Here is a 288,358-nt window from a genome sequence, read left to right on the forward strand (position 1 = left end):
CAAAAAAAAACCCCTACTTTTGCCAACATCTGCCACATTTGATATGTTTGCTTTTATTTAAGGACAAGATTCTTGAATCTGTTCTAGGTATCCTTATGGTAGGTTTATTCAGCATTTTCTTTAGTATCTAAATATCCTTATTTGAAGTATTAAAGTTTGTTTGCCTTTTCCTTTAAGAATAACATTTATTAATGTAGATGTTGCTGTGCTGAAAATTATCATGGAGATTTGAGTATTTTCTAAATGGAAAAAAAAAAATGTGACCTTAGTAGGAAGGGAGGAATAGAAACAGCCGATTTGTGATTCACAGAAAATGAAAATTGATTAAAATTTTTTAAAAAGGGTTGAGCACCACTGTAATGAAGAAAAATATGCCTGTAACCACTATTTGTATTAATCAGAGTGATATGATTTGCTTTAAGAAGTGTATTTATTTCAAAACTGCTAAAACTTTTGACAGATTTGAGCCTACCTTTAGCCTGCATCTGGTCACACGTTTCCCATTCTCCCACTGCCACCTCTTGCCTCTTCATTGGGCTCTTCCATGCCATACCCTCTCCTATGCATGCCTACTGTAAAGTGGCCTCCTGGGCCTCCCAGCACACATTACCACTTTCCATGAGGTTGGATCTTAAAGGAAGCACCTTGAACAGTTTAATCACCTGCCTCCCTCAACAGACTTGTCTCCACCCATGGCTGCTCTATCTGAACTTACTCCTTTATAGTTAGCACATTCCCACTCCATTGTATTCTCCCCATCTTAGTGATTTTGAACCCTGGGCTGCCCAGATACAAACCTCATTCAATCCCTGTTCATACCTTCTGCTCCCTTACTACCATCCCCCTTACCCTTACCTCCTTTCAGTAACTCATTCCACTCCAGATCTATCTCACTTTTCCACTGTGTTCCCTGGAATGCTCCATAATTAACAAACTTGTTTTCATACTAAACCTTTTCTTTTCTTGAACCTTGTGTTTTCTGGCACTCAATGAGACAGGAGTCTCTTGTAATGACTCTATGCCTTTCCAGGACTGGTTGCATTTTAACTTATACCACAGATTAGTTGTAGTGAGGAAATTAGAATACTCTCCCCAAACCCTCCTCCCCCCTTCCTCTACCATCATTACACAGTAATCTCTTCTCCTTTGAGGTACATGTTTTTTAAAATTTATTGCCCAGTCCACATTCATTCATTGCTCAGCTGCCACTTTTCCTAAAATACATGTCCGACCATGCCTTACATCCCCATTCTCAATAGACTCTAGTGCCTTTCTTATTACCTTCGGGATCAAATATGAAAATCTCTGTTTGGTATGTAAAGCCTAATTGGCCCTTCCTACATTTCCAGTCTTCTTGCACTTTCTTCTGTGTACTCTATAATCCAGCTACTCTTCCTGTTCCTTTCATAAGGCTCTCCTGCTTGTGTGCTTTCCCTGTGCCTTTTTGTTGGCTATCCCCTGGAATATTCTTCCTCTAAACCTCTGCCTCCTGCTTCTTTTGGTGGTGGTTGTCCTTAGTTCTCAAAGAGGACCAAAATGACATCACTATGCTGGAGTTGAGTTTCAATGTGTTGGAGTGAGGCTGATCAGACCAGTACGAGCTCAGAATGCTCTACCTCAGGTTGGACACAAATAGTCTGTGTGAACATTTGGGGTGATTACTCCAAATTTGCGCATTCTGAATTCTTTGTTCGTAGAGCACGACACCTTCTCTGATATGTACACACCATGCTGAGTAGTCCTGTGCCAGTGTCTCCCATGTCTCACAATCAGTTCCAAAGTTCTTGAGAAAGACCTTGAGAGTGTCCTTGTATCGCTTCTTCTGACTACCATGTGGACGCTTGCCTTGTGTGAGTTCTCCATAAAACAGTCTTTTTGGCAAGCATATATTTTGCATTCGAACAATGTGGTCAGCCCATCAAAGTTGCACTCTCTGAAGCAGTTTGAATGCTTGGCAGTTTGGAGACGGAGCCAAGATGGTGGCTGGAAATCAGGGACTTGCCTAAAGCTCTCCCCCAGGACCCTCCAAACACATAAAAAATGGCTCTGAACAAATTTTAGAATTGCCGAACCCACGAAATAGCAGAGGGAATCAGGGCTCCATCCCAGGACAGCCTGGATGGTTGCTGGGTAATGTCTATGGAGTGGAGTGGAGCAGAGCCCAGTATGGGCTGTGCCGGGACCAACCAGATCAGCAGCCGGGCGGAACAGGCTGTAGTGCCCTGAATCATTGAGCTATGGCAGTTACCAGACTGCTCCACCCATGGACACTAAAGAGGGTTAGTGGGAAAAATTGCGGGGACGGGGTGAAAGGAGTTTCCATGGCACTACAGCTGCAGTTGCTTCTGGCCCCAGGCCCACCTGGTGGGAGGAATTAAGTGGCAGATCAGAGCAGGAGTGCAGAGCCTGCTTAGATCTGAGTCTAGGTCCTGGTTGGTGGTTCTTGGGGGAGGAGGAGTGCCGGTGCAGCAGAGCTTGCTGTGTAGAAATAGCTCTGAATACAACAGCACAGCCCCTCAAGCTTGGGACAAAGTACTCTGTACTCTACAAGCAGTCATACCCGGACGCAAAGCTCAAGGTACAAGTAGTTGACTGGGAAAATGAACAGGCAGCGAAAACAGTCTCAGACTCAGACTTTGGAATCTTTCTTTGGTGACAGAGAAGACCAAAACATACAGCCAGAAGAAGTCAACAAAGTCAAAGAGCCTACATCAAAAGCCTTCAAGAAAAACATGAACTGGTTTCAGGCCATGGAAGAGCTCAAAAAGGATTTGGAAAAGCAAGTTAGAGAAGTAGAGGGAAAAATTGGAAAGAGAAATGAGAGTGATGTGAGGAAACCCTAGTCAAGGACTGGCTAAAGGAGACCCAAAAAAATACTGAAGAAAATAACACCTTAAAAAATAGACTAACTCAGATGGCAGAAGAACTCCGAAAAGCCAATGAGGAGAAGAATGCCTGGAAAGACTGAATGCTTGGCAATTTGGTTCGAATAAGAACCTCAGTGTCTGGTACCTTGTCCTGCCAGGTGATCTTCAGAATCTTCCTAAGACAATTCAAATGGAAGTGGTTCAGTTTCCTGGCATGGCGCTGGTAGACTGTCCAGGTTTCACAGGCATAAAACAGTGAGGTCAGCACCCCAGCTCTGTAGACCTTCAGTTTGGCAGTCAGTCTAATACCTCTTTTCTCCCATACTTTCTTTTGGAGCCTCCCAAACGCTGAGCTAGCTCTGGCAATGCGTGCATCAACCTCATTGTCAGTATGTACATCCCTGGAAAGTACACCACCAAGGTAAGTGAACTTATCCACAACATTCACAACCTCTCCATTTGCTGTAACTGATGGTGTGGTGGTGGCGGTGGGCGGTGGCGGTGTCGGCGGCGGCTGATGGAGCACCTGTTTTCTTGATGTTAATTGTTAGGCCAAAATTAGCACAAGCAGCAGAGAATGGATCCATACTTCATTGCACCTCAGCTTTAGCAGCTGCATTGAGTGCACAGTCATCTGCAAATAGAAAATCATGTACCAAAACTCCCTCTACTTTGGTCTTGGCTTGCAGTTTTTTAAGCGTTTCTTTTAAGTGTCAGCTCAAATCCTATTTCCTGGTCCCACCATTCCCTCTCTTTCCCCCATCTTCCAGTGCTTCCTCTCTGAGATTACCTCCCATTTTCTCTGTGTATCTCTTATATGAGCATAGTTATTTGCGTGTTGTGTATTATTAGAATTGTAGGTAAATAAAAAAACTTTAGTTCTCTAAGTGCCTTACACAGGGTTCTTATTAAAATATGAACTCCTTGAGGGCAGGGACTGTTGCAGATGTGTTTCTTTTTGTCTTTAACACTCAGTACCACGCCCATTACATAAGAAGTACTTAAATGCTAGTTGATTGTTTTTAAGCTGATGAAAGATGTATCAAAGAACTTTTAAAGTCTTTCACAGGTTTGAGTTGTTTCTGCTGGGTGGCTAGCTTATAACTCATCTTTCATGAGTTGCATTCATTCTCCATCTTTTAATTTGAAGGCTTTAATTTCCCTTTTTGTGAGCCTTTTAAATGAGCTGGTTGGACTATATGATCTTTAAGGCTCCTCCTGGCTTTATATTCTATAATCTCTGTTACCTTTCTTTTGAAACCACTGATTTGTTGGGATCATATTGATCACTCAACCACTAATATCCAAGGAGATAAAATATTTGGGGAATCTTCATTTAGACCTATTTTCTCCTCCCATCAGCCTGTCTTTCCTCATGCATAGATTGAATTATGTTACTTCTCAGAAATCGTCAGTGGCTCTCTGTTGCCTAATGAGTAAAATTCAAACTTTTTTGAGGGGGGTGGGGGGGTGGGGGAGAGGAAGGGCAATTGGGGTTAAGTGACTTGCCCAAGGTCACACAGCTAGTAAATGTGTCAAGTGTCTGAGCCCAAATTTGAACTTGGGTCCTCTTGATTCCAGGGCACCACCTAGCTACCCCTAAAGTTCAAACTTTTCTCCCACTTTCTGTCCCTTAAACACATTTCTTATTGAACTGTGCTCTTAGATTGTTCCCATCATTCCCTACACTTGGAGTGCCCTTTTCTCCTTTCTTTGCCATTTGAATTCCCAGAACCATCCTTTGAAGCCCAACTCAAATGCCATCTGTGCTATGAGAACTTCTTTGATGCTTCCTTTTTAGTGATGATCTCAAATAATGCACAGCACTTCCTTATGTACTACTCTCCTGTATTTACCACAAAATGTTTTATGTTGTGGTTGTGTGTTTGTAACTCATTTCCTCCTACATCGTAGGTAAGTTCCATGAAGGCATATGTCTTAGATAAATTTTTTTGCTCTCTAAGTGCCTCACACAGGGTTCTGCACATGTGTAACCAGAATGGCCTTTGTTTTCTTTGAGTGACTCAGCTTACCTCATTGAGCCTCGCTGGGCCATACCTGGGAGCAGAGAACTTCCTGTGTGACCTCTTCCGGACAGGAAGCCCAGAGACTCATGCCTGCAGGCAGAGAACTTCCTGTGTGATGAGTCATGGGACTGGCTGAGGGGAAGTGTTGACTCCAGAGTCATGCCCTATTGGGTGTTAACCTAGTTTATGCTAGGGAGAGGGGCCAACTCAAGAACCAATCGGCCTTGGTCATTCAGGCGGCGCTTGATGATGTCAAAACTCAGGGGAAAGGACAGCTTGAATAGCTCTCTTTCCTTTTCCGGTTGGCGTGGGAGCAGTGGGGAGTGTGACTCTGGGCCAGCCCTTGCCCTCGGGCTGAGCCCAGATGTTGGTAACTGTGAATTGTATTGGGTCTGTCTGTTGATATTTGCAATTTGTTTGTATTTAGTTCTGAAGTTCGGCTTGGTGGTTTTGTTTTCCCCCGAACTAAATGAGTGTTCTGAACTTCAGGGTGCTGGCTGTTTGTTCCCCTGAACTAGCTGACTGTAATCCGTATTTGGCCTGTCTGTTGATGCTTGTCTATATGCTCCCCTGAATGCTGGCGTTTTTTCCCCTGAACTAAGTGAATGTTGTCTGTATGCTAACTGAATGCTGGATTAAAGTAAGCTGGTCAACCCCTTCACCGTGCTTTCCTTGTTTAAGCAGATAAAAAGAACCTGTGCTTTTCGGCGTGCGGGCAGCCTCCTGGATGCATCTTACACCCCCACAGAAGCTGCTAGCTGATTGTTAAAACAACATGGGAAGTGTTGTGTTTTGAAAAATTTGGTTGGAGAAGAGAAGGGAGTCTGGTACCACTGCTTGTTTAAAAACACTTCATATAGTTAACAAGCATTTCTTAAAAATGGAGGAGCCAAAAGATGCGTGAATAAATTCAATGTGGTTTTAATATAGAGGTCAGTTCAGATTTTGCTTTAGAATGCATTTAGTCTCTCCCTTTTCTTAAAGAAATTTGTCATCAGCATACATGCTAAATTGATAGTCCGAAAGCTCAGGTCTGAAGTTCTCACTCCCTTGCTCAAGAATTTTCAGTGACTCCCATTGCCTTTAAGATAAAATACAAACTCCAGGCATTTATGACCATTTCCAGTCTGGCTCTAGCCTCTCTTTTTTTGTCTCATTCCCCCTCTGTGCTCCAGCCAAATTAACCTATTGGCTGTTACTTATAAACAACACTCCCTTTCCTATTTCGAAAACCTTATCGAAAACCAGTCAGTCAGCAATTATTAAGCACATCTTATGTGCCAGGTGCGTGCTAAGTGCTGGGGATACAAAAAGAGGCAAAAGACAGCCCCTGCCCTCAAGGAGCTTACCATCTAATGGGGGAGACAATGTGCAAACAAATATCTATATCTCTCTATATAAACAGGCTCTTCCTACACACACACACACACACACACACATACGCAAATAGGAAATAATAGAGAGAAGGCACTAGAATTGTGAGGAGTTGTGAAAGGTTTCCTTTAAAAGATGGGACTTTAGTTGGGTCATGAAGGAAGCTAGGAAGTCAGTAGGTTAGGAGTTGAGGAGAGAGAGCCTTTCAGGCATGGAGGCAGCCAGAGAAAATTGCCCCAAACCTAGACATTCAGTAATCTATTTTTGGAACAGCCAAGAGGTAGGTGTCATTGGATTGAAGCATACATGTTGGGGGGTAAGATGTAAGAAGACTGGAAAGGTAGGAGGGGGTTGGGTTATGAAGGCCTTTGAATGCCAAACAGCATTTTGTTTTTAATCCCGGAGGTGATAGGGAGCCACTGGAGTTTACAGAATAGAGGGTGACATGGTTAGACCTTAATTTTAGGAAAATCATTTTGATGGCCCAATGGAGGATGAATTAGAGTTGGGAGAGACTTGAAACAAGCAGACGGCTCAGCAGATATGTTAAAATAATCCTGACATGAAAGTATGTGGGCCTGCACTGCCGGGGTGCTGGGATCAGCATCAGCAGTGAGAAGAGAGTGAATTTGAGAGATACTGCAAAAGGGAAATCAGCAGGCCTTGGCCACAGCTTGGATTTGGGCAGTGAGAGAACATGAGGAGTCTAGGATGACTCTTAGGCTGTGAGCCTGGGGGACTGTGAGGGTGATATTGTGCTCTACAGTAATGAAGGTAGGAGCCAGGGAGGGTTTAGGGGAAAAGATACTGAGTTTTGTTTTGGACATGTTTTATTTAAGAAGCCTTCTGGACAACCATCTGAAAGGCAATTGGAGATGTTGGATTGGAGGTCAATAGAGGTTGGGGCAGGATAAGTAGATTTGAGAATAATCATCAGCATGAGATGATAATTAAATCTATGGGAGATCACCAAGTGAAAATTAGTATAGAGGAAGAAGAGAAGAGGGCCCAGGATAGAATCCTGAGGGACACCGATGGTTATTTAGAGGGTGTGATCGGGAGGAGGATCCAGCAAAGGAAGAACCAGGAGGAACAGTCAGCTAGGTAGGAGGAAAACCAGGAGAGTTCAGTGTTCTGAAAACCTAGAGGGAAAAGAGTATCAGGCAGGAGAGAAGAGTATGTCAAAGGCTGCCCAGTGGCCAAGGAGAATGAGGAGTAAGAAAGGACCATTGGGGTTGGTAACTAAAAGATCACTGGTGACTTTGGAGGCCACAGTTTATTGTGGAATGATAAGGTCTGAAGTAAGATTGTTACAGGTTAATAAGGGAGTGAGAAGAGAGAAAATGGAAACCTTTTTTTAAGTGATTGCTATGTGAAAATTACTGTGCTCAGTGCTGGAAATACAACTAGAGAAGGAAAAGATAGTCCTTACATTCCCTTTTCCTTTGTCTTTGGCATCACCTCTTTCTCTGGTACTACTTCCTGTAAGAGGCTTTTTCCTTATTCCTCAGGCTGTTAGTTTTCCCCACTCCCATTATGTATTATCTCTCCTATGCGTTTATCTGTAAACACTATCTATCCCCTTAGAGTGTAATCAGCCTTTCCAAGGCAAGAACAGTTTTATTTTTGTCTTTGTATTATCAGCTTAGCGTAGTGCTTGACACATAAGAGGCACTTAGAAAAAATTTGTTGAATGACTTAAAAATTTTATGATGGCTTTTTTCTGGAGTTTTCCTAACCAAGAAACCTCACTTGTGACTCAGGAAGAGGTTGAAAGTTGCAGTCTTCCCACCTTGGACCAGTCTTTAGTGGTTTGTCTATTGCGTTGAGAATATGGCTCTTGCTTTTCAAGTCGATAGAAAAGTAGTGAGCCAGAACACAGGAATGAAAGGCCCACAGGCTTGATTTTCATTGGCATATGGGGTGGTTAGAGCTACTCTGAATCCTTTCCCCATCTTTTAGAAGACTGGTAGCTGGCACTCATTTATTTTTCCACCAGGGTTCTCAGTCAGTTTGGGGTCAGCATCTAACTCTCCCTTCTATCAATTATCTCTCTCTGTCCTTATGTGTTTGTCCCTGGTGTGAGGGTCAAATGAGGTCATGTGTGTGCTTGGGAAACCTCAGATCAATATCAAAGTCAGCTACCAGCTCTCAATTATCAAGTATTTCTTAAGTGCTTACTATGTATAAAACATTGTGGTAGGCATTGGGAATACCAAGACAAGCATGAAACATTTCTTGCCCCAGAGGGGAGTGTGGAAGGTAGGGGAAATAACACAGATAGATACATAAGTAAATGCTATTGGTACATAGAATAAATACGTGCTGATTTTGAGTGGGGAGGGTAGGTAGAGGCAATGGCTGGGACCAGTCTGAAGAATGTTGGAGGCTGTGCTTAAACCAAGTTTGGAAGGAAATTAGATATTGAAAGAGGTATGGGGGTGGGAAGGAGGGGGCAGCCTGGGGAGAGACAGGAGAGTTGGGAGATGAAATGTAAAGAGCAGTGAGTTGGCCAGAATAGGTAAAGTGAAGTAGTAATGCAGAGTAAGTCTGAGAAACTGTCTTTTAAGCCGGACAGAATAGTTAATATTTTCTCCTAGAGGCAACAGGTAGCCGCTTGAGTTGAGGAATGTTAATTAATTTTAGGAGTCCAGAATAGAGCTGATAAAGCCCTGAATTAGGGTAGGATCCACATGGAGAAATGAGGAACTTATATTAACTTTGTTACTTTTAGAGAGCAGAAACTCCAAAAGAATATGTGTCGATACCTTTTTTTTTTTTAATCACCTTCATTTCTGAGTGTATTGGTTCTCCTGTACACATTGAGCTGTGCCTTATAACAAAGAAAAGGGAAACAACACTTAAGCCAAACCTGCCAAAGCAGCAGCTAAGTCTGAGAGTATATGCAATGTATTTTGGCCCACTCTTGGGGGGGGCGGTGAGGGGAGGGAAAGTACATTTTAAAAATTCTTGAATGAAGCTTGATAATAACTAGGACATAAGGGAGATATGAGCACCATTCAGAAGCATTTTTCAGGAAAGATACTGGTAAACTGGCAGTCAATATACGATTATTTGAAGCTTTACTTCTAGATTACTAATATATAAATACTTCAGAAACACCTTCTATGTGCCAGGCACTGTACCAAGCACTAGGGCTCCAGAAAGGGGGAAATAACAACCCCTTCCCTCTGTGTGAGGCATTATCTGAGATGCTGTTTGGGCAGAGGTAGAGAAATAGAAATGTTATTCCTCACCATCCTCACTTTGGAAGGGGCTTCTTAAAGATGCGGACTGCTGAGGCTGGGACAGTCATATGGAAGGTCACAGTGGCAGTCGAGCTGCACTCTTTAGGAGTTGGCAAAACATGCTCTCACCCCAGTCTTCCGTTTTTCACTACTTGTCTGGGTTCAAATGTCACTTCTGCTACTTTCTCCTTCTGACTCTGGGCACTTCACCCTCTCTGTGTCTTCATCATCAAAATGAGGTTTTGGACTAGATGCTAACTCCTATGATGTCCTTATGATGGTGAGAAGTCAAATAAGACTGTAGAATTGTTTAAAAAATACTGTGTGTGTGGTTTTGAGATGAGGATCTTAAACTTTTTGTGAAACAATTAGAATAGCTATGCAAGGGGCATTTTATGAAATGATTGATATTCAATAGGTATTAATTTTTAAGTGGTAGATAACCATGCTCTGGCATCTGGTGATTTGAGGGTTTTTAGGGGGGAAGGAGAATAGCTTTTTGGGGGAGGGTTCGGTTCGTTATGCAGAAATTGTCTATGATAGTTCTGAACCAACAAGGAATGTTTATCTTACCTGTCTTAAATGTTTCTTTAGCATACTACCCATATGTTTCTTGAGCTACGTGGTCAGCTCTTCCTCTTTCAGAGAAGGACTTTCTGCATTTGCCCACCTGACCTGGCTGAGTTCACACTCTCAGCTCTAAAGGCTTTTGGTGTGATATTTGAAAGATTAATTAACCAGCTTGGGGAGGATAGTAATAGTAATAAGCTGACATTTTGAACCTTTTTGACTTGTCCACTGTGTCCCTGGTAAACTCATTGGGAAATCTCATCTTGCAAGATCCAGCCTTGTTTCTCACACCCACCAACAGTCATTTAGGACTTCTTTGGCTTTTCTATCATGCCTTTACTGCATGTACCTCCTCTTCTCCCTTCCTTTCAGCTTTCTTTTGTGTTGTCTTTCATCATTAGATTGTAAGCTCCTCGAGGGCAGGAACTGTCTTTGTTGTTGGGTAATTGTGTCCCTGGCACTTAACCCTGTGGCTGTGCCTAAGCTGTGCCTAACGCATAGTAAGTATGCACTCAACATTTATTGACTGTTGACTAGCTGACATTTAAGTAGTGCTGTAAAGTTTAACATTTATACAATGCTTATGTGTGCCAGGGTAGTTGCTATTTGTGGTTTAGTCATTTCAGCCCTGTCCAACTTTGCCTGTCTTTGTATCCCCAGTATTTAACGCAGTACCTGGCACCTTTTCAGTTGTGTCTGACTCTTCGTGACCCCATTTGGGGTTTTCTTGGCAAAGATACTAGAGTAGCTTTCGATTTCCTTCTCTAGCTCATTTTACCGCAAACTGAGGCATATGGGATTAAATGACTTGCCCCAGGGTCACACAGCTAGTAAATATCTGAGGCAGGGTTTGAACTCAGGTCTTCCTGATTCTAAGCCTGGTGCTCTTTCCACTGTGCCACCAAGCTGCCCCCTGGACTATTATATAGGTGCTCTCATTATCCCCGTTTCAAAGATAAGAAAACTGAGGGAAATAAAAGGTTAAGTGACTTGCCAAGGGTCATACAGTTAGTGTCTGAGGCCTCTTTTGAACTCAGGTCTTCCATACTCCAAGCATATTATTGAGATTATGATGTAATGACACTGATATTTATCATGAAATTGTACAGCCATCAACAGATATCATTTCCTTCTACAAGAAAAAGAGAAAGAATTATTCATAGAAAATTGAATCTCAATCATGTATTGCTTGGGAATTTTTAAAAACAAGATAATAAATTTAACACTAATTCCATTATGGGCCCTTTATCAGTGTATTTAATGACTTGGATAAAGACCTGGAAGGCCTGCTTTATTAAACTTGTGGATGGCACAGTGCAGGTAGGATAGCTAACAAACCTGAAGATAGAGTTGGGGTCCAGAAAGGTGTAGAGGCCTTTGATTGAATTTCACGTGTATGAGAATGTGTTGAGGACATAGAAAAGTGGTTTATGGAGGGGAAATTGAGGACTTTCATGTTCAGAGTTAGATGGGCATCAGAGAAGTCATTTGCAACTGGAAAGTGATAGAACTGGATAGGGAAGATCTGTTACAGAGACCTAACGATTAGAGTCAAGACAAGTCAGTTTGGAAGTGGAACAGACAGTGAGCTGAGAGTGAAGTGATTATTTTGGTTGAGAATTCTTATGATATGTTGGATCTGGGCTCAGACTTGCCAGTCATTAAGTTGGTCCCAGAATAGAGTCATCATTATCTAGGCAAAGCCCTGGGTGTGGAGGTGAACAGACAGGAGAGTGAGCCTGGAGTATATAGTATTCTGCTTCTGCTTATTTCAGTCTTCATCCTTCCACGCAAATCTCCCCATGTTTCTCTGAATTCTTTATATTTTTGCACAGTAATAGTCTAAAAGGCAATATGGTTGTAGTGGATAGAATACTGGCCTTGAAGTCAGAAAGCCTTGTTCAGGTTCTGCCTCTGACATAGTTTACTTTGATGAAATCAGAATCCCTTCTTCTCCTTCCCCTCAACACCATTTTTAAAATAGCCATTTCCTAATCAATAGATAACCACTTTGTTTCCTATTCTTTGCTACCATGAGAAGTGCTGCTGTGAATGTTTTAGTGGTCTCTATAGGACTTTTTTTTCTTCAAATATTTGGATCTTGGTGGCTCCATCAAAATCAGATCCCTCCCTGACTGTCTTTACCTAAGCACATGCACATCTCAGGAGTTTAGTGCTCCACAGAGTTCTTCCTAATTTTAGAATGCACGTATCAAAATAGAAAGATTAGATCCATGGTAATAGGAATAATAGTTTAATTTCAATAGTAGGATCTCCAGCAAATGAAGAGGATCAGAATTGATTATAGAATCATAACCCCGTAGATTTGAAGGGACTCTTTTCTCAGTTTTTAATGTGCTGCTCCTTACTGGCTCTTCTGCTTGTCTATTCCCTTAGTCTCCTTTGCTGGATCCTTATTCTGATCATACCCATTAACCCAAGACACTGTCCTGGGCCCTCTTCTCTCTACATACTGTTTTACTTGGTGATCTCATTAGTTCCCAAGGATTTAGTGATCTTTTCTATGTAGATAATTCTCAGATCTATTTATATAATCTTAACCTCTCTCCTGAACTTCATTCTTGCATCTAACCACCCCTAGACAAGGAACCAAATGTCCTGTAAGACATTTTAAACACAGCACATCCAAAACTGAATTCTCATTGTTTTTCCACCTAAATCCGACCCTCTTCATAGCTTCTACGAGGCATCCTACCAGGCTTACCAGCTAGGTGTCATTCTTGACTCTTCACTCTCCTTCATCCTCTGTGTCCAGTCATTTGCCAAGTCCTGTCATTTCTATCTACTTAACATCTTTCATATCCCCTTCTTTCCTCTGGGGCAGCGAGGTGGCATGGTAGAGTGCCAGCCCTGGAGTCAGGAGGACCTTATTTCAAATCTGACCTCAGACGCTTACTAGCTGTATGACACTGGATCGAAAAGAGTTAGACACTCCTGAAAAACAATTAGATAACAACTGTGTCTCCTCTGAGAGTGCTGCCACCCTGGTGCCAGCCCTCTTCAACTCATTCCTGGACTGTTGGTCTTGCTACCACAAGTCTTTCAGTCCAATCCATCCTCCATTCGTCTGTCAAATTGATCTCAAATTGTATGTCTGACCATGTCATCTCTGTTCAGTAAACTCAGATAGTACCCTGGCTCCTCAAGGATCAAATAGAAAATTCTTTGGTAAGGAAACCCTTTGTAACATGGACTTATTCCATCTTTCTAGTTTTCTTACACTTAACTCCCCTCACTTTTCACCTCCACCTCTTGGTTTCTGTGGCTTCCTTAGGAACAGCTAAAAAAGAAGCTTTTCCTGATTTTCCCTTAGTGCTAGTACCTTCACTTTGAGATTATCTCCAACTTATCTGGGGGTGTGTGTGTGTGTGTGTGTGTGTGTGTGTGTGTGTGTGCGCGCGCAGATATAAATGTAAGTGTCTACATAACTATGTATCTTATTTGTACAAATTTGTTTCATGTTTCTCCCATTAGATGGCAAGATTTCTATACTGTTGAGTAGCAAATAACATTTTCCCTTTTTCCTTTTCCTTGGAACAAGAACTCAGTAGCAACATTATTCAGGTGAATTCTAAAAGTCATGGAAAAGGTTGAGGGAAATTGTTTAGATAATTAAATTTTATAATTGAAGGGGTTTTTTTTGTTGTTGAGTCGTTTTTCAATCGTGTCATAGACATGGCCCCATTTGGGGTTTTCTTGGAATGGTTTTCCATTTCCTTCTCCAGCTCATTCCTTCTCCAGTAGATGAAGAAACTGAGGCAAACATTGTTAAGTGATTTGCCCAGGCTTACACAGCAAGTGTCTGAGACCAGATTCGATCTCAGGAAGATGAGTCTTCTTGACTTCAAACCCAGCACTATATCCACTGTGCCACTTAGCTGCCCCTACAGTTGAAAGATATCTTTGTTTAAACTAAATAACTGTTATGTAGTTGTTAAAAGTCTTAGGTTCCATTAACAAGAAGCATAGAATTGAGATAATAGGAAATAATGGGCCTGTTTCAGTTCTTGGCTCACTTTTTCAGGGGAACATTTATAAACTGGGAGATAATCCAGAGGAGAGGCACCAGATCATTATGGGGATGAAATCCATGCCATGTATAGAACAATTGAAAGAATAGGTACTTGAGTGCTTTTTCTTTGTGAAGTATATACTGTGATTTAAATAGGTTATAAATAATAAATTATAACCATTATTCCTGTGGTTAAAGAAAGTTTTTTTTTTAAATCCAGAAGACTGGAGAATTGTATCTAACTGTATTAATGAAGAAATGATGAAAAAAAATTTGTAGGAAGTGTTGTTTTGTTATAGCAGTCAAAATAGATACTTGATACATACAGTCATTTAAAAGACATTATCATGTAATGATAGAGGTGTGCTTTAAGAAATGGAATGAGAATCAACAAGATGTTCATATTCTAGATTTTTATACTACATACTGTTTTAGAGAATCACCAGTGGGTTTTCTTTATTAAATTTATTTTTAGGTTTCGACATTCACTTCCATAAGATTTGAGTTCCAAATTTTCTCCCCATCTCTCCCCTCCTTCCACCCCAAGACAAGCGTGTAGTTTGATACAAGCTCTACGTATATATTCGTATTAAACCTATTTTCACATTAGTCATGTTGTAAAGAAGAATTAGAACCAATGGGAGAAATCATGAGAAAGAAGAAAAAAACAAAAAAAAAAGAGAGCAAAAATATGCTTCGATCTGCATTCAGACTTCATGGTTCTTTCTGTGGCTGTGGATAGCATTTTCTATCATGAGTCTTTTGAAGTTGTCTTAGATCCTTGCATTGCTGAGAAGAACCAAGTCTGAAAGTTAGTCATTGTACAACATGGTTGTGACTGTATACAATGTTCTCCTGGTTCTGCTCATGTCACTCAGCATCAGTTCATACAAGGCTTTCCAGGTTTTTCTGAAATCTGCCTGTTCATCATTTCTTATAGCACAATGGTATTCCATTACTTTCATATATCACCACTTGTTCAGCCATTCCCCAGTTGCTGGGCATCCCCTCGATTTCTTTGCCACCACAAAAAGAGCTGCTATAAATATTTTTTGTACATGTGTACATTTTATACATATTTTTATGATCTCTTTGGGATACAGTCCTAGAAGTGGCATTGCTGGATCAAAGGGTATGCGCAGTTTTATAGCCCTTTGGGCATACTTCTGAATTGCTCTCCAGAATGGTTGGATTAGTTTACAACTCCACGGACAACAATGCATTAGTGTTCCAATTTTCCCACAACTTCTTCAGCATTTATCATTTTCCTGTTTTGTCATTCAACAGTGGTTTTCAAAATATAGACTCAAAGAAGGGGTTTGTGATAGAAGTTGCGCAAGGCAACAAGCATTTATTAAATGCTCACTGTATGCCAGTCCCTTTGCTAAGCTCTGTATACAGATACAAGAGAATAAAATAGAGATATTCTTTGCTCTCAAGGAGCTTACTTTCTAATGGGGCAAGACAACTTACAAAAGCAAGTCACAAAGTGTGTGGTGGGAGAGAACTGAAAGTCAGAAATGGAGTCAGGAAGGGAATGAAGTTGGCTGGCCTGCGCCCTTCCCCAAAATAGTGTTTCCAGGAGGGACTTAGCAATGGAAGAAGGGAACTGGCATGGTGAATGGATGTTCCAGGGTGAAAAGGTCCTTTGTGTATATTGAAATCCCCAGTATCAGGGCAAGAATTTGGTGAAAAAGAAGACTGATCCAGGCGTTGAACTCATTGAGGTGAAGGAGATTGGTTTAGGGGGGAGGTCTATAGATAACAGCCACCAGGATCGGGCTTGGGTGATAAGTTTGAAAAGCATGTATCTCAGGAGGAGAGGGTGCTGAACGATGGTGGTAGCGGGAGAATTTGGAAGTGGCAGTCAGGAGCAAGGAGTGAACCCACCACACCTGGTTGGGGTATGAGTGAAGGGCAACCAGTATAGCCTGGAGAAGGTGGCTTGGGATAGTTGGGAACCAACTCTCAATGAGTGCTAAAAGATGAAAAGAGAGAGGAAAGAACTTTAGAATGAATGGTAGGTATCTTTAGGTGAGAAATTGGTTCAAAGACAACTTTTTGTCTGGAAAAAAGCAAGTACGTGAAAAACGTGTTGTCCGGATTATGAGGTGAAGCTGGGTAAAGAGCTTCTTGAGTTAGTCTGTTTAATATGTCCATCTTGGTTAGATGCTATGGGATGGACACAGAGCTGGGCCCGTAGTTAAGGAGGAGGATGGGCCAAATCTCACCAGAGAAACTCCTAAGTGCTTTCATTGATTTCAGGTGCCTTGTTACTGCAGAAGGACAGCTTTTTGGTAGTACTAGTCATTGTGGTCATCTACAGCTTTTTAATAATAAATAATATTAGTAGTGGCAGCACTGGTGGCAGCAGCTAGCATTCAGCTTTATGATTTGCAAAGTGATTTACATTTATTAGTCTCATTTGGGCCTCACAACAACCCTCAGCATTTTGTAGATGAAGAAACTGAAGCTGAGTGATTAAAATGACTTGCAAAAGGCCACTCAGCTATTAAGTGTCAGAGGCAATATTTGAACTCAGTTCTTCCTGACTCCCAAGACCAGTGCTCTATCCACTGTTCTACCTAGCAGCCTGCAATATAAAATGCAAACTCTCCTCTTTAGTATTTCAAGCCCTTTCCAAAAAAATGTTTCAAATTATCTTTCCAGCCAGATTGGCCTCCTTGATGTGCTTGGTACATATTTCCCATTTCTGTGCTTCTGCAGATACTATCCGCCATGTTTAGTAATAAACTCCCTCTGGACCTTGGCGTGTTGGAAATGGTTACCTCTTTTAAGCCTCAGCTCCTGTGCCACTTTCTACCATGGTTTCTCTAGATGTTAATGGCCCTAGAGGATTATTTTCTATTTACTTTGTATATGTTGTGGGTTTACTTCTGTATCTACTATTTCCTCCCAGTAGAATAGAAGCTCCTTGAGGCTTGAGAGAGTGAGCTGTTTCATTTTTGTCTTTGTATGTCAAGCACCTAAAATAGTATGTGCAATGCAATAGGTGCTGAGTAGATGCCTCTGGTATTGAATTGAGTTGCCATTATAATAATAACTGTTGCTAGAGTAATATTATCGTCATATTTGGTTTTTTCCTCATGTTTATTTCTGATAGAACTCAGAAATGACCCTGGGATCAGTCACTCTCTTATTATCATTCCCATGTGACTTGGAGGTTTAGAGTGTTTGGTGTGCTAACATCTATTTATAATGTTCTTCAATTTTAGAAGATTAGTGTCATGAGCAGCAGTTGTGGTCTGTAGCTTTATCTGTTATTGTGGTCCATTTTTACTACAGTTTATTTGTTGAATTCTTAAGGATATTTTGGTATTTGTATTTATAGTGTGGCTTTTGTCATTTAACTTTTGAAGAATAATGAGTCATTGGGCATTTGATCCTGTGTAGTCTTAGATATTCAATAAGTGCTAAAATTTTGCAAGCTGAGGTGCTGCTAGGTTACCTGGCTTCTACCTTTTCATTACCAAATCTTCATTGATCAGTGAGTCCATTCTCCTTAAAAATGAACTTTTGGCAGTGACCTGACTTGACCTTGACCTTGTACTGCTGAAGTTATTTGGATTTGGAGCTAGTTAAATGGTTATATTCAAGAATGGGCACGTGATACGAAGTCAACTGGGGAAAGGTCTCCAGTGGAGTGCCACAGGGATCTGCATTTGGTACTATGTCAAACATTAACATTTCTGTGTATTCAGCTGACTTAGATAAAGGCATAAATGATATGCTCATCAAACGTGTCTGCCAACCTCTGAGCTTTTATACTCTGTTCAGGGCTCAAAGGATTCACATCTAATCAGCAAAAGGGCATGAGCCTGGGGCTTTACACTTAGCAAAAGGGTATGTGTCTGGAGCTTTGCACCTAGTAAGACTCAGACAATTATTTCGGCATTCTAAAACAGTAAAAAAAGTCCGTCCTACCTTAATTACCAATACAACCTCCAACATTTATTGTCATCTTTGACGCCTTCATGGGTGTAATGATTTGCATTTCCCTTGTTAGTATTTTTGAACAGTTTTTCATGTTTGTTAATAGTTTGTAATTCTTTTGAAAACTTCTTATCTTTTGAAATCACAACTTTAACCCTAACCACATATCAATTTGGGAAATAGGTTTTAATATCTGTCCTGGTTCATTTGTTAAATTGTCAATAATTTTTTTAGGTTTATAGTTATAATATTGTGCAGCTAGGTGGCACAGTGGATGGAGTCAAGAAGATGCATCTTCCTGGATTCAAATCCAGCCTCAGACACTTACTAGCTGTGTGATCTTGGGCAAATCACTTAACTCTGTTTGCCTCAATTCCTCATCTGTAAAATGAGCTGGAGAAGGAAATGGCAAAGCACTCTGGTATCTTTGTCATGGTCACCAAATAGTATCATGGAGAGTCAGACACAGCTGAACAACACTTTATAATATTGGGATTTGGCAGCTTTTAGTTTTCATTAATAGTGAGCTTCTGGGGGCCACTTTGTATCTTCATTATAATCATAATGATTATTGATAGAAGATTTTGAATGAGAAGCTGCGAGTTAGCTTACAGCAATGGAAGGGACCTCTCGTCTAAGCACCTCATTTTACCACCTTTGTGATTTTGATGATGCTAGTAGAGAACTTACACATATTGTCAGGATAAAATTGGGACTTTTATCATCTTTGTGTGAAAGAGATTTAGTCATTAGGTGACATGAGTTCAGTAAGATGAAGTGATGCAGTGAGAAGAATTATCTTTTATACTTTTGGGAGGCAGGTTTATAGTACACAGAGAGCACTGGGCTTGAATTTTTTTTGAAAGGTTTAAATTTTGTTTGACAGTGTGACTCTGGGCAAGTCACTTAACATTTCTTGGCCTCAGTTTCTTCATCTGTGGAATGGGCATAATAAGTACCTACTTCACAAGATTTTGTCAGATGTAAGGCATATGTAAAGGGTGTTGCAAATCATAATGGGATATGTGAACCTAGGCTGTTACTAGATAATATCTCATTATTTTGAATAATTATATCTACTGATACAAAAGAAGTATCGAATTTATGGAAATGTGAAACTTTTAACAAGCACTTATTCAGCACTTAGCATGTGCTATACCTAGGTATGCAAAGACAACCCTTTGTTGTCCTAAAGGAAAAGGTGAGACAACATACACATACCTAAGTATAAACAAAATATATACAGAGCAGAAACAGTATAATTTTGGAAGGGAGGGGCTAGTAGTTTGGGAAGGAGTGGGGGATTAAGAAAAGCTTGAACCAAAATCTTGAAGAAAACCAGGAATTTCAACAGGCAGAGTAGATTTAGAGCTGAAAGAGACCCCTAAAGCCCTCAAATCCAGCTTCCTCATTTTATGAAGAGAATGCTGAGGCCATGAGAAAATTCTTGGTGTGTGACTCATCCAGGGTCACACAGCTACAATGTGTCTGAGACAGGGTTTGGAGAGCATTCCAGCTGTGGGGGGATAGCTAGTGCCAAAGCATGGAGATGAGAGGTGAGAGATGGAGATGGAAATAGGCTTCCGTTGTGTGAGGAACAGAAAAAAAAGGCGATTACTATTTAAACCGGAGTGAATGAAAGTGAATAACGTGTAAAAGTCTCTTAAAGTAGTCCAGTTGGCCAGGGAAAGCTTGTATCTGACCCTATAAGGGGCCACTGGAGTTTGGGTATGGGGTTATACGTGGTGGTTAGGTGGAGAATGGATTGGACTAGGGAGAAAGTCGAGGCAGGGAGAGCAATTATGATGCAACTCTGGGAGAGGAGAGGTGGGGACATAAAATGCATAGCTGTTTTTTTACGATTCTTCTCAGTGTTCTTCCAGCTTGAAGGATCCTGCATTGCCCTGTAGAGGAATCAATAACAAACTCTCCAGCTGGCTTCCAGGCCCCTCTGAAAGTCTTTGCTTGTTTTGTGAGGAGTAATTTGGCGGCTTAGTACCAAAATATCAGTTTTTTTCAATTCTGACTGCTTTTTTTTTGCTTTTTTTGTGACTTATCTAATTTCATCTTGAATTTGTTTGATCCTTGAAATACTTGACTTTTGTGACTTCTTTGTGCATATTTATTTGGAGTAATATTCATTCATAAAAACCACAATTAGAAGACCACAACAAAAAAGAGCAAATAAACACGTATGTATGGAAAGAAATCCAGCTACTTTCGGAGAGCTAAATAATTTAAGATGTGGAAACCAGTTTAATTCAGTTTTATCTGATCAAAATGAAAAAAAAATTACATGATAACTTTATATTAAAAAGGAAAAGCAAGTTGTACACAATAGATGTGTAGTTTTATGTGCAGCTTTTTTATTATAATGTGTTATGGAAATGCTTGTTTTGTTCCACAAATTAAAAATAAATAAAAATTTTAAAAATGAGACTTTGAGTTAACCTCCCAACTCACACCCAGCCATCACTGTCACAAGACGAAACTATATCCAAATGATTGATTTCCCCCATCTATTTCATCTACCGCCGTAGTACAACGTGAAATTTGTTTTGCATAATATTGCTACGTGCTTTTTTACTTTGACAAGTTTCATGAAATCTTTGTCTCACTTGGCGTTGTAGAAAATAAGTTTTCTGTCAGTCTTTCACCTTTTGAGCAATAATTAATTTATATTTTTATTTTCTATGAAGAGGGAAAGTGTTTTTTTTAATGGTGAAGGGAAAATGGCTATGATTTGTGATTTTTATTAGTTTAGGGAACTGATCTGAAAATATGCTCTGCCAAAACAGATCTGCAAGTGGTCTGTAACTTTACATTCTTAAAGTGTTGCCTTGGCTTTGGTCCCACAGATAGTATGTGTCAGAGATAGGACTTCCTGACGTCACAGCCAGTCTTCTCAAACATTATATAGCATGCTGGAGAAGGCTGGGAGATCAAAAAGTCACCAAGTCTAGATGTAGTAAATTAAGGTGAGTGCATCTGTTGCCAAACTGCATATGTAGATGCTATGTATGAATTGTGTTTTCCTGATTTGAATCCAGTTATGAGATTAACAGGCTGGTCCTATTTTGTTTTTTGGTTATAAGAAAATGTAGCAGTCATGATTATAAACAAGTTACTAGACTTGGTGCATACTTAGTGGTATAGCTATTTTCAAAGACTGAAAGCAGAGTTAATAGCTTTTTAAAATAGTTTTGATATTAGTAATAAGTGAAACATGTTGGAATTCTTAGTACTTTGTAATAGGGATTACAAATTACAAGCCTGGGTAGAAGCATCAGTGTTTTTGACCATTAGGTATGTACGAGTTTAGCTAAATAAGGAAATGGAATTTTATTAATGAGCTATACAATATTTTTTTCATCGCACTAACACTATTTTAACATACTCCATGTTCATTGAACCTGACATATCAGACCATTCAGAGAATTTTTAAGGGAGTTAAGGCTTATTCCCAAATTCTGTAATTACATTACAGAGGAGAGGGTTGTTCTTTTAATTGTAATTTTCTGTGATCATGCTATATGTACTTAAATATCAGCATGTGTACTATGACTGAATTGTTTAGGGCTGTTTAAAAATACTTATTGGCACAGTGATATTGGGATAAAGCACTGGATTTTGATGCTGGAGGCCCACATTCAAATCTTACTTCAGGCACTTACTAACCATGTGAAGATGGGCAAGTAATATAACTTCTTAGAGTTACAGTTTCCTGATCTGTAAAATGGGGATATTATTTATTGTATTACCTGCTTCACAGTGTGGTTTTGAGGAAGGTACTTTACAAACATCAGAGTGCTTATATAAATGAGATTTCTCTCTTCAGTTTAATTGGGAAGTCCGATACTTTAATGCAGTCTTAAACTGTTAATTACAATCCTGTTAACTTGAGTAAGAAGAGTAAGAACCCATTTTTGTATTGCTAATAAGTTAGGTCCCTGATTTCACTTTAGTTTGTCATTTTTCCTTTTAGTGTTTGCTGCCCCCCAAAGGCAAAGGATTAGTATTACTATCCTAAGTAAAGTGAATTAGCTAACGGTGCCCCAAAGAACCAGTTAGGAGGGATCACCTTATTTGATATCCAGTTATCACATGCCTGAAAAAGAATTCCCATTACAGCTTATCTAATAAATGAATATCCAGCTTCTGCGTGAAGACGTCCAATGAGGCAGCCCTTTCTAGTTATGGATGCCTGTAATTTTTAGGAACCTTTTCCTGACATCAAGCCTAAATCTTTTTCTTTTCAGTTTCCACACATTATTCCTCATTCTGCCAATAGCTCTTCAAAAACTTGAAGACAGCATCATGTATGCCCTGAGGCTGAGATTCTCTGTTTCTGCTGTTCCTCATCTAGCATGGGCTCCATGCAGCCTTTCTAAAATGTGGTGTTTAGAACTGAAAACAATACTCCAGAGGTGATGGGACTGGGGCAAAGTTCAGATGCATGATGGCTTCCTTATTCCTCGAGGTGATGCCTTTTTGTGCAGCTCACCTGATAGAGAACATCTCACTATGATATACTGTTGACTGAGGTTTTTAGTCTGCTAAACTGCCCTATCTTTTTTCAGACAAAGAGTTGTCTAGCAATAGTTTTTCCCCTCCTTCCCCCACCATCTTGTATTTGTGAAGCTGATTTTTTTGAACTGGAGTGTAAGATTTTACATTTGTCCTAATCTTTTAGCCTGTCAGGAGTTTTGTGACTCCTGACTTTCTCATCCGTTGTATAGTAGTTTCAAGCTTTGTACACATTTGATGAGCATGTCATTTATGCCTTTATATAAGTCAGCTGAATACACAGAAATGTAAATGTTTGACATAGTACCAAATGTAGATCCCTGTGGCACTCCACTGGAGACCTTGCCCAGTTGACTTTGAATCATGTGATCACTCTTGAATATAACCATTTAACTAGCTCCAAATCCAAGTAATTGCACAACTGCTGAGGTAACACCTTTCAGTTTTTTTTTTCTACAAGACAAGGGAAAGATACTTTATTAAATATTTTGCCTAAATAAAAGTAAGCCGTTTGTGGCATTCTCTAGTCTAGCAGTTTAGTAATCCTGTCCATATAGGAAGCAAGGTTAGTCTGGCATGATTTGTGCCTGATGAAACCATGTGCTACATTTTTGAGATCACTTCTTACTTTTCTAGATTTTTCACTAATCATCTCTTTAATAATCCCTTGTAATATTTTCTAAGGAATTGGTGTCAACCCTACTGACCTCTTGAAAGTTTGCAGGCTTTATTCATTTCCCCTTTTTAATGGGACATTTGTCTTTTCATCTTATGACACTTCATTCTTTCTAGTTTTCTAGGTACCACTAATAGGGCTTCAGCAATCACATCTTTCAGATCTTTAGTACCCACGGGGGGGTAGTCCATCTAGTCCAGGTGATTTAAATTTATTAAGTTCTGTTAGCTGATGTATATCTCCTTATTTTTATTGGGTATCAGCACCATCTTGGCCATTTTTGTTGGGTTCTGTCCACTGCAAAGGTCATTCTCCTTTGCAGAGAAAACAGGCAAAATGAGACTGGAGCAGCTCTCTTTTCTCTCTGTTGTCTGTTATCATTATAGCATACATCCTAAGTGGGTATCCTCTTCCTTTTTTGATGTTCCTTTGATGTTGATTGGTGAGTTATATGTACATCCAGGTGAATCTCTTCAGATGACTCTCATTTTTCTTCTTTGTTGAAATTATTTCTTTCTGTCTTAAGATTTCCTTTTTGAGAGCTTCCTTACAGAATTTTAGTCCACTATGTGGTTTTTTGATGAAGCCTCTGAAATTTGTTTTCCAAAAATCTAGGGCACATACCAGATTTTGTGTGGCTTTCCTATCTCAGACTCTGGGAGAATGTCGTCATATCCACATGCCTAGGTTCTACTTCTTTTCCACCCCAGCATCAGTTTCTTCCTTTTAGTGAGAATCAGATCCAGAATAGAATTGCTTCTTATTGGTTCCTTCAGTTTTTGTTTTGTTTTGCATTCTTTCTAAGCTTACACAGGTTGTTGTTGTTTTAATTTAAGTTCTAAACTGTCTCCTTCCCTCTCTTCCAACCCTGCACTAGAGAAAGCCACCATTTGACATAGATACACACACACACACACACACACACACACACCCATTTATATCTATGTTGATATGTCTATGGTGATATATGACTGTCTGTTTATGTGGTATAGCTAGGTGGCGAAGTGGATAGGGCCTAGAGTCAGGAAGACTGATCTTCCTGATTTCAAACTCCAGCTCAGACACTTAATAGCTGTGTGACTCTGGGCAAGTCACTTAACCCTGTTTGTCTCAGTTTCCTCATCTGTAAAATGAGCTGAAGAAGAAAATGTCAAATTACTTCAGTATCTTTGCCAGGAAAACTCCAAATGGGGTCACTAATGGTAAGACATGACTGAACAAAACCATGCTATACATACTTATCAATTCTTTCTCTGGAGGTGGATAGCATCTTCCTTCATAGGTCCTTTGTAGTTGATTTGAGTATTTATAATACTCAGAATAATTGAGTCATTACAGTTATTCTTAGAACAGTATTGTTGTATACAATATTACTTTTTGGTTCTGCTCATTTCACTCTTCATTATTTCATGCAAGTCTTTCCCTGTTTTCCTAACATCAATCTGTTCATCGTCTCTTACAGCACAGTAATAGTCCATCGCAATCATATACCACCGCTTGTTCAGCTATTACCCAGTTGACAGGTAACCCTGCATTTTCCAGTTCTTTGCAACCACAAAGACAGCTGCTACAAATATTTTAGAACATATAGATTGCTTGCCTTTTTTCCTAATCCTCTCTGGAAATAGACATCGTTGTGATATTGCTGGGTTTGGAAGGGTATGGGGAGTTTAATAACTCTTTTGGGCATAATTCCAGATTGCTCTCCAAAATAAATATTTCTCCAATTATTTAAATCTGATTTTATTTGTATAAAAAGTGTTTTATAATTGTTCGTGTAGTTCCTGGGTTTGTCTTGGTGGGTATACTTCCATGTATTTTATCCTGTCTCTGGCTATATTCTGTGGTTATTTTAAATGAGATATCTCTTACTATCTTTTGTTGCAAGGTTTTGTTGGTGATATATAAAAATGCTGATGACTTATTTGGGTTATTTTATATCCTGCTACTTTGCTAAAATTAACTGTTTCAATTAGCTTTTTAAGTTGAATTGCTAGGATTTTCCCAGCATATCATCATATCATTTGTAGTTTCTTCACTTTATAAAGAATGAAATTGTAATTAAAGCAAGTCAAGAAGTGATGAGCTTCTCTGCTTTTGGCAGAGAAGGAGCTTTAGCCAATGTCTTCCCTGTCACTACTGTATTATAACTTTTCCTGATTTGAGATGTTTCCTAAATTGCTCTTCTCTTCCTGTTTTAGCATATGCTGATTGATGACCCACTGGCTCAGCTTTTTGCCAACATTTGTTTTCCACTCTGCTCACCTGTCTCTATTTTCTGAGTTAATGTTTAGAGTGATGGACTTTGTGTTAGGAAGATCTGGGTTCAAATTCCATTTTTGACACTGCCCGTGGGCATGTCACAAAACCTCTCTGTGCCTCTTCAATTTCCTCTTTGTAAAATGGGGAAAATAATACTTAAAATATTTGTTTCACAGGGTTGTTATGAGGCTCAAATGAAGTAATGTATATATAAAGAGCTTTTCAAATTTTAAAGTGCCGCAAAGTAGTTATACCATGATACTGCTGTAAGGTTGTGATTGGCATCATCAGCTACTCTGTAGCAGGGTTCTTCACTTTTTTGGTGTCATGGACTCCTGGCAGACTGGTGAAACCTTTGAACCCTTTCTCAAAAGAATGCCTTTAAATTTAATTAAAATAAATTAAAATAGCAAATTAATTATATTGAAATGGAGTTATTTAAATTTTTTTAAATGTTTAAAGTTGAGAAACTTTGCACTGTGGGAAGGTTACTTGTTCAATGGATAAGTCTACATATGGTACCAACAATTAAATGAAAACATTAAATCTAGATAGTGAGAAAACTGCCTTCTTTTCTGCTATTCTACCATCTTTAGAGAACCCAGAAAGGGGCCACGGAAGACTGGATAGCATTGTGTATTTTTGTTCTATAGGTTTTAATAATGAAATAATTTTTTACCTAGTATCTCTTCTACAGTTGGTACCAGGTGCGTTGTCGTAAACTGTTATCATTTGTTATTAAAAAATATATGTGACAGTGGCCTTACCTCACTCCTCCTTAATGCACTTTATATATTATAGCCTCTGTGCCAGCCAAATTGGGTTACTCATTTCCCAGATAGACTCCATACTCTCTCACCTCAGTCTCCCATTTTCACACACTGAAATGCCATTTTCTCTTTAAAACCTTCTCAGTATTATCTGGAAGTACACTTTCTTCTGAGTTTTTGTATCAGTTTCTTTATGTGTTTCTTATGTTGCCTACTACATTCTCCTTGATATCTGTACTTTATGGTACATATCACCATAACGTTTTTTGAATAGATGAAGGAGAAATCTGTTGATTGATCATTACAGGATTGTACAGTAAGAACGACTGACGTAGAGCAGCATCAAATTTAGTATGCATTGTCATAGAATAGTATTAAAGTGTTGCATTTGTTTCAAGGACATCTGATTTCTATTAAAAGTAAACTTAAAAGCAGCTTATAACATTTTGTTAGAAGACACATAAACACTCGACTTGGCACAATTCACAGCACACTTTCTTCATAGGTGAAAGAAAGCTGAACTTCAGTCTAGCCTGTGTCAAATAAAATTCGAGTATCAAATAGAAATTTTACTGTAAATTTGGCATACACAGTCAAATCAGCCATTTCTTCCAGTTCATACTTGTTTTTTAAAATAGACATGGCACAGTCCTAGTGTATATCTCTAGGGGGCAGCAGATTCTTGCTTTTGATATTTGTATTCTACAGCTACTTGTCATCAAAAATAAATCCTACTTTCCACCAAGGGAGTCTACACCAGTGTAAATTATTTTCCAGTGATTTCTCTGCAGGCAATTCACATAGACTTAGTTTGCTGTAATTGTGCCTCCTTACACTCCCATGGTTTTCTTCTTAGCATAGCTGTGTGTATAGAATTAAGAAATGTCGGCTTCACACCTCATCTAACCTCTACCTAGACCATCTCAACATTTGCCTTCCATAGCTGACCCACTCCTCTTCACCAAGATAAGCTCCCTCGGGGCCTGAGACTTGGGTCTTCTAGAACCTAGGTCCTAGTCCTTGAGGAAGTCAGTCCACTCATTTTTTGAACTCCTGCCTTAGCGCCAGCCTAGTTGATTGGTAATGGAGTTTCTGCAAACTGTCAATTTAACCTCATATATCTACGTAGGCCCCTAGAACACCAGACCATGGTTCAGCTTTAAATCTCAGGCTGTCTATAGGCCATCCACTCATTATCTTGCCATTTACCTTGCCACCTCTTTCCATCTCTCCTCTTCCCAGAAGAAAACACCTCTCTCGGGTTTTTACTTTGGTCTGTCAGCTTCCCATATTAAAGTAAAGGCAGGGACTTCGCAAAGTAAAGTAAAGGCAGCGACTATCTTGTCTCTTGTTAAAAAAAAAAAACCCTCTGTATTTCCAGTTCTTAGAATAATATTTGGTGATTGGTAGGCACTTAATTCCTTTCATTCATCCCTTGCTTTTTTTGTAGCTTTTTTTTTTTCATACATCTAAGCCTATGGAAGTGAGAAAGTTAACATAACCCCATTATATTTTCTTAACGATGTCTACATGGTTTTTTTTTTTTTAGTGCAAACATGACATTTTAATAAACTTAAGTTATTTTCATCCCTTGCAGTCTGAAATCTCTACTAAAAACACCATAGCTAGACAGAACACTGGATTAATATGCCACTAATTTGTAATAGTGTCTCAAAAAATAGCTTAATATTAATGTAATTTCATAGTACTTTATTGTTTTTGAGTGTTCATAGAAATTTCGATATGAAGTACTATACAGAGCTTCAAAGTTGGCAGGGCTGTTGTCAACAAATTCTGTCAGTTTTCCTGGAGTTTCTCACCTGATTGGGCTTACTAAAGGTAGTGTTATACTTCTTTCTATATGTTCCCATCAAATTATGACATCTTTCTATATGTTCCTGTCGAATTGTGACATTGGTCAAAAATACATCCTCAATTTCCAGTGTTATGAACCTGAATCCATTTGCTTTTGTAGTTGTGCAGTAAAATTCCTCTATAGATGGCCTGATCTGAGGCCTGTTTTGTGGGAAATGACCCCCTCCTCTAAAATTGTTCTAGAATGCCATGCCAGTGGAGTGAAAATAACAGATTCTACCATGCTAGAAAGGCTTTGAGTCAGTCAGTCAATGTATATTAAGTACCTACCATTTGCTGCGCCAGGTACTAAGCCCTAGGGATACAAATATGAAAAAGACACTCCTTATCCTTTAGGACAGTGCAATTTTGTGCATTGAATGCCTATTAAATTTTTTAATTCCATCACTAATAAATAATCTCGTTGATGTTAATTTTTTTTGGTGTTTTAAAGCAGTATTATGGAGGGAACATATCACATGGAATTTTCATTTGATCTGTGGGATGCGGTTCCATCTGTAAGATGCAGACTATTGTGTTGTCTTTGTGTTTGCTTTTGTATTGATGACTTGAGGATGAGTTCCCCTACTTTCTATTAGTGTACTGTAGTTTTTATTCTGGGTGCGGCTCTCAAATAATTATTCTATTCTAATGTGGCCCAAAGATAACCTAAGGTTGGACAGCCCAGTTGTTTTCCTCTAAGACATAATCATTTAGCTTAGGGGAAAGGAAGAAAATGGTGAATTACTTTCCATTTAGATAAAACTTCCTTATGCCTTCTAGCCTGCTCCACCTCCATTCCCTCCTTTTGAGATTCCTTTCCCCAACAGATTTTAGTTGGGACTTAAAGGAAGCCAGGGAAGTCAGTAGGTGGAGTTGAGGAAGAACATTCCAGACTTGGGGGAGAGCCAGAAAAAAGGCCTGAATTGGAGAGATTGGAGTATCTTGATAGTTCATAGAATAGTCTGGAGGCCAGTTTCATTAGATAGAAGAGTACATGCAGGGGAGTAAGGTGTAAGAAGTCTGGAAAGGGAGAAAGGAAGCTGAGTTATGAAGGGATTTGAATGCCAAATAGAGCCTTTTGTATTTAATGTTCAAGGTGATGGGGAGCCACTGGAGTCCACTGAGTAGAGAGAGAGCTGACATAGCCAGGCCTGTGTTCTAGGAAAGTCACTTTGGTGGCAAGCTTTGCTCAGGGTCACATAGCTAGGAAGTATCTGAGATCAGATTTGAATTGAGGTCTTCCTGTCTCTAGATCTGGCACTGTGTCCTCTGTGCAGTTTGGTTGCTCCTCTGCCTCAGTTTCCTCAACTGTAAAATGGGAATGATAATAGCGCCTACCTCTCAGGGTTGCTGTGAGGATCGCATGAGGTAGTAGATGTTATATAAATGCTCACTACCCTCTTTCCTTCTGTGTCCCTAAGAGAAATCATAGGTAACACTGAAATCTGCCAAGGGCAGACTCACAGATCTGTTACTTCTTTAAAAATCATGTAAGAACAATAATGGGTTGAATTCTTTCCTTCCACATAGTATCATAAAGTGATTTTTAAATAATAAGTAAACTACTAAAATAAGTAAATTTTTAAATAATTTAATTCGAAAGTACAGAATCCAAAAACAGACATCCAAGGAACTGCGTGTGCGTGCATGCGTGCGTGTGCGTGTGCGTGTGTGTGTGTGTGTGTGTGTTTTAACTGAGAGCCACAGCATTTGGCAGCCACTTAAACTATATACACGCTTGGGAATGGGCAAGTTGTCAATTCTCAATGGGGCCCCACCATTCCATTTAAGGGTTTCAGAGTATGTTGCATTGAAAAGAGTTTATCCTTTTCGCTGAAAGAATATTAGTAAGTTGTGAAGTTTACTTAGGAAAGGTATTTTCACAAGCTTACCAAAGACTTGAATGTATTTACAGCTAGAATGAAAATCACTTTAAAAAACCTCACCCTCACCCTCTTTTAAAACAGAGGAATGAACTCTTTAAGTATAATTACTTGGTTTAAAAAAAAAAGACAAAATATGAAAAGGCCCCCCCAAACTGTTGTGAGTCATCAGTTAGGATTTTTAAATAGTTACATTCAGTATTTGTGTCTCCACCCAGAAAAAACATGAATCATATTCTCTAGTGTTTCCCAAATAATAGCTACTTTGCAACGGAAGTGGTAGAGTCCTAATTTGTGTGTGAAATAACTGATGTATACTCCCAACTGCTTTTTACTGTACATGTGGGAATTCCACAGACGTTTCATTTAAGTCTTGCTTATAAGGGCAAACACTTGGTAACTATAGTAACTTATTTTTAACTGGAAAATTTCCCCTTCAGTTTTGAGAATGTCATAACATTATACTATGGCTTATTCTAGTTTTGAAAGAGGACCACACTCTGTTAGATAAGAGGTTTTTCTTTTCTTTCAATTTTCTTTTACTTTTTTTTTTTTAGATTTTACTAATGTAAGAGGAATGCAACAACTGGATGAAGGCTGGATATTAGCTTTACTTATCTATGAAAAAAGATTTGTTTAGTAAATGAGTAGTGTAAATAGATTATAGGGGACATATTTCCCTCAGAGAATAAACTGTTATTAAGGCTGGGCTGTTAACTGTTAGTACATTAATTATATCAAATAGATACTATTAATAATAAATGAGGTGTATTGGTTTATGAAAGAAGACCCATCATGAAGAAAAGTCATAGAATACCTGAACAAAATATATGCAAGATAAATTATATGTAATCTCGGCAAGAAGGTGTTAACTTTTAAGGTTGACTTGCAGAAAGTAGGGCTTGAGCTGAGATGAGAAGGGAAAGCATTCCAAGCCTGAGGGACAGCCATCCATCAGTTAGAATAACAAATATTTATTAAAGGCTAATGACTGTGTGCCAGGCTGTTCTAAGCTCTGGAAGTACAAAGAAAGGTTTAAAAAAAATGAAACAACAAAATATATACAAACAAAAACTAGGAGCTCACAGTCTGAGGGATTCAGTTCATTCATTTTTCAGTCATGTCCATCTGTTTGTGTCCTTGTTTGGGTTTTCTTGGCAAAGATATTGGAGTAGCCTCCTCCTACCTTTTCAATCTTCTTACACCATACTTCCCTCCACATGGCTCTCCAGTCCAGTGATACTGGGCTTTCTGCTCTGCAAACAAGATACTCTAGATCTCTCAACTCCTGGCATTTTCTCCGGCTGTCCTACATGCCAGAGAGTACTCCCTCCTCAACTCTGCCTACTGACTTCCCTATTTTTCTTAAAGTGCCATTAAATTTCTATTTTTTTACAGGAAGGCTTCTCCAGCCCCTCTTTAATTCTAATGCTTTGCATGTGGTCTCCCCTATTTGGTTGTGAACAGGGATTGAGGACAAGAGGATCTTTTGCCTCTTTTTATATCCCCAGTGCTTAGTACAGTACCTGGTACATAGTAGGCACTTAATAAATATTTGATTGGTTGATTGAACCTGGTTTTCCTTCTTAGGACATTCTGTAGTTTTATCAGTTCCCCTCCCAAAATGTGGTACTCAAAACTGAACACAATATTTAAAATGTGGTCTAACCAAGATAATATTTGCCTTCTTCATTCTGTATGCTATGCCTCTTATTGTAGCCTAAGGTCACATTATCCTTTTTTTGACTATCACACTATTGGAGCTTGTGCCTGCTCTGGACAAGTGATTATGACAGATTATGACAACTTGGATGCCGCAGGAGTTAGAGTCTAGATGAGTCAAAAAAGCTATTTCAAGTAGTATGGATCAGGAAGTGAAATTTCTTTGTGGCTTGGAAGCCTCAGAGTCGCTGAGCTATGAGGATGGAGATAGATAATGATAGTCCAGAAGAGGATTCTGAGGAGAGGTTAGGCAGCTAGGAGTTGTGAAAACCTAGTTAATCGTGTTAAATGATGCAGAGAGGTGACAGCAGTAATAAGATGGAGGCCTAAGAAGACAGTTTTCATGGGCAGACTGTCTCCAGAAAAGAGAAAAATAAGAGGCAGAAAGCAGGCCCTGAAGAGGGCCTTTGGAGAAGAGGATCCTATAGATGTTTTCGTTTACCGGCAGCTCCTCTGTGTGGCATGACTCCAGGAACATCATGGCCTCCCCTAGGATGAGACAGCTCAGCCTATTCATCTCATCACCTTTTTAACACCCTCAGTTGCCTTTCCTCTTGATTGGAGGTGGAGCAGTGAAGGCATCCCTTTATCCAACTAACTTCACTTACCATTAACTACTATTTGGCTTTACTCCTTGAACAGCATACTCCCCAACACCCCTGCCCCCCAACCTAAGCTAAAGAGTTTAGATATAAAGTCCTTGAGGGCAGAGACTATTTGTATCCCCATCACTCAGTATAGTGCCTGGCACATAGTAGGTGCGTAAATGATTTTTATTGATTGTGTTTGTGCTGAAGAGTTTTTCCATGCTCTGTGAGAGTGCTCTCACTATCACTTTCATTGCCACTTATTTGACCATCTTGTGTTGACATAACTACTTTTATGGTAAAGTAGAATTGTTAGGAACAGATAACAGTTCCTTGTTGCAGTTTAACTTCACCTTGGAAAAGCTGCTCCTCAGGTTAAAAAATAAGCACATGAAGGAGTGACAGCATTTTCCCTCCCCTTCAGAATAAAAATGCTGACACTGACCCAGGTCTGGATTGCTGCCCGTTACAAGTCAGCTCTTAATTCCATCTTTATCTCTATTGTCAAGGATGTGATTTTCACCCTGTTTGCCATCCATCTGAATGGTAACAAAATCACAACTGTGCTATGTCATTTGATCATCAGGTACTCTCAGGTAAGACTGGTGTTTCAGGAGTTATCAGTTCAGAAGAGCAGTAACTACACAGTGAACACAGCACGAAGGTCATTTTTGTATTGAAGTGGGTCCTTAGGATCCCTTGTCTTTGAGAGCAGTTACTGCTTCCTTTCTTTGAAACAGCTGGATTCTCTTCCTTTTATTCAGTGGTGATACTGTTTGGGGGAAAGATGATTCGTTAATATGTTCATATAAAGTAGATGTTTAAAAGGAAAAACCTAACCCTGTTCTTTGTTGTAAAGCCCCTTTTGGTTCTAGTGAGTTTGGTGTCTTATTTTCCCCCAAGTGAGCAATCTAGTATTGGGGAGGAGCTTATTTAGCTTTTGAATCTCCAGTTTTCTTTCGTGGATGAGAGTATACTTAGAGCCCTTCTTAGCCCATCTGAATTCAAATGAATTTTTTGTTCTTCTGGAAACATACTAGGAGGTAGGAATATTAGGATTTTTTTTTTTTTTAGAAAGTGTATAAAGTTCTACAGTCTTGTCAGCCAGTCAGTAAGCATTTTTTTAGGGAACTTCTATGTGCCAGATACTGTGCTAAGCACTAGACACTGTAGGAATTCAAATAAAAGTGAGGTCTGTTATCTACTAGGATTATGCTTCTATAAAATAATGTCTTATTGAAGTTTTTTCTACCTCCCTGTCACTTTCCAATAATTTCCACCCTAACCATAAAAGAACTTTCTCTCCTAACAAGTACAGTTACATAAAAAAATCAGTATATTACTAACTACATCTAAAAATGCGTACCCCTTTTCACGTATGTTTTCACCATTTTTTTACCAAGAGGGAGGTGTTTCTGCTGTCAAGGCCTCTGAAGTCACATTTGGTCACTGCATTGATGAGAGTTCTTAAAGTTTTTCAGTGTTGTTTTCCTTTGTTGTTGTCATTGTGGAATTTGTTATTCTGGTTTTGCTTCTTGTTATGCTTATGTTCATACAAACCTTCCTAAATTTCTCTGAATCAGGATTTTTGCTTCTTTTAAAAAAAATAGCTAGCAGAGGGCATTGCAAATATTATCTCATTTTATTCATCCTCACAAAGCCCTGGGGTTGGGGTGGTTTGGGAGGTAGCTATCATTATTACCCCCATTTTTACAGATGATGAAACTGAGGTAAATAGGGATTAAGTGACTTGCCCAGGATCACACAGCTAGTGTGAATTTAAACTCAACCTCCTGACTCCAGTCCAGTGTGCCACCTAGCTGCCTCTGGAAACAAACAAACAAAAAAAAACCCCAAATCACTCTGTCTTTCAAAATTGAGTGCTTTGCTTGTGATTATTAAAAATTTTTTTAAAATTAAACAGGTAAAATCACTATTTCCAAGTGCATTGTAAAACAGAAGGAAGCACTTATGCAAAAATGCATAGTCAAGCAAAAATAGTCTAATAATGGCCATGTCCAAAATGTAAATTTTATTCTACATCTTGAGTCTATCACCTCTTTGTCAGGTGTGGGTAGCATGTTCCATCCCTGTTTTGAAAATCATGAATGATCATTACATCGATCACAGTTTTTATGTCTTTCGGAGTTGTTTTTCCTTACATTGTTGTTGTAGAAATTTTTCTCAGCATCTTTCTAGGTTTCCTTGAAAGTGTCCTGCTTCTCATTTCTTAAAACACAGTTAAAATTCCAATATATTTATATGCTCTCATTGGTTCCATCATTCTATTGATAGGCATTCCCATTGTTTCATTATTAAAGTTTTTATTTAATTTTTAATTAACAAGTATTTTCTCCAGTTGTGGGAAAAACAAACAAAAGTCTTGTAACAAATGTGTGTAGTCAAACAGAGTAAATTCCTTTAGTGTCTTTGTCAGAAACGTGCGTCTCCTGCATTTTAATCCATCACTGCAGCTTGGTAGCATCAGCAGTCCTCTGAAGTTTTTTTTGGTCATTGCATTTATCTCAGTTCTTAAGGCAGTTGTAGAAGTTATTTGTCTTTACAATGTTGTTAATGTGTACATTTGTTTTAACAACCCAGCTAGCAGCTTCTGTGGGGGTGTAAGATCCCCCCCACAGCCAGCACCCAGGAGGCTGCCGGGAAAGCACAGGTTCTTTTTATCTGCTTAAACAAGGAAAGCACGGTGAAGGGATTGACCAGCTTACTTCAATCCAGCATTCAGTTAGCATTCAGTTAGTTTAGGGGAGCAAAGAGACAAGCATCAAGAGACATACGAAATACAGATTCATTCACTTGCTTCAGGGGAAAAAACCAGCACCCTGAGGTTCAGAACATTCATTTAGTTTGGGGGAAATAAACCAGCACCCCAAACCTCAAAACCAAAATACAAACAAATTACAAATATCAACAGACAGACCCAATACAATTCATCGTTACCAACATCTGGGCTGGCCCAGAGTCATGCTTGCCACTGCTCCCACACCAACCGGAAAAGGAAAAAGGGCTCTTCAAGCTGTCCTCTCCCCTCTTATAGAGTTTTTGACATCATCAAGTGCTGCCTGAATGACCAGGGCCGATTGGTTCTTGAGTTGGCCCCTTCCCTTAGGTTAGCACCCAATAGGGCGTGGCTCTGGAGTCAACACCTCCCCTCAGCCAGCCCCATGACTCATCACACAGGAAGTTCTCTGTTCCCAGGCATGGTCTCTGGGCTTCCTGCCCCGGAAGAGAAGCCCCAGCACCCAGCGAGGCTCAATGAGGTAAGCTGAGTCACTCAAAGAAAACAAAGGCCATTCTGGCCACAACATTTTTTTTAACTGATTCTACTGATTACTAGTAGTCCACAAAACTCTTCCCAAAACTCTTCTCTTGCGTAGTCATTCTATTACATTCATATACAGCAAATTCTTCAGCAGTTCTCATTGGCGGGCATCCCATTAGTTTCTAGTTCTTTGCTATTACAAAAAAGAGCTACTATAAATATTTTTATTCATATCACTACCTCAGTTTCTAGTTCTATGCCACTACAAAAAGAGCAATTATAAACATTTTTTTTTAACATGGCCCCTTTCCTCCTTTTTTCATCTCTTTGGGATATGGGCTTAGTAGTAGTATTTCTGGGTTAAAAGGTATTCACCATATGTGGAATTTGGGGGGGGTCTAGTTTTATATTGCTTTCCAGAATTGACAGACCAATTCAGAACTCTACCAACAGTACATTAACGTGCCTGGGTGTTTGGTTTTTCATTTGATACTTGGCAATAAGTATAGATAATAAGAAGACTTAAATTTATACATTCCTTTCAAGTTTGCGAAGTGCTTTATATAAGTTATTTCCTTTGATCTTCACAACATTATTATTCACATTTTACAGATGAGGAAACTGAGGCATAGAACAGTTAAATGACTTGCACATGATCACACAGCTAGTGAGTGTCTGAGGCCAGAGTTGAACTGAGGTCTTCCAGACTCCAAATATAGCATCACATTCACATACATATGTGGTGATAATGATCCCCCACTGGAAGGAAGTCATGTATATGCAATAATTAGATTAAGGAGTTTTCATTTTTGTGAAACTTAGTAGACTTAATTTAATCTTTTCTATTTCATTCTATTTTTTGGGTAAGTATATTGGATTAGTAGATTTAAGGGGAGGAAATTCTTTCTCTTGATATTAGTGGCCATTTTAAAGATATAGATGACTCCTGTCCTGACAAATAGATATCTTTATTCTCTTATGTAATTTGTATTTTCTTACTTGGCTTTATTAAGTGGTATAAAATCTTTATAAATCTTTACAGTTCATATTTTAAAACAATCTTAAAGAGAATGATTCATCAACTTATTTGTGTAGTGCTTTAAGGTTTAATACATCTTTCTGTGCTTACGTACATAATTCTTTTCAAATTTTACAGGTATGAGGTAGGTAGCGCAAGTATTGTTGTACCCAATGTGCTGATGAGGAAACTAAGCCTTGGAGAGGCCATACTTTGATCCTGCGGCTCATAAGATTGAGGAACTCAAGACTGCTCTCCTAACCTTTACTATTGCTCTTTCTTGTAATTACTCGTGTCTCTCCCTCCCTTCCCCCCAAGTCAGACATACTATGTCTGTGTGTATGTGTATGTGAAGGTATACCTAGAACCCCCATTGCCTGCCAGTAGAGGAAGAGGAAAGATTTCTTTGTTTAAAAAGAGGGCAGTTGTAATAACACTACAAAGATGATATAGTTGCAATTTCTCTATGCTCATCTTAAATTTCTGTAGTCTGAATTTTGCTTGGTCAGGAATATATCTTCCATTAATAACATTACTTTGGAACTAAGTGCCTGCCCTCTACAATGTTTGTTTCATGTAAAGTTATGTTACTAGGGAACCCATTAATTATGAGAAATGGGAATATATTTATAGTAAACTGTAAATTTTGAAGTGTGATGTTCACATGGGAGATTTTTGTATGAGAAAGCATAGACATTCAATACCAATTAATTTGATTTATAATGGAATTAGTATCAACAGTGTTCATTCATTTATTCTTTTTTTTTTTTAGGGGGGGAAGGCAAGGCAATTGAGGTTAAGTGACTTGCCCAAGGTCACACAGCTAGTGTGTCAAATGTCTGAGGCTGAATTTGAACTCAGGTCCTCCTGACTCCAGGGCCAGTGTTGTACTCACTGCGCCACCTAGGTGCCCCTCAACAAACTTTTATGAAGTCTAGGCACTTGCTATTACAAAGACAAAAAAAAAAATCCCCAACCAGCAAAAACAGTCCCTGCCCTCAAATAGCTTATGATCTAATTGGGGGGGGGGGAGGTGGAAAGGAAGGAAAAATTGAATGAGTATATACAAAATAAGTAGAGGCAAAATGCCATGAGACATTTGAAGAGCAAAAGGAGAGATCACTTTTGACTCAGTGGTAGTATCAGGGAGTAAGGTGGCATCTTAGTTGGGCTTGGAAGGAAAACAGGAACAAGGATGGGTCCCAAGGGGCATTCGGGTACAGGGACTGCCAGCATGAGCAGATATAGTGAGACATATGAGAGGGCAAAGTGACATTGAACAGCTAGAATATGGAAGGTGGGATCAGGAGTAGTACACAGGAGTCCCATCATAGGGGCCTTGAATGCTAGTTTCTTCTTGACTTGCTAGGCTTTTTGATAGAGAGATCACTGGGTTAGATGGAAGGCAGAAAGCCTAGGGAACTAGCCTAAGTGAAAAACAAATAAGAGAAAGCCTTCATGAATTTGGGGCAGTTTGTGACGGAGTGGGAAAGAGGACCCAGATATGAGTTACGTTAGGTTATAATGCCAGAATTTGTTTGAACCGAGAGAGGAGGAGTCAAAGATGTGTCTCATGATTGTGTGTGTGGGGGAGGAAACGGGACAGGAGGCAGAGCCACTAACGGAAAAGGAGAAATTGTGGAAGAGGTACATATTTTGGGTCAAAGGTATTACATTCAGTTTTAGACATTGTTTATGGTGCTAGTAAGTCATCCAGGTGGAAATACCCAGCAAATGGTTACAAGTGTGGTACTGGAGCCCTTGGGAGAGTGAGATGTCAACATAGTTTGGGAATATGTTGTATAGAGGTGTTAGGCAATGTAAGCTTAAAGCAAAACCCTAGAAGGCAGATGCTAAAACATATATATATATATATATATGGCTTTGATAACCTTCTGAAGTTAACTATTTCATTGATTTTAGGATGGAAATTAGGCAAATTTTGTCATTACAATAGGTTCAGATTGGTAAGCTTCTGATAATTTGTAAGGATGGACAACTTAGAATTTCACCAGAACCCAGTTATGTTTCCTATAGAGATAATCTATTCCTAAACAGAGCAAATAGACATGCCAGCATATGGATTGTAAATGTTTTATACTAACTTGTTTTGTACCTGACGGTGAGATTTATGAGAACTTCAACCATTCTGCTGCAAAAATTCAAGTATTGAAGAAGTCTCTGAGCATTCTTTGAGCAAAAGTAAATCACAAAGCTAATGAATTTTAATCTAGAAGAAAGAGGTGTAGCCATCCTTTAGCCATGATCTAATACATGCTTTGTATATGAGATCCAGGTTACTGACTTAACAAATTTGATAATATGCTTTTCCCCGGCAACTTTTGGTTCTTTAGATAACAACAGATAGAAAATTGTAAGAGGGGTGGGGGAAACGGAGGAAGTTCCTAGAAGGGACATAGTGATAGCACTTAGAAGTGACAGCTGACGGCTAAGTTCAAGGAAATGGCATAAACAGTAACTAGATTATATGCCACGATAGAGCTTCTCAGGGCATGATATTTATACAGGAATGTTTTTTATTCCAAAAGTCTTAATGCTTTTTAAAGCTTTAGTAGATTAGAAGTGAAGAAGAAATGAGTGAAAGCCTTAAGCTTTAGGAGCTTAAAACTGCATCAAGACTTTTGGGATGCCCTGTATGTGCCTTATGACTTAGGTGGGAAGTGTAAGCAGTAGTATCAATTCTGGTTAGTAATTGAGACTGAGACTGAGAAGTGGTTGTACATGCTCAAGACTGCACACATGATCAAATTAGGGAACGCAGCCTCGTTCTTCTCACAGCAGAGTCCCCAGTATCGTTGATGCTGATAATGATGACCAAAAGTCATCAACAAAATTGCTTTCAGTTTACTAAGAAAAGAAAGATTTCTACAAAAGAGAAAATATTAAAATGCTGTTTAAAAAGTTAGCTGGAAAATTGACTTACCTGGAACTGTTTATTTCCCCAATGGTACTAGATAAATAAAGCATTACAATTGTGTTACTATTTTGGGTTAGTAGTTTGTCTTAAGTTTTAATAATTTGCTTAAGAAATATGACTATCAAAATAGATCTGGATTCCATTTGAAAAACATTCATGAGGAACTCTTTTGAGACTTAAATAGGGACAGGTTGTTAGGTTTTCAGTCCTTAGACTACAGTCATAAGATCACAAAGAGATTTAGGTTTGGTCATGGACCTTAGAGGTGCTCAATCTAGTTTACAGAGAGGAGAGAGGAGAATTAACTTGTTCAAGGTCTGACAGTTAGTGAAAGAGCTTTGACCAGAACCCAGGCCTCCTGATTCTTACCTCTCCAGTCTTTCTGTTACATCATTCTGCCTTGTTAATCATTCATGTGCTTTAAGTGGCGCTTTGTATGTTTCTTTGACATTTGCTAGACCCATGATGTAGGTAGCATAAATATTCTGCTCATTTTTTAGATGAGGAAATAGGGATCCAGTGACTTACTTGCTCAGGGTGTTGTAGAGCTTAGTACATATGATTCTTTTAATTTTTTAAAATCACATTTACTTTGTTACAATTGATTTGATGTGTGAGGGTGTACGAGGAGGAATCAAAAAGGACATAAATCCACCAAAAGAAAATGCAAGGGGAAGTAGGGAAACTAGTCCTTTGAAAAAACCATGGTAACATATTGCGATAATGTTGAGAAAAGGAAGAGAAAAGAACTGCTGTATATAAAATCAGCAACAATGACAAATTAGTTGGGACAGTGTAGAGGAAGGGGAATACCATGCTACAGATTTACCTTACTTGATACACTTCTCTGAGACTAGTAATAAAAAAAATAGCTTGCATTAATATTGAATTTTAAGATATACAAAGTGCTCTCCACCCAAGGGTACTCTTAAGTATACAAGTAGTATAAATATTATGATTATTTTACATATTAAAAAACTGAGGTGCATGTGAAGAAAAATGACGTTATGTGACTTGCAAGGTTCATAGATCTAGGAGATTCTGAAGCCAGGACTGAGAATTAGAAGGCCTAAGTTTCAAGTCAAGTGCTCCTTCCATCCCTGAGTTGCAGTTAAACAAAGAGGATGCTGAAAGGAGGATGAGGGTTAATAAAAGAAAAGGTAGGCAGGGCAGCATTGGGCGGGCGGTCTGTGGAGGAAAAGCAGAAACTGAATTGTGGAGGGAAATGTTTGCCAGGATATATGAGTAATGTCTTCAGGGTGCTAGTTGGGAAACAGTGACTTAGATGTTATATGCTTTTCCTTATCAGTGATTCCTTATTCTGAAATTGTCCATTATTGCTATAAATATTAATCATTACAGTGGTGACTTCTGAGGTTCACTATTAAAAGCTAATTAATAAGTCCATGTATCAGTAATTATTTTTTATTATGAAATTGTGCAAATTAGGGGACAATAAAATAAATTAGTCCATTTCATAAGAAATTATACTTTGGGTAAATTAGGGGGAAAATGAACTAGAGTACTATTGTACTCTTTTCAGGCACTTATATTTCTGTAACACTGATGATCATGACATAGTGATTGGACATTTAGAAAAAATTGTTGCGTTCAGATTAAATCCCCCTCCCAATAAGAAAAGCAAAATCCCTTGTTACAGGTATATTTAAGCCCCCACCGCCTCTCCCCCAAACTCCCATGTTGTCTCCCCCTTCCCAAAAAATTTCAATACGGATTGTCAAGCCTCTTTACCAAGAGGGTGTGTGTGTGTGTGTGTATGTTCCTCTGGAATAATGGTTAGTCATTGTGTTGGTTAGAGTTGATTATCTTTATAATATTTTTGTTCCTGTAGAAATTATTTTTCTGGCTCTGCTCACTTCACACTACATCAGTTATACAAATCTATCCCCTTCATCATTTCTTCATCATATCACAATAGTATTCCATCACATTCACATACCATAACTTGTTCAGCCATTCTAATTGATGGATATCCCCTCAGCTTCCACTTCTTTGTCACTGTAAAAAGAGCTGCCATAAATAATTTTGCACCTATGGGCCCTTTTCCTTTTTCTTTGATGCCTGTGTATAGATCTAGTAGTGATATTTCTGGGTCAAAGGATATGCACAGTTTAATAGCTTTGGGGCCATAGTTCCAAATTGTTTTCCAGAGTGCCTGGACCAATTCGCAGCTTTAATGTACCTGTTTTCCCACAGCATTTCCACCATTGGCTATTTTCATTCTTTGTCAGTTTTGCCAACCTGCTAGATCACATGTGGAACCTCCGAGTTTTAATTTTCATTTCTCTTATTCTTAGTGATTGTTGCTGTTGTTCAGTTGTTCAGTCATGTCCAACTCGTGACTGCATTTGGGGTTTTGTTGGCAAAGATAATGGAGTGGTTTGCCATTTCCTTGTCCAGGTTGTTTTACAGATGATGAAACTGAGGCAAACAGGGTAAGTGATTTGCCCAGGGTCACATACCTAGTAAGTGTCTGAGGCAGGATTTGAACTCAGGTCTTCCTGACTCCAGGCCCTTCACTCTATCCACTGCAGCACCTAGCTGACCCCAAAAGAACTTCCTTGGTCTTATCAATGTTGTTCAGTTGTTTGAGATTCTTTGTGATCGTATTCAGGGTTTTCTTGGCAAAGATAATTGAGTGGTTTGCCATTTCCTTGTCCAGCTCATTTTATATGTGAACAAACTGAGATAAACAGGGTTAAGTAACTTACCCAGGGTCACATAGCTAGTTACCAAGTGTCTGAGGAGAAATTTGAACTCAGGTCCTCCTGACTCCAGGCCTGATGCTCTACTATTTTGCCTCCTAGGTTCTCCTCATGGTGATTTAGATTTTTTTATGTCTATTGATAACTTAGATTTCTTCCTGTAAAAACTCTTCATACCCACTGACTTTATCAGTTGGGGAATGAGTCTTATTCTTATAAATTTGAGCCAGTTCCTTTTATACCTTGGAAATGAGACCTTTATCAGAGAAACTTGTTAACAAAGATTCCCTCCTCCCCATTTACCTGCTTCTCTTCTAACTTTAGCTGCATTGGTTTTGTTTATTCAAAAACTTGTTAATTTTCTGTAATCAAAATTGTACATATCTTCTGTGACTCATATTTTTTTGGTCATGAGCTCTTCCTCTGTCTAAAAGGTTGCAGGTAGTTTGTTAATATCACTTCATCATTTATGTCTTAGTCATGAATTTGGAGCTCATCTTGTAGATGATGTGAGATGTTGGTTTATACCTAGTTCCAGTCTATTTTCCATTTTTCCCCAACAGTTTTTGTCATATAGTGAATTTTTGCCCCACAGCTAGAATCTTTGGATTTATCAGATACTAAGCTGCAGTGCCCATTTGCACTATATAGTGTAGGCAGTCTATTCCACTGGTTAACTTCTATTTCTCAACCAGTTGTTTGGATGATTATTGTTTTATAGTATAGCTTGATATCTAGTACTTCTAGCTCCTTTTCCTTCTGATTTCCCCCCCACTAATTCCCTTGAGATTGGAATACCTTTTGTTCCTCCAGATTAATTTTTATTGTTATTCTGGGTCTATAAAGTAATCATTTGGTAGTTTGATTGGTATGGCGTTGAAAAAATAAATTTAGGTATTAATATTGTTTTTATTATATTGGCTCAGCTTAAGATGAGCAATTTAGATTTAGATTTATTTGTTATTTAGATCTGTATTTGTGTAAAGAATATTTTGTATTTATGTTCATTTAGTATCTGAGTACTATATCACTATATATCCTTAACTTTTGATTAACAAGCATGACCTGTTCAGAGGATATGCTACTATGCCAAGCAGTTTCTGTTTAGCACTGGGTGTAATAGAGAGCTACTGGACAGGGGGAGAATACACTGGGGTGGGGGAGAGAGACTTGAAGCAGAAAGACTAACTAGAAGACTTTTGCAGTAGTCCAGGCAAAAGGTAATGAATCATGCCTTAGGTTGTTGGTTGTGCTAGTGGAGAAAAAGGGACAGATATGAGAGATGTGAAAGAAGAAATGACAAGATTAGACGTGTGGGAGAAGTGGGAATGTCACCGAGGTTGCTGGCCATGCAGACAGTGGTAGTCTTCAACTGTGGTAGAGAAGCTGAGAAGCAGTGAGTTCTGTTTTAGACATGTTGAGTTTGGGATGCCTAGGGGCCATAAGGTTCAAGGAGTCTAAAAGGCAGTCGGTGATATGAGGCTAGAGCTCAGGAAAGAGCAAGGGATGTTTATAGCTCTTGGAATTATCTACATAGAGATGATAAATGAGCCCAGGGTAGCTGATTCTGATCATTAAGTAAGGTAATATCCAGGGAAAAGAGAATAAGGTCCACCAGAATAGTTATGCTTAGTGGGCATGACCTGGATGAAGAACAAGCAAATGAAACTGACCATGCAGCTGTTGGTCAGATAAGAGGAGAATCAGAAGAGAGAAAAGCGGGGTGGAGGATCAGAAAAAGCAGTGTCATTAAAACCTCAACAGTGTCAAATCCTGCAGAGAAGTAAAAAAGGATGAAAACTAAGAAAAAACCATTCACTTTGACAATTAAGAGATTATTGATGAGTTTGGAGAAGGAAGTTTCAGTTTAATAATGAGGCTGGAAGCCAGAGAATTCAGAAGGTTTTAGAAGAGACATGAGAGACAAGTGTAGATTGTTTTCTCAAGGAGTTTAGCCTCCAAAAGGGAGGAAAAATAAAGGATGACTCCAGTCAAGTATGAAGATACTGACATATAAGGAGGTTATACACTTACTGGTACCGTACAGCTAGTAGGAAAAAAAATAGTGGGCATTTGGTTTGAGATTTCCTGAAGAATATTTGTTGTCTTGCAATTATCAAAATCATCTTTCTAAGTAACAAAAGTTTAGTCTAAGGATGTGTCTAGCTAGACAAATGTCTATATTGCATTATGTATTTGGTTGTAAATTTTCTCTTATCTCTAAATCCCCATGTTACTGATGGCCAGTTTTGCAAGGAAGTCTATTTTAACAGTTCTGGTTAGCTTGAAAGGGTTAAAATGGCTTCTATACAGTAACATATGAAAACAGTTAAGCTGTTTGGAACTGTTTACTTGCATAAATGGATGTTAGTCAGCAGAGGCAGTATACCAGGATACCAGATTTCTTTGTGGCTTTTAGTGGAAAATGTTAAAAGCACGCTCATTTTTCAGCTAAAGAATTTTTTAGTTTGATCTGAATTAGTCACAGAACTGGCATGGGCATTCTAATTGTGAAGACTTTACAAATGTGGCCCTTTTTGGGGGGTGGCTAGAGGAAGTTACATCCTGAGCAGTGGCTCAGTTCTGTGGTAAGTGTAACATGTGAGCATTACTAGGCATTTTATCCTGCGGGTCTGCAGTCTGCTCTTCAGACTAGGCTCAGTCGGAATGCTGCTATGGGGCTGATTTTTCAGGTCCTGTGGTTGATGTTTCGTCTTGCTCTTTAACGATCAGTTCATTCAAGGGGTTTGTGGCTTTTTCAAGATCATCCACTGAACACAGAAACATCTGAAATCTTCTAAAAAGGCTAGCAGTAGAAGGAAACTGGATTGGCACCGACCCAGATGTTTGAATAAAAGAGTAGTCGGAAAGAAGCTGCATGGAGGATTTTTTTTTCTCCTGAAGGAGGACTGTGTAATGGAAGCTGGATTCATGCAGAGATCAAAGGAACGCTCAAGTGATAAACTACTTTGTGGAGGAAAAGGTTGAAGCAGTGATTTGAACAGTTATTCGAGCTTCATAGCTTCTTCAAACCGTTAAGATTTTTTTTTTTTTGGGCTAATACCATTCTTGTTGTGGGTTGTTTGCTAAAGCAGCCACAGCCAACTGCTGCTTGATGGAGGAGGAATGAGGGCTCTGCATTGCCTGTGCTATTGATGAAAATACAGATATATGCATGTTTGTCATTTGGGAAATCTCGATTAAACAGGCCATATTCTGATACCAAGAATCTTCTTATTGTCCCTCGTGGTCTGACTCATCGCGTGTAAATGTATTGCAGCTTTGCTGCTGATGCAGAAGAGTGGGTTTGTTTTTTAAACATAGAATTGTCAACCTCTGAGCTCCATGTTCTGAATTTGTGCTGAGCACAGATGATTTTCTTCTGGAGTATTTCAGCATTAAGACCAGTGAAACTCAGGAAATGAAGGCTTGATGAGATGGAGATAGAATAGTGAGATTTTTACATTTTGTTTTCAGCTTAAAGAAAGCCAGCTATACGGAACGGAATTGACCTTGCTCGAGTTGGGTTAGCTGGGATCGACTCTGTCACTGCAGTTGCTTCTCCTTTCAGTCAATACAAAGTGGTGTCATGTCACCCCAAACAATGACTTCTCTGTGCTAACAAAATTCTACTGTGAAGAGAATTGATACTAAAGAGGCATAATTTTTTAGAGGGTAATTTTTCAAATGAATTTAGATTATATCTAGGATTAGTTTACAGTTTATTAATTTGTTTTGAGTTTTACCAATAATTTATGTAGTTAAGAACCAGTGACTTTGAACAGAATAATAGGACTTGGCAATTTTAGAGATGCTTCAAAGCTGTGGGGGTCAATCACCACTGGAAAAACTGAAGTTTAAAATTAACTTTTAAATGCCAGCTGTAGTACACAGAATGTTCGCAAGTGTGTACAGAAGAGGAAGACATACTCCTTGTGCTATACTGATTGTAACTTTTGCCATATAGTTTGAAACTGAGTGTTTTAAACGAATGAGTCGGGTGTGTATTGTTGTTTTGGAGGAGATAGAAGATGAATCTCCACCGTTTGTTTCCAAATTGCCTCAGGAAAATAAATTCCTTCCATCTCCAGCTTCTGGAAATGTATTGGTAAGATGTGATAGTCTCTTGAGTATTTTTGTATTCTGGTGTAGTATGAGTGATTTTTTTTTTTTTTTTTTGCTTTTTAAAAATAGACTTTTTAGGCATTTGTGTTTTCAGTTTGCAGTTATGTGTACCATGTCACAATGCAAAGTGAATATGTTTCTGATATTCTTGGAGGATGAAAAAACCTTTCAGATAGGAGAATGGCTGCATATTTTCAGCCTTGAAAAGAAAAATTAACCTTATGTTTATAAAATAATTTCAGTCTGGCTGTAGACTGCCTGTACCCTAGTGGATATAAGCATGTATTTTATCTTTTGCTTCCTTTTCTTTTCCTTTCTTTCCATGTTTGGTCTGTAGTTTATGAAATTGAGGTATCAAGTAAGAATTGGGAGTTCTGCCTGTTTTAGGAGAGACTGACTGTTACTAGTATCGCAGGCCTGGCCTTTACTGTAATAGCTTGTACATTGTTTACATGTACAACTTTATCTTGTACTGTGTTATCTTTAGGCTTGTTTTAAAAGCTGTTGTCAACTGCTTTTTCTCTGCTTAGTAGAAGAACATGATATCCTATCACAGATACTTATGCTGTTGATTAGGAAACTTATATTTAGACTTACACGTGTTTGTGTGTGTTAATCATGCCATCAGACATACTGTACTTGGTCTAAGAACAGGGGAACTGAATAATTTTTGTAAATTTCTAGATCATGAACTCTTATGCTGTATCAGTGGTAAAACTTTAGTTCTCAACTTCTAAGCAACATTTTTTCAAGGAGGCCTTGTTTTAATGGGCCCCCGGATTGTGTGGGAACTACTTGAGTGAAATGGCTGGGCCTATGTATTTTAGATCCTCTAGTTTCTCTAGTGAGAACTCATTGGTAAAATTAATAGTCTTAAAAATTCAAATTTATCTGGCTTGATACATTATTTTGTTGTGGCTAAACTGTATTTGTGATCTTTCCTAGTCAAAGGTGATAGTGATCATTTGTGCAGTTTGCAAGGAAAATGTAACAAAATTCATACAGATTGCTGCTAGATACTGGTTTTTAGTTATTAGTGAAGTGGGAACAGAGGAATCATTCTATGCTATTTATTGTTACTCTTGACTTAGAAATTTATTGGAAGCAGAAATGTTTTATAAAGCCAAAGATGATTTTTTTATACCCCTTTTCTTTTATATTTTAGCCATCACTGGTTCAAGCTATATTTAATGGAGATCCTGATGAAGTTCGGGCACTAATATTTAAGAAAGAAGATGTTAACTTTCAGGTAATAAAAAGCAGAGTTAAATTTAGATAATCTTCAAACTCTCCTTGAATTGTATTTTTTTTCTTCCCCTCCCCCACTTAATAGTATTTTATTTTTTCCAGTTACATGTAAAGATAGTTTGTAGCATTCATTTTTATAAGATTTTGAGTTGCAGATTTTTTTGAATTGTATTTTTAAGGCTTCTGTTTTACACAGTTTTCAAATGAAATAAAACTAAGATTCTTCTGTGAAAAGATAGTAATATACACTTAAAGTAATTAATGACATATATGCTTCTTGAAACTTTTTGTTTTCTTTTGTTTTGTTTTTTCTAAGTTGAAATCTGACATTTCTTCCTGTAAATGGATGTAGTTGTAGAGAGATATTGAGCACGTATAAACAAATTTTCCTTTGTTTGATTACTCCTGCTGTTAAAAGGAGAATAACCTGTCTGCTTTCTGTTATTGTTGTTTTTGCAATTGATCTTTCAGGCCTGCAGTTATTATGTAGTGAGTTTTTAAAAGGAAGTTTCCTAAAATTAGTAACTTGCTCCTGGTCCATAAAAAATATTATTATATCTTTTTAAAAGTTAGCAGTTTACTTTAGTAGAATCAGGCCCATTAATGCATTTCCAGTGAAACAAGTGTTCCTCTGTAGTACTGTGAATAAAGTAGTGTCTTGCTATTTCATGTGATCTAGAAAGTAGCTCCAATAAAACTGGGGTTTATGAGTTTGAAATTATTCAGCTCTAAATAAAAGGACCTTTTTTCTTTTTTTGTTCCTTTTATACAATAAGTACTATGGTTACTTATTTTAAAAGCAACACAATACAGGAAAGCATTGTCCTTCCCTTTTAGAATATGTCCAGTTCTGGATTAGTATGTGTAATGGGAATTTTGTCACCTCATCTAAGTGGGTATGGGCTCTTTTCATCTTGGAAGAGGCCACATCTGGTTAAAGGATCCCTTGACCAGTTTCATTGACAACCTTCAGCTTATATTCATTTAAAAGGCATTTGAGTTCTCACTGTAGGTGTTTAGGTCTCTAAGCTTCATGAGGGTGAGAGAATATAATATATAAAAGCATACAATACACCAAATGTTATTGTAAAATGCAAATGATGTGCTTAACGATTTTGTTCAGAGTTAACCAAACTCTGAGAGATATATTTGCTCATTTTGAAACTGTATAACTTATGACAGCATATATTTTTTGTTCTTTGTATGTTGTGAAACATTTGAACTCTCTTGATAGTCTTATTTTAATTGTTACTGAAATGTTAAAAGAACATATCCACAAGAAAGGGCTACCTAATTTCCTTGACTAGGTAAAAATTACATTTAAGTATTTTGATCTATTATTTCATCATGTTGGTACTCCCTCCTATGATGCAGATCATAGCTCACAATTCCTTCTTTCTTTGCCTACCTCTCGCCTCTTCTGCCATAGACCATTCAGAGAGGGTTCATTCAGGTGCAGTGAAGGTCTTACTCTAGATCTGTGGGTACCAGTGGGTCATGCAAGCTATTATCTCTTGATTTCATTTACATGACTAGCTCCACCTCCTTTTCCTGTCCTTCTTTTCTCTGCTGACATCCTTTATGCCACTCATATGCTATGCTTAGTTGTTAACATGGGACTCCATGTTCTCTTAGGGACTTACAATTTTTAATTTTTTAGAACATCTGGTGTTCTGTTACTCACAACCATGTAGTAAGTATTAGTATCAAAGTGATTTTGTCTTAGGGAATGGATTAGGGTCATTAAAGGCACTGCACAGTTTTCCAAAAGCAATCTAGCCCTCTCTTCTCCTATTCCGTTATATGTTCATTTCATTTTCCATCTGCGTTGTCTTTTTTAAATTATTATTTTTTAAAATTAGCAAAAGTCAGCTTTTGTCTCTTGTTAACCTAGCCCCCTCCCCTCCATTTGAGAAATTGAAGAAAAACAATGCTGCTCTTAAAAACATGTATAGTTAAGCAAAACTAAGCAATACACAGATATGTATGTGTATATATATGTGACACAGGTATGTGTGTGTGTTTGTGTTTCTTATTTTGCATTCTGTTTCCTTCACCTCTCTCTCTGGAAGATGAGGAGCATCTTTTCATTGTTGGTTCTCAGGAATCATAGCTGATGATTACACTGAGCTCCTAATACTTTCAAAGTTGTTTGTCTTTTACATGTTGCTGTTACATGTTGTCCTGGTTCTGTTCACTCTGCTCTGTATCACTTCATATAAGTCTCCCCAGGTTTCTCTGAAACCATATCTTTCATCATTTCTTATAGCATGAAATATTCTGTCAGATTTATATAACCTAACTTGTTCATCCATTCCTCAATTTATGTGCGCACACTGGATTCCCATTTTTTGCCTCCTCAAAAAGAGCTATAAATATTTTTGTACATCCTTAGAGTTTATTTTGCTTAAGATGGTTACCCGTCCCTTAAACTACTTTCCCATTTATTCTCTTCTCCCATTTCTCTGTTGAGTGAGATGTATTTTTGTACACAACTCTGTGTGTGTGTGTATACATGTGTATGTGTGTGTGCATTCTTGTCTTTGACCAGTTAACAGTGAGGTTGAAGTGTCATCCACTTCCCCAGCCAACTCCCCCTTGTTTGTATAGATATCTACCTGTATACCCTGCTTATGTAGGATATTTTTCTCTAACCTTCCTTTCCTCCCCTCCATTCCTGCTTTCCCCCCACCCCTACCACATGTGTTCCTCTTCCCCTCTCTTCCCCTTCTTCTCTTAAGATTATCAGGACATACAGAATTACTCCCAGCCCTGCTGTCTAATTAGATTCTCTTAATGACCCTTAATGGACAGCTAGGTGGTGCGGTGGATAGAACACTGGTCTTGGGATCAGGAAGACTTATCTTCATGAGTTCAAATCCGGCCTCAGACACTTAGTAGCTGTGTGACCCTGGGTAAGTCACTTAATCTTGTTTGCCTCAGTTCCTGTTCTGTAAAATGAACTGGAGAGGAAATGGCAAACCATTCCAGTATCTTTGCCAATAAAATCCTCGTTTTTAATGGGAAAGACCTGAGCTCAAATGTGACCATACTTAATAGCAGTGTGACTCTGGGCCCATCATTTAACTTCTGTTCGCCTTAATCCATTGGCAAAGGAAATGGCAAACCACTATAGTATCTTAAGAAAACCCCATGGACAGCACTGGCATTCTGTGGGGTCATGAAGAGTCAGACTTGACTGAACAAAGACAATGACCTCAGTGAGGACACATGTATATAAGCAATTAATCCTCGTTTAGTTCTTTATCATTGTCCTTGTTAACCTTTTCACATTTTTTTTATGCCTGTGTTTAAATTGAAGAGTTTTTATATAGTTCTGGTCTTTTCAGCAGTGATGCTTGAAAGTCCTCTATTTCATCAAAGATGCATTTTCCCCCTTTATGAATATGCTCAGATTGGCTGGGTAAGTTATTCTTGAGCCCATATCCTTTGCCTTCTGGAAGATGGTATTCCAAGTTCTCTACTCCTTGCTAGCAGTGGTTTCTAAATCATGTGTAGGACTGGACTCCTTAGTATTTGAATCTTTTCTTTTTCGGTTGCTTGCAATATTTTTTATTTGACTTGGAAACTTAGTACTTTGTAATGTTCCCAGAAGTTTTCCTTTTGGGTTTTTTTTTTTCAGAAGCTGACCAGTGGATTCTCTCTATTTTTTCTTTTAAGATTTCTTAAAATATGGTGGCTAGGTTCTTGTTTGGTCATGATGCTCAAGTAGTTGGATAATTCTCAAATATTTTCTGTTTTCTTAAATTCTTAATTTTTTGTTTTTATTATGAGATACTTTACATTTTCTGTTTTGGTTTTAATGTTATTTGTCTCATGGAATCATTGGTTCTATCTATTCTTTCCTCTAATTTTGAGGGATCTTGTTGCTTGGGACAGGGTTTTGGGCCTTGTTTTCCAAGGCGTTAATTTCATTTCCACTTCTTTCTTCTAGTGTTTAAATTTTTTTCCTTCAGTGCTCTTGTTTAATGACAAAACATTTTCAACTCTCTCTTTTTTTAAAGCCTGCTTCATCTTTGCCAGGAATTCTTATTGAATTTTTACCCAAGCTGTATTTTTATTTTAGCCTTTGTTTGTTCTGGTGTAGTTTTCTTCTTCTAGGTATGTCTTGAGCACCCCTGTCACCATAAGAACTTTTTATGTTGAGACTTTTTTTGTTTGCTCATTCTTCCAGCCTGCTGTCTGACTTTGGACTTGATCTTAGAGCCAGGCTCTACGCACTTTTGGAGGGAAGGTTTCAGCTGCTCCTGTTGCTGCTTTCTTAGGTTTTTCAATGTTTTATTTTTCTAGGATCTCAGGCTGAGGACCTACAAGCATTCATCTCCAAAGTGGTTTAATCCAGAGCGAAGTCTGATTTAAGTGCCCCTTGTCTCTGCATATTCCTTACCTGGGTTTGGGTTCTAGCAACAATAGACTAGATCAGCCACTGACAGCCATTTGTGATGTTTTGTTGGTTCAGGGTGCTAGAACTATAGGCTCCCCTTGCGTCTGGTGGTCGTGTCCTGGTTTTTCTTCTCCAGACTTCAGAACTATACCACTGTTGCTTGACATTTCAGTATAACCTCCAGAGCTTTCCTACACTGAATGCCACCACAGGTGCAGGTCCTCTCGTTAGTCTGCTCTGTATCTGTGACCCTTGAACTGGATGGTAGGCAGCAAAGCTGCCAGTTGGTATCTGTCCTTATTCTATCTGGGTCTGGGAGTACGTGATCTCCTCCTCTTGTTCTTGGATGCAGTTCTGTGCTGGAGTGCTCCATGGAGCCGCTCCTGACCAGCCCCTGTCCCACCGTCCACTGACCACCACCTTGGGCTGGGAAAGCTGCTTATTGTGATGACCTTGTGAGTATGTATGGGGGGGGGGTGCCTCCCTTTGTTATTTATTTTTGACATTCTACTTAAATTTTGAGTTCCATATTCACTCCCTCCCACTGATACATCATTTATACATGTGACATCATGCAAATCATTTTCGTGTCAGCCATATTTTTAAAAAAATTACAAAAAAAATAAAGTGAGACAATTATACTTCACTTTGAACTCCATATCCATAGGGGATGCAAAGAAAGGCACCTCTCTAGAGGTGTGGATAGCATGAATTATAATTTCACCAGTGCTTACCCATGAAACTAGAACTACTAAACATTCAGAAATAGTGATGAGGGAATGACTTCATGTTTACATTATAAGTGAATAATTAAGTAAAAGGTGAAAATTGACCTTTTCCTCCTCTACAGTTTGTTTTGGAGACTCATGGTTGTTCTCTCTCTCTGTCTCTCTCCCTCATCTCTCCATGGAACAATAATTGAGTACCTAAAAAGAAAGAACAACTAACTGCAGTATCCTAGGTTGTATCCTTAAATTGTAACAAATTTTTATTTGAAAAAATTGAAAAGCATTTCTTATAGTGTACATGTAGCTTTTATGCAAATTAAGGTATAGAGAGTTAGTAACTCACCTTCACTAAATTCTTTGATATGATCATAAAAATTTTCCATGTCTATCAGAAAAAGTGCATATGTGCAGCAAGGGCAAGGAGTGTAATGCAGAAGATTCACATAAGAAGCACGTTGGAGATTTAGTTGTCATGTTGTCAAATTATGAAGTCTTTTTTGATAACATCCTGACTCATCCAAAGTATTCACTTTGTCACTTAAAAACTAATATCCGTACTCTACAAGACATATTCTTTCAACTCCTGATGCAAATGGATCAAAAACAAGAAACAACAGCATAATGCCATTATAATGAAAGGCATCAAAATCTAACTGCATGTCAGATATGTCTAGACCTATCAAAATACCGTGAAAGCCTTTGGAAAAGTTGAAAATTTGTTAGCATTCTTTTTTGGTGCTGAATCATAGGAAGTAGAACAGTAGGAAGTGATTTTACAGGTATAAACACATACACAAAAGGGTTGACATGAATGGGGTAGTCTTCCTCATTAGAATGTAAGCACTTCTTGAGGACAGGTACTGTTTGAAGTCTTAATGGGCCTCTTTTTGGTCCTCTTTAGATCTTAGTCTGAATTCTGGGAACATTGCCCTACTTATAGTTCCTTAAACTCTGGTCTCTATCTTCTTTGCCTTTGTCGATCAAGCTTGGGAAGCTCTGACCCTTCACCTATTGTTTCCCTGACTACTTTCAAGAAACCCCTCAAATACCACCTATTCTAGGAGGTCTTTCCTGCCCCCTCTTGCTGCTTCTGCCATGCCCTTTGGGATCACATTCCACTTACTCTGTCCATATCTTGCATGTACCTAATTATTTACATCAGGGCTGTCCAAAATGCAGGATTTATGTGACCCGCCTACAAGCATAGAAATTTACGTAAATGCTTTAGTCGACGAAGCTAAGCTGCCGCAGAGCTCTCGCTAAAATGGCAAATCAAAATATATTGTCTATTGTTTCGATAAAAACCTAAAGTCCGACAGCCCTGATTTACATATTGTCTTCCCCATTAGCTTCTTGAGGACAGAGACTATCCTTTTGCCTTTCTTTGCAGCCCCTATGCTTAGCATAGTGCCTAGCACATAGTAAGTGCTTCATAAGTGCTTACTGATTTGACTAAATGTTTGTTGAATTAATATATGGAAGTAGGACCATTCAGGATATGTTCCATAGTTGAAAGTAGCTCAAAAATTCTCATGCAGATCCTTTATAAGTAATTAGTATTTTTATAATACTGGTTAGCTGTTAATGAATTTGGTCATTTCTGTTACATAATATAATTACTATTTTATAATAATATATTTTTAAGGCCGAATATTTACTGAGCTTTATCTTTTCTTTTCCAACAAGAGTAAGCTTGTAGTAAGTTATCAGTTTATCACTAGGGCTAACTATATCCAAGATACTAACAATTGTAATGGTTCGAAGAGGTCGCCTCTATGGGGAATCTGCTGTTGCTCTACTTCATTTGAAAATTTCCTCTGTACTCCAAAAATTGAGATTGAAAGAAAGGAATACAGATTAGTTTGTGTTTGTCCATCTTCAGATCACAGTTATTCATAGCCATAACAAATGTCATTAAGGAAGGACTAGAGTGTTGTGTTAGGGTATGGGTATAAAAACATGGGGTAGCTAGGTTGCACAGTGCATAGAGTGCTAGGCCTGGAGTCGGGTGAGGAAGATCAGAGTTCAAATGCAGCCTCAAATGCTTACTGACTGTGTGACCCTGGGCAAGTCACTTAACCTTCTTTGCCTCTGTTTCTTCATCTGTCAAATGAGCTGGAGAAGGAAATGGCAAACCAGTCCAGTATCTTTGCCAAGAAACCCCCAAATAGAGCCACAAAGAGCTGGACATGATTGAAACTAGTGAACAACAACAACATAGAGAACAAGAAACGGGGGTGGGGGGGAAGTCCCTGTCATGAAAGTGCTTACATTCTATTGGGAGAGGCAGTGTGTCTATGTATGTGATTTTTTCTTTTGTTTTCATTTTTATTTTGGGGTGCATGTGTGTACTTGTGTACATAGAGAATAGGGACAAAATAAACATAAAGTGGATAGATACTAGGTAGTTATGGAGAAAGGGCAGTGACAATTGGGAAGAGATGAGGAAAAGCTTCCTGGAGAAGGTAGTGCTTGAGCTGCATTTTACAAAGGAAGAGAGTTATTCTGTGAGGCCAGAGTGTGAAAAGCATGCATTCCAGGCATCTTGATTGGCTAATAGAAAGGCACTATAATGGGAGTTGGAGTGGTATGTGTGGGAAGAGAGAGAAGGCCAGTTTGTCTGGATCACAGAGGGCAGCAAGGAGAGTAACATATAGTGAGTATGGAAAGATAAATGGGCCAAGTTTTAGGGAGTCAGTTCAGTTTATTGAGTTAGGGTACTGACATAATTGGATCTCTGCTTAGAAAATCTCTTGCTAGATGGAGCTTGGACAACAGAAAGACCAATTAGGGGGCCACTGCAGTAGTCCAGAGGAGAAGTGATTAGGACTTTAAGAATTAAGGTGGTGACTGAATAAGTAGACAGAAGGGGATGGGTGTATGGGAGAGAAATTGTAGAGGAACGTATTGCAAGATTAAGTAACTGATTGGATTTATGGACTCCTAGTAAGGAGTAAGAGAAAATGAAAAGTGAAACATCTGGGAGCCTAGAAGAATGGTGATACTCTCAGGTAATAGGGGATTTCAGAAGAGAGGTGGGTTTGAGGGGAAAGGATGAGTTCTGGTTTTGAACATAATTGAGTTTGAGCTGCCTCTAGGATATCTGGTTTTAAATATCCAAAAGCCAGTTGATGATGCAAGACTGGAGTTCAGTAGAGCACCTGGGAGTGGATATATGGATGAATGAATGTAATTGAAGGAATGAAAAAAGCCTTTATTAATTAGTGGGTTTTGTTTGGTTTTTTGTTTGCTTTGGTGCTAAGCACTGTGTTAGGTTATGGAGATACAAATGAAAAAAATGAGAAAGTTCCTACCCTTGAGGAACTCACATTCTATTGAAGACAACACATGGAAGAGTTAAGATTCATGGCAGCTGGAACAGCCAAGTGACCTATAGGGTGTGGCTGCTGGGTACAGTGTCAGGGCACATAGGTCCAGTGATCTTCTGCCTTCTTTTCCATGCTCTCAGTATCAGTGGCCATGTCCACCTTAACAAGGGGAATAGGGGGTTGGAGGTGCTCAGGACAGAGCCTTGAGGTATATCCACAGTTAGTCACTAGGGTGGGGTGTGGTACAGATGACGAGGCAGCAAAGAAAATTGAGAAGCAGAAGTTAGGTTGGAGGAGAACCAGAAGAGGGACTGTAGTGTAAGAAAATAGCAGAGAAGAGAGTTATCTAGGAAAAAAGTAATCAGCAGTACCACAGTATAGTAAGGAAGGGTGAAAATTAAGAAAGCACCATCAGATCTGGCAATTAGGACATCACTGGTAACTTGGGAGAGGCTCTTCTCAGTTGAATGATGGGAGAAGGATGCAAGTGGAGGCAAAGAACATAGATTTTATTACTTTGTTTTTTTCTTCTGAATTTGAGAAATATCAACAAATGTGAACATTTTCATATACAAAGAAGAGCAGAAAAAGGATTGTTAATGAAACTGGAACTCAATTATGTGTATCTTTTTTAATAGTACATATTGAAGTTTAACTAATTAGTACTAACTCTACTGTATTTATCTGAGCTTCCTTTTCCTTCTAAATATATTTTAAATGTTTGATGCACTTTTTTCAATTCATTTATTTTTGGCATCACTAGTACTACTTCCCCTCTACCTTCCATAACTCTTCACTACCCCCAATCAAAACCCTTCCTTGTAACAAATAAGCATAATTAAGCAAATTATTAAACCCACATGTTTATTTCATTGGGAAATCCCTATCATTTTGTACTTCTCTACCAAGAAGTGAGAAGCTTGATTCATCATCAGTCTTCTGGAGTCATGATTGGTAATTGCATTGATCAGAGTTCTTAAATCTCAAAGTTGTTTTCTTTTACAGTGTTGCAACTATTGTATGAATTGTTTTCCTGCTTCTTGCTTAGTTGGCTCCAGTTTATGTAAGTTTTGTAGGAGTTTGGCTGAGAAAGGGCATTTTTGAATTTATTAAAGAACATACCCTAGAGAGAATCAGCCAGAAAAGAAAGGAGGTTGGCATGCAGAAGGAATACCTCATCAGAGACTGGAGGACAGGTGGAGAGAGGGAGATGGAGTAATTTCACTGTTCTTCATCCTTACTGCCTCAGCTCTTTCCAAGGGCTTCACCCTTGCACTGGCTATACTCTTTTCCCTTCCTCATCTTGACCCCTTGGTGAACCATTTTAACTCTACATGGTTTTCTTCTCTCAAGTCACTTGCCCATTTATCCTATTGCCAGTCTTGCCCTCAGTCTTGGATCATTCCTACTATCTACTGCCTTTGTTCCTACTCATGTGCTACTGAATGAAACCGGAGAAAGTTACTATGGTTGATTCAGTTTATGTGACAGCCCTTCCAAGTGTCTTAAAGTGTGGCACCTCTTAAGCTCTGTAGCTTCATTCACAATAATTCTTAGTGTGATCTTTGTACACAGTACATTTCCCCTTTCCAGAATTTAGGGGAATATGATGTAATTATTTTTGTGTTTCTTCCAAGGTCCATGCTGTACATTATGTATTAGTGTAGAAATTTCAATATTAGTGACATATGTTCCCATTGATGACACATTAGTAAGGCAAACATTTATTAACTGCCTTCAGTATACAAAGCAATGTGCAAAATTCTGGGGAATCAAAGAAAAGTAAAAAATAATCCGTGCTCTCAAGGAACTCATAGGCTAATGGAAGAGATAACATGCAAACAACTACATACAGGATAAATTGGAAATAGTAAGGTATAAGAAGAATAAAAAAATAAGGAGGTTTTGAAGGAGTTTGAATAGTAGAGAGGTTTTCAGATGTGATCCTTGAGGTGATAGAGATCCTTTGGAGTTGAGAGAGAGAGAGAGAGAGAGAGAGAGAGAGAGTGTGTGTGTGTGTGTGTGTGTGTGTGTATTTGTGACATGTGGTCAGACCAGCACTTTTAGGAAAGTTGCTTTTGGCAGCTAGATGGAGAATGGAAATAGGGAGAGACTTGTGTAGGGGAACCAATAAGTAACTAGCTATTGAAATAGTCCAAGTGTGAGGTGATGAAGGCCTATACACGGTGGTAACAGTGTCAATGGAAAGAAGGAAGGAGGGTGTATTTGGGAGATGCTATGAAAGTAAAATTCACAAGATTTGGCAACAGATTGGATTTGTGGCATGAGAGAGAAGAGTCTACTATGACACCAGGATCTTGAGCCAGGAATCCTGGATAGTGTTAATAACATGGATTTTAAGAGTGGATACTTTGGGAGAAAAGATAATGAGGGCAGTTTTGGACATGTTGAGTATAAAATGTATATGAGATAACTCAGTTCAACATGTCAACATGTCACCATGGCAGTTAGAGATACAAGACCATGGATTTAAGAATCGTTAGCATAGAGATGCTAATTAAATCCATGAGAATTGATGAGATCACCAAGTGACAACGGAGCAGAGAAGAAGATTGGGCCAGACACAGACAAGGTTAGCTGATGTGACCTGAAAGAAGATGGAGCAGTCAGAGAGGTAGGAGAACCAGGAGAGTAGTGTTTGAACAATCAGGGGGAAAAAAGAGTATTAAGGAGAATAGAGTGATCAGCAGTGTCAAAACCTGCAGAGAGAATGAGGATTGATTAAAAAGGTTGCTAGTTTTGACAATTAAGGGATTGTAACTTTGGAGAGAGTTTTTTAATCATGATGAAGCCAGACTTCAGAGGGTTAAGAAAAGATTGAAAAGAAAGGAAGTTGAAGAACTTTTTGTAAATGAATCTATACAACTATTAAGTAAGTTTTGGTAGATTGATTCCCAAATATTTTTTCTTTATTTTCTAGTTATTTTGAATGGTACTTCACCTTATTACTGCCTCCTTGATTTTGTTGTTTTTATATAGAAATACTCTTGATTTTGTCAACAGGGAAAGTTTGGTTTTCTTTATCTTTATGTTGTTTATTTCTTTTGTATTACTGCTGTTTCTGGCATTTTTACAACTGTATTAAATAATAATGGGGTAAGAGGCATCTTTATTTACTCCAGTATTCAGTGGGAAAACTTTGTTTTCTCCATTGTATATATAGTGCTTGCTTTTAGTTTTAGGTAGATAATTTTCATCATATTAAAAAGTCTATACTGTATGAGGTTTTTTTAAAGCATAAATGAGTATTGTGTTTTGTCAAAGATTTTCCCTTCCTTTTGAGATAAACTTGTGGTTTGGGTGTTACTGTTTTTCCTGTGATCCATTTTCCTAATGTTGAACCATCTTTGCCTCACAGCTCTAAATTCAACTTGATGATAATATCCTTTTGGGGTATAAATTGCTTTAATCTTTCTGCTAGGATATAATTTAAATGTTTGGGATTGATATCATTAATGATATTGTTCTGTGGCTCTTTCTTTGCTTCATTCTTCACTGATATTCTTAGGTATTAGGATTATATTGGATATATGTGCTAAATAAGTAGGGAATTGATATCCCTAACTGAAGTCCCATGGAAGAAAAACTAATCAGGAAATCTAAGTTCTAAAATGAACTTTGTCCTTTATTAGGCATATGACTTCTGACACATGTCAACAGGCCATCACAACAGCAGGCCAACACAAAACTCATGTGAAAACTAGGCTTATTACAAGAGAAGTGAACATGCATGTAGAACCCACAATCCATACAGAAGTTTGCATGTTTGTAACAGCTGGACAAAGGAAGGAGGAGATATCAGAAATCACCTAAATGGGCATGGCATGGGAGGGGAAAGGTGCAGTAAAGGTGTAAAAAGTACAAAACCCCTTAACAGTCCTTAACACGGAATCTTGGCATTGGAAAGAACCTCATGGGACACTTAGTCCAAACAGATCTGAATGTGAATCTGCTAAGATGCAAAGGGAGTTTAGATGCCTTAAGCAAAGTGGCCTTTGTTCATGACAGCCATTCCATTATTGGATAGATTCAATTGTTAGGTTTGTCTTAAGGAAGCTAAGTCAGGATCTGCAATTTCATTGGTATCAAGCACTTCTACAAAGTAGAGCTTTAGAGTTGCATAGATGAGTTCCTCAGAAGTTATGTGAATTGGGGCAGCTAGGTGGCTCAGTGAGTAGAGCACCAGCCTTGGAGTCAGGAGGACCTGGGTTCAAATCCGGCCTCAGACACTTGACACATGTACTAGCTGTGTGACCTTGGGCAAGTCACTTAACCCCAATTGCCCTGCCAAAAAAAAACAAACCCAAGAAGTTATGTGAATTTCCAGGCTCATCCACCTAAATTATACATGCCTTCCCCATTCTGAGGCCACTTCTCCATTATAAAGTTGTTACAATGGATGTATAGAATCCATTACACTCTTCTGAATATTTATTAACTCTACCTCTGTAAAGCATCTTTTATTCCTTGTTTCTGCTTTTCCCATCAGAGGGCAAGATAAACAGATCTATTATTTCCTTTTCTAAGTGACAATCCTTCAAATAAGACAGATATCATTTCTTCCTTTCCCATTCCTTTCTCTTTTCTAGGCTCCCAAATTCTGTCATTCTTAAGGACCTGCTCACCCCATCTTCTACTGAAAATGTTGTACCCAGAATTGAGCATACTCTCAGATAGGGTCTGACTAGGACAGAGTACATACAACAGAACTATTATCTAGAGAGTCTTTGACACAGTGCAGCCAAGAATTGTAATAGCTTTCTTGGCTGCCATGTCACACTTTTGATACATTGAATTTCCAAGTCTCTGAACCCCAACAAAAAGTGAAAATGTTTGACTAGGGGACCTTTGAAATTGTATGAGCATAATATCCCAGAGCACTGCTTGGAAGAGGAGGACTTCCTAGGCAGTTCTCAGACAACTGGATGAATGTTAGAGACTAAAGGCCTTTACAGGGACAGTTCATTTCATTGTAGTCATGTTGCAAATGGAGCATTGACCAAATAGCACTACAGTACTATTCCCCACTATTTTTTAATTTGAGGAGATAGGAAGACTTTTGAGGATATGCTTTTAATTGAGTACATACTCTTCGTATGTACTATTTCTTATCACTTTTTTATTTTTAATTTATGGAATAAAACAAGCATTTCTATAACATAGTACAGTAAAGATGATTGCACTTGAAATTACAAATCTCTGCACAACTTGCTATTGCTTTCAAATATCCAACAAAATCATCATGTAAATATCTTTTATATCTCCTTATTTTCCCCCCACCCCTGCCCCATGGCCGCCATTAGACACAAATTGATATATATGTAAAGTTATTCTATATGTACTTCTATTTATCAGTTCTTTCTTTGGGTACAGATAGCAATTTTCTTCATATGTCCTCTATAGTTATCTGGGTATTTATAATAGAATAACATTCACTCAAAGTTATTCTTAAAACAATATTGCTGTTACTGTATACAATGTTTTCTTGGTTCTGCTCATTTCATTCTTCATTATTACATGCAGGTCTTTCCATGTTTTTCTAAGATCGTTGAGTTAATCATTTCTAATTAAACAGTAGTATTCCTTCACAGTTATATACCACAACTTGTTCAGCCATTCCCCAGTTGTCAGGTACCCTTATAATTTCCGGTTCTTTGGCACATAAAGAGAGCTACTACAAACATTTTAGAACTTATAGGTTCTTTTACTTTTTCTCTACTCATCTCTAGAAATAGACCTCTAGCAGTGGTATTGCTGGGTCAAAGGGTACAATAGGGGAGTTTAAACAAAACGTAATTCCAGATTGTTCTCTAAAACAGTTGGATCAATTCACATTTCCACCAACATATCCTCTTCAACATTTGTTGCTTTCCCCTTCAATCATTTTATCCAGTTTGACAAATGTAAAATATTATCTCAAGGTTGTTTTAATTTGCATTTGTCTAATCAGTAATGATTTAGAACATTTTTTCTTATGACTATAAATCACTTTGATTTCTTCATTGGAAAGTTGTCTGTTCATATCCTTTGATCATTTATCAATTAGGAAATGACTCATATTCTTATAGGGACAGAGTTTATATATTTTTATGTGAGGCTTTTATCTGATAAACTGTCTCTAAAATTTTTTCTTACATTTTTCTAATGTAATTGAAATTATCCATTTTACACCTAACTTTCTATTACTTTTCTTCTTGCTTCAGTTCTGATTTTTCAAATCATCATCTACGTTTTTACTTTTCTTGTCTCTTTTGTATTCTGCCATTAGCACTTTGATGACACTAAAGGCTACAAATGTAACTGACTCTTAATTTAAAATTAACATTTACATTTGGGATTTGAAACCCAAACAGATACTTATTTTGTTAATTGCTATTTCTTGCTTTTTGTGTCCTTAAATGATAAATAGCAACTACGCTAATTAGCCTTGTTATTGTTTGTTTTTGTTTTTTTTAAACAAAACTATCTGGGTAAGATTATGGATTTTTTCAGTATTTAATGGTTTTGTAGTTGTTTTAAGGCATGTCTTTTCGGATCATATTTATGTCTTTAAATAATTATATTTCTAATTAAAAAAATAAATTAGATGGGCTCTAATTTTTTTAAATTTCAGCTGTCACTTCAGGAATTAGTCATTCATGGATTCATTGTTCCCTTATGTTACCAGACATATCTAGACATTTTTCTATAACAAGTATATATTAAAAATTTTCATTTTACTCAATTCGACTAGATATAGTAGTCAATGGAGACTTTTGAATCCTATATGTCATTTTTTTGTGTTGTTAGTTATCTGTCCCACATGTATAGTTGTAAGAAGAACTAGGATCAAATCTACCTTACCTGTCTGACCTTGGACCAGTCACTTGGCTATCTGACCTAAAGTTTCCTTCTTTCACAAATAAAGCAGTTGGATTAGATTATATCTAAAGTATTTTCTAGCTCCTAAACCTGTGATCTTATCATTTAGAGATTTGTAATATTCTGTAAGAAGATGATGTCACTAAAAATAATACTAGAAATAAAAGGACTTTTTTTAAAAATCGGATTTTGAATTTATCAGACATTTGAATTGAATGAAGTAGGTTTATAACATTTATTTCCTTTTACAGAGACTTTTGTATATTAAGTTATATTTTTAAAAACTACTTTCAAAAGCTTTGAGAAAAAGTCAACTTAGTCATCAGAAAATGTTCAAGTATTAATTTTGATTTGTACACACACACACACACACACACACACACCCCCTTGTGATTTTTGTCTGCTTATATAGGCATTGTTGATGGCAATGACTCCTTACCTTAGTAGAATTCTTCAAAACTTAGTACAGCTCCTGGTCCTGAGCTGTTAAACCTTTGCTTCTCAGGTTTCATAGATTCCATTACCTGACATGTACTTTGAAGTCTTTCCAGTTTGTAGGATCTGCCAGTTTGCCTTAGAGAAGTCTGGGTCACCTCTGTGCCATAAATGAAATATCAGAATAAAATTTTAGTCAAGTGAATAATATTTGGCTCTGTCTCTCTATGTTGATAGTCAAATTTATATCATTTAATGGCTCTTAGACATATTAGACATATAAAGCTTAAACAAGGATTGCTTTGTGAAGCAAATGGGTTTTGAATTTTTATATAAACCAGGTCTGCCATGACATTGAAAGAAAGCAATAAAGACCCACAATCGAGGAATTTCTCTTAATTTTTTGCTGCTTTTCTTCAACAGGAAAACTACATAGAAAATAATAGTTTTTTTAAAAAAATGTACTTGAAAATGAATTTCACTTCATTAGTAAAAAAAATTTTTTATAATAAAATTTGTTAGACTTAATATTCAGAAATTACTCAATCCTTAGAGAACCATAACAGAAATGATAAATCCAACAATGCTTTCTCTTCAGTAAAGATTACAAAACTAAATAGTCTTCCACCCTGCCAGAGTTTCTTAATTCTTATTTCAAGCTTTCATAGCAGACGTTGATATTATTTATCTCACTTAATACAATGTTTTGTTTAGGGAAAGTTGAGACTATAATCAGCTTTTTCATTTGTGATACTTCAGTAAAATACTAATTCCAACATTTTAAATATGTTATTGGCTAGCCCAGGGGTGGGGAACCTGGGGCCTCAAGACTACTACTCAAGACCTCCAGGTCCTTGGGTATGGCCTTTTGACTGAGTCCAAGTTTTACAGAACAAATCCTTTTATTAGGGGGATTTGTTCTGTGAAGTTTGGAGTTAGTCAAAGGGCCAAACTTGAGGACCTAGAGGGCTATAGGTGGCCTTGAGGCCACAGGTTCCCCACCCCTGGGCTAGACATACTAAAACATCATAAAGCAGTAGCATGGGATTTAGCTACTACAAAATAGACTATGAGAAATAAAATTATTCAGAAATCTAAGTAGCGACTTAGTAAATTTCAAATTCTATACTTGTTTTTGGCAATACCAAGACACTAGGCTTCTTTTTAAAATGTTACTATTAATAATAATAGCTAATATTTGTCTAGGGCTTTAAAGTTTGCCAAATGCTTTCCATATATTGTCTCATTTGAGCTACACAGCAACCCTGGGATGTAAGTTCTATTATCAGCCCGTTTTACAGATGAAGAAACTGAAGTGGTGATGATTTGGCCAAAAGTCTCACAGCAAGTGTTGGAGGCAGGATTTTGAATTCACATTTCTAGAACAAATGACATAAGTCTTCTAAACGTGATGATATATGTGCGATAAATGTATATTCACACATATATTTAAATGAGATAATATATGGAAAGCATTTATTTATGTCTCAGAAACCAAAGTGAATATATTGTTGTTCCATTGGAGTTTTTTCCCCCTGTCATTTCCAACACAGTTAATGAGTATCTGAGACTAGATTTGAATACATGAATATGAGTCTTAATGATTCCAAGCCATGATTATAACACTTTTTATGTCATGGGCCCCTTTGCCTGGCGAAGCCTATGGATAGACCCCTCCTCAGAATGTTTTTCAAAAACATAAAATGTACTTAGGAGTAGGTATCAAAATATTTTTTACTGACTTGAGAATCCCTGGTCTCCTTCCAATTTCTCTTTTGCCGATGAAAAAACTGTTTAGACATAATGAGACTCACTCATAGTTGCCTATCTCATACATGGGATTAAATATTACCACATAATTCAAATTAGTAGTTTTCTCTTTATATCACACTGCTTGTTTATGTTATATATTTAGAATAATATGCATTTTAGATTATTTGGAACATGACTGTTGACTAGAAAAAAATACATAATGGCCAAATTAGGGAGATGGGGAGAAATTTTTGTGAACTTGAGTTTTTAAATGACTTATTTTCTCTCTTTCCTGTTTATGGAAAGACTGTGTTAAAACAGTGTATTTTAGTTTGTTATTTCTCAAGTTAAGACTTTGTATTTTCTTTGAAAACATCTGATGTCGCCCTTGGCAGTTTATTGGCTGAATAAGCATTTACACCTGTCATGTGCTTTATTGTGCTCAGAATTTGTCACTTTGTCTTTAACAAAAAACATCTGTGAAAATACCTGTTTGTAAATACTGGCAGTTTGGAAGGAAAGGTAGCATATTAGGATGTATCATGATAGACTTGCAAAAAAAATTTGTATGAGATACAAAAAGTATGTGTTCATGCTTCATCTTATTAAATGTTTAACTTTGGTATTACATATATCTAACAACTGGATTTAAATTCTGAAAATAATTTCATAGTCTTAATATTGCTTTTAACTTGTATATACGCTTTTTAGCGCAGATTTCTTTCCACTCCTTAAAAGGTGTATGCAAATTAATTTGATCACATCTATTCATTAGTGTACTGACTTTCCAAACTTGGTCATCAGGATTCACAGTTATAGACCTAGGTACATATATTAGTTAAACACTTCAGGACTATCAGTTAAAAAGTAACTTTAGGCAGAGCCAAGATGGCGGCCGAAAAAGAGGGACTCACCTAAGCTCTCCCACAAATCCCTCCAAACACCTGTAAAAAATGGCTCTGAATAAATTCTAGAGCTACAGAACCCACGAAATAACACGGGGAAGCAGGTCTCCAGCCTAGGACAGCCTGGATGATCGCTGGGAAGGGTCTGTCGCACCATACTGGAAGCAGAGTGCAGCCCATTGTGGGCTGTGCCAGGACAAACCAGGCCAGAGTAGATAGAGCAGAGCAGGCCTCAGGGCCATGAATCACTGAGCTGTGGCAGTTACCAGACTTCTCAACCCAACCCACAAACACCAAAGACTACATAGCTGGTCAGTAGAAAATCTGCTGGATCTGGGTGAGAGAAGTGACCCTCAGGGCTGCGGGTGGCAGCAGCAGGAAGCTCCAGTGGCAGCTGCTTCCAGAGTCCCTGGCTCACATGGTGGGAAGAATCAAGTGGCAGATCTGAGCAGGAATGCAGGGATCACTTTGCTGGCACAGAGGCAGGGTCCTCTTGCTTTGCCCTGCTTGGATCTGGATCACGGTCCTGGTTGGCAGTTCTTGGGGGAGGAGGAGCACTGGTGTGGCAGAGCTTGTGGTGACTGTGGAGTAGAAGTAACTCTGAAAACAGCAGTGCAAGGCCCCTGAAGCTTGGGACAAAGCACTCTCCACTCTAAAAGCAGTCGTACCCTGACAAAAAGCTCAAGAGTCAAGTAATTGGCTGGGAACATAAGCAGGCAGCATAAAAGGACTCAGACTCAGACTATAGAATCTTTTTTTCATAACAAAGAAGATCGAAACATACAGCCAGAAGAAGTCAACAAAATCAAAGAGCCTACATCAAAGGCCTCAAAGAAAATTATGAATTGGTCTCAGGCCATGGAAGAGCTCAAAAAGGATATGGAAAAGCAAGTAAGAGAAGTAGAGGAAAAATTGGGAAGAGAAATGAGAGTGATGCAAGAAAATCATGAAAAAGAAGGCAACAGCTTGCTAAAGGAGACCCAAAAAAATACTGAAGAAAATAACACCTAAAAAAATAGATTAACCCAAATGGCAAAAGAGCTCCAAAAAGCCAATGAGGAGAAGAATGCCTTGAAAGGCAGAATTACCCAAATGGAAAAGGAGGTTCAAAAGACCACTGAAGAAAATACTACCTTAAAAATTAGATTGAAGCTAGTGACTTTATGAGAAATCAAGAAATTATGAACCAGAACCAAAAGAATGAAAAAATGGAAGACAGTGTGAAATATCTTATTGGAAAAAACCACTGACCTGGAGAATAGATCCAGGAGAGATAATTTAAAAATTATTGGACTACCCAAAAGCCATGATCAAAAAAAACAGCCTAGACATCATCTTTCAAGAAATTATCAAGGGAAACTACCCTGATATTCTAGAACCAGAGGGTAAAATGGAAATTGGAAGAATGCACCAATTGCCTCTTGAAAAAGATCCCAAAAAGAAAACTCCTAAGAATGTCGTAGCCAAATTCCAGACCTCCCAGATCACGAAGAAAATACTGCAAGCAGCCAGAAAGAAACAATTCAAGTATTGTGGAAATACAGTCAGGATAACACAGGATCTAGCTGCTTCTACATTAAGGGATTGAAGGGCTTGGGTTATGATGTTCCGGAGGTCAAAGGAGCCAGGATTAAAACCAAGAATCACCTACCCAGCAAAACTGAGCATAATGCTCCAAGGCAAAATATGGATTTTCAATAAAATAGAGGACTTCAAAACTTTCTTGATGAAAAGACCAGAGCTGAATAGAAAATTTGACTTTAAAACACAAGAATCAAGAGAAGCATGAAAAGGTAAACAGGAAAGAGAAATTATAAAGGACTTACTAAAGTCAAACTGTTTTGTTTACATTCCTACATGGAAAGATATTTGTAACTCAAGACCCTTCTCAATATTAGGGTAGATGAAGGGAATATACATATATATATATAGACAGAGGACACAGGATGAGTTGAATATGAAGGGATGATATCTAAAAAAAAACAAAATTAAGGGGTGAAAGAGGAATATATTCGGAGGAGAAAGGGAGAGATAGAATAGGGTAAATTATCTCACATAAAAGTGGCAAGAAAAATCAGTTCTAATGGAAGGGAAGAGGGGGCAAGTGAAAGCGAATGAGTGAATCTTGCTCTCATCAGGTTTGACTTAAGGAGGGAATAACATACACACTCAATTGGGTATTTTACCCCACAGAAAAGTAGTGGGGAAGGGGATAAGAGAGGGGGGATGATAGAAGGGAGGGCAGATCAAGGGAGGAGAGGTAATCAAAGGCAAACATTTTTGAAAATGGACAGGGTCAAGGGAGAAAACTGAATAAAGGGAGACAGGCTAGGAGGGAGGGAAATATAGTTAATCTTTCACAACATGACTATCATGGAAGTGTTTTGCATAATGATACATGTGTGGCCTATGTTGAATTGCTTGCCTTCTCAAGGAGGGTGAGTGGGGAGGGAATTTGGAACTCAAAAGTTCTAAAAACAAATGCTCAACAAAAATGTTGTTTTTACATGCAACTGAGAAATAAGAGATACAGGCAATGGGGTATGGAAATCTATCTAGCCCTACAAGAAAGTAAGGGGAAAGGGGATAAGCGGGGGCAGGGGGGCGAGTGGGGTGACAGAAGGGAGGGCAGACTGGGGAAAGGGGCAATCAGAATATATGCTGTCTTGGAGTGGGGGGGAGGGTAGAAATGGGGAGAAAATTTGTAACTCAAAGTCTTGTGGAAATCAATGTTGAAAACTAAAAACATCAAATAAATATTGTTAAATAAAGCAAAAAAAAAGAAAGTTACAAGGAGTTCAACGGAGGGACACAGTACTAGGCTTTGGGGACTGGTAAAGGAAATTATTATGTATTAAAAGCTGAAATAAACTGTACTATTAAAAACAGTGTAGTGTAGTGGAAAGGATGCTGTTGAGCTGTATTTCAGTTCTAGTGATGCTGCTAGCTTACCTTTAGACAGGTCACTTTAACCCTCTTTGGTCTTTAGTGCCTTTACCATGAGGAAGGTGGACCAGACAATGTCCAAGGTCTCTTCTAGGTCTAGGGCCAATGCTTTTGATGATTTTCTTTAATTCTAATAAGATGACAGTAAGTTATTTCCTAAATTTACAAAGGAAATTGTATTTATTGTGTTAAAATTTTTTGTATTGCTCGTGAAAGAATTTCTATTTAGTAGACTTTGGAATACCTTATTTTTATTTTTTTTTTGTTTTCATAATAATGATTGATGCTACTTAGTACAGTAGGGCTTGTGTGAGAGCAATATACTTGAATCAAGAGAGAGTTGGGTTCCAGGGATGGGGAACCTGTGACCTCAAGGCCACGTGTGGCCCTCTAGATCCTCAAGTGTGATTTGACTAACTACAGACTTCACAGAACATATCCCCTTAATGAAAGGATTTGTTCTGTAAAACTTGGACTCGGTCAGAAGGCGACATCCACGGACCTAGAAGGCCACATGTGGCATCGGGGCTGCAGGTTCCCCACCCTGGTAGACCCTGTTGCTGATGCATATCAGTTCTTTGGTCTTGAGTAAGTTACAATCTCACTGAACCTGAATTTCTTCACCTGTAAATCAGATAATTCTATATACTTTCATATATTATAAACTGGACAATTTTTTCCTTAAGGATATATATTTTAATGTACTTGAGGAGTGCAAATATGCTAGCTTATTATTATTAACCTGTTAAATTAGGTTGGAAATTATTAATATCATAATTAATCCTCATAACATTCCTAGAAACCTTTTGAAATAATTTACACTTTTTGAATTAAATTTGACAAACATTGATTAAATGCCTGTGATGTCCCATAGAAACATGTGATATTGCAGGAAGTTGAGGAGATGATGAAGTCCAGGTGAGCAACCAAGTGGGAGTTGAGGATTCCAGATGGGCTCGTAGTGTACAAAATTCTTCATTCAGGCAGTCAAACACTGAATAGTGAGTTACTTTAGGAAAATGTGTAGAAGCATCATATAAATTCTTAAATATCTAAACCAAGAGATTCATACTACAGAATACTGATTGACTTTGCTCAATCATAATCTTTTATAGCAGATCTCCTAAGGACAAATTTCAGCTAGTCTATATGTAATCATGTTATTGGTGGTGATGTCTTGACTTACGCATGAATTGGATTTTAAGTGAGGCAGTTATATAAGTTCAGTGTCAGGACAAAAGTCAGAGTGACTGACAGCGGATGGCCTTAGAATCTTCAATGTCTAATCAAGCTCTAAGTGCTCCCCACGGTGTCTGCTTCAGCCTCCTTCTTGGCCATTGGGACAAATTGTTTTCATCTACCCATTCCTTGGGGGGAAGTCTTCACATCTTTGGGGTAGACACACACCCCCTCCCCCAACTCACTGATGGATTTTTGAAACCTTTTACCCTTAACCTGGGTTAGCCTGTCTGCTGAGATGGTTTCACTGGGATGTTACCTGTGTGCATGCTGTAACTTCTTGGAGCCACACGTGAGAATTGAGTAAGACACCAGAGGTGGATGAGCAGCTCTGAAAAAGGCTGTAGTCATAGGACACCAGTGAAGGCAAGATTGGTCTATAAATCAAAAGAAATAACATCCCTTAATGAACTATATGGCCTCCTAGAGACACTCCCCCACCCCTAGCTAGTGAACAGCTGCTATCTGAGGACCAAGTTGCTCTGTGGGTCTGCGCTTGTGAGAATATAGTGCACAAGTCTACACCAGCATCTTTACCTTTAATAGCCAACCAGAGAACACTAGCTTAAAGTAAAGGTATTTACTGAAAAGTCATGGTGAGAACGATAGCAATAAAACATTTCCCCCATATTAGCATTACTAATTTGTAAAATTTAACAAGACTTTCCAGGTTGTTTCAGCAGTAATGCCCAGCTTGAGACCCAGGATCTAATTTCTGGTTTTCAGCCTAATTCCTTGGTTTTTAAAAATGAAATATGAGACTACAAGAAGGGACCCCTTGGATGGGGTTCCTTGCTTTTCTGTAAGTAGGTCACAAAATCTGCACTGCCCTGGATATATAAATATGTTCTCTTTGACCAAATTTCTTGAGGTCCTTATGTTGCCAATACAATTTCCTTTTGTTCTTGAAAGTAATTTACAAGAATGAATACTTTGCAGTTCTTTTGAGAACTGTTTGTTTCTATCCTTTGACCATTTATTGAGAAGTAGCTATTAGTCGTGTGTGTGTATTTCTTAGTTGTTTCTACATCTTGGACACCAAACCATTAGAAAAAAATTGAAAATTTTCCCCCATTTGAGCACTTCCCTTCTCATCCTAGATGCATTAATGTTGCCTGTGTTGCCTTTTCAGTTTCAAGTAATCAAAAGTTACCTTTTTTATCTTTAGTAATTGCCTTTATCTTTTGTTTGGTTAAGAACACATCTCTTAAAGCTGTGAAAAATGTATGATCTATATTTCTCTTATAATTTTTATAGTATAGTCTCTAATAGAATGTGTTGTGGAGTTGTATAAGGTGTTGACCTAAGCCAGATTTCTGCCAGATTGCTTTGCAGTTTGCCCAGTAGATGTTTTTTACTCTTTTTTAATCCAGTAGAGCCTACTACTGTTTTTAATGTGATGAGTGGGCTTTTTTTCATACAATATTTTTTAGAACGTAGTGTATTGATAGTTATTCTTTTTAAAACCCCTGATAGAGATTGATATTTTTGCATTGTAACAGATATAGGAACAAACTTTTTCATAGAAAACAAGATATGAATGTTAGTAAAGTTTGTATTGCTCTGCTTGACAAGCCTGAAATCTTTTTGTTTACCCATGGCTAGAACATAGATTTTTACTTCGAGTTAAGTCAGCATGCATTCATTAAGGCTTACTGTATGTCAGATACTGTATATCATGCTGGGAATACAAATTGTCAACCTCCAGAATTCTGCCTAAGAAAGACAACATTAGGCTGTATGTATGCCTGCTTATTTCTCTCAGAGGAGGGGGGTGGGGCGAGGTGGACATGCATGCATGGGAGCTGTGGTCAGCTGAGCTCACTTTGGGGTTAGGGTGCATAGTTTATATACCCTTTCAACAGGGGCTGATGTCACTCCCATCATCATTTTACCCCTGGATCGAGAAAATACCTCTCTACCTAACAATTCCCTGCTATACCAGACCACTCCCAGCCTTGGGCTATCTAGACAAAAGAATCTGTCTCCACCTGAGCTGAGTAGAACACTATGGGCTTCCCCACTTTAGACTAAATTCCTTGCAAGCTTGGGTGGGGTCTGACCAAGATTTGGAGAGTGCAACCTTATTATCTGTAATGTCCTTCTGAAGAAAGACTGAATTTAAGTCTGGTCTTTGGAAGAAGGGGGAAGCTCTCAACCTCCTCAAGATATTGGTTATTAATCATCATTTTTTTCACATTTTCACAAAATATAAGCAAAAAGAGAGTCCCTGACCTCAAGGAACTTAAATTCTACTAGGGCAAAATAAAAGGAAACTGAAAAGCAAGTGGTATTAGAGAAGCTAAGGCCTTTCCCCAGGTATTCCTCTTGTCTAAATGCCTATAGTGAACCCTGGAAAGGGAGTTTAGAGCCCCAGTAAAAGATCTTATGCCCTGGGTGAGGTGGGGGAGGCTGGGAATTGCAATGTTTCTGTGTTTTAAACAAAACAAAGGGTTGACATAACCAGTTAGACAAGACTTTGTTGTCTCTTATCCAAGGACAATAAATAGTTGTTACAATAGTAGATGAGTCTATCTGCTTACTGTGTCATTGCATAGTTTGCTTTTTTTTTTTATCTCTTTAAATAGAAGTTGGGGACTTCCCACTATTAAGTTACTAGGTGGTTGGGGATCATCAGCATATCACAAAATGAGTGTGGTTCCTATTTTTTCTTCAGTATTTCCTCTCTTTGATACACCTTATGAAATATCACCAAATTCAAACTACTAGATGTCTGTTTTCTTTAAAATTTTGAGCTCCCTTGCTTTTCCTCTCTTTCTCTAATAGTTTTCTTTAACAATGATTATTTTTACTTGAGTCTTTTATAAGTGTTTAACCTTCACTTATGTATTCCAGTAGGCAGTTGGTTGAACAACAAAATATCTTAATTCAGTGTTGCTTATCGCAGTAATGAAATAAAAGTATATTGATGTTAAATCATGCAAAATCTTAAATCTGGCTCTTAGGTACCTTTTCAAAAGGGTTGGGACATTGTAAGAGACCACAGTATTAAAAATAACTCTACAATCAGGGAGACAGAAAGGAACAGGCCAGGTATCTTAATGTCTGTTTAAACAGCCAGTATCTTGTTCAGTTGTCTCAGATTTAGCTGCCTACTTTGTGAGATTGTCTGTAGACAATCTTGGTAGATATTTTTTGTCATTATTCAGATTCAAAGGGATCTGTCCTAGACCATTGCCCACAAATTGTCCAACTTGCCCTGATTACACTGAGACATGTATCCATGAATCAGCCAACACCTTGGAGTTGTTTGCTTTTAATGTGGTTATTAGTACCTGAGATGAGTCTTTCTACAATGTTTCTGGGGCAGATTTGCAAATGTGTTTCTTTTAAATCCATTTATTTAAGTAATTATTCTGAGGCACCTCTTTTTCTTTACCCGTCCTCCCAAGAAAGAGGAAAACTGTGATCCATTTCAGTTTATTATTGTAAAAGACCTTGTGCAAGTGATAAGAGAAAGAACAATTTTCCTAGAATTAGCAAAGAGGTAGGTGCTGGTTGTGTGCATGCTGCAGTATAGAGCCAATTAAAAACTGCAAACAAAAAAAAGAATACAACAGGTAATCAAGGAAAATATGATAAGAGATGAGCTAGCCGTTTGCCGAGGTAAGAATAGGGCATGACAGGTGGAGCCAGAGTGCTCTGCTGCCATCTTTGTGGAAGTGTCAAGGGAATGTATCCATCACGTTTGATGGACTTGTATGTAGGTATCACAAGATTGACGGACATGAACATACAATCTGCATCTTTGGAAGCAACTTCAAATTGATGAGATCCTGTTTGAATATTTGAGCATAGTTTTTGTGATTTTCAAATGGGGAAACTGAGGCTCAAATGGGTCACATGAGCTGCCAACTCTAAGATTGTTATGGTAGGTACAAATATTATCCCCTTTTTAAAGATGGGATTATTGAGGCTCAGAGATCAGAAATGTCTTGCCCAAGGTCCCATAACCTACACTAAGGATCAGGTCTAGGACTGAAACCTAGGGTTTCTGACTCCAAGGCCAATGTTCTTTCCACTAGCCAGAAGCAATCATTCATGAAAAAGTTCTACTTCAAAATTAACCAAAAAAAAATGAGAATCTTACGAGGCTAGCTTCAAATATCTCATTTGCTGAACCTCTAATTATTAGTCCTATCTTTTGTATCACTTTGCCAAGCCTACAAACTATAATATTAAGGCCACATGGACTGTCCTATTTTCTTTGTGATAAGTCCCATGGCAGGCATTACTATATAATCGTTTCTTGCCAAGGAGAAACTTCTCAGCAAAATTATTTATGGGTTGAATATTGTTATTTTTTCAAAACCTGTAAAGAGGAAACCATTTTCTTTTTAAAATTTTCTTTTAAAAATAATTAAGGGAAAAGAAAGTAATGAGAACAGTCTATATTGCTTGTTCTGGTTAGAATTTTTTCATATTTTAGTTTTGATTTAGCCGAAAGATTTTTATCATGTTAGAACTATATAACTAATCCTTATAATCATATACCCAGGAAAGGATTTCTATCAGGTATTAAAGCATTCCTGTTATTGAAAATAAAAATTTAATTAGAAAAAATAAAAGGCTAATTAGGTAGGAGGATTAATAGGAAATGCATTTTATTTATTTTTAACTTTTCTTTGTCCTTTGTTTTTATACTGTAATTCAGGCCTGCACAACCTATGGCCCACTGGCTGGAGGGCTGCAGGTTGTGCAGGCCTGCTATAGTTTGTGATATACTGTACTATATAAACCAATTACCCCACCTCCCCTTCCACCTTAACAAATACACACCCACACAGCATCTAGCAGATTTTACTGCGTTCTGCATCTGTACTCCCCCTCTTTACAGAAGGATGGAGACACTGAAGACTGGTAATTACAATTAAGGGTAAGTTGCCTTCATAGTTTTCCTTTACATTGTCGTTGTGTATTTTGTTGTCTTGGTTTTGATTACTTTGTATCAGTTTAGACAAATCTTTCCATGCTTCTAAATCCTTATATTTTATGTTTGGCCATTGCGTTTCCCTGTGTGTTGAGTTGAGAGTTTCTTTCAGGGGGTGCTTTAAGACAAAAATCGAAGAAACCCGTAGCCAAGTAGTCCCATGGGGCCAGCAAGTCCATTCAGCTCCCTGGGTACCCTCCCTCCCTGAATCAAAAACCATTATCCCCAGCCTACTCAAGCCATGACTAGGCCAAAAAAAAAATCCCACTTCCAAGGCCCCTACAGGTCTGGGAACCCCACCCATGGTGACCATTATAACGAGAGGCTTTCTGAATCTCATGTGGTGCTTTACCCTGATCAGACCTGCCAGGTTCTCCACAAAATCTTCCCCTCTCCTCCACCTCATCCCTTTGATGTTGAGCTCCCTCACCACATCCACTTTTGTTTTTTCTCATAGGACTTCTACAACACACACACACATACACACACATTCTCTCTCTCTCTCTGTCTCTGTCTCTCTCTCTCTCTCTCTCTCTCTCTCTCTTTCTCTTTCTCTCTCTCCCTCCCCACCCCCTCTGATGCCCCTCTAGCACTGGAAGAAATCCTACGCTGAATACAGGTAGTGACTTCAGAATTCTTTCTAGTTTTATTTAACTCTGTAGTTCTGATACCTTTGGGCAGTGTTCTTCAATAATTCTGTGAAATATCATATTTTTTGGAGTGCTTTTCAAGAAGCGCAGCAATTATTAAATTATCTTTCTTCCTGTTTTCCAGATCAGTTATTTTTAATAATAGTTATCTCATGTTCTAACAGGTTTTTTGTGTTTTTACTTTGCAGTAATATTTCTTGTGGCATCATTGGATTTTTAAGCTCTGTTAAATCTTTTCTTATTTTCATGATGTCTACTACTTTGATAATGTTTTCAGAATTCTAAGCTGTTGGTTCTTCTATGATTTTTCTCAGTAGTTGTAATTTTTATCCCTTGTTGTTTGCTTCATTTCTTTCAGTGGCCTTTCAGCCACTCATGGTCTATCCTCATTTTTTGTGTTCAACTTTTGATTGTTTTCTTCATTTCTGGTATGCTTTTATCCCCTCAAACCCCTTGATGCCCCACTGTTATTTTGACCTAATATCTTTTGGCTTTGCAAGTGCTGAAGTTGCTGTCATGCACATTTCTCAGAAGTTTTTGTGTGGGAGTGGAGGGTCGTATGGAACTTTTGGTTCCTGGCTTGAAGTGTACCTTAAGTGGAAAGACTTCTGGACTTAGCTTCTGGACTCTTCCCTCTCAGGGAGTCATGGGAAGCCAGGGTCCCAGTTACAGAGAGAACAGATGACAGATTGGGTGATCACAGTCTTGATGAAAGCAAACCACCTACAATTGTGACTTCTGGGACCTTCTCCTTTGGTTGCAATTGGTTTGTAGGTTGGCAAGGAGTAAACTGAAGCCGGTAATATGGTCCTCGGTGGTGATGGTGATGATTTTGTCTTTTTGATGTGATTATCTTATTGGAATTTTCCCTTCGATGTTAGTACATGGTAATCATATACTGCAATGTGTTTACTCAATCAGTGAGTACCTGTTTTTTTCTGTTGTTGCCATTATAAAAGGAGCTGCTAAATTCAATTATTATAGTAGACTAACTATGCCTCTTCATAGTTGATACATACCTGCTTGTAGTATTTAATTTTGTCTCCCCATTCTCATTCTTTCATCCTTTCTCTGATTTTTCTCTTCCTTCTCTCTTTTACTTTTAAAGTAACTGTTAGACGTATCCAAATGATGTTTCAGATTTTGTTTGGTTGCCTGCAGCTTCCCATGCATTTTGTTAATATTCCCTAAAACAAGTGTGCAAGTCCTTTTTGGCTTTAGAACTTAATAAACATTCAGTTAATTTTCATGACTATATACTTTCTTGACAGAGTTTATGATTATTTTTACCCTCTAATCTGAATAGTTCAGGATTTTCAAAATTCTAAAACTATTTACTATTTAATTTTTTTTGCCCTTTTGATTTTAATTGTTAAAAAAAATTGTTTTTAATTACAAAACTTATTTCATTGATATTTTGAACAAAGTAGACAGATATATTTCTCACTAAATTGCCTTCTAATATACAAGGTGTTTCAAAAGTCTTGGTGCAATTTTAAGCTGTTAATGGTGTGGTGGTCTGTAGCTTTAGGTGGTCTGTCAGTAATAATAGCTCATATGTATATATTGTTTTGCAGTTTATAAAGCTCTTTCAAACTGGGATCAAATCCATAGTAGTAACATTATTGTTGAGTGGAAAGAACATTAGATTTGTGGCCAATGCCTGAGTTTGAATCCAGACTCTTTTTGGTTTCTTGTGCAAATCGTTTAATGTTTATGGTCCCTACTTTCTTCATATGTAAAATGAGATCATTGGATGATTTCTAAAAGTTCTTCTAGCTGTAAATCAATAATCTTGGTGAGTTTTTCCCTAAAGAGATTAAGATGTGTTAAGTTTCACGTTGCTAAATTTAAAGCTCAAAGACTGAAAGACATTCTGAAAACAAATATGAAAGTGTTATTTTAAAAATAGGAGTATCATATGTGTTTCTAATAGGGAGTTCATTATGCAGATAAAGTATGAAATCATTTCATAATGTCACATAGGGCTAAGAATCTGGCCTAAGTCATTTAACGTCTGATACTTTTTGTCTTTTAATTGATACACTAATATCCTTGCCAGGTCAGAGTTCATAGCCCTTGTTTTATAGTTTCCCTATGTATCCTCAAAAGTTAAGAAAAAGGATCATTTCAACTTTGGGAATTGATACTGATGCCTCTCCCCTTAAATAAAACATATTAAAAAAGAATTTTCTGTTTAAAACTTTTCTCCCCTTCTTATCATAGGACAATGAAAAGAGGACACCATTACATGCTGCTGCTTATCTGGGAGATGCAGAGATTATTGAACTACTTATTTTATCTGGTATGTTAAGCTCTATGTAATAAAAAGCGTATTATATAAGTTCTATTTCACCTAGTATTTGCCAAAGCAGTTGGTAAACAAAATATTTACCACGATTTGGTTCTTCATGTTTATTTGCATGGAAGGCAGAGACTAATCCTGTGTTAACTTTTTAAAGTGTAAGAGCACTGCAATTAAAAGAAGAAACGCTTATCCTTTCCCTTCCCCCTCCTTGCCTCAATCCCGCTTTCTTGACTTGGCACTGACGTTTGTAGGAAAGGAAAATTAGAACATAAATTAGTCTTTTCTTATCTGAAGATTTGAGCTTATGAAATTAAAAATCACCAGCATGGTTGATAACAGACTGAAATATCTACCGGATCTTGTTTTCCATATATTGATTTGATGCAGAGGTGGAAAGCTACTGTTGCTGCTTTCTCTTCTTTCCTCCTACCTTCACTTGCTGTCAGCCAAGTACAGAATCCCTAGCACTGAATTATTTACCCACCTTGAAACCTGTTCCATTTCTTCCCAGAATCCCTCTTCTCTGAAATATGTCATTTTATCATGTATAAGTTGGAAAATTTTGCTTTACAACCATTTCTCAAGAAGATTTGCCCTCATTTTGTTGAATAATATTAATACTAAAACCGTTTTAGTCTAATTTAATATTCATGGCCTAACATTGAGAACTTTGATTGCTTTTGGCTAAATTCTATGTCAGTCTAGGCATATGTGACTCATATGATATTTGCTTTTCTTACTGAAGCATTTTAAAACTTAGCTTCCATATGGAGAAATTACATCAGAACTGGTTTGTGATTACCTTTCACATTTTCAAAATTTGGACTACCCAGCTTCTTTGAAAATACATTTTTACATTTAAAGAGTTAAACAACAAACCTTCGTTTTGTATGTAATAGTAACATGCGGTGAACTTTTTGAATGTGACACCTTCGTGACAGTGAAGTCAACATTGGATTGAAGTTTTAGTTTCTTTTTCTTCTGTCTTTTTTGGGGGTGGGGGTGGGGATGAGGCAATCTTGGGGTTAAGTGACATACCCGGGGTCACACAGCTAGTAATTGTCAAGTGTCTGAGGCAGGATTGGAACTCAGGTTCTCCTGGCTCCAGGGCTGGTGTTCTATCAACTGTGTCACCTAGCTGCCCCGAAGTTTGAGATTCTTTTGAACAAGTAGCATCAGAAGTCTATTTAGGACACATACTTACGGATGTATAACTATAGACACCACAAAGAGATGGAGATACTTATTCCAACTACTGCTTTTAGAAACGGAATCACATTATTTTTTAACATATTTCTCTCCTTATGATGTGAAATAATGAAAGCCACTGTGAATTTTATTTTCTTTTGAGGGATTTGTTTTTATTCTGCACGCTAAGTTTAAGTAGAATAGAAAAAGATTTACTATTTCTTATGTACACCTTACCTTCTTTAGAAATACATGATAAATTCAATATGTAACTTCAGTGCTGTCTTGTTTGTGATTCTTTCTAGTCTTCCTTCAGTTCTTCTGGATATTTGAAAATAACGTTTGAGTGACACTCCCCTCCCCCCTTTTTTCTTCTTATTCCCACCACCTCTTTCTTTCAGAAACTTCCAATATTTGTGGCTGGGATGGCAGAATAGGGGAGAAAACAAAACCTTTGTAACAATTACTCATAGTCAGGCAATACAAATTCCTACATTGGACACACCCAAAAATATATGTCTTATTCTGTACCTTGAGTCCATGTTTCCTTCATGTCCTCTGGAATTGTGGTTGGTCCTTGCATTGATCAGGGTTCTTAGGTCTTTCAAAGTTGTTTTTCTTTATAATTGTTCCTGTTGTTTAAATTGTTCTCCTCTGCATCAGTCCATATAAGTTTTGGTGGGACATATTAAATAAGTTACTGGGATAAAGGTTATATTCTTTGGAAGGACTTACCACAGTAGTCCCTTATTAAGTTTTTGTTGAACTGAATTAGGATAACTAGCTAAGAAATCCTGTGTAAGCAGATTAATAAATACAAAATATATACAAAGCTATTTAGTGAGAATGAACACTAGCAACTTGGAGGATTAAGAAAGACCGTCTTTAGGAGGGGTCACTGAACAGAGTCCTGGAAGGGGACTTGGGATTCTAATTAGTATAGGTAGGGGGAGGGAATTGTCAAACTTGGAGCTATGGGCATGCAGCCTGGAAAATTCCTGAAACAGGCCTGAACCAGAATGAAATACAACTGAGAAATATTGACGGTAAGTACCTATTTAAAAAAAGTATTCGTGGTTTTCCAAGTCGGTATGTGGCCTGCAGGGATCCATAAGTACTGGAGTTTTAATACCACTTGTCTAAGCAGTGGGAGAACAGCCTGTGCAAAGGCAGTGAGGTGGCCGCTCAAACGTCTTGTAAGATGAATGGCAAGTAGGTGAATTTGGGTAGAACACAGAGTACGTGAGGGGGAGTATGGAAAGATAGGTTCGCTAGACCCAGATTGTGGTGAACTCATATTGGCAATAGAAAGTCACGGAAGCTTCTGTAGTGGGAGAGAAACACTGCCAATCCTCTGCTTTAGGAATCTCAGTTTGGAGAAATCTCATGGAGAAAGAGGAGCCTGGAGGCCCAGAGACAAATTAAGAAGCTGTTCCATTAGTCCAATTAAACCATTGATAAGGTTCTGAACTAGGCAATAGGAATGAAGAAACGTGAATGGATGTGACAGATACTGTGGGGATAGAGGTGACTGAACCTGGTAATTGCTTGGATATGTAGATTTGAGGGAGAAAGCATAAAAAACTTGAATTAAAAGTAAAAAGATGCTTGTAAAAATCCAATTCAGTCTTAAAATATTCATAATGAGACTATATTTCTCAGAAATAGTAATTTTGCTCATTGTATGTATTTGATAGCAAATAAAGGTGTGACTGTCTAGGATCTGCCCACTGTAGCTAGAGTAGTTATTATAAAAAGGTAGCTGATATGTTTCATCCTTCTCCAATTAACTTATAGTTTAGGTAATTTAATTAAATATTAAATATTATAGATGTTGGGCATCTGGAGAGATAAGAATGTCAGGCTAATATAGTATAATTGAAAAGCTCAGGATTTGGTTTAAGAAGATGTGTACTTATATTCCAGCTCGGCTATTTTTCTGTGGGACCTTGGGCCACAACCTGAGAGGTTGGGTTAGATGGCCTCTGAAGTCTCCTTCAGCTCTACACCTGGGAATTAAGGACGATCCTGTAATGGCTACTACTGTTGTCATGCTTCTGTTTCTCTATTTTGATTGTTAACACATAGGCAAGTCTTTTGACTCGATTTAAGCATCCGTGCATTTTTTGTTTTAATATGATCCACATAATATTGGAGAAAGTGAACCTAAATGTGTTGTCTCAGGTTAGAGATAGTGCTCCATCACATGGAAGGATAATTCTCCACACTTCAAATAGGAGTCATCAGGGTCATCAGACATGTCTTAAAAAAATCTCAAGTTGATGTAATTCCATTTGTATTTTCATTGCTCCCTTTAGATAATTCCCATAGTGGCTAGATAGAGTTCTGGTTCTGCAGTCAAAAAGACCCAAGTTCAGATGTGGCCTTGGATACTAGTTACTAGATGTGTGACCCTGGGCAAATTCACTTAATCTCTGTTTGCTTCAGTTTTCTTAACTGTAAAATGGGGATAATAATAGCACCTACCTCCCAGGGTTTTTGTGAGGATTAAATGAAATGATATTTGTAAACTGCTTAGCATAATGCCTGGCATGTAGGAGATGGCTTTATGCATGTTTCCTTCATTCCTCCTCATTTAAATAATTTCTCTTTGTGTCATCAGAATTGCATCATTGAAAGTTTCTCATTCTTCCTTAGCTGACTTGATGTGTAGAATTTTGAGTTGTATGTGATTGTACTTATCTTTCTTCTGAATCCTTGGAAATAGGCTCTCCCACAATCCAGAGTTCACGTTGGATTGTGCCTAGTTTTCCTCTCTTCTATCCCAGATTATAAGGTAGAGAAGGTGTCCCTTCCATCCCAAGGATTCCATCTTTTAAGCAACCACTTCCTCCTTGTTGGAGAAAATCAGGTTTACAGTAGTCATTCCCACTGTTGCTTCCTCACAGGTTTTGAAAGATGAAATTATTAGCTGCTTTCTTTTTTGAAATTATGTTAGATAGCAGGATACTTTCCTCGTTCCATTGAGGAAATCTGTAGCATATTCTGAGGATAATATTGCTTCTGTTTCTGCTTGCCATTGATTTTTACTGAAGGGAGGTTTTATGAACTTTAAAAAAACCTTTCGATAATTGTATTTGATGTCATTGGTTTCCATTTTAATCCTGTATATTTCATTTTGTTCACTTAAAAATATGATTCTGAGAAGGGGTCCAGGATATAAAATGATAAAGACCTTGTAAAGCCTTCCCATGCTCCCCTCCTCTGATTTCAGGATTTCCTTAGACGAGAGTATCTTTTACGTAAGGTGCTTCCCAGCACTCCCCACCCCTTTAGACATTCTTCTTTAGCTTAAGAGCTGTGTTCCCTTCTTAGATTTGACTCTACAAAGTGATATGAGGTCAGATTTGCCTCCTTGTGTTAAGATTTCTAATTTACTTTCTTTAATACCCATATGTTGTATATTTATGTAATCAATCAGCAAGGCCTGCTGTTTGCCACTGTGCTAGATTCTGGGGATACAAATGCAATGAATGAAACATTCCTTACTTTTAAAGAATTTACCTCCTGGTAGGGTAGACAAAAAATATACAGAATAAATATAAAGAGAATAAATACCAAGTAGCTAGATATATTGATCTTTCAGCTTCCGATTTTGACACATTGGCAGCTGAGCTTTCTTGGAGTTTTGGTGCAGCTACTTTATTAGTGCTGGAGTTCCTTGTAATTGTCCCCCACTGCTCCCTTGTGGTGCATTGGGCACCTTCCAATGGGGACTCATCTTCAGATGTCATATCATTTTATCATTTTAATACTGTTCATGGGGTTTTCCTGGCAAAGGTAATGGAGTGGTTTGCCATTTCCTTTTCCAGGGGATCACCTTTTGTAAGAACTCTCCACTATGACCTGTCCATCTTGGGTGACCATACATGGCATAGCTTATAGTTTCATTGAGCTAGGCAGAGGACTTAACAGAAGCAGATTAAGAACAAGTAGTAAGACTATACAAAAGAACTACACAACAACAATCTTAATATCACCAATAGACACAATGCTGTGGTTACTGATCCAGAGCCAGACATCCTGGAGAATGAAGTCAAGTGGGCCTTAGGAAGCATTGCTAACAGTGAGGCTAGTGGAGGTGATGCAATTCCAGTTGAGCTATGTAAAATCCTAAAAGGTTATGCTGTTAAAGTGCTGCACTCGATATGCCAGCAAATTTGGAAAACTCAGCAATGGCTGCTGGATTGGAAAAAATCAGTCCCAATTCTAAAGAAGGGCAATGCCAAGGAATGTTCAAATTACCAAACGGTTGCACTCCTTTCACATTCCAGCAAGGTTATGCTTAAGATTTTGCAAGCTGGGTTGCAGCAGTATGTGAAAACTAAGAATTATCAGAAGAGCAGGCTGATTTTCAAAGAGGCAGGGGAACTAGAGATCAAATTGCCAACATTCACTGGATTATGGAGAAAACAAGGTAGTTCCAGAACAACATCTGCTTCTGCTTCAGTGACTACAATAGCCTTTGACTGTGTCTATCACAACAAAATATGGTAAGTCCTCAAAGAAATGGGAGTACCATATCATCTTATCTCCTGAGGAACAGTTAGACCCAAACATGGAACAAATGATTAGTTTAAGTTTGGAAAAGGAGTATGACAAGGCTGTATATTGTCACCTTATTTATTTAACTTGTATGCAGAGTACATCATGTGAAATGCCAGGCTGGATGAATCAAAAGCTGGAATTAAGGTTGCCAGGAGAAGTATCAACAATCTCAACATATGCAGATGATACCACTCTTATGGCATAAAGTGAAGAGGAATTACGAAGTGTCTTGATGAGAATGAAAGAGGGCAGTATAAAAGCTGGCTTGAAACTTAGCATCAGCAAAACTCAGATCTTGACAACTGGTCCCATTACTTCCTGGCAAATAGAGGGAGAAGAAATGGAAGCAGAGTCAGATTTTATATTCTTGAGTTCAGAGATCATTGCAGAACAGTGACTGTGGCCATGAAATTAAGACACTTGGTCCTTGGGAAGTTAGGGCGTACTAAAAAGGCAGAGACATAATTTTGCTGACAAAGGTCTTTATAGTCAAAGCTATGGTTTTTCCAGTAGCAATGAATGACTGTGAGGGTTGGATTATTAGGAAAGCTGAGTGCCACAGAGTTGATGCTTTTGAATCATGGTGCTGGAGAAGATTTTTGAGAATCCCTTGGTCACAAAAGAGATCAAATTTGTCAATACTTAAAGAAATTAATTCAAGCTGTTCAGTGGAAGATCAAATACTGAAGCTGAAGCGAAAAGATTGAAGGCAAAAGGAAAAGGGGATAGCAGAGGATGAGATGCATAGAGTCATGGAAACAATGAACATGAACTTGGACAGACTTCAAGAGGTAGTAGAGGATGGAAAGGGATGGTGTGCTGCGATTCATGGGGTCATGAAAAGTCCTACTGAGTGACTGAACAAAAACAACCACAAGGTTCGTTATAAGGTAGTTTGAAGAGGGAGACACTGGCCTTGGAGGGATAGGGCTTTGCATAGAAGGTGAGCAGATAAGGGCCTTAGAGATCATACAGTCCTACCCTGCACTTTATAGATAACTGTGGCTCCACAAGGTGGGAAATTACTTACCCCATGATCACAGACAGATTGTATTCAGCTGATTTAAGGCTATGAACCCAAGTATTTTGATTCCCCACTTTTTGGTTCTTCCACTTGAAGGGAGCAGGATTTAATATATTTCTGTGAAAACTTACCCCTTTGTTACTAGCTAATTATAGGACCTCATATGGCATTTCTTATACTCCTGTGTATGTAAAATGACTTATGTCATTTGCTATAATTATAGCAATTATGATGGTATTTCTGTGGTGAATCTACTTAATAATTTCCATTTCACAGGCTTAGAATCATAGAGTTCTAGAATAGGTAAAAAAAAACATTGAATCTTGTTCAACTGCTTTATTTTACAGATGATAAAACCGGGGCCTAGAGAAACATGTCCAATTCTGTAATATTTTCGATTTGACTTACTTTTTAAAAAGTTATTTCTCTTTGAACCTAACCTAGCCCTTTAAAAAGATAGCTCAGATTTTTTTTAAACGTCAGGTTCTCTAAGCAGTAGACAGTAAAACTTGGTGGTTGAAAGAAATGACTGATCAGTTCTTACTCAGTAACACCTAGAAAGGCAAGTCCAGAGGAAACCATTGGACTGCGTGCGTGTGCGTGTGTGTGTGTGTGTGTGTGTGTGTGTGTGAGAGAGAGAGAGAGAGAGAGAGAGAGAGAGAGAGAGAGAGAGAGAGAGAGAGGATGGACACTAAAGATAGGAGGCGAGGGGAAGAATAAGGCATTAAAGATAATGACATAAATTATACAGAAATGCATGTATAGCAGAGCTGGCAAACAAGTCTTTGGCCATTCTAGCAGAGTCAAGGATTTCTTTCTTTAGAAGAAATTAAAGAGAGTCCTTCCATGCTACCTCAACATCTAAAATTTCTTCTTGGCTCTCTTTTGCCCCTACTGTCCCTGGAGGTGAGCCCTCATTAACACCCCCCTGGGCTTGCAGTAGTCTCCTGACAAGTGTTCTGCCTATGCTCTTTCCTCCCTCAGAACTCACTGTGACCTACCTGCCAGGCTCATGCTTCTTAGTCATGTTGCTCTTTGCCTCTATGTGGGGAAAGGAGACTAGTAAGGGCACTTTGCCTACGGAAATGTACCAGTGTTGTACAGTGTTTGGTCTTAAAGGTGAAGTGACCTGCCTGGAGCCACACAGTGGGTGTGTGCCAGAGGTGCTGCTGAAGCCCAGGTGACCTCTCTTTTCACTCTTCTATGCTGCCTCTGCTTTAAACCTTTCAGTTGCTCTCTCCTGCTTCCCCGTTGAAGTCCTCATTCTTGACTAGCCTTCATCATCCTATGCAATCTATGATTTCCACACTTTGTCTAATGCTATTTTCTTTCATGCCACAATGGTGGCAAGCAAGTTGCTTGATATTAATGCTACATTGTTATTTTGATATAAGGAGGAGATATTTTTATGGATTTCCTTGTATTAATCTTCCAGGAAGGAAAATGTGAATGCATCTTTATCTTATTTAACACACAATAATGCATTTCATTATACATCAAACCATCTTCATCCATATGGATACTCCTGCATGGATTGTAAACTCATAGAGTACTGGCTTGTGATTTGTTACTCTTGTTCATATTTTTCCTCTAAATCACCCATGGGAGACCTCAATCACATCATTTGTTAATTGAATTTTACATATTCAGGTTCCTAAGGTAAGAGTAGCTATTGTGTTATTTGCATATCAACTCTAGAATCCAATGCCATTAAACCCCTCCGTTGTGCCTTAGATGAGCCACCATCCCCACAAGTGGAAGTTTAACAAAATCTGAAGAAGAAAAATGAAGAAATTGAGAGGAACCAAAGTGTACTGAATTACTAGTGAATATAAAAGGGTTCCAGTTCATTTTGGAGTTTAAAAGCGAAGTATGCACATAGTTGGTGATGTGTATCTAATTTATATTCAGTGATTAAACTGTAGCTTTGTAGCTACTTAACAGTATTCTTCCTGTTGCTTGGCCCATTGTGAATTTAATTGACTTGCTTAGGGCCATAAAGCCAGTGTGGCAATAGTATGACTTAATCCACATCTTCCTGATTTCTAGGCTAGTTCTCTGTAATGCTGCAATGCCTTTCATATGTACGTGTGGTCAATTAAGTGAGCATCCATAGTATTTTCATGAGTACTGCCAAGTGGTTACATTTCCTTTGGCCTTACCTTACTCTGGAATATCCTCTGTTGGAGCACTGAGGCAGCTTTTAGTCCTGTAGTGCACTGAATTAGGGATCAGTAGGTAGGTCATCCTTGTACTGAAAGTTGAGAGTTCAGTTGAAAGGGAGTGACTGAAGGTGGTGGGCAAACGCATATGGATTAGCTTGGCACTGCGGTTTAGTGTTGAAGTCTCTCTCGAATGGGACTATGAGCTCTTCCTTCATAATACAAAGCTGCAATAAGAAAACAACAAAATTTCGTTCTAAAATCATTGACCAAATTAAGAACTGCAGACTAAAGTCATAGTTGTACTGCAGTTTTGCTCTGTCTCTGTTTCTACCTAGAAACTTTCAAAATCAAGTATAATGGTTATTCTTTTATAAATAAGTAGTTTATTCACTTCATTTAGGACTTATGCGTTTCAGATATGACCTCTTTGCTTGAATATCATAGTCATCTTCCAGTTATACAGAGCTGACCAGGAGGTCTTGAGGGATTTACCCAGGGGAGTATAAGCTCTGTCAAGTTTTGACTTTGATGGTTTCTTCTGTGCAGAAACCAGTCTAGCTCAGAATGGAGAGGACCATCACCAGCAGTTGGGTTATTATTACTTGTTGAATTCTTTGGCTGTGAGACCAATGAAACAGATAAAAATAAAAATAGTTTTTGAAAGAGAAAGAGAAAATAATCACATTTTAATGGGCTGAAAACAACTGAGCACTAACTTTGTAATCAAATTCAGTCATCTGTCTGCATTCAAATCATTTACTAGTTAGAACAAAAGTTAAAATTAAGACTACATTAGAAGATAAAGCTAAAGAACTCCAACCTGGCCCATTAAACAAGCTGTTCCTCTGGCGGAAAAGGGGAATAGATAAAAGTAAAAACATTGAATCTCACATTTACCATTTATCAGATGCTTCTCTGGTACAATATAAATGCCATGGTGAGAAGTCTAAAAGAGTTCCCAAACTCAGCCAATCAACACTGAATATCCTTTCCAGGCAAAGACTTGACAACCAAAAGTAATACTTGTTTAATGAGTGCCTGCTCCTCTGAAGAAGATGGACAGTTTACAGGTATCATTGTAACATAAAGCGGAGAAAGGCAGCAGAGGTAAAAACAAAAACAAACCCAAGTTTCATAAAAGCTTAGCAGGAGACCCTAAGGCAAAATATCTCAAGATTATTTGTAGATAAAACTAGAAGGAGCAGAACAAATATATGGGAAATGGAAGACATTTTTTTAAAAAATCTGGCAACATCCTGTTATTTTTTTGATGACTGTGGATTTACTGCATTTGGATTGATTTTATTGAACCCAAGTGTTTCTCCATTGATCTTTTGATCACCTAAAATTTTGATTCTTCTGAGATTTGGATTTCTGTGATTTGAAGCTATCATTAAAATATTAATATTGAAAAGATGTGTTTTAGACTCTCTCAAATTCTGTGTCAGCTGTAATATATACATCAATGTGTTGGGTAGTTTTGCTGGTCTTTTTCTCTCCATGAAATCCGTGGCCACCCCCTAAAAATAATCTACACAGGAAGTACACCAAATAGATGAATTATTAATATATGTGGCCTTTTTAATGATACAGATTTCTGTTAAGTCCTTAATTAATCTACCAGTGCATATATTTTCTATTGCAGTATGTATAGGCACTGTAGAACAATAATATGTCCATATAATTAATGGGACATGGATGAAAAAATTGATATTGGGAAATTAAATAGAACTTTAAGTAACTTCTAGTTATTTATTCTTCCCAAAGCATATTTTTATTTATAGTTTGTTACATCACATTAATTTCAGAATATGTTTTCTCTTACCTAGTGAGCCCTCCCTTATAACAAAGATTGCAGAACAAAGTGGGGGAAAAAACCAGTTCAGCAAAGTGGAGAGATTTATGGTAGATATAAGTAGGCTACAGCTTATTATCACTAACAAATTGTTAACAAAAAATAATTTTATAAGGCCTGAAAAGGTGAGATCATCGTATGGGGAGACTTGAGATAACAACTGGACATCTCACATGTGACATAGGTAACTACCTATGGTAATTAAAAAACTAACCTAACTAAAGACAAACTGTATTCGGCACAAACCCATTATGGAGAATTTTTTAGAAGATATAGTCAAAGTATTATATCGGATAGTCTTGTTTAGGTTGCCGTATGTACTAATAGAGGAGATCACAGATCTGTTAAGATTAAAAAAGAAAATTTAGGTCACATGAATATAAAACTTTCTTTTAAAAGTCTATCATCACAATAACCTTCCTTGATAGATGGGGTGAGTATCCTATTTTTTTCAGAAGAGAAAACCAAGGCTTAGAGAGGTTCTGATTTGCCTAAGGTCATATAACTAGTAAATGTTTGGGTCACAATTCAAATTCAGGTTTTGTGACACCAAATTTGGTCTGCTTTTTGTTACCACTGTTAGATAGGTTTAGGGATTAGATCTGTGGTTTCTTTGCATTGGGAATTACAAGGAAAGGGATCTCCTTCTTTCCGTGCATGTTGGCACCTTCTCCGAAATTAATGGTCCTACAGAGTTGCCTAAAAGTATCGAAAGGTCCCCCAGGACCAGAATTCTAATGTGTTGAAGGCAGGACTTGAACACAGATCTTTCTGGTGTCCTTTTTACCCTACCACATTCTGTTGTTAATCTCCAGCAAAATCACTAACCAGTATACATCTTAGATCAGTTGTTTTATACAAAAGAACTAGAATTCAAATGCACAAAGAGCCAATAATGGTTCATGTGTAATGCTTTATGGTTACAAAGCACTATATTTACAATAACTGTGAAATAGTCTACAAAATACTGTTAATGCACCCTCTCCTCCTGGTACTTTGTCTTCTCTAGGCTCTCCTGCCGTTGTCTCCTTCTATCTCTTAACTACTCCTCACCTTCTTTGCTGGCTTATTATCCTGATCTTGATCCCTGTGGTTTTGTTGGTGTTTCCCCAAGGCTCTTTCCTAGGCTCCCTCCCCTTTCTATTGTCTCAGGGTCCTCTTTGGTCCCTATGGGTTTAATTATCATCTCTATTCTTATGACTCACAGAGATATGTATCTAGCTCCAGTTTCTCTCCTTAGCTTCAATCCCACATCAGCAGTCGCCTATTGGACATTTCAACCTGGATATCCCAGTATTCTCTCAACCTGAACAGTTCCACAACTAAACTCATTACCTTTCCCTGCAAACACAGCCTTCTTCAAGTCTTCCCTATCTCTAGGATAGGTATCACAATTCTGTCTCCCAGGTTCATAACCCTGGTGTTATGCTCAAGACTTCCATCTCCCTCATGCTACATATGCAGTTAGTTACTGTATCTTGCTTTTTCTTCCTCCGCTGTATCTCTTGCAGTCAACCTTCCTCTGTATTCAGATAGCTTTCATTATAGTTCCTCTCACTGAAGGTGGCTAGCTTCAGTTCTCTTCCCACTTCATTCCATCTGCCCCACTGCCGCCAAAGTCATTTTCCTTAAATATAGATGTGACCATGCTAGTCCCCTACTTAATAAACTCCAGTGGCTTCCTAATATGAATCTAGAATCAATTACAAACTCGTTTCTTTATCTTTTATCTTTTCAGCCTCATTTGACAGTATATGAGAAGACATTACTCCCCATTGCATATTTCATACTGTTTCAGTATATTGATAAGCTATACAGAATTTTTTTCTCCTCTTTTTCTTTTGTATTTTTTACATATAATTACCCTGGGAAGGGAGAGAAATATTGAGGACATTTATAATGTAAAAATGATGTCAATAAAACATTTTAAAAAAAGAAAAATAATTTTGAGCACCCATTCTAGATAGATTCTTATAGATGATGACACCCTCCATATACTATTCTTTATCAATAACATGCTGTCATTCACAAATGTTGGCCTACATATCCACATCAGAAAAACTCTGGATGAAGTATATCTTTTTTGCAAACTGTGACATACAGTTAAAGGAGCAAAACCACAGAGTTGGTACCTGTATTTTGGAGAGGCAGTGAATGTTTGTGGACAGTGCTCTGGGCCCAGTGTTGAACAGAAGGAAGCAAACAGACTGTACTGATTTTGGAAAATGGTGCAGTGATTTTAATGATACTGTCTCCCTGAAACAAAGGCCCATCTTTTTAACACCAGGATAATTCCAGTGATACTTTATGCTAGTTTCCAAAGAATTAAAAGTTGAGGGTCACCTGAAAGGCAGTAGAGTGACATACAAGGGTAACTGAAGCATCTTACAATGAATTGTATAGAAATTTTGAAAAAAAAAAGGTCCTCAAAGCAGTGGACAGTGGAAGCTGACAAAAAGACTTGCTGGTTACGTAGCAGGCTTGTAGGCTAACCTGTGGACATCCCACACACTCAACTGTTATTCATATAATTTCAATAGAAGTAGAGGCGGGCGTCCAACGTACCATGTGAATTTCCCATGGAAAATTCATATAGCAATGGCGTTGTATATAGGGACTATATGGTACTGTATAGGAGTCCCTGTTTTGGTAGATTTAGATGAGTTCTGATGTATGATTTTGGAGGAAATACCCACATTGAGATAACGGACCTACCAAAGTATAAAAATACTGGAAAATTAATACTTCAGGAAAATTAATTTGACTTAGGTTGTACGGAAGGATTGGACAAAGTTAAGCTTAGTGGTAGATAGATCAGATCGGAAACTGTTGCAATAGCCTTGATGTCGAATGATACGGATTTCTTTCTTTCTTTTTTAAACTGTAGTTGTAAGAATGGGAGTAGAAACAAAGGGAAGGGACAGATTGAATAGCCATTTAATGGGAATATAGATTATGAGGCAAGTTGGCTGCTAAGTTATACCAGGCAAGGAAGAGCCACTTTCACTGATCTTCAGCTTGTTCTTCCACTGATGTTTTTATTGTCATCATCATCATCATCATCATTTTATCACTATTCATTCTACTTCCTATGGGTTTTTAAAGGGAGCGCAGGGATGTCATCATAGGATCATAGATTTAGTGCCTGAAAGTACATTGTAAACTCATTTTCAAAGGGAGTTAAAATTGAGTAAAAATAAATTCTCTCTCTTGTTTGTGTGCTTCATATTTCTGTATCTTTCAAATGTACCACCATCCTTCCAGTGATTTTAATGAACAATCATGGGTATCATCCTTGGCTCCTCATTCTCACCCCACATAGCCATTCAGTTGCTAGATAGTGTCTCCATCATTTTTCTTGTATGCATCCCCTTCCCTCCCCTCACACATACACCTCCATAATTCAGGCTTTCTTTATCTCTTGCCTAGACTATTGCAATAACTTCCTAACTAGTCTCCCTGCCTGGAAGAACTAGGTTCTTCTCTATTTCCTATGCTTCCTCCATATATCTTCCAAAGTGAAATTCCTTAACTTTAGGTCTGACTATGGTTCCTCTGCTCAGTAAACTCTAGTGGCTTCCTGTTATCTCTAGAATTAGTTATAAATTCTTCTTTTTGGCATTTAAAGACCTTTACGACTTTCCCTCAATCTCTCTTTATCCCCTTATTATACATTACCCATGTAGCCTATGATCCATTCAAACTAGCATTTTTACTGTTTCTCATACATAATGCTCTATGCCCCCCATCTTTATGACATTGTATTGACTGCCCTCACTGTCTGGAATGCACCCCCCCCCCCACTTCCCTTCTGTCTCATAGAATCACAAATAAAAGACCACCTTCCACATCGAGCCCTTTTTTGTCCCCCTCTACCCTACTGTCTTGTCACCAGTACTCCTTGTATTACCTATACAAAAGTTAGTTTTGCTGTAATGCTTATTTTGAAAATACAAATTTGTTCCAACAAGATTGACATGTTGGGGAACAATTGGAGCATAATGCAAATTTCTTGTTTGCTTACGTGGAATTTTGTCCATGAGAAATAGCTGTCATGTCATGGAGTTGGAGCTGCCTTCTTCCTCATAGGCATTGACTTTGCAAACCTGGCTCCACGGGAACAGGCTGAGTAGATAGATGCTTGAGGCCTCAGACTCAGCCACTACTTAGCATGGGAATTATGTTTTCCTTAACAGTTTTACAGGCATAACATTATGCTACCATTTTCATTATGTTCCTATTGTTTAATATCATTGATGAATTTTTGTCCCCATAAGCTCTTTGTTTTTATTACACAACTTTGCATAGCAGGATGACGATTTTCTTCTTTTTTTTAGGAATGCTTATGTTTCATTGGGGCAGTTGGGTGGTGCAGTGGATAGAGTGCCATCATTCCTGGAGTCAGGAAAACTCATCTTCCTGAGTTCAAATGTGGCCGCAGGCACTTCCTAGCTGTGTGACCCTGGGCAAGTCACTTAACCCTGTTTGCCTCAGTTTTATCATCTGGAGCTCGAGAAGGAAATGGCAAACCACTCTACTGTCTTTGCCAGGAAAACCCAAAATGGGGTCACACACTTGGACACGACTGAAAAAAAACTAGACAACAAGAAAATGTTGCATTAAACCAGAACTAATTGTATCTAGTTATGTGCACTTGACTCTTGAAAGCCTTCAGGCTCTTTGAAGGTAGTGACTGTTTCACTGTACTTTGTGTCTGTAGTCCTGGCACAGTATCTGACATCTAGTAAGTGCTTGATAAATACTTATTGATAAGATTTATTGTACCTTATATTTTGTTTAGAGTCTGTCGCCTGTATTTAGTGACTGTTTCGGTGGTTGTGTAATAGTATGACCTAGCATTTGGTTAAATTCAGCCAGCATTAAGTAAATACCTGCTATGTCCCAGGTACATTGCTCAAAGACTAAAGGAAAACAGTCTCTCTGCTGAAGGCCCTTACATTTGACTGGGGGTAGATATGTGCATGGTTAAGTAAATGCAAAATACACACCAAGTAATGTTAGCAGGGTGGAGGTCCTGATAAGCCTCTGACCTGGAAAATGTCTCCTGTAGAGGACATAATGTATGTAACAGACTGGTCTAATAAACAGTGACCCTGAGGGAGTGGTAAGCATGAATTATCTTTCTTGATAGGTGTAACAACTGTAGTGTGATTAAAAAAATGTCCGATTTGTTGCCTACATTAATAATGGAAAGAAAATCCAAATTTCACTTAATTGTTAGTGAAAATAAAGATGCAACATTTTTCCTATCCAGGTTCACAGACCCTCTGAACTTTATCTCTAGGGACAAAGAGAAATTTCGAGCTTTAAGCTCAGGGGAGATGTAAGGGCTAGATATGTAGATTTGAGTCCTAGTCACCAAGGTAGTTGAAGCCATGGCAGGTGATAAGATTACCTAGAGAAAGGAGAGGAAAAGATCCCAGAACAGAGACTGTTGAACAGAGATGGCAGCATATAGATGATGATCTACCAAAGGAAAAGTAGGGGGTAGGAGACTCAGGAAAGAACAATGTCAGGAAAATCCAAGGGGAAGCAGCATTGGGTCCTTATGCATCAGATTCAGAGATGCTGTCACATGCTGAAGAGAAGAGAAGAAGTATGAAGATGAAGAAAATACTCAGCATTTATTAATAAAGAGCAAGTTCATTGATGTCCTTGGAGAGAGCAAGTTCACCTTATTAGTGGGGATGGAAGAGAGATTGCAGAGATTTTGAGGGAAGGCGGGGTGGTGCTGTCAGTGCATACAGCTTTAACATTGTGCTACAAATACCTGGACAATAATTTAATATTATTTGCTGTTTATGAATTTAAACACTTGTACATTTTCAACAACAGTAACATTTGTTTCATGATTTTTTTGTTTACATTTGGTTTTTTAAATTTTCGACTGGTCTTTTAGCTCTTAAGAGAAAGATAATAGCAATAAAATTAGTAGAATGTAAAAAGAGATCACACTTTGTTTCCTACCCTTTGGATATTTGGAATTCTAAGTGGAAAGAAAATCTTAACATCAACAAAAGCAACAAGGGTGTAACTCTTCTTTTGTGCTTTAAGTGCAGTAAATAATTTTTCCTTATACCCAAACTTTCTGTCTTTACTATTATTTTTTTTTCATCTTTTCCTTGTATTTTGTCTTAGCTACCCTTCTTGCCCATTCATTGGAGCAGATATTAAACAGGGATTATGAAGTTATCATTATGCCGCACAAGATAGCTGGAACGCTGTACTTTATAGCCAATGAAAATGGTATTAAAAATAACCCTAAACATTATCACATGAAAATCTATTAAATGATGACATTGTTTTATACGCTTATCTTGTGTTATCTCTCTTATAGTTTTGGGTAAAGTTCCGTTGACACCAGTTATCCCAAAACCTCTCTGCTCCCTTCTGGTTCCTTTCCACAAAACAATCAAAACTTACAGTACAGCTATCACAAGTCGGCTCTCTTTCCCTCAGCTCTGTCATTAACTGCCATAACTGCTCTCTCAGCATTTCCTGTGACACAGTTTCCTTTTCCTATCAGCAAACTCCTCCCACCACATGTGACTTAGGCTTCCTGTGATGTAAGCAGGTTGCATGGCCTATTAATGGGTGGGAAAGATCTTCAATTCTAAATTGCTATTATGTTTGACCCCAAGATCTTTCTCATCCATTACATAGGGCAATGGGAGTTTGGGGATAACATTGTCAGTGTATGAAAGATAAAATAGCATCCATGTAATTTTAATTTTTCTTTTCAACTGCTGATAGCTTCTATGGAAATATTTATTAATCCATGTTGCATTTTTGTCCATTTAAGAAACTAACTTGTTAAATAGATGATTAATTGTAATCTAAAAATAAACTTCTAGTCATTTCTGCTCTATTTCTCCCATAATGGAGTTGTATGTTACAATAAATTTTAAAAACTAATTTTTCTCAACTCTGCATTTGTTTACTTTAGTTCCCCTTTCTCCATCTGTTTCAGTTTCTCCTAAAAATAGATGGGTTTATTTAGTGAAATTGACTCCCTTGAAAGAGGAAATGCTACTTCTAGTCCAACCTATACATAAACAGAATCTTGTCTAAAACTTTCCTGATAAGTGGTCAACCAAAGGATTGATTTTCCATTCCATTTTTTAATAGTTCAAGCTCTTAGAAAGCTTTTCTTTGCCTTAACACTAAATATTCCTCTGTACAGCTTCCTTTCATTACTTTCAGTTTTGTCCTTTGGAGCCAAGCAGAACAATCTGCTCCATTTATGACAGCCCTTCAAATTCCTAAAGACAGATATCCCATCCTCCCTAAGTCCAGGACAAAGCTTCTCAGTTCCATCAGCCCCTCTTTACATGGAAAGATCTCAAGGTACTTACCTAGATTTAGATTTGGTAAGAACTCCCTCTCTCCCAACCCTGGTTCAAGGGAATTTAGTCATCCAAGAGGGAGTGTGGGCTATTTTAACTCTGCCCCTAGTCTTGTGGTATTATCTTGAGCAAGTAACACAAAGAGCTCCCCAGGCCTCGATTTCCTCATCTGATGTCCTTATTCATTCTCATCAATAACCTGGAACTTTGCAGTCTCTCAAAATACACAGTCTGAAATTCCAGGCTTTGATCCTCCCCTCCTAATAATTGTCTACCTCTCAGAATCCTTCATTAGGATTAAACCTACATTTCATCTTCACCATGTGACCTCTGGTCTCTCAAAACTCCCTCACCAGTCATTCCCAATCTTCCCAATCTTGACTCTGTTAACCCGGTAATAGTTCAAGGAATTGGAACTGTACTACTCTTGAATGTACCACTTATTGTTTTTCTTTGATTTCCACTCTGCTTGTTTTCGTGGAGAAATGGAAATGAAGTGTGTAAACCTGGGAGCAAAGATCAGGTGAGGGTGGTAGAAGGGTTAGGGATAGCAGAGACAATACAGAAAACTCAGAACAATTTAAGATAATAACAGAAGCATTCATCCAGGAAAAGAGCAGAGATGTGAGAAGGGCAAAGTCATGGAAAAATGCAATTTCTTTAATATGTGTCCATAATGTAGAAAACATATGTACTTAGTCCCAAGAAATGCAGATAAGGGTCATCATTTTTACAAATATAGTTAAGTATAGTCAAGAAAATGGTCACTTTTTCCTTCCAAACTGCCCTAGTTCTAATTCTTTTATTTGCACCCCCCCCCCACCCCCAGCTAATACGTGAACCTAAAGTGCAGGCAAGGTATTTTTTCTAAATCTTTTCTATATATTCCATACATTTTCTCTATACCCCACGACTCCTTCCACAGCTATACGGTAAATCTTCATAGGTATCCACTTATGTTTTATTATTATTACTACCTGCCTAAAATGCTAGATTCTCTGAGTATCGCTTGTTTTCTCTAAGAGTAACTCATTTAAGGTATGCATTTATAGACCACCTGATTATAGCTAAGACCATTGGAAATTTAAAAAATGTTTTACATGGTAAGTTAGCTTTTTTTTTTTTTTTTGCTAGGGGGAAGGTAGGGCAGTTGGGGTTAAGTGACTTGCCCAAGGTCACTCAGCTAGTAAATGTGTCAAGTGTCTGAGGCCGGATTTGAACTCAGGTCCTCCTGACTCCAGGGCTGGTGCTCTACTCAGTGTACCACCTAGCTGCCCCTAAGTTAGCTTCTTTTAAGTGCTCACATTTAATGTTCAAAATGTATTCTAGCACAACTCTTCTAGCACAAACCAGACTTTACCTTGTGAAGCTTCTTGGATTCATGATTAGTCTGATGTATGTGACCCCTTCCAGAGCCTACTGTACTGTTTTCGGGAGTTCCCCACTAAAAGTAAAATAGAAGAGTGATTTTCTCAGGTTGATAGGTGGAGATGAACTAATAGAAAAAACTCATGCACTGGCTCTGTGCCCCACTGTCCTTCTCTTCCCCCACCACCACCCGTCTCTCTCTTCTCACCCTTTCCCACTCCTGGCCTGATAACAAGAGCTAAGGCGGTTGACCTCACTGCTTTTGGTGAGCAGCCAAAATAGGGCATTATTTACAATTTGAGAAGAGAAAGGCCAGTGCTTGGCTCATGGCCCAGTTTACGAGGATGCTGGCTATGTCCTCTGTGGACTGAGAGGGATCAAAAGAGCAAGTTTTTACAGACAAAATTTTGGAAGAAAATATTGTTGCTATCAGATGATTTCTTAACAAGATCTTTGATGTCATTGGTATAGTGAGCTCCACATGGGGAAACTAGCACCACCAGTATAGATCTGCAACTCCCATCTATCCTATATTTATCTTAAATTCTGTACTTCTAATCTTCCCTATTAGAGTCTACATTTTTTTTTCTTTTGGAGAGGGGAAGGCAGGGTAATTGGGGTTAAGTGACTTGCCCAAGGTTACACAGCTAGTAAGTGTGTCAAGTGTCTAAGGCCAGATTTGAACTCAGATCCTTGTGATTCCAGGGCTGGTGCTCTATTCACTGCACCACCTAGTTGCCCCTGAGTCTACATTTCTTAAGGATATTTATTGCTTTTCTTTATATCCCCTGGCTTGGTATAATACCTGGCACCAGTTATGTTCTTGATAAGTGCTTGTTGACTGACTGCAACTTAGAGTCATACTGGTCTGAGGCACATAAACAGTTAAAGGGTTTGAAACAAGTTTACCTCACTTAGAACAGGCTCTCTATCCACTACACCTTGCCTCTCTTTCATTACTAATGAAATTAATTATTAGTATTATTATTCAGGATTGAAAAGAGAAAAAGCTTTGTTATCTTTTTCCTCATCAGCACTAGATCAGTGATTCTCGTTTAGTAGTTTGAACAATGGTCCAAGGAATTCACACTAAAAATTCTTTAAGGTGACTTGAGCCGTAAATAGTTGCCCAGTTATGTTACAAATATATTTTTCCTCTGTGACAACAAGCGTGTGTATATTTGTCACATTATAGGTTTGTTTCTTCAGTGATCAAAATCATCATCATTATGTGGGAAATGATTTTGGTTTTGTGCAGTTATTCCACCAGACTCTGCTTCTGACTCAGTGCAGTGTGTTCTTGCAGTTTCTCAACTTGTTACCAAATTGCTTCTGAACCATTACAAGGGCTCAATATTTCAGCTCAAAGCAATTCCCAATGAATGGTCTGATGTATTTGCATACCCTCATTTAATTTCTGTACATTGCAGGAGAGCAGCTCCCTTGTTCCTTTCTGTTACCCTGTAATCATACCTCATCATCTGTGTAATCACATGACCAAGCTGCTCTGTGCATTTGCATTTTTGTAATATGAATATCAGGCTGTTTAAAAATCATGATCATTAGGCATGCAACATTACATGCCATCTTAAAACCATCATGGACCATTCACAAATTTTCTGCAGGAACAAACTTCATATTTCCTCTCATTTCAGTATTTAAAGGCTGTTTTTAAACTTAGCCTCCACTTGTGTTACTATTCTATTTGGCAGATTTTCTATTGAACTAGTTGGCAGTATTGATTAGTCAGTAGCTTCTGAAAAAGTATAGCTGGTATGTAAGTGGTAGAAGAGAATAAAGTCATAGCTGAAGAGATTTTTGTCTTATAAAAATTAGTTTATATATAAATGTTGTTTTTTTTAAAAATTAAACTACTGTCATTAACCAGTAGAAAAGTATTTTATGTTATTACTAGCTATTCGTTGTCATCATTTAGCTAAAAGGCTAAAAATTTTGAAATGTATTTCTGTCTCTTAGCAAGAGAGCTTTTAAAATTCTCCTATCATTCTCCACTATATATTTGTGTGAGCAAGCATTTTCATTTTATTCTTATTTTAAATCAAAATATGAAACTCAATGTGGGACCAGTTTTAAGACTATATTTAGCCAAATATTGCAAACCTTTATTTAAATAAAGTTCAACATTGAAGCCAAATTTGCATGTGATTATTATGTTAAACATTTTCGCGGTTGCAACTTAGTTAAGAATGAAGTGCCTACTATATGCCAGGCACTATCAGATAATAATAAGCATATAAAGTCTTACTGGATTATTATTTCTTGTAATTTTTACAGAATGTCCTATATAAAATACTAATATCTTAAAATTTTGTATTTAGAGTTTTAATAATTAGAAGTAGAATCTAGTTACTGTAAACACTTACTGAATAAATCTAAGAGAATATTATGAGTAGTATATTAAATTACTCTGATTACCCGTAACACATTTTCTTGTTATTGTTGAAAGGGGTTTGACAGATAAAAACCACTGGAAATCACTTACTTAGATAAAGGTAAAACGATATGTATTGAATGATTTTTGTGTGTAAGGCAAAATTAATGGAGGGCAAAAATAAAGTTCAGTTTGTAAGCTAGATCCTGGGACAAGAAATTAAAAAATCAAATTGATAAAGGGATTTATAATGGATACAGTGCAGTGTTAAATCACAAAGAGATCACTTTTGACTAGGGGAAATCAAGAAAGACTCTGGAAGAGGAGGTATTTGAACTAGGTCTTTCGTCATGTATTCAGCAAGAGGATTTTATTTTAGGAGCCACAAAGTATCTTTCCATATTTAGAAGGTCCAAGAGGTAGGGAAGATAGAAGGGAGTTTGGTTTGGCTAGAATGTGGAATTTGTAAGGGGTGAAAAGGTAAGTCAGAGCCAGATTGTAGAGGTCATTCAGTGTCAAGCTAAGGAGTTTGGAATTCATTCTCATCCTTTCTTCTGCTCATGTCTATGGTATTTCTCTGATTTCTGTTTTATACTAGAAGGTCTTGTTTCTCAAACTGTTGTGAAGAACCAGTTAACTTTTTCAGTTTAGATAGTAAAAACTTTTTTTTTCCTTTTTCTTGGTGGTTGTATTGAAATCACTATTTTGATTTAAAACTGGCCTGCTAGGTACCATGCTACGATGAAGAAGTAGAGGAAAAAGCAGTGTCAACAAAGATTTAACTGATTCTCGTGAATTTTTTAAAAAGAACTAGAAAATAGAAATTTTATTGGATAACACAAATAGAATGATACTGATTTGACTAATTTTTTTTTCTTGTCACAGAGCTTCTTTGTCTTTACATTTTTGAAAACATTGTTGCAGACCCATTTCAACATGCAAATATGCAGATTGTAAAATGTTTCGCTGGAAGATAAAATTTGGAATTCAGATAAAAATAGGTCACTTGTAGCAAAATTCTTTCGTAACAAGTTTGTGTTATTATTTAGCTATCTCTAGGATTATCTGCCTGGTATTAAGATTTCATTTCTTTATTCACTTGATTTAAAGAACTTTTTGGGCATTACCTAAAATAATTATGAGGCCAGATATCCTTTAGACTTTAGGAACCAGCGTCACCTTAAAGCAATATCCCTGGCTACCTAGACTTTGGTTGTGCAACCTTGGGGCACCTGTAGTGGATTGATGCCTTCATTTATTTGCCTTTATTTACTTTATCATTTGTTAGAAAGTTGTAAGCTTCCCTGAAAATTTTTCAAGACATTCTTGATGTGGTTTAAGGAAAGAAGTTGTATTTTGTAAATCATTGGGTTAAATAATTCTTGTTTCTGTGGTAATGTGAACAGTATCTACACTGGTACTGCCCCAAGTGTGTCTGGTTTTTCCCTTAAGGAGAAGGGTAGTTATTTAGCAATCAATAGTGTAGAAATATGAGTAGAGGATCTAGCATCCTGTCATGCCATTAGGAGGTTTCTTGATTTGACTGAAAATATGCTCAAAATTAGAGAATGAATCCATGAACTCAGACTAGTTGCATCCATGTGAATTCTAAAATCAGACAGTTGCCCTGGGAAGAACATGCCCTTTACCTGGAGTTACAGAGAACTAGATAGTCCAAACTTAGAGCAAATCATGATTTCCCGCTTTATGCTAAGGGAAGATAGGTTAAAGTTTAGATAGGTTTAAGTGTCACTAAATTTAGAACAGTGCAGATATCCTTTATATGCCCTTATGGTCAGAAAGTTATCAGAAGAAACTGAGGTATGCAAATCTGCTGTGACTGAAGCTATGAATTGGTCCAATAAGTCTTAAAGTAGTAACTGTAACTGAGAAAACCCTAATTTTAGGCAAATGAACCAGATTAGAGAAAATATCAGAAAAATAAGAACAGCAGCCACATGAAAAGAGAAGTAGATTGGCCATAATCATATCAAATTGCTATTGAGAACTTTATAATGGATCTCAAAATGACCTATTAGATTGAACATGGAATCCTGGATAGTGTTCTATGTATCCAAATTTCAGTCCCAACCGCCTCTTCTACTTAATACAGTGAATCATTATTGATAGCATTTAATATTAGTTCTAAATAGAGACAAGTAGAGATGATAGAATACTTGGAGAAGGCGTTATGAAGACGCTAGGACCTTAAAGAGACCAGGGATGAAATAGGCAGAGAAGAGAAGGAGTGATAGTGACAAGTGTGAAGTGCAGTTAGAATAGAGTTCATCCCTTTAGTCAAAGTAACCTTTACCCTTCTTTCTGACATCACCGTTGCAGTAATTTTTTCCTTTTCTGAAATCCTGTTTCATGTATATGACATTCCTTCGCCCTTGGTTATGTAGCCATGTTCTTCCTAAGGTTGCTGTGACCAAAGTAGCTTTGAAATAACATTGTTAATTTATTATAACCAAGTCACATTACCAATTATAACATTGCTTCAAAGGAGCTAACTGCGCCTTAATGTGTAACTGTAACACTTTTTTTTTTGAACAGTGAAAATTTTCTTTTTAACATTGAGCAACATTATAATTGGATTTACAAAAACAGAGTTGGGCAGTCAAGAATAGCACAGCATGAGAATCAATTAAGAACAACTGCCTGCTGTGTGCCAGTTACTATGGTAGGTTCTGAGATGTGGATACAAAGTCAAGGAGCAATCCAGTGGGGGAGACAACATGCAAACAACTATGTGCAGATGGGATCTATACAGGATAAGTTGGGCATAGTCTCAGAGGCAAGACAATACCATTTAGGAGCATAGGACAAGCTTTTTTGCAGAAGGTGGACTTCAGCTGAGACTTTGAAGGAAGCCAGGAAGTAGAGATGAGGAGGGAGGCTAGGCCTGAGGGATAGCCAGGGAATATTTAAAGTCAGGCAATGTGTGAGGATCTGCAGAGAAGCCAGTGTCAAAGAATGAATGTATTGCAAAGGACTTCACACTCTTATGGTGAAGACAATAAGTATATGGACAAATTAAATACAAGCAGAACAAATGCAAAGAAATAAAGTTAAATACAGGATAGTTTGAGAGAGAGGGCGCTACCTATTGGGGAGATCAGAAAAGGCTTTATGGAAAAGGTCATGCTTGAGCTGCGTCTTGAAGGAAAAGAAGGATTCCATGAGGGAGGGTGTTCAGATGGGTTGCAATTTGTATCTATGAAGGAAATTTCCATATCTTTAAAGTCCCTTTATTGTTTTAATCTTACCTTCCAGCTGGGGAGATAAACTTTAAAAACTTTTTTAAATTACGAATTTCACCAACAGCACACAAAAAATGAACAACTCAACCCCAAAATGTTTCCATATACAAAATAGAATGAAACAGCTAGGTTGGCACAGTGGATAGAGTGCTAGGCTTAGAGTCAGGAATACTCATCTTCCTGAGTTCAAATTCCATCTCAGACACTTACTAGCTGTGTTACCCTGGGCACATCCCTTGATCCTGTTTGCCTCAGTTTTCTCATCTGTAAAATGAACTAGAGAAAGAAATGTCAAGCCATTTCATTATCTCTGTCAAGAAAACCCCAAATAGGGTTATGAAGAGTCAGACACAATTGGAAATGACTGAATATTGCAATAGAATGGCAAAAGAGTATTATATATGAAATTGAATTTTGGTGTTTTAGAGCTTGCTTTTTTTTAAGTATACAATTAAATGTGTTACTTTCAAAGCTGCCCTGCTTATCTTTACTTCCTTCTGAATTACTAGTGGGTGATTGTGGGATCTTTTAGCATTCTAGATAGGATGTAAATAACGGAGATATAATTCATTCATACTGTATTTGGAGTACAACATAAACCTGAAAGCACTTTTGAGTTAGCTGTTGTATTACATGTGACAGTAATGGTGGTAGTGGTAGTGATAATTTAGACAATCCATGAATGCCTGTTAGGTTGTATTCTTGGAAATGTTTCATAGGAACATGGGATTTCAGGTTAGAAAGGTCTTTAGAGATCATCTGGGACAACCTATCTTTTCATAAATGAGAAAATTGAGAGGAGAAATGACTAAACCAAGGTCAAACAGCAGCAGTTAGGACCTGAACTCAGGTCTTCTAACTTCAAATTTAGTGTTCTTTCGGTACCACCACATTGCCTCTTCACTGTGGTGTACAAATCAAATTAGTTATCCATTAGAGACAAGAGTTAATCTTTGTGAAAAATAACTTTTAAATAAATAAAACCACCATCACAATCCACCAGAAAGACATACTATGTACTAGTGTATTATAAAATGTAGTTTCCAGTGGTTTATGTAAATCAGTAAAATTAAAGAATGTATAAATCAGGTAAGCAAGGTGAATGCAATGCCCAGTCTCAGCCAAGAGCCTTAGAAGAAAGCACTAACAAAGGGCATGTAATCCTGACTGAATCACCCATCTGCCTTATGCTGCTTGCTTAAATGGGAAAAGACTAAATTGGTAGGTTCCAATTTTTAAATTTTTCTTTTGAAAATTTAAAAAGATTTTCCTTAATAGTAGATTCTCAAACATGTTTTTAAAGTAGCACTAATGCAGTAGTCAATAAATCCAAGAATATAAATGGGAGAATGGCTCATTATTTGACAGAAATATGCAAGGAAAATTGTAAGGCAGTTTTATGATTATTAATAATAATCATAGTTCAAGTTGACATCTTGCTTATATTGTATACCACAATAAGCTCAAAATGAATATGAAAACTGAAAGAGTCATACCATTTCAAAAAGTACAAGAAAATTACCTTTGATAGCTACAGTTGGGAAGAGAATCTTAAATAAGGGACAAAGGAGGTCATGGTAGGCAGAATACACAGTTTATTTATATGCAGTTCTGAGAACTCTTTATTTGTATTATTTGGTCACATGCATTGGGAAATGGCCCGCAGTATTTCATATCTGTGTTTTCCCCTATGTATATCTTACATAAGAGACTCTGAGAGACAGATGATACAAAGATTTTTTTTTTTACCTTTTTATCCCATTTAAATTGATATTACCTGTGTAAAAGCTTTTCAGTTTCATGTAATATAATTTTTTTCCCCTTTTTAACTCTTAATTATTTTCCCATTAACCAAAGCAGTAAAGGTACCTGATCTCTTCCAGTTTGTTTTTTTAAGGTATGACCTTCAGGATTCAAGTCATGTATCCATTTTGTGCTTATTTTAGTGTATGGTGCAATATGTTGATCTATACCTCATTTTTGCCAGATTGCATTCCAGTTTTCTTTTGCCAGTGGTTCTTTTCAAAAAGCGAATCTTCTCCTTTTTTAATAATCATTTTTGACAATGATGATAGAAGAACCAGCACGTTTACATTCTAACATCTCTGTCTCCAAAGTCTGTATAAATAAATACAAATGATCTTAAGGATGGTGAAGTCAGGAAGAATGACAAGACCAGGCATATGGAAAACAATGCTGAAATTGATAAAATGTTAAAAATATGGGTGGATTTCTTTAGAAAATATCTTGAGAGAAAACAAAAGAGGGATGGGGGAGGACAGATCTCATGGAGAATATTAATCCTGAAAGCTAGATGACTAAGAACTACACTGGGCTTCTTCATCTTTTTATAAACTCTCCATAAGGAATGATCTATATGTATATTGAGGGATGATGGGGGCGGGGGGCGGGTTGTGCACAGGATACTATAAAATCCTACTGTTGGTTATTTGTTTATGAAAAACAGAACACACCTATGAATGCTTTTCCTCCCAAAAGAATTACTGCTGTTACAATACAAGATTCCTTTAGAAATGCATTTGAAAAAAACAAAACAAAACTGTTCAGTGGCCCTCTGATCTTTAGCATTAAGTGAGGCATAAAACAAGGAAGCCTATGTTCCCTTAAGATATTTACCACTATCACAGAAGTCCAGATGTAAGGTGGAATCCTTCTAGGTCAAATAATATTTTTAAATGCATAAAATAAAGTGCACTGGATTACAAAGGAAACCAGTTATGCTAAAATAGTTACCAAAAGGTTAAAAAAAAATCCACAGACCTTAAGTTAAGAATCTCTGCTGCAGATGGCAAAGTACAGTCCTTCTGTTTTTAGGTTACATTGTACTTATTTCATCATTCCCCAGAACATCAAAGGGCATTCTCTTTGAGATTAACGATCACTGAAAGGAGATCAACCTAACCATCCATACTAGGGAAAACTAAATGAATGAAAAATGCCTGTTTGGATTTTGATATACAGCTGAATGTCCACTTTATTGAGTTAGTACACAAGTAACATACTTCGTACAGATGGATATTGAACTGTACAAAATTGAGTAAGAGACAGAGAATGAGTTTGAAACTGTTAAATTATGTGATGTTTTTAATGATCCTACCACCTAGTATCCACACTTACTTAGTGCAAACTCCTTTTCAATGTGAATGTTTCCCCATTGGTACTTTATATTTTTTAATCTTTTTTTATTTGAGAGGAAAAGGCAGGGCAATTGGGGTTCAGTGACTTGCCCAAGGTCATTAAGCTAGTAAGTGTGTCAAGTGTCTGAGGTCACATTTGAACTCAGGTCCTCCTGATTCCAGGGTCAGTATTCTACTCACTGCGCCACCTAGCTGCCCCTATCCCCCATTGGTACTTTATAAATTTGAATCTTGAAACATGAAAATCTCTGAGGAATTAGTTGTAGACCACCCAAAAGATATTAGAGAGATACATTGTGATATTTTTCTAATCAGGATATAAGCTCAAGAAGAGTATAAAAGATATCATTGAGAAAATATGTGATCAGAAAAGGATGTGGCCAGTCATGTAACATGAGAAGAGGCATAAGATGGATTGTCCAAGTGCTTTATTGGTATTCTTGGATTGTAAGAGACTTGAAGGCCTCCATCAGTTTGGGAGAATCTTCTGTAGAGATCTATGAGACAAGCTGGAAAATCCTAGTATCAAGGAGATCAGAGATCCACTAAAGTATTAGAGCTCTCTTATGTTCATGTATTCAGGACTTGATGGCTTCTAGAGTTCCTTCCAACTCTGCAGCCATGATTAATACTGTATTATAGTTAGTTGAATCAGAGAGGTGGAGAGCAAAGTTCTTTGGGAAGTCTGAAGAGGAATGATGTTTACTGGCTTGGGAATCAAAGATGGATGGCTTCATGCAGAGCTTGGCATGTGAGTTAAGTTTTTAAAACCTGGGTGGAAATTTAGAAATCAAAAGAGGAGTGAGATGGAAGCCAAGAAGGGAAAATGTGTATGATCCATTTTGACTGAAAAGAAGTATTAGTGGAAGGGAATAATGATTGCCAGAGCAAAGAAGAATTGATGAGATCTGAACATGTGCTTTAGAGCAGTCATTCGGTTAGCTCTAGAAATATATATTACCTTGATTTATTAGTAATAAGTACATGCTGCCTTATTTAAATATTTTTATCCATCATCTAAAATAATTTCACCTTGTAACTATAAATTTGTTGTCATCTCTCATTAAGTTAAACTTTTTGCCATAATGTCTGAAACGCAAAATCTGTTAATACTTTTGGTATAGTGATTTTATAGAAATAATAGTTTTTAATTTAAAAAAAATTCAATTTATTTTTTTTTTTGTTGCAGGAGCTAGAGTTAATGCCAAAGACAGCAAATGGTTGACTCCTTTACACAGAGCAGTTGCATCTTGTAGTGAGGTATGAAATTTTTTTAGTAGCATAATTTTTGAAGAAATGGTTACCTGGTGGCCATATTATCACTAGCAGAAAGAACTATAAGAACCTACTTGGGTTAAGCACCTATCTTCTCTCCACGAGTGGGAAAACTTTGGGCCTCTAGCATCGGTGCAGGCAGAAGTACATCCAGGTACCCTTCCCTCTACCCCTTTTATAAATATGTTCATTTGGTAAAGATCATTTCTCTCCTAGGGAATCCTTTCTTCACAGCCCTCTAGGAAACTCTCAAGCTCCAAGGCCTACTTTTGACCTGTGAGGACATGCTGCTTCTGTACTACTGCTTCTTATGATAAGATTAGATATTCATTTAATTAATAATACAAGTCATGGTAACTGAGAAAGTACTGGTAAAGGGGTAGTTGCAAGAAAATTTAAAAACAAGAAGAGATGACTTGTAGCTTTCCCATTCAAAGTTCTGTTCCGTACTATGTCATGACTTTTTGCAAATTAATTCAGATTGAGTTGTGGAAAAAGCATCAGAAACCTTAAACTGTCATTAATTAACTTTGAGACCTTGACCAAGGTCTATAACAGGGCTGGCCATGTGGCCCGCAGTGCAATTTATGCAGCCCACCTACAAGCATAGAAATTTACATAAATGCTTTAGTAAACAAAGCTGAGCTACCAGAGAGCTCTCACTAAAATGGCAAATCAAAATATATTGTCCATTGTTTCAATAAAAACCTAAGGTCGGACAGCCCTGGTCTATAACATCTTAGGCCTTAGCATCCTCATCACAAAATTAGGTGGATGAACTAGAATCTAGTATGGTCTCAAAGTTACATAATGCTTAGTGTTCTGGATTATAACAATAATAGAGGCAGAGCATGATGCAGTACAAATGTATCATGAGTCCACTGTGTGTGAGATGCTTTGCTAAGCATTCAGGATGCAAAAATGAAAAAATACCATAGTCCTCTCCCTTAAGAAACTTACATTTTGATTGGGAAAGTAGGGCATACATATTATCAAATGGAAAATGACTAGAATAAAACAGGTGACTTTCAGCTAGTAGGAATCAGAGGGAGGCTTCATGGAGGAGTGATAGCATCTGGATGAAGACTTAGAGGAAGGGAAGAATTTCTTCAGTTGTCAGAGCTAAGGATGAATGTGTATTCTAGGCATCCCAAGCAGGTCAGAGTATGGTTGGCCAATAGCTATTGAGCCCATTTGCATAGGATGTAGAGTGCATGAAGGCCAGAATAATATGTGAAAGAAATTTCTCTGTCTCTCTCTCTCTCCCTCTCCCCCACCTTTCTCCTCTTCGCTCTCTCTTCTCTCCCTCTCCCCGCCCCCCCTTAACCAATGGACACCTCTTCCTAAATGTCCTGTAAATATCTCAACCTCAACAATTCTAAAACCACCTCTTCTGAAAATGTCCTCCGTCTGCTGTTGTTTCCTGTGTAGAAAATGGGGTTAATAATGGCATCTACCTGACGGGTTGTTGTGAGCATCAAAAGAAATCATAGTTGTTAAATGCTTAGCACAGTGTGTGTTGCATATAGTAAATGCTAAATAAATGCTTATTTTTCTGCCACCTCATAGCTGCCAGAAGACTATTTCTGAAGTACGAGTCTGGTCATGTGCCATTTCTATATGAGAATCTTAGAATCATGGATTTAGAGAGACATTGTAGGTCTCTCTCCAGTTCTCAAGACCTGCAGGCGGTTTTATTTTTCTGGGATCTCACAATGAGTGGCCCTGAATGCAGCTCTTCTGACTCAACACCAGGCCGACTTCTGCTGTCGTGCCATGCTGCGCTGCTGCCTCTTCCCTCTAGAGTTAAACACAAGTTCCCTTCACTCTTCCTGCTTATTTCAGAGTCTAAGTTCAGTCCAAATTGTTGCTGGTATCCAAAAGAAGCATTTCTTTATGTCCCCTGTCCCTGTGCCATCCTGCCCCTAGCCTTGAAATGTCTTTCCTCCCAAGGCTGAGTTCAGAAGCTGCCTTCTAAGTGTTCTCTCTGTCAAATCATCTTGTAATTTATTTATGGGTGTACGTGTTGAGTCTACCAAGTCCACTCAGTGAGGGCAGCAACTATTTTTTTTTTCATTGTATCTACTAGCACCTTGCTTGCTTCTTGAATTGAATTTGAGGAATAAAAGGAGACAATATAAGAGAACCAAAATTATAGTTGAGGAATAGCTAAGAAAAACATAGGTCATTTGCTAAAGCAATTTTTTACTCTTTTGTACCTAAACAACGGTTAACAATAGGAAGTACTCTGCTTTGGAGCAATCAGAAATTTGAAATATCAAGACAGAAATCTTAGGATACCTGAGTAGTTAAGTCACATGTTTACATGATTGTCTATACTATATCAAAAGACCCTTTAGTTTGGGGGGATTTGTTAAAGCAGATTAATAAGTTTTTATGGTTGTAAATTCCACAAAAACCTTTATCATTTAATATTAATTTTCTCAGTGGGTATTTGTATATTTTTTACAACTGTTCTATCCTTTTTCACTCATTTTTATTCACATAAATTTTTCAGGAAGCTGTCCAGGTATTGTTGAAGCATTCAGCAGATGTTAATGCTCGTGATAAAAACTGGCAAACTCCTTTACACATAGCTGCTGCAAACAAAGCTGTCCAATGTGCTGAAGCTTTGGTGCCCCTCCTAAGCAATGTAAATGTGTCTGATAGAGCTGGCAGGACAGCTTTACATCATGCAGCATTCAGTGGACATGTTGAGGTATGCAATCAATTATTTAGTGTTCTATAAGAGCAGTTTTTGTCCTTTGGAATGAAAAAAAATTATTTGTGAGAAAAATAGGAGAAAGTATTTTGGAATTCATTTTTCCTCTTACCCTTTTACCCTCTTACCAATTGTGAACATGCCTGTGTAGTTCTGTATCACAAAATATAAGAGACTCTCTATATAGAAGGTAAAAAAGTAAAACATTTATTCAGACACCAGAGAACCAGATCTCAGAACCAGTAAGTCCAAGCCATCATAGCAAGAAGTTAGTACACAATATCACAGCAGAGAACGACTCCATCCCAAAGCCATCCATCCCCCTGCAGAGGCCTGCCCACAAACACTCACAAATTCTGCCTCTGCTCTGAGCATTTCCTGCTTTACCCTTCTGCTTCCACTCGTTCAGCAAGCTCCTCCCACCACATGTGACTTAGGCTTCCTGTGACATAAGCAAGGTCACATAGGCCTATCAATAGCTGGGAAAGATCTTCAGATTTAAAATACCATTACGACTCTCATTCCAGCAGACATTTGTATCTTAATTATCATTATTTTAGAAGTTTTTTTTAATTCCACAATTATAGTTAGTTATGTTTCATTTGCAGCAAATACAACCTTCAGCAAGGATTATGGGACTTAAGCACCAGGTTGCTGAATTGCATTATTTCCTTCGTTTATTTTCCCCACTATCATAGAATCATAGAACTTTTTAACCTGTAGGAAATTTAAATAAGATTAAGTCCAAGGTTTCAAGTTAATTTAAAAGCATTATTAAATTCATAATATCCCTTGAGGTAGCTTGGTGGCCCAACAGATAGAGCAGAGCCCTGGGCCTGGAGTTGGGGAGATCTGAGTTCAGATCCAGCCTCAGACACTTAGCTGCGTGACTCTGGGCAAGTGATTTCACTTCTGTTTTGCTTCAGGTTCCTTTTCTATAAAATGGGGGTTACCTCCCAGGCTTGTTATAAGGATTAAATGAGATGTTTGTAAAGTGGGTACATAGTAGGCACTTAATAAAGTCTTGTTTCCTTCCTTTTCTTCCTTCCTTTAGGCATTTTGTATTTTCTTATTGAATGGATACAAGCAGTCCAACTACTTTCTTGTGGGGGCCCATGAATTTTTTTTTTAACATTAAAAAAGCAATCCATATACTCCCAAAAAATTATTTGGGAATTTTTTCTAGTTCTGTCCTCTCATTTCGAATACAAAGTAACCGAGGCCCATAAAAGTTGAGGACCTTGCCCACAGGGACCTCCTTAGTGGCATTATAGGGATTAGGAAACATCTCGATTTTATACGTTAATATGAAATTATTTCATTTATATTTCAGATGGTCAATCTGCTGCTGTCCAGAGGTGCCAATATTAATGCATTTGACAAGAAGGACAGAAGAGCTATTCATTGGGCAGCATATATGGGTAGGTATCTTTATTTCATTTTTGATCTGTTTTGTAAATCACACATTATAATACTTGTGATTGAATGACTGACTTACTCATTTTTGTAGAAGTTAAGAAAGAACAAAATATAGACAGTAGTTACATACAGATTACACATAGCATTAGGAACGCTATGTCCAGTGCTATTTTGAATTATTCTGTTAATATGAAATGTTGAATATATAGTGTATTTGATTCTCCTCTCCATCTCTTATTTCATCGGGTTTTGAGATCAAGGCTCACTCATTGCTAGCCCACTGGTTGTATAGTCAATCCTCAACTGTTGTTGCAGGTATCTTCCTAGAAAATGGCATGAAAGTCAAAAACACAGATGTTAATACATTGAGCCTGTGGGAAATACGGGCCTAGGTTCCCACAACGACCAAAAACTAATCTTTTGCTAGAGGTTGCTGAAAATACACTTTTCAACACATATACAATTTTTTATAACAAAACATTAATTCTAATAATTGTACTTTCCTTAACATAGTAGTCATGAAATAACTCATAAAATTGGTAATATGCAAAACATTTTTTTCTCACTAGTAGTTCCCTAGATTTCTGTGACCTTTTGTGCCAGTATCTCAATTTTTAAAAACATTGATTTCAGACAATATTTACTTTTCATAACTCATGAAATCTACAGTACCACAGAGTACAGCAAATAAAATTCTTAAAACTAAAACTTTTTTTTTCCTGAATCTTACCTTTCACTGGGTACTGGGTCAGATGTCAGATAGTCATGAATATGCACAGTTGCCAAAATGAAAGTGAAAATGAGGTTACTAAGAAAATCACAGGAGTGTTTCTAGTCCCATGAATGTTGAAGATTAACTGTATATGGATCTTTAGCCCTTTAAGTCTAAATCTAGTCCAATAATCAATTTTTAAGCACCTCCTATATTGCCAGCCACAGTGCTAAGTGCTATTATAGTTCTAATAATGTGTCATAACCATATAAATAATTTGTTCTGCTTTAAGTCATATTTTTTAACTTATACATTTATAATTCTTCTCATGAGCTGCAAACCTATTAGAGTTAAGCAGAGTTAACTCAGAACTCACAGGAAATGTGATAAAGGACTAGCCTTCTGACTCAAGTCTTCCTCTCCTGTTGATTCTGCTCTTGGAACAGCAGCTCTATCCCCTTCCTTCTGACACTGCTGCCACCTTATTTATTGTAGGCCCTCATTTCCCTCATGCCTTGACCTCACACCTCACACAGTAACCCTCTGCTTGGCTTCACTGCTCTTCAGTCTCTTGCTTAACTATCAAAGTGGCATTGCTAAAAGACAGATCTGACCATGTCACACCCCTTCTTCGATAACATCTGTGGCTCTCTATTGTTTCCCAGATCAAAATATAAAATCATTTCATTAACTTGGCCCCTTCCTGCTTTTCTGGTCTTCTTGTTTCTGACTCCCCTCAGCATAATCAATGATCCCATGACTGGCTTCTTTGATTTTCCTCACACAAGACATACCATCTCTGGCCTCTGGGCCCTTTCCTTGGCTGTTGTCCATACCTGTAATGCTCTCCTTCCTGGTCCTACATCTCCTGGTTTCACTGGCCTCCTTCAAGTATCAGCTACAATACCATTTTCTGCAAGAAGCCTTGCCTGATACCCCTAAATGATAGTGCCTTTCATCTAACTTTGTCCAGTTTATCCTGCATGTATCTTGTTTTTACATAGCTGTTGGCACGCTGTCTCCCCCATTAGTGCAGGGACTGTCTTTTTGCCTTTCTTTGTATCCCCAGTGCTTAGCACAGAGCCTGGTACATAGTGGGTGCTTAGTAATGTGTATTGACATGACTTCCTGATTCAAGTACAATGCCATAACCACTGCACTTGACTGTTTCTCCTCCTCAATAATTGATTACTTAAATTTTACTAACTAAATCTTTAGTTCAAGACAATCAGGAGATTGGTTTTAATATAATAACTTACCATAGAGTAGCTTTGGGGAGTGAACTGCTAACTTTAAAGTGTTTTGTGTGAGTGTACGTGTGTGGAGAAGTGGACAAAGAATAACACCACATTCCTAGGTGTGTGTGTGTGTACATACAACATACATGGCATGTGTGTCCTGAATGTATCCCAAATAAATGGTAATATGGAAATGCTTCCATTTTTTAAAAAAATTTAATAATGCCTGGCGAATGATTATGTTAAAGAATACAAAGTATACAAACACATAGCACAAATACAAAAAGTACAAAGTGTACAAAACTTTTCCTGCTCCAAGACTTGACTTATAGCTATTGACAGAAAGGAGGGAGCAGTAAGCTGCCTCCAGTTGTTCTTGCCCAGAATAGCACCGAACATGTAGCTCAGGGCCTCTGAGGTTGGTTTTGGTTTTGGGGTTTGTTTTTTGTCAGGTGTGGTGTAGGGTGTCAAGTATGGTATAGGGAGCTTCCTGCCCTCTGAGCTAAGCCTTCCAATTATTCTATTTATGCACATTGGGAAAAAATTCATAGCTCTCTTCCTCCTTTCACTTTTGATGCATTGAGCCAGATTAAGAAGGACATAATGTTTCCACAGGAGGAGGGGACAGAATATGAGCTCTCTGGTTGCATATCCTTGGAATGATGGCAACACATTTGACTAGAGCATGGCCAAGTATACTTCTGTACTTGCACATCCAGTCCTGTTACAGGCCTTCTTTAACTCTTGGCCGTATTCTTTCATAATAATCTCAAAAGAGTTCTGCCTACCACCAGGCTATTTTGCTGCAGTCCATTCTTTTTGTGCTACTGAAGTAATTTTCCATGGCCCTATCTGTACAGTGACTGCTCTGTCCTCTGTATGTCAAGCCAAGCAACCAACTAGTTCCTAAGGCACCGTTCATCAAATACCTCCTTGCATTTCTCTTCCCCACTGCTCTTCTGCTCTTCATCAGAGGTCCCTTACAGTGTTTTCCTCACATATTGCATGTTATATTTTGAATTGTTTTAAGGAAAATTCATCCAAGTGTCTTCCTTTAAATAAGATTCCTGCCATAATAGTGGGCCTGTGAAGTTACTCCAGAAATATTTGTTAGTGTTATTTAGGATGGTTTTTCCTTCTCATATTAAAAACCTTTTTAAAAATTCTGTTTTAGTAAAAATACCCAACAGGCATGGACTTTTCAGCATATAAAGAAAAATGGGAGGAGTGTAAATAATACTAGGGCAGCTGGGTGGTACAGTGAAGTGCTGAGCCTGGAGTCAGGAAGACTCATCTTCATGCGCTCAAATCCAGCCTCAGACCCTTACTAACTGTGTGACCCTGAGTAATTCGCTGAGCCCTTTTTGCCTCAGTTCCTTGTCTATAAAATGAGCTGGAGAAGGAAATGACAAACCATTCCAGTATCTTTGCCAAGAAAACCCACATGGGGTCATAAAGAATCAGACATGACTGAGAAACAACCAAACAATAACAACATAAGACTAAATTTCTATTATGTATACTGTTTGTTTTTTTCTCATTGTGTCTATCTTTTTAGTATAATTCAAATTTCATTTGGTAGTTCTAATACAGCCTTAATTGTCTCTTTTCCTTTCTGAATATCTTCTGCTCTCTTATCATTTTTTTAACCTTTAAGTGAGTCCTTATCCTGGTAGCTGGGATCTTTGTGTTTATTGAACACTGTGGTATTAGATGTATTTGCTTGTGCATATTATGTATCTAATCTTTTCCACTGATTCATCTCTCTTTTATTTTTTAATCAGTGTCAAATTGTTTTTATAATTACTGCTTTTTGTGTGGTTTAAAATCTGGTACTGCTAGCTTCCATTTCTTTTCATTATTTCTCTTGAGATTCTTGACTTTTTTGCCTCCATATGAATTTCATTATTTTTGTTCTTCAGTCATTTTAGTCTCGTCTGACTCTTCATGGCACTATTTGGGGTTTTCTTTGCAAGGAGACTGAAGTGGTTGGCCATTTCCTCATCCAGCTCATTTTATAGATGAGGAACTGAGGCAAACAGGGTTAAGTGACTTGTCCAGAGTCTCACAGCTAGTAAGTGTCTGAGGCCAGATTGGAACTCATGAATTTCTGACTCCAAGCTCAGCACTTTCCACTGTACCATCTAGTAGCCTATAGTTTCATTATTAGTTTTTCTAGTTCTATAAAGTAATCCTTTGCTGGTTTTGATTAGTATGATATTGAATAATAACTTAGGTAGTATTATAAATTTCATTATATTGACTTGTCTTATCCACGAGCAATTAATATTTTGCCAATCATTTCAGTCTGTTTTTCATTTGCAATTGTATTTACAAATGAATTCTGTCAAACATTCAAAGAACAATTAATTACAATATTACATAAATTGTTTGCAAAAGAAGGGATCCAACTAGATTCCTTTATGATGCGGATATGGTCCTGATACATCAACCAGGAAGAGTCAAAACAGAAAAATAAAGTTATAGACCAATATCCCTAATGAATAAAGATGAAAAACATATATTAGGTGCCTCTCATGTGCCAGGCACCATGCTAAGCTCTGAGTGTACAAGAAGAGGCAAAAGACAGCCCTTGCCCTCAAGCAACTTACAATCTAAATTATAAATATTAACAAAAGAGGTTAATGACTCAAGTTTGCTTTATACCATGAACTCAGGGTTGGTTTGAAATAAGGAAAACTATAAATTCAACTATCGTAATAAAATTAAGAGAAATTTGATTACGTCACTAGATACAGAAAAAGGCTTTTGATAAAATAGAATGTCCATTTCTTTTTTTAAGAAAACAGAAAACATCGGAATAAGTAGGATTTTACTTGAAATGATAAACAGTATTTATCTAAAACCAAGAGCTACAATTATTTGTATTAAAGATAAACTGGGATCCTTTCTATTAAGTAAGTTGGGGGTGAAACCAGGTTGTTCATTGTCGCCATTTCTATTTAATATAGTATTAGAAATGTTAGCTATAGCAATAAAACAAGAAAAGACAAATTGAAGTATTAATATAGGTAAAGCAAAAACAAAATTATTGCTTTTTCCAAATGATATGATGTTGTACTTAACCCTAAAGTGTCAACTAAAAAATTAATTGAAACAATAACTACAAACTTACAGGATATAAAGTAAGTCCACACAAATCATCAGCAGTTTCTATGTAATTCTAATAAAGCCCAGGTCTTCTGACTTCAGTGGAGTACTTTGTCCCCATGCCCTCTAGCTGCCACACTTTCTTAAAGTTATTGAAACAGTTCTTAAGTTCTTTTTTTAAAAAGTGAGTGATTTTTTTATTTCTGGTGGTTAAATATATAAATTCAGTGTTGGTACGGGTTTTCCATGGTTTAAGAAAGCGTTTTTTGGCTGGGGGCGGAGCCAAGATGGCAGCTGGAAAGCAGGGACTTGCGTGAGCTCCCCGCCAAGTTCCTCCAAAAACCTGTAAAAAATGGCTCTGAACAAATTCTAGAACTGTAGAACCCACAAAATAGCAGAGGGAGGCAGGGCTCCAGCCCAGAACAACCTGGATAGTCACTAGGTGAGGTCTATTGCGCAGGGAGCTGGGAGCAGAGGGGAGCAGAGCCCAGCGTGGGCGGCGGCAGGACCAAACAGACCAGGAGTCGGTCAGAATGGGCCCTAGCACCCTGAATCAGTGAGCTGTGGCAGTTGCCAGACTTCTCAACCCACAAACACCAAAGACAACAGAGAAGCTTAGTGGGAAAAGGTGCAGGGGAAAGAGTGGAAGGAGTTTGAGGTTCAGCCACCATCCTAGGGACAGCAGGGGTGGCTCAGCTATAGAAATACAGCTGCAGTTGCTTCTGGCCCCAGGCCCACCAGGTGGGAGGAATTAAGTGGAAGATCAGAGCAGGAGTGCACAGCCTGCTTAAGATCTGAGTCAGGTCCTGGTTGGTGGTTCTTGGGGAAGGAGGAGTGCTGGTGTGGCAGAGCTGGCTCCCTCAAGCTTGGAACAAAGTACTCTCTACTCTAAATGCAGTCATACCCTGACAAAAACTCAAGGGTCAAGTAGTTGGCTGGGAACATGGCCAGGCAGCGAAAACAGACTCAGATTCAGACTCAGACTTTGGAATCTTTCTTTGGTGACAAAGAAGACCAAAACATACAGCCAGAAGAAGTCAACCAAGTCAAAAGCCCACATAAAAAACCTCCAAGAAAAACATGAACTGTTCTCAGGCCATGGAAGAGCTCAAAAAGGATTTGGAAAAGCAAGTTACAGAAGTAGAGGAAAAATTGGGAAGAGAAATGAGAATGATGTGAGAAAACTATGAAAAACAAGTCAATGACTTGCTAAAGGAGACCCAAAAAAATATTGTAGAAAACAACACCTTAAAAAATAGACTAACTCAAATGGCAAAAGAACTCCAAAAAGCCAATGAGGAGAAGAATGCCTTGAAAGGCAGAATTAGCCAAATGGAAGAGGAGGTCCAAAAGACCACTGAAGAAAATACTACCTTAAAAATGAGATTGGAGCAAGTGGAAGCTAGTGACTTTATGAGAAATCAAGATATTATAAAACAGAACCAAAGGAATGAAAAAGTGGAAGACAATGTGAAATATCTGCTTGGGAAAACCACTGACCTGGAAAATAGATCCAGGAGAGATAATTTAAAAATTATTGGACTACCTGAAAGCCATGATCAAAAAAAAACAGCCTAGACATCATCTTTCAAGAAATTATCAAGGAGAACTGCCCTGATATTCAAGAGCCACAGGGTAAAATAGAAATTGAAAGAATCCACAGATCGCCTTCTCAAAAAGATCCCAAAAAGAAAACTCCTAGGAACATTGCTGCCAAATTCCAGAGTTCCCAGATCAAGAAGAAAATACTGCAGGCAGCCAGAAAGAAACAATTTGAGTATTGTGGAAACACAATCAAAATAACACAAGATCTAGCAGCTTCTACATTAAGGGATCAAAGGGCTTGGAATATGATATTCTGGAGGTCAGTGGAGCTAGGATTAAAACCAAGAATCACCTACCCAGCAAAACTGAGTATCATGCTCCAAGGCAAAATATGGATTTTCAATAAAATAGAGGACCTTCAAGCTTTCTCAGTGAAAAGACCAGAGCTAAATAGAAAATTTGACTTTCAAACACAAGAATCAAGAAAAGCATGAAAAGATAAACAAGAAAAAGAAATCCCAAGGGACTTACTAAAGTTGAACTGTTTTGTTTACATTCCTACTTGGAAAGATGATGTGTATGATTCATGAGACCTCAGTATTAGGGTAGCTGAAGGGAATATACGTACATACGTGTGTGTGTGTGTGTGTGTGTGTGTACATACATATATATATATATATATATATATATAGATAGAGAGAGAGAGAGAGAGAGAGAGAGAGAGAGAGAGAGAGAGAGGGCACAGGGTGAGTTGAATATGAAGGGATGATATCTAAAAATATAAAATCAAATTAAGGGATGAGAGAGGAATATACTGAAAGAGGGAGAAAGGTAGAGATAGAATGGGCTAAATTATCTCACATAAAAGTGGCCAAAAAAAAAGCAGTTCTGTAGGAAGGGAAGAGGGGGCAGGTGAGGAGGAAGATGAGTGAATCTTGCTCTCATCGGATTTGACCTGAGGAGGGAATACCATACATACTCAATTGGGCATCTTACCCCACAGGAAAGGAGGAGGAAGAAGATGAAAAAGGGAGGGCAGATAGGGGGTGGAGGTAATCAAAAACAAATACTTTCAAAAAGGGACAGGGTCAAGGGAGAAAATTGAATAAAGGGGGATAGGTTAGGGAGGAACAAAATATGGTTAGTCTTTCGCAGCATGAGTATTGTGGAGGGGTTTTACATAATGATACACATGTGGCCTATGTTGAATTGCTTGCCTTCTTAGGGAAGATAGGTGGGGAGGGAAGAGGGGAGAGAATTTGGAACTCAAAGTTTTAAAAACAGAGGTTCAAAAGCAAGCAAAAGTTTTTGCATGCAAATAGGAAATAAGATGCACAGGCAGTGGGGCGTAGAAATTTATCTTGCCCTACAAGAAAAGAAGGGAAAATGGGATGGGAGGGGAGTGGGGTGACAGAAGGGAGGGCTGACTGGGGAACAGGGCAACCAGAATATATGCCATCTTGGAGTGGGGGAGAGGGTAGAAATGGGGAGAAAATTTGTAATTCAAACCCTTGTGAAAAGCGATGCTCCTAACTAAATATATTTAAAAAATGAAAAAAAAATATAAAATAAAAGAAAGTGTTTCTTGTCTGTTAGGTGTTTTTTTTTTTTTACCCGTACAGTTTTGTTTTTTCATCACAGTCATTTCTACATACATCCCTTTCCTGTCCTCCCAGTGGGTTCTTTTGTAACAAAATATACCATCATATTGGTTGTGTCTGACTATATGCACTGTTCTGTGCCTTGCCCTCCATTTCCTTCCCTCTCCGTCTTTTTCTCCTCCAGTCATCCATCTTTGCAAAGAAGGGAAAGAAAGAAGTGCATTTTCTCAGGTCTTTTCACATTAAACTTGGTAGTGATAATTTACTTTCCATTTTTTCACTCATATATATTATTTGCCTTCTACTTGAGTCAGTTTTGTATCTCTTCATTTAAATCTTGTAATTTTTTTCTTCCGAATTCATTGCATTTATCTTTTCTTTTTTCAGGGGTACCTGGTGGCCCAGTAGACAGCATGCTAGACCTGGAGTCAGTAAGACCTGAATTCCTGTAGCCTGAGACACTAGCTATATGACCCTGGGCAAATCACTTAACCTCTGTCTGCCTCAGTTTCTTCATCTCTAAAATGAGGATAAGAGTAGCGACCTCCCAGGGTTGTTGTGAGGATAACAGTTATAAAGTGTTTAGTCTGGTGCCATAGTAAGTGCCATATGTAGTGTTACCTATTAGCATCATCGTCATCATTATTATTGCAGTGCAGTAATATTCTGTTATGTTCACATACCCCAGTTTTAAAAACATTCCCCTATCAATGAGTATTACTTAGTTTCCAGGGTTTTGCTCTTACCAAAGTGTTGTTAGAATATAAATGCCAAGGCTTTTTTCACTTTTGTATTTACTTTCCCTGAGCTTGTCATAGAAACTGGTATTTAGGTTCCCAATAAATGCCCGTTGCTGTTTTTTCTGTCTTAGAGAAAGTGAAGGAATGTCTTAGTCACTCTCTTATCACGTATGTTTGGGCCCATTCGTTTTCCTTGGCAGTGTAGTAGCCTATGGCTCTTCCACTGCCTTTGTTGCCCTTTTTGCCACTTTCCTATGTGTTAGGTGAAATGTTAAGAGTTGTGTGAGTTTTAGTGATTTTTATTAGTTTTTCATATGGTTATTAATAATTTGCAATCTACCTTTTGAAAAATGTTCATATTCTTTTACTGTTTATCTCCTGGGGAACAACTCTTGATCTGACGTGTGTGTTCCTTCCCTGTATGTATCATGGATCTCAGAGATGTCTCAGTAGCTTCCCTTATGATCCTAGGTACATAGGTTTTGTTTTTTTAAAAGCTTTTCAATTTTATGCGTTAAAATTATCTATTATCTTTTCTGCTATGTTTTTATCAATATTTAAATGACACTATGTCTTAGGCTCAAGTTAAATATCCATCTGAACCATTGTAGTATGTTGTCCATGATATTTCATAAAAAGAACAGGAAGACTATGAATACTTCATTCAGTGTGAAGAAATATAAATACACAAAGCAAGACTAAGTTACATATTGGCATTCTAGAATGCAGCTCCTCAAATTTACAACAGCCCTATGCATTCTGTCTGTATCTACTGGGGTTTTGCATTTTTTTTAAAAAAAAAAAACTATATTTCATTATTTTCAACCAGCAAAAATCTGCCTTCTCACCTTCCCACCCCATCACCTCTTTTTATTCCCAACTCCCAAACACACACTTGAGACCTAAAGGTCTCAAAATACCTCTCCTTCTTTAGATTATATGTCTTCTCAGATTTCTATAGTCATTCCCTTCATCATTACTTACAGTGCAATAATATTACATCACCTTTATATCATTTATATACCATAGCTTGTTCAGCCATTCCCCAGGGCAGTCCCTTTGACCTGTTCAGGTGAGAGCGAGATTGAAGTGTTGGCTGCTCCATATCCCCCCGCCTCCGCAACCTAGCTGTGTTTGTTAAGACTGACTCAGACACTCATTATGCGAGATAATTTTCCCTAATCTTCCTTTTCCTTCTCCCTCAATATATTCTTCTTACCCTCTTTCCATTGTTCTCTTAAAATCATCAAGACACCAGATAATTCAACAGAACCACTCATAGGCCTTGTCTAATCATACTGCCTCCCTTGATGATGCTAGGATTCAGAATAGACATGTGTATTTGAAAGTAAGCCGTGTATCCTTCTTTGGTTCTTTATCATTGTTCATGCATGTTTACCTTTTTATGTTTCCTTTCACTGCTGTGTTTGAACTTAAGAGTTTCTGCACAACTTGGATCTCTTCATCAGGAACGCTTTGAAGTTCCATTTCATCCAAGGTTCATTTTCCCCCTGTACCGTGGTACTCAGTTTTGCTGGGCAAATTGTTCTTTGTTGTAGGCCCCACATGCTTCCCCTTCTGGAATGTGGTATTCCAAGATTGTCGCTGCTTCCCAGTGGTGTCTGCTGAAGCACCTGGGAGCCTGACTGGTGCGCTTTAACATCCTAAAAGCTCTGGATTTTGGCTGTGATGTTCCTAGACGTTTTCAGTGTAGACTTTCTTTCAGGGTGTAACCAGTGGATTCTTTCTGTTTCCATGTAGCCTAACCCTCTGTTTCTAAGCATGCTGGGTTCGTAGTTCTATGTTTTAATGAAATGTGATGAAATGGGCAGCATTTGGATAGTCCAATAATTCTTAAATTTTTTTCTCCTTGATCTTTTTTACAGATCAGTTGTTTTTGCTGTGAAGTAATTTACATGTTCTCTTTTTTCACACTTTGTTTAATATGCCTTGTTGTCTTTTAGAGTCATTGGCTTCTCTTTGGTCTATTCTTATTTTTAGGGAGTTTGTTCCTTAGGAAAGGTTTTCTTCCTCTTGTGCCAAGCTGTTAATTCTCTTTCCAATTCTTTATTCCATAGCTCTTGTTTCTTTGCCAATTTTCTCCTCATTTATTTCTCATTTTATTTATTAAAAAATTTTAACTTTTTTTTAACTTCATCTTTTCCAGGAATTCTCATTGAGTTTGTGCCCAACCTGTATTTTTCTCTGACAAATTATTTCTAGGTGTTTTGGAGTTATATTCTTCTGTATTTGTTTATTATTGTGGGGTTCTTTTTTGTTTGCCTATCCTTTCAGCCTGACTTGAAACTTGATGTGAGGGTTTGGCTCTGCCACATTTCTGGAGGATAGGTCTTGTCCTGTGGATGCTTTATTGAGGTGTTCATTTGGTGTTGTATTTGTTATTCCAGGATCTCAGGGACAGGCTAGGGACCTGCTAGCTTTCTGTGCTCCAAGAGTAGTCTGATCCAGGACAAAGTTTGATTACTGTCTTTCTGCTATGATCTCTGCAAATTCCTGACCTGGGTTTCAGTCAGCAGCGGGAGATTACTACTGCACTCAACCCCTATCAGCCAGCTCTACGTGGTTTGGTTGGTTGAGAGTGACAGAATTGTAGGGTCCCCTTTGGCCTGGACATTTCTCTACAGGCTTCAGATGGGGCTAGAAGCTGAATCAGAGCCCTTGCTCTGCTCCTGGGATCTGAACCACCCTGCTGCTGCTTTCTTGTAACTTCCTCCTTTATTGGTACCACCTAGAACCTCCCTATCTGGAATCTCTACATTTCCCCCTCCTCATTTGCAGGTCCTTTTCTCAGTCTGCTCTGGTTCTATGACTCATAACTAGGGTAGTGGTTGATGAAGTTGGGGGCACTTGTCCCCATCACAATATCCTGTTTGGGTCTGGGTGTGGCCTCGTCTGAATCTGGGACCTCTTCTTGCCTGGGTGCACTGCCTCCCCTGGGCACTGGAGTGTCCAGGCATAGTGTTTTACTACCCTGACCCTGCCGCCTGTGTCAGCGGACCTCTCATGTCTCCCTATGCTTACCTGGTCCAGAAAAAGAACTCACTGCAACCTTTTCTGAATTTATCAGGAATCATTCTGGTGCATTTTCTAGATCTGTTTGGATGAGTTATGGATTCAGCTGCATTGCTTCCTACTACTCTACTCTCTTAACTCTGCCCCTCTTATGCATTTTACATCATAAGATCCTGATGTTGTGATGAGCAAACTACACTTTAGAATTCCCTTTCCTGTGTCTGATTTTAGCATCTTATGTTAATTAAAAGCCCGATTACAGAGCAGTTTGCTAAAAATCTTAATGCTGCTGTAATTCTTATAGTTGTGACCTACATTCTAATGATTTAGAGAAAATAGTAACACAACGCATGCGCGCGCGCGCACACACACACACACACACACACACACACACACACACTTTGCAGAGGAATAACAGGAACGCATGAGCCAAGACAGAAACTTGAGCAGTCACGGGCTTGTCAGGGAAAGTGACACTCAGTTGAGCTGGAGAGTAAAGGATGTTGTACATGTAGTAGTGGAAGAGAAAAGTCTGAAACATAGGTAGGGACCATGTATTCATGTTCTCCTCCTCCAAAAGCAAAGATTTTTAAATAAGCACATTCAGCATTTAGGGAAAATGTAAATAATTATGGATAGCATATTAAAATTGAGAATGAGGAGCTTAGTTTGCACAGAAGGCCTAGTGAGAGATTATTGGAATGGGATAAATATATTCACATGCTGAATATTTACTCATAACTTTTGACTGTTCAAGAAATTGGCCAAAGTCATTACTGGTCATTACAGGTTTTTGTGGAATCTCAAACTTGCTGAAAAAGAGAGTGGTCAAGTAGTCTCACTATTTTAAATATAAAAATATTCTAAATTTTAAACTGGTAAGATTAAATAATTTCAGAAAGCATAAGAAATCTTGATTATTAAATAAAATAAGCTAGAATCAAAAATAAAAAATTGGTGTTTTAAGCCGTTTTAGAAGGTTTATGGATTACATGTTAGTCATAGTAAAAAATGAGTATCCATAAACTTGAAATTAATATGTGCATATACTACCACATATAATAGCAGTTCTTTACTTTTATGCCCCCTTCCTCTTAGAAACCCAACCACCTTTATTTATGGTCATACATACCCAGTGGTTTCCTATATGTGAATATATATGTATAAAAACAGGTTGGGGGAAAACAAATTGTATGTTTATTGACTTTATCCCTGATATATACAGCAATGAAAAAGATGAGACTATTTATCTTTACCCATTGATTTCAGGGCACATTGAAGTTGTGAAATTGCTTGTCGCTCATGGAGCTGAAGTCACATGTAAAGATAAGAAATCTTATACACCTCTTCATGCTGCTGCTTCCAGTGGAATGATCAGTGTCGTGAAATATCTTCTAGATCTCGGTGTTGATGTAAGTACTGGGAAGCTTTGAAAACAACAGTTAAAAAAAATTTGTACCATTGGTCACTGCAATATAGACATTTTCCCGATGTTGTAAATGCTTCTTAAAGTTTTTCCTTTTGCCGAATATGATCTTCAAGTGTGAGAACAGCCATCATTCATTTCAATCTGCTAAACATTTATTAAAGACCTACTATGTGCCTGGCCTCATACTAAGGGCTGGAGACAAAAAAAAAGAGGGAAAAGACAGTCCTTGCCCCCAAGGAGCTTACATTGTAGTGGATTATTTTGCAATTTAGCAACTCAACATGATAATTGAGTATAAAGAGGGCAGTTCTACTTAGGAGATAAAGGGTATTCTTCTAGGATGAGTTACCTTCAAGTGGGTAAATTTTTTTTTAAATGCAGTCATAAGCTCTTCACCTCTGATTCTGCTGTAGGGTCCAGGAGATTCTGTCTTCCTGCTGAACAGCTTGTCGAAAAAGTTAGTTTTATTATGATTGATTCAATACCTTCTTAGAAACACCTCACTTATCCAGCAATTTCAGGCATCTGAAATACAGCTGAGAAGCAAAAAACCTTCTCAAGCAAACAAGATAGGTGTTATACAGGCTTCTGTGCTGTCACCAAAAAAGAGAGCTGCTTTGGCTCTTTTTCCTTGTGTTAATTCTAACAAACTTGAATATATGAGTTATGTGCAAATAGAATACAGAAGGAAGACATTAGGAAAGAGAAAGAGAGAGAAAGTTTAAATTATCTTCACATCCATTTTATAGATGCAGGCTTAGTTTAATAATAAGTTTTCTCAAAAACTTCATTTGGTAAGTCATGTTTTTGAATTCTGAAATAAGACATCCTTTCTTTTAGACAACATACTGATTTAATTTTTATAGTTTTAGTTAGAGTTTAATTTTTATAATTTTAATAGTTTTTTCATTGACTAATGCCTTTTAATTTCATTGTCACTATTTTAACACATTTAAGATTGTTTTTGTTTTATTCATACATAATATGAAATCATTGCTGTATGGATAGATGTATTTTCTAAATATGGAATCTACTTACATATAATCTTTAAGTGAACTAATGGAAAAGAGTATTGCACATTTAATACAAATTTTGAGCCCATAGTGTTAAGCATTTTGCTGTTTTTTTAACCAAAGTATGGCTCATATACCACAGTATTTCTTTAATAATGGAAATACAGAAAACTCAAGCATATTTTTTTCTAAGACTCTTAATAACAAAATACTTGGAAAACTGTTCATTAGAATAATTTGTATTTTTCAAGTATTTACCACTTTATATAAGTGAATTCTGTGGTGCTAAATAGAATGAACTTTCTTGAACAAAAATATTTTGAATAAAATCATTGAACAAGCATTTCTTAAGCACCTACTAAATGTCAGTCACTGTGTACTAGGTATTGGGGGTCAGGGGATAGAAAATATAAAGTGAAATTGGTAGTATCAGGAAAACATGATGACCACATGGATGGAAATCACGCCATCCAAAGCATCGAAATAGAACCAAAAGGAGCCTTTCCATTTGGTCAAGCTGATTCTTCATTCCCTAACAGTCTTTGCCTTTTTGTAAAATGCCAAGTTTTTAAGTCTGTAAAGTATCTAGAAATTTCATTTGCTTCACATGAATTGGGCAAAAAAAAAATATTACATAGATTGCATTCCTTTTAAAAATTTGTTTTCAATTGTTTGTATTTTTAGTTTTGAGTCCATCTATCCATGTGTGTGTCTGTGTGTACACACATGCATGTATAAGCATATGCATACCCACTCATTCATTCTTGAATGCATTACTGCAAGTAACCTGTTGGGAGTCCTTTAGAGAAATATGAAACATGCAAATTATTATAGAGACACTGGAATTTTCAATTTATGCCATTGAATTGTAAGTTATTCTCAAATAAATGGTTTAGTTTGAGAAATTATTATTAATTATTAATAGAAAAATCCAATTGGTAATGCTATTAGACATAAAGCTTTAGTTCTTATGTTTTTATGACTTTTAATGTCACAAATAAGTAATTAAGTCTTCAGCAAAAATTGTAAGATTCACTGTGTATGTTATTATTTTTAAAAAATATTTTTAGAAAATTCACTTTGTACTTTTCTATACTTCCCCTAATCATTCTGTTTTTCAGCCAATCCATAAAATCATTATGAATGCATACGTACAAATTCAATTCTCTCTATCCTATTAGCTGTTGCTATTCTATGGCTTAACATAGAAATGCTGTTTAATTACTAACACAGTTGTTTTCTAAGAAAAAATACTTTTAAAAATTGTCTGTTTCAGAAGTATTTTATCTCAGGTCTACAACATATTCCTTTCTTTCATAAAAAGCAGTGTGTTACAGTGTATTTAAGGGGCAGAAATCCTGATTTTGAGTTCTGCCTATGCTGTTTAGGACTTGAGCAACTTGATTATTTTTCAGCATTTACTCATCTGTAAAGCACCACCTCACAGAGTTAGTTGTTGGTAGTAATTGGTTTCTCTATCCAGTGTCATGTTTATGGTAGTGCTTTGTTTATAGTCTCTCTTTTGAATCTCTCAGCAACCTGTGGGGTTTGGAATAGCAGTGGGCATTTCTCCAGTGCTTTTAGATTTACATTTGTTATCTTATTTGATCTTCACAACAACCCTGTAAGGAAGGTGGTGTAATGATCCTTGTTTTACAGAAGAGGAAGCTGAAGCACTTGCTCAAGGCCACACAGCCAGGATCTCAAAAGCAGAGGATTCCAGTTCAGGTCTTCTAGACCCCTAGTCCAGATATTACAGGCATCCCCATTTTACAGAAGAAGAAACTGAGCCTTAAAGAAATGAGGCTGCACTGCTTTGTATTAGAGTGTAGACCTTCCTCCCACTGTGTCCAGCATTGCCAGTGTAGGAGGAATCGCCTCAGAAGTGCTCAGCAGCTCTCTTCTCTGTCTGACAGATGAATGAACCCAATGCCTATGGAAATACACCTCTTCACGTGGCCTGCTACAATGGACAAGATGTGGTCGTAAATGAGTTGATAGATTGTGGTGCTCACGTAAACCAGACGAATGAGAAAGGGTTTACTCCTTTACACTTTGCTGCAGCATCGACGCATGGCGCCCTGTGCTTGGAGCTCCTGGTTGGGAATGGAGCCGATGTGAACATGAAGGTGCAGTCTTTTAAATTACTTTGGAAAGTTGGTTGCTATTCATGAATTACATATTTACATCAGACTTGTAAATGTGTATAAAGAATAGCTTCCTTTGTCTAGAATTGTATAAAATCATTTCATAAGTTTAGTAATTTGAAAAAATCTAGGGTATCACTGAGAGATCATTTTTCTTTGTTTTTCTCGAGGGAAACATGCTACCAAAAACCTGAAGTATCCTGTCCACTAAGTGGAATTTAATTAACTTCGAGTTATTCAGAGATATCTTCACTGATTGCTTCATGATTTATCATGCATTCATATGCCAGTGATGGTCTTGTGGCCTGCAAAAAAACCCCACAAAATAAAGTCTGAATACTTAGAGAATAAATCAATCAATCAATCAATCAATCAATCAAAGCCTAAAAAGTAGGAAGCACTTTGAATTAAATGTTGGTAACAAATGTATTTTGCCAACGTACTAAGTTGCTATTCCTTTTTTTTTTTTTTTTTTTTGAAGGGGGGGGGGAAGGCAAGGTAATTGAGGTTAAGTGTTTTGCCCAAGGTCACACAGCTAGTAAGTGTGTCCAGTGTCTGAGGCTGGATTTGAACTCAGGTCTTCCTGACTCCAGGGCTGGTGCTCTATTCACTGCACCACCTAGCTGCCCCTAAGTCACTATTCCTTTACTGTGTTTGGGATCCCATTGAAGAAGGGGAGTTACCATGAAATAATTGTGAGAATCTCATTGAGAATGAGAATGAAAGGGGAAAGAACCATGCACTTCTTAAATACCTACTATGTGCCAGGGACTGTGCTAAGAGCTTTACAGATATTATCTCATTTGAGCCTCACAACAGTCCTGTGACGTGTGTGTGTGCACACGTGCATGCATGCGCACATATGTGTGCACTGTTATTATCCGCATTTTGTTGAGGAAACTGAGGCAGGGTCACACAGCTAGTAAGTATCTGAGACTGGGTTTGAACTCAGGTCTTCTGCCTCCAGGCCCAGCCATTTGTCCTCTGCACCACCAGCCATTTCACAGAAGGGTTCACGCCCGACGTGTGACACAATGCTATCCATAGGACCTTGGGCAAGTCACTTAACTTCTCAGATGCTGACTTGAGTTGGTAGAGGGAATGTCTCCATCCATCAGTAAAACCACAGGTCTAGTCTTTGTCCCCATCCTGGAGATTAGTTGCAGTTGCCCAGAGAATGAGAGAAGCTTCTTTATGGCCTTTTGTCTCTGTCACTCTGGAGCAGCAGATGGCTTGCTGCTACTGACCCATCAAGTTACAGTCATGAAAAGCCATCTGGTGATTATTCTTAGTCTGAAGTACCTTAAAATCCAGATGAAATAGAAGTTGAGTCCAGTAGCCTGGCTATCTGAAATAACAACTTGGGCCACCCAGCTTCCATGGCCTAGTGGGTACAGATACAGTTTTGTGGCCCTTTCTGGACTGCCTTCAAATTACTGCCTTCTCTCCCCACCTGGAGACAGTTTCCTAAAATTATATTTGGCTACAACATAGCTGGAATGGCTTCTACTTTTTATTTACATTTCAGCTCTTTGCACTTTAAAAAACACTACAATACAGAGCCTTCACTAAAGCCTGCTTTACCCAACAGAAAAGTTGGTGATGACTGGGTTCTTAAAGAGCTTAGCTGATAGAGCCCAGCATCTGCTTCTAGGCTTTGACTGCATAGCCCACCATGTTGCTGTAGCTCCTTTGGGAGGTTTTCTTTGCCCCTTAGTGGACAGTTTCATGAATTTGGAGTAGTTCATTCTCAGGGGTAAAAAGGCTGCATCAGTAGAAAGACTCTCACCACATGGAGGAAATCACAGATCCTTTAAGGATAGATAGCATCCAGTTCAATAAAAGTAATTGGAAACAATTTACAATTATAGAATTACAATTATAAAATTACAATTATATATTACTTAAAGCTTAGACTTTGACAAAATAATACAATTTGAAAACTGTAGAGAAATAAGATATATGGGACATTATTTACTCTGTTGTGAATTCCCCCCATTTTCCAAAGTTGGGTAGCTTTCTTTCGTTTCTTTCATTTAGATTTCATGTAGCCAACATTAAATTTTGTTCAGGTCACAAAATTCATATAATTTTGTATTGATGACAAAATTGCAATTAATATTACCTTTGCATTTGGAATTTTAACTTTCGTAACAATGGTAACAACATGTATATGTTGCAAAAATATATTTCATAAATAACAAGTTTGTGCTTCAATTTAGCAAACATGTTAAGTGACTGCTTTTTACTAGTCACTTTCTTGGTTTCTGGAGATTAAAAAAAATTTTTTTAAATGGTACTACAGTTCTCCTAACTCCCAGACCCCCTTATCTCCAAAGTATCTGTAGTCTAGTGATGATTGAATGATAGGTTTAGTGGAACACATAACTGAATGCTTTCCCCCAGCTCCCTGTCTAATAATTTTCTTTTAAATGTGATAGTTTAAAGCAACAAGGTGTTTCATTGCCCTTCAGGGATTTATTTGCTTTCACTTTTAAAATTTCTCAAACCTAGTATTGTGTATAGTTTTTGTACACAATTTTTTATTTCTTTAACATTTTAATTATCTCAACAAGAAATTTGGTGCTTAAAACAGGATTTCAATGTTCAAGAAGAGGTGTTGTAGTATGTATGTATACTAATGTGTGAAGAGGTGTTATAGTAAAATCTGTACATTATGTTCTTGAATATAGTCTTTTTAGAGTAGTTTTGATCTTGCTTTAAATTTGACACATAGGAGTATTTTATGTAGCAATGCTTCATCCCTTTGGAACACATCATTTTCTGATATTTGAATCTTCTGCTAGGAAAAAGGTATACATATCTGATGCTCTCACTTCTTCTGACAAATTAGTATCTGTGATTCCTGTCTAATCAAGGAGCTGATGTTAGTAAAATTTGTTCTATACTCTAAAGATTCATACTTGGAAATTCATGTCCATGCTTATTCCGCTGTCTTCTTAACGGTGACTTGAGTTGAGGCCTGATTCTTTAAAGGTTTGTTCTCTTTTCTTTCTTTCTGCTCAGTATCTTCATTCAAATTGTAAAGCCACACAGTAATTATGCACAAAAAATCCAGCCTCAATTCTGGCCATTGTTCATATATTTATGTGTATTACATAACAATACAACTAGTAGAATAACTATTCTTTTTGACTATATTTCTTTAGAGCAAAGATGGGAAGACACCCTTGCACATGACAGCAATCCATGGCAGATTCTCAAGATCACAAACCATTATCCAGAGTGGTAAAAAGTATTTTTGTTTCTGTTTTCAGATGTGGTTTTAAACTAATCTTTTTTTAAAAAAAAGACATTTGCATGTTATTAGCTGTTACCATAACAGAACACATATCTCCAAGTTTGGTTTCCAATCCCATTAAACATTAAGAATGCTATACTTCATGTAACTTTTGTTGTTTTCATTAGTGTTTTAGTTGTTTCACTTATATTTTTCTTACTGGAAATAGAAAAAGTCATTTTATGTATTGACAGTTTCTTTTTCAAGTTGATTTCTTTGTTTTGGGGGAAATAGAACTACTTCTTTGTCATTACTTAGAAATTGTTTTATTGTTGTAGGTGTTGATGGCTGTCTGTTTTGCATTTAGTTGCGCTATATTAATTTAAAATATCATGGTGGATTATTTTAAGAAAGCAATAGTCATCCTTTTCGAATAATTGAAACATAGCACCTAATAAGTATTTGTTTTGAGTTAAATTGGCTTGGCCTTTAGCCATTTGCAGAGAATTAAACCTTTTAAATACCATCTTTATTGGAATAATTTTAATATAAGTGTGAATCTGTTGTACTTGGGGGAAAAATTGCCATCTTAGTTTATATTTGAATATCAGTATAAATTGTGAATTAGAAGGAACTGAGAAAAAACCATAAATTATTCTTTTCTATCTAATATAACCTGGTATGCATCCATATAGACCTGACTACATGTGTTTTCTTGTAGGAGCAGAAATAGACTGTAAGGATAAGAATGGAAATACTCCGTTGCACATAGCAGCTCGATATGGCCATGAGCTACTTATTAACACTCTCATTACAAGCGGTGCTGACACAGCAAAGTAAGTCATTTTCAAGTTGATTAGTGACTCTGATTACACTATAAGCAGAATGAAATTAAATAAATTATTACAACATCATTTGGTTATTTCAGGAAAAGGTAGTTTTGGTACTTGGGTGAAGAAGTGATTATCAGTCTGCCTCAATTCCCTCTACTTGGGTGTGGATGCAATGATTTCAAATGATTTATTGTCAATTAATTTGATAATATGAGATAATAAAATCATGTGAATTTTTGTATTTTAAGAAAACTTTGGGGCAGCTAGGTGGTGCAGTGAGTAGAGCATCAGCCCTGGAGTCAGGAGGACCTGAGTTCTAATCAGTCCTCAGACACTTCACACTTACTAGCTGTGTGACCTTGGGCAAGTCACTTAACCCCAATCGCCTTGCCTGCCCCCCCCCCCAAAAAAGAAAAAGAAAACCTTTTTTCTTGTTGTTTTCCAAACATGAACTATGATGGTTTTGTAGTTGTAAACCTAGTGATTATAATAATAGCTTTTAATTATTTTTAATCTGTAAGAGAATATAGGTCAATAAAGGCAAGTTACTCCTTTCAAAACTTCTTTTAATTGAATAAAATTGACATGCACGTGAAAAACATAGTTTTCTTGAGTCTCAGAGTAGTGTGTATTTTTTATCCTACTCCCCCCAGACAGTTTAGAAAAAAGAATGCATGTATTTTACTTGTATTGTAATTAGCATACTATAATATTTGGTTTAGGCGGGGCATACATGGAATGTTCCCTCTCCATTTGGCAGCATTAAGTGGTTTTTCAGATTGCTGTAGGAAACTTCTTTCTTCAGGTAAGCAAATTATGAATTTTGGTATCTCTTGTATAACAAAACTAGAATACGTAAAAAGCCATACTTTCTTATTTAAATAGAATGGCTGTTTATTCTGTTTGTGGCTAAAGCTAACTTCTTCCCACCATAATTTTGAAGTTTTGATCTTAAAAATAGACTTTTTAGAATGAAAGAATATAATTAACCACAAGTCTATGTGAGCTAATGGAAAAATGTCAGTATTTCTGGCTTCTACACTTATTGAACCCAATTAGTTGTCTTTGAAAAGAAAATATAGCTAAGAAGAAGAAACAAATTTGAACTGTTTATGTCTGTATTAGCAAGCACACTAGTACACCCAGGATGGCCTGCTAGCACAGGTTCTTCAATCTGCTTTTGTAAAGGAAAGACAGCTTCATTCAAAGGGGTTAACAGTTGTACTTTAATTACTTTATTCTATCTAACTTCACAGGGGTTGCTGAGCACCAACTCCTACAGCATGCCCTAATCACCCCTCTCACAGGGGCTGGCGAGAAGAGCAGGGGGGGAACTCCCCCTACGTCTCAATAGGGCCAATTAAGACAGGCACAACTTGTGTGTTCCCCTTAATCCCCCTCAAGCCTCAATGGGGGCCAGTTGAGGCAAACACAGATCTCCCCCAGCCCCCTATATGGGGGCCGATCAAGGCACACATAGCATCCTAGCCTGTGCATTTCAACCCTAAAGGTTCCACACTCACTGACCAGTGCCCACCTGCTTTATACTTACATTACACCCTCCAGTGTCCTGACCTTTACAATCTAAACAGACAGTACCTGGCCCCTACAATCTATGTCGTGGTTGAGATGTTTTGAACCATAGAACTCATATCTAACACCTGGGAACAAGAGATTGTTATGGCCATGGAGCCTGGAAAAACAAACTCCTTAAGTTTACAATGTCCTAAATCCTTTTCCCACATTGTTACATTTGTTGTGTCTTTGAATATATGATGAAACTCTCATTATAATAAACTTTTATCTTGTTGGGAACAAGGTGGGATTTACATCTACAATCAAGGGGTTGTTAGCCTGGGACCTATATACACCCAGTGTTCTCTATATAGGTTTCAGAGGGTCTACAAACTTAGATGGAGGAGAAAAAAACAAAATTCCATCTTTGTTTTCACTAACCTTTAAGGAAAGAGATAATAATTGGTTCTTTCTACATTATTTCTAATGCACAACTTATATTGATATACAAGTGCAAACTGGGAGAGCAACTACTTTTTAAAAAATATTTTTCCCAAGGTACATGTCAAGACAATTTTTAACATTCATTTTAAACATTTTTTGAGATCAAGATTTTCTCTCTTCCCCTACCACTGAGACAGTAAGCAATTTGATATAATTTATATGTGTTCAATCATGCAAAACTTATTACCATGTTAATCATGTTGTGATAGAAGACACAGACCCAACAAGGGGAAAAAATATGAAAAAACACAGAAAGTGAAAAATAGTGTGCTCTGATCTGCATTCAGATGCCATCAGTTCTTTCTCTAGAGGTGGGGATAGCATTTTTCATCATGAGTTCTTAGGAATTGACTTGGATCACTGTATTGCTGAGAATAGCTAAGTCGTTCACAGTTGATCATCCTATGGTATTGCTATTACTGCGTATAATGTTCTCCTGGTTCTGCTCACTTCAGTTTGCATCAGTTCATATAAGTCCTTCCAGGTTTTTCTTATAACAGTATAATATACTATATTATGGTATAATAGTATTCCATCACAATCATAATACCACAGCTTTTTCAGCCATTCCCCAGTTGTTGGGATCCCCATCAATTTCCAATTTTTCACCACCACAAAAAGAACTGGTATAGATATTTTTGTACAAATATGTCCTTTTCCCTTTCGGGGGGTCTCTTTGGGATACGGACCTAGTAACTGATATTGCTGGGTCAACGGGTATGCCCAGTTTTACTGCCCTTTGGGTGTAGTTGCAAATTGCTCCCCAGAATGGTTGGATCAGTTTACGACTCCACCAGCCACATGTTAATGTCCCAATTTTTCCACATCCCCACCAACATTTTGTGTCATTAAGCAGTCTAATAGGTATGAGGTAGTAATTTGCATTTCTCCAATCAATAGTGATTTAGAGCACTTCTTCATATACCTATAGAGAGCTTTGATTTCTTCTGAAAACTACTGGTTCCTATCCTTTGACCACTTATCAATTGGGGAATGACTTGTATTCTTATAAATTTGAATCAATTCTCTGTATATTTGAGAAATGAGGCCTTTATCAGAGACACTGAGCAATTCTGTTTCACTAAGCACTGACTGGAATTTAGCATTTCTTTCAGTTATGAATGTGTCCCCCAGACTGCCTAATTGTCTGTGACATAAAAAGGTCAAGATCTCATGTTCTACCTGGTGCATCAGAATTCATCAAACAAAAGAATGTGGATAGAACTAGCTCCCATTTTCAGAGGAGAGTTTAAGCTGTTAATTAGAGCAAGAGATCAGTAGCTATTCCCAAACTAGGTCAGCCAAAGGACCTATATTTGCCCTTAAAATAGTATGATCATTGGAATCAGGCAGAACTACCGTAAAAAGTCATGGTCCAGAATACTGATTAGCCAGAGCTAAAAATAAGCCCTGAGAAAGTCTTTGAATACGTTAAAAAAAAAAAGAGCTAGGTTCTGTTTTAGTTATTTTTTATTGTTAGGTGTATTTTTCCTTACTTTGGAACTTTGCTCTATTGATATTTCTCAGTAAATTTTGAAAATAACTTATTCCTGTCTTGTGTTGATTAAATTATTACTGTTTACTAATAATAACAATTACTATATTTAGAAGCAGGGGAGAGAGTATTGTTTGTTACCTTTGCGTCTTCTCCCTGCTGGGAACCAGAGGTAAAGCATCGAGGAAAAAAATAACAACAGATCACCACAAAGGAAAAAGTTATTTCTAATGTTTCCCATCTCTAAGGAATTATGTATCAAGTTCAGTAACTTTACAAATACTGAAGTTATAAGTGATATGTTATGTATAACACTTTTGCATGAAACTTTCCTGGACTATTTTAGCAGAACTTTGGTTTATACTTTATGTCACTGAAGATTTAATTATTTTTTTAGGATTTGACATAGATACTCCAGATGACTTTGGCAGAACTTGTCTTCATGCTGCTGCGGCTGGAGGGTATGTTTCATAATTTTTATATGTTGAAAAAAAATCTGGTCATGGCAGTTTTCTCTCCCATTGCTTTTATTAATTGTCAGTAATCATGACATACAGGAGGCGAGAAGTTACTGGAATTCAATAGAAAAAGAAAGTCAGTGAGGGATAATGTGTCTGGGCTTATTGTCTCTGGTGCTATTCCCTCTGACTTTTTCAGAGGAGAGGTAGGAGATTCAAACACAGAAAGGTTAAATTATTAAATCATTGCACTGTACTGTGACAGCTAAAGCAGGCGGCAGTGTAGCAAGGTGGAAAGGAGAGTGCCCTGGATGAAGAGTCAGCAACAACCTGTTGTCCTCAGTTTCTTCATATATAAAAATGAAGCATGACTTGGATGAAGATCCTTCCAGCTCCAAGTGTGTGATCTATGAAGCAGGAGATAGAGAACACAAGGAGCCAGGAAAATACATAAAACTTTTTGGGGCACGGTGCTTAGGAAATGGAAGCATTATGATTCTAGAAGAAGATTGGTTCCCATGTTTTCAGATGTTCCATAGAAAAAGTAGAAACATGCCTGTGGACTCTGACATTTATGGCTCTTAGAATCTGGGGGAAAAGAAACCCCTGAGGCTCTCAAGTTCAAGCTGCAGCAGAACAAGAAGCTTCCCTGTTAACATAGAGAAAGGTCGCCTGCTGTTTTGTGCCTAGAGACCAGCTCCGTCTTACGAGACCATTCTACTTCCGGATCACTCTCCCGACTAGGAAGTTTTTTCTTATGGCCATCTTCAGTTTGCCTCATAATTGCTTCTGTCTTATTCTGTCCTTCGGAGTCCAGCAGAACAAGGTGACTCCCTCTTGACAGTCCTTCTGATGATTGAAGACAGTTGGCAAGTCTTTCTTCCTTAGGCTGCACGCCTGCAATTCCTTTAACTCATCCTCTTGTAACCTGAACTCAGGCCCTTTTGACATCCAGCTCTCTGTCCTCTGGATGCTGTGGCTTAGTCTTCCTCCAGTATGGATTCCCTAAGTGAGCGCAGAGCTGCCCCCGGAGTCCTGTGAGCTCATCAGGGACTGCATGACCCCATCTTCTGGTCAAATGTGTCTTCCACTTCCCTGGGGTGTATAGCTCCTGTGTACCTGTGGCATGTACTTACGAAGGGCCTTTCTGTTTCCTCTTAGAATCTTGATGTTTTTGGTCTTTAGCTTGCCATTGCCATTGGTATTCTCTCTTTTCCAGTCCAAAAATAATTATTCTTGTAGAAAACAGACACCAGAAGAAAGATGAGCAGCTTCTTTATGAGTGTCCATTTCGTCACACATTCATTCATTCATGGGCATTTAAGTGACTGCCATGTTTCAGGCACCCTGCTAGGGACTGGGTATGCAGGGACAGAGATGACTTTTCCTTCCTAAAGAAGCTCAAGGGATGGAGAATGGGGCCAGAGCAGTCCGAGCCTCCTGTGGTGGGGTATCCATGGAGTCCGGCTTTAATACAGAAGGTGGAGGAGAGGACAGAGTACAGAGGCAAGCAGATGAAGGGAGACTGACTGGGACCTGGGATAACAAGTACATCAGATTGGCTGAAGCATCAAATCCTTGAAGCCACATAATGTGCATTAATAAGCCTGGAAAGATAGGCTGGAGATTGTGAAAAGCTTCCAGTGCCCAACACCGGAGACAATGAGGAGCCACTGAATCCTGCAGGGCCTGGTGTGGTTAGACCTGTGCTGGAGGAGCATGGATGGATTTGGTGGTTCTTTGGAGGATGGATCACAGACTAGGTCAGAGGTGCTGTAACCCCTGCAGATTCCTGACTTTTAACCAGGTTCTCTTAGTTTCTTTTGTACTGTCTTGAGTTGCTGTCAGGTTTATTTCTCTTTAAGGAGAGAGGAGACAGTAATAAAGTCTGTCCAATTAAAATGAAGCCCATTTCTTGGCCTGAATGGATGATTATGTGTAATCTATGTGACTCATTCATAAATTCATAGGCTATCATCGTTCCCTTTGACCTTTTAATACATCCTGCCACTTCCCAAACTGAATGCCCTCCTTATGGCTCCCTCTAATTGTCCTGTTTTCATTTAGAGGCGCCACTACTTTCCCCCTTTTTTTTCATTCTTTGATACGATACTGCATTCCTCTAGTCACTTACTGAGTCGTTTTGGTGGTTTCCTCCCTAATGTGCTTCCTATCTTTCCATCATTATAGTACTTCCTAAGCCAAAATTGTTCTTCTCCAATCCATCCTCCATATGCTACAACCAGTCTAGTCTTCTTGAAGTATAGCTCTAATTATGTCAGACCCTCACCCACTCCCACGACTGCATTGGGTCCTGATTCTCTAGCCTGGTACTCAAGGATCTTTTATGCTCTGGCTCAACCTGCCTTGTCCAGTCATTCCTTACCTGCATAGGAGTTTCCCCTTTTCTCTGGCCACAGCAGGCCCCTAAAACATCCCCTGTACATATGTTCCTTCTGCTTGCCATTGAGGAAAACATCGCTACTGCTATTATTCAAGGGCTGACTTAAGAGACAAGACCCTATCAAGTTATCTCAGTAATTTGTCAAAAAGTGGTTTTGCTAGAACCTTAATCCCAAACTCATTTCATATTAATTTCTAATTGACATGAATTATGAAAACACCCAATTTAGTGTGTATCTTATTTAATACTTTAAGTATTAAATAAAGTATTTAAACATTTAATACTCTAAAAGTCATTGTAAATTCTGTAACTACAGTGTAATTTTTGTTTAAGCCACGTAATAAGAGGGGAAAATATTTTGAAGTATAACATGTGATATTTAGATTCCTTATTAAAAGTTCTTTATTACAGCTACATTATAACTCATTTTGTAACATGTGACTTTAAAATTTTACATAGCACAAGTTTTATGTTTTAAGTTCTATTAACATGTTCCATTACATGTTGTTATAAAAGTTACCCTTTTAAAACTATGACATTTCTTTTTGTGCCATCAGTTAATATTTCATATCTATAAAGAGCGTTGTCATCTAATTAAATTCAACTTGAAAATAATTGATAATAGTAACTTATTTTTGAGTTATCTTAAAAAACTTTTACAAAACATTTAATTAAGCTTATTTTGACATTACTAGGAATTTGGAGTGCCTAAATCTTTTACTTAATACTGGCTCAGACTTCAACAAAAAGGACAAATTTGGGAGGTAGGATGTATTATATTTTATTTACTTTAATTTTGTGACTTATTTGCTTTCCTTTTTAATTTTATTCAAAAATGCTATTTATGACTTAATGTGCCATGAACATGGAAGCCAGAAAAGACCATCTCTGGTGCTGATAAGTTTTAAGTCAATGAGCCTTGCTGAACTATGCAGCAAGTCAGTGAGTCATTGAGGGTCTTAGTGAGAGTTTAAAAGACTACATCCTAACCATTTACTCTCATGTATAGCTAATTCAGTGAAACACACATTTAGTACCCCCAACTGGATTTAAAGTGTACTGTGCTAGGTTTGGAATATTCAGAGATAAAAACAGTATAGTCCCTTCCCTCAAGGAAAGGAGGAAGCATTCTACTTTGGATCTAAAGCAAGGTATTTTGGAATAGGAAATACTACCAGGAGGCTCAAAGGGGTGCCTCACCTGCACCCTGAAACCAGGGGCTTACAAGAACTTGAAGGTTCTCAGGAGGTGAGAGCATCACCATCATGGGGGACAAGTCTGTGCAGACAATTGTTGTCTAGAGGATGAGTGACACTCAGCTCAGTTTGTCTAGAGCATAGCATGTGTGATAGGTCTAAATAAATGTGTTAGAGCCAGATGTATTAGGAGGGCAGAGTTTATAATCTCAAAGAGGATCATATATATGTCTGAAAGGTTCGGAACCGCTGGATATAAGAAACTCTCAAAGTAGGAGGCAGAAGAATCAAAGCATATATTTAGGCTCCACAGTAACCAACCCATGAACCAGCATCCCCATTTTGATATATTGATCAAAAGCTTCCAGGCCCAGTGAGTACGCCTCGCAAGAGTAACCAGGAGGCCACAGAGAAGCATGATGGTGTACAGCAAAATCATATACATGCTTCCCCTCTATGGTAAAAAGATTACCCACTGGCCTCAGGTCCTTGTTCAGCTTCCTCCCGTAGGTCAGCTCTGCTACCAGCAGCTCCTGCTTCGGCTGTGGCTGTGGCTGTGGCAGCCTCTGGCTCCAACGGAAGCTGTTTTTAACCATCTGGCTTCTGCGGGGGTGTAAGGTACGCCGGGGAAAGCACAGGTTCTTTCAATCTGCTTAAGCAAGGGAAGCAAGGTGAAGGGGCCGACAAGCTTACTCCAGTCCAACATACAAACAGCATTCAGTTCAGGGGAAAAAGCCATCTAGTCAAGGGCACTTGTTGACTAAGTGCTAAGGAGCCCATTTTTGGTTACCAACACACCAGATCATATCAAGACTCAGTTTATCCTAGGGGCAATAGGGAGCTTGAACAAGGAAGTGATGTGGTAAGACTTAGGATTTGGGGTGATTGCTTTGGCAGCCATGTAAAATATTTGGGGAGAGAAAAATTGGAAGTTTTTCCATTCCAGTTGGAATGCTATTGTTATAATAGTCTAGTCAAGAAGATATTAAGGCCTACATGACATGGCTGGCAGGGCACAGTGGATAAGAGTACTAGGTCTGGAGTGAGGAAGACTCATATTGCAGAGCTCAAATTTGGCCTCAGATCATTCCATTTAGCAATTAGAAACCAGATTGCATGGGGTGAAGAAGTAAGTAAGAGGGTTAGAATGCAGAGGCATTGAGAGTGGACAGATTCACAGGGGTGGGGAACCTGTGGCCTCGTGAGCCTCCTAGAGTTTTGCCTGTAGGAGGGAAGCTGACAGATAGAAAAGCCATTTTTGGAAGGGGCAGCATCAAGGGAAGGTGTGTTGGAGAGATGGAACATGGCTTATTTGATGGTGGGTGAGAAGGCATTGAGAAAACAGGGCTGATGAGGGTGGTCAGAGTTCATGGAGGAAACCTGGAAGAAGGTGTGCCATCAAGGGCACAGTAGAACTGGCTTTAACTAGGGGAAGGGTCACACTTCATCAGAGCCACAAGTGGCTGTCCCTAATACCATCCTATAGCCCTCCTCCAAAAACCCTCACAGGACTCAGACACTAAGAACACTTTTTCTTTTGCCACAACACATGCTTTTCTGTAAAACTCAGGCAGATAATTCTGGCTCTGTAAAGCCAGTAGTAGGAAGAAAACATTGAGAAACTTAATGTCCCTTGTTTGTTGTCAATTAAACAAGGAAGGAAGACCATAAACAAACTGGGCATCCCACCCAGCAGTGACCAGTGCTTGTCCCATTTATGCATGTGCTTTCTATAGGGAGGGATATGTGGATGTATAGAAAATAATGTGATTGGGTTTCTGTATTAAGGAAATAACTATAAAAGTAGAGTATAGCAGCTAATATTTTATGAGGGGAAAGCAAAGATTAAAAATCTGTATGACTTCACAGTTATTTTGAGATGTGCTATAAAGCACTCTTATGAGTGCTAATGGAAAAAATTAGTTATGGATTCGTGTGTAGTTACAGAATGCTTTTGTAGCAGATTTACCTTCTTAATTATCCCTTAATGTGACAGAAATGAAAATTAGTCAGTATCCTCTGAGCACATGGCTCCTGAAAGGTTAGAGAGGGCAGCTGAAGTGTTCAAGGTGCTCAGGGAAGTTAGCCTGGAATTGCCTAGGTAATTGGCGTTGACTCAAAACCCTCTTTGTAGTAAAAGAAAATGAAGCTTACTGTGCTGTAAATGTATATAGGTTTGAAAAGAAACAATTCCATGAAGACTCTTTCTTTTTGTTACCTTTGTGTTTCATTTGATTCTTTTCATTACTAATGTTTATGCAATTTTGATACTCTGATAGCATTCTGAAAATATTATAGTGAAGAAAAAAATTGACTGCACATATTAAAACAAACTGTAGTTCTTCTGAATTGTCAAATGTAAATGGGTACATACTTACCCATTTTTGTTTGAGAAATCTGGTTGACATTCCAGAGTTCTTGCCATGCTTTTTTTACTCTTTTATTTCCTTCCAATTTTCTGCATTTAGAACAGGAATAGCCTTTTCTCTCCTCCCTGCTACCTGATTCTCTCTTTTTGAACTTCCAACTAGCCCACCATCAACCTTCTGTATAAGGGAGATTAACTTATATAACATCAGCTTAAGTGATTTCTGTGTGTCTGCAAACAGTCAAGATTTAGTAAAATCTGCCTTTGTTTCTGAAGTTGTTTACTGGTGTGTATTTCTCTTCTTTATTGAAATGGACATGGAAGAACGCCCCTCCACTATGCTGCAGCCAACTGTAATTACCAGTGCCTGTTTGCTCTTGTGGGGTCAGGAGCCAGTGTGAACGATCTGGATGAGAGAGGCTGTACGCCCCTGCACTATGCAGCCACCTCAGATACAGACGGCAAGTAAGTATGACGATGATGGGACCAAAGTTCACCCTGCATGTCAAATAGAGTTTTAGTGGTGTCTGTCTCTGTATCCCCAGTGCTTAGCGCATATTAAGTGCTTCACAAATTCTTAACTGACTGACCTCTGTTTCTTTAATAGGTATAGCATTTGTATTATGTTTCTCTTTGTCCAAATAGGAAAAATAGTTTTGCAGATGTTTGTTCTTAAATCATGGCTTTTCCCTCACAGCCCCAGCATCTGGGGCTTGCCATTCATCAACTCACATTCCAACACAAGCCACTCTGGCTGCACAAACCCCTTCCTGTAGGCCAGCCAAACTCTCTTATTTTACTAACTAGGAGGAGTGCTTGCTGGAGATGAGATGAGAGTAACTTTGTTTGGGGAGCCACCTTAGAATTTATTATAAAGAAAGAGGGAGTGAAGTCATATATAGTTAGGCTTGTAGCCTAGATTTTGGGGAAAACAGATTTCAAAAGATTCAGAGAAAGAATGAACAGTCAACAAATATTTATTAAGTGCCAACTATCTTTGTGCCAGAACTGTGCTAGGAATACAAAAGAAGGCAAAAGACAGTCCTTGCTCTCAAAGAGATCACAGTCTAATGGGGAAGAAAAGATGCAAACAATTATGTACAAATAAGCTACATACAGGATAAATTGGAGATTAGCAATGGGGGAAGAAGGCACTAAAATTAAGAGGGATCAGGAAAATCTTCCTGCAGAAGATAAGATTTTATCTAGGATTTGAAGGAAGCCAGGAGGGAGGTCATTCCATGCCCATGAAGATGCTATGTTAGGAGATAGAGTAGTGTCTTCTTCAAGGAATAGCAAAGAGATTGGTGTTACTAGCTCACAGAATATATGGGGACTGGTGGAGGAAGGTGTAAGAAGACTGGGAAATGATGAAGGTGTGTGTTATGAAGGGTTTTGAATGCCAGCAGTTTTAAATTTGATCCTAGAAAGAGATGATAGGGAGACACTAAAGGGAGACACTCCCGATCTTATTGGGAGATGATATGTTCAGGCTTTCACTTTAGGAAAATCATTTTGACAGCTGAGTGGAAAATGGGCTTCAGTAGGAAGAGACTTGTGGCAGGGAGACCCACTAGAAGTCTATGGCAACGGTGTAGATGTGAACTGATGCAGCTGGCGCCAGAGTGGTGACAGTGTCAGAGGAGAGGAGGGTCATATACCAGAGACGTTGCCAGAATAGAAACATTAGCACTTGACAGCTGTTTGCATGTAGCAGGTAAGAGAAAGTAGGGAGTCTTACAAGGATGCCACAAGTAGGTTGTGAGCCTGGGTGACCAAGTGAACCCGTCTTTGAGATATCATAATAGTTCCTTTCTTTTCCCTTCCTGAAATCTACATAAGAAGTCTGTCTTTTCTAGGTTTGGTTGATTCCTTCACTATAGTGAGGAGCATTTAACAGCCTAAGGGAAGGAGAATGGTTTGCCCTAAACAGTAATAGGGAAGTTCAGAAGAGGAGAGCTTTGAGGGGTGGGGGGGTTGTTAATGAGTTCCGGAAGGTAGAAATGGCCAGGTGTAGCAGCTGATTGGTAGTGTGGATTAAGAGAAGGTGAGGATGCCGATGTTATGAATCTGGAAGACTAGAAAGGATGGTCATGCCTTTGATAGAAATAAGGTAGGAAAGTTTGACAGAATGGTGGGTTTGGTGAGAAAGGTAAATAGGTTTCGTTTTAGATACACTGAATTTGAAGCATGAATGGGACATGTCTAATTTGTAAGACTAGAGATCATGTGCCCAGGGAAGGCCTTGCCACATACCTGTACCCACCATTAGGAGGCAGGAGTTTCATGAAGAGCCAGTTAAGGTGATGAGAGTGGCCAGATTGGTAGCAGAAGAACCAGGAGAGAATCGAGTACCCCACCCCCATAGGAGAGGTTAAGAAAGATAAGGACTGAGAAAAGATCATCAGACTTGGTCTATTTTAAGAGAGCAATTTTAGTTGAGTGAATTCAGAAGCCAAATTGAAAGGAAAGACCATGGAAGTAAGAAGTATGAGCACTTTTTCTAGAAGTCTGGCTGAAAAAGAAAAGCGAACTACAGCACAATTACTTGAGGGGCTGGTAAAGTCTGATGAAAGGTTTTTAAATATGGGGAGATTGGTTTGTGTTTGTAGACATCAGTATATAGAAAGTAATTGTTGGTTAAAGAACAAAAGAAGGAATGGTGGAGATGATGGCCATCAATGGCTCGTGCAGAAAGGAGTTGGCCTTGGCAAGATGAAAGGCCACCTTGTTCTCAGAGAGTGGAGCATAGAGGAGAAATTGTGATGTGATGTCAGAGGTTCTTGAGCATGTGGAAGAAGAGGCAGCTCATACTAAATAGGTTGTTTCACAGCAAAGCAGGAAGCACTGCCTTCAGCAAGTCAAGTTAAAGATTTGAGGAAAAGCTAAGGCTTGGGACAGCATCTGTGGAACCCGGAATATAGAATCAGTTACAGAAGAATAAGAGAACGTCCCAGTTGAGGTTAGATAACATAAATTTGTCATGGACCTGATCAAATTAATTGCATGAATTCTTCCAGCTTCCTTATGCAGCTGGTGTGAGTAATCCAGGATTGAAGTTTGACAAGGTGTGAGTAATGGGACAAGAAAGCAAGTGATTTGAGAGTAGAAGACACTAAGAAATTTTTGTAATTAGTTTCTTTAATGTGTTTCTCAGTTTCATAGTTTATGCTTCTAATGTGCAGAACTTGTATTTCATTGAAGTTGTGCCTTTTGGGGGTTTTCCCCATCAATTTTAGATAATACCACCTTACTTGGGAAATTTTATGGGAATAAAGATCCTTTAAAACGGTCTTCCATATTATTTTACTTATAAAGTTTCTCATTAAGTTTTCTTATTATAATCTATCTTATGAAGATGATATTTGGAAGGGCACGACACCAGTGAAATCATGCTAGTTCAACAACTCACTCAAAGTCAAGCTAATTTTATCCCTGTTTTGAGAGGATGAGTCAGAAGGGGTTGTCATATGTATTTCCCTCAGATGTTTCCTCTCTCCTTCTGGGGATTAATGAAGTGACCCGCTATACCTTTGTTCAGAGCCCCTGAGGGTTAAGACCTTTATTTAATGAGAATGTGTATATGTGTATTTTTTCCACTGGCTTCTTCCAGAATCTGTGCACATTATTCTCCCCTCCCCCACATTTTTCCTTTTCCTTCCCTATAGCAGTTCTTTATTACAGATTCCCCCTCTTTTTACCTGCATGTCCTTGCCCCATCTTATATCACCTACCAAAATCTTCTCTCCTATGCCTACCCAAGCAGAAATAACTGCCTTCTTCCCTAAAAATCCCCAGTGTGTATTTTGTTTGGGAGTATATTGGATATTTCAGACATACATTATTTAGCTCTTTTTGTTCTCATGCTTTTCAACCCTCTCATCGTTCTGGTAAGGAAACTACATTCTCTGATTTTATCTCCTTTTTAGCCCCTTAATTTTTAGTTCTTTTGCATCACAAAAAAAGAACTGTTACAAATATTTTTTGTGCACAGATGGGTACTTTCTTTAATCTTTTCAGGGGACAGGCCTCGTTGGGGGTACTGCTAGATCAGTGGGTTTGCATAATTTAGTAACTTTTAGGAGCATAGTTCAAAATTGCTTTCCATAATGGCTGGACCGATTCAAAAATCAACAACAGTATATTAATATATGGTGACATTGAGGTTTAAAGAAGATGTGACGTATACTGTTAAGATCAAGTACCCTTTGGGGTTTAATTTGACATTTTGTTGTGATATGTACACCCAAGTTTTTCTGGGCCATAATTATAAGAAGTTGAAAAAATTGAGAAATGATGGTTCTGTGATAAAACTATTATATCAGTATCTTTCAGATGAAATAATTGAAACTATTTTACACACATTGTATACTTCAAAAGAAGTCACTATATATGAAGCATTTTCACTGGAATACTTCCTGCTACTTTAAAAACCTCCTCTTCACATAGGTGTTTATTTTCCAAAAACAACTTTTTGTTTCAGCACTTAATGGAGCACTAAGTCAATACCTTGAAGTAATGTTATTCTGCCTATACGTTAATCTTGTTCTCTGTGTAGAATTATTTCTGTTTTATTATTGTATATATCTAGTAAACTTGATTAGACTTAAATGATTACCATGAGTAAAGTGTTTGCTCTTTGTGTTTCATATTTGACATAACAGGGAATTTGTGTTGTGACTATAGTAAAGTAATAGAAGTTAAGCATATGCAGACATACTCTTCAATACTTTGAACATCCCTTCAATAGTTTAAAAGACCTGTGATTTCATCGGTATGAGTACTCCTTTGATATATTGTAATCCCTTCTTACTAAATAATATTTCAAGTTGCTATGTATAAAAAAAGTCAACTATTTAGTGGCCAACTAAGCATCTGATTACTCTCTTTGCAGTCAAGTCTGCTGGTCCTCAGGTTACAGTCTTAACACCTTGTTTGTACCAAAAGCCTTCATGATAGGACCTTCTAAACCTCACAACTTTATTCCCAGAGCCTTTGAGAAATCGGGGATAGTCAATGGCATGCCATGGAAAAGAACATTAAGGTGCCCAAACATGCTAGAACTTGTATGGTCACAATGCTGTTTTGATGATTCTGCCTGAAACATTGGTATGACTCTTCTCGAAATTCTTTTTCTAAGCCAGTTGGAAAGGCATACAAGAAAATGACATTGCAGATCATCTCATTATAGTCATCTCTGCTTCTCCTTCCACTCCCCAACAGTCTTATTTCAATCATCCATCTTATTCATTCTTATTGTTTCAGAGTTGTAGTTTTAGCTATTTTCCAAAATCAAATACCCCCTCATTGTACCCCCACCACGCCATCACGCCATCATTGCAAATAAAAGAATATGCTATGGCCTCTAAAGGTGATTCCAATAGAGAAATTCCAAAAATATTTTGAACGGTGAAACATCACTGGAAGTAATTAGGTAGCCTATCAAGGTGATTTTTTTTTCTGTAAATGAATATATAAGATTTTTTTAAAATCAGTTTCTGATTAAGAAGGAATTGGACCCAGTGATCCCCAAGGTTACTTCTAGCTCTAAGATTCTATGACTCATAGCTAATGGGTTTTTTTTAACATGAAATTATTTTTATTCAATTATTTCTAAACTTAATTTTTTTTAAAGTTTTGTCTTTTTCTATACGACAGTCATTTTCCAACATTTACCATATGTCAAATTGTCATAGCCATTCTCCAATATGAGCACCCTTTTTGTTCCCAATTTTTTGCTAGCAAGTTAATCCTTCTTAACCAACAGCCCTCTCCTTCTTCTTCTTGTTCGTTTTGAAGGAAGCTTAGTTTGTATTCCCAGTACTTGGCACAGTACCTAGTGCATAGTAAGTGCTTAATAAATGTTTGTTGACTGGCTGACAATGGAAAGAGAACAATGTGAAACTCAGAAGGCCTAGGTTTTATAGTCTCAGATCTTAGATGTTTTAGTTGTATGATTTCTGGGAAATCCACTTCTGTGAGGGTCCCTTTTTTTAATCTTTGAAAATATAATGGAGATTCCTACCTTACTTTATAGGGTGTTGTACAAGTTAGAATAATATTTGTCAAAGTACTTTAAAAATTTTTAAGTACTACACCAACATAAGGTGACATTGAATGTTCTCCAGTTTCATTTATAGTGAAAATTTTATTGTTCTAAAGTGGTATTGCCTCTGGTTTTTGGACAGAGGTTTCACCTTTATACTGCTTCCATTGATCTATGATCTTATCAATGTGGGACGCTTCCTCTAATGATGTAAATTATATCCCATCCTGGAGAGACTTCTCTAGATCTCTTGAGGTTGTCTAGTCTTTAGAGAGCATGTAGGCTGTCTACCAGTTATTCCTCCCCATCTTGCCACATGATAAGTACACCGGTTTTCCTAGTCTTTCATGTCCCTGATAGACATTCCTAATGGCAACTCTTCTTTTGTAATGTATTTCAGCCTTAAATTAGTGTACAATGGCAGTGAAGCCTTCTCCAAATGAATGATTATTTGTTAAGTTGGTGCCTATATTACAGAAGAAAAACCATATGTGAGCCTTACAAGTCAGAATGGGATTTGTCAAAAAGCTTTTCAGTAGAATCACACCAGGCCTTAGAAATGCTAAACATGAGAGAGACTGCAGCCTTCCACTGGCCTTAATTTCTGATGTAAATTTTAACTCCCTTGAACCAAACATTCACTCAGGACTTTGTATTCAGTATTTAATGTAGTCAGACCTTTCACGATCCTCTCAGTTGTTGGTAATCTTCCCCAAAATTGACACACTGAAATTCCTTTGTGTTTACTTTGTGTATCGTTGGTGTTTGTTTACCTTTCTTTGTACACGCTTGTCAGCCCAAAGCATGGAAACTCCTTGAGGACAGAAATAGCTTCCATTTTTGTCTCTTGTGCTCCCGGCAGTAGGCACAGTGCCAGCCCGTAGTGTGTATTATAAATATTTAGTGAACTGAGTTCTATTTCTTGGTAGCCATATCAGCTCCCATGAATGCAAGTATTATCTTTAATGTTACTATCCCCAGTGTACACATCACAGTTTCTCCTCTGCTTCTCTTTATACCTTACCTCTTGATAAGTGATTTCCAACTTGAGTTTTTTGTTTTTGTTTTTTTAGCTAGTACTGTTTCTTGTCATCTCACAGTAATGATTGGGAATCATGAAATTCTCAAAATGTTATATTTTTCAATATGATTTAATTTAAAGTATGTTATATAGGCCTTTTGGTTATCTGTTGGTTATAAGAAAAATAGTGAAAAGACAATGATAATACAGCTAACATTCCATGGTACCATGGAAAGAGGAGACTTTAAAATTGGAGGCCCTCTGTTCAGATCTTGTCTCTGATACTTACTACCTCTGTAAACTTGGGCAGGTCCAGGCCTCAGTTTCTCTATAAAGTAAGGAGGTTGGTCTGTCTGGCCTCTGAGATCTCTTCCAGCTCCAGATTCATAATTCTCTGAACTGTGTTATCTCATTTGTTCTCATTTGGGGAAGTGGGTGAGATAAATACTGTAAGTATTACTAAAGTTTTAACTAGGAATAACTTTTCCCTGGGGCTTGACAATAGGACAGAGATAAAGCTGGACATAAAACAATATCATCAGGAAAGGAGCTTTTCCTTCCCTCCGAGAGGATTCCCCATTTGTCCTCCTCCCCAAGGAGTTGGACGGAAGTAGGAGGAAGGGGAGCCCAGAAAGAGGGATGCTCTAGCAGTGGAACCTTGGACTTGGGGTAAAGGAGCCTACTGTGAGTAGCAAAATCCATACTTAAAGAAGTAAGGTCATAGTTACATAGAAATATTTGTAATTTGCCATGTGAGTAATGCTTTTCCATGTGAGAATAGTTATGTGTAGGCAAACATTATATATTTTGAATTATCCTCTGTTTTATTACTGGTTAAAGTAAAGGATGTTAAGATTATGCATTTTACTGTTCCTCCGTAGGTGCCTGGAATACTTACTAAGAAATGATGCAAATCCAGGAATCCGTGACAAACAGGGATATAATGCAGTTCATTATTCTGCTGCCTATGGTCATCGTTTATGTCTTGAACTGGTAAAAGTGCTATTTTTTGGTGGGGAGTAATATAATTTTGTATTTGAATAATCAGAAAAACAAACTAATAATAACTAACATTTATATGGGCTTACTACGTGCCAGGCATGGTGCTAAATGCTTTACATTTCTATCTTTGGATCCTCACAACAACCCCGGGAGGTAGGTGCTATTATCATCCCCATTTTACAGATGAGAAACCTGAGGCAAAGAGAGAGTGGAGTGACTTGTGTCTGAGGCTGGATTACCAAGTTTTCCTGGCTCAGGCCCGTGCTCTATCTGTTGTGCCCCCTAGCACCACTGATTTGTCTCACTAGAGAAGGAAAAATGATTCCCATTTGTCATGTCAAACATGCTGCGCTCTTCCTGTCTCAGGGAATACTCTCCTGGCCCTTGGCTTCCTTCTGCCAGCTGTCTTGATCTGTTTTTCCTATCTTCCACTAACCAGTTTCTAAGAAAAGTTTATGCTCAGGACCTGTACTTCTTGTCACCCCTTCTCTCAGTCCCTTGCAGTCCAATTTTTGTCCTTTATGCTAAAACTGCTTAGTTTCAGGTCACCAGTGACATGATGGTTGCTAACTTATGAGGTCTTTGTTCCTACCTCATCCTCGTGGTTCTTCCTACATACAGTATCTGACCCTGTTGATGACCTTTGTTCTTGATTCTCTCTTCCTTCAGCTCCTGTGACACTGCCTCTCCTGGCTCTCCTCTCTGACTACTGCTCTTCTCCCTTCCTTTGCCCACCTCCAAAACATAGACACCTTCCAAGACTTTCCTCCATTTCTATGGCCTCAACATTTGGCAGAAGACAGCCAAATCTGTCCCAGTCCTGATCTTTCTAACTCCGTTCCCATATTTTCACCTTCTTAGTGGACAAACCCACCTGGATGGTGCACTGTCTCACCTAGCTTTTCCAAGTTGGATTAATCTTCCTACTTAAACTTGCTCCTCCCAGCCTTCTTATCTCATTTGATATTAGCAGCCTTCTAGTCACCTAGGTTCTTCCCTTTCTCATGCAATTGTTAGCTACATTCTGTCAACTTCACCTTGACAAAATTAAGTCCTTGCCCCCTACTCCCATACTCTGGATTTTCACCTTGATTATTATTAATTGCCTCCTTACTGTTTGATGTACCTGCCTCTTCTGTCCATCCACTCTATAGCGGTCAACATAATATTCCTAATGTGCCAGTCTCTTTACCTCACTTCTCAAAAACCTTAGGGACTCACCATCACTGTGAAATAAAAAATAAAAACTCCGTTTCTCTTCATGTATGTATTCCATGTCTTGGCCATACTCAATTACTTGTTGATCTCTGATCTGGTATTGCCTTTACCAGTCCCCATGTCTGTAGCTCCTTCCATTGCTTCATCTAGCCTTTCAAAGCTCATCTTAAAGCCTCTCTGCTCCTAGGCATTTAAAAATAGTTTCTCCCTCTCTCAGTTTCTCATTCTTTTATGTTGAATCTCTAAATTAAAGTGCCGCTTCCTACAAAAAAAAACCCCATTCCTCATTTCCCGTATTGCTAGTGTTTTCCTCTGTCAAAGGTAGCTTCCATCTACTCTATGTTTCTCATGTATTCAACTATTTGTGAACATGTTCCCTCCCCATTAGAATGTAAGTTTCTCAAGGGCAGGAATTATTTTTGTTTATTATTATTTTTTTTAAATTAGCTTAAACTATAGATAGCTAATTAGAGTACAATTAAGTCTTTAAAATTCACATTTCCTAAATTTATGTATTTCTTAAATTCATGCTTGAATTTAATTAAATTTGGCTCTTTTATTCCTTATCAACTTTCTAGAAGGAAGGAGAAGTGAAGAAATGAGACCTCTAATTATATTCTTCCCTTATTGTTACTCTTTTTTTCCTTTTTCACTAACTTCTCCTCCTTCATCCAGTTGCCTGCCATGTCTTCCCAGGACTTCTGGGAATATGTGAAGGCAGCATTTTCTGACTGAGGGAAATAATCAGCTAAGACTTTACCACTGCAAAAGGAACAATGATTTCACATATTTAGGTTTGAATTGCTACCTACCATTCATCCTCCTTGACTATAACCAAAGGAGGTTAATGTGATACAGTTTATAGGGCACTGAACTTAGAGTCAGAAAGATCCAAATTCAAATTCCACCTCAGACACTCACCAGTTGAGTGACCCTGGACAAGGCTGTTAATTTCATTGGTGTCTGAAGACCTCTGAACCAGTAACAAAATACAGAGTAAGTTAATGGTTATTTATACTGAAACAGACTCATCAGGTCAAAGCTTACTAAAACAATTTAAAAAACAAATCAGAAACTTAAATGATTCATATCAGAAAGTGACAGGGAGTAAAGAGTAGGAGGGAAAGAGTGAGGTTCTGCTGTTGAATTTTCTTGCATATAATTGCAGATTTAGAACTTAGAGAATACATAAGTTTCAGATTTAGGTATGTTGTGATTAAATTCTTAGATCCAAGTTATAAATACCTTACTCATTGTTTTAAAAATCTCAAAAATACAGAGTTTAAATGTTTATCTCATGTAGTATATGAAACATAATGTAACATTACCTACCCTACAAAGATGCAGGGAGGAATATTTTGAAAACTTCAGATCTACTCTATAACTATGAAATTGCCCAGGGTCATATAACCAGTATGCGTCAGAGGTGGGAGAGACCAAAACCCAGGTCTCCTAAGTGGCAGAAGAGCCAAACTGCATTGTTATAGAAAAAAATTCACCAAGAGCTCCCAACACATACAAAATAACAGGTCCCATCCAACCCAAAAATAGTCTTTGTAAACTGCTACTACTCCTTTTGGAAAGCTTTTTATTTCCTTGGAAGGCAAGGACAAATAGTACAGTGTTTAGATTAGTGACCACTGAAATATATAGATCCAAAACAAATAATAAAAGAACTGTCTGTAAATATGGAATACTTTTAATATTTGATATTGAATGTTAATTATTGCTGATACTGTATAAAATATATACTTTCTTTTTGAAATTTATTTCAGATTGCCAGTGAAACTCCCTTAGATGTTGTAAGTACATGCCTTTATAAAATACTGCATGAAAAATTTTATTGTGACAGTTTAGATATGGTTCTGACTCAAGTACTGAGGTACACTAATAACCCTCATATGGTTGGGCTTTTTTTCTTCTGATCTTCCATAAGGTTATCCCGTTTCCATTGTCTTTCACAGTCATAGTGGCTTTAACTGGGCCCATACCTACTGTGTTACATGGAGAAGAAATGATCAGAGGGAGCTGTGATAACAGGAAAAATTGAAGTAGTGTTGACAATTTGATAGCTTCCCTCTAACTTGTCTTTGGTATGTCTTCAAATATCACTCAGTCCGACCAATTTTTTAGCTTTAATCTTTCATTTTTCAGGTACTTTTAGTGGGGATAAAAAATCTCAATTTAAAAATAAAAATTAGTCTGAAACTTTAAAAATTGAGAATACTTGCTTATTTGTAATGTGTGTTTTTGAAGCAACATTTTTCACATTTAAAGTGTGACTTTTTTTTTTCCTTAGCTAATGGAAACCTCGGGTACAGATATGTTAAATGATTCAGATAACAGAGCACCAATAAGCCCTTTGCACTTAGCTGTAAGTATTGTTTCCTTAAATTACTTCATTCTTTATTTTATGGGTGAATTTTTCATGTATTCATAAAATCATATGACATTATTTTGAGATTTCCATGGAAATGAACAGATAGTGTATTTACACTCATACAAATACAGGGGCTCAAAAGTTGTACCAGCAAAGCAATAATCACAAGATAGATGATAATTGTCAAAATGCCTATGTGGTTCTGTATCGCAAAGCATAAGAGACTCTCCATATAGAAAACAGAAGAAGTAAACCTTTTATTCAGACACCAGAGAACGATATCCTGAAACCAATAAGCCTAATCCATCATAGCAGCAAAGAATTCAATACATAACATCACAGCATGGAGCCTTGCCATCCCAAAACCATCTGCCCCTTGGTGGGGCCTTCCAGAAACACACAGCCACCACACATCTGTTCTTTCCCTCGGCTCTAACTGCTCTCTCCCTAGTATTTCCTGTGACAAACTTTCCTTTTCCTGTCAGCAAGCTCCTCCTGCCACATGTGACTTAGGCTCCCTGTGATGTAAGCAGGTCACATGGCCTATTAATGAGTAGGAAAGATCTTCAAATCTAAGTTGCTGTCTAAGCCAACCACATCAGCATAGGACCCCTTTACCTGTTGGCTGCAGCATGACCACACCCAGTCCCACCAGAGTCATTTCTTACCAGTAGTCATGGGCCCTGTGATGATCAGGGAGCCATCAACTGCAATCCTCGCTATCCGAGGAGGTCCTTTGGACCTTTTCTGTTCTGCTGCTGTGCCCTTGAGACTCCTGGGTGTTGCTATCTTCCTTGTGCCTACCATTTACCCATGTAGCTAAGCTCTTCCCCAGTTAGAATTTGAACTCTTAAATTGCAGCTGTCTTCATTTTTCTATTTGCTTTTTTGTTTCCATTCCATAGTTAGATCTTCCAGCTTCAAAGGTTCTGTGATCTCATTGATGCCTTCCTCTACCTTTTATATGGGTGCCAGTAGAGTCTATAAACTATCCATTCTCCTTATGTGACCAGCCTGTCTTCTTTCTTCATTATATGTATCTTAGATGGTCTCTTTTATACTTCTTTTTGCACACAGTTCTTTGACTACGTATATCAGTGTGTGCACAATGAGTACAGTACGTATAAACATGTATATGCAGTATATCTGCATGCCCATATCTACTGCCTACCATGCATATTCCCATTGCCCTTTAGGTGGTGATACACAATTTAATTCTTTGAATGTAACATTTAGCTGGATCAAGTAGAGAGAGAGAGAAAGGGAGGTGGAGAAAGAGCGTGTGTATGTTAGAGAGACACTCCAAAGGCATACAAATGTGAGAGACTATTTGGTATCATGAATGACAGGCCAGTCTCAGAGTCAGGATACACAAGACGACACCTCTCCCCCACTAAATACATACAAGTGGTATATTCTTAAATAGTTCACTTAAGCAGTCATTTGACCTAAGCAGTTTCCTATAGGTTACAAAATAGTTACTAATCTGCATTGATAGTCTCCCTCTTATTTTACAAATAAGCAAATCGAGTCCCAGAAAGAAAATTTGCCTTCTCATACTGTCACCAAAATCTCTTCTCCTGTTACAAACCTGTATAGTCAAAACAAATTTCTGCATTGGTCATGTCCAAAAAAATGTATCTCATTCTACATTCTGAGTCTTTCACCTCTCTATCAGGAAGTAGACAGCATGTTTCATTATAGCCTTTTAGAATCATGGTTAGTCATTAATTACATTGATCATAGTTAGTAATTTGTTCAGTCTTGTTTGGCTTTGCCATATTTTTGTCGTTGTCTAAAGTGTTTTCTTGGTTTTGTTCACTTCACTGTTCATCAGTGTAAATAAGTCTTTCCAGATATCTCTGAAACCAGCCTTTTTAGCGTTTCTCATAGTATGGGTGTATTCCATCACATTTACATACCATAACTTACTTATCCGTTTCCCCTTCTATGGGTACCTCTTAAGGTTCCCATTCCTTGCCACCTCAAAAAGAACTCTTCAATATTTTTGGACATCTTAACTTGGAGATTGTTTTGCATAGGGCTAAATCCTCTCTTAATATGCCCTCTCCAAATTCTCCTCCCTCCTCTCTTTCTGCTCCTCTTTTCCTGCTTAGTGAAATATAGTTCCGTATCCAACTATGTGTACATATATGTATGCATGTATGTGTGTCTGTGTGTGTTTCCCACCTTTGAATAGTTCAGATGAGAGGGAGGTTGAAATGTCGGCTGCTCCATACCCCTCCTCCTTATATACTTTTTCTGGCACACCCTGGTTATGTGAGATAATTTTCCCTAACCTTCCTTTACCTTGCCCCAGTGTATTCCTCTTCTCCTCTCCATCTATTCTTTTCTTAGGATCATCAAGATACCAGTCTGTCATGGATATAGGACCCAGAACTGGGCACTGGGCAACAAAACTACCAGTAGGCTCCTGACCCCTTCACAGTGTCCTGTCATGAATCTGATCGTGTCCTGGTGTGGGTCTGGAACTTGTCTCAGTGCATAGTCTCTCCCTGGCCACTGTAATGTTCCGTATGTGTCATACTCCTGGCCAGACTCCACCCCCAGTATCCATCTACCTCTCTGTTGTCCTAGGTTGGACAAACAGCTCCCTGTGACAATCTCTGGATCCCTCTACCAGGATTTAGTCTGTTGCATTTTTGAGATCTCTTTGAAGGAAGCTTGTTGTTTTCTGTCGTCGTAGTTGTTGAGGCAATTGGGATGGGAGGGAATGAGCTCGCTCGGTGGCTTCTGCTTCTCTATCGTCTTGACCCCAGCCAGAGTCTGGTTCTGCAATTTCTGTGGCGCCCCTGTCTGTGTGACCTTGAGCATCTCTCTTCACATCCCTAGTCCTCAGTGTCCTCATCTGTAAAATGAAGGGGGGTATCTGACGATGCTGTTCCTGCCTCCTTCCTCATGATGTAAGTAACTGTGTAGGGGAAAGGTGAATGAAAATAGACTGTTGACTTTTTTAAGATGAACAACCTTACTTGCTTCCTCTTCCATTCAGACTTCTTCTCCAAGTATTCTTTTCTTCTTTCAATGTACATTTATTAAATGCCTACTATGTGCTGGTTACTATCTGGATACTGGGATAGATGTATAAAGAATGAAATAATTCCTCTTACAAATGAGATTATGTTCTGATTGGGGAGATAGCAAGTACACGTAACTTTATATAGTGTAAATGTAAATTGAGTAAATACAAATATACACTATTAGTTAAGTACAAGGTAGCTCAGGAAGGAGGAACATTGACAGTTGGTGATTTCAGAAAGACTTCCTGGAAATGATGCTTTTATTGGTATTTTTGAAGAGAGCGGTTTGATTTGAATGAAGAGGCCAGAGGCAAAATTGCAAAGGATTGAAGAGTGAGAGAGAGGAGAAAAAGTGAAAGCAGCATATATTGACCATGTTTCCAAGGAGTTTGGCTGAGAAGGCAGGAGAGATGTAAGATGATAGTTTCTCGTGAAGGTATTTATAAAGATGGAGAAGGATTTGAGAGAGGAAAAGAAATAGTTTAGGATGCAATCTTCTGGAAGAAATGGGAGAGGGTGGGATCAAGGGGCGATGGAGAATAGTTAGCCTTGGCAAGGAAAAGAGCACTGAAGTGTGTGAGACTGGAGGTTGATTGCAAGGGATTTTGAAATCAAGAGAAGAAGTGTAAAGGCAGCTCACATAATAGCTTCAGTTTCTTCAGTAAAGTAAGAGGCAAAAATCCCTCAACTGAATGAAAGTGAGTGGGGTTGGGGTGGTGGTTTATCAGAGTCTTGAATAGGAAAAAAGAAGGTTTAGAATAACTCCTGTGGAAAGTAAGAGGGAATTAATTAGGGGAAAAAGTCAATTATTAAACATTTATTAAGTGCCTAATATGTGTCTGATAGCTGTGACTCAATAGATAAAGTGTTGAGCCTGGAGTCAGGAAAACCTGAATTCAGTTTCAGACATATATTAGCTGTGTGACCCTGGGCAAGTCACTTAACCTCAGTTTGCCTTAATCCACTGGAAAAGGAAATGGTAAGCCACTCCAGTATCTTCACCAAGAAAACCCCATCAATAGTATTGTCCGTGGGGTCACAAAGAATCAGACACTACCGAACAACAACAAAATATGCCCAGTGCAGTTCTAAGCTCTGGGGATACAGAAAGAGGCAAAAGACAGTCCTTGCCCTCAAGGAGCTCACAGTCCAATGAGACAACAATAAACAAATGTATATAAACAAGCCATATACAAGATAAATAGAAAACAGCTAATAGAGGGAAGGTAGTAGAATGACAAACAGTTGGGAAAAACTTCCTATACAATATGGAATTTTAGTTGAGACTTAAAGGGAGGTAGCAAAATTAGTAGGCAGGAATGAAGAAGGAGGACTTTCCGGGGATGGGGTATGGCCAGAGAAAATGCCTTGGAGCTAAGAGATGGAGGGTCTTGTTTGTGGAGTAGCCAGGAGGCCAGGGTCACCAAATTGAAGATCCAGTACATGGTGGGGAAGAAGACTGGAAAGGACTGTCTTACCGTAGTAAGGCCCCAGGTGAGGTTGAGAAAAAACATAAAACTAACTTCAAAAACAATCTTATTGTTGCTCTGTGTAGAGGGTTCTGTATACCAGTGTAAATAGTCCATAAGTTTTTGTCAGGGAAAAGCTTCATGTTAATATTCCAAAACCTCTTTTCCAGTGAGTATTTAATCTAGTCTCTGGATCAAGCACGTACGTTGTAGTGTGGATGGCTGGGGCCGGGTTGGGGGTGGGGGACGGCAGCGCAGGCCCAGGCTGGTCAATTTTGGGAAATTGCGTTTATTCTGAGAGATCCAGAGACAACTTGAGATTGACATTTTTAGCACTAATTATTTTTAACAAATTTTGCAGTGTTTCATTGCTTTTCAGAACATCTCTTGATTTTTCTTATTCCCAGTCAAATCTTTGAAAAAATACTTGTCATCGCATGGACTTTTGAAACTTTTTGTTTACTTGATTAAGATAAGAGTATACTTTGTGCAAGGTCTCTCTATGTTGACTCTGGTGTTTGGACTATCAAGATATTTTGTTCTTGAAGTACACACTATCTACTTTCCAAAAGTATATAGTTAAGAGATGGATCAACCAATATAACAACACACAGAAGAAAAAGTTTTTCATCAGTGCATCCACACAGCCACTTTCCTTGTGGGGACAGTTTTCATTATAGGAAAAGAACTATTATTTTTACATTTACTAAGCTCCTACTATGTTCCAGGCACTGTTAAGTGCAGTGTCTTTGTACACCCAGCACAAGGTGCATAATAAATGTTTGATAATTCGACTTGAGCTAGGTGGTGCAGTAGTTACCCCCTCAGTTAACTAAGTTAACCTGAATGCTGCATTTCCCATCTATAAAAACAACTAGGACATTAGTTTTATATGCTGTGTTAACAATTTTTAAATAAAATATTTTAAATAAATTTTAAATAAAATATTCAGTTAGAAGACTTTTTAATATGAAATTTTAGGATTCATCTAAAGCATAGCAATATAAATGTATAATGTAAATAATATAAATAATGTAAATAATTTCTTTTGTGCTTTCTAAAATAATTTAAAGTCACTCTTATTTGATGTGAATTTTTTAAAATTTTTCTTTCAGGCCTATCATGGTCACCATCAAGCTCTAGAAGTGTTGGTACAGTCTTTGTTAGATCTTGATGTGCGGAACAACAATGGAAGGACACCCTTAGACCTTGCAGCCTTTAAAGGCCATGTGGAATGTGTGGACGTACTCATTAATCAGGGAGCCTCAATCTTAGTCAAGGATTATGTGGTAAAGAGGACGCCTATTCATGCTGCAGGTATGCCCACACCAGTTTCCTAAGTAGCTCTCAGAATCATCTTTATTTTCATTGTATTTAGTGATCCTTCTGAATACTTGCACCACTGTGCTTTAATACCTAACCCAAGGATAGTTCTTGCATTTGTCAGAATCAGAGAATCTGGATTCAATCCGAAAGCTAATACTTAGCTGACTGTGAGATGTGAAACACATCTCTTACCTTGCTGGGCCTCAGTCTTTTCATCCGCAGAATGAGAGGTCCCATTGTATGGACTCTCAGTTCTAGCTCCAGAGCTATCCAAAGCATTTATGACATTGATTTATCTGATGGAAATGTTGCTTCAGGAGTTCTAATCTTTCAGGTCTTTTAGCAGCATCAAGCCGAAGTACTAAATAGCATCTGTTTCTACCAGATTTTGCCAAATCAGTCTTGATTTCAACAAAATAAATTAAGCTTTTAGTGAAATTTTGTAAAAGAAATGATTCTTTGTCAGCCTGCCTGCTCTGATTTCAGGTTTGAAAATTGTGGTCACCATAAGTCTATGGTCAACATGTCATATTTACTAACTCACCTAAATATTTAAATGTAAGTAGTAGTATCTGGTGTGTCCTTCAGTGCAAGAGTTGACTCTTCCACTGATGATACATCTGAAAAACTAACAGATTTCATCAGCAACACCCACACAGTTTTTATATCACTTGGCCAGACAGGCTCCCTGACTATGAGATCTTAGATTTCAGCCATTGTGAAGCTGTTCCCCTAGGTATAGCCGTACTCTCTTGGGTATGTGGTGAAAATAGAGTGATATTTTCATATTTTACTCCATATCAGTGTTTGTGTACGTATCTCATTTTCTCTATTAGATTGCAGGCCCTTCCTTAAACATCTGTTCTGTATAAATTGAAGTGGGACAATTTGAATATATGGGCTACAAAAATAATTTCAAGAAATCTTTAAACTCAGTAGTGTGAAATATTCACTGATTTCTGGGGAGTAAGAGCAGCTGACAGACTGTGGACCCTGAGCAAAAGTTTGGGGCAAAGCCCAGCAGCAGCAAGAAGTCTTGGTTGATAGTTATTGTAGGAATGATTCCTGAGAGTAGCGTGACTTGGTTCTAGCCTTAGTCTGGCCACTAGCAAATTATTATACCTTTCCAGGCCACAATTAACTCTGTAAAATAAGGGAGTTACCTCTTAAGTACACTCCAGCTCTAGGAAGGTAAGCACCTAAATGGCACAGTGGATAGAGCATGGTCCTGGAGTCAGGGAGACCTGAATTCAAATGCAGCCTCAGATGCTTACTGGTTGTGTGACCTTGGGCAAGTCATTTAACCTCTGCCTGCCTCAGTTTACTCACCTGTAAACTGGGGATAATAATAGCACCTACCTCATGGGATTACTGTGAGGATCAAATGAAATACTTTTACAGTACTTTGCAAACTTTAAAGTGGGCTATTATTTATAATTTTTTGACACTGTATACATCGGGGGTTAAGACCTAAAGTTGGTAGATGATTGGCCTTTTTTTTTTTTTTTGCTCTGGGTGTTGTTTAGTTGTTCTATATAAATAGATCCATAGGATCTATTCTAGAATTCTTGATTCAGAAGTGAAAATGGGTAACTATTATTATCATTGTCGTTACTTTAAAGGACCTCCCTACATAATCCATAAATCTTTTTGTTAAATACCTGCACGTAGTTTATTTCTTCAGTTATTCAAGGAATAGATGTGATTGTGTCTTACTAAATTACAGATAACTTGCTCTAATATTAAAATCTTAACCCTATCATTATCATTTATGATTATTTCCACTATTAACCTTACATTTTACTTTACAGCAACAAATGGTCATTCAGAGTGTTTACGGTTATTAATAGGGAATGCAGAGCCACAAAATGCAGTAGACATTCAAGATGGAAATGGACAGTAAGTTTTAACAAATACTATTTCATTTTTCTTTCTTGGATATGAATTCCCATATATTTTGTATTTTTGGCCATATATACTTCAAACTGCATAACTGAACATGTTAAAATTGAAATTGTAGTGCTCTTAAGATGAAGATATGTAAAATAATCTCTAATATCTACATTTAGAAAACTTAAAAGGTACTATTATGGTTCATTATTATTCATAGAGCAGAAGAAGGGATGCTAAGTAGTATCATTAAATCTTTTGTGCATCATACTCTCTTTCTCATGTTATTCAGGACTCCTCTGATGCTGTCTGTTTTGAATGGACACACAGACTGTGTTTATTCACTACTGAACAAAGGAGCAAACGTAGATGCCAAAGATAAGTGGGGAAGAACAGCATTACATAGAGGGGTAAGAAAAAATGTTTTTTCTTTGTAACAAAGAAGTAGACTGAATTTCGTTGCCTTTCATTTTCTTCATTAAATTTTACCATCAAGTAACCCCAAATCACCCATATATTGGAAAGAGTTATCTGGTCGTGGTGTACAGTTTCATCAGGCTGCATTAATTAATTTTAGATAAGAAAATGCCTAGTGACTGAAAACATAGAGCTTAAAATCATCCGGCCCATTGCCTTTGTTTCATAGATGAAGAAGCTAAGACCCACAGGGATGATTTATGATGGTGTCACAGCTATAATTAGTCCATTTTCCCCCTACCATCAAATTCCTTCACCTGTATCTTCCTTTTCCCTTCTGAATTCTTTCACTTTTTGAAATTACATTGGTTTCTCACATTGTTTTCCCAATTTTTTATAATATGCCAGATTAATTAATTTCTTATCTTAATAAAAATATCTGAATTAATCTAATTCTAAATCAGAACTGCCCTCATTGATCTCAGAAAAACAAAGATAGGAATCGTGAGTTCACATAACGCTAAATCAGGAGAATGACTGTTTTCTAATAGCGATAATACTTTGAAAAATATTTCATCTTAAGATGGGTTAGGAATAATAGTGTGGCTTTTTCTGATTTGGGGCCACTTATATTCTAACTCTTGTATAGTTACGCCAATGTGCACATTACTTCTCTTCTAGGCAGTTACAGGCCATGAAGAATGTGTAGATGCATTGCTTCAACATGGTGCCAAGTGTTTACTGCGGGATGGTAGGGGTCGGACACCCATACACTTGTCAGCAGCCTGTGGTCATATTGGTGTTCTTGGAGCACTGTTACAGGCAGCAGCATCTGCAGATGCCATTCCTGCCATAGCAGACAATCATGGCTATACATCGCTTCACTGGGCCTGCTACAATGGTAAAGTATTCTTTTATAATGTGAAGAACAGGTTTCATTCAATCTTCATAAGATTGGGCAGCTCTCAGACATTATATTACACAGAGCCAACAAATTCAGTTTGACCTTGCTGTTCCTGCAGTCTCTTTGCCTTTGTGCTGTCCATTCCCCATGCCTGAAAGGCTTTCCCTCCTCACTTCAGTCTCTTGGAATCCTTGGTTTCATTCATTCATTCATTCAGCCTTTCCGGGTCTCCTCAGCTGCTTCTATCTTCACCTCCTGGGTTACATTGGCTAATTTATATGTATCTCTAATAAACCTCTTGGATATGTGCATGTTGTCTCCCCTAGAATTATAAACTCCCCAGGGACAGGGACTGTTTTGGTTGAACACCATGTCTGGGATCTACCAGATACTTACTGCTTTTTGATCATTTAAGCACATACCTCTGTTGCTGTACTGATTACTAGAGTATAAAAGAAAAGACAAAGCTGTCTGCCCTCAAGAAATTTACATTCTACTGGAGTGATCAAACCTACATAGAGATAATAATTTATTGTGTGAAAAATGCTGTGGAAAAAGCCATTTTAAAAACTTTGTTGAGTATGTAGATTATTTCTTGAGTATGTAGATTAATCACGTTTATAGGGTGTTACAAAATTACTATTTTCAATGTACTTTAAATAATACATTTGAATATTTGGGGTATGTCCTTATCCTCCTCTAAGTAGACTTGTATTAAAAAACAAAAATTGTAAAGCTTAGCAAAATATTAAAATATGTCATATATTCCAAACTGAAATATGAATGTGTGTCTTACAAGCACATCACAAGATAAAATCCTTTTATATGAGAGTAGGGTACCAATATTCAGCATATTTTAAAGAAAGAAAAACTTTTAAGAAAGGTTATCACAATAAGCACATTTTTACATTAACTCTGTAATATTGTTGAAGGATTTTTTTTTTTTGCTTTTAAAGGTAATTCACATAAAGTTATTCTTTTGCATAATATTCTCATTAGCTCATTTTTTAAAATATAATGCTTTTTTAAAGAAAAGAGGGTTTTTTAAAAAGGTAGTTTTTAGAGTGAGTGTTAATACAATTAAGTTAATTAAAATTATTTTTTTTGAATTTAATTTTAATTAAAATTAAAAAGAATGAAAGGTATCCAGATTTATTTTACCAAAGATTGTCAGAAGATTTGTAAAGGCTTGAATTGGTCTGTGGCTTTGGTCATACTTTTTGGAAGATACTGTAATATATCACACATAGTGTATGTGTTACTGTATTAAAGTTTGTCTTCATGATTTAAAGCAGAAAAACAAGATTTTTGTTTTGCTTTACGGTATACTTTTTTGACATCGGTGTCAGGCAGCTGTGAGACGACAGAATTTATACAAAGCTGCATTATTTCACATTATTCCTTTGTTTTTATTGATACTCATTAAATTTGTAATAAAAATTATTTTAGAAAAAAAATTTCTAGAAATTTGGGAATTTCTCTCATTCATTCAGCTAAAGATTTCTAGAAAGTTTATGGCTTAGCTTTGCTATTCTTGAATTCTTTTTCTACCTACCCCATTTCCCTTTAATTCAAGACTTGTTCCCCAAAAAAATCTCTTTAAAAGCTTTTAACTACTTTTAAAATTCTTGAGATTTTCTGTTTCTGTAACTAAGGAGGCCCAGATTACAATCCCATGTTCCTTGGCCTTATCTCACTGTTGCAGCTTCCTAAACTATACAAACAAGAATGATAAAATTTTCTTTTTCTGTCTTAACACAGATATTTGGGTGGGGGGTGGTGGTGGTAATTATAGACTTTTTAGTTTTGCTTAACCAAAAAAATGAAGAAGAAGAAAATTTATTAGCCAATCTGTAAGTCCTTTGAATTCCTAAGAACTATATAAAGCCAGTTCATTACTGTTCCAGTCAGTCACTTCACTCATGCTCCTAACTTCAAAGTATAAGATGATAGCCATACTTAACAAATTTGGCAGTTGACCTGATGGGGTGCCTCGGTGCTTGTGCTTGGACCCTAATTCCAACAGCCTCTGCTTGGGTGCCTGTACCCCAATTCCAAAACCACACCCAGTTCTAAAATCACATCTTTCCCTAGTCTCAAAATACTGTCTCTCTAGCTCAAGGGCAGCATGCCCCAACAACACACTTATCTCTACTCCTTTCACAGTAGGCAGCTGTGCCTATCTGTAGACTGACTCCTTGTGTACTGATAATTGACTGTGCACTGGGTCCTGACCATGTTTACTACTTACTGACCTTATTGATGTGTATCCTAGATATAGTCAAATGTATACTCTTACATTTATTTTGTCTAACAAGACATTTGATGAGAGTCACCTAGATGTTCCCAGTCATCCCTTTAGTTTAGACCATTAGTTAACTTAGTGACTTAGTGACATTTCACAGTCAAAACCACCACTCCTCCTAGTAGCCCCACCTTGAGCTATTTCCCAGTGAACTCTGGGTAATACACTTGCATAGTAGATACAAAAAGTGCATGTTCCTTTAAGAAGTAACCACTCCTTAACCACTCCCTAATCCCACACCAAAACACCTAATTGACGTGTTTCACCCCCAAATCTCACATATAAACTTTCCCTGCACCTCTGTAAGATTGCGGGTTCCCTAAGAACTCTTGCCCACTGTAAAGCGTAATAAATCTTTGCCAACTTTACTTAAAGAATGTTTGAGATCATGAATTCATTCTGGATGGCCCTGAGCCTCTCCAGTACTCGGGTCCTTGAGGGGTTCTCCCCCTCAACAGCCCCATCTGGGAACTTTAGTTTTGGGATTCTTGAATCTCTGGGTTTTTCTCCCTTAACAGAGCAAGCAGCACAACATGTACCCTCAAATCAGCTTTGTAATTATGATGTGAAAATTATAGAAGGAAATAAGATATGTGGTTATTGGGACAACAAATTACTATAGTGCCTTAGGGATAGAATCTTAGGCTTATAAAGAACCTTTTTACGGCAGCATGTAATTTCATCAAGCCCCAGAATGCTGTGGAATCTCCTAAATGAACTCCATAATCATTAAGGATTGAGCTGTCCAGAGAAAAGCCAAGAGGTCATCTAGCTCTGCCCATGAGATTTGGAGTCGCTTTTTTTTCCTACCCCACTAGAGAGTCTTCAGCAAAGTTCCTCCCCACATAGCAGGGGAGGGAAGTTGGTATGGGGATTAAAGGACTACAATCCTTCAATGAGGGGAAAGCATTGCTACTTGAGATAGGACAGAAGACAGATCAGTTCTTCTAAAAAGCGGGAAGCCACAAGGAGGGGTAAGGTGTATATTTTATGGGAAGGAGCTTTATTGCTGGTATCTGACTTCTACAGCTCTTATCTCTCTCTAGTATACCATAGGGCTGTGTGTCTTTTTGTATCTTCTAAACTCCCCATTTTGGTTTAAAGCCCTGATCACTCCAGTTCTGGCTCTACATACTACTTATAAGGTTTTATAATTGTTAAAACTTGACTATCAAATTAATTTTGATTTCTCGAATTAAGATTTTTGTTTAGCCTGTAAATAAAGCTTAATGAAAAGAGGTGATATGTTCACTCAGCATCTATAGGGAATTCATCTTTCTTTTTGGATTTAATGCCGAACATCCTCCACAACTGGTGACAACCACTTTTTGGAAGTCTATATATCTTCCTGTTTTGTGCCTTGCTTGAGATCACCAATCAGTTATAGTAAAAGTTTGCTGTTATTACATCTTTCAGAGATATCCGCTATGACTTTGGCATATGCATGGGAGATACATTGGTGACTTTTCAAGCTATGTTTTGCCCCACCAAATGAAGTACTACTTATCGCTGAGCACAGTGGGAACTTATAGTCTCTACATCTTTAAATCCACTGTGTGGCTATAAAGATGTGGCCTATCAAATTTCATTTGTGAATAAATGCTTGCATATTTCTTTCTCAAATCTTCACCCAAGTTTGTTTTGTTAGTTGCAGTCCCAGTTCATTGATCTGTTCTTTTTCTTTTTTGATAAAAATGTTTAGAAATGTAAATAGTTTTCCTAAGCATTACTTTGGCTGATCCCAAATATTTTGGAATGTTGTCTTATCACTGTTATGTTTTTGAAGTTATCTGATCCATGATTTTTTTAGGATTAAGTTGTTTAGTGACCAGTTAATTTTTAATTCTTTATTCATTGGTTTTTTATTGAGTAAAATTTTATTGCACTGTGGTCATGTTTTTCTCCATTTATGTGGTGTCTCTGTCCCAGTATATGGCCAGTTTTTATAAAGCTGCTATGCATAGCTGAGAAATATGTATACTCTTGTTTCCTTTCAGTAATTGCCAGAGATCTGGCAATTATATTAACATGTTCTAAAATTTTATTCCAAATCCCTAACTCCTTCCTTGTTTAATTGGGTTTTTTTTTTTTTTGAGAATGAGAGAGATATGAATTATTAGAATTTTTTCTAGGTGTGAAAGGGATACATTGAGGTCTAAAACTATTATAGTTTTACTGTCTATTTATTACCGTAACTCTTACCTTATGCAGATAAGAGGGTATTAAGAAAGAAGGGTGCTGAGCACCAGTGCTTAATCATTCTGCTTCTACTCCCCTGTCTACTCTTCCCCTCACTCAGATTACAATCAGTTTATTCCCTTTACTAGTAATTTGCTTTTTTTCTTTTTTTAAAATCAAATTAGTGAGTAATTTACCAGTTTATTAATTCAATAGTTGTTTTATTTTATTTTTGTTAATCTTTATTTTGATTTTCATAATTTCTAGTTTGGTATTTAAGGGAAAAGAACTTTGGTTTTCTAGGTTTTTTTAGGTGTGTGTCCATTTCAATGATCTGTTCATTCTCTCTTTTGGTAATGAAAGCAGTTGATTTAGAGCTTTTAAATTTTTTTAGGAAATGATGATAGTCTTTGTCAAATTCTATTCTCTTATATTTTTCCTTCTTTAGTATCAACAACTTGTTCAAATAAAAATCAGATTGATGTTGCTTCGGTAGCTTGCCATATCACTTGCCTCATTTCTTTCCTTCTAGTTGGGTGTGGATTTTGTTCTTTGCTCTGTTAAGTCAGTGATATAACTCTCCACAAACAATTGATTTGCAAATAATTCATAAACCAGTAACCAGTAATTTCTTTATCAAAATGTATACAGTACCATTTTTTCATTAGATTATTTGGTATACTCCATTTCCACTACTTCTTTTTTTTTTCAGTGAAAGTATTCATCTTATATAAACATGCTTGCTTATGTGTAGTCTACAAGCCTTTTGGACCCCCCTCTTCCTCATTTATGAATAGTTTTTCAACATCTTTTGCTGTTCTCTCTTGCCCACCTTTTCACTGAATTCATCAAATATAAAGTTTGTTTTATTAATGGTTTTATTGAGTTCTTTAAAGTTCTTCATGTCTCCATCTTTATGAAATAGATTTCTGTATGTCAGCTGCAAATATTTTCTAATTAGTCTTTTTAGAAGTGTTGGTGAGCATATGAGATAACCCAGTATCCCATGAAATTTTTTTTGTTGCCTTTTGACCTACTAAAACCAACTCTGTCTAGTCCTTTATTTGCCCTTCCCACAGAACTTATTAGCTATCCTTCTATTTAGCTGCAACTTCCTTCTGTCTTCTTGTTTCATAATAGCAAGAATTTTACAGTTACCATGATTCAGGTCTTCCAGGGGTATGTCCCTGGACAGGAATCTCATATTAAGAGTACCAAAAGTTAAAGAAAATGTTGTTAGACATCCAAAATTATGATGATTTGTACCCATGCCCCTTTTGAACCATCCTGGCTTTTTCAGTGCTGAAGTAGAATGGGATTTTCACAAAACTAAAGGCCATTTTGTATTTTTCTTTGTTTCATAGATTGCCATGGCCAGAGAATTGAGCACCAAGTGGCCAGCCTCCTAGGAATGGGCCTCTCCAAACTTAGGTAGTTTGGTTCTCAGAAAGCAGACATAATCTTTTTCCTGTACCATATTTTCCAGAACTTACCAATTTGGTTTCTCTTACCTGCAAAAATGCATGGTCATCTCCAAGCTACAACGAGGCATTAAAGGACTCTTAGGGCATCTAGATGTAATAACCATTGAACAACTGTGCCAAAAAGTAAAATAATATCTAACACTACTAACTCTGTAAACTGTAGTTTACTAAATGGAAACTATGTATAAATCTAAACAGAATGACTTCCCTTGAGTGCTTTTCCTAACTGCTGGACTGATCATTTTTATGTTCTGCTATCTGTTCATAAGTATATCCCAGTACTCTGTCTTCTGTCCTCTTTCTCCTCTCTCGGTGGTGAACTCATCACTTCACATGGACGCAAATGCCATTTCTGTTTAGATGACTCCAGGATCTATGTATTTGACCTTCATCTCATTCCCGAGTTCCAGCTGCCTGCTAGATCTCTCCAAATGGGTATCCTTTAAGTATCTCAAACTTAGCTTTGCATCATCTTTCTCATTAAAATCCACCTTTCTTCCAACTTTCCTGTTTTTGTAAGGTTATCTAAAGTTTTAAAATGTTAAGTTATTAAAGTCCAAGGTAATCACTGTCTTGTGTCTTAGTCAGTTTATGAATTTTGTAAAAATTTGTATTGTTTGCCCAATGGCTTCAAAGATTGCATTTGTAATTCTAGCTGTAAGATTATCCAAAGACACATTCATCATGGTTTTTATAAGAACTCCCAAGAAAAACATGTAATAAAGATAGATCAGGGACCAAATGAAAGGGCAGCCTCTTCTACTGGCATGAGATAGGGTCATCCAGAAAAACATGTAGGCAAAAAGATAATGAAAGAGGGCCCTGTCTTGTTAAAATAAGTAAAAGAAATGTAAATAAACTCTCAAATGACATTTTTGTAAGCTTGTAGCATTATACTTCTGCGCCACATTTTTTGGGATGCCTTACAGGAAGGTTTATCAGTTCCATATCCACAACTTCTCACATCTATCTGTCCTCTTCTATGTGCTCATACCACAACCATGCTTGTCCAGGTCTTTATCATATCTCATTTGGACTAATATGCCAGCCTCTTCATTGGTCCTTCTGCCTCTTGTCTCATTCTCTAACCAGCTGCCAAATTAGTATTCCTAAAGCTCAGCTCTCACCATGTCACTTCCCTGCTCAAAAAGATAAAGCAGCTTTCTTGCTTCTAAAATATAGTCCTCAAACTCTTGTTTGGTATTTAAATCCCTTTATATTCTTGACCCCAGCTTAACCTCGCTATGCTCATTATTTATTCTGCCTCATACAGTGTTGTTTCTAACCAGATTGACATATTTGTTTCTTCCTGTTCATAACCTTCTATCCCACAGGCCATCTCCTGTGCATAACATGATCTCGCTCCTCACCTCTACCTCTTTCTTTAAGGTTCAAGTACCACTTTCTAAAGAGACTTTTCTGATTTCACCAGCTGTTAATATTTCTACCATTACCTTTGAAAATTGAGGCAATCTGAGAAATGGTGATCTGAGCATGATCAATTTATTAATTAGGCTAGCAGTGACCAATAAATTGGGTCAGTGACCAAAGACCACAAGGTAGGGCTTTTACAAGCCTTCATATAGTTTTGGGAAGTACAAGAGAACAAAGAATAGAACAGGGTAGGATGAGGAAAATAATACAGTTGGTTATAGAATTGGCAGTCTCATAGGGGTGAGGACAACATGAGTGGTCATATTAAGAAAAATGGGCTAGCACTCACATGGAACTGTGAGTCTTAGAGGAATGCTTGATTGATTTATGGGACCCATCTGTGCCCTGAGGCTGCTGATAGTGGACCAGGGATAACAGACTCCCTGGCTTCTAGGAGGGAGATAAGACCTTCTTATTATTATATCAGGATGGGCAAGGATGGACAGTGTGTCTTATGGAGATGTACCAGGTCAGCTTGTAGGCCTTCAAAGACAACATGAGAGATAACAATTTTTCTTTCAAGAGAGGAAACTGAACTCTTCTGACAAATGTTCGTGTTTGAGTCTACATGCAGGGTTCAAGATAGTGGACCAGAGTCCCTGGTATCCACCTGAATCCCTCAAGGATGACAGATTTCCTGGAAGCAAGACTGGAACCGTGATTAGCAGGAGAACTTAACTTCTAAACTTAGCCCATAGGCAAAGAGACAAAGAAAATATGTCTTGAACAATACAGAATAAGATCAGTTACAGGATAGAATCAATTATAAAATGACACGGAATCAATTTAATTTCTTCGCCACCATCATTGGTTGTCTGTTGTATATAAACCATATGTATTCACTTTTCCTTGATGATATTGTCTCTCTTTTGTAAGAATGTAAGACTCCTGAGGGCAGGAGCTCTATTTTTTTCATCTAATCTCCTGCTTCACATAATACCTAATAGGTCCTAGGTGTTTAATAAATTCTGATTATTTGTTTCGCTGTCCACAGTAGAAAACAAAAGCAACAAAATCTGATCCGTACAAAGTGACTCTGGAAGGAGACAGTGAAGCAAATAATTAACATTAACTACCTGCTCTGCCAGGCACTATGCTAAACTCCGGGGATACAAAGGGAAAAACAGGCCCTGTTTACATTTGAATGAGGGGAACAACATGTATATAAATTGGTATGTTTGAGATACATGCTGAAAGAATAGAAATATAGCCTTAGACTAACAGGTGGCAGGAGGAAGGGGGCCTTCTCTGCAGAAGGGGGCATTTGAGCTTTGTATGAAGCCGGGAATCTAAGAGACTGAATTAGAAGGGGAAACTTTTTAGCCACGGGAGCAAGTAGGGCTACAGCACAGAATCTGGGAGTTGGAGGAGAGAGCAGTTGCATTGGGAACAGGATAGATAATGGAGAGCAGGGAAAGGTTTGGAACACTGTTTGTGATGAATGGTTGGAGAATCAATTAGGGAGGGTTAAAAAGATTGCCTTGTCCCCGTCTTAGGCCTTTCTCCATTTGTAACCCATGATGAAATACCTTCATATGCCTGTATCCCTACAGCCTCACCAACGTTGCATTTCATTGTTTTAAAGCCATTTACACCAATACATGAGTTTAATGTTGTATTTCAGACATGGTAATGAACCTTTCTCTTAGTTTAATATATGAATAAATATTTTCAGGTGATTATCAATATTCCTTAAAAACCTGCCTGTTCATAATCTTTGATCCCTTTCACAGTAAATAAATGATCACTTTTATACATTCATATCAGTTCTTATAGATTCTGGATGTCAAGATTTTTATCATATTCTACCACCCACCCACCCCCCCCAAAAATATTTTTTTCCCTTGATACTGATGCATCGTATTTTTGTTGTGCAAAAGCTTTACTTCACAGTTTCATCAAATTTATGTATTTTGTCTCCGATGATTTCTTTCCTTACACTTGTATCTTTTCCACAATTGAAATAAATAAATCAATCAGCAAAGATTTATTAAATACCTACCTTGTGCCTGGCACTGTACCAGGCACTGAGGATACACACACAAAGAATGAAGCAGCACCTACTGTTAAGGAGCTTACTTTCTAATGATGGAGACAGTTATGTACATAAGTACATAATACAAGGAAATACAAGGTTGTTAAGTGAGGAAAGGTCTGGGGAGGATAGAAAAACAGCTTGTGTCCACATTGTGAATGCCCTTAAAAGCTGAACAGAGGAGCTGATCCTAGAGGTAATAGGGAACCACTGGAATTTATTGAGTAAGTAATGACATAATACTTAAGAAAAATCATTTTGCTCACTTTTTGGAGGATGGATGAATTGGAGTGAGGAAAGACTTGAGGCAGGAAGACCAATAATAAGGCCATTCTCACAGTCCTGGCAAGAAGTAACGAGAGCCAAAGGTGATGACTGTGAAAAGAGGGAAGGGACCCATCAGGAAGACTGGATAAATGGTGGATAAATGGTTGTAAGGACAGCAGCAGACCTTTAACTCATAGAAACTTAGTGATTGAAGCAATTTTTTTTAAAACCTAGTTCCAACACACATCTTGCTAAATCCAAAACATTTGAGATCTCTGAGGATTCAGCCTAAAAGCTTTTCCCCTCGGTAGTGCTTGAGGGCAGGACCAATTTACAGCTCTACCAGTGGTACATGATTAATGTCTGTCTTTAGCCATTCTCATATTTGATTTCCATTTTTATCATCTTTGCCAATTTCAAGCATGCAAGAAAGAGCCTCAGAGTTGCTTTGATTGGCATCTCTTAATGATTTGGAGGTTTTTTTTTTTATATCTTTGTTAATTACCTCAGTTTCTTCCTTTGAACACTGTCCATATCCTTTGACTATGGGAAATGGCTCTTTTTCTTATTTTCTTTTTTCTCAATTTCTCAATTATCTTAGACATGAGACCTTTATCAGAGAAACTTGCTGCAAAGATTTTTTTCCCAGCTGTTTCTTTTCTGATTTTTATTACATTGGTTTTGTTTGTACAAAATCTTTTTATTTTTCTCTAAATTGTTCATTTTATCTTTTGTGATCATCCCTATCCCTTGTTTGGTCATGAACTCTTCTATCCATAGATCTGAAAGATGATTTTCTTCTTGCTCCTCCATTTTGTTTATCTTTTAACACACACACACACACACGGATATGTGCGTGTATACATATATATATATAGATAGATATAGATATATATATATAGATGTAGATATATAGTTTCTATTCAGTTATATTGTGTTTGTACCATATAAGAGACTTAATGGGATCCCTTTTCCTATTCATATAATTTATATAATATTGGAATTAATTATTCCTTATATGATGAATAGAATTCACTTGTAAATATATGTGGTCCCAGGGTTTTTTCTTTGGGCGTTCATTTATAGCTTACTCAGTTTCTCTTTCTGAGACTGAATTCTATAATTCTTCCTACCAATTCTTTTCTCAAGAAAAGTATTCATGATATAAAGATGTGAAACTTCTTTGTAATCTACAAGTCTTTGATCTTTTTCTCATTTCTCCCCATGTTTTCCAATATATTTTTAGCCATCCTAGTCTATTCTCATCTTTGTATTGAAGTCACTGAGAATCAAAGTATATGTGGCTTTAATTTGTTGAGTCTTATCAAATTTTCCATAGAATTTATCTTCATCCTCTGGAACCAGTGTTAGTGAATAAGTCACAAATGCTTATTATGAGTCCTACAATATAAAATGACAATGTCCCATGAAATGGTATTTCTTGACGTCTTTGGACATATAATAAAACCATCTCTTCCAGCTTCACTTCACCCCTGTCTGAAGAATACCTTCATCACCAAGTGCCCAGCCTACTGGTGATAAACTTCTCCATACTTAATTAATCTGGGCCTCAGAAACTAGACTCATTCGCTTGTTGTAGAAAAGAGGTGAGAAAATACACCTCCTCCCTCTTTTGCTGGGGTGGGAAATATTGCATATCTGTCAAATATAGTGGTTGGCTTAGGAAGGGTACAGGCAGGCCAAACTTCATTCCTCTGCCAGCTCTGCTTTTGACTCTTTGGATGTTGCCACCATAGCTCATCTGCCTTCTGATCCTGAGGGGGCCCTTAGCACATATGGCCTCTTCACCCTGTAGCATCCCTCTGCCCCTCTGGCTCCTTGTTCTCATTGGTGAGTTTGTCCTGAAACTTCATACAGAGGAAGGACCCAGGCCAGTTATCCATCCGTCTCTCCTCATTCTGCTTCTGATGATCTTTTATGTCTTGTCTTCACCCCATTAGAATGTAAACTCCTTGATAGCAGGGACTGTTTTTCTTTTTGCTTGTATTTGTATCCTCAACACAGTACAGCAGTGCCTAGTACGTAGTTTTTGCTTAATTAACACGTTGACTTGACTCGATTTTGCTGAACTGCTTTTTATCTCGTTAAATCCTTTCTTGCTAGCAACGGCTTGATGGTTAGGGAAGGAGGAAAGGATGTATTCAGACATGGTGATGTACAGACTAACTCTATCCACACAAAAATTTTCAAACTTAAGAAAAAACAGAGAGAGCCAGTGATCGTAATGCCATTGTAAAATATTGAGAAGCTGCTGCTGCTGCTCTTCTGAATGGGGGTCTCAAAGTTTCATCAGATTACCAGATACCTGAACATGGTGTGCTGCCTTAAGAATTTAATAAACTGATCATTTTAATGTTTTAAGCTTTACAACACATTTAGTCTTAATAACTTTGGATTTTAATATCTGATTTTTCAAACTTATTTAGGACATGAAACGTGTGTCGAACTTCTCTTGGAACAGGAAGTCTTCCAGAAAATGGAAGGAAATTCTTTCAGCCCATTACATTGTGCTGTGTAAGAAAGCCAAAATAAATCACATTTGTTTATAACACTAAAAATAAATTCTCTGAAGCCCTCAGTAACCAGCTTGTTGTTTTTCATAGGATAAATGACAATGAAAGTGCTGCTGAAATGTTAATTGATACATTGGGCACTGGCATTGTAAATTCAACAGATATGAAAGGAAGGTAGGAACTCACCTGTAACAGTTTGCTTTGCGTAAAAAGTAGTCTTAATATTTTAGCTCCTGTTATGTTTTGATTTGTTATTAAAATGTCAGTTTTCAGATAAACATGAATAAGTGTTTTTTAAATCTTGTAGAGTTTAGGATAGCTTGCTATACTAGAAACTTATTTTTATTGACTAAATTTCTATTCACTGAATGTATTTCATAGAATCTAGTTAAAATGAAAAGATTTCTTCATTTTTTTTCTCTAGGAGCATGTTTATTGGACAAATAAGGTCAATTAAAAATATTATTTCTTATATGCCAGTCCATTTCTCATTCAAGGTCCACTTGAGTTACTGACATATAAATGTTATTGGGGCGTGGGGAGGAGACAGTGTTCCAAACAGTTTGTCGACCAGTTTTGTACCCTGACGATAATTTTATTATTGTCTTTGAAATTTTTGGAAAGAGTACTGAATGAGAATCAGGAGAGATTCAGATCTGTCCCATTTGTTTGCAGTGGGAACTTGAATTTAACCTCTCAGACTTAATATAATTATTTGTAAAATTGGAGACTTGGTTGTTAGGGAAGATGAGTGAACCAGATACCTTAAAGTTCTTTCACAGCTCTAAAATTCTGCAAAACTGAAGAGTAAGTTTTATTCTAGAAATAAAAAATATGACATTTTAATAATTGCGAATTTTGCTTTATTGCAGAACCCCTCTTCATGCAGCTGCCTTCACAGATCATGTAGAATGTTTGCAGCTGCTCCTCAGCCATAATGCTCAAGTGAATTCTGTAGATTCTTCTGGGAAAACACCTCTGATGATGGCTGCAGAAAATGGACAGACAAATACTGTTGGTAAAGAAATGACCTTGGAATTTTAGTATTCCTGTAAATCCTATTAATTGTATGTAATGCCCAAGGTTGAAAGTGGCTGCTACAAGAAAGGGCAGGATTGGTACTTTGAGAATTAACAGGATATTGGTAGTTCTAGTGTTTGCTACTGAAGTTTATAAACCTTGCTAACTAAATTTTTAGTCACTGAGCTGATGTTTTAATTTGCCCCATTTGATTAAGAAATGTAAGGTTTCCAAAGTCTGGTTGAATAGTTTTACTTTATTATTATATTTTATAAATAGAATTGCTCTTGCTACAGGTAGTTCTTTTTGTTCTTCAGTTCAGAGGGTGATTAAAATACTGAGATGATATTTCTTCTGTAAGAATTGTTGCAATTTCCCCTCCTTCTAATTCCCTGCTTCACCCATAGAGATGCTGGTTAGCAGTGCTAACGCAGACCTGACTCTACAAGATAACAGTAAAAACACAGCACTCCATTTGGCATGCAGTAAGGTAGGTACATGTTTTCACTTTTTTAAATCATTATTTTAAGCAGTGGTATTGCTGAATACTATATGCAGAATTATTAGAGAATATTTTACAATGCAGTAAAAATGAACTTTAAAATGATTTGGGGCAAAATCTGTATCGGTGATCACTTAACTCAAATTTTCATATATATATCACCAAAAGTATTTTGTTGTGTTGAAAACTGTAATAAGGGCATAAACCCTCACTTAGACTGTTAGCCTCTAAAATAAATGTCTATTAAAAAATCAAGACCTACTCACTGACTGTTAACTGGGGTAAAGTCTTGACTACATGGTACACATGGAATTTGTCATTAATAGGACAAAGTTTTCAAAAAACAAAATTATTGATTCTATTTTTAGGGTCATGAAACTAGTGCCTTGTTAATCCTGGAGAAGATAACAGATAGAAACCTCATCAATGCAACCAATGCAGCTTTGCAGACGTGAGTATTTCTCATTTCTACTTTATATACCAGGATATAAATGCAGAGTAGTGAGTGAATTTTGTCTGTGTGGCTTTGTGGACTGAATAGTTTCGTTTCATAAATTATATTGTAACTGATAAAATTTATTTTTTTTCCAACTGGGAATATTCATAGATGTTTTATCCAGAATCATCTATAAAGCTATGTTACTGAAGACTATTTTAATCTTAAATTTTGTAAGAATGTTCAAAATGTTTCTTTATGCCACTTAAATATTTAAAGATGCTGAGAGAATCATTACTTGAAGAAATACCTTAAAAAATTAGAATATTTGGTGTAATGTGTGTGTTGACTAGAAGTCTGAGCCACCTAGCTGCCTAGTAATGAGATCTCAGGCCTGGTCCAAAAAAAGAAATAAAAGCATCCATAAAACCTTTTTTTTAATAAATAACAAAGGCTCAGTAGGTAGAAAACACGGCTGGAGTTGGGAACACCTGAGTTCAAATCTAGCCTCAAACACTTAACTAGCTGTGTGACCCTTGATAAGTCACTTGACTTCTATTTGCTTCAGTTTCCTCATCCGTAAAATGGGTATGATAATAGCGCCTCTCTCCCAAAGTGTTGTGAGGTTCAGATGAGGTGATCGCCTTGAGCACACCAGGGGCCTGGAGGATACATGGAGGATGTGATGGCATGGGAAGGATGGCAGTGAGATTACTGACCTAATATATCAGGTGAAAGAAATGTTACACAGGAGGGTGTTGACAGGTTGAAACTAGCAAGATGAAATTTTAATAGGAACCAATCAGAGAAAACAAGCATTTCTTAAGTGCTCGCCATGTGCTTGGCTCTGTGAAGGCCTGAGGAGGAGAATGTGAATTCGTCATTCTCTCCCTCCAGAGAGTGAGCTCAGCCTTTGATAGCAATCGCGGAAACCCGGTGTCACTGACTGGAGCCGGCACCACTCTGCTTGGAGGCAAGGTGCTGGCAGAGCAGCAAGTCAGGAGAGCCTCCATTCTATGGGCAAGGAGGCCACTCAAGCCAGGTCAGAGCCTGGAGCAGGAAAAGGAATAGGGCCTGACTCGGTCAGAAGAGCGGGCTGACACCAGGTTGTAACGGGCTGGTGATAGGACATCACTCAAGCTTATGGGATAGGGAGGGATATGATGAGTCCGACGTGCATTTCTGGAGTTGTTCTGACAAGCTGGGCTATGCCCAGAAGAAGCTGTACAGCTCATACTGGTCAAAGCGATTGAGGATTTTTAGCTTGACAAAAAGATGAAGTAACAGGACACGATCACTATCTTCAGATGCTTGCAATTGTCCTGAGGTCCTTTGGCCTTAGATGGCAATCTTGCTAGACCCAGAATTGGTAAGCTATCTGTTGGAGCCTCTTGTGCAGTCGTCCCGTGCTTTTGCCATCTGACCAGCGTAATTTCTCTTCCTGTCATTCATTTCTCTGATGGCATCTTTTAGTCTGTTCATCTTCAAATTTCCTGTTAGTTCCATGTCACAGCCTGCTCACACACACTATATGGGTTCTCCATATTCCTGTGTGTGAGATACTAATTTTTTATTATTCTTTTGGCATTTATAGTGTTATAGAAAAGACCAATGGGTGAAAGTTAAAGGCAGGCAGATTTAAACTCTATATTAGGAAAAACTGTCTGAAAATTAGATTTCTTTAAGGTAGATCGGGCTGCTGTAGTAAGTAGTGAGTTCCCTTCCCCATCATTGGGGTTACTCTGGTAGATACTAGATGACCACTTGTCAGGGATGTTTAGGTGAGATCCACTCAACTTTGGTCTAGACTCTGTGTTCACCACATTGGCCTCAGGTCTGACAGTGTCTCATTGAACGTCCTGGGCCATATGCTCATGTTTACCATTTCATTTATAAAGTGACAGTTTAGTCAACTAGATTGTTTCATTTTTCCGTACTGCTGCAGAATTACTCTTGATCAGCCACATTTGTCTGCTTTTTTCAGACCCTTACATGTTGCTGCCAGAAATGGACTCACAGTCGTAGTGCAAGAACTTTTGGGGAAAGGAGCAAGTGTGCTTGCTGTAGATGAAAATGGTAAGAAGTCTCATTATTTGATGTAAATCTGAATTTAAATAATGACTTAAATGTTTCAGTTCTTTGGGGTGATCTGTATTTCATGTAAGGTGAGCCTCTGTTGGTTGGAAAGAGGGAACAAAGTCATTATTGAGTAATGCTAGTAATCACTCACATTTCTGTAGCACTAGCATTTATAAAGCACTTTCTGTATAGGAAACCTGTAAGGCAGGTAGTGAGAGGATTATTTTTTCCCTCAGATCCTTGTAGACACAGGTGACCAGGATCAAGAAACGTCTTGAAATCATACTAAGATTGGTCAGAGGAACTTAAGATACTTTAAATATGTAAAGGGCCGCTATGTGGGAGAAAGAATGGACTTTTTTACTTGGCCAAGAAGCAATAGAAGCAGTTGGTAGAGTTATAGAGAAACAGATGTTTAGGCTCAGTAGAAAGAAAAATACCCCAATTAGAGCTAGCCCCAAAGTGGAGTGGGTGGCCCTAGGAGAAAGAGAATTCTCCCTTGCTAGAAGTCCTTGATGGAAAATAAAACCACTTAGTGGGGATTTTATATAGATGCTTTTAACTCATTTATGGGTAGTCTCACATCCTCTGAGGACCCCTTACAATTCTGAGGATCTCTAATTTTGTAGTCCATATTTTAAAATGAAAGAAGTAAAGCTCAGAGAGGTTGGCTTCCTTGGGGCCACATAGTTACATCAGAGAGTCAAGACTCACAGATACTGTCTCTCTCTCTCTCTCTCAAAGTCTAGAGCTCTTGCATCTTCCAAGTACAGCTGGCAAGATATTAACACCAAGAGGCTAGCACAAAAGAAATCAGAAAATTCCCAACTAAGGAACTGAAGCATTTCTGAAATATGATAAAGGCTCCTAAATAAAATTGATAATTATAATTTATCATCTGAATTGATTTTATTAATTCTGTGCATGCATAAAAATAGAAATTTATACTTTGCCTTTATTTTTTGAAGGTGGTAAATTTAATTTTTAAATAAAATCATACGTTAAGTTGAGGCACCTTAGTATAATTTGGAAATCTCTGCTATTGGGTATATGCAACAGATAGTGATTGTACCATGTTGGTTATTCGGTCAATAAACATTAAGTGCCTACTGTGTCCTAGGCATCGCACCAAGTTCTAGCGGTTCAAAGAAAGGCAAAAAATACATATTTTTTTCCTGCTCTCCCAGCCTAGTGGGGAAGATGGCATGCAAACAGCTGTGTACAAAAAAGCTATAGATAGGATAAACCCAGAGAAAAGGCACTAAGATTATAGACGATTGGGAAAGTGTTCCTGCAGAAAGTGGGACATTAGCTGAGACCAGGAGGAGGAGATGAGGAGAGAGAGAGCCAGCCATGGAAATCCCCCAAGTCAGGAGGTAAAGTGTCATGGTTGTGAATGGCCAGGAGGCCTGGGTCATTAGGTCACAGAGGACATGGAGAGCAATTCCAGATCACTGGAAAGGTGAGGCAGAGGTGGGCTGTGAAGAAGTTTAAAAGCCAGACAGATCCTGAAAGTCGTTGGGAGCCACTGGCATCTATTGTTTGGGAGGTGGATGGTCAGACCTGTGTGTTGTGAGGGTCAGTTTGACATCTGAGTGGAAGATGGATTGGAGTGGGGGAAGATTTGAGACAGACCAATGGGGTGTCTCAACAGTTGGCTAGAGGATATTTCCTAGTTCTTAAGCCTATATTGATTTAACTTATGCCATTTTATAAATCAGAAGCCATTCATTTAAAAAAGTGAATTGTACCAAGGATCTGTGATTTGTGTCATTGTGGGAACTTGCAGTGAGAAGGTCTGATGCTCCCGCTGCAGGTGCAGCCTGAAGGTCCTGGGCAGCCGCTTGGAGCCTGGAGCAGTGACCTGGCTTAGCATGATGTGACCCTGTCTTCTCAGTCCATCCTTAGGTGTTTATGATGTGCTTCAGTTCTGGCCCTAGAACCATCAGCCTTCAGGAGAAGGGTCAGTGGCCAGACTCAGGAAGCAGGGAGTTTCTTTGGACACCTTAATTTTGTGACTACAGGGTGTTCATGTGTATATCTATACTCAGTTGGTGCTGAGGATACAAAAATGCAAATAGCACTCTGCTTGCCTTCTAAGAGCAGTGGGGCTGACTGAGGGGATGAGACATACAGAAAAAAAAGTGTGAGACAGTGGAGCCTAGGGATATGGGCAGAGCACCCTTATCTGAGGAATGCCTAGTGAGGAAAGTCATACCCAAGCTGGGCCTCGAAGGAAAACACAGGACTGCAACAAGTGGAAATGTGCAAGGAGTGAGTTCCAGGCACAGGGTATGGCATGTATGATAGCACCATAGCAGGAGAAGCTTGCAGCAGAGCTCAGAGAGAGGGTTAGAATGCCAGCCTCGGAGTTGGTATTTTACTGGACACCTTAGGGCTTCACTGGAGATAGCGGTGTGGAGGAGAAATCCCACATTCAGAGCGAGAGGGGCCTGGCTTCTCCTCTTAGTGTGGCTCCTCACGATGAGGGGCTTGGACTGGGTGAGCACCAAGGTGTCTCACAGCCCTGCATCTGGGATCTTCAGCAGGGCAGCAGGGTGGGAAGGGGCTCATCAGGAGCAACCTCTTTAGATAAACGGTTCTGGAGCATGTCTTGAAGAGAGTTGGGACTCTGAGGGATCAAAGGGAGGAGAGGACTCAGACTGCACACAGGCTTCCCATGTCACACCAGGGGGAGGGGTGGGCAGTGGTAAGATTGATAGCTGTATGAATGTAGGAGCAGGCACGGTTTTCCTCCATTCTTATCATGATTGTCGTTTAGCAGCAGTGAGTGATTCATAAGAAAACCAGCATGCTCTGCAGAAGAACACACACTGGGTTCTATCTAATGACTGTCTACCCACATCCCCTACTTTAATATAAGTAATCTCTGGTGGCTCATTTTGTCTCAAGGATCAAATATCAGGTTGTCTGTTTGGCCATTTAAAGCTCTTCATGAACAACCTGACCCCTTCCTACTTTTCCATTCTTACACTTTGTTCCCCTTCACAGTCCCCTCTGTGACCCAGCTGTTCAGTCTAGTCTTTTGTGACCCCATTTGGGGTTTCCTTGGCAAAGATCCTGGAGTGGTTTGCCATTTCCTTCTCCAGTTCATTTTACAAATGAGGAAACTGAGGCAAACAGAGTGATGTGACTTGCCCAGGGTCACACAGCTAATAAGTGACTGAGGCCAGATTTGAACTTGGGTCTTCCTGACTCTAAGCCTAGCATTCTGTCCACTGCACCATCCAGCCACCCTTGTGACCCAGCTTCACTGGCCCATTTTCTGTTTCCTGTGCATAATACTCCATCTCCCATCTCTGTGCACTGTCTCTCATTCATACACTGCTCTCCCTTTAGGTCTCTTAGTGTCCCTGGCTTTCTCTGCAACTCATTTCAATGCTATCTTCTTACAGGATCCTTTTCATGGACCCTCAGATGGTAGTGACTTGGCTTCTGAGATTACTTTCAGTCTCCTCTGTATAGATCATGTACTTAACTAGCTGTTTACATGTTGTTTCCCTCATTAGAATGTTTACTCGTTGAGGGTAATGACTGTGCCTTTCTTTGTATCCTAGGTCCTCAACACAGTGCATGGCACATAGAAGTTCTTAATAAATGCTTATTGACTGACATTAACTAGCTCTGTGTCATTAAACAAATCACTAAACCTCAGTTTTTTCATTTGTAAAATGAGAGAATTGAGCTAGCTCTCTGAAGTCCTAGCTTTGACATTCAATGATAATAATATTTATAAATTAAGTTTAGATATGTGCATTCACGATAAAAGAAGTATGAAGGGGTTGGGATACTTATCAGTGGAAGAAGCATGCATACCAGTAAAATCATGGTTTCATCAAGGTATAAAATTCAGTCCCTTGTTTTTTAGGCATATTAACATCGGTGATCCTGTGATTTCTGAGAAACTTTGAGTAAGCTCTATTTTCAGGATTTCCTTTATGTTTAATTCCAGGGTATACCCCAGCTTTGGCCTGTGCTCCCAATAAGGACGTGGCGGATTGCCTAGCCCTCATTCTGGCCACCATGATGCCTATCTCATCAAGTAGCACGATACCGTCCCTAACGTTCAGTGCCATTAATCATTACACTAACACCTCAAAGACCGTCACCTTTGACCCCTTGCCTATGATGCGCAGTGAGCATAGCTCTTACTGCAGTTTCAACAACATTGGCAGGGAAGATGGTTATCCATACACAGAAGAGGATGAACTCAATGACTCTGATTCAGAGACTTACTGAGCAGCCTCTGTGCTTGTGTGGAGATTTCGCCCCGTCCCGGAAGGAGCACTCGGTGTTCCAATAGAAATCAGCCTCAAGGAAAAGGGCTCACGGTGGATGGTCTACATGCTGACACGCAGAGGAAGATTTTTAAAGCCAAGTTTTGCAAAAGGAGCTACTGGATACAGTCTCGAAGTGAACTTGAAATTCCAAACAACTTGGTTGAATTTGGTTTTGAGGTGCGAGGCGTGATTTTGGGACACAGTCCACTAGTTTGGGTAGACAAGCAACACTATTGTACAAGAAAAAAGGACACTACATTTAAAATCCTATCAATAAAACTAATTAAATCTGAAGGCAATAAAAGTTTGGTACAGTAGGCACTGTTGCACAGCACATTGCCAAAGGACCAAATAAAGGTTTTTTAATCTAATAACTTTTTGTGGAAACTGGAATAGATTAATTGAAAACTTGTCTAAACCAAACTTTAATATTTCTAAAAATGAAGTTCAAATTTGGTTTTAAAGTTTGATTTTTTTAAAAAAAATAAGCAAAAATCTGAAAGCCTTCTGACACTGTATTTAAATGTACAATGAGAGAAAGCAGATGTATTTTTAAGTTTTGTCTTTTCTTTTAGATAAAAATTTTAAAGAAAAATTGTCATACTTTTATAATGTTAAAATTGAAAACCAGCTAACTGATGCAGTCAGGGTGATACATGTACAGTGTAAAAAAAATCGAGGGGGGGAGTCCAAGACAATTATTGTTGCACAGTTCTAGATGGTTAAGTTTAAAATTGAGCTATTGTTATTTAAAATATGCTAAAAGACTTGTAGGGGAGAGTGAAACAATGCAAATTGGAAAGTCATTTCTTGACACCCTGTTGCAGCTGTCCATCTGGTCCTGGGAAATTAATTTTTTTTTCCAGCAACTCATCCACTTTTTTATAACATGTACATTGGTTACTGAAATTATTTTTATGCCTCCTCATTGCATTTATTTTGCATTATTTAAATCCTGGAGTATGGTAAAAAAAAAATAATCAAAAAAGAATATCCCTTATTACCCAAAGGTATAATGTCAGATTCTTTGGGAGAATTAATTGTTGTACGACATTTTTTTTATATGAACACAAACATGTGGATGCTCTTCGGATGTGTGTTTTATAACACACCGCTGTTGAGGGAAAGAAAGAGGAAGGGGTTGGGGGAAGCTGTCTGCCAGAAATTTCCTGACAAATGGAGGAGAGTTTCACAGCTTTTAAAAGAAAACTGAGGTTTGGGATGTTAACAACTTAATTTGGTTCTGCTTTAACCATAACTCACTTTTTAAGTGAGATTGCTCAGAGACGTGCAAGGCCATCTTGCACCTCCAGAGAAAGTACAACAAGTTGCAGCAAATTGATTCCCGATTTCATTCTGTCCTTTTTTTATTGTGAAACTGGAAAACTTAATGACATTGTAAATTATCAGCTGGTTTTCTGAACATAAAGTGTGAAAACACAGAACAGTATTTTGATCTATTTGATAATTTTGTGGGGTTTTTGAAGAATTAATGAGCATGTACATAGAATTAGTGACTGCTTGAATACTGTATTTACTTGCACTCTTTCAGTACATCAAGATTCCTGTATATTTTACGGAGTATAATAAAACCCAGATGTGAGTTGTTGTATTTATATCTGTGTACATTACCTCAAAGCTGTTTTTAAAGAAACATTTCTAGGGTTTTGATTACTTTTGTCAAGTTTTTTTCCTTTGATCTTGACTATTGCTTACCGTGTCAGATGAGACAACAGAAATGATACCTTTTCCATTATACAGATAATAATGCATGACAAACTTAGGTTGACCACTGGTGGCGGAGAAGTAGATTGGTTTTTTAATTGACAGTACGCTGCATGTTCTATAAAAGTATCCTTTGAAAAGTAATGGGATGGTAGAGAGTATACACGTATCCTTTCCCATCCTTTATAGTAATTTCTTCTGAATTTCTGGAGGGCATATTTATCATATGCTATCAGGGTTCATCCAATCTAAGCACCCACGAAATTGAGGAACCCCCTTACACATCCAGCTTCTACTTGAATATTTCTAGTGATGGGCAGTTCACACTACCTCACAATACCTCTTTTCCCATTTTGAAAAGTAATTTATTTTATTTTAAGTGATTCCTTAGGCACAACTCTGCCTCCCTTAGTCACTTTTATCCCCTGGCTGGAAATTTCTCTTCCAGGCCTGTCGTCTCCATGACAGTCTCATCTATTTGAAGACATGCATAGTACCTTAAACTCTCTCCATCTATTTTAAAACAAAACAAAATTAACCCCCAGCATATCAGGCATTAAGTGCTTCTGATGTGCCAAGCACTGGGAATACAAAGATTATTTAAAATAAATCCATCTCTCCTCTCAAGGAGCTTATGTGCTATTCTAGAAAACAACACCTATATCAATGTTGACATATATATATATATACACATATATATGTGTGTGTGTGTGTACACACACACACACACTCTCTCTCTCTCTCTCTCTCTCTCTCTCTCTCTCTCTCTCTCTCTCAATGTGAATTAAGTTTCCCTCACAGGATAAGCCTCAGGTCGCTCAATCCTCTTGGAGCCTCTTTCCTCTCCTGTAAAATCCAAGGTAACATTTCCCATCATGTATTAATGTGCTTTACAAACAGTAAATCTCTTTATATAAATATGAATGCTGTTTATAATTATTGTTATCACTCATTGAAAACAATGCTTGAAGGATTTAAATTGAAGGCATCCTGTGTAAATGAACTTTAATCCATATGGCACCAGAATGTATCTTTAAAAAAAAGAAAAGGTTTAAAAAAAGCATTTAAAAATGATTGGGAGAAGACTTAAGTTTCTCAGGAAGAGATGTTTTATATAGTGACCTGAATTTATTTTCTGATAAGGCATACATCACTTTTTTTAAGGCTAGTATTGTAGACTATAAGTGATATAGACTGGGGAATCCTTGTTTTAGGGATCTTTATATTCCTGCCCTCTCCAAATCCCTGAGTTCCCCACACATGTCCTATCCATGAACACATTTAAAAGTGCTGATTGAAGTGAATTGGCAGAAAGCAAGAAATTTTAAGAAGTGTCCTGGATTCCTTTCTTTCAGAAGTAACTGAAAGGGAGCTGCCTGGGACAAACCCACCAGGCATCGTTGAAAGAGTGGTGGATTTGGAATAAGGACCAGGGTCAGAATCCCAGCCCTGCCACTTAGGAGCTGTGTGACCTTGGGTAAATCACTTGGGTCCCCTTGTGCCTCAATTTCCTCATTTGTGCAGTGAGGAGATTGGAAATTTCCAGCTCTACAGGGATGGATACCAAAATTTTAAGTGCCATATTTCTTTTCAAATGTCTTTTTAGAATGATTTAAATCACACAGGACTTCAAGATTAGACTAGTTGGTTTTACTTCTTATAACTGGAACCATTTCCTGTCAGGTTTGTCATTAGCATTTTTAAAGTTTTATTTTTATATCATATGCATTTCTGAATATCTGTCTTCCCTTTTGATCAAGTCCATCCCTTGCAACAAAGATTTTTTTTAAAAAGGTGGAAAAAATGCTGTTCAACTTCTACCACCTTTGCTATGCCTGATATATGTACACTGTTTAACAACCATGGCCCCTCACCTCTGCAGTGAAGGGAGGGAGGCACATTCTTTCAGCTTTGCTCTGGGGCCAAGTTTGGTCAAGTTTTCCCGTGCTCCTCTGACTTGTCACATTGCTTGTTTTTTTTTTTTTTATTGCATAGTAATATCCACTACATCCATGTACCATAACTTGTGTAGCTTTTACTCAATTTATAGACACCTACTTTGTTGCCAGTTCTTTGCTACTACAAAAAAAGTGCCTCTGTGACTATATTGTGTACATGACACCTCTTTCTCTGTCTTTGACCTCCTTACGATAGATACCTAGCCATGGGATATCTGGGGCAAAAGATACGGACATTTTAGACACTTGCTTAAGATAATTATAAATTACTTGTCAGAATCATTCAACCAATTCACGGCTGCACAAAAGTATTAATGAGACTCTCTTCCCGTAACCCTTCTGACATTTCCACCCTTTGTCATCTTTGCAGATTTAATGGGTGGGAGATAACTCTTTGGGGCTGTTTTAATTTACATTTCTTTTATTACTAGTGATTTGAAGTAATCATTGTAGTGGTTATTTATGGTTCGAGCTCCAAGGATACAATAAAAAAGAAAAGTCAGATAGCCTCTGCTGTCCAAAGGAGTTTACATTCATTTGGTATGTTACAATGCAAGGGGAATATAGAAGTGGCATCATAATATGGAAAATGGCCCAGGAGTGGCATAGATGCCTGGTTCCAGGGTGATCCCAGGTTCACGAACCAAGATTCCAGTGGGAGGGAAATGAGGCTGAAGACAGGAGCAGGTAATGTGGCTTTCATCTCCATTGTCACTTATACACACACAGCAGCTAGGTCCCCCAGTGGATTGTGAGAATCAAATGGTATGATTGTGAAGTGTTTAGCATAATGCCTGACACACAGTAAGCCCTATATTTGTTTGTTTGTTTGCTTATAATATATGTTAGTTATATCAGACCCTTAGAATCGTTCTCAATTAACAGGTCCTTAACCTAGCTGCACTGATTTGTGCAAAAGCTTTTCAATTTCATATAATCAAAACTGTATGTCCTTTGTGGCCTTTTCTGTCCTATGCCAGAGTTGTGAAAGTCATCAGTTTCCATCCTCTGATTTTTAAAATGATATAAACTTTAGCAGGTTTATCAGACTGTTTCCTAGTTTACCAGAAGTTCTGGTCAAATAGAGAATTGTTCCCCAAATAGCTTATGATCTCAGGTTAACAAATCATGAGTGATTGAATTTGTTTCTGAATCTTGCTTGTCTAGTCTGTTCCCCTGGGATATTTTTCTATATTTTAAATTACTAGTTCTGTATTATAGTTTGTGGTCTGGTAATGCTGTTGCTCCTCCATTTCTACCTTTTTCCCATTATTTCCTTTGAAAGTCTAGCCCTTCAAAAGATTTTTAGTTTTCTGGAGCTCTAAAAGTAACCCTTTTGTTATTTGATTGGCATGCTACTAAATATGGAAAGTAATCTAGGTTGTACTTTTATTATATTACTGCAACCCAACTATGAGCCTTGAATACCCTTGAGATTGTTCATCATTCTTAATAGATAATGTTTTACATTTGGCATTTATGTAAGTTCTTGTATATGTCTTGGTAGATAGACTCCCAGATATTTTCTTGATTTTGTAGTCATTTTGAATAAGAGCATCTCCTCTCCCTCTCTAAAATTTGCTCCTCAATTTTGCTATTGCTATACAGAAATGCTGCTCGGTCTGTGCAGCTTTTTTGTATACTGCTACTTTGCTGAAGCTATTATCTATTTCTTTGCTGATTCTCTGGATTTTTCTGAGTAAAACATTTTCTACAAATAGGGGTAATTTTGTCTTCCCTTTGCCAATGTTTGTGACTTTAATTTCTTTTGTCATTAACATAAATTCCTTATCTATAAAATTGGGAGGCTGCTGTTTGTACTTCACAGGACTCTTGTGAAAACAGCACCAAATTCTACAAAAATACAAGTTATTGTATGCCTAGTATGTGCATTTTTGGTGTTCTTTGCTATCATCTCTACATTTTCCCTGTTGTTACTTCAGGTACAAAGGAATGAAATAAAATGTAGTGGATGAGAAAAGTAAAAAACCAGGACATTAATCTAAGTCTTGACAGCCATGTGATCAGAATGCCTAATCTGCATAAACATTTGCCTATGATACAGTACATCCAGTTCCATGCAGGTTTAGACGGCTATCAAATTGCATGTGGTATGTACTGCAATACTTTGCGGTCTGGATAGGCCCTCCTTTAATGCGGTTTGTCTGCCTGCCCTCGCTATCTATCATGGTAAGTATAATTGCTTTTTTATGAAGTGTTTTCTTAGTGAAAGGTTAATTCAAGGTTGTTTTATGCCAAGGGTGGGAAACCTCAGCTTATACTGTATGTACCTCAGAATAATGTTACTTCATTCCCTGCAGATGAAGATCAAAGAATAATTTTTTTGTTGCGGGGTATGTAGTGGTTGTCAAATTTTGAAGGCTTAACTATAATAAATAGGCTGCCATAGCCAAAGCAGCACTTATTGACAATCCCTGGTATGACTGCTGTCAGAAAAGCCTATGTTTTTAATACCCATGATTGCTCAGTGATGCAGTATGGCCATGAATTATGAAATGTGTCATGATAATCAGAGTTATAAATAATACTGTAAAGGCCGATGGAAGGAAGTGTGGTTTACCTGAGGATCCTTGATGTATCGAGACTGAGATACCAATAAACAAAACAAGACCAAGAAAGAGTTGCACCTAAGTAGAAGGATGGCACAGCTTCTTTATGGAAAGCTAAATAGAGTTGTTGTAATTGATTTTATCCAGCACGAATTAATGAAAATGCATATATTTAAGCACTTACTGTGTGTCATGCACTGTGCTCAACACTAGGGATACATACATTAAAATAGTCCCTGCCCCACAAGCGTACTTTTTAAGAAGGGGAGAAAGTATGTGACGAAGTGTAGTCCGAAGGAGGGCATTTTGATTTGGAAAGTTTCAGAGGTGGGGAGTGGATCCATAAGGGAGCAGATGAACACACTCTTTTCCAGTAGTGGCAGTAAAGAATGGAAAGCCCCTTGTGGGCCAAGACTTTCATTTTTGACTTGTTCCCAGCACCTAGTATGGTACCTGGAAAAGTGGATGCTTAATAGGCTTTTCAACTCATTGAGGAGGATTAAGCATTAGTCCTTATGACATATTTCAAGGCCTGAGATAGACTATTCCCTAGCTCCATCTCTCACCTTGGGCTAATGACCCTGGAATAAGGTACTCTTAAGTTCCTTCAGTCATTAAGCCTTTATTAAGTGCTTACTAGGTGCCAGGTATGGGCAGCTAAGTGATTCAGTAGAGAGAGTGCCAGGCAGGAAGATCTGAGTTCAAATGGGACTTCTGATACTAACTGGGTGGCCCTGGGCAAGTCACTTAACCCTGTTGGCCTCAGTTTCCTTATCTGTAAAATGAGCCAGAGAAGGAAATGGCAAACCACTGCTGTATCTTTGCCAACAAAACCCCAAATGGGGTCACAAAGAGTTGGACATGATTGAAACAACTGAACAACAAAGGTGCCAGGTAGTGTGTTAAATGCGGGGGATACAGAGAAAGGCAGAAACACAGTGCCTACCCTGAAAGATAGTATCTAAGTACATACAAATAATGTTAGCCAATCTCAACTGGGTCCTCATTGTTACATGGCAATCCCTATACTCTTCTCTAATTAAATCTAACACATTCTTCAGAGCATCTGCAAATGTTCTCTCATGAGCCCTCTCCCTCTCAGTAGACAACCTTGCTGTGCCCCACCCCCTGCCAAAAGCATCATTAAAACCCTCTTGTCTTCTACATATCAGAACCAACCCCTCTACCTGTACCTTTGATACCGTTTTCTCCCTTCTCCAACAGTTTGTCCCAACTTTACTCTTTCATCTCTTCAGTCTTCCCCCATGTGACTCCACTGCTGCCTACAAACATGCCAAGATATGCCCCAAACATAAAATGTTTTCACCTCATCATACCATTCTCTCAAACTATTTGTCCTCTGGTCTCCCTTCAGAGCCACCTGTTCACTTTTCAACTCCTTCAGAGTGGCTTCTGATTTCACTGCCCAGCTGAATCTTCTCTCCAACATTATCAATGATCTCTTAATTCCTAAATCTAGTAACCCAATGACTTGTTCCCTTTCCTCAGCCTTCTTAACATTTCTGTAGCATTTTATACTGACCAACTCCTCCCTTCCTCCCTCCCTCCTAAATTCTGTTTATTCTCTGAATTTCTATAACACTGTTCTCTCCTAATCCTCCTACTTCTCAGTCTTACTCCCTGGATCACCATCTATGTCCTCTCTTCTAATTGTGGGTGAACTGTATGGCTTTGTTGTAAGCTATCTACTTTTCTCTCCTATATTCCATTCCTTGGTGATTACATCAGCTCCTATAGGTTCACAGGTTCATTGAACCACAGTTGAAAAAGACCTCTGGGTTATCTAGTCCAAAACCTTAACCAAAATAAAAATGCTGCAACCCACCCAATACATCTGAAAAGGGGTCATTCAGTCTCTGAAGACCTCCAGTAGAAGGGAACATGCTCTCTTTGAGGCATCTAGGTTTGCAACCTTGGAGTCATCCTCAATTGTTGCCTTCCCCACACATCCTCATATCCAACCCTCATATCCAACAAGTGACCGTATCTTGTCCATTCTCTCTCTACATGTCACATTAGCTACTCTTACACTCTAGTTCAGACCCCCTCCACCCATGAACTCTTGGCTGGATCATTGCAACAACCATCAACTATAGATTTCCAATTTTTCTCAATTTACCCATTACATAGCTGCCAAAATGATTTTCCTAAAACATATCTGACCATGAAACTCCTATTCAAGAACTTTCAATTGTCCCTGATTGCTTCAAGAGTAAAATACAAATTCCTTAGCTTAGCATGTGCAATCTAGTGGGCTTCAGCCTACTTCCCTTCATAGGTTCATTATATTCTATTAGTTCCAGCTAAATTGGCCTACTTGCCATTCCCTGCATTTGGTGTGCTATGTCCTACCTTTTCACCTTTGCACAGGGGTCTTCCATGCCTGGAATGTACTCCTTCCTCGGTTCCACTTCTTTCAGATCACTAGCTTCTTTGAAAGCTCAGCTGAGGCATCACTTCTTAGGGGAAGTCTTTTGTTATGTATATTAATTTCCCTCTTCAAATTATCATGAAGGTAATTTATCTGTTTATATGTTTTATTTCTCCCAAATAGAATAAACTTCTTGAGGACACGTACTATTTTTCATCCTGCCTTGTATCCCCAGCACCCTAGCAACTGCCTTGGACACAGTAAAGCAATCACTAAATGCTTATTGAATCCAACTGGGTCAACCATAAATATTGATCATCAAAACTTACCTTTTATTGAATGTTGCAATTTAAATGTTGGCCTTGCACAAGGACCTTTTGTTCATCAGCCCAATTTTATTTTCAAATGTCAAAAGCCCAGCATATTTTGCCCCTAAGTATTGCATCCTTCTAAATGGAATGCACATCATAATTCAGCAAGAGTCAGAGCTTTGTTCTTTTGTTAGCCACTGAGAATTTACATTGCAACTACTCTTTGGGAAGTAGTATTTTAATTGAGCACAAATATCGCTCTGTTGTTTATGAATTGTGTCTTTATTGGATGAAATATTTTCCTGGGTTTAATATTTCTAGTACTTCAGAATCTTAGAATATCAAAGTATTACTTGAAATATTTCTTGTGTAACTCCTCCCCCAGGGCTATTTCCATGGAGACTTGGTGACCTGAGAATGTTAATAAGCAGGCATTACACAGAAATTTCTGACATTTCTAGGGCTTTTGGCCAAGGAAGGAACTTCCTTCTGCCAAAAAACTCTGTGATGGAGACCCAGAGAAACCATGCATTGGGATAGAAGAGAGAGAACTGTGGACTGCACCGGTCCTCCATGACTCATACTGTGGCAGTGGGGGACTGGAAGACTGGGCACTTCCTCTGCTGCACAAAGTGGGGACAAGAAGTCTAGCTGAAACTTAACTGTGTGGCATGAAGTATTTCTGCCACCAAGGCTGGACAGGAGCTGAAGAAAGGAACTGACGGGGAAACAGAAGTTAGGGTTATTGGTGAGACTACCAGAATCCAGTCTAGGGCACTGATCCCCCCCCAAAAAAAATGCGAGTCACCTTTACTGTGGATTCAGGGTACAAAATGAGACCTAATATTTTTTAATAGAGCCAATATGAGAATTTGTTTGACTTGACTATGCATGTTTCTTACAAGGAATTTTCGAATCAGGCAGGAGAGAGTAGAGGAAGGAGAGAAAATAGGTTTCTGTTCATTAAAAACAATTTTAAAAACTTTATTTTAAAAAAAAGACACTAAAAAATTTTCATCATGACCTATGCAGGGTTATAGTTGGCACACAAAAGATGGTTCAACAACTGAAAAAGTATCAATATAATGGAACATATAAATAAAAACACATATAACAGTATCATGTAATATCAGTAAATGGAAGGAAAAAAATCCTTTGATAAAATCCTATATTCGGTCATGATTTTTAAAAACTCAAAAGAAAAACCAAGCATAGAGGGGTTTTTCTCCACATAAAACTATCTCCCATAAGATGTCAACATAATATGACACAGTGGAACATTCTCGCTTAAATCAGGTTCAAAACAAGCATGTTATATTGATACTTTTTTCAATTGTTGAACCATCTTGTCACAAAGAGTTGGACAGGACTGAAAAGACCCAACAACAGCTGGGCAAGTTCTCTACCCCTTGATATAGACTGTACGTTGCAGAAGAGGTGCTTACCTGCCTTGGTCGAGAGAATTTCTTCATCCAGTAGTTGCCTATACCAATAACATCACAGGTCCAGTCCCTATCCTAATCTCTGTGGCAGACAGAAATTTGATATCTAAAATATATAAAGAGCTATTAAAAATTTAAATGGCATCTCAAAATACAACAGATAAACATAGACAAAGAATCCTGATACTTAGGGAGAGTGACTAAAAAGTTAAGTTTTTATCATTTAAATATAGACAGTAAGCATGTTGAGTTGTGTTGAGACGATCATTTTTAAGTAAGAAATAGCGAAGGGTATTTGAAGTCACAAATTTGAGTTCAAATTATGAATCTGCTATTATATGTGTTGCTGGGCAAGCCAAAATCTTTTTAGTCTTCTCGTCTGTGATATGATAGGCCTTGATTAGATATGGGATTCTTAAACTGAAGTATATGGATAAATTTCAAAGTATCCATGAACTTGAATGAGGAAAAAATAGCAAAGCCCCAGACTTCATGTTTATTTTCACCAACCCCTGAAATGTAGTATTTACTTCGGTGATTAAATTAGGCAACAAACCACTGTAGTGTTGGGTTTCACCAGCGTCCCAAAGGGTTCCATGGCAAAAAACAGTTAAGAAACCCTGTATCTGATGATCTCAGACAGCACTTTTGGATATAAATACCAGGAACTTGTGTTTTTGATTCTACCAAATCCTGCTGATTTTTCCTTTGAATGATCTCTGCAGCCATCATTCCTGTCCATTCATACTCCCATGGCCTTTATCACCTCACTCCGGATCCTCCTAAATGGTCTCCTGCCACCTTTGCCACACATTCAGCACATACTGCTGGAATCCTCTTAAAATGCTACTTTAAAAAAACATCCTTCCCATTCGCCTGCTCAAAACATTCAGTTGCCCATAAGCAGGTCTTTTTCAGTGCTTTACCCTGGCACAACAGACCTTCCCAACTGCCTCTGCCCTTGCTCATTTCACTTCTATTCCCTCCAGATCCTGAAAGGACCTTAGGTTATTATGGATGCTTACTATACAACACTGAAAAAAAAGTTCTATATTATTTTTTTGCTAGTTTAGGTTTCAGTAGTTAAAAGGGAGCTTACATTACTTGTATTTTTATGACAGCCCACCAGTATGAATGCCCTAGTCAAAAGATGCATGGTACATTCACCGGTAAGATGATGAATCGAGTAGAAAATTTAAATAGACTGTCTTTTTTAAGTGGTAAGAATACTTTGATGCTTTAAGCCTGTGGTGTGTATGTAAAACTAATTGCCTGGCCACTTATTGAGCCTAATAAATTCTTAACACAGTTAAGAAAGATATAAACACCAGCATTACATGTTTTATTCCTAGAGCTTAGAAATGACATTAAATGGTGGGAAAATGCATTTCAAAGCTGGTTTTCTAACCCTGGAAGTGAACAAAAGTGTTAATTCTCTGAATAACTGAAAATGGATTCACTGAACAAGATTTTACCCTTTCCATTATATATGGTCTAAATTAAAATTCATAGCACTTTCACTGATAAAGTAGGTGACATAAAGGTATTTCAGTTAACTATTCTCATATTTTATCTAGTAATCTCCAATGCAAACAAAGGTAATATAATGTTTTCCAAATATGACATTACTTGTCACAAAGTGTTCAGCAGAGTTTGGGATGTATGAGATTAACACAAAACATAGGTGCAGACACACAGTTATATGTTATGGCCTAAAATCCGTTTTACTGCTTTGTTTTCCAAAACCACATGGTCAAAACTCAATTCAACCCAAAATTCCTGTTAATTGATTCTCCATCGTTTTGTCATGATTCCCTTTCCCATTTACTTCCTAGATGACAAGATAATGGTTTGAGGCAAGTTACAAGAGTTTATCAGATTTTTTTTTCTGAAAATGCCAATTTATCGCTTTTGAATGCTTCTATCTTCCTTCCACTGTGTTCTACCGTCTGGCACTGCACTTTTCTGAAACTTCTACGCAGCTGTAGTCTACAATCCCTGCTTTTAACTTCTGAGCCGTTATTTCTAAATTATCAGGAAATTGGAAAGAAGTCTGTGGAACTCCCAGCTTTTCTGGGGACAGTGCTCATTTACACAAGTTCCATTCATACAGTAGGTCTTACAGTTTTAAATGGCAGCCTAAGTCCCAGTGCTGTGGGTGAAGCAGCTATTGCATTTCATTTCAGAGATGTAGAGATCACAGCAGGTTACCTCAGAGTGTCCACTCATCCCAGCAGCTACTGAGGTCCCTGGGCATTCGCTGCTGTAGAGCAGAGCTATGTTGAAGGCAATCTCCTGCTCGTCTGCTTATCCTGACCTCCATCCATCTCCACCCCCTGAAGCCAGGTGTACCGTGGATCAGGGAGGAAGTAGGAAAGAATATGATTTGTATGGATCATCTGCTCTTGATCTGGCCAGCACCTTGTCTGGGGACCCTCCTGGCATGGTGGGATGACTTCAGAGTTTCCCCAAGTCACTCATGAACCCACTTCCTCAGGAACGACCTGATCCAGTTGAGACCTGCCTTCTTTTGTGTCTTGGGGTAGAGCTGGAAGTGCCTTGATTCCTTCTGGGTCATATCCAGATCAAGGATCAAGGTCAGCTTGGGCCAACCCCCTCACCCCTGGGAGAACCTGGGAAGTGTGGAGTATATAGTCCCTTCTAGAAACAGTTAAGGCCTTTACAATGAAATAACTTTACTCCTAAGCTTATTTTGCCTCAGTAGGTATTTTTTTTTTGCAGGGGGGAAGGCAGGGCAATTGGGGTTATGTGACTTGCTCAAGGTCACACAGCTAGTGTCAAGTGTCTGAGGCCAGATTTGAACTCAGGTCCTCCTGACTCCAGGGCCAGTGCTCTACTCACTGTGCCACCTAGCTGCCCCTCCAGTAGGTATTTTACTAGTCTAGGTCAGCTAGGTGACTCAGGAGGACCTTAATTCAAATCCATCCTCAGACACTTGCTAGCTATGTGACCCTTGTTTGCCTCAGTTCTTCATCTGTAAAATGAGCTGGAGAAATGGAAACTAAGCCATTCTGTATACAAGTAAAGTAAGCCAATCAATTTCCCTCACCTAATAATCTGAAATCAGTTTAAACATTTATTAGGGATAGGGTTAAAATTGTTTTTCAAATGGCTTTGAAAAGTTTTACCATTTAATTTATTATGTATTAAATGTTATAGCAAAAGCTTCAATTTTACAACTGTGCCTAAAATTCCTGGCATCTCCAATTGGGGCAACTATCTTCAATCTCAACCTTGCTCAGCCTCTTTAAGAAAGTGAGGCTTTTGTCAAAGGCTTGTGGTTGAATCACACCAGGATAATTCTATTCAGGGAGCTGGGCAATTGTAAACCATCTGTAAAAAAAAAACGCTAAGTGATTTATTAGTGCCATCAGAAGCCCCAGAGGAAACCAAAGCCTCACAGGCAGAATTCTCACACTCACATCTGCCTATTACTGCTCCCTCCTCATCCCACTGCCTTGTTTTCCTCTCCAGACACTTGTCAACTGGACTGCAACTGGTCCCTAACCTGGGGGTGGCCAGAGCTGAACAGAGCAGGCTAGAGACAGGAGCTTGAGGAATCAAACAGAAGTTTAATTTCAAAGTGAGAAAAACAGGTTTGCAAACCAAAGTCCTCTTGGGAAGGAGGGCTTGTGGCTTGTAGTGGGGGGTAGGGTTTTTAACCCTGAAAACCACAAAAAGGCAGGATCCAGCACAGTCATTCTTAGGTCTTGAATAAACAGTTCCCACGACAGGCCCACACGTGCAGGCGTTTGGGGTCCTCTGGGAAAAGGCCCTAAGTTGATTGTCTTAAGTCTTAAGGGTCATTGAGCCTTGTGATCGTTCAGGGGGGTACATAACCACAGTAAGTGTAATAGAAACAGGAGTGCACCACCTGGTTCAGCTCACTTAGTTAAAAGTATAGGAATTGTTCAGGGTGTTAGGAGGTGTGAGTGATTGCTTTCTGCTGCAGCATATTGGCTGCTTCTGTCCCTCAGGTCCCTGGGAAATAGAGAAGCTCCAACAAATCAAAATAGTTATGACTAATATGAAAATCATAAATCCCTGGTACTAGTCAAAGCAATACATTTTGCCAGAGGGTGAGATCATCCAGAGGGTGAACGCAAAGGATTGTTGTTATGCCAAGCTCAGGGTACAGCCTGCTTGCTGGGCCTTAGCTTGAAAAACAGGGTGTCTCCTAATATCTGGACACAATGAAGTTTTAAATTTCATGATGCCAGGTCTTTCCTCATACATTCTTCTTCCTGAGAAACATTTGGATGTGAGGGAGCCTTATCATGCTGTGTTTTCTTTTTTATTCAACGTTTTACATACTCATTTCTGATACAGCTGCTGTTGCCCTGGGTGTGGCATCTCAATGCACTTCTACTTCAGTCTGTGTAGAAGATGTCTATAGGGGCTCTTTGGAAACCAAGACTGCACATTCCACAATTGTTAATTACTTTAAGCAACATTCTAAGCTTTTAAATACTTTTTAGTGTGTCAGCTAATAATGTGATTTAAAAAAAAAAAACCAAAATGCTGCTTTGTGAATGTGCATGAGAAAACAGTGCTTGTTTTGGTTTTAAATAGTAGCTTTTAAAGGACATTAAAAATTGACTACAAGTTACTTGAGACTGTATCTGGAATTTATGTTTAAAAGAAATGGAACCAAAGAGATCTACCCAGGATACTACTTCTTTCCACGGTGCCAAATGACATCCTGGTAGAACAGAAAGGAGACTCTTGCATCCCTGTGGCTTATATTGTTAGATGCTGCAGCAGCCGAGGACTCAGCTGGTACCCATCTGTCCCCTTGAGCTCAGAACAATGACGATGATTTTTGTTTTCCATTTTGAACACCAGCCACGTATTTACCGATGAATATGACCTAGAGGATAAACCTAGCACCCATCCAACGGACGATGGTTCTACTAATCCCTCTCATACCAGCGTCCATACAAAGCAGCTGTCACTAAACCCGAAGACAACTGATTCTTCCTCATGAAGTAATGGTTGCCTTCCCAGCCCAGTTGGCCTGGGGATTCCAGCGTCATTCCAGAAGTCAGTAGTATAGGAAACACAAAGGAGGTACTAAAATTTCCCCAGAGGTGAAAGTTGAAAGTATCAGCAGCGTTTGATATCTCCTGTCCACAGGTCTCAACATGGAGGCCACCGCATTTCACCAGGGCACACACTTGAACATAGTAACGGCCATTTACCGTATGAAGACCATCAAAGACCCCAAGAGCATATAAATCACCGGATAAAACGTGTCTCTGATAATCCAAATAACAACAGAGGGAATTGGCACAGACCCGGAGGCTGCCCTGATTTTCCCAAACGGGAACGAAAGTGAAATTGTCATACATCATCTCAGAGTGAAATGAAGGTGGCATCTTTTGGCTCCATTTAGGGGACTCACTACAGTGAACATCCGCATCGTTCTCACAGTTAGGATCTTCTGATGAGAATTTTCTGTGAGACTCATAAATTCTACTTGTGCCATTCCACAGGAGGTCTACATCCTCCGGTGGGTTTTTGGGTATCTGGGCTATGATCAGTTTGCCTTCAAGGCTTTCCATATCATGATACCAAAAAGACTTCCGAGGAGTATGTATGCCACTGCCTGTCATGCCCAAGGATGGGTGGTGGATATTTGCTGCCAGAACGTTGACATTGAAAGCAACCGCAAAAGCTTGTTGAATTTCAATACTTGCCAGGAGGGGGAGCTGGTTCATCCATGCGGCCGGAAACACGATATGTTTCACTCCATAGTCTCTCACAAGGCTCACAGCAGGTTCAAAGAACAATATATCAAAGCAAGTGAAAACGCCAAATTTGCCAGCAAAAGGCGTATCAAAGGTGCTGTGATCAACTTGAGACGGAGTATCAAAAGCATATTCAAAATAGAGGTTTTGCTTGCGATAGCTGGTGACAAAGGTGCCGCTGTCGCTGAACACGACGTCAGTATTAAACTGGTATCGTCCATCAGGTGGGCATCGTGGGTCACTGCTGTTACAAGGCTGTTTGGTTCCCAGGTTAGCCACCAGGAACATGTGGCCCTTGATGGCCATACAACTCAAGCGCTGGAGGACCTAGAAAACCAAATGGGCAAATGAGAAATAAATATGGCGAATACTGGCATAGATTACTTGTCACTGGCCGCCCATATATCCAGAAACTCATCGATGACGATAATTATAATTGTAGCATTTCCGTAGCACTTTTACGTTGGCAAAGTCCTCTATAAATAATAACCCTTACCACACCCCTGGGCAGTAGGTGCTTTTACTGTTCCCATTTTTCAAATATGGAAACCGAGGTAGACAGATGTTAAGTGACTTGTCCAGGGGCAAAAAGCTAGCAAGTGTCTGAGGCTGCCTTTGAACCCCAGACTTCCCATCCCCAGGCCCAGCATTCTATCCACTATACACGCCATCTAGATGCCTCTCCAGGAAAGAAATAACTTTTTTATCTCTGCGGAGATTTAAGTCAATAAAGCAGGTCATTCTTGAGTGCCTACTATGTGTGAAGGGCTATGGCAGGTGACAGAGGAAACACAAAGATGGATAACATGCTATTCCTGCCTTCAAAGTGTTTGAATCTAACAGGAGAGAAGAGGAATATAAGATGCATATAAATAAATATAAAAATACCTAGGGGCAATGGATAGATAGAGCACTGGAGCTGGAGTCAGGAAGATCTGAGTTCAAATCTGGCCTCAGACACTTACTAGCTATTTGACCCTGGGCAAGTCACTTCACCCCATTTGCCTCAGTTTCCTCATCTGTAAAATGGAGACACTGGAGAAAGAAATGGCAAATCATTCCAGTGTCTTTGCCAGGAAAAGCCCATGGACAAAGTCTGTAGGATCACATGGAGTCGGATACACCCCAACAACTGCGCAAGAGTCTATACATTTTTAAGAGATGTATAAAATACTCTGAAAGTCCAAAGACAGATGGGCTAGAACCATTTTTCACTGAGAGATCATGATATGTTCTACTAGGAAGATGCCATTTCCTTTTTCCATCTTCCCTGGATGAGTAAAATTTCAAGTGGCAGGTGTAGGGGTGGGGGCATTGCATTCCTGACATACAGAATTACACAGAGAATAGGAGACGGGAAAGGAGAGGATGTTTTGAAGGATAAGCAAGTAAAGCATTGGACACACGAAGGGACTCACATAAGCCAAAACTTGAAAGGTCGGAACGGACTATAGGGTGTTTGAACACCAAGTTAGGGATCAAGCAGTACGAAGCGTTGGGGAGTTTTTAGCAGGAAAATGACAGGATGGAACCCACATGTGGCTAAAACTAAGCTGCCATCAGTGAGCAGGAGAGAGATTCTGTTAGAGGGGAGGAGATTGGTTAAAGAAGCACCACAGCATAGCGAGAGGAAAGCCAGCCTTGGAGCCTCGAAGACCCTGGTTCCAATCCCATCTCTGACACACGCCGGCTATGTGACTACCAAAGAAATCATTTTACCTCACGGTGCAATTCTCCAAGGCTATAAGTTACAGAGAAGGTGCCCGTGCGATTTGGTACAGGGCGTTACCTCATTTGGGAGTTTCCTACATTAGGGAAATCACACGTCCAGCCCTACCCCCATGACGGCAGTTTAAAGGACAGGTAATGAGAGCTTGTTGACTGAATGACTCAAGGGTGTTATCTGTAGGAAAGCAGAAAAAGGAGAAAGATGGGGATGGAGGTAATAGAAATTCCAGACTTAAATCAAAGACTTGATAACTAGCTGAATTTAAATGAAAAAAGATGGCCAGGGGCAATATCTTACAAAGTGAGGAGAAACTTTTGTCCCCTCAAAATTCTTACAATTTATTTCTATGAAATAAATTTTAATTGGTCTGAAATTCACACGTCATGATACCGTATATTTTTACACCTCGGTGTGCTCCTCCGCCACCAGAGAAGTGCATAAGCCATCCTTCTGCACATCTGCATGGAGCAGCTGGAGCCAAAGCCACCTTATCTAGGGCTTCCTCTCTGGTTACGAGTTTTCTGAACTTTGCTGGGCTCGCCGCGGATAAGAATCACTTTTCCACACTCCACTCCAAGTGTTCTGAGCTTGGAAGCAGCAGCCACAGCTTGTTCTCTGCTGTCTTCGGAGGAGATTTAATAATAATGGTCCATAGTGTATGAAGGCTAAAACAGCTGCCAAATAAATAGAATTCTCCTTTTCTGCCACCTTATCCTCAGTTAACAAGCATGTAGTAGGAAGCGCTTACAAGGTGCTGGACCCTGAGCTAAGCGCTGGGGGTACGAAGAAAGGCAGAAACCAGTGCCTGCTCTCAAGGAGCTCGGTCTAATGGGGTAGACAAACATGTAAAGAAACAGGTCCATACAGAATGGAAGACTCAAGTTGAGGAGGCTGGGAACGGCCTGCAGAAGAAGGCACTGGAAGGAGTAAGGGGGCACAAAGAGGTGGAGGGAAGGAGGCCGAGCAGTCTAAGCAGAGGGGACATCAGGAGATGGACCCTCGAGCAGACCACTATTGATCGAGTGTATAGTGCAGAGAGGAGAGTGGAAGAAGACTGGAAAGGGCATGAGGGGCCAGACTGCCTTACTTCAGGGCCAAAGAATTTCCTATTTATTCCAGAAGGTAATAGGGAGTCACTGGGACTTATTGAGCAGAAGGGTCATGTGGTCAGACCCACACCTGGAGCAAAATCACTTTGACAGCTCCAGGGAGAATGGATTGGAAGGAGGAGAGACTCCAGGCAGAGGGACCAATGAGAACTTGGTCTTTCTGGCTTTATGTCAGCACAGTGCCTGACACACAGTAGGGGCTTAATAGATGCTCTATCTACCTTTCTTTCTTTTTCTTTCTATATTTGTCTCTCTGTCTGTCCAGTGATTTGGGACAAGGGCCTCAGCATCTCTGAGATTCAGTTTCTTCATCTGTAAATTGGGGGTGATGCTATGTGAACCGACCTCCCCAGGTTGCTGTGAGGATGAGAGGATGTCCATCAGACACTCCGCAGACCACAGAAGTGATTAATGTCAATGGCAGCTGGGCTGGGGCAAGAACTTTGTCTCAGGCTGTCCCGTCCTTGCCCTTTCCCTGTCCCTACCCGCCCTGTATGCCACTGCCATTTGTCAGGAACGTTGTACAAGATCTCGGATTCCTTTTTCAGCTCAGGATTGGACTATGTGACTTAGGGATTCCCTTTCAACTTTGCTTCCAAACCAAACAAACAGAAAAGCCACTGCTGGAATACTACTCCTTCCCCCCACCCCCACCCCCAGGGAATCACTTGGTTTAGTGCACCTACCATGTGAGGTTGATAGAGTACAGTTACTGACTGTGGGATGGTAAACTCTTTGATGGCAGAGGCTTTATCTTAGCTCAGTAATGTATCTCCTACAACACCTAGCCCCGTGCCATATACTCTATAAATATTTGTTGAATGAATGAACTGAATTATCACTTATCAATAATTCTCCCAATTAATTAAGGAGGATTTATTACATGTCTAGTACTGTGTCAGGAACAATGGAGGATTTCCAGTAACGTGTTTTGTATCTTAAGGAATGAGGAAAATATCAATAAATGGAAATTTAAAAAAAAAGATTTCCTGGATTTTGACTTATTTCATGATATAGATGAGCAATCCTCAGAATGCCCCCAACACTCTTTATGGGGTTTCCAGAATTCTCTTAGGGCCTAAGATCACTCTCTTCTTGTTTCTTATCCCACAGTTGGACTATTCGCTTTGCTTTCAGAAGAGGCAAAGCTGTAGCACCCACCTCCGTATCACTGAACCTATGTGGCTCCAGGCATGGGTTCCACTTCCCAGACTGGAGAGATGGAACAAAGTCCAGAAATGGGTAAATGGAATCTCTGGTGAAGTTGAATCCATGAATCCCATCTTCTGGAAAGACAATAATCTGCACCCCCTGCCAATGAGAATGCCAAAATACAATCCGTGGTTAGAGAAAAGGCCCAGATGACACTTTTAATTGTCATATGAGGAACAAAGCATTTACATGACGGTGTACACAAGCAAGTAACACTTATGAATGGCACCTCCCTAGCTGGGGATTGCAGAGTTCTCATAGGAACACAGACCACACAAGTCCTTGGTTAGGAAGTCCTGGGACTCACGGTGGTGCCTCTGCTGAAAGGGATCTGGAGGAACGGTGGCAACCTTCAAACATCAGTGTCTCCTTCTGATGTTTACTTTGTGGAACATTTTATACCATTTTATATCATTTTTCATTTCAACCAGACCCAGAGCCTGAATTAATGGGTAATTGGAAGAAGATCCAGGACTTGGGCTTCTTTGTTCCCTAAAGTTTGCTCAGGAAATACCCTTACCTCTGTCAACATGGCCAGATCAGACTGACCAAAGGATATTCTTACCCCTGTTAGCCATTAAGGGATGAGACCCCAATCCTGAGAAGACCACCTCACTTAACATTCTACAGGTACATACTTTAACTGACCTTTGTCAACACTCTTGTCTTTACAAACCTATTCCATTAAGGAAAATCCTCTTCTTGTATCATGGTTAAACATACATGGGGGCCATAAAAGCGAGGTAACACAGGCTTGCTGGGTCTGCTAAAATCATGTATGTAAGTTTTCTCATTCTTTTGTTCAGACAGCCAGAGCTTATGCTCTGACTGCTTGTATGTACAAGTAAGTTAGCTTAGCTATGCTTTAAGGGAAAATAATAAACAACATGGATTTTTCTATCACTTAGTTGGTCTGCCTCCTTCAACCAAACTTTCAGGTTTAACAACTTAAATGAATCCACATTTCAGTTCTTGTGGAATCAAGGCAGAGAAGGGGGCAAAGTCAAGAATAATCTGAAATAGCAGTAAGTAAAAAGGCATTTCAGTTTGAAGTGGATTGTTATTTTTTATGGCAAAATTACCCACCAAATTATGTTTTGCCCACGTTAATATTAAAATGAGCTTGCATTTTCTGAGCACAGAGTGAAAAATTGAATAGGGAACCAAGTCAATAAGTTAAGAAGCATCTATTAAGCACCTACTAAGTACTGATCTCTTGGAAAACAAATACAGACAAAAAATGCTCTCAGGGAGCTCAGGATCCTGTTGGAAAGCCAGGATTGAACATTAACCAGGTGTAACAAAGGGGATGAAGAGGAGCCAAGCTATGGAAGCCAGCACTGAAGATGTTCCCTCCCATGAATCATTGTAATCCCTTTGTTTTTTGGCCTCTGGGTAAAGATATAAATAGTAGGCCCAAAGTAGTGAATAACAAAGGCTAACATTTTACCCGAAGCTTCAAGGTTTATCAAAGTGCTTTTCATGCTCTCAGCTGCTTTTCACAGGAACCCTTTGGAGGTAAGTATGGTTATTGTCATTCTGCAGATGAGAAAGCTTCAGTGACTCTCTGGTGATCATACAAACACCAAGGAAATGAGGTTCAAACCCAGGTTCTGAACCCTTTCCACTAAGCCACTATCCCTCCACGAACATCCTTTTAGATTTTTTTAATTTAGCCAGACTGCTGTATAGTCCTGGGGTTATTACTTAGGCTGCTTCTGGAGTACTGGAGAAAGTCTCCTCAGTAATCCTGAGGCTGTCCTTGGAAGAAAAACTACCCCTGGGCCTGCCACTGTCTATGCCTTTTCAACTCCTGGCTATCAGATGCAGTTAACTTCACCTTGAGGCTCTTAATCAACTGCTAGGTTTGGGAAATTCATAACCAGATTTAAATCCTTTAATTTTTCTTTAATTATGTTTCCTTGCAAGACTTATCCTTGTAGTAACATTTGACAAACAAAACAAAACAAAACAATTCCTTTTCTGTGCCCCAAGTGAGGAGATTTCTTCTGTTATCCACCCTCCTTGGAAATTAGCCATGAGCAAAGTTGGCCCAGATTGTCCCTTTTGTGAATCTGAGCTCTGGGTTTCCTCAAATAGTTTGTTCCGTGAACTGTAATTTGGCTAATTTGACTTCAAAGGTTGGTTTGGTTCATCTGTTGAAGAGGCAGTGTGGCCTAGTTGATGGAGATGGAGTCAGGAGACATTGGTTTGAATCTCAATTCAGATACTTAATCACCAAGGGATCCCAGCCTCAATTCCCTGGGCTACATATGGAAGATGCGAATGCTTGCTTACAAAGGATTGTGTTATCCAACCTCCAACCAGATCAAGGTCGGTTTGTATCGATCCCGGGGTCCTCTGGGCACTCCTGTAGTGACCCTGCCACAAAAGCAGCCACGTTTTTGTGTGCTCAATGGCCGGCAGGCTACAACTGGACAAATGTTTTCTCACCTCCTTTGCTGCAGCCACTATCTGCTCTTCATACAGATCTAGGTTCTGGTTCATCAGTCTCAGTGCTGACTCTCGATCCGTAAGGGCTGTAGAGTCGGGACTCAGTACTGACCGATGTTCATAGATGGCAGCAACATAATGTCCTTCAGGATGGCCTTCCAAGGAGATAACTTGATGGCACAAGAGGAGAAGGCCAAGTTTATAGCTGGCTCCAAGCATAATGTGGGCAATAAATCTGGACCATAACAGACAAGGGGAAAACTGTTGAATGAAGAATCGTGCCAGGAATTTAACATTTGCAGCTGTGATTTATTAATCCTGACAATTAAATCCAGACACCCAACTAAACTAGGACTGAAAGAGTTTGTTTCATGTCCCTAATAAAAGGGCATGTGTTTCTCCTTAAACACGCCCCAATCTAAGTTTCACATGGCACACCACACTCATTCCTGGCCATTTCCAAAAGAGGCCCAATGTTGGCAGGAGTTTTCTTACTCAATTTTCAATCAAACCCCACTGGCATTATTCACTTCTCTCACTCCATATTCAACTTTTAATTAATAACATTGATTATAATTGACATGATTCGGTTTCTATAATGGCTAATCCATCTGCACTGGCCAAAATCTATAAAATGCCAGTTATAAAAACCACAACCATAAATAGAAATGAATTACAGATTTTTCTCTGCATTTCTCTTAGTAAGTTAATGAATTTAAAAGCAAAATCTTTTTTAATACAATACTGAAAAAAAATGCTTGACCAGCTCAGATGAGAGTTGTTGCTGTCATTTATAAGCAGCACCCCTCCAAAAAAAAAGTTGCCCATGAAAACAATGCCTTTCCACCCTGCCTTTAGGAATTACCAAATTTAACTTCTCTATATTTTACCCCAAGAAGCAAGTGGCATTATGGATAATGGGCTGGTTTTAGCATCAGGAATCAATTAATCAACAAGCATTTATCGACTGCCCACTATGGGCCAGGCATAGTGCTGGGTTCTGGGGACAAAAAGACAAATCTGAGAGTACTGGACCTCAAGGAAGCTTGTATTGTCTCAGGCAAGACCACCGGTACCTGTGGGGAGAAGGGGAAGAAGGTGCGTGTAAAAGGCGGGAGGAGCAGCAGAGGCATCAGAAATGTCTCCTATAGAAGGTGAAGCTTGAGCAGGGATTGAAGGTCTGTCTGATAAGGCTACAGAGAGAGGAGAGTGACAGGGAATACGCCGGAAAGGCAGATGGCTATGATAGGTGGGGGCACAAAAGGCCAAAGGGAGCCAAACAGAGAACCTGATGTTTGATCTAGAAGTAGGGAGCCACAGGAGTTTACTGATAAAGAAGTGACATGTTTAGATGTACACTTTAGGCTATCATGTGTTAGCTGTGTGAAGGGGACAAGACTGAAGGCTGGGGGTGGCCAATAAAGAGATTATCTCATTGGGGGAGGGGAGGGAATAAGCACTACAGGGGACCTACTATGTGCTGGCTGTTTTTTATAAATATTATCTCATTTGATCCTCATAATAACCCAGTGAGGTCAGAGGTCAGTGGTCAGCTCCATTCAGCAGCATGGGAATATAAACCAAGGCAGCGGCTGGAATAATCCCGGGTTGGGTCTTTGGCAACATTTCAAAGGTGAAAGAAGGTAATCGGAGGAGAGGACAATGGCGATTGACCGATTAATTAAAGAGTGGAGACTGGGAAAGGGGGAGAGTGAGGCCAAAGCAGGGGTAAGGGTCTCTGAGAGGCCTGAGCAGTGGGGAATACAGTGAAGCAGAGGCTTTGGAAGAAGGAAGGAACACAGGCAGCTGTGGAACTCTAGGCTGACCACCTAAGTCAGGGCTCAGTGCCCAGGGCAGTTCTGCAGGACCATTACTAAAGGAAGTTTCCACGTCTGAAGTTCCTGACCCATACGGAATCACTGGTCCAGTCACACAGACTTTTGTCGCCATTCACATATGCCTAAACATCCCCACAAGTTCTCAGTCTTGGTCACTCCTTTGCTTGTAGCCTGGCTGGATAAGAAGCCCTTCAAAGCGTTTTAGATTGAACAGTCCTGTGATCTAGTGGATGGCAATTCAGCCTCAGAGATGGGAAAGCCTAGATTCAAGGTCAGGCAAGTCATGGAACCTCTCAAGGTTCTAGACTACTCTCTAAGATGATCGGTTTCAGAGAAGGTACCACCTTATTTTGGTAGAGGGAATTACTTTGCCTCATACTTAGTTTATTTTCATTATAAAACCAAACTCCACTGGGACAAATTTCTTCTTTTTTTTCTTAGCAAAGCTCTCAGAAAATAAACAAGTCTAATGATTTATAATAATAGAAGCTGTAGCAAGTACACATGTTCAGAATTCAACATTTCTCAGAAGGGGATCCTTCTCTCCTCATCTCAATTCATCACTCATCTCTCTGTGGCATTTCTGGCCACCTAATAAATATACCATCCACAATGTTAATTCCCAAGACTGGTTGGCATCCTACTTAGGGATGTCGGGAGCAACACTGAGGGGATGAACAAGGAGTCTTTCAGGGACCAATCACGAGTTCTAGGAGGAAACAAAGTAGAATTGATAAACTTTCTTTCATCTGAATTAATAAGCTAGAGGACAAACCCTGAATGTTAAAGGGCATCTTTTACACATTTTTTTCTATCACAATAATTCTACCTCCGTGACTAATTATAATAGGGAGCATCTTTTAAGAAATATTTATAATACTCAATGACGCAAGGGAAAGGATCTTATTTTTAGGGCTGAGAAAACAGAGGTTTTGGGCAAAAGCAGTTAAATGGCATCCCAGAAGGCCCAGGTGAAGCCAGCAATCCCTCCAGGCTCTCAGAATGGGTTTTGCAATACAGTAGGAGATTATACACAATACATTTGTATATTGTTTGTTTGGATCTTAAGGGTCACTTGCAATTTGGCAAAAGAAGGAGCCAGCTGAACTAACTAGCAAGTGTAATGGGCCAGGCTGACTCAGGCCTCAATAGTCTAGGCATCCCAAGGTCATTTAATAGTTAGCAAAAGGAGGTCCACTCCTTTGGCAGAGGAAGGATATTCAACAAGTCTTGGGGAGATGCAGGGAGGAATCTTACCTTACCACCACATGGAAGTCTGGTCAGCCTGCAAGGGTGTGGAGACTCACGGGGCAGCAGGATAAGTCTGAAGGACCTAGACTCCACCTAAGTGGGTCTTTTATGGCCTTAGGCAACCAGGAAGTCCATGGAGGCTCTCCTGGAACCTTGACCCTTGTGCTGATCAAGTCTCAAAAGGCAGCTTTGTCACTTTTCAGGAAAAAAAGCTAGTCTAATTCCAGTAGTAAAGGGAGGAAAGAAGAAATTTTTTAGATAAGGAACCTATCACACTAAGAAACCCCTTTTGTTTCACAACCTTTTCATTTTTGGCTGAGTACATATCATGGCTTTTTTTTTTTATCAAAAAGGTTCTGGAGAGTGGCTGTTAATCATTTACATACATTGGAATGGCTCCCCTCTACAAAGAAAAGAACTGGAAAAGTTTAGAGAGGGCTACCAAATCCAACATCAATTTATCACTTACTCTGGCATGTCTTATATCACCACAGTTGGAAGTTGGTAAGTCCATAGAGGGTGGACCCTTTCGTTTGCCTCTGAATCCCCAACCCCAACAGTGCCTTGCACACAGCAGATGTGTCTTAAATGTCTGGAACTGAACTGAATTAAGGACTATTGAGCGTTTGTGCTGGAAGGGATACAACCATAATGAAGTAAGAGAAAACAAATACAGGTGCATGTGTGGGCAGCAGAAAAATGAGTTTGGGATAAGGTCGACTTTCTCCCTGTGTAGACAGGTCGTCCTTTGGGACAATGCGATGTGTTAATAGGTTATAAAGGACATCAAAAATGGCAGGTGCTGTGGGCAAAGGTCGAGATTTAAAGCTGCCAGCTTGGAGGAGTCAAAGGTGCTACTGGAGCTGGGTGCCAGGTCCCATCAGAGTGACAATCAACAGATCAGAGGAATCTGGGAGTCCCAGGAGTGAGATGTCAAGCTGTCACCAGTGAGAGATAGGGGTGGCTCCTACCACCCCTACCTGGGAGGCTAGTGAATCATCCTTACTGGGAAGGTGTTAGCTACCAAAAGGTGTCGAGAAGCAGCTTGATAAGGAGTGCATTTCCAAAAGTGGAGGTTGTTTTCTTGGAGATCACACCTTTAAGCCAGAGGAGACTAATTTATACATTTCTGCCTCCTAATGAGAAGCGCTCGCTTGGCACTAATCACTATAATAAGGCTACTTTTTCTCTATGTGGAATCTGAATCCATGTCCAGAGAGGAAAAATGGATTTTTTTTCTTGGCAAATAATTAGCCATCTTCCTCCTCATCCATGCCATCATTCTTTACAGTAAGGGCCTTATGCAAGAAAATGTAAAGACAGACATGCACATTTTGGACATTTACAAATAGCCTAAATAGTCTTCTTTTTCTGATCTTATTTTAAGTGAAGGATCTTGTCAACCTGAACCTGCTGCCATCTCTCCTTTATTCCCAAGAATAAGAAGGGAGGATGTAAAATACAGCAGAGGAAATGTCATTCCGAGTAGATCAAGTCTTAGGGGATTTGTAATGTTACCAAGAACTTGGCTTATATTTTTTATTTATAATTTTTATATTTATTTATATTTTTTAAAATTAAAAAATATTTTTATATCCACGTAATACCATTGAGACTAATGAATTTTGTTTCTTTTGCTAGGAAAACATGGAAGAAGATAATATATAGCTTTGCCTGTGTATATTAACCAAAATTTAGAAGGAAACAAAAGGAAAATTGATTTTATTTTTTTAAAAATATACAATTATTTGTTGATTGTTTTCTAGCACTTTAGAATGTCAAACAGAATGCCAGTTGTAACAGGCTATAGGATTCATCGGAGCTGCTCCTGAAGAAGATGCTTCTCAATAGTTCTAGAAGGTTTTCACCTCCCAGTTTGATAGCTTCCATGAAAGCATATCTATCAGCAAGATCCCTGATAGCTCAGTTCCATTGAGGGTACACATTCTGAATGGCAAATGGTGACACCAAAACCGAAGAACTCAGAAAGCGTAAATGAATAAACTGCTAAAATCATGTTGCCACATTAATAATGTATATGTATCTGCATACATATATACATACACACATTATGTAAATTCATAAGCTTTGTACTCATTTAAAACAAATTCGACTGTCAAAAAAAATCCAATTATCAGTCTCAAAACAGGGAATGATAAATAATGCGAGGTTTTACCTTTTCTTGCTTTGATAACAGCCATATTGCCAGCTCAACATTAGCTAGAAAAGCTGATACCTGAGTTCACTCTAATTGGGTTAAGGAACTTAGCACTAAAGCTGAAGTAAAATGATTGATGCTGAGGGCCAGGATTAAATACAAAATGTTCTGTTTGGCAAAGCCCTTCACATCCTGGCCCCCTCCCTACCTTTCCAGTCTTCTTACACCTCACACCCCAACAGACCTGTCCTTGGATCCAGTGGCACTGCCCTCCTGGCTGTTTCAGGTACAAGACACTCCACCTCTTGGCTCCGGGCACTTTCTCTGCCCACCTTCCAAGCCTGGAATGCTCCTCCTCCTCCTCCTACCTACAGACCTCCTGGCTTCCTTCAAGTCCCTTCCCAAGTCCCTTCTTCTACAGGAAGTCTTTCCTAACCCCTCCTATTGGTCTTGCATTTATCTTGTTTGCACATACTTGTTTGCTTCTTGTCTCCTCCATTAGACTGTGAGTTCCTTGAGAAAAGGGACTGTCTTCTGCCTCTTTTGGCATCCCCAGTGCTTAGCGCAAGGCCTGGCACACAGTAGGCACTTAATAAATGTTTACTGACTGAATGACTAACCAATTATTCACATGTAACTAAGGCCAAAAAGACTTCCATATGAAACACCTAGGCAACCTTTCCTTCCTTGCTATATCCCGAAAGACTACCAGAGTTCTTTATTTCATGTGTTTTGAACCTATTACGCTGAGGACAACCATCCTCCAGTCTTGGATCTTCATTTGGTCACTGCTACTTGGAAAACTCCAGCCAAGCTCAAGCTCTTTATTGCCACCTTATGGAGAAGTTTAGTATTGCCAACTTAGATCTCCGGATCTTTTCAGTAAGATACAGATTAACACAGGGATGCTTAAACAATTATCAAGGCAGGGTTTTTTCTCCCCCTCCTCCTTTGCATTCCCATCACCCTAATTATTTCCTGAAAATCCGGGGAGCATTTTCCAAAATGGGCTAACCTAAGTAACAACCTCTGTCTTTCTTACTCTCCCCTACGCATCCACCTGTTTGATTTACATCCTATATCCTGAAGTTGTGAATTTGATCCTTGTGAAACAGGAGGAGAAGGCTTGAGATGCTTATACTTGTCAATGGAAACCAGTGGACAGCCTGGGAAGTCCAGAGGGTCACCGGATACCGAATGTGCCACACCCAGGACACAAAGAAAGATGAAAAAGAAATTAGTCTTTGCCCCAAAGAGCTCATAGACTGCTGGGAGAGAAGCCTAAGTAAATGGTGACAGTTGGGGGTGCTAAGGTCCAACATTTGATGCCCCCTACCTTAGAGAGAGGGTGCTCACAGGGATCCATCAAGATTCCTCAGCTTCTCTAAGGCTCACAGTGAATCCATAAATATTTATATAAATCAATAAATATTTAATCTGTGCTAATTATATGCCAGGTACTAGTGACAAAAAGTACAGTGAATGAAACAATCCCTACTGGCAAGAAGAGCATCTGTAAGTGTAGAGATCATTAATGTAAAGAGAACAAATACAAAATAGACAAATACAAGGTGGTTTGGGAGGGAGGGTGAAATGTTGTTTGGGGAATCCGGAAAGGCTTCATTTAGAAGAGACGCTTGAGCTGAGACTTGAAGGGAGGGATTCTGTCAGAAGGGGGTGAGGAAAGAAAGCTTTCCTGGCATATGGGACAGGGAGACAGGAAGGTATACTGGGAATCAAAATGGGCTCTCAGCACTTATTCGACCAAGTGCCCTTGAAGAGTTTTGGCCTTTGTTTCCTTGATTAAATTAGGAGTCCTTGACGACCTCCTTGCCTCAAGGGAAAGCCTAGTTTACATGGGTTTGAGTGACACGTTTGTGACATCAGAGGCTCTTAGACCACGTGAGTTCAAGTCGAATTTTTGTGATGATTTTAGGTCACGTGGGTGAGTCGAATGTGTGACTCACCTTTGACCCTGAACAAGAAATATAAAACCAGGGGTTGGCTTTCTTTTTTCGGAGCTCTGACTCACAGCAGGAGTATTGTGTGACTCTAGGCCAGTCCTTGTCGAGCTTTCAGCTGAACCCAGATGTTGGTAACTATGAATTGTATTTGGTCTGTCTGTTGATGTTTGTAATTTGTTTGTATTTTCTCTGAAGTTCAGGGTGCTGGTTTTTTCCCCTGAACTAAATGAATGATATTTGTATGTTGGATTAAAGTAAGATTGTTAACATCTTAACGTTGCTTTCCTTAGTAATGCAGATCAAAAGAACCTGGGCTTGCAGCGTTCTGTGGGCTGGTTGTTGTTGGTTTTCCACCCCCACAGCAGCTGCTAGCCCGACTGTTAACAACAGAAGGAATATGACATTTTCCACAAAAAGAAGGATGTTTTGAAGAATGGGTGAGTTTGTGGGGAAAGATGAGTTTGAAACGTCTAGAACATTTAGTTTGAAATGTCCAACAGGCAATTGGCAACGTGGAACTGAGCTCAGGGAAGAGACTGGAGCTGGAAATAGAGAGCCGGGAATCACTGGCAGAGAAAGGAGAGCTGATAAGGTCGGAAGGGAAAGGGGCAGAGACAGAGCCTTGGGGCACAGCCACGACTAGGAGGTGTGATGGTCAGCCTGCCAACTGGAGCAAAGGATCCAGCAAAGAAGCTTGAGAAAGACCAGTTGGACGAGTCTGAGGTGAGCTGGGGGAGAGCAGTCACAAAATCCCAAAGAGAGCAGGCCAGTCCGGAAGGTGGTCAATAGCACTGAATATGGCAGGAGGGTCAAGTACGGTGAGGACTGGGACAAACTCATCGGATCTGAGGATCAGGAAATCATTGATCACTTGATGATCAGAAGCCATACTGCAGAGGGTTAAGAAGTGAGCTGAGTAGAAGCAGCAGGTGTAGACAGCTTTTTCTAGGAGTTTGGCTAAAAAAGAGAGGAGAGGTATAGAATGAGAGCTGGAGGGGACAGGAGGCTCTAATGAAGAGTGGTTTGTTTTTTTTCTCAGACATGGTTAAAGGCAAAAAGAAAGAAACCAACAGTTAGGGAACAACTACTTTCCCCTCTACCCTTTGTGCCATCCCTTTGAGTCTTGGTGCCGGGGTTGTCTGCATCACCCAAGCAGATCCCAAGACTTAGGTCTGTATCCCCCAAAGACTTTAATCAGAATGAAAGCAATCGCTCATGGTATTCTATGACCTATGCAAGTACACAAAAAGGCAGGTGGAGACTGAGAAGCCACAATCCCGATTGCTTGGAAGGTAAAGTGTGTTAAGGGGACTAATATGGAATGAGAACACAAAGGTCCACTGAGGCTTGGTTGCAAAATGTCCCACTGAGAAGTCTCTGTTTTATCCTAAAAGCAATAGGGAGTCACAGAGTGTCGTTGAGCTGGGCAGAGCTGGTCGGACTTATGCAGAAGGAAGATTATTTTGGCAGCTGTGTGAAGGACAAATTAGAGAGAGAAAAGCCTGGATACGAGGAGATCCGTGCAGCAGCTGGAGAAGGAGCAGCGATAGGAGTCACAGCAGCAGCAGCAGCAGGAGCTAACATGTATAAAACACTTACTGTGCGCCAGGCACTCTGACAAGCGCTCCACAAGGGCCGTCTCATTGGATCAGCTGGCTGGACTGGAGGTTAGCGCACTAATCCAAGGCAGTGGAGATAAAGGCCTGACTGAACTCAAGTGGAAGCCAGCGGCTGCCCCCCCCACCCAGGGTTCTCACTCAGTCCGGCTCGCTGCCCCCCCCCCCCCCCCCCCCCGCCCCGTTCTCACTCAGTGCGGCTCGCTGCCCTCCCTGGGGTTCTCACTCAGTCCGGCTCGCTGACCCCCCCGGTTCTCACTCAGTGCGGCTCGCTGCCCCCTGGGGTTCTCACTCAATGCGGCTCGCTGCCCCACCCCCCCGTTCTCACTCAGGGCGGCTCGCTGCCCTCCCTGGGGTTCTCACTCAGTCCGGCTCGCTGACCCCCGGGGTTCTCTCTCAGTGTGGCTCGCTGCCCCCCCCGGGGTTCTCAATCAGTGCGGCTCGCTGCCCCCCCCGGTTCTCACTCAGTGCGGCTCGCTGCCCCCCGGGGTTCTCACTCAGTCCGGCTCGCTGCCCCCCCCCTGGGTTTCTCACTCAGTGCGGCTCGCTGCCCCTCCCCCGTTCTCACTCAGTGCGGCTCGCTGCCCTCCCTGGGGTTCTCACTCAGTCCGGCTCGCTGCCCCCTGGGGTTCTCAGTGCGGCTCGCTGCCCCCCCCCCCTGGGTTTCTCACTCAGTGCGGCTCGCTGCCCCTCCCCCGTTCTCACTCAGTGCGGCTCGCTGCCCTCCCTGGGGTTCTCACTCAGTCCGGCTCGCTGCCCCCTGGGGTTCTCAGTGCGGCTCGCTGCCCCCCCCCTGGGTTTCTCACTCAGGGTGGCTCGCTGCCCCCCGTCTCTATTTGAGGCTGGAGCCCGTGTCCTACACGACACAAATTTCACACCAAAAGTTCATGCTGCCCTCGGGCCGGGATGTTCTTCAGACCTTGAAAGATCTTTCCCCACTAAGCATCACGGAGGTCCGCTGCGACCCTCTAAGGTTCTTAACCCGCTTTGGGTCGCTCTCAACGTTGGAATTAAGAGTGGGGTCAATTATCCTCCTGGACTAGCAGAGAACGGACTTGCCCGAGGTCGAGGTCTGTGCCCTGGCACCCCGATGCCGCGGCCCCTCGAGTCACCCTCGGTCTGCTGCAGCTGTGCTCTCCGAAGGGCAGGGAGGTGTAGACGCTCTCTAAAGAGGTGGAAGGATTTCGTTACTAATGTTTTTTGAACAGCTGAGCACTCCCAGGGCGTCGGTCACCACCAGAAGGGCAGGTCAGGGGGTGCACCCCGGGAGGCCGAGGCTGGAGACCTCGGGAGCTGCGGCGGGAGCTCGGCGTCCATACGAGGGTCACCTAAGGAGGAGCAAACCGACCCTGGTGGGAACTGGAGTGGGCCAAAGGTCTCGTGTCAATCCGAGAGGGAGGAGGCCCTAGTGGACCACTGACCTAAACGGAGTGATCAAATCTTTTTAAAATAAGGGCCGCTAGGTGGCACCATAGTGCACAGAGCCCTGGAGGTGGGAAGACTCATCTTCAGGAGTTCAAACCCAGCCTTAGACAAGTACAGGCGGTGTGACCCTGGACGAGTCACTTAACCTCTGTCTGCCTTAATCCACTAGGGCAGGAAATGGCCAACCGATCCAGTACCTCTGCCAAGAAAACCCCAAATGGGGTCACAAAGAGTCAGGCGCGACTGAAAAGCAACAACAGAAAGGGTGCGAATGAGGGCACCGACCTCCAGATCAAATGAGACCAAGTTACGGCAAGTGCTTTGCAAACTTAAGCGCTGCATAAATGCTAGGTGCTGTTGTTGTTACTATAAATAACGGAGTGAAAAAGTTTCTTCCCAAATTAGGTACACAGTAAGCACTATATAAATGCCAGCTGTCATCATCATTATTGTTATCTAGGTGAACTACAGTGACTTCATAAATTAGCATGGTATACGGTAAGTGCTACATAAATGCTAGTTATTACTATTATTATTGTAAGTGTCTTCACAAATTAGCATGGCACCTGGTACACAGTAAGCGCTACTTAAGTGTTTGTAGTTATCGCTATAACTGAGGGAAACGGTTTTTTCATTTATCACAGTGCCCGGTACACAGTAAGCGTTATATAAATGCACGCTGTCATTACGTTATTTACAGATATCCGTAAGGTTTGCTAAGCGCTTCGCATGCGATGCTTACAACAACCCTGGGGGCAGGCGCTATTATTAGCAGCTTCTTGCAAAAGAGGAAACTGCGCTCAGCGGGGTTCGGGACTTCGCCAGAGCCACCCGAACCCTAAAGCGACTGGCGCAGATTTCTCACTCAGGTCCCGCTCCTATTGACCACGCCCCCTAGCGGCAGAGGCGCGCCGAGCTCCTGGCGAACCTTGGGCCGCTCGCCAAAGGAGGAGGGCCAGCCTGGAGGGAGGAGGTGGGCGGGTACCGCAAGGAGGGCTCCCATTGGCTAAGTTACGCAACGGACAAGCAAGCAGGGCGGGCCTTCGAGGTAGGGCCAGGCCGGGAGGAGGGGAGAGGGGCGGAGCCAACCGGGCCCTCGAGAATCCCACCGTTTGGAAGGCCGACAGGTTCCTCTCCCTGACCTCGGGCGTGCGCGCGCCCTCCTTGCACGGCACCTGCCGGAGCGAGGCCGCGGCTGACTCCGGGGGCTGACGCGCGGGAAGGAGCGCGTGCCAAAAACTACCCTCCCCCTCCCCCTGCCTACCTGTGCAGCACCGATAAGTCAGCCATGTCGCCTCACCCTCTGCTCCGCCCCCTCTCCCGCCCACACGTACTTCGGCCCTCTAGGAGAGCTGAGTTCTGATTGGAGAAAGGGTCTGTTGCCATCCATTGAGGGATGCCGGTGGCTCCACCCCTTCCCCGAGTGGTTGGTTGGTCTTTGTGTCGATCACAAAGAAGCGCGTTGGCCATTGGTGGAGAAGGGTCGGAGGCGAAGGGAGGAGGATTTAAAGGCGCGGGATTCCCTTCTCAGCAAGATCGGTAGCCTGAGGGAAGATGGCTTCAAACCGGGCGTCGGGGGACGGTGAGGACGTGGAAACGGTGTCCGGCGCTCAGGTCATTGCCCGGGCGCTGAAGGAACAGGTAAGAATCAGCCACATGCGAGGGCCGCGGCCGCCGCGGGGGGGGGCGTCACCCGGGTCTTCGAGAAGGGCCGCGGCCGCGGGGGGGGGGGGGCCCGCGGGGGTCATGGGGGGGCTCCAGATTTAGAGCCGGAGGGGCCTCCTTTTACCGATGGGGAAACTGAGGCCCAGGGCGTCCAGGTGGTAGGGGTCCAGCTCCCTGGCCAGGCCCCCCTGAGCGCCCCGCTCTCTTTTCCCCCAGAATGTGGAATACATGTTTGGCATCGTGGGCATCCCCGTGATCGAGATCGCCGTGGCCGCGCAGGCCGTGGGCATCAAGTACATCGGCATGAGGAACGAGCAGGCGGTGAGTGGGGGCTGGAGGGCGGCGAGCGGGGGTGGGGGGGAGTCAGGGTCCCCCTTCCCTCTGAGGGTCACTCGGGGTCGTGGGGGGCGGCCCCCCTTCCCTCTGAGGGTCACTCGGGGTCATGGGGGGCGGTCCCAAGCCTCCGCTTCTGAGCAAATCCAAACCTGGGTAAGCGGTGGAATCCCCAGGCGGCGGAGCTGGCCGCCCGTCCAACCCGCTCATTCATTCTTCACAAATGAGGAAACTGAGGCCAGAGGAGGTTCCGTTTTTAGGGAGGAGCAATGAGGAGGGGAGACGGCACTCAGACCCGGGTCTTCTCCCAGGTCCTCAGACCCTCGATCCAGCCCTTGTGCATGTTCTTCTAGAAGGCGGGTGATGGAGGAGGGGGCGGGGAGGGCCCTTGGCTGTTTGGGTCGCAGGCCCAGCAGCAGCCTGGCCGAGCCCGGGGGTCCCAGCTACAAAGAGCCCTTCAGATACGTAGGACTGCGAAGGACGTTCTTTAAGAACAACTTATCCGACCCCCCCGCCCCGTGGAGAGCGCCTTTGGTTAGAGAGTAACAGCCTCAGCAGCAGCAGCAGCGCCCCGGGCTTCAGGCAGCGCCTCAAACCTTGCCCAGCGTTCCACGCAACACTCACGTTTGAGCCTCGCAGCAGCTCCGTGGGGGAGGAATAATGGTTCTGATCGCTGTTTTACAGACGAGGGGACCGCGGCTCAGGAAGATTCAGTGACGTGCCCATGGTCACGCAGCTCCTAAATATGGGAAGCAGGTCTTCCTGACTCCAGGGCAGCTAAGGAGGCAGAGTGGGCTGTATTTTGTATTTGAGAGCTAGCAGAACTAGATAGATAGATAGATAGATAGATAGATAGATAAATGGATAGATATATAGATGAACGGATGGATAGATAGATAAATGCTCCTACCTAGCATGTGCTGATGACCTTCGAGTGGGACAGTTATATCCAGAAGGAACTGGGCATACATAGATTAAGAGCTATTGTTATAAAAGAGTGAAGCCTTTGCAGCTATCATGCAACCAACAAGCGTTTAATAAAGCACTCTCACTTGTGTCCTCCTAGTAGCCATCAGATGGCTGGGAATTTCACTGAAGCTAGGTTTCCTTTGCAGGATGGTTTAGTGGAAAGAATCCTAGATTTGTAGTCAGAAGATTTGGGTTCAAATCCAAGCTCTGCCCCTTCCTACCTTTTAGCCTCTCTGGACTTCAGTTTCCTCCCTGTAAAATGAGGTTGTTGTACTTGACGATTTTTTAGGTCCCTTCTGGTTCTAAATATGTGATCCTGTGAATAAGTCAGAAAGCTGTGAGGGACACTCATTTTTTGAGTAAATAAAGTGTCTTTATATGAATATAAAGCTAGTTCATGTTCAATTTTTTGCCTTCCTCCCACCAGAAACTTACTATTATGTGTGATGTTCCAACAATAATAATAATTTACATTAATTACATTTGTTTATAGGAGAGGAAATGTAGTATAGTAAATAGGGAGATGGCCTTGGAGTCAGTCAGTCAGACTTGGTTCCAGATCATCTGGTACATGCCTGCTGTGTGGCGCAGGGCCAGTTCTCCTCTCAATACTTCAGGCCGATGTCTCACAGGAAGGTGCCAGTCTTCTTGGTAAAGGACAGTCTTCTCTGGTAGCTCCCTCCCCCAAGAAATCACAGATCTGCTAAAAGATATTACATACCAAATATTTTCTTCAGAAAGTACAAATCTGAGCAGGATGTGGTACGAGTCTTATTCTCCCTGTATGACAGATGAGGGAACTGTGCCTCTGAAAGTAGAATTGATTTTCCTACAATAAAACTTCTCGTGTCAGTCCTGGAACTCAGATCTAGGCCTCCTAACCCTAAAGCCAGCACAGTTTCCATGATACCATAATTGTGCTCTGTTTTCACTGGTTTTATCTTTCCCTCATTGTCCCATTTCAGTGTATAATAAGAGCTGATATTTGTATAGATTTTTAAGATTTGCAAAGTACTTTATGTCTCTTGTCTCATTTGATCCTCACAACAACCCTGTGAAAAGTTAAGTACTGTGGTTTATTGTGACTGAATAAATGTAAAAGCATTGATTAAGTCCTTACTGAATGCTAGGGACTATGCTCAGGACTAGGGATACAGATACAAAAAATGAGACAGTCCCTACCCTCAAGTAGCATATGTTCTAATGAGGATTTTGTTGTTGAGTCATTTTAATTGTGTCCAAGTCTGTGTGACCCCATTTGGGGTTTTCTTGGCAAAGATACTGGAGTGCTTTGCCATTTCCTTCTCATTTTACAGCGGGGAAACTGAAGCAAACAGGGTTAAGTGATTTGCCCAGGGTCACACAGCTACTAAGTATCTGAGGATGGATTTGAACTCATGAAGAGGAGTCTTCCTGACTCTAGGCCTGACACTCTCCCCACTGAGCCACTGAGCTGTCCTCATTCCTGTGGGGAAGAAAACACATAAAGAGCCAGAGTTGGAAGTAGGGCCCAGGGTAGGCCAGGTGAGTGGTCTCCTCTGGAACCCCTGGTCCAGTGGGGAAGCAGGAGATCCAGAGTGCAAGCAGCCTGGTGTGGAAGTGGCCACAAAGTAGGGATCCCTGTTATTGTCTGTATGACAAAAAACAAATCATTTAACCTCTAGTTATTCAAATAGTTAGGATAGAGAGTTGAGACAGCGGAGTGTTGGGGTGCCCGTAGCCACACAGCCATTATGAAGTCTCTTCTGACCCCAGATCTCATGCTCTTTCCACCAAAGCATGCTACTTCTCAGTGTGTGTGGGTGTGTTTGGGTATCTGGTTATAATGTAGCATGATGTGCTTCACTCCCAGCCCTTAGGCTGAGAAAGGGTAGAACACTTGCTCATCTGAAATACATTCTTTTGGAATGGTTGCACATTTACAATATTTTGAAATTATTGTAGGCAGTAGGAGGATGACAGAAGCTTACTTGGCTAGTTTTCCCTGAAAATAAAATGAGAAGAAACAGGAGTTGGAAGAAATGTGCTTACAGACTCCCGTAGTACAAAGGGAACATGTTCTAGGTAGGCAGGATTTAGTTGGACCAAAGTTTATTTCTTAATTGAAACTAGATTGAAATTAACTTGACAAGGAAACCTTTTGTCCATAGTTTAATTATAAATACTAAGTAAGTGTAAAAAGGTATAAATATTAAACAAGTTTTTTAACTGCCCTTCAGCCTTATACCGAAAAACAGGCCAGAAATGTTTTGATGAGTTCATTTCACAATAGCAGTCAGTCAGCATTGGTTCAGCACCTACTATGCGCCAGATACGCTGCTAAGCTTAGAATTCTGACATGGGGGAACAGTGGAAATGGCCTTTTGATGTACCCTTCTTCTTCAGGTTGAATGTGTCAACATTACAGTTTCAGAGGCTCTAAGTTGGTGCCAGTATGTTTGAGTACCTTTGTTGTTTTCCTCAGGCTTCTTACGCTGCATCTGCTGTGGGATACCTGACAGGCAGGTAACATGAGCATTTCTATTTTATTATCATTGGTAACCAAAGCTAACTGAGCCAAACTAGTGTCTGTTTTATAGTGGAAACATCACTTGTCTGGAAGAATGGGTGCCAGTGGGCAGCGATGCCAAGGGGTAGCTCTTTGAGTAGTGTAGTTATTGGGAATAGTAACAAACGAGAGTCGTTTGTCCAGCAGCCTAGTCGCTAACCTTATCTCATGAGGCAGACTGAACTGGAGCTAGGCATAAGAACTTAATTTCCCTATTAGTTGTTTCTGCTAATACCACTGGCAATCATGCAACTTGACAGTTTCCCATGATAAATCTTGTTATTCGGCCTATAAATAAGGGTAATTGTTTTAATTTTTTCCATTTTTCTTGATGATTTTGAAATATCAGTCAAGTGTTTCAAATCCATAAAACGATAGTGGGCACCCCCAGCCCAGATTTCTGACTTCATAGTCATCCTCGACTCTTCCCTTTTCCCCCTTCACCAACTCTACCTTCCTAAATAAGTTGCTAGGTCATGCACCATCTTTTGGATCTGCCTCCTTCTTTCCACGCCCATGGCTCCTGCCCTAGTTCAGGCCCTTGTCCTGTCTTGTCTGGCTCATCCTTTCCCAATTGGTATTTCTGCCTCTAGCTGCTTCTCTCCAATTCATCCTTCATGTAGCTGCCAAAACGACTACCCTGAGGCATAGGTATGATTATAATATTATTTCCTGTTCAAAGGCCCTTTGACTCCTTACTGAATCTAGAATATAAATTACGAACTCCAGGAATTACAGATTTTAGCTTTGGAGGGGACCTAGTCGAGCCCATACCTGATCCCCATGGTAAATAGCCATCGAGTGGCTAGTCATCAGGCCTCCTGCTTAAGACCTCCAGGGAGGGGAACCTTGCACTGCTCTCCTTGTGAGGAAGCTTTTCTGTACAACCCGAGCTAAATTTGCCTCCATGTGCCTTGCACCCCTTGCTTCTGTCTTCTAGAACTAAACAGAGCAAGGCTTTCTCTCCCGTGTGATGGCCCCTCAGACACTGGACAGAGATTTTCTTCTTCAAACCAAACATCCCTCAGCTCCTCCTTGCATTTCATAAACTTTCACTGTTTTTCACCATCCTGGTTTCCATCCTCTAGAAACCATCTAGCAGTCTAGCTCAGCAATGTCCTTCTTAACCTGGGGTGCCCAGAAAAGAACACAGTTCTCCAGATATTTGATCTGACCAAGGCTTTCAAGACGTGACCAAGCCTGGCATCTGCTACCCTTTTTAGATATTAATTAATTAATTAATTTTTAGTTTTCAACATTCACTTTCCTAAGATTTTGAGTTCTAAAGTTTCTCCTTCTCCCCTCCACAAGACAGCGTGCAATCTGATTTAGGCTCCACATATATATTCATATTAAACATTTTCACATTAATCTTGTAAAGAAGAATAAGAACCATTGAGAGGAACCAGGAGAACGAAGAAGCCAAAAAAAAAAAAAAGCAAATAATCTGCTTTGATCTGTATTCAGACTCCGTAGTTCTTTCTCTGGATGTGGACCACATTTTCCATCGTGGGTCTTTTGGAGTTGTCTTAGATCCTTGCATTGCTGAGAAGAGCCAAGTCTATCAAAATCAACCATCTCACAATGCTGCTGTTACTGTGTACAGTGTTCTCCTGGTTCTGCTCACTTTATTCAGCATCAGTTCATATAAGGCTCTTCAGGTTTTTTGAAGTCCATCTGCTCATCATTTCTTATGGAACAATAATAGTATTCCATTACGTTCATATACCACAACTTGTTCAGCCATTCCCCAATTGATGGGCATCCCTTCAATTGCCAATTCTTTGCCACCACAAAAAGAGCTGCTATAAATATTTTTATACGTGTGGGTCCTTTTCCCTTTTTTATAATCTCTATGGAGTATAGACATAGCAGTAGTATTGCTGAGTCAAAGGTTATGCATAATTTTATAGCCCTTTGGGCATAGTTCCAAATGGTTCTCCAGAATGTTTGGATCAGTTCACAACTCCACCAACAATGCATCAGTGTTCACATTTTCCCATGTCTTCTCTAACATTTATCATTTTCCTGTTTTGTCGTGTTAGCCAATCTGATAGGTGTGATGTGGTGATATCTGCTACCTTGTACTTTCTACTCTCTACTTCCCTTCCTGTCCTGATTTCCCAGCCTTATCTCTCCTTTGTGTACTCTGCATTCCAACCAAACAAGATGACTCACTGTCCCCTTCATCCCGGGTTTCTTCTGCTACTGTCCATTCACCCATGCCATCCTATATGCATGAAGTGCATCTCCTTCCAGTTCCTCTTTCTTTATAGACTCAGTGCAAGTACCACTGTGTCAGTGAGGCCTTCACTGACTCCTCATCTATCACGCTCTTCTGCCACCGTCTCCTCCTTCATCCCTGTCTCACATGAAGTGACCTCATTCCTTACCAAGGCTATTCCCAAGGCAATTGTTCAGATGATCCTGTTCCATGCCATCTCCTCCAGCAGATTGCCCCCTCTGCCATCCCTGCTCTTTCACTTATTTTTCAGCCTCTCCGTCTCTACCGGCTCCTTCCCTACAGCCTACAAACATGCCCATATCTCCCCCATCCTAGAAAAAACCCTCGCTGGATCCTTCGGTCCCCACTATCATCCAATACCTCTTCTTCCACCTCACTTCACAGTGGCATCCAGTATCTCTTCTGCTCCTTACAATAAACTCCTCCAAAAGGCCGCCTGTAATAGATGCCTCTGCTTTTCTCTCACTCTTCTTAAGCCCTTGCAGTCCAGCTTCTGACCACATCATTCCACCAAAACTGTCCTCTCCAAACTTACCAGTGATGTCAGCCTTCATTGTCCTGGACCTCTCTGCAGCCTTTGACACTGTTGATCACCCTCTCTTCCTTGATATTCTTTTCTCTCTAGGTTTCCAGGACTCTCCCCTGGCTTTCCTCCTGCCTGTCTGACTGCTCCTTCTCCTTATCTGGATCCTCCTCTAAACTTAGGCGTCCCTTAGGGTTCTGTTTGGCCCTCTTTTCACTTCTCCCTCTCTGCTACTTCACTGGGCAATCTCATCAGCTGCCATGGATTTAATTCCCCATCTTTAAGCTTAGGATTCTCAAATCTACCTGTTTGGCACCAGACTCTCTGCTGACCTCCAGTCTCAAATCTCCATCTGCTTTTCAGGCATCTTGAACTCAATGCCCAAAACAGAATTCATGATCTTCCCCCTAAACCGTTCTTCTCTTCCACCTTCCCTATTGCTGTAGGGGGAATCATCCTCCCTGGCTCCCAGGCTTATAACCCACTCTCCCACACACATGTTACTCTCTTAGTAACCTCCAGGGGCTGCCTGTGGCCTCCAGGATCGAATACAAAGTGCTCTGTTTGGCATTCAAAGCCCTTCCTAACCCAGCTCCCTCTTAATTTTCCAGGCTTCTCATGTCTCACTCCCCAACACATATTCCTCTATCACAGGCCTTTCTGCAGTTCCACCAACCAAATAATCCCTATCTTGGCTCCACGTGTTCTCGGTGGCTGTCCATGCCTGGAAGGCTGTCTCTTTTCAACTGCTGCTGGTTTCCCTGGCTTCTTTTAAGGCCCAATTAAAATCACCTCCACAGCAAACCTTTCCTAATCCCTCTCAGTTCTAGTGCCTTCCCTGCCTTAATATTTCCTATTTTCCTGTATACACCTTGCTTGTATATACCTGTTTGCATGTTCTCTCCCTAAGAGCTCCCCTGTGAGCTCTTTCAGGGCTGGGACTGTCTTCTTCCTCTCTTTGTATCCCTGGCACTTGGCACAGCCTGGCATAGAGTAGGCGCTTAACAAATGTTGGTTGATTGATTGATTCCTCCCATTTCGTTGTTGGTGTTCTTTCCTCCCTTGAATCACCCTGTATGTGCTGTACGTTCCCAGGATTAGCATGGCTTTCTTTGTGGAATGATGCCCTGCACGTCACAGGCGCTTAAAACACTTGGTAATTGAGTTGGTCAGAAAGGAGAATTGCTGCATCACTGATAATGCTCTTGGATCCAGTTTTCATTATTTTTGCTTTGCTCTCTGAATAAGCTGCATGGAAATCTTTAGGTTGTTTTTTGGGATCCATTACACAAAACCTTTAAGAGATCTTACTTTATAAATGCAAAATAACATTCTGGTTCTAGAATTTGAACTGTTTTAACAATACTTCCCCCCTCATCCCTCATTGCTGAATATGTTGTTTCTTTTATTTTTAATATTCCTAAGTATTTTATTTATGCATTTAACATTCGTTTTTAAAATGTTGAGCTCCAAATTCTCTCCCTCCCTCCTTCCCTCCCCATATACCCTCATTGAGAAGGCTAGCAATTTGATATAGGTCATCCAAAACATTTCCATAACAGTCAGAACATACTGTTTCTAATTAAAATTCAAATCCTGCCTCAGATACTTTCTAGCTGTGGGAACCTGTGCTAATTAATCATTTACTTCATCTCAGCTTCGGTTTCCATACTTATGAAATGGTGATGATAACAGTGCCTACCACCCAGGGTTTTTGTGAGGATCGTATGAGATAATATCTATGAAGCACTTTGTAAACTTGAAAAGGCTGTGTAGATGTAAGCTAATTATTGGAAAGATCTCACCAATTAGCCTAAGAGGCAGGATTGGAACCCAAGGCCTTCCGGACTCTAAGATCAACGTGCTGCCTCTCTGCTTCCCCCCCAATGTCAGTCAGTATCTGCCTCATAGAAGGGACTTTGATCCCATTATACTTCAGGATTCCTTTTGCCCAGAAGATCCATAACAGTATATTTATCTGATAAGTGCTGGGAAAAACTGACTCCTTTCTTCTATAAGAATGTTCAGCTGCAGATCACAAGCCCATATTTGATTTAGCTCCAGTATAACTGCACCAGAATTTGAATATGCTCATGTAATGGATTGTAAAATTATAGGAACACAGGTCCTAAGTCTCTCTTAAATTCTGATCCCAGAGTAGGCTGATAATTTAAGTTTTATCACCATGATACACATACCCCGAAAGGGGGAAATAAGAGATTTGCCAAGCACTTGAGAGCCTGCTGGGTGTCAAGCATTGTGCAGGCCTCTTGAGATACAAAGAGAAAAATGAAACCTCCTGCTCTCAAAGAATGTACAGCCTATTGATCAGTGTAACCACATTCACGTACTCTGGTGCATTTTCTCATTCTCAATTGTGTAGAAATACAAATGAAAAAGGCCTAGAATGCTATTCCTCTGAAATTTCCATGATCTGTGTATTTGCTTCTGAAGTGATTCATTGTCGTTATTATTACAAGTAACACTTATATAGTGCTTTAAGATTTATAGAGCAGTATATGTATGTATGTATGTACATATACACACACATCTTCTAATTCGTGATGTTTTTCTTCTAGGCCAGGAGTTTGCCTTGTGGTTTCTGGTCCAGGTCTCATCCATGCACTCGGTGGAATGGCAAATGCAAACATGAATTGTTGGTAATTCAGTTTAAATTTTAACCTTTTTTTCAAAGTCCTATAATTTTTTTGTCTTTGCTTAAGTGTGACGGTATGATTAGTAAAAGGGAACCCCTCCAGTGAGTGGACTTCCAGTCTCATTGACCATGGTCTTCATGGGTTGCTAGGTTTGGGGGCTGAAGGAATCCTCAGTTCTCCCTCCGTTTTTATCTGTGAGACATCTGAGGCCCAGAGTAGGGAAGGGATTTACCCAAAGGTCTTGGTAGTGCTTTGATCTTACCATCACTGTGAAATGAAATTAAAGTGCATATGTGAGTGTAGGCATGTGAAAATGCCTTAAGTCTGTAAAAAGATAGTGCATAAATCTGATACTGGCTCTTAGAAGGTTCTTCATAGAATTTGGGAACAGGAATGGACCTTCAAGAGATCCTTCTTTTGAGGTCCTTATTTTACAGAGGAGAGAGCAGGCCCATTAACTTCTGGACATTGCTGCTGCTTTTATTTTTTCCCAGGATAGATTTCAGATAATTCAGAGTAAAGATAGCTAGTGGGTTCTGGATTTAAAAGGCCATATAAAGAGTCTTCCCAGGAGGGATGGAAAACTCAGGAATGAAATTTTGATAGTGCAAATAATTCAAATGAGAAATAAAGTCGTCATGGGATAAAGCAACCCACCTAGAAACTCATCCGCCCCCCTGAGATGCTAAAGTGACATAGATAGAAGATGCAGTTATATTTTCTTATTGTAGAATGAGAGGTTAGACCAGAGGATCGTTTCTAGCACTAAATCCAGTGAAAACCTTGGTGGCATCATTGATTCTATGGTGGGAAGTAACATTCTAGCTTTAGACTTTATTCACTTCAGAAGGCCGAGCTGGGGAAGTCAAGAACTAAAAAGGGAGAGGAAAATATGACTTAGTGAAGACTAAAGTGAACAGAACCATCGAAGTGATGTACACAAGCACCCCAGTAATGTAAACAGAACAGAAAATCTAAATTGACCGTTGGGGATTATGGTGACCAAGTTTGGCCTTGAAAGCCAGTGCAGAGAATGGGCCTTTTTTCTTTTGTTGCTGAGGCAGAGGGCTGTGTTGGGGTCATATTTCGCATACTGTCAGACATGGCTGATATGTTGCTTTTTTTGCTGAGCTTCTTTTTTCCCTCCTTTTAGTCTTTGTTACAAGGCATGACTTTCTAGTTAAGGGAAGAGAAAGAGACATATCTGGAAATGAAAGTGATATAAAAACAGAAATATCAATGAAAATAAGAAAAAAATTGGCTTAAAAGGCAAGGATTATCTTTCAGATAGGAGGAGTCTAGTTCTAAATGCTATATAACGTAAAGGAAAGTCCCTAGTGTTGTGGCGCTGGCAGCTGCCCTTAGCCTTGTTATGTTCATCAAGGCATACTTATCGAAATTGTCAAATACCCAGAGCTAGGGAGATAGCTAACTAGAACCATGAGACGATCTAATAATATTAGTAGGAATGAATGTAAAGCCCACACTCGTTGATGTGCAGTGTGGGGGTGGGAGGGACACTTGGCTGTACAACAGTGTGTGTGAAAAGATCTGTGGTTTTTCATGCACGGCAAACTCTGGATGGGTCAACAGTGTGGATGTTTTTTGCAGCCAAAAAAGTTTACTCAATTTTAGGCTGCTTTTGTGAAAGGGTGATATCCCAGAGTGAAGGAGGTAAACACTGCTGTTCCTTTCCTGGGTCACAATCCTTCTTGCCTCCGCATCTGAAGTTTTGTGTTTCCTTCTCTGTGTCACGTTGGGCAAGGACAGTGACAAACTGGAGCATGGCCCGAGGAGGATAACCACAATGACAACAGGACCAGAAACCATGCCTTGTGGACATCAGTTAGAGGAACTGTGGCCCCTTAGTTGGAGAAGAGAAATTTACTGGGAGGATATGAGAGCTTTCTTTAGCCATTTGAAGGCCCCTCAGGTGGAAGAGGGGTTAGATGTGTTTTACTAGGTCTTAGAAGGTAAAAATCATACTTTACATGCAGAGAGGCAGGTTTAGTTGGACTTAAGGAAAAATCTCCAAACAATGAGAGCCATCCAAAGCCAGGGCAGTTTTCAGCATTCCAAGGGCTGTTCTCACCATCGCCTTCAGATGTGGTGGGCTGTCTTCTCAAAAAGGCCAGTCATTAAGCAATCATTGTGTTCCAGGCACACTGTGCTGGGTTCTGGGTTACAAAGACAAAGATGAGACAGTCCTTGCCTTCAGCAAACTTTCATACTACCAGAGGAGACAAATAAATGCAAGGTAGTTTTGGGGAGGAAGACACTGATCAGCCAAGAAAGCCTTAGTAACACAGAAGAGGGCTTTTGAACTGGGCCTTGAACAAGGAAGCTAGTCATTCTGTGGGGCCCAGGTGAGTACACCCTGAAACCCTGGCCTGGGAAAGGACAGAGATAAGCTATGGAATATTATGTGTGAAAGGCAGCAGTACAGAATAAAGACCAAGAATGTAGGGATGGCCGGGTTGTAGAGAGCAGCAGAATAGGGAGTCACCATTGAGCTGAGAAGCAACCTGGCCCAACCTGTGCTCTAGGAACATCACTTTGGTTACTTTAGAGTAAAAATGTGGATTAGAGAAGAGAGGCCAATTAGGAGGCTTTGCGGTGGTACAAGTGATCACTGACGAGGGCCTGACTAGGCTTGCACTAAACTGGGGAGGTCCTGTGAGCAGGGAGAAGGGACAGATGGAAGAGAGGATGCTGCTGTTGATGTTGTAAAGAGGATTCTTATTTGGGGTGGATTGAACTGTGTAGCTCCCAGGCCCACTTTTCAAGGAATACTTCCAGGACTACTATGGGCTTCTCAGTGTTTTAATCTGCAGTATTTTATTACATTACTTTGTTGGATTTTTTTCAATGACTGAAGGAGAGTTTGGAGAGCTTTGGAGTCAGAGGCCCTGTGTGCCAGTGTCTTCTCTGCCACTTACTATCTCTGGGATGGGGGCAGGTCCCTTGACCTCGATGGGACTTCCATTTCTCCCTTGGGGGTTTGTGCCCCACTGTTTCTAAGGTGTCTCCCAACTCTAACACTCCATTTGGCTCTATGAAGAATATATGAGACACGATGCTGTTCTCCTGTCTTCTGTTCCACGGGTTGGTCATAGCTCCCCAAACCCTTTTGCTTTCTTCTTTATGCCTGTTATTATCACTCAGCCATTTACTTAGGTTTGACATGCTTAGTGCAAAGCTTTACAGCTTGACTCTTCTTGATTGTTCTTAAAATCAACCACTCGGGGGAATTTTAGAAAATTTACCTTCATTTTAAATTTCTTTTTTTCAGGCCTCTGATTGTTGTTGGTGGTTCTTCTGACAGTAATCAAGAAATGATGGGAGCCTTCCAGGAGTTCCCCCAGGTACTTAGCCAGAAGGTGCTCCATGTAGAAGTCAGTGTCAAATTTAGTATTATATATAGATGCCATTGCTTGTCTCTGGGCTGCAAACTCTCTGGGCACAATGGAGTCCATGCAGAAAGATACCCAAATCCATCAGTAAGTGAACCTACCTCCTGGGGACTGAGTAAATCGTGTCTTTCATATATCTATGGTAAGTGTTTTTCAATGTATGTAGATATTCTTGTAAGTTCAAATAGAATACAAGTTGATTTCAAAATATTACTGGAGTCAGTAGCTTTTTGACATAAATTTTTCATAATCATTTTTTACTAATAGTATAACTTATTAGGTGGGGAGTCAAGAAACATTGATGGTAAAAAGGGGTCCTTGGATTCCAAAAGATTTCAAAGACCTGATGTTTCCTCTCTGATGAATGTTTTGCTACATCTCTTCGCTGCCTGCAATTCCATTAAAGATACCCAAGAAGTAACCCTGTTGAGCGACTCTCTGCTCTTAAATATCAGATGAACCATAGAACACAGAACTCTGCTCTCCAGAGGGATTTGTGGCTATGACAGAGAAGGTCCATTGACGAGGCCAGGTTGAAGAGGGATTCTCTGTGGATGCTGAGGTCTTCCACATGCCTTCATCTGTTGGTGCGTCAACTCCTGGAATATTGCAGAGGTTCCTGGAAGTGATTTGTAGTGACCATTGTTAAACCTGAAAGTTTGGTTGAAGGAGGCAAACAAGCTAGGTGATAATTTTTCTATCCATGTTGTTTATTATTTTCCCTTAAAGCATAGCTAAGCTAGCTTACTTGTACGTACGTACAAGGAGTCAGAGCATAAGCTCCGGCTGTCTGAGCAAAGAAGTGAGAAAACTTATACACGTTATTTTTAGCAGACCCAGCAAGCCTGTGTTACCTCGCTTTTATGATCCCCATGTATGTTTAACCATGATACAAGAAGAGGATTTTCCTCAATGGAATAGAGTGTTGACAAGGGTCAGTTGCAGTATATACCTGTGGAATATTAAGCAAGGCAGTCTCTCAGGATTAGGGTCTCATCCCTCAATGGTTAACAGGGGAAGGAATGTTCTCAGGTCAGCTGGATCTGGCCTCGTTGACAGAGAAAAGATACTCTCTGGGCAAACTTGAGAGAACAAAGAAGCCCAGGCCCTGGCTCCTCAAGTGGGTCATTAAGTCAGGCTCTGGGTCTTATTGAAATTACAAAGATGATATAAAATGGTATGAAATGTTCCACACCATCCACACAGGAAAGGCTGAGTGGGTCAAGAATGCCTCTTACCTAGACTGTGTGGGGAAGGGTGAGTTAGGTGCAGAGTTAAACAGGAAGAGAACAAGGAGCTGGACTGTCTTCAGGAACTTCTTTAATAATTTTGATTAATAATTCCAAGCTCCCCACAAGCACAAAGGCCTGTCTTTTTAACACCAACATTCTGCCAGCATTGCTGTATGGCTGCAAGACTTGGAATAAATTTGTCTCTGAAGAATTAAAGATGAAGATCACCCAGAGAACACTGGGAAGGTACATGGTGGATGGGAGCGGGCCACAGTCAGGGAGGAACTTTGAAGAAGAAAGCAGTAAAAGAGATCATCGGGGACACAGTGATTTAGGAAGAGGAGAGAGGCTGGTGGGGAGAGTGAGGTGTACGGGACAAGTGTCTCAATGTCAGGAGAAATTGAGGATGTCTCTAGCGCATTGGGGGAGGAGGTGGACAAGAGGCACAGAGGATGAGCAGGCAGGGCTGGGCTGTGATCTGCATCACCGAAGGGACTCCAAATCAGTGAAATCACAAAGCCATTTGAGTAATGAGTCTTTATCTTCCTCACACATAGTAGGCACTTAAATGCTGTTTGTTGTAATATGAAATAAAGCCAGAGAAGGCAGGTGAGAGCCAGATGACAGACAGACTAAGGATTTCTCTGCTAGCCTAAAGGCAAAAGGTTTTTGTGCGGAGGAGCCCAAGCCCAAAGGACAAACTACGACCCATGATCAGACTTCTGCCCTTGGGCAGCTGCAGGAAGAATGGATCAGATCAGGGGAAATGGGAGACTGATGCAGAGGGAATGGGAGTGTGAGCCAGATGCAAGCATTGTGGTAGAGATAGGTGTGGGAGTAGAGGTGATAGGACTTGGCAACTGACGAGGTACTGGAGGAGAGGGAGAGTGAAGAGTCCGATGTGACCAGGGTGAGCAGCCTGGCTGGACGGGAATTTGGGAGTAGGGCTGAGTTTAGGGGGAGAACCCCGAGTTCAATTTTTGACATGATGAGTGTTGGGGGACCGGTAGGATAGCCAAAGTGAGTTGTCTAGCCTGCTGTTAGTGCTGCAAGATTAGAATTTAGGATGTTTCATCTGGGTGCTTTATCCCCAGGGAATTTTTCTTAAGGCAAACATTGAATAAATATTTAATCATAAAAAACATTTTTATTCATCAAAGAAAAAAAAATTAATTAAAAAAATAATAACTAAACTTTACTTTTAAAATACAGCTTGTAAAAATGAGACACAAAATGCCAAAACCCCCACAAATTGAGATATTAGTGTGTGCCCAACATGCTTATGGGGCTTTTTGTGTATATCTGGAATTATCTTCATTATAATAGTCAACATTTACATAGCACTTTAGGTCTACAAAGCACTTTACCCATTATCTTCATTTTATAGATAAAGAAACTGAGGCTGAGAAGTTGAGTGACTTGTCCAGGGTCACACAGCTACTAAGTAGCTGAGCAGGATATGAACTCAAGTCTTCCTGACCCCCAAGTCCAGCCCCCTATGCACAGTGTCGTTAGCTGCCTTGGGGTGATAGTAGAACCCATGGAAGAACATGAAGAGAGGCAGGGATGAAACCTTGGGGGACATCCACGCTTAAACATCATCTGTTGTTCTTTAACTTCCACGGACCCTTGATCCTGATTCTATTTGAGAATCTCACTATCAATTTCAAAATATTTTCATAGTATTTTATACTTAACCTTCTCATGATTAAGTTATATGTTCTGAGAAACACTGAGCTCTGTAATAGTGGAAATACTAGATGAATTCAAAATTCTCTTCTTTGCCTGTTTATGAATCTTATCCTTAATAAAAAATGCTGTTGCTTCTTCATAGAGCTGGGTAGGACTTCAGAAGGCCTTCTCATTCAGATCCCTTATTTAATAGATAAGGAAACCGATGCCCCCAGTGGTTGCCAAAGGATATGGGGGCAATAAGTGACAAGGCAGGATTTGAATCCAGGCCCTGTGACTCCAAAGCTTTAAGTGCCCCAGGTTTATATTGACTGTTTATTTTGAGTCTTAGCCACTTACGTTCTGTAACTTGCTCCTGTAATGGAAAAGCAACATGTATTAATTTTGTTTCTATGTAGAAGACTATTGCGGTCTGTAGACTGAATTTGAAACTTTTTTTTGGTCTGTAGGTTGAAGCTTGTAGGTTATACAGCAAGCTGACTGTGAGACCAAGCAGCATAGAAGCTATTCCCTTTGTCATTGAAAAGGTATGGCATGTAATTATGAGTTATCTATAATGTTTGGGTTATTTATTTTTAATGCCCGAAATCTTGATTTTTACTCCCCTAAGTATTATATTCCAGTTAGTAAAATATAACAGGTAGGAACACTGCCAGATAGTTCCAGATTGCATTACTTTTCATAGACTATTCATTGCCTGTTGCATATTGTAAAGATGTTTATCATTTGTCTTGATTAAAGAAGCCAAACAATACAGCAGATGCTGGAGAACAAAAGTTCTACATGAAAAACCATTTTCTTCTCTTTCCATGGTCCCTGGCTGTATTTTCCATATTGGGAAGACCCTTTATAGTTGAGATAAATGATAAACGTCTTTAAATATCACCTTAGAAGGGAAATGCTGCTAACCAACCCTTCTAGGTGTGATTCCCTATTGAGCTGACTCTAAACAGCGAGCTGCAGAAACTCGTCCGCAGGGTTGACAAGCCCCGGCTCCCGTAGCCCAGGAGACGACATAAAAACCATTGCTTCCGAGGCAAAAATAAGAATTCCTGGTGGCAGTAGAACCTTGGCATTCAGGTGGCAGTTGGTCATTTCTAAGAGTAAAAATAATGAGAAATAAGGTTTAAGACTTCAGTAATACAGATTTTAATTAAAGACAGTACCATTGGAGAGGAATTTTAATTTCAATGTTTTTTCCATTGTTTTTCCATTTGTTTGCCTCAATTTCCTCAGCTGTAAAATGGGGATAATTAAAAGCACCTATGTCACAGGGTTGTTGTGGGGATAAATGAGAAAATATTTGTAAAGTGCTTAGCACAGGCCCTGGTATATAGTAGGCACTATAGAAATGCTTATTCCCTTCTCTTTCCCAATTGATAATTATACCAGCCAGCTTTTATACAACACTTTAAGGTTTGTCATGTGCTTTTACATACGTTAACTCATGTGATTCTCACAACAACACAGATGAGGAAACTGAGGCAGAGAGCTGCAGTGACTTTGCCAGGGTCTAGTTAGCGGGCCTGAGGTAGGGGTCACACAGATTTCCTGATTCCCAGGCCTGCCTTCTCTCCACTGTGCCTCCAGCTTCCTGGTTTACCTACTTCTACCCCACTTTTCAGTATGGTCCAAATACAGGCCACATTTCCTCTCCAGATCTGGCTTGTGTGACCGATCATTCTTCATTTTCATTGTAGACTCACTGTATTTTGTTACCTTTCAAAGGCCTCTCCTTTTAGGCATGTAACTTGTGTTTCTAACATGGTATGAAATAGCTAGAAAATTTAGAAAATTATTCATTTCCTAAATTTAAAAGAGTCAGATGGAATAAAATCATACAGATTAAGATTTTAAAAATACTAATATGTGCTCCTACTATTTTGCAATAAATCTAGGCCGTGAGAACCAGTATTTATGGTCGGCCAGGTGCCTGCTATGTTGACATACCTGGGGACTTTGTGAACTTACAGGTGAATGCGAGCTCTATAAAGTGAGTAATTGTTAGGGTGAAAGTTTTCTAATGAGATTAAAGTATTTCCAGATGTTTGGTTAACCTTTTAAGAAATAATAAGAAATAAAATTTTCTAAAGTTTCTTTAATCCTTTAAGCCTATTGCCTTTTAATTAAATTAAGCTTGCCATAGAGTCTGACTTCTTTTATTATCGCATTTATGTATTAGCTTTTCACATTTTGTGTGGGAAGATGATGGGCCATAATATCAGTGATTTTGAATGTCCTAATTTAAGCCTGTGAAAGGCTTAGGTAAAGCTGATGATGAACGTAGGATTATATCAAGGAGAAAGCCATGGATTTCAGAGAGGGTCCAGCAGGGGATCGGGCTCTGCCGCTAGGCAGACTCTATGACTTTGGGCAAGTCGCTTTACTGCTTGGTCAGTCGTTCATTTCCTTCGTTTGTAAAATGGATTGTGTGTTGTCTTTTCCTGCTCTAAGATTCTGTCTTTATAGAAATTATTCGAATTCAACTTTTGGTTAAAAGGATCTTTTAAACATAATAGCAAGAGTATCTTGATTGCTCTTTTCCGAATAAAATTACACTACTGTAACATTTAGAGAACAATAGTAAGCCACTTATTAATTTATTATCACTAGAAAGGAGTTTACCCAAACCCTCCACAAATTTTTTTTTACAAAAGCCATAGATTATATATACCAGTTTAGAGGATTGGCAGGGTTGTTTTACATTGGGAAACACTAGTATTCTCCACCAAAGTCCTACTTTGGCACCTAATCCTGGTGTGGAGTAGGGGGACTGGCTCAGGGACTCTTTTGCAAGAAAATACAGAGGATTACAAAGAAAACCAGTTACACTGAAAAAATATTTTTTATGGACCTCACTCAGGTTAACAAACCTTAGAGGACATTCTAGCACAGCACAGTCCCAGGCAAATCTTGTGTATTTGGGGGAGCTGTGACAACTTCTGGTTTGGTGTCTGTGTTGGTGAAGTAGGTGCCCACGCTGGTTGAATGATAGATCCTTGAAGTATAGAAGACCTATATATAGAGCTATTTACTGAAAGAAAAAAAGAATTAGCATTTCACATCTGAGCCTGCTTTAGGGTCAGAATTTCTGGATAGTATCCAATCCTGTTTCAACACACGTCTCTTTTGTTTCAACTTAAAAAAAAAAAACAACCAACAACAGAGTTGTGTTTGCTTGGTCTTGTTCACCACTTAAGCAGGGTCCTGTGACTAGGGCACCATTTAGTCCATTCCTGCTACCCTTCATGAATGAATGAAGAAGCTAATTTTAGGAAGCACTTACTATGTACACAGTACTGTGCTGGGCACTAAGGATATGAATAGACCAGTGAGACAGCCCCATGCTTCTAGGGGAGATGACACATAGAGAAACTGTGAGCTTTGGGTACAGGGGTGGGGGCGCAGCAGCAAAGCAGGTGGTCCTACCCCTTCTTCATTGTCAGGTCCATTGTATCTGTTTCTGATCTCAAACCACTTGAGAATGTCAAGGACTTTGATGGAAAGAACTTCTTTTTTCTTCTGGAGCTTCCCTGGTTTCATCTTTATGGGGATTGCTTCCTAGGACAGTGACTCTGGAGGCTAGGCTAGAAGTAGGTAGATCTGCTGACCTGGTGGGGACCCCCACTCTTGGGATTCTTGAGCTATCTGTCTGTCAGTCAGTGGAAGCTAGCCAACACTTGGTATAGAGGGTAGTGAGGGAGATGAGTCCTTCCTCCACAGTGATTGCTCCCCTTGATGACGACAGGGGCCCAGAATGGAAGCGGGACGTCTGCTGCTCCTGGGACTCTAGGGTCCAGGGTGCAACTGAGCTCTCTCCACATGGGCCCTGTAAGCGTAAGCAAAGTGGATTTTAGTTACTGTTTCCTGGAGTTTAGTTTCCCAGGATCCATGGCCATAACAATCTCCTGTTCCCAGGTATTTTGCCTTGCCCATCAGGTGCTGAGTCATGTAGGCTTTTGCACCAAATGGCACTGAGCCAATCGGATGCCGAGCCTTTGTTTGAAAACTATATATTTGGGAGGAATTTTTTTTTTGGCTTGGGGCTCGCTCATGAGAAGAATACTTTGAATGATTTCCTAGATGAGACTCTGGGTGGCTGGTGTGAACCCAGATATTGGGCTGTATGGGTAAAGTGTGTACTATGATCACTAGACAGTGGGAGCCCTGTCTGTCAGATCACTCTGCTTGTTAATAATTGATTTTCTCCACTTGCAGGGTGCTGACCTTTCCCCTGAACTAGGGGATGATGTTAGTTCTTCTTGGGTGCTTCACCTTCTACTTGTATATCTTTCTGCATTGTTTAATTAAAGTAAGATTATTAACCCCTTTGAAGCTGTCTTTCCTTTATAAAGGCAGATCAAGAACCCGTGCTAGCAGCCCACCCCATGTGCCAGTGTGGTTGCTAATACAGGCCTGAGGGGAGGGAGTGGTATCTCCCTTCTTTCCCTTAGCATGCCCTCATGAGTCAGCCAAGGGTGGCTCACTTGTGGAGTAACAGTAGTGTTGACTGGCCTAGAACATTCTGTCTCCTCTTGTTCTCAGAGTGCCATGCTGCTTCAGCTAGGCCAACTTGCCTGTCTTAAATGATCTTATCATATAACGCTGTAGTGACCTGAAAAAAATATCCTTTTCAGTTTCCTTCCCCACCTGTGAAATAGGGATCATAATAGCACCTACCTCACAGGCTGGTTGTGAGCACCAACTGTGATAATATTTATAAAGTGCTTCCTTAGCACAGTGCCTGGCACATGGGAGGTGCTGAAAAAAGGCTTGTTTTCTTCCTTAATTTCCAAATTTACCAAGAAGTGTTTCTGTATATGGGAGAATCACACAAAACAGTCCTGCTGTCTCTTAGGTGATGCTGTTAATCAGAGTGGCATGAAAAAGTTAGGAACAAAACTTAGAATAAAACCTTAGGCTCTTTCTCTCAGTCTAGTCAAGCTTATTTTGGAGTATTTTGACCTAAAAACTAACTATGGTCTTATATTGCATTCATTTAATACGTAAAACAGTTATGTATAAATATGATGACCAGCTCTAACCTTTTCCCACCTTCACTAACCCTGGGCAGTTCAGTGTAAAGGCATCTGCCAGCGTGTCACGCCTGTTAGAATCTGATGGTCAGAGATCTTCTTTATTTTGTTTGATATGAGAGTGAAGATTCTCTTTTGCAGGTATATGGAATGCTGCATGCCTCCCCCAGTTAACATGGCAGATACTTCTGCTGTGTCTGTGGCAGCTTCTATCATCAGGAAGGCAAAACAGCCCCTTCTTATCATCGGAAAAGGTAATGAAGGAAACAGACATTTGAACTTTAATATGCATATGAAAGAAACGCAAATCCCATTGGGAAGTTTCCAGTCTTCTTTGTTTGTTGGTCAGTCTTTTTCAGTCACTCTTCATGATCCCATTTGAGGTTTTCTGGCAAAGATACTGGAATGTCTTTCCATTTCCTTCTCTAGCTCCCTTTGCAGATGAGGAAACTGAGGAAAACAGGGTTAAGTGACTTGCCCAGGGTCACACAGCTAATAAGTGTCTGAGGCTGGATTTGAAGTCAGGTCTTCCTGAATCCAGGCCTGGTGCTCTAACCACTGTACCACCTAACTGCCCCCTTCCTTGTTTACCAAACATTTTGACTTTGGAAGTTGGAATACTATTTTTTATCCATTGACTACATTTGTTAGCTGTGTTATAGAGATTACCTGTGAATTCAAAGAGGTTTTTTTTTTTTAAAGGAATCATCCCTTAGTAGATTTCCAGGAAATTATAAATGAAGTAATAGGAATCAGAAATTTTTCTTAGTAAGTATTTTTAGACATACTAACAGTATATTATCTACTTAGTATCACCAATATGATCAGCATTGTGGCCTGGTACCTAGAGAACTGGCCTTGTTCTGATGCCTGCATGTCTGTGAGCAATCACTTCACTTCACTCCACTTCACTTCACTTCATTCCAGTTCACTTCACTCCACTCCCCTTCACTCTCAGTGGCCAATACCATGAGATGTAGAGGGGGTGCTGCTCTGCACCCATGGAGGAGGTTTCCTTGCAGGGAAATCACAAGTCTGGAAAACAAAAATTAACTGTTTTCTTTCATCTGTGAAATATGTGGAAAATAATTATGCCTAAAAGAATTGATGAATATAATAGACACTTAGACGTAGAGAAAACAGAAGCATTAAAACATTGAAGATAAGTAGTATTAGGGATAATTAGGATAAAGTAGTAATTTTTCAAGTATTTAAAAATAAAACCAAAATCATCGTAACAATTTTAAGTTGAAGCCTTAATAGAGATGGGGGGCCAGGTGTGGTGTTGTGTTCCTGTGATCCCCTGCCACTGGGGGAAGCCAGTACTGATGGATTGCTTGAGCTCTGGAGTTCTGTGCTTTATGGGCTACATTAAAAAGATGTCTACCCCAAGTCCAGAATCAATATGATAAGTCCCTGGAATTGAGATCAATAGGAGGGCACCAGATTGCCCAAGGAGGGTGGGGTGAACCAGCCCAGGTCAGAAATAGAGGAGCTTCAAGCTTCCATGCTGATGGGGATCAGGACCCTCTGTGGCTGCTGCTCTTCTAGCCTGGGGAAGATAGGGGGGAAAAGTCCTGGGATGTATAAACAAGTCATCCTCCATGTGTTCCATCAAGCTGTACAGTAGATGTTTACCCAGAAATTAGCTCATCCTGTGTTTCTTGTTCCAGGTGCTGCTTATGCACATGCTGAAGATAACATCAGAAAGTTGGTTGAGCAGTGTGGCTTGCCATTTTTGCCCACGCCCATGGGCAAAGGTGTTGTTCCTGATAACCATCCCAACTGTGTGGCTGCAGCCAGATCCAGGTTTGTGGGATGCCAAGTTGTCAATTTATGTCAGTTCAGCTGGTTTAAGTTCAGCTAGGCTTTTGTGACCTTAATGAATTCAGAAAGAATTTATTAGAAGAACTGAATCAAGTATCCTGCAGTGAAATCACACCTACCTTTTAATTATCCTGAGACACACCCTGAAGCTCAGTTCTTCTGCATAATGAAAAGTAGATTTCCTTTGGCAATTAGGAAACCCGTCACACCGTGTTTAAGAAGACAAGTTGAAGTAAGCTCAGGGAAAAACGTGTTTGGTGAGCTACAAATCACCCCAATGTCCTGCAAATAAATTAATATGGAGCATATTTGGGAACATCATGAATGTGCTTATTGCTGAGACCAGTGAAGAACTTTTAGAGCATATTTGCTGTGTATTCCTGGAAGTCATGTGCCAACCATCCTGGTGGACCCAAGACTTGACTTGAGCATCAGTTGAAGGACCTGGGGAGGTTTGGCCTGGAAAGGAAAGGCCCAGGGATTGGGGGAGTCATAGTAACTGTTATCAAGTGTTTGAAAGTCTGTCATAGAAGAGAAAAAAGAGAGGGGTCCTGCTTGCCCCCAGAATGCAGAATTAGCAGAAATTCCTAGAAATAGCAAAGAGATCCGTGTAGGCTGGTTAGGAGAAAATGCTTTCTAACAAGCAGAGGGATTCAGAAGTGGAAGAGGCTGTCACGGAGGTGGTGGGGACCCAAGGATATCTTGGTGCAAAGGCTGAATGGCCATTTGCCAGCCAAGCTAGAAGGTTTTTTTTTCAAGTCTAGATTGGACTAGATGGTTGCTGAGGGTCTTTTTCTGGTCTCTGTACAGTAAAACCATGGTAATAGTAATGATGATGATGACGAGGGAGATAATAGCTAACACTTAGTTGGGTTTAAGATGTGCAAAGCACTTTACCCACACGGCAACCCTCTGAAGATTTTGTTACTCCCATTTTAAAATCCAAGAAACGGAAGCTAGGATAGATTAAGTGACTTTCCCAGAGTGACTCATCTCTTAAGTGTCTGAGGCCAAATTCTAGCTCAGGACTGTGAGAAACATTCTCACTCTAGAAAGAAAAATACTGGTTGTGAAGCCAGGAAAGTTCTCATTATGTTAATGGAGCCATCATCATCGTTGCTCAGACAAATGCAAGCCTTTTTATGCTGTTCCCAATTCGAATTTCCTCCCTTGCTCTCCATTGGCTGAATGCAACCTCCTGAACTGCCCACTTCATGTTCCCTTACTTGATATGTCCCCCTGAAACAGCTCCTTAAGCATGCGTACGAGCATCTGACCTTTTACGTGATCAGAAGCCTGGTTCTGCTAGGTCACAGCTCTGATTAGAACCAGTCATCTCTGACTTACATTCTGTTATCACTCAAAACTGGGAATACTTTTAATCCTGTGGAAACAAAATTCCTTCTTTTTTTCCCATAAGACCCAGCACTCTGTGTACTGCACCACCTAGCTGTCATAACTACTGTGCTGCTTCAGATTTTGTCATGTGCAAATTAATACTAGTATAATCTAGATTACAAACTGAAAAACTCCTTGAGATAATTAACCATTGCTGCATTGTGTACAAACAGATCTTTCAGTCTCCACATCTTTGGGCTGTTGATTAAATCAGGTTTCATAGGACTTGGACGTGGAGAGCTTTTATTAGTAGTTAGTGTGTACTTGAAAGTAATAAAATTGTATTTCTCTAGAAGTAATCAGAGACAGCTAGGTGGCACAGCAGATGATGCACTGGACCTGGAGCCAGAAAGACTCATCTTCATGAGTTCAAGTCTGGCCTCAGTCACTTACTAGCTGGGTGATCCTGGGCAAGTCACTTCACTCTGTTTGCCTCAGGTTCCTCATCTGTTAAGAAAAAGAGAAGGAAATGGTTAACCACTCCAGCATCCCTGCCAAGAAGACCCCAGATGGAGTCTCGGCTAGCTGGACAGGACTGTAAAATGACTGAACAAAAGAAATAGTCTGTAACATAGACTTTTTATATTTTGGACTGACCTTGAAGTTGTCCTAAATTAATGAATTGTAATGCATTTGTTATTGAATTCAACAACCATTTGCAGAGTTTTGTGCTGTATATTGTGCTGAGTTCTGGAGATATAAAAATAAAATTGGTTGTAGTCTGATTAGAAAATGAATTCAGTATCAGAGCCCTTTGGAGCAGAAAGTGCTTTGTTTTTGTCTTTGTATCCCCTGAAAAGGCCTGGAGACAGGTGAAAATCAAGGCTGAGCTTGACTAGGACTTAGACTGGGAAGGGAATTTGCATGCAGGGCCTTGTGTGCCAGGCCAAGGTATTTGTACCCGAGGGGACCCTGAAGATTTTTAAGCCAGTGACAGGAGGCCATCAGAGGTGTGAAGGATGGATGGTATAGAGGAGGAGAGCTTAATTAGGAGGCTATTTAATAGACGCAGCAATCATATTGTCTTCCCAACAGGTTAAAAGACTCCCTAAGTAGAGGACCAACGTCTTAGCCTGAATTTTGTGAGTTCTGTAGTGCCTAGTGTATTATCACGGACAACACTTAAAAAGTAAGGTCTGGTGCTGGTGAATAGATGTTTCCATGACACAAGCTTAATTCAGGGGCATTTCCTCATCCCAAAACAGACTTTAAATCGCTTTAGTAATTAAAGATAGGTAGATAGAGAGATAGATAGATTGATCTTTGTTACAATAAAGATTGAGAAGTCAGAGAAAATAGAATAGCAAAAATCAGTTGTGATTTTTGATGTGTTCCCTTGGTTAGAATACAGTAATCAATAAAGACATTTTTATAAATAAATGAATTTTAATTAGACATTTTTAGAATGCAAGATGAAATAGGTTTTAGACTCATTTCTGTAGTGACAAATTATTTGTTTAGATTTTCCAAACAATTGAGAGTAACTTTTAAGTATTTTCATATTATAAATACAAGATACTTTTTCACATCTTATATCTTTTTATTCTTGTATCAGGGCGTTGCAACATGCTGATGTAATCATATTACTGGGTGCCAGGTTAAATTGGATTTTGCACTTTGGACTCCCGCCAAGATATCGAGCTGATGTGCAGATTATCCAGGTCTGAGTAGGAAAGAAATTTAACTGAGAGTTCTCTCTGTTATAATCCTTGCACTGTCTTCTTATAATCTCTGCTGGTTGTTGGTAGATGCCTTTTGGACAGATTCCCTTCTTTTAATTAATTTTTAAAAGCTAGACTGAGCAAAAGCTACTACTTCAAATCTGCTTGTACAAATGAACTAAATTACAAAATAAGGGAGAAAAGTAACTGTTTGTCCTGTGAAAGGTTTATTATTTTAAGTGTAAAGTAGATTACAGTTACAGTAATAATTTCATCGAGCATCACTGGGAAATGATGTGATCCCTGTCAGTAATTTTTTCTAAATAAATTCCTTTTTTAAGTGCTAATATTTTTCAAACTTTAGTTCCTTTTGATGGTTGCCTTTCTAGATAGGTTAGACATTTTTATACTATGTACTGTAAAAAACAACCTTTTCTTGATGATTCAAGGCCATCATTATGAATATTGATTGAGTATATTATACTCAGGGCTATTGAAGTATGTAGAACTCCTTCCTCTATTCTAAACACTTCCAGACTGCTTTATAGTTGATAATAGTAGTCATAAAACCTATCCCCCCAATTAGTAGCAGTTGTCATGTCAATATGTCAATTTCTAGCAGTCCCACCCATATGGTGCCATATTAAACTAGATAATGAAGCATGTTGACGGCTAGAATTTTGTATCAAATTAAGCTAAGTCAGTAGACTGTGATTCAAAGCCTGTCACATTCTGGTTGCAACTTATCTCTCCCGACTTATTTCCCATTACTTCTCTTCATGCCCTCTTCATTCCAGCCAAACTGACCTGTGTGTTATTCCCATTATCTGACTTAATGTCTTAGGGCTCTCCTCCATGCCTGGGACACTCCCACCTCACTTACCCCTCTCGGAATCCCTAAGCTGCTCAACTCAAGTGCCTCTCCTACACAGATTCCTCATTGACCTCTCAAATGTTCGATTTCTTCTCCTCCCAAATTACCTGTGTTTGCTCTGAATGTAATTTGTAGTTACTTATCTATGTACATGCTGTTTCTACTCCTTGGGGAGCAAAGACAGTTTTCATTTTTTTATCTGGTGCCTTTGTGTCCCTAGTGTTGGACATATAGAATAATTTTAGTAAATGTTTATTGAGTTGTTGAGTTAAATTTAATTGGAGTGTTATGCAAAGGTTTGGGCTCACCCAGAAGCTATTTTTGCTTATCTTGGGTTTAATATCTGTATTCCAGTTGTTGCAATCATCTGAAATTCTGACTTCTAGACAAGTGGGAGTGAGTTGTTGCTTTGATATGGTTGAGGTATAAATTGTACGGAATTGATGAAAACCTTCTTCTCTGTCAGGTTTGAAATGATCAGATTGACTACTCTCAATGTGGGAATTACAAGGCAGATTTAAAGCTAGGCCCTCGTTCACACTGACCGACTTCGGTGGTCAAGTTGCACTGCTGTATCATGCTTTGATGTGTGTGTGTGTGTGTGTGTTTTCTAAGAGGAGGCCACTTTTAGTAGGACTTGTTGCCTCCTAAAGCCTTCTGCAAGAATATTGAACATCTATTACATGGAGCTGAATATAAATTTTCTGATTGAATTATTGTACTTGTTAAAGAACTAACTTGCCTTATTTTTCCACTATTGGCATGTCTTCGTAGGTTGATATCTGTGCGGAAGAGCTGGGGAATAATGTTAAGCCTGCTGCAGCTCTGTTAGGTGATATAAATGCTGTCACTGCACAGGTAATACCTTGGTTTTAGCTTCCTTATATGGGCATTTTTAGAACCTTCTCTTCTTTAAAACCTGTCTTTCTTGAGTCAATCGAGTCTGAGTATTTATTGTTTTTTTAAAAAATCCAAACTATGTGACTCACTTGGAAACATGAAATTGGAGTTCCTTACAGCCACATTTATATATAAATTAGGATTTCTCTCTGATGGTAACTTGTGAATTCTCTCTCTTTCCCTCTCTCTCCCTCTGTCTCCTCCCTCCTTCTCTCTCCTCTCTCCTTCTTTCTCCTTCTCTCCCTACCTCTCTCTCGCTCTTGCTCTCTCTTTATAACTTTGCCCTCTGGTGCAAGAAAAGTATTATTTAGTCATTCAGTGTCCTGAAAAATGTAGTTTAACTTTGAAAGGAATGTAATTTACAGACATTAGGAAGATCTGTCAATATTTCTTTAGGCAGAAAAGATCCATTGATACAGATTTATCACCTGTAATTTGAGACTGGCCAAATCTTGGTGTTCTCTTCTCCTTTTGTGGGTGATATGACATTATAGAGCAATATTTTAACTTCTGTGTCAGAAGCATTGGTTTAGCCGTGCTGCTTTTGTCAGAATAGCTCTCTTAGCCAAGATAGTGGTATTTATCATAATTACATGATAGAGAAGTATAAACTAAGTACTGTTCCACCTCAGCGTGGGCCCCTTCCTTTGGCTGGGGGTTTTAGAGGAATCTGGTCCCCTGCAAGGATTGAATGTGAGGGAGTGGAGTTCCATCTTTCCCTATTGGAGTTATGTGATGAGCTGGGGAATGCTTTTCCTTTTGATAGGCTAGTCTGAAAGTGTGGAGAAGTGTGGAACAGTATCGTTTGTCCTATGAGAGTCTCACTATCTGAAGGGAATCTTATTGATATAGAATAAATTTCACATTTTATAAGTTGACTTTAAAATTTTTTTTAAATTAACTTTTTTGAAAAAATTACTGCCTTTAAGAAAAGTTAAAACCCAAGTGATATGTATATTATCCTACCAAAAGGCTTTTTGTGATAGTGTTTGAATTTAAGATTGTTTCTTAGCTTTTAGAACATTATAATAAAAGGCCATGGCAATATCCTCCTGATGCTGCATGGTGGAAGGCACTGAGAGGAAAAATGAAGAGCAATGAGGAAGCATCGAAGGTAAGGAGGAGCCTTTGGGTGTGATGACTGGGCCAGGTCTGGCTGCCACTTGTGCCCACTTACCAACCCTGCTTTGGGGGAAATGACGTCAGCTCTCTGAGTCTCCAGATGGGGGTAAATAACAGAACTTTACAGACTGCTGTGAGACTCTAATGCAGTAATAAAGCACTACACGTCAGCTGTCATTATGAGCTTGGGAGTTTTCAGTTCATTCATTATTATGCCAGCTGCTAAAGTTTTTGATCAGTGACATTTTCTCTAATTAATAATAATTAGCTTCACTGTTTCTCCTCTATCACATTTTCATGAATCAGATTTTTCCCTGGGAAGCCCCTTAGTTCAAGGGGAGGTAACAGATCTTTCCCTCTTTTTATCCTGGCTTTGTGCTCTGCTCACTCACCGTGCTGTTCTTTACAGATACGCTCACAGGTATCATAGGACTCCATCAATCAGCAAGTGTTTATTACGTGCCTCTTGAGTGCCAGGCACCCTGGGGACACAAAGGGGAAAGTACAGGTCTTTGCCCTCATAGAGTTTTCTGTCTATAGAAGGAGACAATCAATACACATATAAGTATATACTAAATAAATGCATAAATACACAACAATTTTTGTTTGGGGGGAGACATCCAACAATTGGGGAAAGACCTCATATAGAAGGTGATGTGAACTGAACTTGGAAGAAGACGAATGATTTTCAGAGTGAGATGTACAAAAGCAGTGACTTCCAAACATAAGAGTAAGTTGGTCCTCTCAGAATACCTTCTTGAAGGCCATTTATAAGCATATTCATTGCTATCCATGTAATAATCCCTCTAATGGGATCCTCCCAAAATTAATTTACCTAAGACATGAACTTATAATTCTCTCGTTACTTTACTGACTTTTTATTCCCATAACTGTTTACTCCACTAATAAACCTGCTTTAATGATTTCCCTTATAATTTTAGGAATTGGCATCACAAAAATCTTTGCCTATGAATTATTATACAGTATTCTACCATGTGCAAGAACAGCTACCAAGAGACTGTATTATAGTAAGTGAAGGAGCAAATACTATGGATATTGGACGGACTGTGCTTCAGAACTACTTTCCTCGTCATAGGTAAAAACCCCAAATTTTCTTTTAAGGTGTCTGCCATTATTTATGTGCATGAGTACTTGATAAATTAACTTACAATTACTAAAACTTCAAATGATTGTATACATGCCTAGTGAAAAATATCTTGACATATTTAAATATTTTTAGGTGAAGATTCCTATAAATAAGGTTTTCGTGACTATGCTTCTATTAATTTTATTAAATTTAATTTTAAGATCAAAATTATTTTTTCTTTTAAGTATAAGCATATGTTTCTTAACTTGTGTGAAAGTTAATTTTAAAATTCAAACAGTTATAGTCATAATGAATTTTTTTTCTATTGACTGTCTTTGACAATTGTACAATAACTCGTTCTAAAATTATTTGGAATGTTATTTATCTGACTTTTAAGATTTTTCTCAAGTAGCTCATTGACCAAGATCCAAAGGACTGTGCCGCTCTGTAGTCTCCCTGTTCAGTAGAGTTCATTCTTCTTTGGAGGAAGGAAATCATTTGAATACTTTCCCTGTAGACTGGATGCTGGTACTTTTGGGACAATGGGAGTCGGTTTGGGCTTTGCTATCGCTGCTGCTGTGGTAGCAAAAGATAGAAATCCAGAAAAACGTGTGGTCTGTGTGGAAGGAGACAGTGCTTTCGGGTTCTCTGGCATGGAGGTGGAGACTATCTGCAGGTAAAAATGGAGCTTTCAGTTTTTCCCACGTATGAAGAATTAATGTGTGTATAGACATACTAATTGCTGCTTTATCACATGCTATAAAAAAATCTACAAAGATCCTGATTATGTGGTTCCTAAGTCCTAAAGCCATGGACAAAGTCATCCCAAGGCCTTGTCTGGGTCACTTCACTTTAGATTCTATACAATATGGTGGTTCTTTGAAGAGTGCTGATTCCTCACAAAATCATAACTTGCCTTCTCCTCCAGGGACAGGCTTTTCTTCAAGTCCTATAGGACTCAAATATAAGTAATCATCATTATTTCAAATTAGATAATATATGTAGAAGTGCATTGCAAACTTAAAAAAAAGTGTTAACTATTTATTTCCAAAATGTTGGGTTTTTCACTTTTAATTGAATTGGTATTTTAGTAATCACAAATGTGATCTCAGAAAATTATTATTCAGTGTAAATAAGGTATATTTAGGGGCAGCTAGGTGGTGTAGTAGATAGAGCACCAGCCCTGAAGCCAGGAGGACTGGAGTTCAAATTCTGTCTCAGGCGCTAGCTGTATGACCCTGGGCAAGTCACTCAACTCCGATTGCCTGGGGAGGGGGCTGTGTTTGCTTTTTTATGCATGTACAGACCTCTCGTAATAATTTTATGGTCTTAGTAGGGGTCCATAGCCCAATGGTTGTTTTTATACTATTCATTTTCTTATTGTCTGCCATTTTCATTTCTGGAAAATTCCCATGAAATTATAGAACGTAGTTTGTAAGCAGACTGAAGCTGTGTAGTATTATTTTATAAATTCACATTTTATCTGTTCACAGTTCCATTCAGAGTCTTAGGAATGAGTCTTTTTTTTTTAAAACTTTAGGAGGGGGGAAGGCAGGGCAATTGGAAGTAAGTGACTTGCCCAAGGTCCCACAGCTAGTAAGTGTGTCAAGTGTCTGAGGCCGGATTTGAACTCAGGTCTCTCCGACTGCTGGGCCAGTGCTCTACTCACCATGCCTCCTAGCTGCCCCTGCAACGAATCTTAATATGGGGTTTATGTATGTAATGATTGTTTAAAGTTTTAGTATATAAAAAAAAAAGTTCCCAAGAGAGACCATGAGCATTTAACATCTTTAAAAAGTAGTTCTTGTCTAAATGTTAACTTGAGCTTCCTAGGGTAACTACCAGTCCCTTGTCAGGATGCCCGGATGAATTGGCAAACTGAGAAGTGTTAGAGGACTCCAGAAAACATAACCTGCCACCAGATGTGACCCCAAATACCGCAGCTTTATAAAGACTCACTTACTTACTAGCTATGAATAAAATTGACTCCAGAAAATAGGTACACAGATGATAGAATTCTTATGTTTTATTAACTCATTAGAATAATTTAATGAGATTTCATCTGGGGTTTGGTTTTTTTTTTTATCATAACTATATTGTCTTGGTTTCCTTGATTTCTTAATGTGTCTATTTCTTTGGTTTTTTAGCCAGACTGTAAAGCACTTGGAGGGCAGGGAAGCTTCTCTTTTTTCCCCTATGCCTTCATGTGCGGTACTAGGCATATAGGAGCCATTCAACAAATACTTACTGATTTCGTTAACTATTTATTAGGCCAGAACTCCAGCAGTTGTAGGATCTCTGATTTCATTGGTTCAGGTTCTCCCTCTGCATATTCTCTAAGACTTCCTTAGGAGATTGTCTTTGAAGGTCCCTGGAGCCACAAGACTCCTCATCTGGTGGCCAGCCTTAGCCAGGCTGCTCCTTAGAAGACAGAGTGAGGATGTCACCATGTCTGTGCTCACAGCCTTTTTTCCAGCCTGGTACATCCTCCCCCAAGCTTGTGGCCTGGCCTAGCCTTTGAAGATCCAAGGCCATCCATCTCTGTACCATGATAAGGCATTAGGGGAGGGGAAGGCTATAGTGGAGATTACTCAAATAATAATAATACGTAATTTCTGGCCTGACTTTAATATGCAGAAATCATATAGAGACAACTGTGTCCATCATCGAATAAAAATTTCTTCCTAAAGAGAGGAAATTGCTTTAGAATTGTGAAAGATTTATTTCCTAGGATCATAGCTCTGGGACTGGAAGGCACCTCAGTGGTCATCTAGTCCAGCTCCTTCACTTTACAGGTAGGGGGACCAAGGCCTAGGAAGATTAAGTGACTTGCCTGGAGTCACATAGGCATAGTAAACATAAAAGCCACGATTTGAGCCCAAGCCACTAAATCTGGTTTCCTCTCATTTGTTTCAGGCATAGTTTGCCAATCCTTCTCATTGTGGTGAACAATAATGGAATTTATCAAGGCTTTGATGCAGAAACCTGGAAAGAGATAACAAAACTTGGAGAAGTTTCCCAAGTGTGAGTATCATAAAACTTGGACTATTAGACTCACTGAGAAATAGATTTTAAGAACCCCAGTATATTTTCCATTATCACGCTGGTTTAGTTTTCAAATTATTTTTTAAAAGTTTTTTGTACAGTCTTTGTAATAGATGTAATTGTAAGTTCTGAACTGTTAACTCCTCTAAAGGGCAAGGATGGTGTCAGGATAGTTCTTTATAAAATGCTGTCCATTGTTGAAAGGGATTAATTAGTGTTTTATTAGAACCTAAAGTCTTTTTCAAGTTCAGGTAAGACAATAAATTGTCTAGATCTTGTAAGTGAACAGAAATAGTACAGAAGCATTTTTTAAACATAAGATTGCTGTCCAGCTTAGTAGAATCTAGCCCTTGGGGTCCTCATTTGGTTCGGAAGGCCACGTAGGAGCATGATGATATGTTTTGTACGTAATCCATAATGCCCTGGGCTTCCTTCTGTCTCCTGTCTTGCTGAGTCCTGGCCTAAGAGGGCATCACCCTCCCTGCATGAGGAGGGGGCCGTGTTGAATTTGTGAATGTGTGTACGTGGGTACATTTTGTGTTGTATTCCAAAACCAAGTGCGAGTGATTTGAGATTGCAGTTGTTCCACCCTATCTGCATTTCTCTCTGTTTGGCGCTTGTTTGTTCACAGACTTTAGTTAGTGCCGTTTCACGAGTGCTGCCAGCACAGGTTCCTTCTGACACACCGTGTGATTAGTCGCTCTGGCAGGAGCAGGCCTACTTTGGGATGTCCCGCTCTATAAGGACAAGTGTACTTGAGGGTGTGTCCTGGTTAACTGCCTCATGTTCCTCATCCTCTTCCTCATTCTCCAAATATCACAGGAATCAAACTGTGAAGTGCAGTGATTTGTATGAATTTCCAATGGCTGAACTAAAATAATTTACAGTATTCAGGAGGTTATGTCTTAGATACCAGGACTGAGACTTTTATTTCTTGGGAAAGTCTAGAAGGCTTCAAGCTACTTTAAATTAAAAAAAAAACATTTAAGCTAAAGGGCCAACATAATAAAAATGATAATACTACCAAAATTAGTTGGTACTTTTAATGCTATACCAATCAAAATATTATAGAGATACTTTATAGAACTTAATAAAATAATAACAAAATTCATTTGAAAAAAATCTAGAATGTCAAGAGGAAAGAATTAGGGATGAAGGGGAATTAGCACTTATAGACCTCAAACTACATTGTAAAGCAGAGTCATCAAAATCATCTTGTTCTGGTTAAAAAATAGAAAGCTAGATCAATGGAACAGACTAGAGAGGGGGGAATCAGAAACAATGATGCTCAATGACCCCGGATAGGATAAAACTAAAAACATAAAATACTTAAGAAAGAACTCTTCTGGGTAAACTGAAAGCAGTATCGTAGAAATTAGACTTAGGCTAACACCTGATGCCACATTTCACAATACATTCTTAATGGATACATGACCTTACTATTAAAGATCAACTATAAAAACACTGAAAGAAAAACAGATCCTCTACCCTTCACGGCTATGGGTAGGAGATGTAGTCTTAAATGAAAGAGGCAATTACAAAAGAGAAGATAGATAATTTTGATTACGTAAAACTGAAAAGCTTCTGTGCAGACATTAATAAGAAGGGGAGTGGTCGAATGGGGAAAAAATCTTCCTGTCAGATTTCTGTCATAAGAGTTTGGTATCCAAGATGCATAAACAGTTTGTGTGTGGGGTGTGTATGACCAGTAGCCATTTCCCAAAAGACGAATGGTCAAAGGATAGGAATAATCAGTTCTCAAGAACTGCAAAGCGTTCAGAGTCACATGAAAAAGGGCTCCAGATTACTAATGATGAGAGAAATGCGAATCAAATCAACCCTGAGGTTCACCTATACCCTGCAGATTTGTCTGAAAAATGACAGTGGTCAATGTTGGAGGGGTTGTGTGAAGACAGGCACACTGCTGCTCTGTGGGTGGGGCTATAAACCATTCTGGAAAGCCGTTTGGAATTACAAAATTAAAGTGACTAAAATATCCATACCCTTTGATCTGAAGATTCCACAGTGAGGCATATACTCTAAGAAGAAAGTCCCCCTGTGTACCAAAGTAGGTATGGTAACCCTCTTTGTGATAGCAAAGAATTGGAAACTAAGTGGGTGCCCATTAATTCGGAATGGCCCAACAAATCATACAGCATGAATATAATGGAGTATTACTGTTCTAGAAGAAATACGGGATGAGGGGCAGCTAAGTGGTGCAGTGGATAGAGCCCTGGCCTTGGAGCCAGGAGGACCTGAGTTCAAATGTGGTCTCAGGTACTTACTTACTAGCTGTGTGACCCTGGCCAAGTCACTTAACCCCGATTTCCTCCCCCCCAAAAAACAGAAAGAAAGAATGAATGAATGTATGAGTAAAGTAAGCCAGAGGCAAGAAAACAAAATACACAGTGATTACAACAATGTAAGTAGAAATAACAACACACCAGAAAATCACAAGTTAAAAAAATTATAAAGAACAAGCTCAGCTCAAATTATTATTAAAAATTATTACAATTAAATAATTAAAAATTATGAAGAACAAGCTTAGCTCAAAAGGAAAGATGTGAGAGGATGCCCCTGAACCACCCCTTTGTGGCAGTGGGAGGTGTACAGGTTTTGCACATTGTGCAAGTTTTAGAGTTTTTCAATGTATTGATCAGTTGTACTGATTTTTTTTGTCTCTTAAAAATACTAATTTTTATATGGGGTGGCTCCCTGGGAAAGGGAGGGGGAGTGATACTAGGGAAAACTGTGATGATATAAGAAACAAAAGACATCAAGAAAATCTTATTTTAGAAAGTTAAAATAGAAGATAAAATTAACCTTCAAAACCCGTTGAGCCAAAATTTTCTTTCCCCCCTCTGCTTTGAGTCTTTGTCTGGGGCTTGTAGAAGTGAAAATAATGCCAAGGACTCCTGACATTTGGAACTCAAGTATGCCAATTCCAGGCCTGTGCTGTACTCTAAAATTGTGAAGGTTGGACTATTCTAATCTTATTTCAGTTGTGCCTGACTCCCTGTGACCCCATTTGGGGTTTTCTTGGCAAAGATACTGGGGTGGCTTGCCATTTCCATAAGAAATTAGTCCAGCGCAATAACATTAATGTGGATGGATATTAAACTTCCAAGTCTTGATCAACTTACTAGATTTGTATACAGAATTTAAATAAGTACTGATTAAAGATGGCTGCCAGGATCGTAGTATTAATACTGTATCACACAAAGTAAAGTATCCAAAGAAAACAGTGGAAGTTTCTTTAACATTCTAACTGGATTTTCCTCTTTTGAATCGTCAGGAAGATTTGACTTCCTGCTCCAGCTTGTGTTGAGTGTGGTCCAGATTAGTCTGACTTCTGAACTCTCCCTTCTACATTGGTGCCTGCCACCTCCGTGTTGAATAATTGACATTCCTCAGGCAGTGACTGGAATTTCCTTTTGTTTCAAAACTTTTCAGAAACCTTCATAAAAATTTTGTTTTCCTATCAAGATTCTCTGCCATGTACAGTTTTTTCCACTGTTCTAGCTAAATAGCCCGCCAGTATTCTGGTAGCTTCTGGCTAAACAGCCCGCCAATATTCTAGTAGCTTTGTTGAATTCTCCTTCTTCCTGATAGTTTCCTTGCTTAGTTAACTCTTGTTTAGTTGGCTTTTTAAAAATTACTTTGTATTTTTTATCTCAGCAATTTGACTTATTTTATGAACTTATTTTACAAGCTTTAAAAAAATCTGTGGAATTATATGTAGTATAAGCACAAGTTTTTTTATTCCAATTCAACAAATTATTCCAGACCATACCTAGAGCAGGTAAACATCAGTGACCATTTCCTTGCCTTTTTCAGGGTACCTCCAGTTTCTCTCCTGCCAAATTCCCATTATGAGCAGGTTATGACTGCATTTGGAGGCAAAGGATATTTTGTACAGACTCCAGGAGAGCTGCAGAATGCTCTGACAACGAGCTTAGCTGAGAAAACAGTGCCATCTCTTATCAATGTTATGATTGAGCCTCAAGCCGAACGAAAGAAACAGGTAAGTGCTGCCCGTGTGAGCCAGGAAGAAAACGCACATGCCGAGCAGAGAATCCTCCGGTTCTTGTGTTCTATCTTAATGCTGGTATTTAGTGGTGGCCAGTACATGTCCAGCTATGCTTCCTCTAACGACTGCCATCCTCCACCACCCAAACACCCCCCTGTTGATGTGGTTCCAGGGAGCTCTGACTTCCTTCTTAGAAAAGGGGCAGAGAATAAACTGAGAGGCTTTTAAAACTCTTGTTGACATCTTTAAGAAATGGATTCCATTGAGGTTTTAGCTTTTCTCCTTCCCCACTTTTAAGATTTACAGCATTTTGTAGTTGTATTGTCTTTTACATTAATACCATAGGCAGGAGAAATAGTAGCCAGACAACTAGGGAGGCTGCCTTTTGCAGATTTTCATTGCTTCATGTACTTGAATCCTACTTCCAATCCATGTGAATTTATAGCTTACTTCTCTATCTTGTTCACCATTTAAAAATATATTCGATACTTTGTTTTGATGCACCAGATTTTATTTGGATAAATCCGTGATTTCATTTGTAGAGGGAACTCCCAGTGAGGAAATTCCCTCTGCCAATGCAGACCGGCCAAGAAGCAGGATGTCACTTCCTGTCTTAGAGTGTGGCCTGAGATACTGAGAGATTCAGTGACTTGTTCTGGGCTGCCCAGCCATGGTGTGTCTATGGTGGGACTGGGATCTAGGTCTTTCTGCTTTGGGGGCCAGCTTTCCATCCACTATATTACAACTGCCTTGTCACAAATGATGCTTCCTAACAAATACCCAAACAGATCCCTCCCAAAAAGTACACTTTAAGAGCATACATGTAGAGGACTTTATAAACTTTGTAGAGCTTAGAAACCTTAAAGTGCCAAATAAATTATAGCTGTTATTGATTTATAACAGAAGGGAAGGCGCCCTTTAATTTTGACGTATGACACTCACGTTGGCCTTTGTATTTGCCCACAATGACGCTACCTCCCCATTGGCATTGCCTGCTCTTTTCTCTTTGCTGTGAACTGTCAGTTCTGCTCCACCGTTTCCAAACCTAGCCTCCATCTTCCGTGCCTTGGCCTTATGCTCCCAATTACTTTCTTCCTTTTAGTAAGTTAGGAGGGGGGGCCTATCCCCTACATCTTGGAGGGAAGATCCTTCCATGTCCACTCCCTATAGCAACCACATGGGTATATAGCATGGACTCCATCTCCATAAGAACAGTCGTCAGAGGCTATGTGCCTAACCAGAGGGAAGTTCAGAGAAGAAGATGAATAAAAGGAAGACAACAGGCTGATAGGAGGAGGGGAACAGAGATGCTCACAGGTGCTGCTGCTGTGTGAGCCCTAAAGGCTGAATGACACAAGAATGCCCTTTAACCTCTGGAGGCCTCACTGCCTCCATGATCCTGTCTTTGGCTTATTTCATTTCCCCAGGTGAACTGATGGAGGCTAGCCAATGCCCAAAGACTGGTTTGTAAACCAGAATGCCAGTGAATTCCATAGACAGTTGCTTCTCATCATTCGCAGTAGTTGTGTTCTGTGAACATTGAACTAGTGAATACGGGACCATTGCTCTTAGGGGAAGTACTAACCCTATAGGTTTTTGGAAGCCTCTGTCACCACATTGACCTTAACACTTTCTGGAGTGGCCTTCCATAAAGATTGGTGAATTTCCTCTTCCTTTTAATGGATGTAACAAATGGTTCATGAGTTCACATTGAACTGACAGCCAGTACCACTGTAACTCATGCCTGACTAAGGTTCTCTGACACACATCACATCCTTCTTGAGTTTAGGAACACTAGACAGAGGACATTTTAAACAGCAAAATTGTCAACAAAAAGCACAAAAATGCAAAAAGCATGACACTAAATAGAAGATGAAAAGAACACTTGTTTACAGTAGGAGAGCTAAAACAAGAAGCAGATTGTTGCCTTGTTCAGCTTCAGCAAGGACCATGTGCATTGGGCACCTCAGATTCTTTTTCACTCTGCACATCAACAATTGATTCTGACAGGCCATGAATGTTGATTTGGGGGCAACAAACAGATTTTAGTGAGTAGGCAAACTTACAGATGAGGATCGACTGTACTTTTCTAGTGATTGGGAGCACATGTAGCCATTGTCCAGAGCAATCCCCTTCCTGGTAATAGGTTCCTGGGAAGCCACTAATCAGATGACCTGATAAACATGGAACCAGAGAATAGTTTTATAGGATAATTCCATCTCTGCTCCACTTGCATTGAGTTACCATATCTGAACTCTAGAACTAAACAGCTTTCTTTTGCCTGGAATGGATATATCCACTAGAGAAATAGTCTCCTTTCTTTTTTTAATTTTAGAGCCAGAAAGGACTTTATACAGGATAATTATGAATATTTTCATTTTCAATGACCTCTCATTCTTTTTAACTGTATTTTATCTTTGCAACATGATTGTGAAACGATAAAACCCCTTTGAAAATAGGGAATTCTCTCCCAAATTACTTATGCTGTTGACTTTATGACACTCTGAGTTGCTGACTTCAGTTGTTACTGATTCTTCTTTATCTAGTCTGTTCCACTTATCTACTTTTCTATAAAATGCCATCTCTTTCTCTTGAATGTTGGTGGAGAAATATTGCCAAATTTCCTTTTTTCTAGGTTGCTTGATGACCATCCCCTTCCACTTGTGTTCATTTCAAAATACTTTCATAACATTTTGAAATTCAAGTTTTCAGATTGTTTCCTGATGTTATAAAGAGGGCTTGATTATTTAATTACTAAATTGTACCAAAATCTACATTGTTTGGGAATATTTCCTACAGAGAATAATCCTACCCTTTGTACAAGGACTCTCCCTGATGTCAGTATTATAACTGTTTTTTTCTCAGTCATCTGTGAACTATCATTGGGGTTCAAGTGGCTTTTGAGCCTTTAATCTCTATCCAAGAACTATGACTAATGGAGAAGGCCCTAGAAATATATCCTATGAAGGTGTAGAGAACCAAACAACAAGGCCTGCCAGTCCTTGTCTGAATAACTTCTGAAAGGTATCTTGCACTGAAGTCTAGCTCCAGTGTCTCCTTGTGACTTGATCGGGATCCTACATTAGCCAAATATGACCTCTGGCACATGCTACCAAGCAGGCTGAGCTTTGAGCACTGACCACCCTAGTGCAGGCCCTCGTCTCCTTGTGTCTGGACTGTTTCAGTAGACTGCTAGTGAGTCAGCCCTCTCCTACCTTTCTGGTTGTCTTACACCTTATCCTCCCACTTGTCTCCCTCCCACATTTATCCTTCAGTCTAGTGATACTGGCCTCCCAGCTGTTCAGAAAACAAGACACTCAGTCTCTTGACTCTGGGTACTTTCTCTGGCTTCCCTTATGCCTGGAACACTTTATTTCCCCTGCTCTGACTACTGACCTCCTCGCCTTCCCTAATCCCTCTTAATTCCAGTGTCTTCCCTCGTAATTACTTCCTATTTATCCTGTACATAACTTATTTGTGCATATTTGTTTGTTGTCGTGCATCATTAGATTGTGAGCTCCTTGAGGGCAGGGATTGTCTTTTGCCTCTTTTTGTATCCCCAAAACTTGGCACAGTGCCTGGCACATAGTAGGCACTTAATAAATGCTTACTGACTGAGCATGGCCCCAGTGAAGTACTTTGGGCCTGAAGTCCACCATCTAACTTGATGAATTTGGGAGCAGCTCAGCAGAGTTGACCACCAGATGATGGGTTTATTTTTGTTTTGGGGCTGTCTTCTAAAGTAGAGCAGCATTGAGTCTCATCTGATGAGAGGATATCCACAGCTTGGAAGTGAAGGAAATGTACAAGGCTGACCCATCTTCTTCATTCTGGCCAAAATGGGACAGTTAGAACAGACTGGAAGGGGTCGCCTGTGACACATATGCCCTGCCTGGATGACCGGCCTAACCCTTCTTCTCTCTTCCTAGGATTTTCACTGGTTAACTCGTTCTAACATGTGACTGATGCTGCCAGTGGGAGGCCTTGAGGAGTCTGTCCTTTACAGGCAGGTGAAGGCCATTATTCACAGCACACAGCAACATTACCACCATTTTTCAAATTGTACTAAGCAAAAAGAGAAAAAACTATTAGAATCAGACATAAAAAAAGATTTGCAATGTTTTTTTTTTTTTAACCAAGGTTATTCAGTGGAAATAAGTATTTGAAGATATGGGGAAGATGAGAATTTTTTAAATCATGGTATAATGAGCCTTTTTGTTTTGCATAAAACTAACATCTGTTTGAATCCATTCTGAAAATTAGGTACATTTTTAAAACGTCTTTTTAAAAAAAAGCAAAAACCTTTATCAGGGGCCTAATGGGTACACCTACATAATAAATCATGTCTTCTAAATTGTGTCTCTACATTTCTTGTCTTATTTAGTGTGTGCCTCAGTTTCTTCTTTTGCAAAATTGAGTTACTTGTTCCCTTTCCCCTACCTCAAGATCACTGTAAGCATTTTTTGCAAAGCACTTTATGATTCACAAAAGAAAAACCAGTGCTATCAGGAGTAGCTTAATTTTTTAAATGAAGCTAGAGGTCGTTTGACAATCTTAATTTAATGCAGTCAGATCAATCAACAAGCATTTATTAAACACTATGTTCCAGCCACTGTGCTAAGCTCTGTACATACCCCTTCCAAAAAAGGGCTAAAAACAAAAACAAAAACCCAGTCCCCGCTTTTAAGAGCTCACAATCGAATGGGGAAGAAAACATGCAAACAAGTATGGACAAACAAGATAGAGACAGAATAAATTGAGTCGGCTATGTGGTACGGTAGATAGAGCACTGAGCCTGGAGTCAGGAAGATCTGAGTTCAAATCTAGCCTCAGGCACTTACTAGCTGTGTGACCTTGGGCAAGTTATTTAACCTCTACCTGCCTCAGTTTCTTCATCTGTAAAACAGGGATGATAATAATAAGCACCTACATCCCAGGGTTATTGTGAGGATCAAATGAGATACTATTTATAAAGTGGCACAGTGCGTGGCACATAGTAAACCCCATAGGAATGTAGCTGTTATTATAATGTAAGAGGGAAAGCAGCATAATAATGCAGTATTCCATAAAACTATTGAGTTGTCAAATTCATCATTTCTCAGCATCATTCCAGATAGTTGCTTAAATGTATACATGGATTAGGATATTATTATACAGATAGAAATCCAACTAATTTATCCAAATTGGCAGAAGATCTTATTAGGTGGGGGTGTTTTTTTGGGGTGGTGCCAATACTATATGACCTTAAATATGGAAAGAAAAGTCAGGGAGTCAGGCTGGAAGACTTATTGGTGCCCATCCCTAGCCAAGAAGTTACTGGTGAATTTCTGTTTGTCATGATGAAAGAATCAATTTGAGTTAGTTGTCTTAAATGGTACTCACTTCCTGTTTTGTTTGACAATAATAAAGCTTGTGGATTTCTGTATGAATTCATCTGCCATCTAGAACACACATGGAAAGAAGCCCACTGTCTACCTCCCTCGGTGGCCTAGAGATCGTTGTACATGCCAGATGAACATGTAGGGTATACAGCTGGAGATGGGGTAGGGAGGGGGGCCATGAAGACTAACCAGTCACCACAGCAACAGAGTGACACTGCTCGGGGATATTTTTTCCCATTGGGGTCTATAATAGGGATCAATAACAAAGGAGTATTGAACCATTTAGCCCTGACCTTTGACCCACATGTTGTTTTAATGGGACAAGCCTGCTCTGTACCTTTCCCTGAATCCCAAAAGAACCAGGTTTGAAACCTTGACTTAATGGTGGAGGGGCAGTAGTTTATTCAGTCTGTGTTATTCTGAACTTATTTTCTTTTGCTTTATAAAAGGGAAAGAGGATTGCCACTCTTCCTGGTGCCATTTTGGTTTAATTATTCAGAGATTAATATTAAAAAAATAAAAACATTTATGATGACCTTTTACAATGAAAACATTTTATCATAATATCAATAATTCTTTTTATAGGCCATAACATTGCATCTTCCTCTTTCCTGTAGTGTAAGGTTTTATTGTTTAGTCATATCCAACACTTCATGACCCTCTTTCAGGTTTTCTTGGCAGAGATACTGGAGTGATTTGCCATTTCCTTCACTGGCTCATTTTACAGATGTGGAAACTGAGGCAGCTATGGTTAAGTGACTTCCTCAGGGTCACACAGCTAGTAAGTGTCTGAGTCTGGATTTGAACTCAGGTCTTCCTGACTCTAGGCCCAGCGTTCTATCCAATGTGCCACCTTGCTGCCCCAATGTTGTTTTTTTTTTTTTACCTAAGTCCAAATGTGTAGAATATCTAAACACAGTGGAAAAGCCAAGCCTATTTATGTCGTAGAGAGAATATATAAATTGCATCCTTTAAGGATCCAATGTACAAAAATCACAAGATTTAGAACAATGAGTGTCTTTGAGGGCTCTAATCCCAATCCCTCAGTTTTGGAACCTTAGGCCTGAGTGAGTGACTTGCCCAGGGTCACACCAAGAGTGAGTAGCAAGGTAGGATTCAGCCCTAGTCCTCTGATTCCAAATTCTCCTTCCGCTATACCCTGCTGCCTCTGAAGGTAGGAGTGATTATTCCCATTACAAAAGAGTTCCCTTTACTAAGGAATTCCTTCTTATATACTCACTAAGGGAGATTTTTAAGTGACTAACCCATCACCTACTTGACCGAGTCATCGGAAGACAGTTTAAGTTAAAGTGTTAGGACTAACAGCCAATAGATGAACAATCAGAAATAACTCCTCTGTGTCCCTCCAAAATAAGTTCCCTAGCCTGACTTCCCAGGCAACTAGATGACACAGTGGAGTGCTGGGCCTCGACTCAGGAAGACCTGAGTTCAAATCCAGACTCAGACACTTACTAGCTGTGTGACCCTGAGCAAGTCACTTAACCTCTGTTTGCCTTAATCCTTCCCACCCCTCCACCCACTGCATCCAGGGCCATCTGGCCACTGGACCCAGATGGCTCCAGAGGAGAGAGTGGGGCTGGTGACTTTGCACAGCCCTCCCTCACTTAAATCCAATTCATTTGCGTGTGATGGCATCACCTCCCAGATGCCATGGTGTTCCTTGAGAACAAAGGTTAAACAATCACAATGACTTTAATCCACTGGAGACGAAACGACAAACCGCTCCAGTATCTTTGCCAAGAAAACCCCATGGGCAGTATTGTCATGCTAATGTCCAGGGGGTCACAAAGAGTCAGACACAACTAGACAACAGCAGTAGCAAATGGAGGCAAACAGATGGAGTGACTTGCCCAGAATCACACAGCTAGTAAGTGGCCGAGCAAGATTTGAACTCAACTCTCCGTGCCACCCACTTCCGCAGTTTATACACTGCAGCATCTACCTGCTTGCTATGTGCTGCCTTACAGGGGAAAAAATTGAGGCTTGTTCTGGTTCATGTGGTCTTGTTAGTGTTACTTTCATTTTGTTCTTGTGAGCTGACCTAAGCAACTGAGAAAATAGTTCCTTAGAGAACCACAGATTTTCAGATTGTTAATAAGGGATGTCAGTGGCCACATGGCAAAGCCCCTCCCTGAATAAGTGTCCCGTCCACAGTGCACCCGCCCAGTGCTCACCCATCCTTTGCTTGAATGCTTCTAATGAAGGAGAGTACATTCTTTCTAGAGGCAACCTCTTTACCTTTGGGGGCTCTGATTGTTAAGAAGTTTTTCTTGACATCGAGCCTCAGTCTGCCTCTTTGCCATCTCCTCTCCACTCACTCCCTCCCCATGATGCAATCCCTCATTATTTCTCACCTACATAATATTGTGGGCGTCTCCCAGTCGGTCTTCCTACACTGTCTCTTCCGACTACAATCCATGATACGTATGGCTGTCAAACAGATGTTTCTGAAGCTCTGGGCTTATTCCCCTGTTGCAGAAGCTTTAGTGACGCCCTCTAGGAAAAATACCAACTCATCTATTTGCATTTAAAAGCCCTGTCCAATCTGGCTCCAGCCAGGTGGTTGCCAGGGTTCCTTCCAGCTGGCACATTTTGCTGTCTGCCTATGCTTTCCCCTTATACTTGGGAAGAGCTTTGGGCCCAAGGGTCAGACTGTTTGTCTCTTGATTTCCTTCTTCCTTGGTGTTCTAGTTTGTGAAGATATTTTTGATTTATAGCTGTCATAGTCAATCAGTAAGCATTTTACCGAGTCCCTTCTTTAGACAAAGCACAGGGCTAGGTGCTGGGATACAAAGACAAATGGTGAAGCATCCCCAGCCCTCAAAGAGCTTCTATCGGGTTGTCCAGTGTGTTAGCCAGCCCTCCTAGCTTGGGTTCATCAGCAAGCCCTCAGACTTCAGTGTATCTGCAGGACCCACGATCATAGCAGTGAGTTCATCTACCATGATGCAGAGGGCAAGCCTTCTATGCTTCTTGGATGGTGCCCATGAGTTCCTGTGGCCAAGAAAACCTCATTACCTAATATCCAACCTCCAGTGACAGCTTTCCTTTATTTATTTATCATATATTTATATATCACTTATCATTTGCTTTAAGTTTTGCAAAGTGCTTTAGAAGTATTTTATCCTCACAACAACCCTGAGACTTAAGGTGCTGTTATCCCCATTTTACAGGTGAAGAAACTAATGAGGCTCTCCAAACTTACCTATGCTGCTTTTCCCTTGGCCATCCCAGCCTACTTTTTGAAGTCTTCAACTTGGTAGGAACTATATGATTTTACACTCCCTGCATGCCTTGGTGAAGCATCAGAAAGGCACATTAATGGGGGAGATAAAATAGTAGGTGGTTCAAAAGAAAGGTCATATTCCTTTGTAAAACTAAGTTTTTAAGTGGTCAATGAGATCTGGGGTGCCAAGGGCCCCTAAAAGTGAGGGAACACAGTTTGTGGGAACTTGTGCCAGTAACAGAGACTAGACGCTGCTCCACCCCCCAGATTCAGCACTCTTCTGCTGTACCATGCCTTATAATTGGAAATCAGAGAAGTGGTTTGCTTTGAGAAATTTTATCCCTACGTGTACGGGGAGGGAAGTAGATGTTTCTTGTCATTTACTTTCCTTTATTATTATTTTGCCTTAACTAGTAGTTTGGTTGGTCTACAGAAAGGAACCTTGGTGGGGGCTCATGAGCTTTGGTTCTGAGTGGGTGCCGACCTACCAGAGTGAGCAGGTGACCTTCAGGAGCTTTTTGGAGGCCTAGGATGAGGCCTAAACCACATGGAAAGGAGATTAGTCAGTCATCAAGCTTGCTATGTGTGCTTACTATTACTTTGTGCCAGGTACTTTGATAAAATGCTGGAAATAGAAGGAAAGGCAAAAATCAGTGCCTGCTCATAGGGAACTCCATTCAAATGGAGGAGACAATATGTAAGTAACTAGGCACATACAAGATCTGTACAGTATAGATGGAGATAATAAGAAAGGGGAAGGCCTGAGCCGCTGGAAGACCAGGAGGGCTCTCTAGTAAGAGGTGGTATTTGACCTGGGTCTTGGTAGAAGCCAGGGAAAGTGTCCTGCAGGACCCAATTCAGGTGAATGGCAAGCAGCAACACTGGGATGTGTTAGAATGTTGCTACAAGCAGTGTACTTCAGGAATGTGACTTCCCTTCCCCCACCCTCCCAATCTCATGAGGCAATGTGCTAGGTGGTGTGTGCTCTTCAGTGGAGGCCCAAAGCCACTATGGGTTAGGTTTACATAGGATTTTCAGACACAGTCTGCTATGTCTATTGTCATGTCACAGGCCAAGTGATGGAAGCAAGGAGTGTGGATCATTATCAAAAGCAGGATCTCTAAAAATTGGCCAGAAAGGTCTATTCAGGGTGAGGAAAGTGGAATTATAACTAAGCCACACCAGCAAGCTTGCTGGAGAACTTTGGCAGCCAGTTCTCACTAGAACACTAGAATTGTGCAATAGGAGGCAGGCCCAAGATATCTACTCCTCAGAAACTTGGAGGTGGAGGTGAGGGGCCAAGAGCATTCTGGGCATTTGGGCTGGCCAGGGCAAAGGCAAAGATGAGAGGTGGAGAAGTGGAGGCCTAAGTGGGGCTCTGAGGGCCCAGCCAGCTCCAACACTTCGTGATTCACTGATTTTGGACGTGGCAGGGGAGGAGAGGTGATGGACTACGTTCCCTTGACCTTCTCACATGCTGCACTCAGACAACACCTAGCTTGGCCCAGGACATCTGGGCTCTCACGCCTGGTGACTCCCCCTCAGCTGCTAACTCAGGGAGACCTGACTTTCAAAATGCAAATTTCATGCACTACCGTCCTCACCTTCATTTCCTTAGCTTAGTGTTTATAGGACCATCTATTTCCTCCATTGCCCAGCACCATGCTTTGCACACAGTTACAAATGTTTGTAGAAAGAAGAAAATGAAGGAAGGGAGGGAGGGAGGGAGTGTGGGAAGAGGGAGGGAGAGAGGTAGGGAGGAAGGGAGGAAGGAAGGAAGGAAGGGAGGGAGGTAGGAAGGTAGGAACCTTATTTATGACAAACTGCTAGGAGCCGCCAGTCTTTGTTTCTACGTATCCGCCATTGCAAGTCCCCAAGGAGTTAAAGCCATCAACTTGTGTAGCACAGTGACAGATGGTGTTTTGTGCATTTCTCTCCTGTTTAGGCTTCCCCGGAGCAGAATGCTTTCCCAGTTTTCGTCTGGCATCTCTCTGTTAGTCATGATTCTATGAGCCTGCAAGTCTTTTCTCCCAGGGAATCTCCCTCCCCACCCCACCCCTCTCTCTTGGCCTCCTTTTGTTCTAGTGGTAGGTAACGGGTCCTTTCCTCTGGAAGTCCTTTCATTTTCATGATGACACAGGCTCATGGCTTCCCATCATCCTGCTGCCAGTAACTTTCCACAACCACAGCCTCCAGGCTTTGCTCCAGTTTCTTCCTCCAAATATTGGGACCTTGGGACTTTGGCCCTCCCTCTTGGCGCATTCAGCCAAAGCCGTGCTCTGTTACCTGGTCAGAGGGCCAAGGTTCTTCCCTACAGTGTAAGTAAATCTGGGGCATGAGCCAAGTGCAGAAGCTAAATGGTAAGTGGCCAGCCCCATTTCTCCACTTAATTTGGTCTGACTTCCCCCAACCAGGCTCTCAGTCGCCTCTAGTTTCATGTGTCCTGCCTTCTTCTCCTAGCTTGGCATTGTGGTCATTTGATCTCTTGGCTCTCCTGGTGTCTGGGGAAACAAAGGTCATATCCCCCCCATGCCCCGTTCTGATTCTTCATTATCTTGGCCGTGCTCTGAGCCTAACGTGCTGAGCCAGGGAGAGGTTGTCCTCTGTCCAGAAACTTCCCAGAACAGGCCAGCTTCCCTCAGCATCAGTCCTTCTCAAGACCACCCCTTGAGGTCTTGTGACCTCAGTCAAATACAACACTATTCTCCCACCCCTCCCCCCCATGCCCCAGTTTCTTTAACAATTCATTTTTTCTCCTCATCCCTAACCCTCTCTCTCCACTCAAGTCACATATGGGATACGTTTTTGGGGCCTTCACTCTAGGGCTCTGGGATGAGGCCAGTAAAGATGGTGGGAATGGGTGGAATATGCCAGTTTACCTGAGTTCAAAGGAAGAATCAGTGCCAACCCGTGAGTTTCTATGAAAACGTGCAAATTAAACTTTGTAAAGTAACATATCAGTTTCATTTTAAAATGAAAACTTTGTAAATCAACATATCAGTATTCTTCTAATCATTCAACGAGCATTTATTAAGTACCTACTTTATGGCAGGCAGCTATGCTGGGGTGCTGGAGATCTAGAAAAAGGAAATCATTTCTGCCCTCAAGGAGCTGTCTCCTATCAATTATATACAGTATAAATTGTATACAAATCCCTTCATATAAATTATATACAAAGTGAAACACAAGGTCATTATGTAGTGAGTAATGTCTCGTTGCACTGTGGGGAATCGAAGTTGAGAATCACTCAAGGAGTAAAAAAGAATTGAATAGTAGGTGTGAATAAGCCATAACGCCTAACAACCAAGGAATTAGGAAGAAGTACTGTGGAGGAATAGCTCCAAAGAAGTGTGTGGATGGAAAACAAGACAAGCTAGTCACCCAGCAAGACCAAGGGACAAGCGTGCTCCATTGGTGTCCTCATGGTGTCATCAGAAATCGAGGAAGGTCCCCAGCATGTTGGGTGGACCCCATGAGGTAAACTTGAGGAAGACATGGACAAGAGGGACATAGGAGCGTTGTCCTCTGAGGCTTACCAGGGAGCACCCTGTCAGTCCCAATCCAGGCCACCTGCCTCTGACCACTTCTTTCCTGAGACATCTCAGGGAGCATTGCAGGCTTGGACCCAACTCTGTCATCTTGGCCTCTGCTTTCAGCCCCAAGGTTGCCCACTTGTGGACTCTGTTTGCCTCACATCCACACTGGAGCCGGGTCTCAGGTCTCTGTCTTTTCCTTCTCTGGTACTCCAGAGGTTGTCCCAGGATCAGACACACCTTAAACTTTCAGTATCTGTACTCCCCAAGGCAATACTTTCATTTGCTCCTACCTGTTGTAAGTCAGACCTCCTGGGTTTTTGTGGACTTCACTCCCTGCCACGAGGTTGGACATCCAGGAAGGACCCTGAACATCATCTACCTCCCTCCTTGGTAGCCACTGATCACCTGCCTGAACTTATTCCTCAGTGATTAGCATACTTCCCGCTCCATCATTCTCTCTTCATCCCAGTGATCTTGAACCCCAGCTGTCATTGTACAAACCCCCTTCCTCATCTCCCATTGATCACTCCCATCCCCCTCAGCCCTAACCTCTGCCTGGCCCCATGTCCTACTGCAGATCTCCTGTGCCCTCTGGAATGCCTGCTCCATTCTTAACAAACTTGCTTTTATCCAAAACCTTTTCTTTTCTCACTCTTCCTCTTCTGTCACTCCCTGAGATCTGGTTCTCTCCTGATGAAGTCGCTTCCCTGGCTTCCCTTTTCAGGACCAGTTACAAGCCAACTTGCTGGTCATGATAGGGAGTTAGAATCCTCCTTGCTCCCCATTACTGCATCCAGCCTCTGCCTCCATCACCATCGCTCAGAACCCCTCCTCTCTTGAGGTTCCCTCAGTACATATTAATCACCCAATCAGGGTTCAGGGAGCTGTTGTTTACCCACCCCCAGAACACTCCTTTTCTGTCCTCAGTGAGTTCAGTGCCTGGCTACCAATGGTTTCTCTTCTCCCCTTTCATTTTCTATTAGGGGATTTGAACACATATGTTGATATTCCCTCAAACACCCTAACTGTGTAGTTACCCTCCTTACTCATTTCATGTAGGTGCGGTTTTTTCCTTCTTAGCACTTATCCTTCTTGACCTCTTTGTAGCCTTTGACCCTCCTGGAGACCTTAGCCTCTCCTGACTTTGTGACACTAGACTCTCTTGGTTCTCCTCCCTCTGATCTGACCCCTTCTTCCCAGTCTTCTCTGCTGCACATTGGCCCAGATCACACCTCGTGTCAGTGGCCCCCAGTGCTCTCTCCTGGGTCCACTTCTCTTCTTCCCTCTATGTGATCAGGATGGGTGATGTCATCAGTTCCCATGGATTCAGTCATGATCTCTATGGAGATGATTCTCTGATCTGTTTATCCAGCTCTAATATGTCTCCTGATCTCCAGTCTCAAAGCACCAGCTGCTTATTAGACACCTTGAACTGGATTTTCTGTAGGCATCTTAAACTTAACATGTCTAAAACTGAACTAATTTATCCTTCTCCACAAGCCCTCTCCCCACCTTCTACCTTCCCAGTCACTCAGCTCAAAACCTACATGTCAATCAATAGACCTTTATTAGGCACCCACTCCATGCCAGGTACTGTGCTAAGTGCTGGGAATACCAAAAGAAGTAAATGACAGTCCCTGCCTGCCCTCAAGGAGCTTACAGTGTAACAGAGAGACAAAAAGCAAACAAATAAGTACAAACAAGCGAAATAGGAGATAATTAACAGAGGGACTTGGTGGAATTGAGGGTTTAGGAAAGGCTTCCTTAGAAGAAGGGATTTTAGTGGAACTTGAAGGAAATCGGGGAGGCTAGCAGTCAGAACGGAGGAGGGAGAGCCAGAGAAGACACCCAAAGCTGAGAGGCAGAGCAGCTTCTGATGGGGCCAGGGTCACAGACTGAAGAAGACACGTCGAGGAGTAAGATGGGGGAAGACCGGGAAGGTGGAAGGGAGCTGGGTTAGGAAGGGCTCTGAATGCCAAACAGAGCACTTTGTGTTTGATCTTGGAGGTGATAGGGAGCCTCTGGAGTTTATTGAGAATGGGGGTGACATGGATGGATCTGCGCTTTAGGAAAATCAGGTTAGTGGCTGAATGGAGGGTGGACTAGAGTGGGGAGATACTGAGGCAGGCTGATCCCCTCCCCCCTCCACCCCCTGAAGATTATGACAGTCGTCAAGGTGGTGATGAGGTGATGAGGGTCTGCACCAACGTGGGGGTGTGTCAGATGCATACCCAAGAGATGTCGCAAAGGTGAAATCGACAGGTCTTGGCAGCAGCTTGGATATGGGTGTGAGAGAGAGTGAGGAGTCCAGGATGACCCCTAGGTTGTGAGCCCTGGAGGACGGTGGTACCCTCTACAGTAATGGGGAAGGCAGAAGGAGCGTTTAGGAGGAAAGAGAATGAGTCTGTGTGGGACATGTTGCATTCAAGATGTCTCCTAGACAGCCAGTTCAGGATGTCTGAAAGGCAGCCGGAGAGGTGAGTTTAGAGGTCAGCAGAGAAGGTGGGGCAGGATAGGTGGATTTGAGAATCGTCAGCATAGAGATCCTGGAGATTAGCTGCTAGGGAGCCAGTGAGGTCATCAAGTGATAGGTAGTATAAAGGGAGAAGAGAAAAGGGCCCAGGACAGAATCCCATGGGACACCTGTGTTTAGAGGAAGTGATCTGGATGAAGACCCAGCAAAGGAGACCAAGAAGAAGCAGTCAGATGGCTAAGAGGAGAGCCAGGAGAGAGGAGATCCTGAAAACCTAGAGAGAAAAGAGTATCGAGGAGGAGAGAGTGAGCGACAGGGTCAAAGGCTGCAGAGAGGCCTAGGAGGAGGAGGAGGACTGAGAAAAGGCAACTAAGATCATTAATAACTTTGGAGAGGGCAGTTTCCATAGAATGATAAGGTCAGAAGCTGAATTGTAAGGGGTGGAGAAGAGAGTGAGGGGAGCAAATGTGGAGACACCTGTTGTAGACGGCCTTTTCAGGTTTCACTACAAAGGGCAAAAGAGGCAGGGGACGATAGTGGGGATGGAAGGATCCCGTGAGCGCTCGTTCAGGATGGGAAGGATGTGGCCATGTTTGTAGACAGTAGGGAAGGAGCCAGTAAACAGAGACTGGAAATAAATAAAAGAGCAGGGTGACAGAGGGCCAAGTCTGGTGGAGGAGCTGGGATGGGATCATTTGAATGAGAGGAGGGCTTAGTCTTGGTAAGGAGAGGGGCCACATTCAGGATGGCAGACAGCATCTCAGAGGGAGGCCACGGGGAACAGCCTCACTTTTCATCTGTACAATAGGAGGCCAGGTTCTCAGCTGACAAAGTAGGGGGAGGGGAGCCATGGGAGATTTGAGGTGGGATGGAGAGGGGGGCAGGAGAGGGAGTTCATACAACGAGTACAGGAGGGTTGCCTAGCAGCAGCGAGGATCCAGTTGAGGGAAAGAAGGAAAGAAAGATGCTTGTTGACTTGACTCTTCAGGGAGTTAGGAGGCCTTTCCCTGGCTCAGTTAGCTCCAAGGCCTCTAGAGCAACCCCAGGATTGCTGAGCAAGGGCCGAACTCTCCAGAATGTCCCCCAGGCTGTAGCTAATCTCTCCGGGATCCTCTAGACTGGAGATGGCCCAGGTCCGGGTCATTCTTTGTTTGCTCTGGAACATCCATAGAGAGTAGAGGTAGCATGTTCCTGGACACAGCTGAGGAAGCTGAGCAGTGTGGTTTAGAGAAAGAAACTTGGCCATAAAGTCAGAAGGCCTGGATTTTGATCCTGCATTTGCCGCTTCACTGCCTGTGTGGGGCAGAAGGTCACTTTACCCCCTTAGCCTCAGGACCCTCCTCTGTAAAATGGAGCTACTAATGCTGGTGTTTATATAGTGCTTTAAGTTTTACAAAGTGCTACATGCATATTATCTCATTTGATTCTCGTAAAAACTGATAGGTGCTGCTGTTATCCCTGTTTTACAGGTGAGGAAACTGAGGCAGAGAAAAGTTAAGTGACTTGCCCAGGGTCACACAGCCAGTAAGTATCTGAGGCTGAATTTGAACTCGGGTCTTCCTGCCTTCAAGCCTCTGTACCACCTCCCTACCTTACAATACTTGCACTGTCTACTTCCCAGAGTTGTAAAAACTTGGCAGCTAGATGTTAAATCCTTAGATCTATAAGGCGTGTGTTATTATTCTAATTTTCTCCCTGTTCTTGTGCACATTTTCTGTGCTTTAAACTAAAAAAGCCCATGTCCCTTCTATCCTTTAAATAAATTTGTGCTTCCTGGGGATGGTGGGCACCCTTAATTTGTATTCAGCCATCGTCCTCTTCCTTGCCCAAGAACAGATCTGCCAAGGGTAAGTGGATGGACTTGAAAACGAGGCCCACTCTCTGTTTAATTGAATCATCACTAATCTGTAGGCAGGAAGGCCAGGTTCCTAATTCCTTTTCCAGGCCAGAGCTGATCAATAACCCTCTGCTGCTATTGTCAGCACTGCCTGCTGGGCTGGGAGTTTTATAGGCTCTGTTCCTAGGGCCAGAAAGAGTCCTGCCCTCCAGTTCTGCCAGGCCTCACCCCCCACCTCCATCACAAGCTCATGGAGGCTTTGCTTGGTTTTTATACTCTCTTCTTATACCACTAATGATATTCAAAATTGTGGGATCTGAGTGTAAGGTAATAGGATTGCAGAGAAATGCAGTAATTGCCCATGTCTGGGGAGGCTGTGGCCAAGCTGCTCCCTGCACTCAGGGCTGTTCTAGGAAGGGCTGAGAACAAGAGCATCCTTCTAGACTCAGCCTTTCAGTGTGAGATCCCAGGAAGGAACCGTAGACCCTGGGGAGCAGAGGCAGGGAATCCCTCTTTAATGTGCCTTTCAGCCAGACCGGCCCTTTGCTGATTGGGACATTACTGCTGCACCATCGCCCCCTCGTGGCCCTAAAAGAATCCACACCAGTATCACAGCATCTGTGCCCATTAGACCTTGGAGGTCAGGTTGTCCAGCCCCATCTTTCTATAGGGGAGGAAACTGAGGCCACGCTCTTATAGGTGGTGAGGAGCAGAGCAGGGATTTAAATCTAGATCCTCTGTCTCTAAATCCAGTGGGTTTTTCTTCTAGACCAGAATGTCAGGGCTTGGAAGGTGCTTAGAGGCAACCAAGTCCCCTCCCATGATTGTGTAAATGAGAAAACCAAACGGTAATAATGACGAATGTCCTTGTCCAAGGTGGCACTCCAGGCCGGGTCTTCTGACTTCAAAACCAGTGCTTTTTTCCTTTTCTTCTCTCCTTTTTTTCCTTCTTTCTTTTCTCCTTCTCTCCCTCCTTCTGTGTCTTCCTTTTTCCCTGCTTCCTTCCCTCTTTTCTTCCTTCCTTCTTTCTTTCTCTTCCTTTCTTCCTTTATCCCTTTCTTTCTCTCTCTCTTTCTTTGTTTCTTCCTTCCTTGCCTTTTCTTTCATGTTATACTGCTGATTTTTATTTTTTATTCCAGTGTCACTTTTCAGTTGTGCCCTCCTTTATAACAAGAGAAAATCAGTTAAGCAAAACCTTGTCAGAGTCACCACAATGCTGCTTATAATCTTTCATCATCCTTTTCTATAAAGATTTTACAGATTAGTGTAACTTATGTTACCTATGGTTGCTATAGCTTCCCTCATGGCAAACAAGTCAGGTGAAATATTGGGCCATTCTATGAAGGAGACCTTCACTTGGATTAAAAAAATCAATGGCCAAACTGCATTTAGTCTAAAAAGTCTGCAGATTTTTTTATTCACTCTTGGGCTACTCTGAGACATGAAGCTCTCAGTTATAGGAGGTGATAATACCGCTATGCTCCTGCCTGGTCAGATCACATCTAGAATATTGCGTTTAGTTCTGGGTACCGCATTTTAGGAAGGCCATTGGTAAACTGGAGAATTTCCAGAGAGGGCAGTGGTGAAAGGCCTGACATTTATGAGGATCAGTTGATTGAACTGGGGCTGAGTAGCCTGGAGATGAGACTTGAGAGTGTAATGATAATTATCTTCAAGTGTTTAAATGTTTATGACATAAAAGAGACATTAGAGTTATTCTGCTTCACCCCAGAAAGCAAAACTATGAGGAAGACAGTCTAAAGGAAGCTTGACAAAATATCCAAGATCTTCAGCTAAGCAAAGTCATCCCAAGGGTATTCAAGAATTAAAACAGAGGACTATAAATAGAAGAAAAATGGAAAAGATCTGCAAAAATTGTCATAACAAACTTTTCTCCACCATGGGTAGTGGAACCAGCACTTGGACCCTAACATCACCATCTCTTGAGGTTCTTACAGAAGGAGATATGGTACTAGAAAAACAAAGGTGAGAAGAGGGGCTGGATTGAATTAAATATAGAGAAAGGAGATCACTGCTGGAAGCAATACAACCATGAAGCGTTGAGAGACCAATTTACAAATTATCTAAAGGAAGAGAAAGTGCCAGAGGTGTGGGGAAAAAAACCTTCAGACCTTAATTGATATCAAAAAGAGGTGACCAAGAGAATATCAGCAACCACCAACCTGTACACTGACTCTCTCGTCTATAGAAAATGTTTATGAGGGTTATCTGCACATGAATTGAGGGCAGCCTCAAGCAGGATTTTGCAAATTATTTTTGACAACGGACATTTTTGCCATCTCACAATTGACTCAAAGATGTAGAAGATATAAGATGCCATCATGCTCATTACTGATTATGGAAAAAAAAAGCATTCAGCTTGGAATAACAAGCCACTCCCTTATAGGCTCTCACACAATGATGTGTCTCTATCCATGTGAAGACAGCTTTAGAGTGGATGGGGAGGTCTTCCAGATGCTCCACTTGGTGGATGAAGTTGTATTGATTTCATCAAACCTCAAGACATTGCAGAGACTCATAGAAGAGATTTTAAATCACTCAAAGGAGTTTGGGCCATCCATTCACACAGGAAAGATCAAATGGATGAAGAATGTCTATTGCCAAATTTCAGCATGTCTATCTGAGAGGACACCCAATAGAACTTGTCCAAAAGTGGGTATATATGTGGTGGACAAGGAGCTGGGCCCAGAGTCAAAAAGGAGGAAGAGAGCGGGCTAGATTCCTTTTAGGAAATTCAAAGCAGTTTTACCAACCCCAAGTTCCCTATAACCACAGATATTTTCAGTACAAACATTTTTACCAGCATTGCTGTATGGCACTGAGACCTAGAACACTAAAACCTAGAACTAAAGCACCACATAGAAGGCAGTGGAAAGGAACAGGAGTTGGCAGGAGTGAGGGGGCTCCAAAGGACAGGAGTAAATGATGTCATCAGTGAATTGTATGACATAAAGAAAAGATGGGCTGGTCATGTGACAGGAGTGAAGGATGCTAGGTGGACAGCCAGTGTACTCCGTTGGCTCCCTCTCAGTGTCAGAGGAAATCAAGAAAGAACCCTGATGCATTGGAAGAACCCACTGTGGAGGATCTGGGGGAGAGTGGGGCCAAGAGCAGCATGGGAATGGGTGGCATCTGCCTTGCTGGACTTCAAGGCTGGAGGGCAGTCCTCCTGCACCGAGTACACATTACACGAGATCATAACAAGTTAAAATGGTATTCAGAAGCAAAGACAACTTAAAACCCGCAGTGTTTTGCTGGAGGACACTCCTGAATTAATGAAGTCAAGGTCTGTGGGATTGTTTGGGTGTAGAGGATATGCCATAAGAAGGATGAGACTTGTTCTGATAAAGGGGAACAGGGAGTGGTCCTGGATTTTATTAGTTTAAGGAGCTCCCAGGTGAGGAATTTCTCTCTACCAATGCAGGTTTGGGCACCAGAGAGGTTAAATGATTTTGTCCAGAGTCCCATAGTCACAAAGGTGGAATTTGAACCCAGGTTTTCCTGGCTTCAAGCCTGGCTCACTATCTACTACACTGCACTGCCTCTTGTAAAGGAGTGATAGTGATAATTGCTGGCACTTCTATCGCTCTTTAAGTTTTGCACGGTGCCTTCCATGTGTGATCTTATTTGACCCAGATACCAGCCCTGTGTCTGGGACTATTTAGTATTAGCCCCGTTTTAAGAGGGGAAACTGACAAGGAGAGGGGCTAAGCGGCTTATCAAAGACAGAGCAGCTAGGTAAGGTCTGAGGTGGGATTTAAGCTCGGGTCTCCTCAGTGAAGCTCGGCGCTCTGGTTCATTCCAGATCCTGCGTTCTTGGGAGATTCTTGGGCAAGTATGCATGGGACTACGTGTCTTTGAGATGCGGTCCTGCCTGTGACAAGGTTGGCCTAATAGTCCAGTCTTCTGAGTTGGGTGTTGTCGAGTTTTCGGTGAAATTGTCTGTGTCACGTTTTCAGACCTCTCCTGTACGTTCAGAATTTTAAATGTCGCTGCATCAAAATAGTCTTCATAACAAGTAAAAAACGTCAGGAGTCAGGGCATCACTCACCAATGTGCTTAATGAGATAATAACAACAACAAAGCCAGAAATGATGACAGCTGGCATTTACACGGAGCTGAGGCTGGCTTGGGCTTCCACAAGTATTGTCTCACTGGATCCTCACAGTGAGGCTGGGAGGTAAGTGCTATCATTGTCCCTGTTTTACAGAGGAGGAAAGGAGGCTAAGACGTCGCTTGCCTCAGGTCACACAGCTGGGAAGTGTTTGCCAGGCCCCAGACTTGGGTCTTCCTGACTCCAAGTCCACTTGGGTGTTTTCTGGGAGCATATTACACAGGATATTACACTGTGGTTTTAAGTTGGCTTGGCTTCTGAATGCCATTTTAATTTGTTATGATCTCGGGTAATGTGTACTCACCGCAGCAGTGCTGAGTCTGCCTCACAAATTATACAGCTTGAGCCTCTTCCTTAGGGGGACCTATTTGTCCTTTTCCTCAAGACTTGAGATGCTGGAGGTGGGGGAGGGGCATGTTGCCAGCCAAGTCTCTGGAGGGCGTGGGCAGGTGGGGGCCTCCTAGTCACGGCTCTGAGGGGGAGGGGGGACACAGCCTTGGCTTCTGGCTCCTGTCCTCACCCTGCTGGGTTTGGGGATCACCCTGGCTAATGAGGTATGATGACAGTAAACAGCCTGTTGATTGGGACTTTAAGATTTATTGGTAGATTCGAGACTTTGTTCACTAAGAGGATTCTTCATAGGACCATAGATTCAGAGTGGGCAGGACCTTAGAGGCCATCTAGGCCGACCCCTCTCATTTTACAGATGAGGAAGCTGGGGCTGATGGAGGGAAGTGACTCACCCAGGGTGATCTGAGAGGTGAGTGACAGGAGCAGGATTCAGACCTGGGCCTTCCTTCCTGTTTCAACAATCCAGCTAGCAGCTGCTGTGGAGGCGTAAAACCAACAACCACCAGTTCACAGAACGCTGCAGGCCCAGGTCCTTTTGATCTGCTTTACTAAGAAAAACAACGTTAAAGGGTTAACAATCTTACTTTAATCCAGCATACGAATATCATTTACTTAGTTCAGGGGAAAAAACCAGCACCCTTAATTACAGACCAAATACAATTCGTAGTTATCAACATCTGAGTGTTCAGCCGGGGAGCTCATTACAATGGCTGGCCCAGAGTCACTCTTGCTGTGGCCAAGAGCTCGGGAGAGAATGCCAGCCTCTGCACCTATTTATCCTGTTCAGGGTCCCGAGGGCCCAGACCTCACCCAGGCTGGGCGTGAAGAAGTTCCCCACCCCCAATATCACATCAGATACAAATCAATGACTCCCAATTGTCTCAGTGCTGAGAAATACAAAAACATCCCACTCTATCTGCCCCATTCAAACAAAGGCCAGAATCCTTAAAGGTCAACAGCAGAAAGTCCCACCTTAATTACTATTACACTTCCTCCAAGCTGGGTGACCTCCACATCCTTACTCAGCTGTTATTTTTGGAGTCAGAGGCCCTGGGCTCAGATTCCAGCTCTACTGCTGGGAGCCTGTGCAGCTTTGGGATGGACTTGCTGCGTCTGAGCCTCCCCTGTGAGATGGGGAAGGGGATTGGGGCCCAGCACCCTCTGAGGTTCCTTTGTCTGGGTCGTAGAGGAGGCCTCGGCCAGGCTTCCGGCCCTCTTGGCCTTTGGAGGCGCAGAGCTTTGCATGTACCGGGAGCCCAGCACAGGGCTGTGGAATCGGACAGACTGTAGTGTACACGCCATCTGCTGCTTTCAAAGATGGCATCGCAGCAATGATGATGATAGTAGCTGGCATCTATAGGAAACTCTGCTTTGGCAGAGGGCTTTCCATGCTGTCTTCCTTGCTCCTCCCATCACCCTGGCAAGTAGGTGTTTTTGTTATGAGCATTTTACAGATAGAGAAACTGAGCCTGCAGCCAAGGTCACGTGACTAGTGTCTGAGGCAGGAGTCTAACTCTGGTCTTCTTGATTCCAAGTCAAAGTTTCTCTCCACTTAAGAAGGGAGGCCACTTTCCTGTGTGCTCAGCAAGCCCAGTGCCTTTTCCTCCCAGCACATTGTCCCCAGCTTTCTTTTCCATTGCAGGTAGTAAACAGGGAGAACTTCAGAGTTCCCTCACCCTGGCTTAGCTCATGATTCCCTGTCTTCTCAGCCAGATCTTTCAGGGGGGAGCTTTCCAGACAGAAGCTGTTTTGCCTTGCTCATTTCCTTGTGCTCTGGTAATAACCGGAGCGGATTCTTTTGCTTTTCCTTCAAAATGCAGCCTTTCCTTCTGAAGCAGGGGTTCTGACCGGCAAACGTATTTTTTTAGATTCTATGAATCGGTTTCCTTTGTAATCCTATTTTATTTCACGCATTTAAAAATATTCTTCTCAGGAGTCCCAAGACTGCCAAAAAAGGTTGTTAAGCCCTGCCCTGCAGCAGCCACCTCGTGTCTGTCCTCAACTACGAGGGTATTGAGGGTATCATTCTCCCTGATTGTGATCAAAAGGAGCCACAGCTCCCCTCATTCTGACTAGGGCCTGGGGGCTCTCGCTATACCCCCCCCCCCCATTGTCCTTAGAACACAGTTGGTTTCCTTCTGTACAGGGGGAAGATGACAGGCATTTAGTAAGTGCCTACTATGTGCCAGGCACTGTACCAATTACTCTTTACAAATATTATCTGATTTGTTTCTCACAATGATTCTGTGAGGTAGGTGCTATCGTTGTCCTTATTTTACAGTTGTGGAAACTGAGGCAGACCTCAGTTAAGTGACTTGCCCAGGGTCATTCAGATAGTTTCTGAAGCTGGATTTGAACTCAGGTCTTCCTGACTCCAGGCCCAGCACTCTTTGCACGGTGGTGCCTCTTAGCTGCTGCAGGGACAAAATCCTAGTTTTCAGGGGCTGTCAGGCCATCTCAGCTGTTCCTCAGTGGACCCCCCATGAGATGCTGAAGACATGAAAATCCACCTCAACCCAACCATCAACTGCACTGGCAGCTCTTCCATTTCTGAATTTGATTTATCCTCAAGTCACTGCGACAGGGTCTGGGACGTCATTAGTGTAGGGAACTTCCAATGAAGGAGCTCCCTCTATCCAGGCAGATGGGCACCAGGTGCCATGATGTGCCAGGTGTAGGTGGAAGTTGAGGTCTTTCTGACCCCAGGCCAGTCATCTATCCACTAAGCCACTGAGTTTGTGAGAATGGAAAAGGTAATCGTTTCTAGATACAAAAACTTTCATAGGGAGAATTGTGTACAGCCTAAGAAGGGATGTAATGTGATCATATTTCTGGAAATAAAAACTGATAAAGGGGTCCTCACGGAGCAGTCAGCCTGATAATCTCTTGCCCTTGGTTCTGGATATGAGTAAGAGTCCCAACTTCTACAGAGAAATGGTAATATCTTCATAGAAAGTGGCACCTTAAAATTTAGTTCACTTTTTTTTGTTAAGTAGAGATCCTTAACCTTTGTTATGTGATGAATAAAAAGTTCAAGAGGCATACTATCTGGGTGATTACTCATTTCATTAATGATGGCTAGTGAATAACTAATGAAAGGATGGTCATTTGGCCTTCTCTCCTAAACCAAAGACCCCTCCTGGAGGCCTCTTGATGCTTATATATCCTCGGAAGCATGAGTGTATTTGACAGGTGGCAATAAACTCTGATTGGTTAGCAATTAATGATAATGAATATTATAATGAGAGGTGGGGCTATTCTAATGAGGCACTGAAGGCCTAACTTTGATTAAGTGGTTTTTACTCCCAGACCACACTCAGCCTCGGGCAATATGGATAAAGGATCTACCCACCCCCCACCCCACGCCCAACTCAGCCTGAGTAGGACACAGTGGACCAGAATTCATCTAGATTAGATTCTTTTTACTCTTTAATCAGAACTAAGCTTCCTCATTTGGGTGGGGTCTGAACAAGATGGAGGAGAATGTTCAATCCAATCTCATTATCAGCCTTATTCTTCCCAGCCTGATTTGACCTAGTAGAGAATGAGGAAATAGAAAGGAAAAAAATCCTGGATGATCATTTCTCTCAGTTATATCATGGACCTCTTTAACAGTCCAGGGAAACCTGTGGACCTCTTCTTAGAATAATATATTTAAAAAAAATAAAATACAGAAGATTGCAAAGGAAGCTAACTATATTGGAATATAGTTACCATTTTTAAAAATACAAGTTCATAGACTCCAGATCTAAAGGGACAGTTGTAGAACCCTCCAAGGTTAAGCAATAGCATTTGTCACCAGAGGGATGTCAAAAGGAAACTGTGCTGGGTTGAGAAAGAGACAGTTTGGCAGCATGTGGTCCTCAATGTCATTGGACCAGTTGATTGGGTTGATGCTGTGTTTGGAGGGTCTGGAGTGATTAAGTGATGGAAGATAACCAACCCATGTATGTCATGTTGACGTTTGTGGACTCTAGCTTTGCCTATAACAATTTGGATTGCATTCTTGTTTTCCCCCCATGATGTTATAAGCATCCACTTAGAGATAACTGTTTGAAAAATAAGATTTTAATTTTAATCTGGGCATTTGATCCACAGCTTGAGTTAAATATATCCCCATCTAGTGTAAGAAGAAAATTTCATGGGAAATGGTTGGCATTCTTTCTTTTAAACGGCATGGGACAAAGAGGGGAGGGTGAAAAGGGAGAGGGAGGGAGGTGGGGAGAGGGAGGGAGGGAGAGAGAGAGAGAGAGAGAGTTATACACATCACACAGACAGTAAAGGAGAGAGGCAGAGATAGCAAAGACAGGTCCCAAATCCCGACCAGCATTGGCGCTAGATTGGAGTTTCATAGACCAGCCAGCATGGTTCTGAATCCACTCACTTTGGGGATTTCTCTTCAGATTTTTTTCTCCCTCGTTTTGGCTCAGACTGATTTCCTCGACTGCTGCTTGCCTATTTCAGAAGGTAAATATGTCCGTGCTATTGATCTGTTTGCTAAATGTGGTGTTTGGGATCTCTAGCAGCCATTTAGCCTTCAGCCAGGCTGCTCGCAGGGGTTTGGGCTGGAACCAAGGCCCAGGTGGTTTCGCCCCTCTTTCAGTTTTCCTGCTTTATCTTTCCCTAAAGAGCCCTAAGCAACCTGTTCCAATTTGCCTCTAAATCTGTCCAGCCCAAGCCACCCTTTAAAAACCCCTGCCTTCTCAGCCCCCTGGGGATGAAGGCTGGCTGGCTACACATTTACTGCATGTGATCATCTATTTCAATGAGAGATTGGCCGAGGAGAAGATGGTAAGAGAAAGAAAGAAAAAGAGCCCCTCTGTAAAGCTGCTTCTAAAAATAGCCCCTGACCTAGTCCCTAGGAGCTGGCCTCAACCTAGTGGATGTCTGTAAAGTGACCATTCTCTTGTCCGGGCGAAGATGCCCCTAACCCACACTCAGATGATTTTACAGTCATCCAGAATTACCTGCTTAGAAAATCCTCAAGAAGAAAAAGGGGGGGAACCAATTCCTCCTAATCAAAGCAGGGGAGGAGAGTCCTGGATGGGTGGCTTCTGGGTTTGGGTTTTCCCTTCTGGGTAATGGATGCTGGCAAGAAGGGACAGAGTGCCTGGAGGAGAGGTGGGATCATTGGCCTGGAGGTAGAACATTCAACTTTTCCCCTTTGAGCCCAGGAGGTTGGTTGTCTGCCCTGTAACTCCCGAGTAGGAAGAAGCTGGGGAGAGGGAGTCAGACATCCAGAGGGGGCAGCATTATTAGGCGATTAGATGGGGAAGGTTCTTTCCACTGACAAGCCCTTTCTGGGGCCAGGTGTCCTCATACTGATCCACAGTGTCCTTTTTTAATGAAAAGCTCGTAAGACAAATGCAAAGTGGAGTGGGAAGAGCAGGCTGAGAAGGGGGAGCTTCTGGTCCTGCTGTCTTGGATCAGCCGTGAGGCCTGGGACAAGACTTTCCCCCTTCCTCCTCCCCATCTATGATCCTCTGTAGCTTGGATAGACTTCTGTGCGTGTGGTCTCCCCTCAAGAGTGCAAGCCCCTCAAAGGCAGGGACTGTTTGTCACAGTGCCTGGCACAGAGGAGGCACTTACTAAGTGATTTCTGACTCCTTGATTTTCTCCTCTGTAGGATGTGGGGGTTAGAGACCTCAGTCAGGTCTCTTCCAGCTGTGACTGGCAGTGACTGAGAAAATGCCAGCCCTCGCTGCATTTGGGGCTCTCCCTTCGTTGTCTCCCTAGAGGCAAACCAGATTCTCGAGGGGTCCTTGTCCTCATTTTGTGGAGGGGATTTCTTCTGGTCACATAGCCGGAGGCCATTGGAGCCCAGCTCCATCCTGCAGCCTCTCCCAGCGCCCTGCACTCCCTTTCCCCTCCTCTGCACCCACCCCCTGCACCTTGCACAGTGCTTGGAGTGGAGTTAGTGCTTGTTAAATGATATTCATTTATTCATTCCCTAGCAAAAGTGACATTATGGCAGACTCAAGAAAAGGTTTTTAGCCCTTAGAAACGGCCAAGAGGGATCCTAGACCATCCTAAAATTGGGCCTTCTTTTTCTCTTTCTTAGGATCCCCTTAGGCTGTGAGGGGGCCACAGCTCCCTGACCATCTTCCAGGACATTTTCCTGCGAGCACACCTGGGATTTTTTATTTATTTATTTTTAAAGCACGTGATCCACCCGTCCTGTTGCGGCTGCCCCTTCCCCCCCCACCCCGGGGAGCTCCTCAGGGAATGAGTCAGCAGGGACCTTGCCACCCCCTGGAGGGAGGAGAGACCTATTGGGAAGAAAAGAGTGCATGGGGAAACCTTCCCAGGATCCATCCCCCAAATCACAAAGGCCCTGGTCCCCCAAAGGGTCCTCTCAGAACCCAAGGGATTGCCACAGGAGATACTGACATTCCTTCATTAGAAAGTGTCTGAAATGACCTGACATTAGGAGATCTGTATCCCCGCAGTAAAGTGCCCCCAAGGGCAGTCAACTCAGCTGGCAATCTGCTCCCAGTAATTGGCTTTTCCCTAAGGTGCCATTCAGAAACGCATAGCCCTTTGAGTGATGGATTTACAGGGGTCTGTGCTGAAGTCATTCCATCCTTGAACAGTGTAGACAAAGTGGTTTCCCCCACAAAGATCTGATAATAAAAAGATATGTTATGGCGCTGGAGTAAGAGAGCCAGAGGGACCAGGGAGTCGGGAAACCATACATGAATTTTTGAACATCTGCTGCCTGTATATTTATGCTCCGTGATAAAGGTAATATTAAGGATATTTACAGTTTGGCCCTGGAAAGTAGCCAGAGAATTGTTGGGGGTGGGGGGGGGATGCTGGAGTTATCCAGGCATGTGGCAGAGCTATTTGTCTGTGCTTGATGCTAATTGGTTATTCTTTAAACGGTCTCCTAATGGACTTCCCGGCCTTCTTCTCCCATTCAAATATCCATATTTCTTCTAGGTAATAAAACAATCATTTGTACTTTTGTAAGGAGGCCTTCCAAGGAGTTCTAAGCTTCTCTGCCCTTCAGGCCTTTAGCCTCATAAACAGATCCCCCCACCCACTGCTGAACCCACCACTCACTCTGTTCTGTGGAAAATTAGTCATAATATGCCTACCATTCAGAACATTCCTGGACTTCAGAAACACATATGGGATCTCCTTCAATCCTCACGATAATTCTGGGAGATAAATGTTCTAGGTGTCACTTCCATATTTCAGTGGATTTGTGACTTCATTGAAATGATTATTGCCTCAAACACATCATCTCATGGGACCCTTGGTTTTCTCTCCCATCAATCCACTACACCAGGGTTCCCCATCTTTGTCGTGTCATGGACCTCTTTGGCAGCTGGGACCCTTCTTGGAATCATGTTTTTAAAAGCATAAAATAAAATGCATGGGATAGCAAAGGAAATTAATTATATGAATATACAGTTATCACAATATTTTTAGAGAAAGAAGTTCACCGACCCCAGGTGAAGAGCCCCTGATCTAAAGGGCCTTTCCCTAGGCTGCTGATTGGCTTTCCCTTGGGTCCATCCCATGGCTGTTCAGGCAGCACTTGGGCTACCCATTGTAGCCATCCGTTGGCTTGCTCAGAGGTGCCTTCACTCCATGACCAGCCCTACTGCCTTTCTGGTCTTATGAAGAAACTTAGCAATGTACATTTAGAACCGAATATCTTCTCATCCAAGCCCTACATTTTATGGATGAGGAAGCGGAATCACAGAAGCTAAGTGCTTAGGCCACATCCCACCCCCGTTCTGACTTCTGACATCTCCTCCCTTAAGGGTCACTCTATCCAGATTCATCACCCAATCCAGATCCTGGGGCCATCACCTCCTGGCCCTCAGGACATTCTCCCTCCTTTATCAGGGAGTCCAGTTGCCTGGTTCACAGTCTCTCTTTCCTTCCACACTCATCTGCATGCTCCTGTTGATAGTATTCCTTTGGGTCTTATTTCTTTTTACATATTATCTGATATTTTATACAAATTCATAAACCAAAATCTCCAGAATGAATGGGAAGACCGTGTTATTTTTGATGAGTCACCACTGCAGTGATAGCTTGATTTGTTTATTTTTGTTATATATTCTAAGTCTAATTGGTAGGCTGATGGAATTTGTTGGTAGCAGGAGTAAAGATTACATGTTAGAGTTCTAGAGTGCCTTTGCATTTATTAAGTTCGATTCTCACAGTAGCGCCTGCTTTGGTCTCAGTTTGTTGTTTTTAGTAATAGCAATGACAGTCTTCATATCGTTTAAGTATAGAGCTCTCTGGCTGCAAGGAACTGTATAGACATTACATCATTATATCCCTGAAATAGGGAGGCCGCTAGGTGGTACCATTTTTGTTGTCCTGGTTTTATAGATGAGGTTTTGGCTCAAAACAATGTGGAATATCCGATTGTTTGTCTTCCCAAGGAGGAGGGGGGATGAGCAAGAGGGAGGAAGAGAATCTGAAACTCAACATTAAAAAATGAATGTTTAAAATGTTTACTTAGAATTGGGAAACATTTAACAAAATAAACAAAAATATATTAAAATATGAAAAAAAGATGTGAATTGACTTAGCCAAGGTTGGATTGTTAGTAAATGTGAGGTGAGGGCTTGGACCCAGGTCATCAGAATCCAAGTCCGGTGCTCATCCCACTGAATTATGTTTTATGTCAAAAATATGTTGTATATGTTATCATATTATAAACCTCAAGGGGAAAGGGAGAAAGGGAACAGGCATTTATTAAGTGCCTACCATGTGCCAAGCCTCTGATCAATAACCCATGGTTGGTCCCCCAGGGGTTGGGGGAATGGTTGGAGGATCTTCCTCAATCCCCAGGAAAGAGCTCATGTGACCTATTGCTTCCTCATCAGAGGACAGATGTTACTGCCTTGGACTAGGTGGAGGACATGGTAATTAGAATGAGTCGCATTGACATAGGAGGCTTGTGGTTGGAGGCCTCTTTGACATTTGTCTCTTTTTCCCTTTGGGAGCCTGAGGGGTGGGATGAGGGAAAGTTTTATCTCAGTCATCACATCTCGCTATGTAGTGAGCTGGAAGCTGAGGTGATCGGCCCAGGTGCACACCCTCTTGCACAACTGAAGTTCAGATTGATGGTTAAAAGACAAAAGAACAGGGGAAAAACAGCTTGAGCTCCCTGAGTTTGACACATTCCCTGGCTCTCCCACCTCTTCTGCCCCCTTTTCCGGGAGTTCTGCTGAGCACATGCAGTTTCCTGCATTCCTAGAAGTTTGGGAAATGTCCTGTCAGCTTTCTCACCTCTGAGAGTCCATTTCTAAAGGAAGTGCCATAGGAGAGACAACTCTCGGGTTGCCAGTGGATGGCATTTACTTCAGGAGGAGGGCACAGTGAGATGGGGACATAGAAGGTCATTCTATGTCCTAGCATGGCCCTGCCAGAGCCCCTTTGATGAATCAGACCAAATCTCCTGCTCCTTTCCTGGGTGGAACAGACTTTTGGACTCATTCCCAGAAGATGGTCCTGCTGTGATGCTGGGCCACTATCTCAGAGGTGTCAAAAGTGGGTGGTCTCACTCTCTCCTTTCAGAGAAATTCAGCCAAGACAAGGCATATATGCCAACTAGACAAGCTGTCTTTAAAAGTATGTTCCTGATGGTGCCTCACCATGAGAATGGCACCTGAGGGACGCATCAGAAAGTGGATCAGACAGCCAGGCAGGCATGTAGGCAGACAGATAGGTGGGTAGGTGGATAGGTAGGTAGATAGATTTGTTAAGTATTTCTTAAGCTCTGGCAGGCACTATCCTAAGCACTATGGACACAAAGATAAGCAAACAATATAGTCTCTACCTTCAATGAGTTTACCAGCTACTAGGTGAAAACTGCACATAAAGGGGAGCATGCAGGGGGAGGAGGGAAGGTACTCTCGAGGGAGCTAGATTGTACAGTGGATTGAATGCTGGACTTGGAGTCAGGAAGACTTGAGTTCAAATCCTACCTACCTGTGTGACCCTGGGCAAGTCACTTAACCTCTCTCTCTGCCTCAGTTTCTCCATTTGTAAAATAGGAATGATGATAGCATTAACCTCACAGTGTAGTTGAGAGGACCAAATGAGTTAACATATTAAACTCTTTGCCAACCTTAAAGTGATACATAAATGCTAGCCTTTGTTATTATTTTGAAGGGGGTAAGCCACCTGCTAAAGAGGGTGAGCTGAAGTGAGTGTGGTCTGGGGGCTTCATGGAATGGTGGTATTTGGGGCTATGGAGTCACTGGTCAGGAGAGTGGAGCTCGTTGCAGAAGCATCTCCAAGGGGCAAGGCTTCGGGGGTGTGGGGGTGAAATGGGCATGTGGAGGGAGGCCCTCTCCAGTTCTGTTCAGTCACCCTGACTGCAGGGCTCAACTGCCTATCAGGCAGGTGTCCAGAGGCACTAGAAGGATGACAAAGATTGGACCACATCCAGGGGGTGAGGGGTTGGACTGTGGAGAATGATGGTCTCTTATAAGTTTTTGTTGTAGTAGAAGCATGTTAGTGCTAGAAGGACCATAGTCACACAGCTTGTGGTGGGTGAGCAGGGCAATCGGGGCGTGCTCCCAGGAGGCTGCTCTCAGAGAATGATGAAGATATTTGTAGTTTGAGGGAGTGAGCACCTATGCCTGGTCCTGGCTCTATAAAGAAAGGGACCAGGTGGAAAAATGAGCTTGGCCAAGACCAACTTGGAATCTGTCACAGTGGTCCAGGGGGCGTCATAGCTGAGCCTGGACCCCCAGTCACCCAACTCCCAGTGTTCTTTCCACAATGCCAGGATGAATGATTTTCACACATATGAGAACTGAGATAGTTATTTGAATACTCCAGGCCCTTCAAACTCATAAATAATCAAGACAAAGGGATTTTGTGTGTTGGGGGCTGGGGAGGGGGAGGATTAGGAGCTTGCCTGACTTATCTGGCTACTTGCACTGGTTCCCTGCTTTATTGTACCAGTGTAGACAGAGCATCCTCAGCACATCTGTGTCTGAGGTGTGAACATGGACAACCACCCTGGGCTAATGAGTTCATAGGCTGTCACTCGGAGGAGCCTCCCCCTGAATGAAGCTCAGGTTTATGCTTCTAAATAGAAATGTGGTGTCAGATCTTTTTGCTGATCTGGTCTGTAGATACAGCAAATGGTTTCATAACTGATGACCTTGGAGATCTGGTTACTGAAGAACATTGGGTCAGGAATTTGGCGCCCAGAGAAGGCCTCCTTAGTGATAATGCCTAGTTTCAGCACACGTGTTGCTCAGTCAGTGTTAGCCCTCAGCTGCAGGACATCCTCAGATGGGGGGGCAGGCCTGGAAGCTGGGCTTCTCATCTGCCAAGGTAGCATTCTTTCCTCTTCCATCACACTGCCTTTTGGGTCGGAGGCTCTAGTAATGTACCTGCATTGCAGAAAATATCAGCATTCAGAGACAGTCTTTCCAGGTGCCATTTATTTGAATGAATGAAAAAGCATTGATTAAGTATTTACTATGGATCAGGCATTGTGCTAAGCCCAGGTTGGGGAGGGGGTGTTACAAATACAAGTGAGTGAGACCATCCCTCCACTCGGGGAGTTTACATTCTAATAGCAGAAGAAAGCACATAGAGCTAAAGTTGAAAGGGTGGTGGTGAGAGAGCCACAGAGATGGTTAGGACCAGATAATGTGAAAGCTAACCAAGAGGAGCCCAGGGTCACAGGGATCCGGGCTAGGGATCCTGTCAAAGGTCAGGTTCAACCTCATTTTACAGAGTTGGAAATGGAGGCTCACATCTCCCTCACTGATTAATCATGTAGAATTCCTTCAGGGTACATGGGCGTGAAGCTGAGACATGAAGGACCCATCCAGAGAAGCCTGTCCTTGAGGAATATATTGTCCATTTTACTTCTTTTAAGCAGAGACAGGCTTCTCATTTATTAGACCTACAGCATAAATCGGTGTCTTTTTCTGGCTTGAATCTTGCCCCTTTCTATTGGCTGGTTCTGGCTCATGGCCGATGGCATTTGTATTCCAACAAATAGCTGCTGCTCAAAGAGCCTGGTTGTAGGTTGGTTCAGACACACCAGGTGCACCTGGGGTTCTGGAAAGGGTGTCTGAGAGGAAGCTCCTGTGTCTGGTGTTGGGGCAAGAGCCTTGTCTGAAACACTGGTTCCAACTCTGGTCCTGCCCTTCATCTGCTCCATGACCTGGGACCAGTCTCTTGACCTCCCTTGGCTTCAGTTCCTTCCTCTAGAAAACCAATCAGCGCACATTTATGAAGCTGCTGGCATTTGACATAGACCAGGGAATTCAGAGACAAAAATGAATTAGTTTCCCCTTTGAGGAGCTCCAGGAAGCTGGAAGCCATGAAGACCCAGGTTCCAATCCTGCCTCAG

The 288,358-nt window shown here is 39.8% G+C and overlaps 3 protein-coding genes across 4 annotated transcripts; 2 read left to right on the forward strand and 1 right to left on the reverse strand.

Moving 5' to 3' along the window:
* Positions 1-46,310: 46,310 nt before the first annotated feature.
* ANKRD28 (ankyrin repeat domain 28) lies at positions 46,311-185,474 on the forward strand. Its single transcript, XM_036759306.1, has 28 exons — positions 46,311-46,457; positions 47,610-47,693; positions 78,141-78,219; positions 107,761-107,831; positions 110,365-110,565; positions 111,902-111,989; positions 125,237-125,379; positions 128,326-128,538; positions 131,727-131,805; positions 132,519-132,633; positions 133,353-133,435; positions 136,542-136,605; positions 139,702-139,770; positions 142,895-143,035; positions 150,519-150,630; positions 153,633-153,659; positions 154,157-154,231; positions 159,862-160,063; positions 161,884-161,971; positions 162,255-162,372; positions 163,061-163,280; positions 175,434-175,521; positions 175,611-175,694; positions 176,393-176,538; positions 176,948-177,030; positions 177,411-177,493; positions 179,463-179,554; positions 183,531-185,474. The coding sequence occupies exons 1-28, from the start codon at positions 46,311-46,313 to the stop codon at positions 183,815-183,817; spliced, it is 3,282 nt and encodes a 1,093-aa protein (XP_036615201.1). The 3' UTR covers positions 183,818-185,474.
* A 12,355-nt stretch (positions 185,475-197,829) lies between these two features.
* Positions 197,830-218,105, reverse strand: BTD (biotinidase). Of its 2 annotated transcripts, none has more exons than XM_036760392.1 (4): positions 218,048-218,105; positions 206,532-206,766; positions 204,027-204,176; positions 197,830-200,354 (listed from the first exon to the last, which is right to left on the reverse strand). In XM_036760392.1, exons 1-4 carry the CDS (start codon positions 218,071-218,073, stop codon positions 199,191-199,193), a joined length of 1,575 nt encoding a protein of 524 aa, XP_036616287.1. In that variant the 5' UTR covers positions 218,074-218,105; the 3' UTR covers positions 197,830-199,190. The 2 variants fall into 2 exon arrangements, with proteins under 2 accessions (XP_036616287.1, XP_036616289.1); XM_036760394.1 differs by lacking the exon at positions 218,048-218,105 and adding an exon at positions 209,627-209,775.
* A 211-nt stretch (positions 218,106-218,316) lies between these two features.
* Positions 218,317-259,405, forward strand: HACL1 (2-hydroxyacyl-CoA lyase 1). Its single transcript, XM_036759800.1, has 17 exons — positions 218,317-218,424; positions 218,665-218,769; positions 222,215-222,255; positions 227,646-227,726; positions 231,016-231,088; positions 234,510-234,587; positions 235,959-236,053; positions 239,238-239,350; positions 240,770-240,905; positions 243,877-243,982; positions 245,631-245,714; positions 246,769-246,870; positions 247,820-247,974; positions 248,483-248,641; positions 250,882-250,989; positions 254,848-255,034; positions 258,970-259,405. Exons 1-17 carry the CDS (start codon positions 218,338-218,340, stop codon positions 259,000-259,002), a joined length of 1,743 nt encoding a protein of 580 aa, XP_036615695.1. The 5' UTR covers positions 218,317-218,337; the 3' UTR covers positions 259,003-259,405.
* Positions 259,406-288,358: the final 28,953 nt, after the last annotated feature.

The sequence above is a fragment of the Trichosurus vulpecula genome, chromosome 5 (assembly GCF_011100635.1).
Source record: "Trichosurus vulpecula isolate mTriVul1 chromosome 5, mTriVul1.pri, whole genome shotgun sequence".
Lineage (NCBI taxonomy): Eukaryota > Metazoa > Chordata > Mammalia > Diprotodontia > Phalangeridae > Trichosurus > Trichosurus vulpecula.

Coding starts and splice junctions, on each gene's coding strand:
- ANKRD28 (XM_036759306.1), top strand. CDS start 46,311: ATGAGTCGGGTGTGTATTGTTGTTTTGGAGGAGATAGAAGATGAATCT. Junction 136,606..139,701: donor CATGCTGCTGCGGCTGGAGG/GTATGTTTCATA, acceptor TGACATTACTAG/GAATTTGGAGTGCCTAAATC. Junction 177,031..177,410: donor TCCATTTGGCATGCAGTAAG/GTAGGTACATGT, acceptor TTCTATTTTTAG/GGTCATGAAACTAGTGCCTT.
- BTD (XM_036760392.1), bottom strand. CDS start 218,073: ATGGCTGACTTATCGGTGCTGCACAG. Junction 204,177..206,531: donor TAGTGGCTGCAGCAAAGGAG/GTGAGAAAACAT, acceptor TCTCATTGGCAG/GGGGTGCAGATTATTGTCTT. Junction 200,355..204,026: donor ATAGGTTCAGTGATACGGAG/GTGGGTGCTACA, acceptor TTGGTTTTCTAG/GTCCTCCAGCGCTTGAGTTG.
- HACL1 (XM_036759800.1), top strand. CDS start 218,338: ATGGCTTCAAACCGGGCGTCGGGGGACGGTGAGGACGTGGAAACGGTG. Junction 227,727..231,015: donor AATGCAAACATGAATTGTTG/GTAATTCAGTTT, acceptor TCTTTTTTTCAG/GCCTCTGATTGTTGTTGGTG. Junction 236,054..239,237: donor GTGAATGCGAGCTCTATAAA/GTGAGTAATTGT, acceptor TCTCTTTTGCAG/GTATATGGAATGCTGCATGC.